This window comes from Chiloscyllium punctatum, chromosome 39, assembly GCF_047496795.1.
Source record: "Chiloscyllium punctatum isolate Juve2018m chromosome 39, sChiPun1.3, whole genome shotgun sequence".
NCBI classification, from domain to species: domain Eukaryota; kingdom Metazoa; phylum Chordata; class Chondrichthyes; order Orectolobiformes; family Hemiscylliidae; genus Chiloscyllium; species Chiloscyllium punctatum.
In genome coordinates this window covers 63,358,212-63,644,880 of record NC_092777.1, presented here as the reverse complement: position 1 = coordinate 63,644,880, position 286,669 = coordinate 63,358,212, and the positions used below count along the sequence as shown (strand labels likewise).

The 286,669-nt window shown below is 54.6% G+C and overlaps 2 protein-coding genes and 1 long non-coding RNA gene across 6 annotated transcripts; 1 reads left to right on the top strand and 2 right to left on the bottom strand.

Moving 5' to 3' along the window:
* Window positions 1-160,864: 160,864 nt before the first annotated feature.
* LOC140464240 (uncharacterized) lies at window positions 160,865-188,122 on the bottom strand. The gene is made up of 4 exons (XR_011954890.1): window positions 188,016-188,122; window positions 184,849-184,888; window positions 184,689-184,752; window positions 160,865-161,024 (listed from the first exon to the last, which is right to left on the bottom strand). It is a non-coding gene; the product is annotated as an uncharacterized lncRNA (long non-coding RNA).
* A 6,431-nt stretch (window positions 188,123-194,553) lies between these two features.
* Window positions 194,554-250,834, top strand: LOC140464158 (hepatic leukemia factor-like). Of its 2 annotated transcripts, none has more exons than XM_072558966.1 (4): window positions 194,554-195,022; window positions 198,300-198,632; window positions 242,855-243,075; window positions 246,610-250,834. In XM_072558966.1, exons 1-4 carry the CDS (start codon window positions 194,917-194,919, stop codon window positions 246,808-246,810), a joined length of 861 nt encoding a protein of 286 aa, XP_072415067.1. In that variant the 5' UTR covers window positions 194,554-194,916; the 3' UTR covers window positions 246,811-250,834. The 2 variants fall into 2 exon arrangements, with proteins under 2 accessions (XP_072415067.1, XP_072415066.1); XM_072558965.1 differs by having other exon boundaries at window positions 246,607-250,834.
* On the bottom strand, window positions 250,826-285,181 carry LOC140464157 (uncharacterized). Of its 3 annotated transcripts, none has more exons than XM_072558962.1 (6): window positions 285,056-285,181; window positions 283,056-283,200; window positions 267,708-267,879; window positions 266,150-266,273; window positions 260,589-260,804; window positions 250,826-252,883 (listed from the first exon to the last, which is right to left on the bottom strand). In XM_072558962.1, exons 1-6 carry the CDS (start codon window positions 285,091-285,093, stop codon window positions 252,544-252,546), a joined length of 1,035 nt encoding a protein of 344 aa, XP_072415063.1. In that variant the 5' UTR covers window positions 285,094-285,181; the 3' UTR covers window positions 250,826-252,543. The 3 variants fall into 3 exon arrangements, with proteins under 3 accessions (XP_072415063.1, XP_072415064.1, XP_072415065.1); XM_072558963.1 differs by having other exon boundaries at window positions 283,056-283,195; window positions 285,056-285,171; XM_072558964.1 differs by having other exon boundaries at window positions 252,762-252,883; window positions 260,584-260,804.
* Window positions 285,182-286,669: the final 1,488 nt, after the last annotated feature.

Here is a 286,669-nt window from a genome sequence, read left to right as displayed (position 1 = left end):
CCCGGAGCGGGGACAGGAGCAGGAAAATAGACCCGGAGCGGGGACGGGAGCAGGGAAACAGTCCCGGAACGGGGACTGGTACAGGGAAACAGTCCTGGAGCGGAGGCTGGAGCAGTAAACAGTCCCGGAGCTGGGACTGGAGCTGGGAAACAAACCCGGAACGGAGACTGGAGCAGGGATACAGTCCCGAAACGGAGGCTGCAGTGGGGAAACAGTCCCGGAACGGGGACTGGAGTAGGGAAATAGTCCCGGAACGGAGGCTGGAGCAGGGAAATAGTGCCGGAATGGGGACTGGAGCAGGGAAACAGTCCCGGAATGGAGGCTGGAGTAGGGAAACAGTCCTGGAACGGAGGCTGGAGCAGGGAAACTGTCCCGGAGCAGGGACTGGAGCTGGGAAACAATCCCGGAACGGAGACTGGAGCAGGGAAACTGTCCCGGAATGGAGGCTGGTGCGGCGAATCAGTCCCGGAACGGGGACTGGAGCAGGGAAACGGTTCCGGAGCAGGGAATCAGCCCCGGAGTGGAGGCTGGAGCGGGGAAACAATCCCGGAACGGAGGCTGGAGCAGGGAAACTGTCCCGGAGCAGGGACTGGAGCTGGGAAACAATCCCGGAACGGAGACTGGAGCAGGGAAACTGTCCCGGAATGGAGGCTGGTGCGGCGAATCAGTCCCGGAACGGAGGCTGGAGCAGGGAAACAGTCCCGGAACGGAGGCTGGAGCAGGGAAACAATCCCGGAACGGTGACTGGTGCAGGGAAACAGTCCCAGAATGGGGGCTGCAGCTAGGAAACAGTCCCGGAACGGAGGCAGGAGCAGGGAAACAATCCCGGAATGGAGGCTGGAGCAGGGAAACAGTCCCGGAATGGGGACTGGAGCAGGGAAACAGACCCGGAGCAGGGACTGGAGCGGGGAAACAGTCACGGAATTGAGGCTGGAGCAGGGATAGTCCTGGAGCAGGTCTGGAGTGGGGATAAAGTCCCAGAACGGGGACTGGAGCAGGGAAACGGTTCCGGAGCAGGGACTGGAGCAGGGAATCAGCCCCGGAGTGGAGGCTGGAGCGGGGAAACAATCCCGGAACGGAGGCTGGAGCAGGGAAACAGTCCCGGAACGGAGGCTGGAGCAGGGAAACAATCCCGGAACGGTGACTGGTGCAGGGAAACAGTCCCAGAATGGGGGCTGCAGCTAGGAAACAGTCCCGGAACGGAGGCAGGAGCAGGGAAACAATCCCGGAATGGGGACTGGAGCAGGGAAACAGTCCCGGAATGGGGACTGGAGCAGGGAAACAGACCCGGAGCAGGGACTGGAGCGGGGAAACAGTCACGGAATTGAGGCTGGAGCAGGGATAGTCCTGGAGCAGGTCTGGAGTGGGGATAAAGTCCCAGAACGGGGACTGGAGCAGGGAAACTGTCCCAGAACGGAGGCTGGAGCAGGAAACTGTCCAGGAGCGGGGTCTGGAGCAGGGAAACAATCCCGGAATGGAGGCTGGAGCGGCAAAACAGTTCCAGAGCGGGGGCTGGAGCAGGAAAATAGACCCGGAGTGCGGACAGGAGCTGGGAAACAATCTCGGAACGGGGACTGGAGCAGGGAAACGGTTCCGGAGCAGGGACTGGAGCAGGGAATCAGCCCCGGAGTGGAGGCTGGAGCGGGGAAACAATCCCGGAACGGAGGCTGGAGCAGGGAAACAGTCCCGGAACGGAGGCTGGAGCAGGTAAGCAGTCCCAGAATGGAGGCTGGAACAGGGAAACAATCCCGGAACGGTGACTGGTGCAGGGAAACAGTCCCAGAATGGGGGCTGCAGCTAAGAAACAGTCCCGGAACGGAGGCAGGAGCAGGGAAACAATCCCGGAATGGAGGCTGGAGCAGGGAAACAGTCCCGGACTGGGGACTGGAGCAGGGAAACAGACCCGGAGCGGGGACTGGAGCGGGGAAACAGTCACGGAATTGAGGCTGGAGCAGGGATAGTCCTGGAGCAGGTCTGGAGTGGGGATAAAGTCCCAGAACGGGGACTGGAGCAGGGAAACTGTCCCAGAACGGAGGCTGGAGCAGGAAACTGTCCAGGAGCGGGGTCTGGAGCAGGGAAACAATCCCGGAATGGAGGCTGGAGCGGCGAAACAGTTCCAGAGCAGGGGCTGGAGCAGGGAAACAATCCCGGAATGGAGGCTGGAGCGGCGAAACAGTCCCGGAACAGGGACTGGAGCAGGGAAAGTCCCGGAATGGAGGCTGGAGCGGCGAAACAGTCCCGGAACGGGGACTGGTGCAGGGAAACAATCCCAGAACAGAGGCTGGAGCAGGGAATCAGCCCCGGAGTGGGGACTGGAGCGGGGATACAGTCTCGGAATGGAGGCTGGAGTGGGGAAACTGTCCCGGAGCAGGGAAATAATCCCGGAATGGGGGCTGGAGCAGGGAAACAGTTCCAGAGCGGGGACTGGAGCAGGGAAAGAATCCCACAATGGAGACTGGAGCAGGGAAACAATCCCGGAATGGTGACTGGTGCAGGGAAACAGTCCCAGAATGGGGGCTGCAGATAGGAAACAGTCCCGGAACGGAGGCAGGAGCAGGGAAACAATCCCGGAATGGAGGCTGGAGCAGGGAAACAGTCCCGGAATGGGGATTGGAGCAGGGAAACAGACCCGGAGCGGGGACTGGAGCGGGGAAACAGTCACGGAATTGAGGCTGGAGCAGGGATAGTCCTGGAGCAGGTCTGGAGCGGGGATAAAGTCCCAGAGCGGGGGCTGGAGCAGGGAAACAATCCCGGAATGGAGGCTGGAGCGGCGAAACAGTCCCGGAACAGGGACTGGAGCAGGGAAAGTCCCGGAATGGAGGCTGGAGCGGCGAAACAGTCCCGGAACGGGGACTGGTGCAGGGAAACAATCCCGGAGCGGGGACTGGAGCAGGAAAATAGACCCGGAGTGGGGACGGGAGCTGGGAAACAATCTCGGAACGGGGACTGGAGCAGGGAAACGGTTCCGGAGCAGGGACTGGAGCAGGGAATCAGCCCCGGAGCGGGGACTGGAGCGGGGAAACAGTCACGGAATTGAGGCTGGAGCAGGGATAGTCCTGGAGCAGGTCTGGAGCGGGGATAAAGTCCCAGAACGGGGACTGGAGCAGGGAAACTGTCCCAGAACGGAGGCTGGAGCAGGAAACTGTCCAGGAGCGGGGTCTGGAGCAGGGAAACAATCCCGGAATGGAGGCTGGAGCGGCGAAACAGTTCCAGAGCGGGGGCTGGAGCAGGGAAACAATCCCGGAATGGAGGCTGGAGCGGCGAAACAGTCCCGGAACAGGGACTGGAGCAGGGAAAGTCCCGGAATGGAGGCTGGAGCGGCGAAACAGTCCCGGAACGGGGACTGGTGCGGGGAAACAATCCCGGAGCGGGGACTGGAGCAGGAAAATAGACCCGGAGTGGGTACGGGAGCTGGGAAACAATCTCGGAACGGGGACTGGAGCAGGGAAACGGTTCCGGAGCAGGGACTGGAGCAGGGAATCAGCCCCGGAGTGGAGGCTGGAGCGGGGAAACAATCCCGGAACGGAGGCTGGAGCAGGGAAACAGTCCCGGAACAGAGGCTGGAGCAGGTAAGCAGTCCCAGAATGGAGGCTGGAGCAGGGAAACAATCCCGGAACGGTGACTGGTGCAGGGAAACAGTCCCAGAATGGGGGCTGCAGCTAGGAAACAGTCCCGGAACGGAGGCAGGAGCAGGGAAACAATCCCGGAATGGAGGCTGGAGCAGGGAAACAGTCCCGGAATGGGGACTGGAGCAGGGAAACAGACCCGGAGCGGGGACTGGAGCGGGGAAACAGTCACGGAATTGAGGTTGGAGCAGGGATAGTCCTGGAGCAGGTCTGGAGCGGGGATAAAGTCCCAGAACGGGGACTGGAGCAGGGAAACTGTCCCAGAACGGAGGCTGGAGCAGGAAACTGTCCAGGAGCGGGGTCTGGAGCAGGGAAACAATCCCGGAATGGAGGCTGGAGCGGCGAAACAGTCCCGGAACTGGGACTGGAGCAGGGAAAGTCCTGGAACGGAGGCTGGAGCAGGGAAACAGTCCCGGAATGGGACTGGAGCAGGGAAACAGACCCGGAGCGGGGAAACAGTCCCGGAACGGTGACTGGAGCAGGGAAACAGTCCCGGAGAGGGGACTTCAGCAGGGAAACAATCCCAGAACGGGCACTGGAGCCGGGAAACAATCCCGAATGGAGGCTGGAGCGGCGAAACAGTCCCGGAACGGTGACTGGAGCAGGGAAACAGTGCCGGAGCAGGGACTGGAGGGGGAAACAGTCCCGGAACAGGGACTGGAGCAGGGAAACAGTCCCAGAACGGGGACTGGAGCAGGGAAACAGTCCCGGAACGGGGACTGGAGCAGGGAATCAGTGCCGGAGCAGGGACTGGAGCGGGGAAACAGTCCCGGAGTGGGGACTGGAGCCAGGAAACAATCCCGGAACGGAGGCTGGAGCAGGGAAACAGTCCCGGAATGGGGACTGGAGCAGGGAAACAGACCCGGAGCGGGGTGTGGAGCAGGAAAACAGACCCGGAGCAGGGACTGGAGCAGGAAACTGTCCCAGAACGGGGACTGGACCAGGGAAACAATCCCGGAACAGAGGCTGGAGCAGGGAAACAGTCCCGGAACGGAGGCTGGAGCGGGTAAACAGTCCCAGAACGGAGGCTGGAGCAGGGAAGCAGTCCCGGAACGGGGACTGGAGCAGGGAAGCCATCCCGGAACAGGGGCTGGAGCGGGGATGCAGTCCCGGAATGGAGGCTGGAGCAGGGAAGCAGTCCCGGAACAGGGGCTGCAGCAGGGAAACAATCCCAGAGCGGGGACTGGAGCAGGGAAACAGTGTCGGAGCATGGACGGGAGCAGGAAAACAGTCCTGGAACGGGGACTGGAGCAGGGAAACAATCACGGAATGGAGGTTGGAGCGGGGAAACACTCGCGGAACGGGGACTGGAGCAGGGAAACAGTCCTGGAACGGGAGACTGGAGCGGGGATACAGACCCAGAGCGGGGACTGGAGCGGGGATACAGACCCGGAGCGGGGACTGGAGCGGGGATACAGACCCGGAGCGGGGACTGGAGCGGGGATACAGTCCCGGAATGGAGGCTGGAGCAGGGAAACTGTCCCGGAATGGGGACTGGAGCAGGAAACAGTCCCAGAACGGGGACTGGACCAGGGAAACAATCACGGAACGGAGGCTGGAGCAGGGAAACAGTCCTGGAACGGGGACTGGAGCAGGGAAACAATCCCGGAATGGAGGTTGGAGCGGGGAAACAGTCCCGGAACGGGGACTGGAGCGGGGAAACAGTCCCGGAATGGGACTGGAGCAGGGAAACAGACCCGGAGCGGGGAAACAGTCTCGGAACGGTGACTGGAGCAGGGAAACAGTCCCGGAGAGGGGACTGCAGCAGGGAAACAATCTCAGAACGGGCACTGGAGCAGGGAAACAATCCCGAATGGAGGCTGGAGCGGCGAAACAGTCCCGGAACGGGGACTGGAGCAGGGAAACAGACCCGGAGCGGGGACTGGAGCGGGGAAACAGTCACGGAATTGAGGCTGGAGCAGGGATAGTCCTGGAGCAGGTCTGGAGCGGGGATAAAGTCCCAGAACGGGGACTGGAGCAGGGAAACTGTCCCAGAACGGAGGCTGGAGCAGGAAACTGTCCAGGAGCGGGGTCTGGAGCAGGGAAACAATCCCGGAATGGAGGCTGGAGCGGCAAAACAGTTCCAGAGCGGGGGCTGGAGAAGGGAAACAATCCTGGAATGGAGGCTGGAGCGGCGAAACAGTCCCGGAACAGGGACTGGAGCAGGGAAAGTCCCGGAATGGAGGCTGGAGCGCCGAAACAGTCCCGGAACGGGGACTGGTGCAGGGAAACAATCCCGGAGCGGGGACTGGAGCAGGAAAATAGACCCGGAGTGGGGGCGGGAGCTGGGAAACAATCTCGGAACGGGGACTGGAGCAGGGAAACGGTTCCGGAACAGGGACTGGAGCAGGGAATCAGCCCCGGAGTGGAGGCTGGAGCGGGGAAACAATCCCGGAACGGAGGCTGGAGCAGGGAAAGTCCCGGAATGGAGGCTGGAGCAGCGAAACAGTCCCGGAACGGGGACTGGAGAAGGGAAACAATCCCGGAGCGGAGGCGGGAGCAGGAAACAGTCCCAGAACGGGGACTGGACCAGGGAAACAATCCCGGGACAGATGATGGAGCAGGGAAACAATCCCGGAGCGGGGACTGGAGCAGGAAAATAGACCCGGAGTGGGGACGGGAGCTGGGAAACAATCTCGGAACGGGGACTGGAGTAGGGAAACGGTTCCGGAACAGGGACTGGAGCAGGGAATCAGCCCCGGAGTGGAGGCTGGAGCGGGGAAACAATCCCGGAACGGAGGCTGGAGCAGGGAAACAGTCCCGGAACGGAGGCTGGAGCAGGTAAGCAGTCCCGGAATGGAGGCTGGAGCAGGGAAACAATCCCGGAACGGTGACTGGTGCAGGGAAACAGTCCCAGAATGGGGGCTGCAGCTAGGAAACAGTCCCGGAACGGAGGCAGGAGCAGGGAAACAATCCCGGAATGGGGACTGGAGCAGGGAAACAGACCCGGAGTGGGGACTGGAGCGGGGAAACAGTCACGGAATTGAGGCTGGAGCAGGGATAGTCCTGGAGCAGGTCTGGAGCGGGGATAAAGTCCCAGAACGGGGACTGGAGCAGGGAAACTGTCCCAGAACGGAGGCTGGAGCAGGAAACTGTCCAGGAGCGGGGTCTGGAGCAGGGAAACAATCCCGGAATGGAGGCTGGAGCGGCGAAACAGTTCCAGAGCGGGGGCTGGAGCAGGGAAACAATCCCGGAATGGAGGCTGGAGCGGCGAAACAGTCCCGGAACAGGGACTGGAGCAGGGAAAGTCCCGGAATGGAGGCTGGAGCGGCGAAACAGTCCCGGAACGGGGACTGGTGCAGGGAAACAATCCCGGAGTGGGGACTGGAGCAGGAAAATAGACCCGGAGTGGGGACGGGAGCTGGGAAACAATCTCGGAACGGGGACTGGAGCAGGGAAACGGTTCCGGAACAGGGACTGGAGCAGGGAATCAGCCCCGGCGTGGAGGCTGGAGCGGGGAAACAATTCTGGAACGGAGCTGGAGCAGGGAAACAGTCCCGGAACGGAGGCTGGAGCAGGGAACCAGTCCCGGAACGGGGACTGGAGCAGGGAAACAGTGCCGGAGCAGGGACTGGAGTGGAAAAACAGTCCTGGAATGGAGGCTGGAGCAGGGTAACATTCCCGGAGTAGCGACTGGAGCAGGGAAACAGTCCCGGAATGGAGGCTGGAGCAGGGAAACAGTCCCAGAGCGGGGTCTGGAGCGGAGAATCAGACCCGGAACAGGGACTGGAGCAGGGAAACAGTGCCGGAGAGTGGACTGGAGCAGGGAAACAATCCTGGAACAGAGGCTGGAGCAGGGAAACAGTCCCGGAATGGGACTGGAGCAGGGAAACAGACCCGGAGCGGGGACATAGACCCGGAATGGAGGCTGCAGTGGGGAAACAGTCCCGGAGCAGAGGCCGGAGCAGGGAAACAGTCCCGGAGAGGGGACTGCAGATGGGAAACAATCCCGGAATGGAGGCTGGAGCGGCAAAACAGTCCCGGAACGGGGACTGGAGCGTGGAAACAATCCCAGAGTGAGGACTGGAACGGGGAAACAGTCCCGGAACGGGGACTGGAGCAGGGAAACTGTGCCGGAGCAGGGACTGGAGCAGGGAAACTGTCCCGGAATGGAGGCTGGAGCGGGGAAACAGTCCCAGAACACAGGCTAGAGCAGGGAAACAGTCCCGGAAAGGGGACTGGAGCAGGGAAGCAGTCCCGGAATGGGGGACTGGAGCAGGGAAACAATCCCGGAACGGAGGCTGGAGTAGGGAAACTGTCCCGGAGCGGGGACTGGAGCAGGGAAACAATCCCAGAATGGGGGCTGGAGCAGGGAAACTGTCCCGGAACAGGGACTGGAGCAGGGAAGCAGTCCCGGAATGGGGGACTGGAGCAGGGAAACAATCCCGGAACGGGGACTGGAGCATGGAATGTCCCGGAATGGAGGCTGGAGCAGCGAAACAGTCCCGGAACGGGGACTGGAGAAGGGAAACAATCCCGGAGCGGAGGCGGGAGCAGGAAACAGTCCCAGAACGGGGACTGGACCAGGGAAACAATCCCGGGACAGAGGATGGAGCAGGGAAACAGTCCCGGAACGGAGGCTGGAGCGGGTAACCAGTCCCAGAACGGAGGCTGGAGCAGGGAAGCAGTCCCGGAACGGGGACTGGAGCAGGGAAGCCGTCCCGGAACAGGGGCTGGAGCAGGGAAGCAGTCCCGGAACAGGGGCTGGAGCAGGGAAACAGTCCCAGAGCGGGGACTGGAGCAGGGAAACAGTGTCGGAACGGGGACTGGTGCAGGGAATCAATACCGGAGTGGAGGCGAGAGCGGGGAAACAATCCCGGAATGGAGGCTGGAGCAGGGAAACAGTCCCGGAGTGTGGACGGGAGCAGGGAAACAGTTCTGGAAAGGGACTGGAGTGGGGAAACAGTCCCGGAACGGGGACTGGAGCAGGGAAACAATCCCAGAATGGACGGTGGAGATAGGAAACAATCCCGGAACGGAGGCTGGAGCAGGGAAACAGTCCCGGAATGGGGACTGGAGCAGGGAAACAGACCCGGAGCGGGGTCTGGAGCAGGAAAACAGACCCGGAGCGGGGACTGGAGCAGGAAACTGTCCCAGAACGGGGACTGGACCAGGGAAACAGTCCCGGAACGGAGGCTGGAGCGGGTAAACAGTCCCGGAACGGGGACTGGAGCAGGGAAGCCGTCCCGGAACAGGGGCTGGAGAGGGGAAGCAGTCCCGGAATAGGGGCTGGAGCAGGGAAGCAGTCCCGGAACAGGGGCTGCAGCAGGGAAACAATCCCAGAGCGGGGACTGGAGCAGGGAAACAGTGTCGGAACGGGGACTGGACCAGGGAAACAATCCCGGAACAGAGGCTGGAGCAGGGAAACAGTCCTGAGTGAGGACGGGAGCTGGGAAACAGACCCGGTGCGGGGACTGGACCAGGGAAACAATCACGGAACGGAGGCTGGAGTGGGGAAACAATCCTGGAAAGGGAACGGGAGCAGGGAAACAGTCCCCGAATGGGGACTGGAGCAGGGAAACAATCCCAGAATGGACGGTGGAGATGGGAAACAATCCCGGAACGGAGGCTGGAGCAGGGAAACAGTCCCGGAACGGGGGTTGGAGCAGGAAACAGTCCCCGAATGCAGGTTGGAGCGGGGAAACAGTCCCGGAACGGGGACTGGAGCGGGGATACAGTCCCGGAACGGGGACTGGACCAGGGAAACAATCCCGGAACGGAAGCTGGAGCGGGGAAACAGTCGCGGAACGGGGACTGGAGCAGGGAAACAGTCCTGGAACGGGGACTGGAGCAGGGAAACAATCACGGAACGGAGGCTGGAGCAGGGAAACAGTCCTGGAACGGGGACTGGAGCAGGGAAACAATCACGGAACGGAGGTTGGAGCGGGGAAACAGTCGCGGAACGGGGACTGGAGCAGGGAAACAGTCCTGGAACGGGAGACTGGAGCGGGGATACAGACCCGGAGCGGGGACTGGAGCGGGGATACAGTCCCGGAATGGAGGCTGGAGCGGGGAAACAATCCCGGAACGGAGGCTGGAGCAGGGAAACAGTCACGGAGTGGAGGCTGGAGCGGGGAAACAATCCCGGAACGGAGGCTGGAGCAGGGAAACAGTCCTGGAACGGGGACTGGAGCAGGGAAACAGTCCCGGAATGGGGACTGGAGCGGGGAAACAGTCCCGGAACGGGAACTGGAGCAGGGAAACAGTGCCGGAGCAGGGACTGGAGCAGGGAAACAGTCCTGGAACGGGGACTGGAGCGGGGAAACAGTCCCGGAACGGGGACTGGAGCGGGGAAACAGTCCCGGAACGGGGACTGGAGCAGGGAAACAGTCCCGGAGAGGGGACTGGAGCAGGAAAACAATCCCGGAACGGAGGCTGGAGCAGGGAAACAGTCCCGGAATGGAGGCTGGAGCAGGGAAACAGTCCCGGAGCGGAGGCTGGAGCGGGGAAACAATCCCGGAACGGAGGCTGGAGCAGGGAAACAGTCCCGGAGCATGGACGGGAGCAGGAAAACAGTCCTGGAACGGGGACTGGAGCAGGGAAACAATCACGGAATGGAGGTTGGAGCGGGGAAACAGTCGCGGAACGGGGACTGGAGCAGGGAAACAGTCCTGGAACGGGAGACTGGAGCGGGGATACAGACCCGGAGCGGGGACTGGAGCGGGGATACAGACCCGGAGCGGGGACTGGAGCGGGGATACAGACCCGGAGCGGGGACTGGAGCGGGGATACAGACCCGGAATGGAGGCTGGAGCAGGGAAACTGTCCTGGAACGGGGACTGGAGCAGGGAAACAGTCACGGAGTGGAGGCTGGAGCGGGGAAACAATCCCGGAACGGAGGCTGGAGCAGGGAAACAGTCCTGGAACGGGGACTGGAGCAGGGAAACAGTCCCGGAATGGGGACTGGAGCGGGGAAACAGTCCCGGAACGGGAACTGGAGCAGGGAAACAGTGCCGGAGCAGGGAAACAGTCCCGGAACGGGGACTGGAGCAGGGAAACAGTCCTGGAATGGGTGCTGGAGCAGCGAAACAGTCCCGGAACGGGAACTGGAGCAGGGAATCAGTGCCGGAGCAGGGACTGGAGCGGGGAAACAGTCCCGGAACGGGGACACAGTCCCGGAATGGAGGCTGGAGCGGGGAAACAGTCCCGGAGCGGAGGCAGGATCAGGAAACAGTCCCAGAATGGGGACTGGATCAGGGAAACAATCCAGGAACGTAGGCTGCAGTGTGGAAACAATCCCGGAACGGAGGGTGGAGCAGGGAAACTGTCCCGGAACAGAGGCTGGAGCAGGGAACCAGTCCCGGAACGGGGACTGGAGCAGGGAAACAGTGCTGGAGCAGGGACTGGAGTGGAAAAACAGTCCTGGAATGGAGGCTGGAGCGGGGTAACATTCCCGGAGTAGCGACTGGAGCAGGGAAACAGTCCCGGAATGGAGGCTGGAGCAGGGAAACAGTCCCAGAGCGGGGTCTGGAGCGGAGAATCAGAGCCGGAACAGGGACTGGAGCAGGGAAACAGTGCCGGAGAGTGGACTGGAGCAGGGAAACAATCCTGGAACAGAGGCTGGAGCAGGGAAACAGTCCCGGAATGGGACTGGAGCAGGGAAACAGACCCGGAGCGGGGACATAGACCCGGAATGGAGGCTGCAGCGGGGAAACAGTCCCGGAGCAGAGGCCGGAGCAGGGAAACAGTCCCGGAGAGGGGACTGCAGATGGGAAACAATCCCGGAATGGAGGCTGGAGCGGCAAAACAGTCCCGGAACGGGGACTGGAGCGTGGAAACAATCCCAGAGTGAGGACTGGAACGGGGAAACAGTCCCGGAACGGGGACTGGAGCAGGGAAACTGTGCCGGAGCAGGGACTGGAGAGGGGTAACAGTCCCGGAATGGAGGCTGGAGCGGGGAAACAATCCCGAAACGGAGGCTGGAGCAGGGAAACAGTCACGGAGTGGAGGGTGGAGCGGGGAAACAATCCCAGAACGGAGGCTGGAGCAGGGAAACAGTCCTGGAACGGTGACTGGAGCAGGGAAACAGTCCCGGAATGGGGACTGGAGCGGGGAAACAGTCCCGGAACGGGAACTGGAGCAGGGAAACAGTGCCGGAGCAGTGACTGGAGCAGGGAAACAGTCCTGGAACGGGGACTGGAGCGGGGAAACAGTCCCGGAACGGGGACTGGAGCGGGGAAACAGTCCCGGAACGGGGACTGGAGCAGGGAAACAGTCCCGGAGAGGGGACTGGAGCAGGAAAACAATCCCGGAACGGAGGCTGGAGCAGGGAAACAGTCCCGGAATGGAGGCTGGAGCAGGGAAACAGTCCCGGAGCGGAGGCTGGAGCGGGGAAACAATCCCGGAACGGAGGCTGGAGCAGGGAAACAGTCCCGGAGCATGGACGGGAGCAGGAAAACAGTCCTGGAACGGGGACTGGAGCAGGGAAACAATCACGGAATGGAGGTTGGAGCGGGGAAACAGTCGCGGAACGGGGACTGGAGCAGGGAAACAGTCCTGGAACGGGAGACTGGAGCGGGGATACAGACCCGGAGCGGGGACTGGAGCGGGGATACAGACCCGGAGCGGGGACTGGAGCGGGGATACAGACCCGGAGCGGGGACTGGAGCGGGGATACAGTCCCGGAATGGAGGCTGGAGCAGGGAAACTGTCCTGGAACGGGGACTGGAGCAGGGAAACAGTCACGGAGTGGAGGCTGGAGCGGGGAAACAATCCCGGAATGGAGGCTGGAGCAGGGAAACAGTCCTGGAACGGGGACTGGAGCAGGGAAACAGTCCCGGAATGGGGACTGGAGCGGGGAAACAGTCCCGGAACGGGAACTGGAGCAGGGAAACAGTGCCGGAGCAGGGAAACAGTCCCGGAACGGGGACTGGAGCAGGGAAACAGTCCTGGAATGGGTGCTGGAGCAGCGAAACAGTCCCGGAACGGGAACTGGAGCAGGGAATCAGTGCCGGAGCAGGGACTGGAGCGGGGAAACAGTCCCGGAACGGGGACACAGTCCTGGAATGGAGGCTGGAGCGGGGAAACAGTCCCGGAGCGGAGGCAGGATCAGGAAACAGTCCCAGAATGGGGACTGGATCAGGGAAACAATCCAGGAACGTAGGCTGCAGTGTGGAAACAATCCCGGAACGGAGGGTGGAGCAGGGAAACTGTCCCGGAACAGAGGCTGGAGCAGGGAACCAGTCCCGGAACGGGGACTGGAGCAGGGAAACAGTGCTGGAGCAGGGACTGGAGTGGAAAAACAGTCCTGGAATGGAGGCTGGAGCGGGGTAACATTCCCGGAGTAGCGACTGGAGCAGGGAAACAGTCCCGGAATGGAGGCTGGAGCAGGGAAACAGTCCCGGAGCGGGGACACAGTCCCGGAATGGAGGCTGGAGCGGGGAAACAGTCCCGGAGCGGAGGCAGGATCAGGAAACAGTCCCAGAATGGGGACTGGATCAGGGAAACAATCCAGGAACGTAGGCTGCAGTGTGGAAACAATCCCGGAACGGAGGGTGGAGCAGGGAAACTGTCCCGGAACAGAGGCTGGAGCAGGGAACCAGTCCCGGAACGGGGACTGGAGCAGGGAAACAGTGCTGGAGCAGGGACTGGAGTGGAAAAACAGTCCTGGAATGGAGGCTGGAGCGGGGTAACATTCCCGGAGTAGCGACTGGAGCAGGGAAACAGTCCCGGAATGGAGGCTGGAGCAGGGAAACAGTCCCAGAGCGGGGTCTGGAGCGGAGAATCAGAGCCGGAACAGGGACTGGAGCAGGGAAACAGTGCCGGAGAGTGGACTGGAGCAGGGAAACAATCCTGGAACAGAGGCTGGAGCAGGGAAACAGTCCCGGAATGGGACTGGAGCAGGGAAACAGACCCGGAGCGGGGACATAGACCCGGAATGGAGGCTGCAGCGGGGAAACAGTCCCGGAGCAGAGGCCGGAGCAGGGAAACAGTCCCGGAGAGGGGACTGCAGATGGGAAACAATCCCGGAATGGAGGCTGGAGCGGCAAAACAGTCCCGGAACGGGGACTGGAGCGTGGAAACAATCCCAGAGTGAGGACTGGAACGGGGAAACAGTCCCGGAACGGGGACTGGAGCAGGGAAACTGTGCCGGAGCAGGGACTGGAGAGGGGTAACAGTCCCGGAGTGGGGACTGGAGCAGGGAAACAATCCCGGAGTGGGGACTGGAGCAGGGAATCAATCCCGGAACGGAGGCTGGAGCAGGGAAACTGTCCCGGAAAGGGGACTGGAGCAGGGAAGCAGTCCCGGAATGGGGGACTGGAGCAGGGAAACAATCCCGGAACGGAGGCTGGAGTAGGGAAACTGTCCCGGAGCGGTGACTGGAGCAGGGAAACAATCCCAGAATGGGGGCTGGAGCAGGGAAACAGTCCTGGAACGGGGACTGGAGCGGGGAAACAGTCCCGGAACGGTGACTGGAGCGGGGATACAGTCCCGGAACGGGGACTGGAGCAGGGAAACAGTCCCGGAGAGGGGACTGGAGCAGGAAAACAATCCCGGAACGGAGGCTGGAGCAGGGAAACAGTCCCGCAATGGGACTGGAGCAGGGAAACAGACCCGGAGCGGGGAAACAGTCCCGGAACGGTGACTGGAGCAGGGAAACAGTCCCGGAGAGGGGACTGCAGCAGGGAAACAATCCCAGAACGGGCACTGGAGCAGGGAAACAATCCCGGAATGGAGGCTAGAGCGGCGAAACAGTCCCGGAACGGGGACTGGAGCAGGGAAACAGTGCCGGAGCAGGGACTGGAGGGGGAAACAGTCCCGGAACAGGGACTGGAGCAGGGAAACAGTCCCGGAACGGGAACTGGAGCTGGGAAACAGTGCCGGAGCAGGGACTGGAGCAGGGAAACAGTCCCGGAACGGGGACTGGAGCAGGGAAACAGTCCTGGAACGGGGACTGGAGCGGGGAAACAGTCCCGGAACGGGGACTGGCACGGGGAAACAGTCCCAGAAAGGGGACTGGAGCAGGGAAACAGTCCCGGAGAGGGGACTGGAGCAGGAAAACAATCCCGGAACGGAGGCTGGAGCAGGGAAACAGTCCCGGAATGGGACTGGAGCAGGGAAACAGACCCGGAGCGGGGAAACAGTCCCGGAACGGTGACTGGAGCAGGGAAACAGTCCCGGAGAGGGGACTGCAGCAGGGAAACAATCCCAGAACGGGCACTGGAGCAGGGAAACAATCCCGGAATGGAGGCTGGAGCGGCGAAACAGTCCCGGAACGGGGACTGGAGCAGGGAAACAGTGCCGGAGCAGGGACTGGAGGGGGAAACAGTCCCGGAACGGAGGCTGGAGCAGGGAACCAGTCCCGGAACGGGGACTGGAGCAGGGAAACAGTGCCGGAGCAGGGACTGGAGTGGAAAAACAGTCCTGGAATGGAGGCTGGAGCGGGGTAACATTCCCGGAGTAGCGACTGGAGCAGGGAAACAGTCCCGGAATGGAGGCTGGAGCAGGGAAACAGTCCCAGAGCGGGGTCTGGAGCGGAGAATCAGAGCCGGAACAGGGACTGGAGCAGGGAAACAGTGCCGGAGAGTGGACTGGAGCAGGGAAACAATCCTGGAACAGAGGCTGGAGCAGGGAAACAGTCCCGGAATGGGACTGGAGCAGGGAAACAGACCCGGAGCGGGGACATAGACCCGGAATGGAGGCTGCAGCGGGGAAACAGTCCCGGAGCAGAGGCCGGAGCAGGGAAACAGTCCCGGAGAGGGGACTGCAGATGGGAAACAATCCCGGAATGGAGGCTGGAGCGGCAAAACAGTCCCGGAACGGGGACTGGAGCGTGGAAACAATCCCAGAGTGAGGACTGGAACTGGGAAACAGTCCCGGAACGGGGACTGGAGCAGGGAAACTGTGCCGGAGCAGGGACTGGAGCGGGGTAACAGTCCCGGAGTGGGGACTGGAGCAGGGAAACAATCCCGGAGTGGGGACTGGAGCAGGGAATCAATCCCGGAACGGAGGCTGGAGCAGGGAAACTGTCCCGGAAAGGTGACTGGAGCAGGGAAGCAGTCCCGGAATGGGGGACTGGAGCAGGGAAACAATCCCGGAACGGAGGCTGGAGTAGGGAAACTGTCCCGGAGCGGTGACTGGAGCAGGGAAACAATCCCAGAATGGGGGCTGGAGCAGGGAAACAGTCCTGGAACGGGGACTGGAGCGGGGAAACAGTCCCGGAACGGTGACTGGAGCGGGGATACAGTCCCGGAACGGGGACTGGAGCAGGGAAACAGTCCCGGAGAGGGGACTGGAGCAGGAAAACAATCCCGGAACGCAGGCTGGAGCAGGGAAACAGTCCCGCAATGGGACTGGAGCAGGGAAACAGACCCGGAGCGGGGAAACAGTCCCGGAACGGTGACTGGAGCAGGGAAACAGTCCCGGAGAGGGGACTGCAGCAGGGAAACAATCCCAGAACGGGCACTGGAGCAGGGAAACAATCCCGGAATGGAGGCTAGAGCGGCGAAACAGTCCCGGAACGGGGACTGGAGCAGGGAAACAGTGCCGGAGCAGGGACTGGAGGGGGAAACAGTCCCGGAACAGGGACTGGAGCAGGGAAACAGTCCCGGAACGGGAACTGGAGCTGGGAAACAGTGCCGGAGCAGGGACTGGAGCAGGGAAACAGTCCCGGAACGGGGACTGGAGCAGGGAAACAGTCCTGGAACGGGGACTGGAGCGGGGAAACAGTCCCGGAACGGGGACTGGCACGGGGAAACAGTCCCGGAACGGGGACTGGAGCAGGGAAACAGTCCCGGAGAGGGGACTGGAGCAGGAAAACAATCCCGGAACGGAGGCTGGAGCAGGGAAACAGTCCCGGAATGGGACTGGAGCAGGGAAACAGACCCGGAGCGGGGAAACAGTCCCGGAACGGTGACTGGAGCAGGGAAACAGTCCCGGAGAGGGGACTGCAGCAGGGAAACAATCCCAGAACGGGCACTGGAGCAGGGAAACAATCCCGAATGGAGGCTGGAGCGGCGAAACAGTCCCGGAACGGGGACTGGAGCAGGGAAACAGTGCCGGAGCAGGGACTGGAGGGGGAAACAGTCCCGGAACGGAGGCTGGAGCAGGGAACCAGTCCCGGAACGGGGACTGGAGCAGGGAAACAGTGCCGGAGCAGGGACTGGAGTGGAAAAACAGTCCTGGAATGGAGGCTGGAGCGGGGTAACATTCCCGGAGTAGCGACTGGAGCAGGGAAACAGTCCCGGAATGGAGGCTGGAGCAGGGAAACAGTCCCAGAGCGGGGTCTGGAGCGGAGAATCAGAGCCGGAACAGGGACTGGAGCAGGGAAACAGTGCCGGAGAGTGGACTGGAGCAGGGAAACAATCCTGGAACAGAGGCTGGAGCAGGGAAACAGTCCCGGAATGGGACTGGAGCAGGGAAACAGACCCGGAGCGGGGACATAGACCCGGAATGGAGGCTGCAGCGGGGAAACAGTCCCGGAGCAGAGGCCGGAGCAGGGAAACAGTCCCGGAGAGGGGACTGCAGATGGGAAACAATCCCGGAATGGAGGCTGGAGCGGCAAAACAGTCCCGGAACGGGGACTGGAGCGTGGAAACAATCCCAGAGTGAGGACTGGAACTGGGAAACAGTCCCGGAACGGGGACTGGAGCAGGGAAACTGTGCCGGAGCAGGGACTGGAGCAGGGAAACTGTCCCGGAATGGAGGCTGGAGCGGGGAAACAGTCCCAGAACACAGGCTAGAGCAGGGAAACAGTCCCGGAAAGGGGACTGGAGCAGGGAAGCAGTCCCGGAATGGGGGACTGGAGCAGGGAAACAATCCCGGAACGGAGGCTGGAGTAGGGAAACTGTCCCGGAGCGGGGACTGGAGCAGGGAAACAATCCCAGAATGGGGGCTGGAGCAGGGAAACTGTCCCGGAACAGGGACTGGAGCAGGGAAGCAGTCCCGGAATGGGGGACTGGAGCAGGGAAACAATCCCGGAACGGGGACTGGAGCATGGAAAGTCCCGGAATGGAGGCTGGAGCAGCGAAACAGTCCCGGAACGGGGACTGGAGAAGGGAAACAATCCCGGAGCGGAGGCGGGAGCAGGAAACAGTCCCAGAACGGGGACTGGACCAGGGAAACAATCCCGGGACAGAGGATGGAGCAGGGAAACAGTCCCGGAACGGAGGCTGGAGCGGGTAACCAGTCCCAGAACGGAGGCTGGAGCAGGGAAGCAGTCCCGGAACGGGGACTGGAGCAGGGAAGCCGTCCCGGAACAGGGGCTGGAGCAGGGAAGCAGTCCCGGAACAGGGGCTGGAGCAGGGAAACAGTCCCAGAGCGGGGACTGGAGCAGGGAAACAGTGTCGGAACGGGGACTGGTGCAGGGAATCAATCCCGGAGTGGAGGCGAGAGCGGGGAAACAATCCCGGAATGGAGGCTGGAGCAGGGAAACAGTCCCGGAGTGTGGACGGGAGCAGGGAAACAGTTCTGGAAAGGGACTGGAGTGGGGAAACAGTCCCGGAACGGGGACTGGAGCAGGGAAACAATCCCAGAATGGACGGTGGAGATAGGAAACAATCCCGGAACGGAGGCTGGAGCAGGGAAACAGTCCCGGAATGGGGACTGGAGCAGGGAAACAGACCCGGAGCGGGGTCTGGAGCAGGAAAACAGACCCGGAGCGGGGACTGGAGCAGGAAACTGTCCCAGAACGGGGACTGGACCAGGGAAACAGTCCCGGAACGGAGGCTGGAGCGGGTAAACAGTCCCGGAACGGGGACTGGAGCAGGGAAGCCGTCCCGGAACAGGGGCTGGAGAGGGGAAGCAGTCCCGGAATAGGGGCTGGAGCAGGGAAGCAGTCCCGGAACAGGGGCTGCAGCAGGGAAACAATCCCAGAGCGGGGACTGGAGCAGGGAAACAGTGTCGGAACGGGGACTGGAGCAGGGAAACAGTCACGGAGTGGAGGCTGGAGCGGGGAAACAATCCCGGAACAGAGGCTGGAGCAGGGAAACAGTCACGGAGTGGAGGCTGGAGCGGGGAAACAATCCCGGAACGGAGGCTGGAGCAGGGAAACAGTCCTGGAACGGGGACTGGAGCAGAGAAACAGTCCCGGAATGGGGACTGGAGCGGGGAAACAGTCCCGGAACGGGAACTGGAGCAGGGAAACAGTGCCGGAGCAGGGACTGGAGCAGGGAAACAGTCCTGGAACGGGGACTGGAGCGGGGAAACAGTCCCGGAACGGGGACTGGAGCGGGGAAACAGTCCCGGAACGGGGACTGGAGCAGGGAAACAGTCCCGGAGAGGGGACTGGAGCAGGAAAACAATCCCGGAACGGAGGCTGGAGCAGGGAAACAGTCCCGGAATGGAGGCTGGAGCAGGGAAACAGTCCCGGAGCGGAGGCTGGAGCGGGGAAACAATCCCGGAACGGAGGCTGGAGCAGGGAAACAGTCCCGGAGCATGGACGGGAGCAGGAAAACAGTCCTGGAACGGGGACTGGAGCAGGGAAACAATCACGGAATGGAGGTTGGAGCGGGGAAACAGTCGCGGAACGGGGACTGGAGCAGGGAAACAGTCCTGGAACGGGAGACTGGAGCGGGGATACAGACCCGGAGCGGGGACTGGAGCGGGGATACAGACCCGGAGCGGGGACTGGAGCGGGGATACAGACCCGGAGCGGGGACTGGAGCGGGGATACAGTCCCGGAATGGAGGCTGGAGCAGGGAAACTGTCCTGGAACGGGGACTGGAGCAGGGAAACAGTCACGGAGTGGAGGCTGGAGCGGGGAAACAATCCCGGAACGGAGGCTGGAGCAGGGAAACAGTCCTGGAACGGGGACTGGAGCAGGGAAACAGTCCCGGAATGGGAACTGGAGCAGGGAAACAGTGCCGGAGCAGGGACTGGAGCAGGGAAACAGTCCCGGAACGGGGACTGGAGCAGGGAAACAGTCCTGGAATGGGTGCTGGAGCAGCGAAACAGTCCCGGAACGGGGACTGGAGCAGGGAATCAGTGCCGGAGCAGGGACTGGAGCGGGGAAACAGTCCCGGAACGGGGACACAGTCCCGGAATGGAGGCTGGAGCGGGGAAACAGTCCCGGAGCGGAGGCAGGATCAGGAAACAGTCCCAGAATGGGGACTGGATCAGGGAAACAATCCAGGAACGTAGGCTGCAGTGTGGAAACAATCCCGGAACGGAGGGTGGAGCAGGGAAACTGTCCCGGAACGGAGGCTGGAGCAGGGAACCAGTCCCGGAACGGGGACTGGAGCAGGGAAACAGTGCCGGAGCAGGGACTGGAGTGGAAAAACAGTCCTGGAATGGAGGCTGGAGCGGGGTAACATTCCCGGAGTAGCGACTGGAGCAGGGAAACAGTCCCGGAATGGAGGCTGGAGCAGGGAAACAGTCCCAGAGCGGGGTCTGGAGCGGAGAATCAGACCCGGAACAGGGACTGGAGCAGGGAAACAGTGCCGGAGAGTAGACTGGAGCAGGGAAACAATCCTGGAACAGAGGCTGGAGCAGGGAAACAGTCCCGGAATGGGACTGGAGCAGGGAAACAGACCCGGAGCGGGGACATAGACCCGGAATGGAGGCTGCAGCGGGGAAACAGTCCCGGAGCAGAGGCCGGAGCAGGGAAACAGTCCCGGAGAGGGGACTGCAGATGGGAAACAATCCCGGAATGGAGGCTGGAGCGGCAAAACAGTCCCGGAACGGGGACTGGAGCGTGGAAACAATCCCAGAGTGAGGACTGGAACGGGGAAACAGTCCCGGAACGGGGACTGGAGCAGGGAAACTGTGCCGGAGCAGGGACTGGAGAGGGGTAACAGTCCCGGAGTGGGGACTGGAGCAGGGAAACAATCCCGGAGTGGGGACTGGAGCAGGGAATCAATCCCGGAACGGAGGCTGGAGCAGGGAAACTGTCCCGGAATGGAGGCTGGAGCGGGGAAACAGTCCCAGAACACAGGCTAGAGCAGGGAAACAGTCCCGGAAAGGGAACTGGAGCAGGGAAGCAGTCCCGGAATGGGGGACTGGAGCAGGGAAACAATCCCGGAACGGAGGCTGGAGTAGGGAAACTGTCCCGGAGCGGTGACTGGAGCAGGGAAACAATCCCAGAATGGGGGCTGGAGCAGGGAAACAGTCCTGGAACGGGGACTGGAGCGGGGAAACAGTCCCGGAACAGGGACTGGAGCGGGGATACAGTCCCGGAACGGGGACTGGAGCAGGGAAACAGTCCCGGAGAGGGGACTGGAGCAGGAAAACAATCCCGGAACGGAGGCTGGAGCAGGGAAACAGTCCCGCAATGGGACTGGAGCAGGGAAACAGACCCGGAGCGGGGAAACAGTCCCGGAACGGTGACTGGAGCAGGGAAACAGTCCCGGAGAGGGGACTGCAGCAGGGAAACAATCCCAGAACGGGCACTGGAGCAGGGAAACAATCCCGGAATGGAGGCTGGAGCGGCGAAACAGTCCCGGAACGGGGACTGGAGCAGGGAAACAGTGCCAGAGCAGGGACTGGAGGGGGAAACAGTCCCGGAACAGGGACTGGAGCAGGGAAACAGTCCCGGAACGGGAACTGGAGCAGGGAAACAGTGCCGGAGCAGGGACTGGAGCAGGGAAACAGTCCCGGAACGGGGACTGGAGCAGGGAAACAGTCCTGGAACGGGGACTGGAGCGGGGAAACAGTCCAGGAACGGGGACTGGCACGGGGAAACAGTCCCGGAACGGGGACTGGAGCAGGGAAACAGTCCCGGAGAGGGGACTGGAGCAGGAAAACAATCCCGGAACGGAGGCTGGAGCAGGGAAACAGTCCCGGAATGGGACTGGAGCAGGGAAACAGACCCGGAGCGGGGAAACAGTCCCGGAACGGTGACTGGAGCAGGGAAACAGTCCCGGAGAGGGGACTGCAGCAGGGAAACAATCCCAGAACGGGCACTGGAGCAGGGAAACAATCCCGAATGGAGGCTGGAGCGGCGAAACAGTCCTGGAACGGGGACTGGAGCAGGGAAACAGTGCCGGAGCAGGGACTGGAGGGGGAAACAGTCCCGGAACGGAGGCTGGAGCAGGGAACCAGTCCCGGAACGGGGACTGGAGCAGGGAAACAGTGCCGGAGCAGGGACTGGAGTGAAAAAACAGTCCTGGAATGGAGGCTGGAGCGGGGTAACATTCCCGGAGTAGCGACTGGAGCAGGGAAACAGTCCCGGAATGGAGGCTGGAGCAGGGAAACAGTCCCAGAGCGGGGTCTGGAGCGGCGAATCAGAGCCGGAACAGGGACTGGAGCAGGGAAACAGTGCCGGAGAGTGGACTGGAGCAGGGAAACAATCCTGGAACAGAGGCTGGAGCAGGGAAACAGTCCCGGAATGGGACTGGAGCAGGGAAACAGCCCTGGTGCGGGGACATAGACCCGGAATGGAGGCTGCAGCGGGGAAACAGTCCCGGAGCAGAGGCCGGAGCAGGGAAACAGTCCCGGAGAGGGGACTGCAGATGGGAAACAATCCCGGAATGGAGGCTGGAGCGGCAAAACAGTCCCGGAACGGGGACTGGAGCGTGGAAACAATCCCAGAGTGAGGACTGGAACGGGGAAACAGTCCCGGAACGGGGACTGGAGCAGGGAAACTGTGCCGGAGCAGGGACTGGAGCGGGGTAACAGTCCCGGAGTGGGGACTGGAGCAGGGAAACAATCCCGGAGTGGGGACTGGAGCAGGGAATCAATCCCGGAACGGAGGCTGGAGCAGGGAAACTGTCCCGGAATGGAGGCTGGAGCGGGGAAACAGTCCCAGAACACAGGCTAGAGCAGGGAAACAGTCCCGGAAAGGGGACTGGAGCAGGGAAGCAGTCCCGGAATGGGGGACTGGAGCAGGGAAACAATCCCGGAACGGAGGCTGGAGTAGGGAAACTGTCCCGGAGCGGGGACTGGAGCAGGGAAACAATCCCAGAATGGGGGCTGGAGCAGGGAAACTGTCCCGGAACAGGGACTGGAGCAGGGAAGCAGTCCCGGAATGGGAGACTGGAGCAGGGAAACAATCCCGGAACGGAGGCTGGAGTAGGGAAACTGTCCCGGAGCGGGGACTGGAGCAGGGAAACAATCCCAGAATGGGGGCTGGAGCAGGGAAACTGTCCCGGAACAGGGACTGGAGCAGGGAAACTGTCCCGAAACGGAGGCTGCAGCGGGGAAACAGTCCCGGAACGGAGGCTGGAGCAGGGAAACAGTCGCGGAGCAGGGACTGGAGCAGGGAATCTCTCCCGGATGGGAGGCTGGAGCAGGGAAACAATCCCAGAACAGAGGCTGGAGCAGGGAAACAGTCCCAGAACGGGGACTGGAGCAGGGAAACAGTGCTGGAGCAGGGACTGGAGCGGGGAAACAGTCCCGGAGTGGGGACTGGAGCAGAGAAACAATCCCAGAGTGAGGACTGGAGCAGGGAAACAGTCCCGGAATGGGGACTGGAACAGGGAAACTGTGCCGGAGCAGGGACTGGAGCGGGGAAACAGTCCCGGAGTGGGGACTGGAGCAGGGAAACAATCCCGGAGTGGGGACTGGAGCGGGGAATCAATCCCGGAATGGAGGCTGGAGCGGGGAAACAGTCCCAGAACACAGGCTAGAGCAGGGAAACAGTCCCGGAAAGGGGACTGGAGCGGGGTAACAGTCCCGGAATGGAGGCTGGAGCAGGGAATCAGTCCCGGAGCGGAGGCTGGAGCGGGGAAACAATCCCGGAACGGAGGCTGGAGCAGGGAAACAGTCCCGGAGCATGGACGGGAGCAGGAAAACAGTCCTGGAATGGGTGCTGGAGCAGGGAAGCACTCCCGGAACGGGAACTGATGCAGGGAAACATGCCCGGAACAGGGACTGGAGCAGGGAAACAATCCCAGAATGGACGGTGGAGATGGGAAACAATCCCGGAATGGAAGCGGGTGTAGGGAAACTATCCCGGAACAGAGGCTGGAGTAGGGAAACTGTCCCAGAACGGCGGCTGGAGCAGGGAAACTGTCCCGGAGAGGGGACTGGAGCAGGGTAACAGTCCTGGAGTGGAGGCTGGAGTGGGGAAACAGTCCTGGAACGGGAACAGGAGCAGGGAAGCAGTCCCGGAACGGGGACTGGAGCAGGGAAACAGTCCCGGAACGGGGACTGGAGCAGGGAAACAATCCCAGAATTGACGGTGGAGATGGGAAACAATCCGGAACGGAGGCTGGAGTAGGGAAACTGTCCCGGAACGGCGGCTGGAGCAGGGAAACTGTCCCGGAGCGGGGACTGGAGCAGGGAAACTGTCCCGGAACGGGGACACAGTCCCGGAATGGAGGCTGGAGCGGGGAAACAGTCCCAGAATGGGAACTGGAACAGGGAAACAATCCCGGAGCGGAGGCTGGAGCAGGGAAACAGCCCCGGAACGGAGGGTGGAGCAGGGAAACAGTCCCACAAAGGAGACTGGAGCAGGGAAGCAGTCCCGGAACGGGATCTGGGGCAGGAAAGCAGTCCCGGAATGGGGGACTGGAGCAGGGAAACAATCCCGGAACGGGGACTGGAGTAGGGAAACTGTCCCGGAACTGCAGCTGGAGCAGGGAAACAATCCCGGAATGGGTGCTGGAGCAGGAAACAGTCCCGGTACGGGGACTGGAGCAGGGAAACTGTCCCGGAGCAGGGAGTGGTGCAGGGAATCAGTCCCGCAGCGGAGGCTGGAGCGGGGAAACAATTCCGGAACAGAGGCCGGAGCAGGGAAACAGTCCCAGAGTGTGGACGGGTGCAGGAAAACAGTCCCGGAGCGGGGACTGGAGCGGGGAAGTAGTCCCGGAACGGAGACTGGATCAGGGAAACAGTCCCGGAGAGGGACTGGAGCGGGGAAACAGACCCGGAGCGGGGACTGGAGCAGGGAAACAATCCCGGAACGGAGGCTGGGGTAGGGAAACTGTCCCGGAACGGCGGCTGGAGCAGGGAAACTGTCCCGGAGCAGGGACTGGAGCAGGGAAACAGTCCCAGAGCAGGGACTGGAGCAGGGAATCAGTCCCGGAGTGGGGACTGGAGCAGGGAATCAGTCCCGGAGCGGAGGCTGGAGCGGGGAAACAATCCCAGAATGGGGGCTGGAGCAGGGAAACAGTCCCAGAGCAGGGACTGGAGCAGGGAATCAGTCCCAGGGTGGAGGCTGGAGTTGGAAAACAATCCCGGAACGGAGGCTGGAGCAGGGAAACAGTCCCGGAGCGTGGACGGTAGCAGGGAAACAGTTCTGGAACGGAGGCTGGAGCGGGGAAACAGTCCCAGATGGGGACTGGAGCAGGGAAACAATCCCGGAACGGAGGCTGGAGCTGGGAAACGGTCCCGGAGCGGGGACTGGAGCGGGGATACAGTCTCGGAATGGAGGCTGGAGTGGGGAAACAGTCCTGGAGCAGGGTCTGGAGCGGGGATACAGTCCCAGAACGGGGACTGGAGCAGGGAAACAATCCCGGAGCGGAGGCAGGAGCAGGAAACAGTCCCAGAACGGGGACTGGACCAGGGAAACAATCCCAGAACGGAGGCTGGAGTGGGGAAACAGTCCCAGAACAGGGACGGGAGCAGGGAAACAGTCCCGGATTGGAGGATGGAGTAGGCAAACTGTCCTGGAACGGAGGCTGGAGCAGGGAAACTGTCCCGGAGCAGGGACTGGAGCTGGGAAACGGTCCCGGAATGGAGGCTGGAGCAGAGAAACAGTCCTGGAGCAGGGAATCAGTCTTGGAGCGGAGGCTGGAGCGGGGAAACAATCCAGGAACGGAGACTGGAGCAGGGAAACAGTCCCGGAGTGTGGATGGGAGCAGGGAAACAGTTCTGGATCGGGAGCTGGTTTGGGGAAACAGTCCCAGAACGGAGGCTGGAGCAGGGAAACAGTCCCGGAGTGGGGACTGGAGCAGGGAAACAGACCCGGAGCGGGGACTTGAGCAGGGAAACAATCCCGGAACGGAAACTGGAGCAGGGAAACAATCCAGGAACGGAGACTGGAGCAGGGAAACAGTCCCGGAGTGTGGATGGGAGCAGGGAAACAGTTCTGGATCGGGAGCTGGTTTGGGGAAACAGTCCCAGAACGGAGGCCGGAGCAGGGAAACAGTCCCAGAGTGTGGACGGGTGCAGGAAAACAGTCCCGGAGCGGGGACTGGAGCGGGGAAGTAGTCCCGGAACGGAGACTGGATCAGGGAAACAGTCCCGGAGAGGGACTGGAGCGGGGAAACAGACCCGGAGCGGGGACTGGAGCAGGGAAACAATCCCGGAACGGAGGCTGGGGTAGGGAAACTGTCCCGGAACGGCGGCTGGAGCAGGGAAACTGTCCCGGAGCAGGGACTGGAGCAGGGAAACAGTCCCAGAGCAGGGACTGGAGCAGGGAATCAGTCCCGGAGCGGAGGCTGGAGCGGGGAAACAATCCCAGAATGGGGGCTGGAGCAGGGAAACAGTCCCAGAGCAGGGACTGGAGCAGGGAATCAGTCCCAGAGTGGAGGCTGGAGTGGGAAAACAATCCCGGAATGGAGGCTGGAGCAGGGAAACAGTCCCGGAGCGTGGACGGTAGCAGGGAAACAGTTCTGGAACGGGGCTGGAGCGGGGAAACAGTCCCAGAATGGGGACTGGAGCAGGGAAACAATCCCGGAACGGAGGCTGGAGCTGGGAAACAGTCCCGGAGCGGGGACTGGAGCGGGGATACAGTCTCGGAATGGAGGCTGGAGTGGGGAAACAGTCCTGGAGCAGGGTCTGGAGCGGGGATACAGTCCCAGAATGGGGACTGGAGCAGGGAAACAATCCCGGAGCGGAGGCAGGAGCAGTAAACAGTCCCGGAACGGGGACTGGACCAGGGAAACAGTCCCGGATTGGAGGATGGAGTAGGGAAACTCTCCTGGAACGGAGGCTGGAACGGGGATACAGTCTCGGAATGGAGGCTGGAGTGGGGAAACAGTCCTAGAGCAGGGTCGGGAGCAGGGATACAGTCCCAGAACGGAGGCAGGAGTAGGGAAACTGTCCCGGAACGGAGGCTGGAGTAGGGAAACTGTCCCGGAGTGGGGACTGGAGCAGGGAAACAATCCCGGAACGGAGGCTGGAGCAGGGAACCTGTCCCAGAACGGCGGCTGGAGCAGGGAAACTGTCCCGGAGCGGGTACTGGAGCAGTGAAAGAGTCCTGGAGCAGGGACTGGAGCAGGGAATCAATCCCGGAGCGGAGGCTGGAGCAGGGAAACAGTCCCGGAGCATGGACGGGAGCAGGAAAACAGTCCTGGAATGGGTGCTGGAGCAGGGAAACAGTCCCGGAACGGGGACTGGAGCAGGGAATCAGTGCCGGAGCAGGGACTGGAGTGGGGAAACAGTCCCGGAGTGGGGACTGGAGCAGGGAAACAGTCCCGGAACGGGGACACAGTCCCGGAATGGAGGCTGGAGCGGGCTAACAGTCCCGGAGCGGAGGCAGGATCAGGAAACAGTCCCAGAATGGGGACTGGATCAGGGAAACAATCCCGGAACGGAGGGTGGAGCAGGGAAACTGTCCCGGAACGGAGGCTGGAGCAGGGAACCAGTCCCGGAACAGGGACTGGAGCAGGGAAACAGTGCCGGAGCAGGGACTGGAGTGGAAAAACAGTCCTGGAATGGAGGCTGGAGCGGGGTAACATTCCCGGAGTAGCGACTGGAGCAGGGAAACAGTCCCGGATTGGAGGCTGGAGCAGGGAAACAGTCCCGGAATGGGACTGGAGCAGGGAAACAGACCCGGATCGGGGACATAGACCCGGAATGGAGGCTGCAACGGGGAAACAGTCCCGGAGCGGAGGCCGGAGCAGGGAAACAGTCCCGGAGAGGGGACTGCAGATGGGAAACAATCCCGGAATGGAGGCTGGAGCGGCAAAACAGTCCCGGAACGGGGACTGGAGCGTGGAAACAATCCCAGAGTGAGGACTGGAACAGGGAAACAGTCCCGGAATGGAGGCTGGAGCGGGGAAACAGTCCCAGAATGGGAACTGGAACAGGGAAACAATCCCGGAATGGGGACTGGAGCAGGGAAACAGTCCCAGAGCGGAGGCTGGAGCAGGGAAACAGCCCCGGAACGGAGGGTGGAGCAGGGAAACAGTCCCACAAAGGAGACTGGAGCAGGGAAGCAGTCCCGGAACGGGATCTGGGGCAGGAAAGCAGTCCCGGAATGGGGGACTGGAGCAGGGAAACAATCCCGGAACGGGGGCTGGAGTAGGGAAACTGTCCCGGAACGGCAGCTGGAGCAGGGAAACAATCCCGGAATGGGTGCTGGAGCAGGAAACAGTCCCGGTACGGGGACTGGAGCAGGGAAACTGTCCCGGAGCAGGGAGTGGTGCAGGGAATCAGTCCCACAGCGGAGGCTGGAGCGGGGAAACAATTCCGGAACAGAGGCCGGAGCAGGGAAACAGTCCCAGAGTGTGGACGGGTGCAGGAAAACAGTCCCGGAGCGGGGACTGGAGCGGGGAAGTAGTCCCGGAACAGAGACTGGATCAGGGAAACAGTCCCGGAGAGGGACTGGAGCGGGGAAACAGACCCGGAGCGGGGACTGGAGCAGGGAAACAATCCCGGAACGGAGGCTGGGGTAGGGAAACTGTCCCGGAACGGCGGCTGGAGCAGGGAAACTGTCCCGGAGCAGGGACTGGAGCAGGGAAACAGTCCCAGAGCAGGGACTGGAGCAGGGAATCAGTCCCGGAGTGGGGACTGGAGCAGGGAATCAGTCCCGGAGCGGAGGCTGGAGCGGGGAAACAATCCCAGAATGGGGGCTGGAGCAGGGAAACAGTCCCAGAGCAGGGACTGGAGCAAGGAATCAGTCCCAGGGTGGAGGCTGGAGTGGGAAAACAATCCCGGAACGGAGGCTGGAGCAGGGAAACAGTCCCGGAACGGGGACTGGAGCGGGGAAGTGGTCCCGGAACGGAGACTGGATCAGGGAAACAGTCCCGGAGAGGGACTGGAGCTGGGAAACAATCCCGGAACGGAGACTGGAGCAGGGATACAGTCCCGGAACGGAGGCTGGAGCAGGGAAACAGTCCCGGAACGGTGACTGGACCAGGGAAACAGTCCCGGAATGGAGGCTGGAGTAGGGAAACTGTCCAGGAACGGAGGCTGGAGCAGGGAAACTGTCCCGGAGCAGGGACTGGAGCTGGGAAACAATCCCGGAACGTAGGCTGCAGTGTGGAAACAATCCCGGAACGGAGGGTGGAGCAGGGAACCAGTCCCGGAACGGGAACTGGAGCAGGGAAGCAGTCCTGGAACGGGGACTGATGCAGGGAAACAGTCCCGGAACAGGGACTGGAGCAGGGAAACAATGCCAGAATGGACGGTGGAGATGGGAAACAATCCCGGAACGGAGACTGGAGTAGGGAAACTGTCCCGGAACGGAGGCTGGAGTAGGGAAACTATCCCGGAACGGGGACACAGTCCCGGAATGGAGGCTGGAGCGGGGAAACAGTCCCAGAACGGGAACTGGAACAGGGAAACAATCCAGGAATGGGGACTGGAGCAGGGAAACAGTCCCAGAGCGGAGGCTGGAGCAGGGACACAGCCCCGGAACGGAGGGTGGAGCAGGGAAACAATCCCGGAACGGAGGCTGGGGTAGGGAAACTGTCCCGGAACGGCGGCTGGAGCAGGGAAACTGTCCCGGAGCAGGGACTGGAGCAGGGAAACAGTCCCAGAGCAGGGACTGGAGCAGGGAATCAGTCCCGGAGTGGGGACTGGAGCAGGGAATCAGTCCCGGAGCGGAGGCTGGAGCGGGGAAACAATCCCAGAATGGGGGCTGGAGCAGGGAAACAGTCCCAGAGCAGGGACTGGAGCAAGGAATCAGTCCCAGGGTGGAGGCTGGAGTGGGAAAACAATCCCGGAACGGAGGCTGGAGCAGGGAAACAGTCCCGGAACGGGGACTGGAGCGGGGAAGTGGTCCCGGAACGGAGACTGGATCAGGGAAACAGTCCCGGAGAGGGACTGGAGCTGGGAAACAATCCCGGAACGGAGACTGGAGCAGGGATACAGTCCCGGAACGGAGGCTGGAGCAGGGAAACAGTCCCGGAACGGTGACTGGACCAGGGAAACAGTCCCGGAATGGAGGCTGGAGTAGGGAAACTGTCCAGGAACGGAGGCTGGAGCAGGGAAACTGTCCCGGAGCAGGGACTGGAGCTGGGAAACAATCCCGGAACGTAGGCTGCAGTGTGGAAACAATCCCGGAACGGAGGGTGGAGCAGGGAACCAGTCCCGGAACGGGAACTGGAGCAGGGAAGCAGTCCTGGAACGGGGACTGATGCAGGGAAACAGTCCCGGAACAGGGACTGGAGCAGGGAAACAATGCCAGAATGGACGGTGGAGATGGGAAACAATCCCGGAACGGAGACTGGAGTAGGGAAACTGTCCCGGAACGGAGGCTGGAGTAGGGAAACTATCCCGGAACGGGGACACAGTCCCGGAATGGAGGCTGGAGCGGGGAAACAGTCCCAGAACGGGAACTGGAACAGGGAAACAATCCCGGAATGGGGACTGGAGCAGGGAAACAGTCCCAGAGCGGAGGCTGGAGCAGGGACACAGCCCCGGAACGGAGGGTGGAGCAGGGAAACAGTCCCGGAAAGGAGACTGGAGCAGGGAAGCAGTCCTGGAATAGGGGACTGGAGCAGGGAAACAATCCCGTAACGGAGGCTGGAGCAGGGAAACTGTACCGGAATGGAAGTTGCAGCAGCGAAACAGTCCTGGAACTGGGACTGGAGCAGGGAAACTGTCCCGGAGCAGGGAGTGGAGCAAGGAATCAGTCCCGGAGCGGAGGCTGGAGCGTGGAAACAATTCCAGAACGGAGGCCAGAGCAGGGAAACAGTCCCAGAGCTTGGACGGGAGCAGGAAAACAGTCCCGGAGCGGGGATTGGAGTGGGGAATCAATCCCGGAATGGAGGCTGGATCAGGGAAACAGTCCCGGAGCGGGGACTGGAGCAGGGAAACAGTCCCGGAATGGAGGCTGGAGTAGGGAAACTGTCCAGGAACGGAGGCTGGAGCAGGGAAACTGTCCCGGAGCAGGGACTGGAGCTGGGAAACATTCCCGGAACGTAGGCTGCAGTGTGGAAACAATCCCGGAACGGAGGGTGGAGGAGGGAACCAGTCCCGGAACGGGAACTGGAGCAGGGAAGCAGTCCTGGAACGGGGACTGATGCAGGGAAACAGTCCCGGAACAGGGACTGGAGCAGGGAAACAATCCCAGAATGGACGGTGGAGATGGGAAACAATCCCGGAACGGAGGCTGGAGTAGGGAAACTGTCCCGGAACGGAGGCTGGAGTAGGGAAACTATCCCGGAACGGGGACACAGTCCCGGAATGGAGGCTGGAGCGGGGAAACAGTCCCAGAACGGGAACTGGAACAGAGAAACAATCCCGGAATGGGGACTGGAGCAGGGAAACAGTCCCAGAGCGGAGGCTGGAGCAGGGACACAGCCCCGGAACGGAGGGTGGAGCAGGGAAACAGTCCCGGAAAGGAGACTGGAGCAGGGAAGCAGTCCTGGAATAGGGGACTGGAGCAGGGAAACAATCCCGTAACGGAGGCTGGAGCAGGGAAACTGTACCGGAATGGAAGTTGCAGCAGCGAAACAGTCCTGGAACTGGGACTGGAGCAGGGAAACTGTCCCGGAGCAGGGAGTGGAGCAAGGAATCAGTCCCGGAGCGGAGGCTGGAGCGTGGAAACAATTCCAGAACGGAGGCCAGAGCAGGGAAACAGTCCCAGAGCTTGGACGGGAGCAGGAAAACAGTCCCGGAGCGGGGATTGGAGCGGGGAATCAATCCCGGAATGGAGGCTGGATCAGGGAAACAGTCCCGGAGCGGGGACTGGAGCGGGGAATCAATCCCGGAATGGAGGCTGGAGCAGGGAAACAGTCCCGGAATGGGGACTGGAGCGGGGAAGTAGTCCCGGAACGGAGACTGGATCATGGAAACAGTCCCGGAGCAGGGACTGGAGCAGGGAATCAGCCCCGGAGTGGAGGCTGGAGCGGGGAAACAATCCCGGAACGGAGGCTGGAGCTGGGAAACAGTCCCAGAGCGGGGACTGGAGCGGGGATACAGTCTCGGAATTGAGACTGGAGCAGGGAAACAGTGCCGGAGCAGGGACAGGAGCGGGGAAACAGTCCCGGAATGGGGACTGGAGCAGGGAAACAATCCCGGAACGGAGGCTGGAGCAGGGAAACAGTCCCGGAATGGGGACACAGTCCCGGAATGGAGGCTGGAGCGGGGAAACAGTCCCGGAGTGGAGGCAGGATCAGGAAACAGTCCCAGAACGGGGACTAGATCAGGGAAACAATCCCGGAACGGAGGGTGGAGTAGGGAAACTGTACCGGAATGGAAGTTGCAGCAGCGAAACAGTCCTGGAACTGGGACTGGAGCAGGGAAACTGTCCCGGAACGGGGACAAAGTCCCGGAATGGAGGCTGGAGCGGGGAAATAGTCCCAGAACGGGAACTGGAGCAGGGAAACTATACCGGAATGGGGACTGGAGCAGGGAAACAGCCCCAGAGCGGAGGCTCGAGCAGGGAAACAGCCCCGGAACGGAGGGTGGAGCAGGGAAACAGTCCCGGAAAGGAGACTGGAGCAGGGAAGCAGTCCTGAAACGGGATCTGGAGCAGGAAAGCAGTCCCGGAATGGGGGACAGGAGCAGGGAAACAATCCCGGAACGGAGGCTGGAGTAGGGAAACTGTCCCGGAACGGCGGCTGGAGCAGGGAAACTGTCCCGGAGCGGGGACTGGAGCAGGGAAACAATCCCGGAATGGAGGCTGGATCAGGGAAACAGTCCCGGAGCGGGGACTGGAGCGGGGAATCAATCCCGGAATGGAGCCTGGAGCAGGGAAACAGTCCCGGAATGGGGACTGGAGCGGGGAAGTAGTCCCGGAACGGAGACTGGATCATGGAAACAGTCCCGGAGCAGGGACTGGAGCAGGGAATCAGCCCCGGAGTGGAGGCTGGAGCGGGGAAACAATCCCGGAACGGAGGCTGGAGCTGGGAAACAGTCCCGGAGCGGGGACTGGAGCGGGGATACAGTCTCGGAATTGAGACTGGAGCAGGGAAACAGTGCCGGAGCAGGGACAGGAGCGGGGAAACAGTCCCGGAATGGGGACTGGAGCAGGGAAACAATCCCGGAACGGAGGCTGGAGCAGGGAAACAGTCCCGGAATGGGGACACAGTCCCGGAATGGAGGCTGGAGCGGGGAAACAGTCCCGGAGTGGAGGCAGGATCAGGAAACAGTCCCAGAACGGGGACTAGATCAGGGAAACAATCCCGGAACGGAGGGTGGAGCAGGGAAACTGTCCCGGAACGGAGGCTGGAGCAGGAAACTGTCCCGGAGCGGGGACTGGAGCAGGGAAACAGTCCCGGAACGGGGACAAAGTCCCGGAATGGAGGCTGGAGCGGGGAAATAGTCCCAGAACGGGAACTGGAGCAGGGAAACTATACCGGAATGGGGACTGGAGCAGGGAAACAGCCCCAGAGCGGAGGCTCGAGCAGGGAAACAGCCCCGGAACGGAGGGTGGAGCAGGGAAACAGTCCCGGAAAGGAGACTGGAGCAGGGAAGCAGTCCCGAAACGGGATCTGGAGCAGGAAAGCAGTCCCGGAATGGGGGACAGGAGCAGGGAAACAATCCCGGAACGGAGGCTGGAGTAGGGAAACTGTCCCGGAACGGCGGCTGGAGCAGGGAAACTGTCCCGGAGCGGGGACTGGAGCAGGGAAACAATCCCGGAATGGGTGCTGGAGCAGGAAACAGTCCCGGAATGGAGGCTGGAGCAGGAAAACTGTACCGGAATGGAAGCTGCAGCGGCGAAACAGTCCTGGAACGGGGACTGGAGCAGGGAAACTGTCCCGGAGCAGGGAATGGAGCAGGGAAACAGTCCCAGAGAGTGGACGGGAGTAGGAAAACAGTCCCGGAGCGGGGACTGGATCGGGGAAACAATCCCGGAACGGGGACTGGAGCAGGGAAGTAGTCCCGGAACGGAGACTGGATCAAGGAAACAGTCCCGGAGCGGGGACTGGAGCAGGGAAACAATCCCGGAACGGGGACTGGAGCAGGGAAACAATCCCGGAACAGAGGCTGGAGTAGGGAAACTGTCCCGGAACGGCGGCTGGAGCAGGGAAACTGTCCCGGATTAGGGACTGGAGCAGGGAAACAGTCCCAGAGCAGGGACTGGAGCAGGGAATCAGGCCCGGAGCGGAGGCTGAAGCGGGGAAACAATCCCGGAATGGGGGCTGGAGCAGGGAAACAGTCCCAGAGCGGGGACTGGAGCAGGGACACAATCCCGGAATGGAGACTGGAGCAGGGGAAACAGTCCCAGAGCAGGGACTGGAGCAGGGAATCAGTCCCAGAGTGGAGGCTGGAGCGGGAAGACAATCCCGGAACGGAGGCTGAAGCAGGGAAAAAGTCCCGGAGCGTGGACGGTAGCAGGGAAACAGTTCTGGAATGGGGCTGGAGCGGGGAAACAATCCCGGAACGGAAGCTGGAGCTGGGAAACAGTCCCGGAATGGGGACTGGAGCGGGGATACAGTCTTGGAATGGGGACTGGACCAGGGAAACAGTCCCAGAATGGAGACGGGAGCGGGGATACAGTCCCGGAACGGGGACTGGACCAGGGAAACAGTCCCGGACTGGAGGCTGGAGCAGGGAAACAGTCCCAGAACAGGGACTGGAGCAGGGAAACAGTCCCGGAATGGGGGATTGGAGCAGGGAAACATTCCCGGAACGGAGGTTGGAGTAGGGAAACTGTCCCAAAACGGCGGCTGGAGCAGGGAAACAATCCCGGAATGGGGGCTGGAGCAGGAAACAGTCCCGGAATGGAGGCTGGAGCAGGGAAACTGTCCCGGAATGGAAGCTGCAGCAGCGAAACAGTCCTGGAACGGGGACTGGAGCAGGGAATCAATCCCGGAGCGGAGACTGGAGTAGGGAAACTGTCCCGGAACGGCGGCTGGAGCAGGGAAACAGTCCCAGAACGGGGACTGGAGCAGGGAAACAATCCTGGAACGGGGACTGGAGTAGGGAAACTGTCCCGGAACGGCGGCTGGAGCAGGGAAACTGTCCCGGAGCAGGGACTGGAACGGGGAAACAGTCCCAGAACAGGGACTGCAGCCGGGAAACAATCCCAGAGTGGAGGCTGGAGCAGGAAACAGGCCCAGAACGGAGGCTGGAGAAGGGAAACTGTCCCAGAACGGGGACTGGAGCAGGGAAACATTCCCGGAACGGAGGCTGGACAAGGGAAACTGTCCCGGAGCGGTGGCTGGAGCAGGAAACAGTCCCGGAATGGGGGCTGGAGCAGGAAACAGTCCCGGAATGGAGGCTGGAGCAGGAAACAGTCCCGGAATGGAGGCTGGAGCGGCGAAACAGTCCCGGAACGGGGACTGGAGCAGGGAAACTGTCCCGGAGCAGGGAGTGGAGCAGGGAAACAGTCCCGGAGCAGAGGCTGGAGCAGGGAAACAGTCCCGGAACGTGGACGGGAGCAGGAAAACACTCCTGGATTGGGGGCTGCAGCAGGGAAACAGTCCCAGAGCGGGGACTGGAGCAGGGAATCAATCCCGGAATGGAGGCTAGAGCAGGGAAACAGTCCCAGAACGGGGACTGGAGCGGGGAAATAGTCCCGGAACGGAGGCTGGAGTAGGGAAACAGTCCTGGAGCAGGGGCTGGAGCAAGGATACAGTCCTGGAACGGGGGCTGGAGCTGGGAAACAATCCCGGAACGGGGACTAGAGCAGTGAAACAGTCCCGGAATGGAGACTGGAGCGGGGAAACAGTCTGGGAACGGGGACTGGAGCAGGGAAACAGTCTCGGAGAGGGGACTGGAGGGGGGAAACAGTCCCGGAACGGGGACTGGAGCGGGGAAACAGTCCCGGAACGGGAACTGGAGCAGGGAAACTGTCCCGGACAGGGGACTGGAGCAGGGAAACTGTCCCGGAGCAGGGACGGGAGTATGGAAACAATCCCGGAACGGGGACTGGAGCAGGGAAACAGTCCCAGAGCGGGGACTGGAGCAGGGAAACAGTCCTGGAACGGGGACTGGAGCAGGGAAACAGTCCCGGAATGGGGGACTGGAGCAGGGAAACAATCCTGGAATGGGGACTGGAGCAGGAAACAGTCCCGGAATGGAGGCTGGAGCAGGGAAACTGTACCGGAACGGGGACTGGAGCAGGGAATTAGTCCCGGAGCAGGGACTGGAGCATGGAAACAATCCCGGAGCAGGGACTGGAGCAGGGAAACAGTCCCAGAACAGGGACTGGAGCAGGAATACAGTCCCGAAACGGAGGCTGCATCGGGGAAACAGACCCAGAACGGAGGCTGGAGCAGGGAAATAGTCCCAGAGCGGGGACTGGAGCAGGGAAAGAGTCCCGGAACGGCGGCTGCAGCAGGGAAACTGTCCCGGAGCGAAGGCTGGAGCAGGGAATCAATGCCAGAACGGAGGTTGGAGCAGGGAAACAGTACCGGAGCAGGTACGGGAGTAGGGATACTATTCCGGAACAGGGGCTGGAGCAGGGAAACAGTCCTGGAACGGGGTCTGGAACGGTGAAACAGTCCCGGAATGGGGACTGGAGCAGGGAAACAGTCCTGGAGCAGGGGCTGGAGCAAGGATACAGTCCTGGAACGGGGGCTGGAGCAGGGAAAGAATCCCGGAACGGGGACTAGAGCAGTGAAACAGTCCCGGAATGGAGACTGGAGCGGTGAAACAGTCTGGGAACGTGGACTGGAGGTGGGAAACAGTCCCGGAACGGGGACTGGAGCGGGGAAACAGTCCCGGAACGGGAACTGGAGCAGGGAAAAAGTCCTGGAGAGGGGACTGGAGCAGGGAAACAATCCCGGAATGGAGGCTGGAGCGGCAAAACGGTCCCGAAATGGGGACTGGAGCAGGGAAACAGTCTCGGAGCGGGGACTGGAGCGGGGAAACAGTCCCAGAATGGGAACTGGAACAGGGAAACAATCCCGGAATGGGGACTGGAGCAGGGAAACAGTCCCAGAGCGGAGGCTGGAGCAGGGAAACAGCCCCGGAACGGAGGGTGGAGCAGGGAAACAGTCCCACAAAGGAGACTGGAGCAGGGAAGCAGTCCCGGAACGGGATCTGGGGCAGGAAAGCAGTCCCGGAATGGGGGACTGGAGCAGGGAAACAATCCCGGAACGGGGGCTGGAGTAGGGAAACTGTCCCGGAACGGCAGCTGGAGCAGGGAAACAATCCCGGAATGGGTGCTGGAGCAGGAAACAGTCCCGGTACGGGGACTGGAGCAGGGAAACTGTCCCGGAGCAGGGAGTGGTGCAGGGAATCAGTCCCACAGCGGAGGCTGGAGCGGGGAAACAATTCCGGAACAGAGGCCGGAGCAGGGAAACAGTCCCAGAGTGTGGACGGGTGCAGGAAAACAGTCCCGGAGCGGGGACTGGAGCGGGGAAGTAGTCCCGGAACAGAGACTGGATCAGGGAAACAGTCCCGGAGAGGGACTGGAGCGGGGAAACAGACCCGGAGCGGGGACTGGAGCAGGGAAACAATCCCGGAACGGAGGCTGGGGTAGGGAAACTGTCCCGGAACGGCGGCTGGAGCAGGGAAACTGTCCCGGAGCAGGGACTGGAGCAGGGAAACAGTCCCAGAGCAGGGACTGGAGCAGGGAATCAGTCCCGGAGTGGGGACTGGAGCAGGGAATCAGTCCCGGAGCGGAGGCTGGAGCGGGGAAACAATCCCAGAATGGGGGCTGGAGCAGGGAAACAGTCCCAGAGCAGGGACTGGAGCAAGGAATCAGTCCCAGGGTGGAGGCTGGAGTGGGAAAACAATCCCGGAACGGAGGCTGGAGCAGGGAAACAGTCCCGGAACGGGGACTGGAGCGGGGAAGTGGTCCCGGAACGGAGACTGGATCAGGGAAACAGTCCCGGAGAGGGACTGGAGCTGGGAAACAATCCCGGAACGGAGACTGGAGCAGGGATACAGTCCCGGAACGGAGGCTGGAGCAGGGAAACAGTCCCGGAACGGTGACTGGACCAGGGAAACAGTCCCGGAATGGAGGCTGGAGTAGGGAAACTGTCCAGGAACGGAGGCTGGAGCAGGGAAACTGTCCCGGAGCAGGGACTGGAGCTGGGAAACAATCCCGGAACGTAGGCTGCAGTGTGGAAACAATCCCGGAACGGAGGGTGGAGCAGGGAACCAGTCCCGGAACGGGAACTGGAGCAGGGAAGCAGTCCTGGAACGGGGACTGATGCAGGGAAACAGTCCCGGAACAGGGACTGGAGCAGGGAAACAATGCCAGAATGGACGGTGGAGATGGGAAACAATCCCGGAACGGAGACTGGAGTAGGGAAACTGTCCCGGAACGGAGGCTGGAGTAGGGAAACTATCCCGGAACGGGGACACAGTCCCGGAATGGAGGCTGGAGCGGGGAAACAGTCCCAGAACGGGAACTGGAACAGGGAAACAATCCAGGAATGGGGACTGGAGCAGGGAAACAGTCCCAGAGCGGAGGCTGGAGCAGGGACACAGCCCCGGAACGGAGGGTGGAGCAGGGAAACAATCCCGGAACGGAGGCTGGGGTAGGGAAACTGTCCCGGAACGGCGGCTGGAGCAGGGAAACTGTCCCGGAGCAGGGACTGGAGCAGGGAAACAGTCCCAGAGCAGGGACTGGAGCAGGGAATCAGTCCCGGAGTGGGGACTGGAGCAGGGAATCAGTCCCGGAGCGGAGGCTGGAGCGGGGAAACAATCCCAGAATGGGGGCTGGAGCAGGGAAACAGTCCCAGAGCAGGGACTGGAGCAAGGAATCAGTCCCAGGGTGGAGGCTGGAGTGGGAAAACAATCCCGGAACGGAGGCTGGAGCAGGGAAACAGTCCCGGAACGGGGACTGGAGCGGGGAAGTGGTCCCGGAACGGAGACTGGATCAGGGAAACAGTCCCGGAGAGGGACTGGAGCTGGGAAACAATCCCGGAACGGAGACTGGAGCAGGGATACAGTCCCGGAACGGAGGCTGGAGCAGGGAAACAGTCCCGGAACGGTGACTGGACCAGGGAAACAGTCCCGGAATGGAGGCTGGAGTAGGGAAACTGTCCAGGAACGGAGGCTGGAGCAGGGAAACTGTCCCGGAGCAGGGACTGGAGCTGGGAAACAATCCCGGAACGTAGGCTGCAGTGTGGAAACAATCCCGGAACGGAGGGTGGAGCAGGGAACCAGTCCCGGAACGGGAACTGGAGCAGGGAAGCAGTCCTGGAACGGGGACTGATGCAGGGAAACAGTCCCGGAACAGGGACTGGAGCAGGGAAACAATGCCAGAATGGACGGTGGAGATGGGAAACAATCCCGGAACGGAGACTGGAGTAGGGAAACTGTCCCGGAACGGAGGCTGGAGTAGGGAAACTATCCCGGAACGGGGACACAGTCCCGGAATGGAGGCTGGAGCGGGGAAACAGTCCCAGAACGGGAACTGGAACAGGGAAACAATCCCGGAATGGGGACTGGAGCAGGGAAACAGTCCCAGAGCGGAGGCTGGAGCAGGGACACAGCCCCGGAACGGAGGGTGGAGCAGGGAAACAGTCCCGGAAAGGAGACTGGAGCAGGGAAGCAGTCCTGGAATAGGGGACTGGAGCAGGGAAACAATCCCGTAACGGAGGCTGGAGCAGGGAAACTGTACCGGAATGGAAGTTGCAGCAGCGAAACAGTCCTGGAACTGGGACTGGAGCAGGGAAACTGTCCCGGAGCAGGGAGTGGAGCAAGGAATCAGTCCCGGAGCGGAGGCTGGAGCGTGGAAACAATTCCAGAACGGAGGCCAGAGCAGGGAAACAGTCCCAGAGCTTGGACGGGAGCAGGAAAACAGTCCCGGAGCGGGGATTGGAGTGGGGAATCAATCCCGGAATGGAGGCTGGATCAGGGAAACAGTCCCGGAGCGGGGACTGGAGCAGGGAAACAGTCCCGGAATGGAGGCTGGAGTAGGGAAACTGTCCAGGAACGGAGGCTGGAGCAGGGAAACTGTCCCGGAGCAGGGACTGGAGCTGGGAAACATTCCCGGAACGTAGGCTGCAGTGTGGAAACAATCCCGGAACGGAGGGTGGAGGAGGGAACCAGTCCCGGAACGGGAACTGGAGCAGGGAAGCAGTCCTGGAACGGGGACTGATGCAGGGAAACAGTCCCGGAACAGGGACTGGAGCAGGGAAACAATCCCAGAATGGACGGTGGAGATGGGAAACAATCCCGGAACGGAGGCTGGAGTAGGGAAACTGTCCCGGAACGGAGGCTGGAGTAGGGAAACTATCCCGGAACGGGGACACAGTCCCGGAATGGAGGCTGGAGCGGGGAAACAGTCCCAGAACGGGAACTGGAACAGAGAAACAATCCCGGAATGGGGACTGGAGCAGGGAAACAGTCCCAGAGCGGAGGCTGGAGCAGGGACACAGCCCCGGAACGGAGGGTGGAGCAGGGAAACAGTCCCGGAAAGGAGACTGGAGCAGGGAAGCAGTCCTGGAATAGGGGACTGGAGCAGGGAAACAATCCCGTAACGGAGGCTGGAGCAGGGAAACTGTACCGGAATGGAAGTTGCAGCAGCGAAACAGTCCTGGAACTGGGACTGGAGCAGGGAAACTGTCCCGGAGCAGGGAGTGGAGCAAGGAATCAGTCCCGGAGCGGAGGCTGGAGCGTGGAAACAATTCCAGAACGGAGGCCAGAGCAGGGAAACAGTCCCAGAGCTTGGACGGGAGCAGGAAAACAGTCCCGGAGCGGGGATTGGAGCGGGGAATCAATCCCGGAATGGAGGCTGGATCAGGGAAACAGTCCCGGAGCGGGGACTGGAGCGGGGAATCAATCCCGGAATGGAGGCTGGAGCAGGGAAACAGTCCCGGAATGGGGACTGGAGCGGGGAAGTAGTCCCGGAACGGAGACTGGATCATGGAAACAGTCCCGGAGCAGGGACTGGAGCAGGGAATCAGCCCCGGAGTGGAGGCTGGAGCGGGGAAACAATCCCGGAACGGAGGCTGGAGCTGGGAAACAGTCCCAGAGCGGGGACTGGAGCGGGGATACAGTCTCGGAATTGAGACTGGAGCAGGGAAACAGTGCCGGAGCAGGGACAGGAGCGGGGAAACAGTCCCGGAATGGGGACTGGAGCAGGGAAACAATCCCGGAACGGAGGCTGGAGCAGGGAAACAGTCCCGGAATGGGGACACAGTCCCGGAATGGAGGCTGGAGCGGGGAAACAGTCCCGGAGTGGAGGCAGGATCAGGAAACAGTCCCAGAACGGGGACTAGATCAGGGAAACAATCCCGGAACGGAGGGTGGAGTAGGGAAACTGTACCGGAATGGAAGTTGCAGCAGCGAAACAGTCCTGGAACTGGGACTGGAGCAGGGAAACTGTCCCGGAACGGGGACAAAGTCCCGGAATGGAGGCTGGAGCGGGGAAATAGTCCCAGAACGGGAACTGGAGCAGGGAAACTATACCGGAATGGGGACTGGAGCAGGGAAACAGCCCCAGAGCGGAGGCTCGAGCAGGGAAACAGCCCCGGAACGGAGGGTGGAGCAGGGAAACAGTCCCGGAAAGGAGACTGGAGCAGGGAAGCAGTCCTGAAACGGGATCTGGAGCAGGAAAGCAGTCCCGGAATGGGGGACAGGAGCAGGGAAACAATCCCGGAACGGAGGCTGGAGTAGGGAAACTGTCCCGGAACGGCGGCTGGAGCAGGGAAACTGTCCCGGAGCGGGGACTGGAGCAGGGAAACAATCCCGGAATGGAGGCTGGATCAGGGAAACAGTCCCGGAGCGGGGACTGGAGCGGGGAATCAATCCCGGAATGGAGCCTGGAGCAGGGAAACAGTCCCGGAATGGGGACTGGAGCGGGGAAGTAGTCCCGGAACGGAGACTGGATCATGGAAACAGTCCCGGAGCAGGGACTGGAGCAGGGAATCAGCCCCGGAGTGGAGGCTGGAGCGGGGAAACAATCCCGGAACGGAGGCTGGAGCTGGGAAACAGTCCCGGAGCGGGGACTGGAGCGGGGATACAGTCTCGGAATTGAGACTGGAGCAGGGAAACAGTGCCGGAGCAGGGACAGGAGCGGGGAAACAGTCCCGGAATGGGGACTGGAGCAGGGAAACAATCCCGGAACGGAGGCTGGAGCAGGGAAACAGTCCCGGAATGGGGACACAGTCCCGGAATGGAGGCTGGAGCGGGGAAACAGTCCCGGAGTGGAGGCAGGATCAGGAAACAGTCCCAGAACGGGGACTAGATCAGGGAAACAATCCCGGAACGGAGGGTGGAGCAGGGAAACTGTCCCGGAACGGAGGCTGGAGCAGGAAACTGTCCCGGAGCGGGGACTGGAGCAGGGAAACAGTCCCGGAACGGGGACAAAGTCCCGGAATGGAGGCTGGAGCGGGGAAATAGTCCCAGAACGGGAACTGGAGCAGGGAAACTATACCGGAATGGGGACTGGAGCAGGGAAACAGCCCCAGAGCGGAGGCTCGAGCAGGGAAACAGCCCCGGAACGGAGGGTGGAGCAGGGAAACAGTCCCGGAAAGGAGACTGGAGCAGGGAAGCAGTCCCGAAACGGGATCTGGAGCAGGAAAGCAGTCCCGGAATGGGGGACAGGAGCAGGGAAACAATCCCGGAACGGAGGCTGGAGTAGGGAAACTGTCCCGGAACGGCGGCTGGAGCAGGGAAACTGTCCCGGAGCGGGGACTGGAGCAGGGAAACAATCCCGGAATGGGTGCTGGAGCAGGAAACAGTCCCGGAATGGAGGCTGGAGCAGGAAAACTGTACCGGAATGGAAGCTGCAGCGGCGAAACAGTCCTGGAACGGGGACTGGAGCAGGGAAACTGTCCCGGAGCAGGGAATGGAGCAGGGAAACAGTCCCAGAGAGTGGACGGGAGTAGGAAAACAGTCCCGGAGCGGGGACTGGATCGGGGAAACAATCCCGGAACGGGGACTGGAGCAGGGAAGTAGTCCCGGAACGGAGACTGGATCAAGGAAACAGTCCCGGAGCGGGGACTGGAGCAGGGAAACAATCCCGGAACGGGGACTGGAGCAGGGAAACAATCCCGGAACAGAGGCTGGAGTAGGGAAACTGTCCCGGAACGGCGGCTGGAGCAGGGAAACTGTCCCGGATTAGGGACTGGAGCAGGGAAACAGTCCCAGAGCAGGGACTGGAGCAGGGAATCAGGCCCGGAGCGGAGGCTGAAGCGGGGAAACAATCCCGGAATGGGGGCTGGAGCAGGGAAACAGTCCCAGAGCGGGGACTGGAGCAGGGACACAATCCCGGAATGGAGACTGGAGCAGGGGAAACAGTCCCAGAGCAGGGACTGGAGCAGGGAATCAGTCCCAGAGTGGAGGCTGGAGCGGGAAGACAATCCCGGAACGGAGGCTGAAGCAGGGAAAAAGTCCCGGAGCGTGGACGGTAGCAGGGAAACAGTTCTGGAATGGGGCTGGAGCGGGGAAACAATCCCGGAACGGAAGCTGGAGCTGGGAAACAGTCCCGGAATGGGGACTGGAGCGGGGATACAGTCTTGGAATGGGGACTGGACCAGGGAAACAGTCCCAGAATGGAGACGGGAGCGGGGATACAGTCCCGGAACGGGGACTGGACCAGGGAAACAGTCCCGGACTGGAGGCTGGAGCAGGGAAACAGTCCCAGAACAGGGACTGGAGCAGGGAAACAGTCCCGGAATGGGGGATTGGAGCAGGGAAACATTCCCGGAACGGAGGTTGGAGTAGGGAAACTGTCCCAAAACGGCGGCTGGAGCAGGGAAACAATCCCGGAATGGGGGCTGGAGCAGGAAACAGTCCCGGAATGGAGGCTGGAGCAGGGAAACTGTCCCGGAATGGAAGCTGCAGCAGCGAAACAGTCCTGGAACGGGGACTGGAGCAGGGAATCAATCCCGGAGCGGAGACTGGAGTAGGGAAACTGTCCCGGAACGGCGGCTGGAGCAGGGAAACAGTCCCAGAACGGGGACTGGAGCAGGGAAACAATCCTGGAACGGGGACTGGAGTAGGGAAACTGTCCCGGAACGGCGGCTGGAGCAGGGAAACTGTCCCGGAGCAGGGACTGGAACGGGGAAACAGTCCCAGAACAGGGACTGCAGCCGGGAAACAATCCCAGAGTGGAGGCTGGAGCAGGAAACAGGCCCAGAACGGAGGCTGGAGAAGGGAAACTGTCCCAGAACGGGGACTGGAGCAGGGAAACATTCCCGGAACGGAGGCTGGACAAGGGAAACTGTCCCGGAGCGGTGGCTGGAGCAGGAAACAGTCCCGGAATGGGGGCTGGAGCAGGAAACAGTCCCGGAATGGAGGCTGGAGCAGGAAACAGTCCCGGAATGGAGGCTGGAGCGGCGAAACAGTCCCGGAACGGGGACTGGAGCAGGGAAACTGTCCCGGAGCAGGGAGTGGAGCAGGGAAACAGTCCCGGAGCAGAGGCTGGAGCAGGGAAACAGTCCCGGAACGTGGACGGGAGCAGGAAAACACTCCTGGATTGGGGGCTGCAGCAGGGAAACAGTCCCAGAGCGGGGACTGGAGCAGGGAATCAATCCCGGAATGGAGGCTAGAGCAGGGAAACAGTCCCAGAACGGGGACTGGAGCGGGGAAATAGTCCCGGAACGGAGGCTGGAGTAGGGAAACAGTCCTGGAGCAGGGGCTGGAGCAAGGATACAGTCCTGGAACGGGGGCTGGAGCTGGGAAACAATCCCGGAACGGGGACTAGAGCAGTGAAACAGTCCCGGAATGGAGACTGGAGCGGGGAAACAGTCTGGGAACGGGGACTGGAGCAGGGAAACAGTCTCGGAGAGGGGACTGGAGGGGGGAAACAGTCCCGGAACGGGGACTGGAGCGGGGAAACAGTCCCGGAACGGGAACTGGAGCAGGGAAACTGTCCCGGACAGGGGACTGGAGCAGGGAAACTGTCCCGGAGCAGGGACGGGAGTATGGAAACAATCCCGGAACGGGGACTGGAGCAGGGAAACAGTCCCAGAGCGGGGACTGGAGCAGGGAAACAGTCCTGGAACGGGGACTGGAGCAGGGAAACAGTCCCGGAATGGGGGACTGGAGCAGGGAAACAATCCTGGAATGGGGGCTGGAGCAGGAAACAGTCCCGGAATGGAGGCTGGAGCAGGGAAACTGTACCGGAACGGGGACTGGAGCAGGGAATTAGTCCCGGAGCAGGGACTGGAGCATGGAAACAATCCCGGAGCAGGGACTGGAGCAGGGAAACAGTCCCAGAACAGGGACTGGAGCAGGAATACAGTCCCGAAACGGAGGCTGCATCGGGGAAACAGACCCAGAACGGAGGCTGGAGCAGGGAAATAGTCCCAGAGCGGGGACTGGAGCAGGGAAAGAGTCCCGGAACGGCGGCTGCAGCAGGGAAACTGTCCCGGAGCGAAGGCTGGAGCAGGGAATCAATGCCAGAACGGAGGTTGGAGCAGGGAAACAGTACCGGAGCAGGTACGGGAGTAGGGATACTATTCCGGAACAGGGGCTGGAGCAGGGAAACAGTCCTGGAACGGGGTCTGGAACGGTGAAACAGTCCCGGAATGGGGACTGGAGCAGGGAAACAGTCCTGGAGCAGGGGCTGGAGCAAGGATACAGTCCTGGAACGGGGGCTGGAGCAGGGAAAGAATCCCGGAACGGGGACTAGAGCAGTGAAACAGTCCCGGAATGGAGACTGGAGCGGTGAAACAGTCTGGGAACGTGGACTGGAGGTGGGAAACAGTCCCGGAACGGGGACTGGAGCGGGGAAACAGTCCCGGAACGGGAACTGGAGCAGGGAAAAAGTCCTGGAGAGGGGACTGGAGCAGGGAAACAATCCCGGAATGGAGGCTGGAGCGGCAAAACGGTCCCGAAATGGGGACTGGAGCAGGGAAACAGTCTCGGAGCGGGGACTGGAGCGGGGAAACTGTCCTGGAACGGCGGCTGGAGAAGGGAAACTGTCCCGGAGCGGGGACTGGAGCAAGGAAACTGTCCCGGAGCAGGGACTGGAGCGGGGAAACAATCCTGGAACGGAGGCTGGAGCAGGGAATCTGTCCCGGAATGGAAGCTGCAGCGGCGAAACAGTCCCGGAACGGGGACTGGAGCAGGGAAACTGTCCTGGAGCAGGGAGTGGAGCAGGGAAACTGTCCCGGAGCGGAGGCTGGAGCAGGGAAACAGTCCCGGAACGTGGACGGGAGCAGGAAAACACTCCTGGATTGGGGGCTGCAGCAGGGAAGCAGTCCCAGAGCGGGGACTGGAGCAGGGAATCAATCCCGGAATGGAGGCTAGAGCAGGGAAACAGTCCCAGAACGGGGACTGGAGCGGGGAAATAGTCCCGGAACGGAGGCTGGAGTAGGGAAACTGTCCCGGAACGGCGGCTGGAGTAGGGAAACTGTCCCGGAACGGCGGCTGGAGCAGGGAAACTGTCCCGGAGCAGGGACTGGAGCATGGAAACAATCCCGGAACGGGCACTGGAGCAGGGAAACAGACCCGGAGCAGGGACTGAAGCAGGGAAACAGACCCGGAGCGGGGACTGGAGCGAGGAAACAGTCCTGGAACGGGGGCTGCAGCAGGGAAACAGTCCCAGAGCGGGGACTGGAGCAGGGAAACAATCCTGGAATGGGGGCTGGAGCAGGAAACAGTCCGGGAATGGAGGCTGGAGCAGGGAAACTGTACCGGAACGGGGACTGGAGCAGGGAATTAGTCCCGGAGCAGGGACTGGAGCATGGAAACAATCCCGGAGCAGGGACTGGAGCAGGGAAACAGTCCCAGAACAGGGACTGGAGCAGGAATACAGTCCCGAAACGGGGGCTGCATCGGGGAAACAGACCCAGAACGGAGGCTGGAGCAGGGAAAGAGTCCCGGAACGGCGGCTGCAGCAGGGAAACTGTCCCGGAGCGAAGGCTGGAGCAGGGAATCAATGCCAGAACGGAGGTTGGAGCAGGGAAACAGTCCCGGAGCAGGTATGGGAGTAGGGATACTATCCCGGAACAGGGGCTGGAGCAGGGAAACAGTCCTGGAACGGTGAAACAGTCCCGGAATGGGGACTGGAGCAGGGAAACAGTCCTGGAGCAGGGGCTGGAGCAAGGATACAGTCCTGGAACGGGGGCTGGAGCAGGGAAACAGTCCTGGAGCAGGGGCTGGAGCAAGGATACAGTCCTGGAACGGGGGCTGGAGCAGGGAAACAATCCCGGAACAGGGACTAGAGCAGTGAAACAGTCCCGGAATGGAGACTGGAGCGGGGTAACAGTCTGGGAACGGGGACTGGAGCAGGGAAACAGTCTCGGAGCGGGGACTGGAGGGGGGAAACAGTCCCGGAACGGGGACTGGAGCGGGGAAACAGTCCCGGAACGGGAACTGGAGCAGGGAAACAGTCCTGGAGAGGGGACTGGAGCAGGGAAACAATCCCGGAATGGAGGCTGGAGCGGCAAAACGGTCCCGGAATGGGGACTGTAGCAGGGAAACAATCCCACAGCGAGGACTGGAGCGGGGAAACCGTCCCGGAACGGAGGCTGGAGTAGGGAAACTGTCCCGGAACGGGGGCTGGAGCAGGGAAACAGTCCCGGAATGGGGTCTGGAGCAGGGAAACAGTCCTGGAGCAGGGGCTGGAGCAGGGAAACAGTCCTGGAATGGGGGCTGGAGCAGGGAAAGAGTCCTGGAATTGGGGACTGGAGCAGGGAAACAGTCCCGGAATGGGGGCTGGAGCAGGGAAAGAGTCCCGGAATTGGGGACTGGAGCAGGGAAACAGTCCCGGAATGGAGGCTGGAGCAGCGAAACAGTCCCGGAAAGGGAACTGGAGCAGGGAAACAGTCCCGGAGCAGGGTCTGGAGCGGGGATACAGTCCCAGAATGGGGATTGGACCAGGGAAACAATCCCGGAACGGAGGGTGGAGCAGGGAAGCAGTCCCGGAACGGGTACTTGAGCAGGGATACAGTCCTGGAACGGAGACTGGTGTGGCTAAACAGTCCCAGAACGGAGGCTGGAGCAGGGAAGCAGTCCCAGAACGGGGACTGGAGCAGGGAAGCAGTCCCGGAACGGAGGCTGGAGCAGGGAAACTGTGCCGGAGCGTGGACTGGAGCAGGGAAGCAGTCCCGGAACGGAGGCTGGAGCAGGGAAAATGTGCCGGAGCGTGGACTGGAGCAGGGAAGCAGTCACGGAACGGGAACTGGAGCAGGGAAGCAGTCCCGGAATGGGGGACTGGAGCAGGGAAACAATCCCGGAACGGAGGCTGGAGTAGGGAAACAATCCCGGAACGGCGGCTGGAGCAGGGAAACTGTCTCGGAGTGGGGACTGGAGCAGGGAAACAATCCCGGAATGGGGGCTGGAGCAGGGAAATTGTCCAGGAACAGGGACTGGAGCAGGGATACAGTCCCGAAACGAAGGTTGCAGCAGGGAAACAGTCCCGGAGAGTGGACGCGAGCAGGAAAACAGTCCTGGAATGGGGGCTGGAGCAGGGAAACAGTCCCAGAGCGGGGACTGGAGCAGGGAAACAACCCCGGAATGGAGGCTGGAGCAGGGAAACATTCACGTAGCAGGGACTGGAGCAGGGAATCAGTCCCAGAGCGGAGGCTGGAGCAGGGAAACAATCCCAGAACAGAGGCTGGAGCGGGGAAACAGTCCCGGAACATGGACTGGAGCGGGGAAACAGACCCGGAACGGGAACTGGAGCAGGGAAACTGTCCCGGACAGGGGACTGGAGCAGGGAAACTGTCCCGGAGCAGGGACTGGAGCAAGGAAACAGTCCCGGAGCAGGGACTGGAGCAGGGAATCAGTCCCGAAGCGGAGACTGGAGCGGGGAAACAATCCCGGAACGGAGGCTGGAGCAGGGAATCTGTCCTGGAGCGGGGCCTGGAGCAGGGAAACCGTCACGGAATGGAGGCTGGAGCGGCGAAACAGTCCCGGAACGGGGACTGGAGCAGGGAAACAATCCCGGAACTGAGGCTGGAGCGGGGAAACAGTCCCGGAACGTGGACTGGAGCGGGGAAACAGACCCGGAACGGGAACTGGAGCAGGGAAACTGTCCCGGACAGGGGACTGGAGCAGGGAAACTGTCCCGCAGCATGGACGGGAGCATGGAAACAATCCCGGAACGGGGACTGGAGCAGGGAAACAGACCCGGAGCAGGGACTGAAGCAGGGAAACAGACCCGGAGCGGGGACTGGAGCGAGGAAACAGTCCTGGAACGGGGGCTGCAGCAGGGAAACAGTCCCAGAGCGGGGACTGGAGCAGGGAAACAATCCTGGAATGGGGGCTGGAGCAGGAAACAGTCCGGGAATGGAGGCTGGAGCAGGGAAACTGTACCGGAACGGGGACTGGAGCAGGGAATTAGTCCCGGAGCAGGGACTGGAGCAGGGAAACAGTCCCAGAACAGGGACTGGAGCAGGAATACAGTCCCGAAACGGAGGCTGCATCGGGGAAACAGACCCAGAACGGAGGCTGGAGCAGGGAAAGAGTCCCGGAACGGCGGCTGCAGCAGGGAAACTGTCCCGGAGCGAAGGCTGGAGCAGGGAATCAATGCCAGAACGGAGGTTGGAGCAGGGAAACAGTCCCGGAGCAGGTATGGGAGTAGGGATACTATCCCGGAACAGGGGCTGGAGCAGGGAAACAGTCCTGGAACGGGGTCTGGAACGGTGAAACAGTCCCGGAATGGGGACTGGAGCAGGGAAACAGTCCTGGAGCAGGGGCTGGAGCAAGGATACAGTCCTGGAACGGGGGCTGGAGCAGGGAAACAGTCCTGGAGCAGGGGCTGGAGCAAGGATACAGTCCTGGAACGGGGGCTGGAGCAGGGAAACAATCCCGGAACAGGGACTAGAGCAGTGAAACAGTCCCGGAATGGAGACTGGAGCGGGGTAACAGTCTGGGAACGGGGACTGGAGCAGGGAAACAGTCTCGGAGCGAGGACTGGAGGGGGGAAACAGTCCCGGAACGGGGACTGGAGCGGGGAAACAGTCTGGGAACGGGGACTGGAGCAGGGAAACAGTCCCGGAACGGGGACTGAAGCGGGGAAACAGTCCCGGAACTGGAACTGGAGCAGGGAAACAGTCTCGGAGCGGGGACTGCAGCGGGGAAACTGTCCCGGAACGGCGGCTGGAGAAGGGAAACTGTCCCGGAGCGGGGACTGGAGCAAGGAAACAGTCCCGGAGCAGGGACTGGAGCAGGGAAACAGTCCCGGAGCAGGGACTGGAGCAGGGAATCAATCCCGGAGCAGAGACTGGAGCGGGGAAACAATCCCGGAACGGAGGCTGGAGCAGGGAATCTGTCCCGGAATGGAAGCTGCAGCGGCGAAACAGTCCCGGAACGGGGACTGGAGCAGGGAAACTGTCCCGGAGCGGAGGCTGGAGCAGGGAAACAGTCCCGGAACGTGGACGGGAGCAGGAAAACACTCCTGGATTGGGGGCTGCAGCAGGGAAACAGTCCCAGAGCGGGGACTGGAGCAGGGAATCAATCCCGGAATGGAGGCTAGAGCAGGGAAACAGTCCCAGAACGGGGACTGGAGCGGGGAAATAGTCCCGGAACGGAGGCTGGAGTAGGGAAACTGTCCCGGAACGGCGGCTGGAGCAGGGAAACTGTCCCGGAGCGGGGACTGGAGCAGGGAATCAGTCCCGAAGCGGAGACTGGAGCGGGGAAACAATCCCGGAACGGAGGCTGGAGCAGGGAATCTGTCCTGGAGCGGGGCCTGGAGCAGGGAAACAGTCACGGAATGGAGGCTGGAGCGGCGAACAGTCCCGGAACGGGGACTGGAGCAGGGAAACAATCCCGGAACTCAGGCTGGAGCGGGGAAACAGTCCTGGAACGTGGACTGGAGCGGGGAAACAGACCCGGAACGGGAACTGGAGCAGGGAAACTGTCCCGGAGCATGGACGGGAGCATGGAAACAATCCCGGAACGGGGACTGGAGCAGGGAAACAGACCCGGAGCAGGGACTGAAGCAGGGAAACAGACCCGGAGCGGGGACTGGAGCGAGAAAACAGTCCTGGAATGGGGGCTGCAGCAGGGAAACAGTCCCAGAGCGGGGACTGGAGCAGGGAAACCGTCCCGGAACGGGGACTGGAGCAGGGAAACAGTCCCGGAATGGGGGACTGGAGCAGGGAAACAATCCTGGAATGGGGGCTGGAGCAGGAAACAGTCCGGGAATGGAGGCTGGAGCGGGGAAACTGTACCGGAACGGGGACTGGAGCAGGGAATTAGTCCCGGAGCAGGGACTGGAGCATGGAAGCAATCCCGGAGCAGGGACTGGAGCAGGGAAACAGTCCCAGAACAGGGACTGGAGCAGGAATACAGTCCCGAAACGGAGGCTGCATCGGGGAAACAGACCCAGAACGGAGGCTGGAGCAGGGAAAGAGTCCCGGAACGGCGGCTGCAGCAGGGAAACTGTCCCGGAGCGAAGGTTGGAGCAGGGAATCAATGCCAGAACGGAGGTTGGAGCAGGGAAACAGTCCCGGAGCAGGTATGGGAGTAGGGATACTATCCCGGAACAGGGGCTGGAGCAGGGAAACAGTCCTGGAACGGGGTCTGGAACGGTGAAACAGTCCCGGAATGGGGACTGGAGCAGGGAAACAGTCCTGGAGCAGGGGCTGGAGCAAGGATACAGTCCTGGAACGGGGGCTGGAGCAGGGAAACAATCCCGGAACAGGGACTAGAGCAGTGAAACAGTCCCGGAATGGAGACTGGAGCGGGATAACAGTCTGGGAACGGGGACTGGAGCAAGGAAACAGTCTCGGAGAGAGGACTGGAGGGGGGAAACAGTCCCGGAACGGGGACTGGAGCGGGGAAACAGTCTGGGAACGGGGACTGGAGCAGGGAAACAATACCGGAATGGAGGCTGGAGCGGCAAAACGGTCCCGGAATGGGGACTGGAGCAGGGAAACAATCCCACAGCGAGGACTGGAGCGGGGAAACCGTCCCGGAACGGAGGCTGGAGTAGGGAAACTGTCCCGGAACGGGGGCTGGAGCAGGGAAACAGTCCCGGAACGGGGACTGGAGCGGGGAAACAGTCTGGGAACGGGGACTGGAGCAGGGAAACAATACCGGAATGGAGGCTGGAGCGGCAAAACGGTCCCGGAATGGGGACTGGAGCAGGGAAACAATCCCACAGCGAGGACTGGAGCGGGGAAACCGTCCCGGAACGGAGGCTGGAGTAGGGAAACTGTCCCGGAACGGGGGCTGGAGCAGGGAAACAGTCCCGGAATGGGGACTGGAGCAGGGAAACAGTCCTGGAGCAGGGACTGGAGCAGGGAAACAGTCCTGGAATGGGGGCTGGAGCAGGGAAAGAGTCCCGGAAAGGGAACTGGAGCAGGGAAACAGTCCCGGAGCAGGGTCTGGAGGGGGGATACAGTCCCAGAATGGGGATTGGACCAGGGAAACAATCCCGGAACGGAGGGTGGAGCAGGGATACAGTCCCGGAACGGGGACTTGAGCAGGGATACAGTCCTGGAACGGAGACTGGTGTGGCTAAACAGTCCCAGAACGGAGGCTGGAGCAGGGAAGCAGTCCCGGAACGGGGACTGGAGCAGGGAAGCAGTCCCGGAACGGAGGCTGGAGCAGGGAAACTGTGCCGGAGCGTGGACTGGAGCAGGGAAGCAGTCCCGGAACGGGAACTGGAGCAGGGAAGCAGTCCCGGAATGGGGGACTGGAGCAGGGAAACAATCCCGGAATGGAGGCTGGAGTAGGGAAACAATCCCGGAATGGGGGCTGGAGCAGGGAAATTGTCCAGGAACAGGGACCGGAGCAAGGATACAGTCCCGAAACGGAGGCTGCAGCAGGGAAACAGTCCCGGAGAGTGGACGGGAGCAGGAAAACAGTCCTGGAATGGGGGCTGGAGCAGGGAAACAGTCCCAGAGCGGGGACTGGAGCAGGGAAACAATCCCGGAATGGAGGCTGGAGCAGGGAAACATTCACGTAGCAGGGACTGGAGCAGGGAATCAGTCCCGGAGCGGAGGCTGGAGCAGGGAAACAATCCCAGAACAGAGGCTGGAGCAGGGAAACAGTCCCAGAGCGGGTACGGGAGGAGGGAAACAGTCCCGAAACGGAGGCTGCAGCAGGGAAACAGTCCCGGAGAGTGGACGGGAGCAGGAAAACAGTCCTGGAATGGGGGCTGGAGCAGGGAAACAGTCCCAGAGTGGGGACTGGAGCAGGGAAACAATCCCGGAGCGGAGGCTGGAGCAGGGAAACAATCCCAGAACAGAGGCTGGAGCAGGGAAACAGTCCCAGAGCGGGGACGGGAGTAGGGAAACAGTCCCGGAACGGGGGCTGGAGCAGGGAAACAGTCCCGGAGAGCGGACTGGAGCAGGGAAACATCCGGGAACTGGGACTGGAGCAGGGAAACAGTCCCGGTGTGGGGAGTGGAGCGAGGAAACAGTCCCAGAACGGGACTGGGGCGGGGAAACAGTCCCGGAACGGGGACTGGAGCGCGGAAACAGTCCCGGATAGGCGACTGGAGCAGGCAAACAGTCCCGGAATGGGGACTGGAGCAGGGAAACAGTCCTAGAGCAGGGGCTGGAGCGGGGAAACAGTCCCGGAATGGAGGCTGGAGCAGCGAAACTGTCCCGGAATGGGTACTGGAGCAGGAGCAGGGAAACAGTCCCGGAGCAGGGTCTGGTGCGGGGATACAGTCCCAGAATGGGGATTAGACCAGGGAAACAATCCCGGAACGGAGGCTGGACCAGGGTAGCAGTCCCAGAACAGGGACTGTAGAAGGGAAACAGTCCTGGAACGGAGGCTGGAGCAGGGAAGCAGTCCCGGAATGGGGACTGGAGCAGGGAAGCAGTCCCGGAACAGAGGCAGGAGCAGGGAAACTGTCCCAGAACGGAGGCTGGAGCATGGAAACTGTCCCGGAGCGTGGACTGGAGCAGGGAAGCAGTCCCGGAATGGGGAACTGGAGCAGGGAAACAATCCCAGAACGGAGGCTGGAGTAGGGAAATAATCCCGGAACGGCAGCTGGAGCAGGGAAACTGTCCCGGAGCGGGAACTGGAGCAGGAAAATAATCCTAGAACAGAGGCTGGAGCAGGGAAACAGTCCCGGAACAGGGACTGGAGCAGGGAAGCAGTCCCGGAACGGGGGCTGGAGCAGGGAAACAGTCCTGGAACGGGGTCCGGAGCGGTGAAACAGTCCCGGAATGGGGACTGGAGCAGGGAAACAGACCTGGAGCAGGGGCTGGAGCAGGGAAACAGTCCTGGAATGGGGGCTGGAGCAGGGAAAGAGTCCCGGAGCGGGACCTGGAGCAGGGAAACTGTCCCGGAGCGGGAACTGGAGCAGGGAAACAATCCCGGAATGTGGGCTAGAGCAGGGAAACTGTCCCGGAGCGGGAACTGGAGCAGGGAAACAATCCCGGAATGGGGGCTGGAGCAGGGAAACAGTCCTGGAACGGGGTCTGGAGCAGTGAAACAGTCCCGGAATGGCGACTGGAGCGAGAAAACAGTCCTGGAACGGGGGCTGCAGCAGGGAAACAGTCCCAGAGCGGGGACTGGAGCAGGGAAACAATCCTGGAATGGGGGCTGGAGCAGGAAACAGTCCGGGAATGGAGGCTGGAGCAGGGAAACTGTACCGGAACGGGGACTGGAGCAGGGAATTAGTCCCGGAGCAGGGACTGGAGCATGGAAGCAATCCCGGAGCAGGGACTGGAGCAGGGAAACAGTCCCAGAACAGGGACTGGAGCAGGAATACAGTACCGAAACGGAGGCTGCATCGGGGAAACAGACCCAGAACGGAGGCTGGAGCAGGGAAAGAGTCCCGGAACGGCGGCTGCAGCAGGGAAACTGTCCCGGAGCGAAGGCTGGAGCAGGGAATCAATGCCAGAACGGAGGTTGGAGCAGGGAAACAGTCCCGGAGCAGGTATGGGAGTAGGGATACTATCCCGGAACAGGGGCTGGAGCAGGGAAACAGTCCTGGAACGGGGTCTGGAACGGTGAAACAGTCCCGGAATGGGGACTGGAGCAGGGAAACAGTCCTGGAGCAGGGGCTGGAGCAAGGATACAGTCCTGGAACGGGGGCTGGAGCAGGGAAACAGTCCTGGAGCAGGGGCTGGAGCAAGGATACAGTCCTGGAACGGGGGCTGGAGCAGGGAAACAATCCCGGAACAGGGACTAGAGCAGTGAAACAGTCCCGGAATGGAGACTGGAGCGGGGTAACAGTCTGGGAACGGGGACTGGAGCAGGGAAACAGTCTCGGAGCGAGGACTGGAGGGGGGAAACAGTCCCGGAACGGGGACTGGAGCGGGGAAACAGTCTGGGAACGGGGACTGGAGCAGGGAAACAGTCCCGGAACGGGGACTGAAGCGGGGAAACAGTCCCGGAACTGGAACTGGAGCAGGGAAACAGTCTCGGAGCGGGGACTGCAGCGGGGAAACTGTCCCGGAACGGCGGCTGGAGAAGGGAAACTGTCCCGGAGCGGGGACTGGAGCAAGGAAACAGTCCCGGAGCAGGGACTGGAGCAGGGAAACAGTCCCGGAGCAGGGACTGGAGCAGGGAATCAATCCCGGAGCAGAGACTGGAGCGGGGAAACAATCCCGGAACGGAGGCTGGAGCAGGGAATCTGTCCCGGAATGGAAGCTGCAGCGGCGAAACAGTCCCGGAACGGGGACTGGAGCAGGGAAACTGTCCTGGAGCAGGGAGTGGAGCAGGGAAACTGTCCCGGAGCGGAGGCTGGAGCAGGGAAACAGTCCCGGAACGTGGACGGGAGCAGGAAAACACTCCTGGATTGGGGGCTGCAGCAGGGAAACAGTCCCAGAGCGGGGACTGGAGCAGGGAATCAATCCCGGAATGGAGGCTAGAGCAGGGAAACAGTCCCAGAACGGGGACTGGAGCGGGGAAATAGTCCCGGAACGGAGGCTGGAGTAGGGAAACTGTCCCGGAACGGCGGCTGGAGCAGGGAAACTGTCCCGGAGCGGGGACTGGAGCAGGGAATCAGTCCCGAAGCGGAGACTGGAGCGGGGAAACAATCCCGGAACGGAGGCTGGAGCAGGGAATCTGTCCTGGAGCGGGGCCTGGAGCAGGGAAACAGTCACGGAATGGAGGCTGGAGCGGCGAACAGTCCCGGAACGGGGACTGGAGCAGGGAAACAATCCCGGAACTCAGGCTGGAGCGGGGAAACAGTCCTGGAACGTGGACTGGAGCGGGGAAACAGACCCGGAACGGGAACTGGAGCAGGGAAACTGTCCCGGAGCATGGACGGGAGCATGGAAACAATCCCGGAACGGGGACTGGAGCAGGGAAACAGACCCGGAGCAGGGACTGAAGCAGGGAAACAGACCCGGAGCGGGGACTGGAGCGAGAAAACAGTCCTGGAATGGGGGCTGCAGCAGGGAAACAGTCCCAGAGCGGGGACTGGAGCAGGGAAACCGTCCCGGAACGGGGACTGGAGCAGGGAAACAGTCCCGGAATGGGGGACTGGAGCAGGGAAACAATCCTGGAATGGGGGCTGGAGCAGGAAACAGTCCGGGAATGGAGGCTGGAGCGGGGAAACTGTACCGGAACGGGGACTGGAGCAGGGAATTAGTCCCGGAGCAGGGACTGGAGCATGGAAGCAATCCCGGAGCAGGGACTGGAGCAGGGAAACAGTCCCAGAACAGGGACTGGAGCAGGAATACAGTCCCGAAACGGAGGCTGCATCGGGGAAACAGACCCAGAACGGAGGCTGGAGCAGGGAAAGAGTCCCGGAACGGCGGCTGCAGCAGGGAAACTGTCCCGGAGCGAAGGTTGGAGCAGGGAATCAATGCCAGAACGGAGGTTGGAGCAGGGAAACAGTCCCGGAGCAGGTATGGGAGTAGGGATACTATCCCGGAACAGGGGCTGGAGCAGGGAAACAGTCCTGGAACGGGGTCTGGAACGGTGAAACAGTCCCGGAATGGGGACTGGAGCAGGGAAACAGTCCTGGAGCAGGGGCTGGAGCAAGGATACAGTCCTGGAACGGGGGCTGGAGCAGGGAAACAATCCCGGAACAGGGACTAGAGCAGTGAAACAGTCCCGGAATGGAGACTGGAGCGGGATAACAGTCTGGGAACGGGGACTGGAGCAAGGAAACAGTCTCGGAGAGAGGACTGGAGGGGGGAAACAGTCCCGGAACGGGGACTGGAGCGGGGAAACAGTCTGGGAACGGGGACTGGAGCAGGGAAACAATACCGGAATGGAGGCTGGAGCGGCAAAACGGTCCCGGAATGGGGACTGGAGCAGGGAAACAATCCCACAGCGAGGACTGGAGCGGGGAAACCGTCCCGGAACGGAGGCTGGAGTAGGGAAACTGTCCCGGAACGGGGGCTGGAGCAGGGAAACAGTCCCGGAACGGGGACTGGAGCGGGGAAACAGTCTGGGAACGGGGACTGGAGCAGGGAAACAATACCGGAATGGAGGCTGGAGCGGCAAAACGGTCCCGGAATGGGGACTGGAGCAGGGAAACAATCCCACAGCGAGGACTGGAGCGGGGAAACCGTCCCGGAACGGAGGCTGGAGTAGGGAAACTGTCCCGGAACGGGGGCTGGAGCAGGGAAACAGTCCCGGAATGGGGACTGGAGCAGGGAAACAGTCCTGGAGCAGGGACTGGAGCAGGGAAACAGTCCTGGAATGGGGGCTGGAGCAGGGAAAGAGTCCCGGAAAGGGAACTGGAGCAGGGAAACAGTCCCGGAGCAGGGTCTGGAGGGGGGATACAGTCCCAGAATGGGGATTGGACCAGGGAAACAATCCCGGAACGGAGGGTGGAGCAGGGATACAGTCCCGGAACGGGGACTTGAGCAGGGATACAGTCCTGGAACGGAGACTGGTGTGGCTAAACAGTCCCAGAACGGAGGCTGGAGCAGGGAAGCAGTCCCGGAACGGGGACTGGAGCAGGGAAGCAGTCCCGGAACGGAGGCTGGAGCAGGGAAACTGTGCCGGAGCGTGGACTGGAGCAGGGAAGCAGTCCCGGAACGGGAACTGGAGCAGGGAAGCAGTCCCGGAATGGGGGACTGGAGCAGGGAAACAATCCCGGAATGGAGGCTGGAGTAGGGAAACAATCCCGGAATGGGGGCTGGAGCAGGGAAATTGTCCAGGAACAGGGACCGGAGCAAGGATACAGTCCCGAAACGGAGGCTGCAGCAGGGAAACAGTCCCGGAGAGTGGACGGGAGCAGGAAAACAGTCCTGGAATGGGGGCTGGAGCAGGGAAACAGTCCCAGAGCGGGGACTGGAGCAGGGAAACAATCCCGGAATGGAGGCTGGAGCAGGGAAACATTCACGTAGCAGGGACTGGAGCAGGGAATCAGTCCCGGAGCGGAGGCTGGAGCAGGGAAACAATCCCAGAACAGAGGCTGGAGCAGGGAAACAGTCCCAGAGCGGGTACGGGAGGAGGGAAACAGTCCCGAAACGGAGGCTGCAGCAGGGAAACAGTCCCGGAGAGTGGACGGGAGCAGGAAAACAGTCCTGGAATGGGGGCTGGAGCAGGGAAACAGTCCCAGAGTGGGGACTGGAGCAGGGAAACAATCCCGGAGCGGAGGCTGGAGCAGGGAAACAATCCCAGAACAGAGGCTGGAGCAGGGAAACAGTCCCAGAGCGGGGACGGGAGTAGGGAAACAGTCCCGGAACGGGGGCTGGAGCAGGGAAACAGTCCCGGAGAGCGGACTGGAGCAGGGAAACATCCGGGAACTGGGACTGGAGCAGGGAAACAGTCCCGGTGTGGGGAGTGGAGCGAGGAAACAGTCCCAGAACGGGACTGGGGCGGGGAAACAGTCCCGGAACGGGGACTGGAGCGCGGAAACAGTCCCGGATAGGCGACTGGAGCAGGCAAACAGTCCCGGAATGGGGACTGGAGCAGGGAAACAGTCCTAGAGCAGGGGCTGGAGCGGGGAAACAGTCCCGGAATGGAGGCTGGAGCAGCGAAACTGTCCCGGAATGGGTACTGGAGCAGGAGCAGGGAAACAGTCCCGGAGCAGGGTCTGGTGCGGGGATACAGTCCCAGAATGGGGATTAGACCAGGGAAACAATCCCGGAACGGAGGCTGGACCAGGGTAGCAGTCCCAGAACAGGGACTGGAGCAGGGAAGCAGTCCCGGAACGGAGGCTGGAGCAGGGAAACTGTGCCGGAGCGTGGACTGGAGCAGGGAAGCAGTCCCGGAACGGGAACTGGAGCAGGGAAGCAGTCCCGGAATGGGGGACTGGAGCAGGGAAACAATCCCGGAATGGAGGCTGGAGTAGGGAAACAATCCCGGAATGGGGGCTGGAGCAGGGAAATTGTCCAGGAACAGGGACCGGAGCAAGGATACAGTCCCGAAACGGAGGCTGCAGCAGGGAAACAGTCCCGGAGAGTGGACGGGAGCAGGAAAACAGTCCTGGAATGGGGGCTGGAGCAGGGAAACAGTCCCAGAGCGGGGACTGGAGCAGGGAAACAATCCCGGAATGGAGGCTGGAGCAGGGAAACATTCACGTAGCAGGGACTGGAGCAGGGAATCAGTCCCGGAGCGGAGGCTGGAGCAGGGAAACAATCCCAGAACAGAGGCTGGAGCAGGGAAACAGTCCCAGAGCGGGTACGGGAGGAGGGAAACAGTCCCGAAACGGAGGCTGCAGCAGGGAAACAGTCCCGGAGAGTGGACGGGAGCAGGAAAACAGTCCTGGAATGGGGGCTGGAGCAGGGAAACAGTCCCAGAGTGGGGACTGGAGCAGGGAAACAATCCCGGAGCGGAGGCTGGAGCAGGGAAACAATCCCAGAACAGAGGCTGGAGCAGGGAAACAGTCCCAGAGCGGGGACGGGAGTAGGGAAACAGTCCCGGAACGGGGGCTGGAGCAGGGAAACAGTCCCGGAGAGCGGACTGGAGCAGGGAAACATCCGGGAACTGGGACTGGAGCAGGGAAACAGTCCCGGTGTGGGGAGTGGAGCGAGGAAACAGTCCCAGAACGGGACTGGGGCGGGGAAACAGTCCCGGAACGGGGACTGGAGCGCGGAAACAGTCCCGGATAGGCGACTGGAGCAGGCAAACAGTCCCGGAATGGGGACTGGAGCAGGGAAACAGTCCTAGAGCAGGGGCTGGAGCGGGGAAACAGTCCCGGAATGGAGGCTGGAGCAGCGAAACTGTCCCGGAATGGGTACTGGAGCAGGAGCAGGGAAACAGTCCCGGAGCAGGGTCTGGTGCGGGGATACAGTCCCAGAATGGGGATTAGACCAGGGAAACAATCCCGGAACGGAGGCTGGACCAGGGTAGCAGTCCCAGAACAGGGACTGTAGAAGGGAAACAGTCCTGGAACGGAGGCTGGAGCAGGGAAGCAGTCCCGGAATGGGGACTGGAGCAGGGAAGCAGTCCCGGAACAGAGGTAGGAGCAGGGAAACTGTCCCAGAACGGAGGCTGGAGCATGGAAACTGTCCCGGAGCGTGGACTGGAGCAGGGAAGCAGTCCCGGAATGGGGAACTGGAGCAGGGAAACAATCCCAGAACGGAGGCTGGAGTAGGGAAATAATCCCGGAACGGCAGCTGGAGCAGGGAAACTGTCCCGGAGCGGGAACTGGAGCAGGAAAATAATCCTAGAACAGAGGCTGGAGCAGGGAAACAGTCCCGGAACAGGGACTGGAGCAGGGAAGCAGTCCCGGAACGGGGGCTGGAGCAGGGAAACAGTCCTGGAACGGGGTCCGGAGCGGTGAAACAGTCCCGGAATGGGGACTGGAGCAGGGAAACAGACCTGGAGCAGGGGCTGGAGCAGGGAAACAGTCCTGGAATGGGGGCTGGAGCAGGGAAAGAGTCCCGGAGCGGGACCTGGAGCAGGGAAACTGTCCCGGAGCGGGAACTGGAGCAGGGAAACAATCCCGGAATGTGGGCTAGAGCAGGGAAACTGTCCCGGAGCGGGAACTGGAGCAGGGAAACAATCCCGGAATGGGGGCTGGAGCAGGGAAACAGTCCTGGAACGGGGTCTGGAGCAGTGAAACAGTCCCGGAATGGCGACTGGAGCGAGAAAACAGTCCTGGAACGGGGGCTGCAGCAGGGAAACAGTCCCAGAGCGGGGACTGGAGCAGGGAAACAATCCTGGAATGGGGGCTGGAGCAGGAAACAGTCCGGGAATGGAGGCTGGAGCAGGGAAACTGTACCGGAACGGGGACTGGAGCAGGGAATTAGTCCCGGAGCAGGGACTGGAGCATGGAAGCAATCCCGGAGCAGGGACTGGAGCAGGGAAACAGTCCCAGAACAGGGACTGGAGCAGGAATACAGTACCGAAACGGAGGCTGCATCGGGGAAACAGACCCAGAACGGAGGCTGGAGCAGGGAAAGAGTCCCGGAACGGCGGCTGCAGCAGGGAAACTGTCCCGGAGCGAAGGCTGGAGCAGGGAATCAATGCCAGAACGGAGGTTGGAGCAGGGAAACAGTCCCGGAGCAGGTATGGGAGTAGGGATACTATCCCGGAACAGGGGCTGGAGCAGGGAAACAGTCCTGGAACGGGGTCTGGAACGGTGAAACAGTCCCGGAATGGGGACTGGAGCAGGGAAACAGTCCTGGAGCAGGGGCTGGAGCAAGGATACAGTCCTGGAACGGGGGCTGGAGCAGGGAAACAGTCCTGGAGCAGGGGCTGGAGCAAGGATACAGTCCTGGAACGGGGGCTGGAGCAGGGAAACAATCCCGGAACAGGGACTAGAGCAGTGAAACAGTCCCGGAATGGAGACTGGAGCGGGGGTAACAGTCTGGGAACGGGGACTGGAGCAGGGAAACAGTCTCGGAGCGAGGACTGGAGGGGGGAAACAGTCCCGGAACGGGGACTGGAGCGGGGAAACAGTCTGGGAACGGGGACTGGAGCAGGGAAACAGTCCCGGAACGGGGACTGAAGCGGGGAAACAGTCCCGGAACTGGAACTGGAGCAGGGAAACAGTCTCGGAGCGGGGACTGCAGCGGGGAAACTGTCCCGGAACGGCGGCTGGAGAAGGGAAACTGTCCCGGAGCGGGGACTGGAGCAAGGAAACAGTCCCGGAGCAGGGACTGGAGCAGGGAAACAGTCCCGGAGCAGGGACTGGAGCAGGGAATCAATCCCGGAGCAGAGACTGGAGCGGGGAAACAATCCCGGAACGGAGGCTGGAGCAGGGAATCTGTCCCGGAATGGAAGCTGCAGCGGCGAAACAGTCCCGGAACGGGGACTGGAGCAGGGAAACTGTCCTGGAGCAGGGAGTGGAGCAGGGAAACTGTCCCGGAGCGGAGGCTGGAGCAGGGAAACAGTCCCGGAACGTGGACGGGAGCAGGAAAACACTCCTGGATTGGGGGCTGCAGCAGGGAAACAGTCCCAGAGCGGGGACTGGAGCAGGGAATCAATCCCGGAATGGAGGCTAGAGCAGGGAAACAGTCCCAGAACGGGGACTGGAGCGGGGAAATAGTCCCGGAACGGAGGCTGGAGTAGGGAAACTGTCCCGGAACGGCGGCTGGAGCAGGGAAACTGTCCCGGAGCGGGGACTGGAGCAGGGAATCAGTCCCGAAGCGGAGACTGGAGCGGGGAAACAATCCCGGAACGGAGGCTGGAGCAGGGAATCTGTCCTGGAGCGGGGCCTGGAGCAGGGAAACAGTCACGGAATGGAGGCTGGAGCGGCGAACAGTCCCGGAACGGGGACTGGAGCAGGGAAACAATCCCGGAACTCAGGCTGGAGCGGGGAAACAGTCCTGGAACGTGGACTGGAGCGGGGAAACAGACCCGGAACGGGAACTGGAGCAGGGAAACTGTCCCGGAGCATGGACGGGAGCATGGAAACAATCCCGGAACGGGGACTGGAGCAGGGAAACAGACCCGGAGCAGGGACTGAAGCAGGGAAACAGACCCGGAGCGGGGACTGGAGCGAGAAAACAGTCCTGGAATGGGGGCTGCAGCAGGGAAACAGTCCCAGAGCGGGGACTGGAGCAGGGAAACCGTCCCGGAACGGGGACTGGAGCAGGGAAACAGTCCCGGAATGGGGGACTGGAGCAGGGAAACAATCCTGGAATGGGGGCTGGAGCAGGAAACAGTCCGGGAATGGAGGCTGGAGCGGGGAAACTGTACCGGAACGGGGACTGGAGCAGGGAATTAGTCCCGGAGCAGGGACTGGAGCATGGAAGCAATCCCGGAGCAGGGACTGGAGCAGGGAAACAGTCCCAGAACAGGGACTGGAGCAGGAATACAGTCCCGAAACGGAGGCTGCATCGGGGAAACAGACCCAGAACGGAGGCTGGAGCAGGGAAAGAGTCCCGGAACGGCGGCTGCAGCAGGGAAACTGTCCCGGAGCGAAGGTTGGAGCAGGGAATCAATGCCAGAACGGAGGTTGGAGCAGGGAAACAGTCCCGGAGCAGGTATGGGAGTAGGGATACTATCCCGGAACAGGGGCTGGAGCAGGGAAACAGTCCTGGAACGGGGTCTGGAACGGTGAAACAGTCCCGGAATGGGGACTGGAGCAGGGAAACAGTCCTGGAGCAGGGGCTGGAGCAAGGATACAGTCCTGGAACGGGGGCTGGAGCAGGGAAACAATCCCGGAACAGGGACTAGAGCAGTGAAACAGTCCCGGAATGGAGACTGGAGCGGGATAACAGTCTGGGAACGGGGACTGGAGCAAGGAAACAGTCTCGGAGAGAGGACTGGAGGGGGGAAACAGTCCCGGAACGGGGACTGGAGCGGGGAAACAGTCTGGGAACGGGGACTGGAGCAGGGAAACAATACCGGAATGGAGGCTGGAGCGGCAAAACGGTCCCGGAATGGGGACTGGAGCAGGGAAACAATCCCACAGCGAGGACTGGAGCGGGGAAACCGTCCCGGAACGGAGGCTGGAGTAGGGAAACTGTCCCGGAACGGGGGCTGGAGCAGGGAAACAGTCCCGGAACGGGGACTGGAGCGGGGAAACAGTCTGGGAACGGGGACTGGAGCAGGGAAACAATACCGGAATGGAGGCTGGAGCGGCAAAACGGTCCCGGAATGGGGACTGGAGCAGGGAAACAATCCCACAGCGAGGACTGGAGCGGGGAAACCGTCCCGGAACGGAGGCTGGAGTAGGGAAACTGTCCCGGAACGGGGGCTGGAGCAGGGAAACAGTCCCGGAATGGGGACTGGAGCAGGGAAACAGTCCTGGAGCAGGGACTGGAGCAGGGAAACAGTCCTGGAATGGGGGCTGGAGCAGGGAAAGAGTCCCGGAAAGGGAACTGGAGCAGGGAAACAGTCCCGGAGCAGGGTCTGGAGGGGGGATACAGTCCCAGAATGGGGATTGGACCAGGGAAACAATCCCGGAACGGAGGGTGGAGCAGGGATACAGTCCCGGAACGGGGACTTGAGCAGGGATACAGTCCTGGAACGGAGACTGGTGTGGCTAAACAGTCCCAGAACGGAGGCTGGAGCAGGGAAGCAGTCCCGGAACGGGGACTGGAGCAGGGAAGCAGTCCCGGAACGGAGGCTGGAGCAGGGAAACTGTGCCGGAGCGTGGACTGGAGCAGGGAAGCAGTCCCGGAACGGGAACTGGAGCAGGGAAGCAGTCCCGGAATGGGGGACTGGAGCAGGGAAACAATCCCGGAATGGAGGCTGGAGTAGGGAAACAATCCCGGAATGGGGGCTGGAGCAGGGAAATTGTCCAGGAACAGGGACCGGAGCAAGGATACAGTCCCGAAACGGAGGCTGCAGCAGGGAAACAGTCCCGGAGAGTGGACGGGAGCAGGAAAACAGTCCTGGAATGGGGGCTGGAGCAGGGAAACAGTCCCAGAGCGGGGACTGGAGCAGGGAAACAATCCCGGAATGGAGGCTGGAGCAGGGAAACATTCACGTAGCAGGGACTGGAGCAGGGAATCAGTCCCGGAGCGGAGGCTGGAGCAGGGAAACAATCCCAGAACAGAGGCTGGAGCAGGGAAACAGTCCCAGAGCGGGTACGGGAGGAGGGAAACAGTCCCGAAACGGAGGCTGCAGCAGGGAAACAGTCCCGGAGAGTGGACGGGAGCAGGAAAACAGTCCTGGAATGGGGGCTGGAGCAGGGAAACAGTCCCAGAGTGGGGACTGGAGCAGGGAAACAATCCCGGAGCGGAGGCTGGAGCAGGGAAACAATCCCAGAACAGAGGCTGGAGCAGGGAAACAGTCCCAGAGCGGGGACGGGAGTAGGGAAACAGTCCCGGAACGGGGGCTGGAGCAGGGAAACAGTCCCGGAGAGCGGACTGGAGCAGGGAAACATCCGGGAACTGGGACTGGAGCAGGGAAACAGTCCCGGTGTGGGGAGTGGAGCGAGGAAACAGTCCCAGAACGGGACTGGGGCGGGGAAACAGTCCCGGAACGGGGACTGGAGCGCGGAAACAGTCCCGGATAGGCGACTGGAGCAGGCAAACAGTCCCGGAATGGGGACTGGAGCAGGGAAACAGTCCTAGAGCAGGGGCTGGAGCGGGGAAACAGTCCCGGAATGGAGGCTGGAGCAGCGAAACTGTCCCGGAATGGGTACTGGAGCAGGAGCAGGGAAACAGTCCCGGAGCAGGGTCTGGTGCGGGGATACAGTCCCAGAATGGGGATTAGACCAGGGAAACAATCCCGGAACGGAGGCTGGACCAGGGTAGCAGTCCCAGAACAGGGACTGTAGAAGGGAAACAGTCCTGGAACGGAGGCTGGAGCAGGGAAGCAGTCCCGGAATGGGGACTGGAGCAGGGAAGCAGTCCCGGAACAGAGGCAGGAGCAGGGAAACTGTCCCAGAACGGAGGCTGGAGCATGGAAACTGTCCCGGAGCGTGGACTGGAGCAGGGAAGCAGTCCCGGAATGGGGAACTGGAGCAGGGAAACAATCCCAGAACGGAGGCTGGAGTAGGGAAATAATCCCGGAACGGCAGCTGGAGCAGGGAAACTGTCCCGGAGCGGGAACTGGAGCAGGAAAATAATCCTAGAACAGAGGCTGGAGCAGGGAAACAGTCCCGGAACAGGGACTGGAGCAGGGAAGCAGTCCCGGAACGGGGGCTGGAGCAGGGAAACAGTCCTGGAACGGGGTCCGGAGCGGTGAAACAGTCCCGGAATGGGGACTGGAGCAGGGAAACAGACCTGGAGCAGGGGCTGGAGCAGGGAAACAGTCCTGGAATGGGGGCTGGAGCAGGGAAAGAGTCCCGGAGCGGGACCTGGAGCAGGGAAACTGTCCCGGAGCGGGAACTGGAGCAGGGAAACAATCCCGGAATGTGGGCTAGAGCAGGGAAACTGTCCCGGAGCGGGAACTGGAGCAGGGAAACAATCCCGGAATGGGGGCTGGAGCAGGGAAACAGTCCTGGAACGGGGTCTGGAGCAGTGAAACAGTCCCGGAATGGCGACTGGAGCGAGAAAACAGTCCTGGAACGGGGGCTGCAGCAGGGAAACAGTCCCAGAGCGGGGACTGGAGCAGGGAAACAATCCTGGAATGGGGGCTGGAGCAGGAAACAGTCCGGGAATGGAGGCTGGAGCAGGGAAACTGTACCGGAACGGGGACTGGAGCAGGGAATTAGTCCCGGAGCAGGGACTGGAGCATGGAAGCAATCCCGGAGCAGGGACTGGAGCAGGGAAACAGTCCCAGAACAGGGACTGGAGCAGGAATACAGTACCGAAACGGAGGCTGCATCGGGGAAACAGACCCAGAACGGAGGCTGGAGCAGGGAAAGAGTCCCGGAACGGCGGCTGCAGCAGGGAAACTGTCCCGGAGCGAAGGCTGGAGCAGGGAATCAATGCCAGAACGGAGGTTGGAGCAGGGAAACAGTCCCGGAGCAGGTATGGGAGTAGGGATACTATCCCGGAACAGGGGCTGGAGCAGGGAAACAGTCCTGGAACGGGGTCTGGAACGGTGAAACAGTCCCGGAATGGGGACTGGAGCAGGGAAACAGTCCTGGAGCAGGGGCTGGAGCAAGGATACAGTCCTGGAACGGGGGCTGGAGCAGGGAAACAGTCCTGGAGCAGGGGCTGGAGCAAGGATACAGTCCTGGAACGGGGGCTGGAGCAGGGAAACAATCCCGGAACAGGGACTAGAGCAGTGAAACAGTCCCGGAATGGAGACTGGAGCGGGGTAACAGTCTGGGAACGGGGACTGGAGCAGGGAAACAGTCTCGGAGCGAGGACTGGAGGGGGGAAACAGTCCCGGAACGGGGACTGGAGCGGGGAAACAGTCTGGGAACGGGGACTGGAGCAGGGAAACAGTCCCGGAACGGGGACTGAAGCGGGGAAACAGTCCCGGAACTGGAACTGGAGCAGGGAAACAGTCTCGGAGCGGGGACTGCAGTGGGGAAACTGTCCCGGAACGGCGGCTGGAGAAGGGAAACTGTCCCGGAGCGGGGACTGGAGCAAGGAAACAGTCCCGGAGCAGGGACTGGAGCAGGGAAACAGTCCCGGAGCAGGGACTGGAGCAGGGAATCAATCCCGGAGCAGAGACTGGAGCGGGGAAACAATCCCGGAACGGAGGCTGGAGCAGGGAATCTGTCCCGGAATGGAAGCTGCAGCGGCGAAACAGTCCCGGAACGGGGACTGGAGCAGGGAAACTGTCCTGGAGCAGGGAGTGGAGCAGGGAAACTGTCCCGGAGCGGAGGCTGGAGCAGGGAAACAGTCCCGGAACGTGGACGGGAGCAGGAAAACACTCCTGGATTGGGGGCTGCAGCAGGGAAACAGTCCCAGAGCGGGGACTGGAGCAGGGAATCAATCCCGGAATGGAGGCTAGAGCAGGGAAACAGTCCCAGAACGGGGACTGGAGCGGGGAAATAGTCCCGGAACGGAGGCTGGAGTAGGGAAACTGTCCCGGAACGGCGGCTGGAGCAGGGAAACTGTCCCGGAGCGGGGACTGGAGCAGGGAATCAGTCCCGAAGCGGAGACTGGAGCGGGGAAACAATCCCGGAACGGAGGCTGGAGCAGGGAATCTGTCCTGGAGCGGGGCCTGGAGCAGGGAAACAGTCACGGAATGGAGGCTGGAGCGGCGAACAGTCCCGGAACGGGGACTGGAGCAGGGAAACAATCCCGGAACTCAGGCTGGAGCGGGGAAACAGTCCTGGAACGTGGACTGGAGCGGGGAAACAGACCCGGAACGGGAACTGGAGCAGGGAAACTGTCCCGGAGCATGGACGGGAGCATGGAAACAATCCCGGAACGGGGACTGGAGCAGGGAAACAGACCCGGAGCAGGGACTGAAGCAGGGAAACAGACCCGGAGCGGGGACTGGAGCGAGAAAACAGTCCTGGAATGGGGGCTGCAGCAGGGAAACAGTCCCAGAGCGGGGACTGGAGCAGGGAAACCGTCCCGGAACGGGGACTGGAGCAGGGAAACAGTCCCGGAATGGGGGACTGGAGCAGGGAAACAATCCTGGAATGGGGGCTGGAGCAGGAAACAGTCCGGGAATGGAGGCTGGAGCGGGGAAACTGTACCGGAACGGGGACTGGAGCAGGGAATTAGTCCCGGAGCAGGGACTGGAGCATGGAAGCAATCCCGGAGCAGGGACTGGAGCAGGGAAACAGTCCCAGAACAGGGACTGGAGCAGGAATACAGTCCCGAAACGGAGGCTGCATCGGGGAAACAGACCCAGAACGGAGGCTGGAGCAGGGAAAGAGTCCCGGAACGGCGGCTGCAGCAGGGAAACTGTCCCGGAGCGAAGGTTGGAGCAGGGAATCAATGCCAGAACGGAGGTTGGAGCAGGGAAACAGTCCCGGAGCAGGTATGGGAGTAGGGATACTATCCCGGAACAGGGGCTGGAGCAGGGAAACAGTCCTGGAACGGGGTCTGGAACGGTGAAACAGTCCCGGAATGGGGACTGGAGCAGGGAAACAGTCCTGGAGCAGGGGCTGGAGCAAGGATACAGTCCTGGAACGGGGGCTGGAGCAGGGAAACAATCCCGGAACAGGGACTAGAGCAGTGAAACAGTCCCGGAATGGAGACTGGAGCGGGATAACAGTCTGGGAACGGGGACTGGAGCAAGGAAACAGTCTCGGAGAGAGGACTGGAGGGGGGAAACAGTCCCGGAACGGGGACTGGAGCGGGGAAACAGTCTGGGAACGGGGACTGGAGCAGGGAAACAATACCGGAATGGAGGCTGGAGCGGCAAAACGGTCCCGGAATGGGGACTGGAGCAGGGAAACAATCCCACAGCGAGGACTGGAGCGGGGAAACCGTCCCGGAACGGAGGCTGGAGTAGGGAAACTGTCCCGGAACGGGGGCTGGAGCAGGGAAACAGTCCCGGAACGGGGACTGGAGCGGGGAAATAGTCCCGGAACGGAGGCTGGAGTAGGGAAACTGTCCCGGAACGGCGGCTGGAGCAGGGAAACTGTCCCGGAGCGGGGACTGGAGCAGGGAATCAGTCCCGAAGCGGAGACTGGAGCGGGGAAACAATCCCGGAACGGAGGCTGGAGCAGGGAATCTGTCCTGGAGCGGGGCCTGGAGCAGGGAAACAGTCACGGAATGGAGGCTGGAGCGGCGAACAGTCCCGGAACGGGGACTGGAGCAGGGAAACAATCCCGGAACTCAGGCTGGAGCGGGGAAACAGTCCTGGAACGTGGACTGGAGCGGGGAAACAGACCCGGAACGGGAACTGGAGCAGGGAAACTGTCCCGGAGCATGGACGGGAGCATGGAAACAATCCCGGAACGGGGACTGGAGCAGGGAAACAGACCCGGAGCAGGGACTGAAGCAGGGAAACAGACCCGGAGCGGGGACTGGAGCGAGAAAACAGTCCTGGAATGGGGGCTGCAGCAGGGAAACAGTCCCAGAGCGGGGACTGGAGCAGGGAAACCGTCCCGGAACGGGGACTGGAGCAGGGAAACAGTCCCGGAATGGGGGACTGGAGCAGGGAAACAATCCTGGAATGGGGGCTGGAGCAGGAAACAGTCCGGGAATGGAGGCTGGAGCGGGGAAACTGTACCGGAACGGGGACTGGAGCAGGGAATTAGTCCCGGAGCAGGGACTGGAGCATGGAAGCAATCCCGGAGCAGGGACTGGAGCAGGGAAACAGTCCCAGAACAGGGACTGGAGCAGGAATACAGTCCCGAAACGGAGGCTGCATCGGGGAAACAGACCCAGAACGGAGGCTGGAGCAGGGAAAGAGTCCCGGAACGGCGGCTGCAGCAGGGAAACTGTCCCGGAGCGAAGGTTGGAGCAGGGAATCAATGCCAGAACGGAGGTTGGAGCAGGGAAACAGTCCCGGAGCAGGTATGGGAGTAGGGATACTATCCCGGAACAGGGGCTGGAGCAGGGAAACAGTCCTGGAACGGGGTCTGGAACGGTGAAACAGTCCCGGAATGGGGACTGGAGCAGGGAAACAGTCCTGGAGCAGGGGCTGGAGCAAGGATACAGTCCTGGAACGGGGGCTGGAGCAGGGAAACAATCCCGGAACAGGGACTAGAGCAGTGAAACAGTCCCGGAATGGAGACTGGAGCGGGATAACAGTCTGGGAACGGGGACTGGAGCAAGGAAACAGTCTCGGAGAGAGGACTGGAGGGGGGAAACAGTCCCGGAACGGGGACTGGAGCGGGGAAACAGTCTGGGAACGGGGACTGGAGCAGGGAAACAATACCGGAATGGAGGCTGGAGCGGCAAAACGGTCCCGGAATGGGGACTGGAGCAGGGAAACAATCCCACAGCGAGGACTGGAGCGGGGAAACCGTCCCGGAACGGAGGCTGGAGTAGGGAAACTGTCCCGGAACGGGGGCTGGAGCAGGGAAACAGTCCCGGAACGGGGACTGGAGCGGGGAAATAGTCCCGGAACGGAGGCTGGAGTAGGGAAACTGTCCCGGAACGGCGGCTGGAGCAGGGAAACTGTCCCGGAGCGGGGACTGGAGCAGGGAATCAGTCCCGAAGCGGAGACTGGAGCGGGGAAACAATCCCGGAACGGAGGCTGGAGCAGGGAATCTGTCCTGGAGCGGGGCCTGGAGCAGGGAAACAGTCACGGAATGGAGGCTGGAGCGGCGAACAGTCCCGGAACGGGGACTGGAGCAGGGAAACAATCCCGGAACTCAGGCTGGAGCGGGGAAACAGTCCTGGAACGTGGACTGGAGCGGGGAAACAGACCCGGAACGGGAACTGGAGCAGGGAAACTGTCCCGGAGCATGGACGGGAGCATGGAAACAATCCCGGAACGGGGACTGGAGCAGGGAAACAGACCCGGAGCAGGGACTGAAGCAGGGAAACAGACCCGGAGCGGGGACTGGAGCGAGAAAACAGTCCTGGAATGGGGGCTGCAGCAGGGAAACAGTCCCAGAGCGGGGACTGGAGCAGGGAAACCGTCCCGGAACGGGGACTGGAGCAGGGAAACAGTCCCGGAATGGGGGACTGGAGCAGGGAAACAATCCTGGAATGGGGGCTGGAGCAGGAAACAGTCCGGGAATGGAGGCTGGAGCGGGGAAACTGTACCGGAACGGGGACTGGAGCAGGGAATTAGTCCCGGAGCAGGGACTGGAGCATGGAAGCAATCCCGGAGCAGGGACTGGAGCAGGGAAACAGTCCCAGAACAGGGACTGGAGCAGGAATACAGTCCCGAAACGGAGGCTGCATCGGGGAAACAGACCCAGAACGGAGGCTGGAGCAGGGAAAGAGTCCCGGAACGGCGGCTGCAGCAGGGAAACTGTCCCGGAGCGAAGGTTGGAGCAGGGAATCAATGCCAGAACGGAGGTTGGAGCAGGGAAACAGTCCCGGAGCAGGTATGGGAGTAGGGATACTATCCCGGAACAGGGGCTGGAGCAGGGAAACAGTCCTGGAACGGGGTCTGGAACGGTGAAACAGTCCCGGAATGGGGACTGGAGCAGGGAAACAGTCCTGGAGCAGGGGCTGGAGCAAGGATACAGTCCTGGAACGGGGGCTGGAGCAGGGAAACAATCCCGGAACAGGGACTAGAGCAGTGAAACAGTCCCGGAATGGAGACTGGAGCGGGATAACAGTCTGGGAACGGGGACTGGAGCAAGGAAACAGTCTCGGAGAGAGGACTGGAGGGGGGAAACAGTCCCGGAACGGGGACTGGAGCGGGGAAACAGTCTGGGAACGGGGACTGGAGCAGGGAAACAATACCGGAATGGAGGCTGGAGCGGCAAAACGGTCCCGGAATGGGGACTGGAGCAGGGAAACAATCCCACAGCGAGGACTGGAGCGGGGAAACCGTCCCGGAACGGAGGCTGGAGTAGGGAAACTGTCCCGGAACGGGGGCTGGAGCAGGGAAACAGTCCCGGAACGGGGACTGGAGCGGGGAAACAGTCTGGGAACGGGGACTGGAGCAGGGAAACAATACCGGAATGGAGGCTGGAGCGGCAAAACGGTCCCGGAATGGGGACTGGAGCAGGGAAACAATCCCACAGCGAGGACTGGAGCGGGGAAACCGTCCCGGAACGGAGGCTGGAGTAGGGAAACTGTCCCGGAACGGGGGCTGGAGCAGGGAAACAGTCCCGGAATGGGGACTGGAGCAGGGAAACAGTCCTGGAGCAGGGACTGGAGCAGGGAAACAGTCCTGGAATGGGGGCTGGAGCAGGGAAAGAGTCCCGGAAAGGGAACTGGAGCAGGGAAACAGTCCCGGAGCAGGGTCTGGAGGGGGGATACAGTCCCAGAATGGGGATTGGACCAGGGAAACAATCCCGGAACGGAGGGTGGAGCAGGGATACAGTCCCGGAACGGGGACTTGAGCAGGGATACAGTCCTGGAACGGAGACTGGTGTGGCTAAACAGTCCCAGAACGGAGGCTGGAGCAGGGAAGCAGTCCCGGAACGGGGACTGGAGCAGGGAAGCAGTCCCGGAACGGAGGCTGGAGCAGGGAAACTGTGCCGGAGCGTGGACTGGAGCAGGGAAGCAGTCCCGGAACGGGAACTGGAGCAGGGAAGCAGTCCCGGAATGGGGGACTGGAGCAGGGAAACAATCCCGGAATGGAGGCTGGAGTAGGGAAACAATCCCGGAATGGGGGCTGGAGCAGGGAAATTGTCCAGGAACAGGGACCGGAGCAAGGATACAGTCCCGAAACGGAGGCTGCAGCAGGGAAACAGTCCCGGAGAGTGGACGGGAGCAGGAAAACAGTCCTGGAATGGGGGCTGGAGCAGGGAAACAGTCCCAGAGCGGGGACTGGAGCAGGGAAACAATCCCGGAATGGAGGCTGGAGCAGGGAAACATTCACGTAGCAGGGACTGGAGCAGGGAATCAGTCCCGGAGCGGAGGCTGGAGCAGGGAAACAATCCCAGAACAGAGGCTGGAGCAGGGAAACAGTCCCAGAGCGGGTACGGGAGGAGGGAAACAGTCCCGAAACGGAGGCTGCAGCAGGGAAACAGTCCCGGAGAGTGGACGGGAGCAGGAAAACAGTCCTGGAATGGGGGCTGGAGCAGGGAAACAGTCCCAGAGTGGGGACTGGAGCAGGGAAACAATCCCGGAGCGGAGGCTGGAGCAGGGAAACAATCCCAGAACAGAGGCTGGAGCAGGGAAACAGTCCCAGAGCGGGGACGGGAGTAGGGAAACAGTCCCGGAACGGGGGCTGGAGCAGGGAAACAGTCCCGGAGAGCGGACTGGAGCAGGGAAACATCCGGGAACTGGGACTGGAGCAGGGAAACAGTCCCGGTGTGGGGAGTGGAGCGAGGAAACAGTCCCAGAACGGGACTGGGGCGGGGAAACAGTCCCGGAACGGGGACTGGAGCGCGGAAACAGTCCCGGATAGGCGACTGGAGCAGGCAAACAGTCCCGGAATGGGGACTGGAGCAGGGAAACAGTCCTAGAGCAGGGGCTGGAGCGGGGAAACAGTCCCGGAATGGAGGCTGGAGCAGCGAAACTGTCCCGGAATGGGTACTGGAGCAGGAGCAGGGAAACAGTCCCGGAGCAGGGTCTGGTGCGGGGATACAGTCCCAGAATGGGGATTAGACCAGGGAAACAATCCCGGAACGGAGGCTGGACCAGGGTAGCAGTCCCAGAACAGGGACTGTAGAAGGGAAACAGTCCTGGAACGGAGGCTGGAGCAGGGAAGCAGTCCCGGAATGGGGACTGGAGCAGGGAAGCAGTCCCGGAACAGAGGCAGGAGCAGGGAAACTGTCCCAGAACGGAGGCTGGAGCATGGAAACTGTCCCGGAGCGTGGACTGGAGCAGGGAAGCAGTCCCGGAATGGGGAACTGGAGCAGGGAAACAATCCCAGAACGGAGGCTGGAGTAGGGAAATAATCCCGGAACGGCAGCTGGAGCAGGGAAACTGTCCCGGAGCGGGAACTGGAGCAGGAAAATAATCCTAGAACAGAGGCTGGAGCAGGGAAACAGTCCCGGAACAGGGACTGGAGCAGGGAAGCAGTCCCGGAACGGGGGCTGGAGCAGGGAAACAGTCCTGGAACGGGGTCCGGAGCGGTGAAACAGTCCCGGAATGGGGACTGGAGCAGGGAAACAGACCTGGAGCAGGGGCTGGAGCAGGGAAACAGTCCTGGAATGGGGGCTGGAGCAGGGAAAGAGTCCCGGAGCGGGACCTGGAGCAGGGAAACTGTCCCGGAGCGGGAACTGGAGCAGGGAAACAATCCCGGAATGTGGGCTAGAGCAGGGAAACTGTCCCGGAGCGGGAACTGGAGCAGGGAAACAATCCCGGAATGGGGGCTGGAGCAGGGAAACAGTCCTGGAACGGGGTCTGGAGCAGTGAAACAGTCCCGGAATGGCGACTGGAGCGAGAAAACAGTCCTGGAACGGGGGCTGCAGCAGGGAAACAGTCCCAGAGCGGGGACTGGAGCAGGGAAACAATCCTGGAATGGGGGCTGGAGCAGGAAACAGTCCGGGAATGGAGGCTGGAGCAGGGAAACTGTACCGGAACGGGGACTGGAGCAGGGAATTAGTCCCGGAGCAGGGACTGGAGCATGGAAGCAATCCCGGAGCAGGGACTGGAGCAGGGAAACAGTCCCAGAACAGGGACTGGAGCAGGAATACAGTACCGAAACGGAGGCTGCATCGGGGAAACAGACCCAGAACGGAGGCTGGAGCAGGGAAAGAGTCCCGGAACGGCGGCTGCAGCAGGGAAACTGTCCCGGAGCGAAGGCTGGAGCAGGGAATCAATGCCAGAACGGAGGTTGGAGCAGGGAAACAGTCCCGGAGCAGGTATGGGAGTAGGGATACTATCCCGGAACAGGGGCTGGAGCAGGGAAACAGTCCTGGAACGGGGTCTGGAACGGTGAAACAGTCCCGGAATGGGGACTGGAGCAGGGAAACAGTCCTGGAGCAGGGGCTGGAGCAAAGATACAGTCCTGGAACGGGGGCTGGAGCAGGGAAACAATCCCGGAACAGGGACTAGAGCAGTGAAACAGTCCCGGAACGGGGACTGGAGCGGGGAAACAGTCTGGGAACGGGAACTGGAGCAGGGAAACAGTCCTGGAGAGGGGACTGGAGCAGGGAAACAATACCGGAATGGAGGCTGGAGCGGCAAAACGGTCCCGGAATGGGGACTGGAGCAGGGAAACAATCCCACAGCGAGGACTGGAGCGGGGAAACCGTCCCGGAACGGAGGCTGGAGTAGGGAAACTGTCCCGGAACGGGGGCTGGAGCAGGGAAACAGTCCCGGAATGGGGACTGGAGCAGGGAAACAGTCCTGGAGCAGGGACTGGAGCAGGGAAACAGTCCTGGAATGGGGGCTGGAGCAGGGAAAGAGTCCCGGAATTGGGGACTGGAGCAGGGAAACAGTCCCGGAACGGAGGCTGGAGCAGCGAAACAGTCCCGGAAAGGGAACTGGAGCAGGGAAACAGTCCCGGAGCAGGGTCTGGAGCGGGGATACAGTCCCAGAATGGGGATTGGACCAGGGAAACAATCCCGGAACGGAGGGTGGAGCAGGGAAGCAGTCCCGGAACGGGGACTTGAGCAGGGATACAGTCCTGGAACGGAGACTGGTGTGGCTAAACAGTCCCAGAACGGAGGCTGGAGCAGGGAAGCAGTCCCGGAACGGGGACTGGAGCAGGGAAGCAGTCCCGGAACGGGAACTGGAGCAGGGAAGCAGTCCCGGAATGGGGGACTGGAGCAGGGAAACAATCCCGGAACGGAGGCTGGAGTAGGGAAACAATCCCGGAATGGGGGCTGGAGCAGGGAAATTGTCCAGGAACAGGGACCGGAGCAGGGATACAGTCCCGAAACGGAGGCTGCAGCAGGGAAACAGTCCCGGAGAGTGGACGCGAGCAGGAAAACAGTCCTGGAATGGGGGCTGGAGCAGGGAAACAGTCCCAGAGCGGGGACTGGAGCAGGGAAACAATCCCGGAATGGAGGCTGGAGCAGGGAAACATTCACGTAGCAGGGACTGGAGCAGGGAATCAGTCCCGGAGCGGAGGCTGGAGCAGGGAAACAATCCCAGAACAGAGGCTGGAGCAGGGAAACAGTCCCAGAGCGGGTACGGGAGTAGGGAAACAGTCCCGGAACGGGGGCTGGAGCAGGGAAACAGTCCCGGAGAGCGGACTGGAGCAGGGAAACATCCGGGAACTGGGACTGGAGCAGGGAAACAGTCCCGGTGTGGGGAGTGGAGCGAGGAAACAGTCCCAGAACGGGACTGGGGTGGGGAAACAGTCCCGGAACGGGGACTGGAGCGCGGAAACAGTCCCGGATAGGTGACTGGAGCAGGCAAACAGTCCCGGAACGGGGACTGGAGCAGGGAAACAGTCCTAGAGCAGGGGCTGGAGCGGGGAAACAGTCCCGGAATGGAGGCTGGAGCAGCGAAACTGTCCCGGAATGGGGACTGGAGCAGGAGCAGGGAAACAGTCCCGGAGCAGGGTCTGGTGCGGGGATACAGTCCCAGAATGGGGATTAGACCAGGGAAACAATCCCGGAACGGAGGCTGGAGCAGGGAAGCAGTCCCGGAAAGGGAATTCGAGCAGGGAAACAGTCCCGGAGCAGGGTCTGGAGCGGGGATACAGACCCAGAATGGGGATTGGACCAGGGAAACAATCCCGGAACGGAGGGTGGAGCAGGGAAACAGTCCCGGAACGGGGACTTGAGCAGGGATACAGTCCTGGAACGGAGACTGGTGTGGCTAAACAGTCCCAGAACGGAGGCTGGAGCAGGGAAGCAGTCCCGGAACGGGGACTGGAGCAGGGAAGCAGTCCCGGAACGGAGGCAGGAGCAGGGAAACTGTCCCAGAACGGAGGCTGGAGCATGGAAACTGTCCCGGAGCGTGGACTGGAGCAGGGAAGCAGTCCCGGAATGGGGAACTGGAGCAGGCAAACAATCCCAGAACGGAGGCTGGAGTAGGGAAATAATCCCGGAACGGCAGCTGGAGCAGGGAAACTGTCCCGGAGCGGGAACTGGCGCAGGAAAATAATCCTAGAACAGAGGCTGGAGCAGGGAAACAGTCCCGGAACAGGGACTGGAGCAGGGAAGCAGTCCCGGAACGGGGGCTGGAGCAGGGAAACAGTCCTGGAACGGGGTCCGGAGCGGTGAAACAGTCCCGGAATGGGGACTGGAGCAGGGAAACAGTCCTGGAGCAGGGGCTGGAGCAGGAAAACAGTCCTGGAACGGGGACTGGAGCAGGGAAACAATCCCGGAATGGTGGCTAGAGCAGGGAAACTGTCCCGGAGCGGGAACTGGAGCAGGGAAACAATCCCGGAATGGGGGCTGGAGCAGGGAAACAGTCCTGGAACGGGGTCTGGAGCAGTGAAACAGTCCCGGAATGGCGACTGGAGCAGGGAAACAGTCCTGGAGCAGGGGATGGAGCAGGGAAACAGTCCCGGAGTTTGGACGGGAGCCGGAAAACAGTCCTGGAATGGGGGCTGGAACAGGAAAACTGTCCCAGAGCGGGGACTGGAGCAGGGAAACAGTCCCGGAGCGGGGACGGGAGTAGGGAAACCGTTCCGGAACGGGGGCTGGAGCAGGGAAACAGTCCCGGAATGGGGACTGGAGCGGGAAAACAATCCTGGAATGGAGGCTGGAGGGGGAAACAGTCCCGGAACGGGGACAGGAGCGGGGAATCAGTCCCGAAGCGGAGGCTAGAGCGGCGAAACATTCCCGGAGCAGGGACTGGAGCAGGGAAACAGTCCCGGAGCGGGGAAACAGTCCCGGAACGGGAACTGGAGCAGGGCAACAATCCCAGAGCAGGGACTGGAGCAGGGAAACAATCCCGGAGCAAAGGCTGTAGCAGGGAAACCGTCCCGGAACGGGGACTGGAGCAGGGAAACAGTCCCAGAACGGGAGTGGAGCGGGGAAACAGTCCCGGAACGGGGACTGGGGCGGGGAAACAGTCCCGGAACGGGAACTGGAGCAGGGCAACCATCCCAGAGCAGGGACTGGAGCAGGGAAACAGTCCCGGAGCGGGGAAACAGTCCCGGAACGGGAACTGGAGCAGGGCAACAATCCCAGAGCAGGGACTGGAGCAGGGAAACAATCCCGGAGCAAAGGCTGGAGCAGGGAAACAGTCCCGGAACAGGGACTGGAGCGGGGAAACAGTCCCGGAACGGGGACTGGGGCGGGGAAACTGTCCCGGAACGGGGACTGGAGCGGGAAAACAGTCCCGGAACGGGGACTGGAGCGGGGAAACAGTCCCGGATAGGCGACTGGAGCAGGCAAACAGTCCCGGAATGGGGACTGGAGCAGGGAAACAGTCCTAGAGCAGGGGCTGGAGCAGGGAAACAGTCCCGGAATGGAGGCTGGAGCAGCGAAACTGTCCCGGAATGGGGACTGGAGCAGGAGCAGGGAAACAGTCCCGGAGCAGGGTCTGGTGCGGGGATACAGTCCCAGAATGGGGATTAGAGCAGGGAAAAAATCCAGAACGGGGGCTGGAGCAAGGAAGCAGTCCCAGAACGGGTACTGGAGCAGGGAAGCAGTCCCGGAATGGGGAACTGGAGCAGGGAAACAATCCCAGAACGGAGGCTGGAGTAGGGAAACAATCCCGGAACGGCAGCTGGAGCAGGGAAACTGTCCCGGAGCGGGAACTGGAGCAGGGAAACAATCCCGGAATGGGGGCTAGAGCAGGGAAACTGTCCCGGAGCGGGAACTGGAGCAGGGATACAGTCCCAGAATGGGGATTAGAGCAGGGAAAAAATCCAGAACGGGGGCTGGAGCAAGGAAGCAGTCCCAGAACGGGTACTGGAGCAGGGAAGCAGTCCCGGAATGGGGAACTGGAGCAGGGAAACAATCCCAGAACGGAGGCTGGAGTAGGGAAACAATCCCGGAACGGCAGCTGGAGCAGGGAAACTGTCCCGGAGCGGGAACTGGAGCAGGGAAACAATCCCGGAATGGGGGCTAGAGCAGGGAAACTGTCCCGGAGCGGGAACTGGAGCAGGGAAACAATCCCGGAATGGGGGCTGGAGCAGGGAAACAGTCCTGGAACGGGGACTGGAACAGGGACACAGTCCCGGAGAGGGGGCTGGAGCGGGAAAACAGTCCCGGAATGGAGGCTGGAGCAGCAAAACAGTCCCGGAACGGGGACTGGAGCAGGGAAACAATCCCAGAACGGAGACTGGAGCAGGGAAGCAGTCCCGGAACGGGGGATGGAGCAGACAAACAGTCCTGGAATGGGGACTGGAGCAGGGAAACAATCCCGGAATGGGGGCTAGAGCAGGGAAACTGTCCCGGAGCGGGAACTGGAGCAGGGAAACAATCCCGGAATGGGGGCTGGAGCAGGGAAACAGTCCTGGAACGGGGTCTGGAGCAGTGAAACGGTCCCGGAATGGGGACTGGAGCAGGGAAACAGTCCTGGAGCATGGGATGGAGCAGGGAAACAGTCCCGGAGTTTGGACGGGAGCCGGAAAACAGTCCTGGAATGGGGGCTGGAACAGGAAAACTGTCCCAGAGCGGGGACTGGAGCAGGGAAACAGTCCCGGAGCGGGGACGGGAGTAGGGAAACCGTTCCGGAATGGGGGCTGGAGCAGGGAAACAGTCCCGGAATGGGGACTGGAGCAGGGAAACAGTCCTGGAGCAGGGGATGGAGCAGGGAAACAGTCCTGGAACGGCGGCTGGAGCAGGGAAACAGTCCCGGAACGGGGACTGGAACAGGAACACAGTCCCGGAGAGGGGGCTGGAGCGGGGAAACAGTCCCGGAATGGAGGCTGGAGCAGCAAAACAGTCCCGGAACGGGGGATGGAGCAGACAAACAGTCCTGGAATGGGGACTGGAGCAGGGAAACAATCCCGGAGCGAAGGCTGGAGCATGGAAACAGTCCCGGAATGGAGGCTGGAGCAGGGAAACAGTCCCGGAATGGAGGCTGGAGCAGGGAAACAATCCCGGAATTGGAACTGGAGTGGAGAAACAACCCCGGTGCAGGGACTGGAGCAGGGAAACAGTCCCGGAACGGGGACTGGAGCGGGAAAACAATCCTGGAATGGAGGCTGGAGGGGGAAACAGTCCCGGAACGGGGACAGGAGCGGGGAATCAGTCCCGAAGCGGAGGCTAGAGCGGCGAAACATTCCCGGAGGAGGGACTGGAGCAGGGAAACAGTCCCGGAGCGGGGAAACAGTCCCGGAACGGGAACTGGAGCAGGGCAACAATCCCAGAGCAGGGACTGGAGCAGGGAAACAATCCCGGAGCAAAGGCTGGAGCAGGGAAACCGTCCCGGAACGGGGACTGGAGCAGGGAAACAGTCCCGGAACGGGGACTGGAGCAGTGAAAGAATCCCGGAGCGAAGGCTGGAGCAGGGAAACCGTCCCGGAGCAGGGAATGGAGCAGGGAAACAATCCCGGAATGGAGGCTGGAGCGGGGAAACAGTCCCAGAACGGGGTCTGGAGCGGGGAATCAGTCACGGAGCGGAGGCTAGAGCAGGGATACAGTCCCGGAGCGGAGGCTAGAGCAGGGAAAAAGTCCTGGAGCGGAGGCTGGAGCGGCGAAACATTCCCGGAGCGGGGACTGGAGCTGAGAAACAATCCCGGAGCGGGGACGAGAGCAGAGAAACAGTCTCTGAACGGAGGCTGGAGCAGGAATACAGTCCCGGAAAGGAGGGTGGAGTAGGGAAACAGTCCCGGAACGGAAGCTGGAGCAGGGAAACAGTCCCGGAACGGAAGCTGGAGCAGGGAAACTGTCCCGGAACGGGGACTGGAGAAGGGATACAGTCCCGGAACGGGGTCTGGAGCAGGGAAATAGTCCCTGAACGGGGACTGGAGCAGGGAAATAGTCCCTGAACGGGGAGTGGAGCAGGGAAACAGTCTGTGAAAGGGGACTGGAGCAGGAAAACGATCCCGGAATGGGGACTGGAGCAGAGAAACAGTCCCGGAGCTGGGACTGGAGCAGGGAAACAGTCCCGGAACGGGGACTGGAGCAGGGAAACAGTCACGGAGCGGGGACTGGAGCAGGGAAACAGTTCCGGAACAGGGACAGGAGCAGGGAAACAGTCCTGGAGCGGGGACTGTAGCATGGAAACAGTCCCGGAACGGGAACTGGAGCAGGGCAACAATCCCGGAGCAGGAACTGGAGCAGGGAAACAGGCCCGGAACAATGGCTGGAAGAGGGAATCAGGCCCGGAACGGGGCCTGGAGCGGGGAAACAGTCCCGGAACGGGGACTGGAGAAGGGATACAGTCCCGGAACGGGGTCTGGAGCAGGGAAACAGTCCCGGAACGGAGGCTGGAGCAGGGAAACAGTCCCGGAGCGGAGCCTGGAGCAGGGAAACAATCCCAGAGAGGGGACTGGAGCGGGGAAACAATCCCGGAATGGAGGCTGGATGGGGAAACAGTCCCGGAACGGGGACAGGAGCGGGGAATCAGTCCCGAAGCGGGGAAACAGTCCCGGAGCGGAGGCTGGAGCGGCGAAACATTCCCGGAGCGGGGACTGGAGCAGGGAAACAGTCCCGGAACGGGAACTGGAGCAGGGCAACAATCCCAGAGCAGGAACTGGAGCAGGGAAACAGGCCCGGAACAATGGCTGGAAGAGGGAATCAGTCCCGAATCGGAGGCTAGAGCAGGGAAACAATCCCGGAGCGAAGGCTGGAGCAGGGAAACCGTCCCAGAACGGGAACTGGATCAGGGAAACAGTCCCGGAACGTGGACTGGAGCAGGGAAACAATTCCGGAGCGAAGGCTGGAGCAGGGAAACCGTCCCGGAATGGAGGCTGGAGCAGGGAAACAATCCCGGAACGGGAACTGGATTGGAGAAACAATCCCGGACCAGGGACTGGAGCAGGGAAACAGTCCCGGAGCAGGGAATGGAGCAGGGAAACAATCCCGGAGAGGGGACTGGAGCAGGGAAACAATCCCGGAATGGAGGCTGGAGGGGGAAACAGTCCCGGAACTGGGACAGGAGCGGGGAATCAGTCCCAAATCGGAGGCTAGAGCAGGGAAACAGTCCCGGAACAGGGACAGGAGCAGGGAAATAGTCCCGGAACGGGGACTGGAGCAGGGAAACAGTCCCAGAACGGGGACTGGAGCAGGGAAACAGTCCCGGAGAGGGGACTGGAGCAGGGAAACAGTCACGGAACGGGGACTGGAGCAGGGAAACAGTCCCAGAACGGGGACTGGAGCAGAGAAACAGTCCTGGAGAGGGGACTGGAGCAGGGAAACAGTCCCGGAACGGAGGCTGGAGCAGGGAAACAGTCCCGGAACAGGGACTGGAGCAGGGAAACAGTCCCAGAACGGGGACTGGAGCAGGGAAACAGTCCCGGAGCGGGGACTGGAGCAGGGAAACAGTCTCGGAACGGGGACTGGAGCAGGGAAACAGTCCCAGAACGGGGACTGGAGCAGAGAAACAGTCCTGGAGAGGGGACTGGAGCAGGGAAACAGTCCCGGAACGGAGGCTGGAGCAGGGAAACAGTCCCGGAATGGGGACTGGAGAAGGGATACAGTCCCGTTATGGGGTCTGGAGCAGGGAAACAGTCGCGGAACGGAGGCTGGAGCAGGGAAACAGTCCCGGAACGGGGACTGGAGAAGGGATACAGTCCCGGAATGGGGTCTGGAGCAGGGAAACAGTCCTGGAACGGAGGCTGGAGCAGGGAAACAGTCCCTGAACCGAGGCTGGAGCAGGGATACGGTCCCGGAACGGAGGCAGGAGCAGGGAAACAATCCCGGTGAGGGGACTGGAGTGGAGAGACAATCCCAGAGCAGGGACTGGAGTGGGGAACAATTCCGGAATGGAGGCTGGAGGGGGAAACAGTCCCGGAACGGGTACTGGAGTGGGGAATCAGTCCCGGAGCGGAGGCTGGAGCGGCGAAACATTCCCGGAGCGGGGACTGGAGCAGGGAAACAGTCCCGGAACTGGGGACTGGAAAGGGAAACAGTCCCGGAACGGGGCTGGAGCAGGGAAACAATCCCGGAATGTGGGCTGGAGCAGGGAAACAATCCCGGAACGGGGACTGGGACAGAGAAACAATCCCAGAACGGGGACTGGAGCAGGGAAATACTCCCTGAACGTGGACTGGAGCAGGGAAATAGTCCCTGAACGGGGAGTGGAGCAGGGAAACAATCCCGGAACGGGAACTGGAGTGGAGAAACAATCCCGGAGCAGGGACTGGAGCAGGGAAACAGTCCCGTAACGGGGACTGGAGCAGGGAAGCAGTCCCGGAACGGGGGCTGGAGCAGGGAAACAGTCCTGGAACGGAGTCTGGAGCGGTGAAACAGTCCCGGAATGGGGACTGGAGCAGGGAAACAGTCCCGGAGCAGGGGCTGGAGCAGGGAAACAGTCCTGGAATGGGGGCTGGAGCAGGGAAAGAGTCCCGGAATTGGGGACTGGAGCAGGGAAACAGTCCCGGAATGGAGGCTGGAGCAGCGAAACAGTCCCGGAAAGGGAACTGGAGCAGGGAAACAGTCCCGGAGCAGGGTCTGGAGCGGGGATACAGTCCCAGAATGGGAATTGGACCAGGGAAACAATCCCAGAACGGAGGGTGGAGCAGGGAAGCAGTCCCGGAACGGGGACTTGAGCAGGGATACAGTCCTGGAACGGAGACTGGTGTGGCTAAACAGTCCCAGAAAGGAGGCTGGAGCAGGGAAGCAGTCCCGGAACGGGGACTGGAGCAGGGAAGCAGTCCCGGAACGGAGGCAGGAGTAGGGAAACTGTCCCAGAACAGAGGCTGGAGCAGGGAAACTGTGCCGGAGCGTGGACTGGAGCAGGGAAGCAGTCCCGGAACGGGAACTGGAGCAGGGAAGCAGTCCCGGAATGGGGGACTGGAGCAGGGAAACTGTCTCGGAGTGGGGACTGGAGCAGGGAAACAATCCCGGAATGGGGGCTGGAGCAGGGAAATTGTCCAGGAACAGGGACCGGAGCAGGGATACAGTCCCGAAACGGAGGCTGCAGCAGGGAAACAGTCCCGGAGAGTGGACGGGAGCAGGAAAACAGTCCTGGAATGGGGGCTGGAGCAGGGAAACAGTCCCGGAACGGGGACTGGAGCGGGGAAACAGTCCCGGATAGGCGACTGGAGCAGGCAAACAGTCCCGGAATGGGGACTGGAGCAGGGAAACAGTTCTAGAGCAGGGGCTAGAGCGGGGAAACAGTCCCAGAATGGAGGCTGGAGCAGGGAAGCAGTCCCGGAACGGGGACTGTAGCAGGGAAACAATCCCAGAGCGAGGACGAGCGTGGAAACAGTCCCGGAACTGAGGCTGGAGCGGGGAAACTGTCCCGGAACGTGGACTGGAGCGGGGAAACAGTCCCGGACAGGGGACTGGAGCAGGGAAACAGTCCCGGAACGGGGACTGGAGCAGGGAAACAGTCCCGGAACTGAGGCTGGAGCGGGGAAACAGTCCCAGAACGTGGACTGGAGTGGGGAAACAGTCCCGGAACTGAGGCTGGAGCGGGGAAACAGTCCCGGAACGTGGACTGGAGCGGGGAAACAGTCCCGGACAGGGGACTGGAGCAGGGAAACTGCCCCGGAGCAGGGACGGGAGCATGGAAACAATCCCGGAAAGAGTACTGGAGCAGGGAAACAGACCCGGAGCAGGGACTGGAGCAGGGAAACAGCCCTGGAACGGGGACTGGAGCAGGGAAACAGTGCCGGAGCAGGGACTGGAGCAGTGAAACAGTCCCGGAATGGGGGACTGGAGCTGAGAAGCAGTTCCAGAACAGGGGCTGCAGCAGGGAAACAATCCCAGAGCGGGGACTGGAGCAGGGAAACAGTCCCGGAACGGGGACTGGAGCAGGGAAACAGTCCCGGAATGGGGGACTGGAGCAGGGAAACAATCCTGGAATGGGGGCTGGAGCAGGAAACAGTCCCGGAATGGAAGCTGCAGCGGCGAAACAGTCCCGGAGCAGGGACTGGAGCAGGGAATTAGTCCCGGAGCAGGGACTGGAGCATGGAAACAATCCCGGAGCAGGGACTGGAGCAGGGACACAGTCCCAGAACAGGGACTGGAGCAGGAATACAGTCCCGAAACGGAGGCTGCATCGGGGAAGCAGTCCCGGAACGGGAACTGAAGCAGGGAAGCAGTCCCGGAACGGGGGCGGCAGCAGGGAAATAGTCCCAGAGCGGGGACTGGAGCAGGGAAAGAGTCCCAGAACGGCGGCTGCAGCAGGGAAACTGTCCCGGAGCGAAGGCTGGAGCAGGGAATCAATGCCAGAACGGAGGCTGGAGCAGGGAAACAGTCCCGGAGCAGGTACGGGAGTAGGGATACTATCCCGGAACAGGGGCTGGAGCAGGGAAACAGTCCTGGAGCAGGGGCTGGAGCAAGGATACAGTCCTGGAACGGGGGCTGGAGCAGGGAAACAATCCGGGAACGGGGACTAGAGCGGTGAAACAGTCCCGGAATGGAGGCTGGAGCGGGGAAACAGTCTGGGAACGGGGACTGGAGGGGGGAAACAGTCCCGGAACGGGAACTGGAGCAGGGAAACAGTCCTGGAGAGGGGACTGCAGCAGGGAAACAATCCCGGAATGGAGGCTGGAGCGGCAAAACAGTCCCGGAATGGGGACTGGAGCAGGGAAACAATCCCACAGCGAGGACTGGAGCGGGGAAACAGTCCCGGAACGGGGACTGGAGCAGGGAAACAGTGCCGGAGCAGGGACTGGAGCGGGGAAACAGTCCCGGAGTGGGGACTGGAGCAGGGAAACAATCCCGGAATGGAGGGTGGAGATGGGAAACAGACCAGGAACGGGGACTGGAGCAGGGAAGCAGTCCCGGAACGGGGGCTGCAGCAGGGAAACAGTCACGGAGCAGGGGCTGGAGAAAGGATACAGTCCTGGAACGGGGGCTGGAGCAGGGAAACAATCCCGGAACGGGGACTAGAGCGGTGAAACAGTCCCGGAATGGAGGCTGGAGCGGGGAAACAGTCTGGGAACGGGGACTGGAGGGGGGAAACAGTCCCGGAACGGGAACTGGAGCAGGGAAACAGTCCTGGAGTGGGGACTGCAGCAGGGAAACAATCCCGGAATGGAGGCTGGAGCGGCAAAACAGTCCCGGAATGGGGACTGGAGCAGGGAAACAATCCCACAGCGAGGACTGGAGCGGGGAAACAGTCCCGGAACGGGGACTGGAGCAGGGAAACAGTGCCGGAGCAGGGACTGGAGCGGGGAAACAGTCCCGGAGTGGGGACTGGAGCAGGGAAACAATCCCGGAATGGAGGGTGGAGATGGGAAACAGACCAGGAACGGGGACTGGAGCAGGGAAGCAGTCCCGGAACGGGGGCTGCAGCAGGGAAACAGTCACGGAGCGGGGACTGGAGCAGGGAAACAGACCCAGATCAGGGAGTGGAGCAGGAAAACAGTCCTGGAATGGGGGCTGGAGCAGGGAAACAGTCCCAGAGCGGGGATTGGAGCAGGGAAACAATCCCGGAGCAGGGACTGGAGCAGGGAATCAGTCCCAGAGTGGAGGCTGGAGCAGGGAAATAATCCCAGAACAGAGGCTGGAGCAGGGAAACAGCCCCAGAACAGGGACTGGAGCAGGGAAGCAGTCCCGGAACGGGGGCTGGAGCAGGGAAACAGTCCTGGAACGGGGTCTGGAGCGGTGAAACAGTCCCGGAATGGGGACTGGAGCAGGGAAACAGTCCTGGAGCAGGGGCTGGAGCAGGGAAACAGTCCTGGAATGGGGGCTGGAGCAGGGAAAGAGTCCCGGAATTGGGGACTGGAGCAGGGAAACAGTCCCGGAATGGAGGCTGGAGCAGCGAAACAGTCCCGGAAAGGGAACTGGAGCAGGGAAACAGTCCCGGAGCAGGGTCTGGAGCGGGGATACAGTCCCAGAATGGGGATTGGACCAGGGAAACAATCCCGGAACGGAGGGTGGAGCAGGGAAGCAGTCCCGGAACGGAGACTGGTGTGGCTAAACAGTTCCAGAACGGAGGCTGGAGCAGGGAAGCAGTCCCGGAACGGGGACTGGAGCAGGGAAGCAGTCCCGGAACGGAGGCAGGAGCAGGGAAGCAGTCCCAGAACAGAGGCTGGAGCAGGGAAACTATGCCGGAGCATGGACTGGAGCAGGGAAGCAGTCCCGGAATGGGAACTGGAGCAGGGAAGCAGTCCCGGAACGGAGGCTGGAGCGGCGAAACAGTCCCGGATAGGCGACTGGAGCAGGCAAACCGTCCCGGAATGGGGACTGGAGCAGGGAAACTGTCCCGGAGCGGGAACTGGAGCAGGGAAACAATCCCGGAATGGGGGCTGGAGCAGGGAAACAGTCCTGGAACGGGGTCTGGAGCAGTGAAACAGTCCCGGAATGGGGACTGGAGCAGGGAAACAGTCCTGGAGCAGGGGATGGAGCAGGGAAACAGTCCCGGAGTTTGGACGGGAGCCGGAAAACAGTCCTGGAATGGGGGCTGGAACAGGAAAACTGTCCCAGAGCGGGGACTGGAGCAGGGAAACAGTCCCGGAGCGGGGACGAGAGTAGGGAAACCGTTCCGGAACGGGGGCTGGAGCAGGGAAACAGTCCCGGAATGGGGACTGGAGCAGGGAAACAGTCCTGGAGCAGGGGATGGAGCAGGGAAACAGTCCTGGAACGGGGACTGGAACAGGGACACAGTCCCGGAGAGGGGGCTGGAGCGGGGAAACAGTCCCGGAATGGAGGCTGGAGCAGGGAAACAATCCCGGAACAGGAACTGGATTGGAGAAACAATCCCGGACCAGAGACTGGAGCAGGGAAACAGTCCCGGAGCAGGGAATGGAGCAGGGAAACAATCCCGGAATGGAGACTGAAGCGGGGAAACAGTCCCAGAACGGGGTCTGGAGCGGGGAATCAGTCACGGAGCGGAGGCTAGAGCAGGGAAAAAGTCCTCGAGCGGAGGCTGGAGCGGCGAAACATTCCCGGAGCGGGGACTGGAGCTGGGAAACAATCCCGGAGCAGGGACGAGAGCAGAGAAACAGTCTCTGAACGGAGGCTGGAGCGGGAATACAGTCCCGGAAAGGAGGGTGGAGTAGGGAAACAGTCCCGGAACGGAAGCTGGAGCAGGAAAACAGTCCCGGAACGGGGACTGGAGAAGGGTTACAGTCCCGGAACGGGGTCTGGAGCAGGGAAATAGTCCCTGAACGGGGACTGGAGCAGGGAAATAGACCCTGAACGGGGAGTGGAGCAGGGAAACAGTCTGTGAAAGGGGACTGGAGCAGGGAAACAGTCCTGGAGCAGGGGCTGGAGCAGGGAAACAGTCCCGGAACGGAGGCAGGAGCAGGGAAGCAGTCCCAGAACAGAGGCTGGAGCAGGGAAACTGTGCCGGAGCGTGGACTGGAGCAGGGAAGCAGTCCCGGAACGGGAACTGGAGCAGGGAAGCAGTCCCGGAATGGGAGACTGGAGCAGGGAAACAATCCCGGAACGGAGGCTGGAGTAGGGAAACAATCCCGGAACGGCGGCTGGAGCAGGGAAACTGTCTCGGAGTGGGGACTGGAGCAGGGAAACAATCCCGGAATTGGGGCTGGAGCAGGGAAATTGTCCAGGAACAGGGACCGGAGCAGGGATACAGTCCCGAAACGGAGGCTGCAGCAGGGAAACAGTCCCGGAGAGTGGACGGGAGCAGGAAAACAGTCCTGGAATGGGGGCTGGAGCAGGGAAACAGTCCCAGAGCGGGGACTGGAGCAGGGAAACAATCCCGGAATGGAGGCTGGAGCAGGGGAACATTCACGTAGCAGGGACTGGAGCAGGGAATCAGTCCCGGAGCGGAGGCTGGAGCAGGGAAACAATCCCAGAACAGAGACTGGAGCAGGGAAACAGTCCCAGAGCGGGGACGGGAGTAGGGAAACAGTCCCGGAACGGGGGCTGGAGCAGGAAAACAGTCCCGGAGAGCGGACTGGAGCAGGGAAACATCCGGGAACTGGGACTGGAGCAGGGAAACAGTCCCGGAACGGGACTGGAGCGGGGAAACAGTCCCGGAACGGGGACTAGGGCGGGGAAACAGTCCCGAACGGGGACTGGAGCGGGAAAACAGTCCCGGAACGGGGACTGGAGCGGGGAAACAGTCCCGGATAGGCGACTGGAGCAGGCAAACAGTCCCGGAATGGGGACTGGAGCAGGGAAACAGTTCTAGAGCAGGGGCTGGAGCGGGGAAACAGTCCCAGAATGGAGGCTGGAGCAGGGAAGCAGTCCCGGAACGGGGACTGTAGCAGGGAAACAATCCCAGAGCGAGGACGAGCGTGGAAACAGTCCCGGAACTGAGGCTGGAGCGGGGAAAAAGTCCCGGAACGTGGACTGGAGCGGGGAAACAGTCCCGGACAGGGGACTGGAGCAGGGAAACAATCCCGGAACGGGGACTGGAGCAGGGAAACAGTCCCGGAACTGAGGCTGGAGCGGGGGAAACAGTCCCAGAACGTGGACTGGAGTGGGGAAACAGTCCCGGAACTGAGGCTGGAGCGGGGAAACAGTCCCGGAACGTGGACTGGAGCGGGGAAACAGTCCCGGACAGGGGACTGGAGCAGGGAAATTGCCCCGGAGCAGGGACGGGAGCATGGAAACAATCCCGGAAAGGGTACTGGAGCAGGGAAACAGACCCGGAGCAGGGACTGGAGCAGGGAAACAGCCCTGGAACGGGGACTGGAGCAGGGAAACAGTGCCGGAGCAGGGATTGGAGCAGTGAAACAGTCCCGGAATGGGGGACTGGAGCTGAGAAGCAGTTCCAGAACAGGGGCTGCAGCAGGGAAACAGTCCCAGAGCGGGGACTGGAGCAGGGAAACAGTCCCGGAACGGGGACTGGAGCAGGGAAACAGTCCCGGAATGGGGGACTGGAGCAGGGAAACAATCCTGGAATGGGGGCTGGAGCAGGAAACAGTCCCGGAATGGAAGCTGCAGCGGCGAAACAGTCCCGGAGCGGGGACTGGAGCAGGGAATTAGTCCCGGAGCAGGGACTGGAGCATGGAAACAATCCCGGAGCAGGGACTGGAGCAGGGACACAGTCCCAGAACAGGGACTGGAGCAGGAATACAGTCCCGAAACGGAGGCTGCATCGGGGAAGCAGTCCCGGAACGGGAACTGAAGCAGGGAAGCAGTCCCGGAACGGGGGCGGCAGCAGGGAAATAGTCCCAGAGCGGGGACTGGAGCAGGGAAAGAGTCCCAGAACGGCGGCTGCAGCAGGGAAACTGTCCCGGAGCGAAGGCTGGAGCAGGGAATCAATGCCAGAACGGAGGCTGGAGCAGGGAAACAGTCCCGGAGCAGGTACGGGAGTAGGGATACTATCCCGGAACAGGGGCTGGAGCAGGGAAACAGTCCTGGAGCAGGGGCTGGAGCAAGGATACAGTCCTGGAACGGGGGCTGGAGCAGGGAAACAATCCGGGAACGGGGACTAGAGCGGTGAAACAGTCCCGGAATGGAGGCTGGAGCGGGGAAACAGTCTGGGAACGGGGACTGGAGGGGGGAAACAGTCCCGGAACGGGAACTGGAGCAGGGAAACAGTCCTGGAGAGGGGACTGCAGCAGGGAAACAATCCCGGAATGGAGGCTGGAGCGGCAAAACAGTCCCGGAATGGGGACTGGAGCAGGGAAACAATCCCACAGCGAGGACTGGAGCGGGGAAACAGTCCCGGAACGGGGACTGGAGCAGGGAAACAGTGCCGGAGCAGGGACTGGAGCGGGGAAACAGTCCCGGAGAGGGGACTGGAGCAGGGAAACAATCCCGGAATGGAGGGTGGAGATGGGAAACAGACCAGGAACGGGGACTGGAGCAGGGAAGCAGTCCCGGAACGGGGGCTGGAGCAGGGAAACAGTCCTGGAACGGGGTCTGGAGAGGTGAAACAGTCCCGGAATGGGGACTGGAGCAGGGAAACAGTCCTGGAGCAGGGGCTGGAGCAGGGAAACAGTCCTGGAATGGGGGCTGGAGCAGGGAAAGAGTCCTGGAATGGGGACTGGAGCAGGGAAACAGTCCTGGAATGGAGGCTGGAGCAGCGAAACAGTCCCGGAAAGCGAACTGGAGCGGGGAAACAGTCCCGGAGCAGGGTCTGGAGCGGGGATACAGTCCCAGAATGGGGATTGGACCAGGGAAACAATCCCGGAACGGAGGGTGGAGCAGGGAAGCAGTCCCGGAACGGGGACTTGAGCAGGGAAGCAGTCCCGGAACGGAGACTGGTGTGGCTAAACAGTCCCAGAACGGAGGCTGGAGCAGGGAAGCAGTCCCGGAACGGGGACTGGAGCAGGGAAGCAGTCCCGGAACGGAGGCAGGAGCAGGGAAGCAGTCCCAGAACAGAGGCTGGAGCAGGGAAACTATGCCGGAGCATGGACTGGAGCAGGGAAGCAGTCCCGGAATGGGAACTGGAGCAGGGAAGCAGTCCCGGAATGGGGGACTGGAGCAGTGAAACAATCCCGGAACGGAGGCTGGAGCGGGGAAACAGTCCCGGATAGGCGACTGGAGCAGGCAAACAGTCCCGGAATGGGGACTGGAGCAGGGAAACAGTTCTAGAGCAGGGGCTGGAGCGGGGAAACAGTCCCGGAATGGAGGCTGGAGCAGCGAAACTGTCCCGGAATGGGGACTGGATTAGGAGCAGGGAAACAGTCCCGGAGCAGGGTCTGGTGCGTGGATACAGTCCCAGAATGGGGATTAGACCAGGGAAACAATCCCAGAGCGAAGGCTGGAGCATGGAAACAGTCCCGGAATGGAGGCTGGAGCAGGGAAACAGTCCCGGAATGGAGGCTGGAGCAGGGAAACAATCCCGGAATTGGAACTGGAGTGGAGAAACAACCCCGGTGCAGGGACTGGAGCAGGGAAACAGTCCCGGAACGGGGACTGGAGCGGGAAAACAATCCTGGAATGGAGGCTGGAGGGGGAAACAGTCCCGGAACGGGGACAGGAGCGGGGAATCAGTCCCGAAGCGGAGGCTAGAGCGGCGAAACATTCCCGGAGCAGGGACTGGAGCAGGGAAACAGTCCCGGAGCGGGGAAACAGTCCCGGAACGGGAACTGGAGCAGGGCAACAATCCCAGAGCAGGGACTGGAGCAGGTAAACAGTCCCGGAGCAAAGGCTGGAGCAGGGAAACAGTCCCGGAACGGGGACTGGAGCAGGGAAAGAATCCCGGAGCGAAGGCTGGAGCAGGGAAACCGTCCCGGAACGGCGGCTGGAGCAGGGAAACAGTCCCGGAATGGAGGCTGGAGCAGGGAAACAATCCCGGAACAGGAACTGGATTGGAGAAACAATCCCGGACCAGAGACTGGAGCAGGGAAACAGTCCCGGAGCAGGGAATGGAGCAGGGAAACAATCCCGGAATGGAGACTGAAGCGGGGAAACAGTCCCAGAACGGGGTCTGGAGCGGGGAATCAGTCACGGAGCGGAGGCTAGAGCAGGGAAAAAGTCCTCGAGCGGAGGCTGGAGCGGCGAAACATTCCCGGAGCGGGGACTGGAGCTGGGAAACAATCCCGGAGCAGGGACGAGAGCAGAGAAACAGTCTCTGAACGGAGGCTGGAGCGGGAATACAGTCCCGGAAAGGAGGGTGGAGTAGGGAAACAGTCCCGGAACGGAAGCTGGAGCAGGAAAACAGTCCCGGAACGGGGACTGGAGAAGGGTTACAGTCCCGGAACGGGGTCTGGAGCAGGGAAATAGTCCCTGAACGGGGACTGGAGCAGGGAAATAGACCCTGAACGGGGAGTGGAGCAGGGAAACAGTCTGTGAAAGGGGACTGGAGCAGGGAAACAGTCCTGGAGCAGGGGCTGGAGCAGGGAAACAGTCCCGGAACGGAGGCAGGAGCAGGGAAGCAGTCCCAGAACAGAGGCTGGAGCAGGGAAACTGTGCCGGAGCGTGGACTGGAGCAGGGAAGCAGTCCCGGAACGGGAACTGGAGCAGGGAAGCAGTCCCGGAATGGGAGACTGGAGCAGGGAAACAATCCCGGAACGGAGGCTGGAGTAGGGAAACAATCCCGGAACGGCGGCTGGAGCAGGGAAACTGTCTCGGAGTGGGGACTGGAGCAGGGAAACAATCCCGGAATTGGGGCTGGAGCAGGGAAATTGTCCAGGAACAGGGACCGGAGCAGGGATACAGTCCCGAAACGGAGGCTGCAGCAGGGAAACAGTCCCGGAGAGTGGATGGGAGCAGGAAAACAGTCCTGGAATGGGGGCTGGAGCAGGGAAACAGTCCCAGAGCGGGGACTGGAGCAGGGAAACAATCCCGGAATGGAGGCTGGAGCAGGGGAACATTCACGTAGCAGGGACTGGAGCAGGGAATCAGTCCCGGAGCGGAGGCTGGAGCAGGGAAACAATCCCAGAACAGAGACTGGAGCAGGGAAACAGTCCCAGAGCGGGGACGGGAGTAGGGAAACAGTCCCGGAACGGGGGCTGGAGCAGGAAAACAGTCCCGGAGAGCGGACTGGAGCAGGGAAACATCCGGGAACTGGGACTGGAGCAGGGAAACAGTCCCGGAACGGGACTGGAGCGGGGAAACAGTCCCGGAACGGGGACTAGGGCGGGGAAACAGTCCCGAACGGGGACTGGAGCGGGAAAACAGTCCCGGAACGGGGACTGGAGCGGGGAAACAGTCCCGGATAGGCGACTGGAGCAGGCAAACAGTCCCGGAATGGGGACTGGAGCAGGGAAACAGTTCTAGAGCAGGGGCTGGAGCGGGGAAACAGTCCCAGAATGGAGGCTGGAGCAGGGAAGCAGTCCCGGAACGGGGACTGTAGCAGGGAAACAATCCCAGAGCGAGGACGAGCGTGGAAACAGTCCCGGAACTGAGGCTGGAGCGGGGAAAAAGTCCCGGAACGTGGACTGGAGCGGGGATACAGTCCCGGACAGGGGACTGGAGCAGGGAAACAATCCCGGAACGGGGACTGGAGCAGGGAAACAGTCCCGGAACTGAGGCTGGAGCGGGGAAACAGTCCCAGAACGTGGACTGGAGTGGGGAAACAGTCCCGGAACTGAGGCTGGAGCGGGGAAACAGTCCCGGAACGTGGACTGGAGCGGGGAAACAGTCCCGGACAGGGGACTGGAGCAGGGAAATTGCCCCGGAGCAGGGACGGGAGCATGGAAACAATCCCGGAAAGGGTACTGGAGCAGGGAAACAGACCCGGAGCAGGGACTGGAGCAGGGAAACAGCCCTGGAACGGGGACTGGAGCAGGGAAACAGTGCCGGAGCAGGGATTGGAGCAGTGAAACAGTCCCGGAATGGGGGACTGGAGCTGAGAAGCAGTTCCAGAACAGGGGCTGCAGCAGGGAAACAGTCCCAGAGCGGGGACTGGAGCAGGGAAACAGTCCCGGAACGGGGACTGGAGCAGGGAAACAGTCCCGGAATGGGGGACTGGAGCAGGGAAACAATCCTGGAATGGGGGCTGGAGCAGGAAACAGTCCCGGAATGGAAGCTGCAGCGGCGAAACAGTCTGGGAACGGGGACTGGAGGGGGGAAACAGTCCCGGAACGGGAACTGGAGCAGGGAAACAGTCCTGGAGAGGGGACTGCAGCAGGGAAACAATCCCGGAATGGAGGCTGGAGCAGGGGAACATTCACGTAGCAGGGACTGGAGCAGGGAATCAGTCCCGGAGCGGAGGCTGGAGCAGGGAAACAATCCCAGAACAGAGACTGGAGCAGGGAAACAGTCCCAGAGCGGGGACGGGAGTAGGGAAACAGTCCCGGAACGGGGGCTGGAGCAGGAAAACAGTCCCGGAGAGCGGACTGGAGCAGGGAAACATCCGGGAACTGGGACTGGAGCAGGGAAACAGTCCCGGAACGGGACTGGAGCGGGGAAACAGTCCCGGAACGGGGACTGGGGCGGGGAAACAGTCCCGAACGGGGACTGGAGCGGGAAAACAGTCCCGGAATGGGGACTGGAGCGGGGAAACAGTCCCGGATAGGCGACTGGAGCAGGCAAACAGTCCCGGAATGGGGACTGGAGCAGGGAAACAGTTCTAGAGCAGGGGCTGGAGCGGGGAAACAGTCCCGGAATGGAGGCTGGAGCAGCGAAACTGTCCCGGAATGGGGACTGGAGTAGGAGCAGGGAAACAGTCCCGGAGCAGGGTCTGGTGCGTGGATACAGTCCCAGAATGGGGATTAGACCAGGGAAACAATCCCAGAACGGAGGCTGGAGCAGGGAAGCAGTCCCGGAATGGGGACTGTAGCAGGGAAACAGTCCTGGAACGGAGGCTGGAGCAGGGAAGCAGTCCCGGAATGGGAACTGGAGCAGGGAAGCAGTCCTGGAACAGAGGCAGGAGCAGGGAAACTGTCCCAGAACGGAGGCTGGTGCATGGAAACTGTCCCGGAGCGTGGACTGGAGCAGGGAAGCAGTCCCGGAACGGGTACTGGAGCAGGGAAACAGTCCCGGAGCGGGGACGAGAGTAGGGAAACCGTTCCGGAACGGGGGCTGGAGCAGGGAAACAGTCCCGGAATGGGGACTGGAGCAGGGAAACAGTCCTGGAGCAGGGGATGGAGCAGGGAAACAGTCCTGGAACGGGGACTGGAACAGGGACACAGTCCCGGAGAGGGGGCTGGAGCGGGGAAACAGTCCCGGAATGGAGGCTGGAGCAGCAAAACAGTCCCGGAACGGGGACTGGAGCAGGAGCGGGGTAACAGTCCCGGAAAGGGAACTGGAGCAGGGAAACAATCCCAGAACGGAGACTGGAGCAGGGAAGCAGTCCCGGAACGGGGGATGGAGCAGACAAACAGTCCTGGAATGGGGACTGGAGCAGGGAAACAATCCCGGAGCGAAGGCTGGAGCATGGAAACAGTCCCGGAATGGAGGCTGGAGCAGGGAAACAGTCCCGGAATGGAGGCTGGAGCAGGGAAACAATCCCGGAATTGGAACTGGAGTGGAGAAACAACCCCGGTGCAGGGACTGGAGCAGGGAAACAGTCCCGGAACGGGGACTGGAGCGGGAAAACAATCCTGGAATGGAGGCTGGAGGGGGAAACAGTCCCGGAACGGGGACAGGAGCGGGGAATCAGTCCCGAAGCGGAGGCTAGAGCGGCGAAACATTCCCGGAGCAGGGACTGGAGCAGGGAAACAGTCCCGGAGCGGGGAAACAGTCCCGGAACGGGAACTGGAGCAGGGCAACAATCCCAGAGCAGGGACTGGAGCAGGTAAACAGTCCCGGAGCAAAGGCTGGAGCAGGGAAACAGTCCCGGAACGGGGACTGGAGCAGGGAAAGAATCCCGGAGCGAAGGCTGGAGCAGGGAAACCGTCCCGGAACGGCGGCTGGAGCAGGGAAACAGTCCCGGAATGGAGGCTGGAGCAGGGAAACAATCCCGGAACAGGAACTGGATTGGAGAAACAATCCCGGACCAGAGACTGGAGCAGGGAAACAGTCCCGGAGCAGGGAATGGAGCAGGGAAACAATCCCGGAATGGAGACTGAAGCGGGGAAACAGTCCCAGAACGGGGTCTGGAGCGGGGAATCAGTCACGGAGCGGAGGCTAGAGCAGGGAAAAAGTCCTCGAGCGGAGGCTGGAGCGGCGAAACATTCCCGGAGCGGGGACTGGAGCTGGGAAACAATCCCGGAGCAGGGACGAGAGCAGAGAAACAGTCTCTGAACGGAGGCTGGAGCGGGAATACAGTCCCGGAAAGGAGGGTGGAGTAGGGAAACAGTCCCGGAACGGAAGCTGGAGCAGGAAAACAGTCCCGGAACGGGGACTGGAGAAGGGTTACAGTCCCGGAACGGGGTCTGGAGCAGGGAAATAGTCCCTGAACGGGGACTGGAGCAGGGAAATAGACCCTGAACGGGGAGTGGAGCAGGGAAACAGTCTGTGAAAGGGGACTGGAGCAGGGAAACAGTCCTGGAGCAGGGGCTGGAGCAGGGAAACAGTCCCGGAACGGAGGCAGGAGCAGGGAAGCAGTCCCAGAACAGAGGCTGGAGCAGGGAAACTGTGCCGGAGCGTGGACTGGAGCAGGGAAGCAGTCCCGGAACGGGAACTGGAGCAGGGAAGCAGTCCCGGAATGGGAGACTGGAGCAGGGAAACAATCCCGGAACGGAGGCTGGAGTAGGGAAACAATCCCGGAACGGCGGCTGGAGCAGGGAAACTGTCTCGGAGTGGGGACTGGAGCAGGGAAACAATCCCGGAATTGGGGCTGGAGCAGGGAAATTGTCCAGGAACAGGGACCGGAGCAGGGATACAGTCCCGAAACGGAGGCTGCAGCAGGGAAACAGTCCCGGAGAGTGGACGGGAGCAGGAAAACAGTCCTGGAATGGGGGCTGGAGCAGGGAAACAGTCCCAGAGCGGGGACTGGAGCAGGGAAACAATCCCGGAATGGAGGCTGGAGCAGGGGAACATTCACGTAGCAGGGACTGGAGCAGGGAATCAGTCCCGGAGCGGAGGCTGGAGCAGGGAAACAATCCCAGAACAGAGACTGGAGCAGGGAAACAGTCCCAGAGCGGGGACGGGAGTAGGGAAACAGTCCCGGAACGGGGGCTGGAGCAGGAAAACAGTCCCGGAGAGCGGACTGGAGCAGGGAAACATCCGGGAACTGGGACTGGAGCAGGGAAACAGTCCCGGAACGGGACTGGAGCGGGGAAACAGTCCCGGAACGGGGACTGGGGCGGGGAAACAGTCCCGAACGGGGACTGGAGCGGGAAAACAGTCCCGGAACGGGGACTGGAGCGGGGAAACAGTCCCGGATAGGCGACTGGAGCAGGCAAACAGTCCCGGAATGGGGACTGGAGCAGGGAAACAGTTCTAGAGCAGGGGCTGGAGCGGGGAAACAGTCCCAGAATGGAGGCTGGAGCAGGGAAGCAGTCCCGGAACGGGGACTGTAGCAGGGAAACAATCCCAGAGCGAGGACGAGCGTGGAAACAGTCCCGGAACTGAGGCTGGAGCGGGGAAAAAGTCCCGGAACGTGGACTGGAGCGGGGAAACAGTCCCGGACAGGGGACTGGAGCAGGGAAACAATCCCGGAACGGGGACTGGAGCAGGGAAACAGTCCCGGAACTGAGGCTGGAGCGGGGAAACAGTCCCAGAACGTGGACTGGAGTGGGGAAACAGTCCCGGAACTGAGGCTGGAGCGGGGAAACAGTCCCGGAACGTGGACTGGAGCGGGGAAACAGTCCCGGACAGGGGACTGGAGCAGGGAAATTGCCCCGGAGCAGGGACGGGAGCATGGAAACAATCCCGGAAAGGGTACTGGAGCAGGGAAACAGACCCGGAGCAGGGACTGGAGCAGGGAAACAGCCCTGGAACGGGGACTGGAGCAGGGAAACAGTGCCGGAGCAGGGATTGGAGCAGTGAAACAGTCCCGGAATGGGGGACTGGAGCTGAGAAGCAGTTCCAGAACAGGGGCTGCAGCAGGGAAACAGTCCCAGAGCGGGGACTGGAGCAGGGAAACAGTCCCGGAACGGGGACTGGAGCAGGGAAACAGTCCCGGAATGGGGGACTGGAGCAGGGAAACAATCCTGGAATGGGGGCTGGAGCAGGAAACAGTCCCGGAATGGAAGCTGCAGCGGCGAAACAGTCCCGGAGCGGGGACTGGAGCAGGGAATTAGTCCCGGAGCAGGGACTGGAGCATGGAAACAATCCCGGAGCAGGGACTGGAGCAGGGACACAGTCCCAGAACAGGGACTGGAGCAGGAATACAGTCCCGAAACGGAGGCTGCATCGGGGAAGCAGTCCCGGAACGGGAACTGAAGCAGGGAAGCAGTCCCGGAACGGGGGCGGCAGCAGGAAAATAGTCCCAGAGCGGGGACTGGAGCAGGGAAAGAGTCCCAGAATGGCGGCTGCAGCAGGGAAACTGTCCCGGAGCGAAGGCTGGAGCAGGGAATCAATGCCAGAACGGAGGCTGGAGCAGGGAAACAGTCCCGGAGCAGGTACGGGAGTAGGGATACTATCCCGGAACAGGGGCTGGAGCAGGGAAACAGTCCTGGAGCAGGGGCTGGAGCAAGGATACAGTCCTGGAACGGGGGCTGGAGCAGGGAAACAATCCGGGAACGGGGACTAGAGCGGTGAAACAGTCCCGGAATGGAGGCTGGAGCGGGGAAACAGTCTGGGAACGGGGACTGGAGGGGGGAAACAGTCCCGGAACGGGAACTGGAGCAGGGAAACAGTCCTGGAGAGGGGACTGCAGCAGGGAAACAATCCCGGAATGGAGGCTGGAGCGGCAAAACAGTCCCGGAATGGGGACTGGAGCAGGGAAACAATCCCACAGCGAGGACTGGAGCGGGGAAACAGTCCCGGAACGGGGACTGGAGCAGGGAAACAGTGCCGGAGCAGGGACTGGAGCGGGGAAACAGTCCCGGAGTGGGGACTGGAGCAGGGAAACAATCCCGGAATGGAGGGTGGAGATGGGAAACAGACCAGGAACGGGGACTGGAGCAGGGAAGCAGTCCCGGAACGGGGGCTGGAGCAGGGAAACAGTCCTGGAACGGGGTCTGGAGAGGTGAAACAGTCCCGGAATGGGGACTGGAGCAGGGAAACAGTCCTGGAGCAGGGGCTGGAGCAGGGAAACAGTCCTGGAATGGGGGCTGGAGCAGGGAAAGAGTCCTGGAATGGGGACTGGAGCAGGGAAACAGTCCTGGAATGGAGGCTGGAGCAGCGAAACAGTCCCGGAAAGCGAACTGGAGCGGGGAAACAGTCCCGGAGCAGGGTCTGGAGCGGGGATACAGTCCCAGAATGGGGATTGGACCAGGGAAACAATCCCGGAACGGAGGGTGGAGCAGGGAAGCAGTCCCGGAACGGGGACTTGAGCAGGGAAGCAGTCCCGGAACGGAGACTGGTGTGGCTAAACAGTCCCAGAACGGAGGCTGGAGCAGGGAAGCAGTCCCGGAACGGGGACTGGAGCAGGGAAGCAGTCCCGGAACGGAGGCAGGAGCAGGGAAGCAGTCCCAGAACAGAGGCTGGAGCAGGGAAACTATGCCGGAGCATGGACTGGAGCAGGGAAGCAGTCCCGGAATGGGAACTGGAGCAGGGAAGCAGTCCCGGAATGGGGGACTGGAGCAGTGAAACAATCCCGGAACGGAGGCTGGAGCGGGGAAACAGTCCCGGATAGGCGACTGGAGCAGGCAAACAGTCCCGGAATGGGGACTGGAGCAGGGAAACAGTCCTAGAGCAGGGGCTGGAGCGGGGAAACAGTCCCGGAATGGAGGCTGGAGCAGCGAAACTGTCCCGGAATGGGGACTGGAGTAGGAGCAGGGAAACAGGCCCAGAGCAGGGTCTGGTGCGGGGATACAGTCCCAGAATGGGGATTAGACCAGGGAAACAATCCCAGAACAGAGGCTGGAGCAGGGAAGCAGTCCTGGAACGGGGACTGTAGCAGGAAAACAGTCCTGGAACGGAGGCTGGAGCAGGGAAACTGTCCCAGAACGGAGGCTGGAGCATGGAAACTGTCCCGGAGCGTGGACTGGAGCAGGGAAGCAGTCCCGGAACGGGTACTGGAGCAGGGAAGCAGTCCCGGAATGGGGAACTGGAGCAGGGAAACAATCCCAGAACGGAGGCTGGAGCAGGGAAGCAGTCCTGGAACGGGGACTGTAGCAGGAAAACAGTCCTGGAACGGAGGCTGGAGCAGGGAAACTGTCCCAGAACGGAGGCTGGAGCATGGAAACTGTCCCGGAGCGTGGACTGGAGCAGGGAAGCAGTCCCGGAACGGGTACTGGAGCAGGGAAACAATCCCGGAACGGCAGCTGGAGCAGGGAAACAGTCCCGGAGCGGGAACTGGAGCAGGGAAACAGTCCCGGAATGGGGGCTAGAGCAGGGAAACTGTCCCAGAGCGGGAGCTGGAGCAGGGAAACAATCCCAGAACGGAGGCTGGAGTAGGGAAACAATCCCGGAACGGCAGCTGGAGCAGGGAAACTGTCCCGGAATGGGGACTGGAGCAGGGAAACAGTCCTGGAGCAGGGGATGGAGCAGGGAAACAGTCCTGGAACGGCGGCTGGAGCAGGGAAACAGTCCCGGAACGGGGACTGGAACAGGGACACAGTCCCGGAGAGGGGGCTGGAGCGGGGAAACAGTCCCGGAATGGAGGATGGAGCAGCAAAACAGTCCCGGAACGGGGACTGGAGCAGGAGCGGGGAAACAGTCCCGGAAAGGGAACTGGAGCAGGGAAACAATCCCAGAACGGAGACTGGAGCAGGGAAGCAGTCCCGGAACGGGGGATGGAGCTGACAAACAGTCCTGGAATGGGGACTGGAGCAGGGAAACAATCCCGGAGCGAAGGCTGGAGCATGGAAACAGTCCCGGAATGGAGGCTGGAGCAGGGAAACAATCCCGGAATTGGAACTGGAGTGGAGAAACAACCCCGGTGCAGGGACTGGAGCAGGGAAACAGTCCCGGAACGGGGACTGGAGCGGGAAAACAATCCTGGAATGGAGGCTGGAGGGGGAAACAGTCCCGGAACGGGGACAGGAGCGGGGAATCAGTCCCGAAGCGGAGGCTAGAGCGGCAAAACATTCCCGGAGCAGGGACTGGAGCAGGGAAACAGTCCCGGAGCGGGGAAACAGTCCCAGAACGGGAACTGGAGCAGGGCAACAATCCCAGAGCAGGGACTGGAGCAGGGAAACAATCCCGGAGCAAAGGCTGGAGCAGGGAAACCGTCCCGGAACAGGGACTGGAGCAGGGAAACAGTCCCGGAACGGGGACTGGAGCAGGGAAAGAATCCCGGAGCGAAGGCTGGAGCAGGGAAACCGTCCCGGAACGGCGGCTGGAGCAGGGAAACAGTCCCGGAATGGAGGCTGGAGCAGAGAAACAATCCCGGAACAGGAACTGGATTGGAGTAACAATCCCGGACCAGAGACTGGAGCAGGGAAACAGTCCCGGAGCAGGGAATGGAGCAGGAAAACAATCCCGGAATGGAGACTGTAGCGGGGAAACAGTCCCAGAACGGGGTCTGGAGCGGGGAATCAGTCACGGAGCGGAGGCTAGAGCAGGGAAAAAGTCCTCGAGCGGAGGCTGGAGCGGCGAAACATTCCCAGAGCGGGGACTGGAGCTGGGAAACAATCCCGGAGCAGGGACGAGAGCAGAGAAACAGTCTCTGAACGGAGGCTGGAGCGGGAATACAGTCCCGGAAAGGAGGGTGGAGTAGGGAAACAGTCCCGGAACGGAAGCTGGAGCAGGGAAACAGTCCCGGAACGGGGACTGGAGAAGGGATACAGTCCCGGAACGGGGTCTGGAGCAGGGAAATAGTCCCTGAACGGGGACTGGAGCAGGGAAATAGTCCCTGAACGGGGAGTGGAGCAGGGAAACAGTCTGTGAAAGGGGACTGGAGCAGGGAAACGATCCCGGAATGGGGACTGGAGCAGAGAAACAGTCCCGGAGCTGGGACTGGAGCAGGGAAACAGCTCCGGAACAGGGACAGGAGCAGGGAAACAGTCCCGGAGCGGGGACTGTAGCATGGAAACAGTCCCGGAACGGGAACTGGAGCAGGGCAACAATCCCGGAGCAGGAACTGGAGCAGGGAAACAGGCCCGGAACAATGGCTGGAAGAGGGAATCAGACCCGGAACGGGGCCTGGAGCGGGGAAACAGTCCCGGAACGGGGACTTGAGAAGGGATACAGTCCCGGAACAGGGTCTGGAGCAGGGAAACAGCCCCGGAACGGAGGCTGGAGCAGGGAAACAGTCCCGGAGCGGAGCCTGGAGTGGGGAAACAGTCCCGGATCGGAGGCTGGAGCAGGGAAACAATCCCAGAGAGGGGACTGGAGCGGGGAAACAATCCCGGAATGGAGGCTGGATGGGGAAACAGTCCCGGAACGGGGACAGGAGCAGGGAATCAGTCCCGAAGCGGGGAAACAGTCCCGGAGCGGAGGCTGGAGCGGCGAAACATTCCCGGAGCGGGGACTGGAGCAGGGAAACAGTCCCGGAACGGGAACTGGAGCAGGGCAACAATCCCAGAGTAGGAACTGGAGCAGGGAAACAGGCCCGGAACAATGGCTGGAAGAGGGAATCAGTCCCGAATCGGAGGCTAGAGCAGGGAAACAATCCCGGAGCGAAGGTTGGAGCAGGGAAACCGTCCCGGAACGGGAACTGGATCAGGGAAACAGTCCCGGAACGTGGACTGGAGCAGGGAAACAATTCCGGAGCGAAGGCTGGAGCAGGGAAACCGTCCCGGAATGGAGGCTGGAGCAGGGAAACAATCCCGGAATGGGAACTGGATTGGAGAAACAATCCCGGACCAGGGACTGGAGCAGGGAAACAGTCCCGGAGCAGGGAATGGAGCAGGGAAACAATCCCGGAGAGGGGACTGGAGCAGGGAAAGAGTCCCGGAATTGGGGACTGGAGCAGGGAAACAGTCCCAGAATGGAGGCTGGAGCAGCGAAACAGTCCCGGAAAGGGAACTGGAGCAGGGAAACAGTCCCGGAGCAGGGTTTGGAGCGGGAATACAGTCCCAGAATGGAGGCCGGAGCAGCGAAACAATCCCGGAACGGGGACTGGAGCAGGGAAGCAGTCCCGGAACGGAGGCAGGAGCAGGGAAACTGTCCCAGAACAGAGGCTGGAGCAGGGAAACTGTGCCGGAGCGTGGACTGGAGCAGGGAAGCAGTCCCGGAACGGGAACTGGAGCAGGGAAACAATCCCGGAACGGAGGCTGGAGTAGGGAAACAATCCCGGAACGGCGGCTGGAGCAGGGAAACTGTCTCGGAGTGGGGACTGGAGCAGGGAAACAATCCCGGAATGGGGGCTGGAGCAGGGAAATTGTCCAGGAACAGGGACCGGAGCAGGGATACAGTCCCGAAACGGAGGCTGCAGCAGGGAAACAGTCCCGGAGAGTGGACGGGAGCAGGAAAACAGTCCTGGAATGGGGGCTGGAGCAGGGAAACAGTCCCAGAGCGGGGACTGGAGCAGGGAATCAGTCCCGGAATGGAGGCTGGAGCAGGGAAACATTCACGTAGCAGGGACTGGAGCAGGGAATCAGTCCCGGAGCGGAGGCTGGAGCAGGGAAACAATCCCAGAACAGAGACTGGAGCAGGGAAACAGTCCCAGAGCGGGGACGGGAGTAGGGAAACAGTCCCAGAACGGGGGCTGGAGCAGGGAAACAGTCCCGGAGAGCGGACTGGAGCAGGGAAACATCCGGGAACTGGGACTGGAGCAGGGAAACAGTCCCGGAACGGGACTGGAGCGGGGAAACAGTCCCGGAACGGGGACTGGGGCGGGGAAACAGTCCCGGAACGGGGACTGGAGCGGGAAAATAGCCCCGGAACGGGGACTGGAGCGGGGAAACAGTCCCGGACAGGGGACTGGAGCAGGGAAACAGTCCCGGAACGGGGACTGGAGCAGGGAAACAGTCCCGGAATGGGGGACTGGAGCAGGGAAACAGTCCCGGAACCGAGGCTGGAGCGGGGAAACAGTCCCGGAACGTGGACTGGAGCGGGGAAACAGTCCCGGACAGGGGACTGGAGCGGCAAAACAGTCCCGGACAGGGGACTGGAATGACAAAACAGTCCCGGAGCGGGGACTGGAGCAGGAAAACTGTACCGGAGCTGGGACTGGAGCAGGGAAACAGTCCCGGAATGGGGACTGGAGCAGGGAAACAGTCGCGGAACGGGGACTGGAGCAGGGAAACAGTTCCGGAACAGGGACAGGAGCAGGGAAACAGTCCCGGAGCGGGGACTGTAGCATGGAAACAGTCCCGGAACGGGAACTGGAGCAGGGCAACAATCCCGGAGCAGGAACTGGAGCAGGGAAACAGGCCCGGAACAATGGCTGGAAGAGGGAATCAGACCCGGAACGGGGCCTGGAGCGGGGAAACAGTCCCGGAACGGGGACTGGAGAAGGGATACAGTCCCGGAACAGGGTCTGGAGCAGGGAAACAGTCCCGGAACGGAGGCTGGAGCAGGGAAACAGTCCCGGAGCGGAGCCTGGAGCAGGGAAACAGTCCCGGAACAGGGACTGGAGAAGGGATACAGTCCCGGAACGTGGTCTGGAGCAGGGAAACAGTCCCGGAACGGAGGCTGGAGCAGGGAAACAGTCCCGGAGCGGAGCCTGGAGTGGGGAAACAGTCCCGGATCGGAGGCTGGAGCAGAGAAACAATCCCAGAGAGGGGACTGGAGCGGGGAAACAATCCCGGAATGGAGGCTGGATGGGGAAACAGTCCCGGAACGGGGACAGGAGCGGGGAATCAGTCCCAAAGCGGGGAAACAGTCCCGGAGCGGAGGCTGGAGCGGCGAAACATTCCCGGAGCGGGGACTGGAGCAGGGAAACAGTCCCGGAACGGGAACTGGAGCAGGGCAACAATCCCAGAGCAGGAACTGGAGCAGGGAAACAGGCCCGGAACAATGGCTGGATGAGGGAATCAGTCCCGAATCGGAGGCTAGAGCAGGGAAACAATCCCGGAGCGAAGGCTGGAGCAGGGAAACCGTCCTGGAACGGGAACTGGATCAGGGAAACAGTCCCGGAACGTGGACTGGAGCAGGGAAACAATTCCGGAGCGAAGGCTGGAGCAGGGAAACCGTCCCGGAATGGAGGCTGGAGCAGGGAAACAATCCCGGAACGGGAACTGGAGCAGGGAAACAGTCCCGGAGCAGGGAATGGAGCAGGGAAACAATCTCGGAGAGGGGACTGGAGCAGGGAAAGAGTCCCGGAATTGGGGACTGGAGCAGTGAAACAGTCCCAGAATGGAGGCTGGAGCAGCGAAACAGTCCCGGAAAGGGAACTGGAGCAGGGAAACAGTCCCGGAGCAGGGTCTGGAGCGGGAATACAGTCCCAGAATGGGAATTGGACCAGGGAAACAATCCCGGAACGGAGGGTGGAGCAGGGAAGCAGTCCCGGAACGGGGACTTGAGCAGGGATACAGTCCTGGAACGGAGACTGGTGTGGCTAAACAGTCTCAGAACGGAGGCTGGAGCAGGGAAGCAGTCCCGGAACGGGGACTGGAGCAGGGAAGCAGTCCCGGAACGGAGGCAGGAGCAGGGAAACTGTCCCAGAACAGAGGCTGGAGCAGGGAAACTGTGCCGGAGCGTGGACTGGAGCAGGGAAGCAGTCCCGGAACGGGAACTGGAGCAGGGAAGCAGTCCCGGAATGGGGGACTGGAGCAGGGAAACAATCCCGGAACGGAGGCTGGAGTAGGTAAACAATCCCGGAACGGCGGCTGGAGCAGGGAAACTGTCTCGGAGTGGGGACTGGAGCAGGGAAACAATCCCGGAATGGGGGCTGGAGCAGGGAAATTGTCCAGGAACAGGGACCGGAGCAGGGATACAGTCTCGAAACGGAGGCTGCAGCAGGGAAACAGTCCCGGAGAGTGGACGGGAGCAGGAAAACAGTCCTGGAATGGGGGCTGGAGCAGGGAAACAGTCCCAGAGCGGGGACTGGAGCAGGGAATCAGTCCCGGAATGGAGGCTGGAGCAGGGAAACATTCACGTAGCAGGGACTGGAGCAGGGAATCAGTCCCGGAGCGGAGGCTGGAGCAGGGAAACAATCCCAGAACAGAGACTGGAGCAGGGAAACAGTCCCAGAGCGGGGACGGGAGTAGGGAAACAGTCCCAGAACGGGGGCTGGAGCAGGGAAACAGTCCCGGAGAGCGGACTGGAGCAGGGAAACATCCGGGAACTGGGACTGGAGCAGGGAAACAGTCCCGGAACGGGACTGGGGCGGGGAAACAGTCCCGGAACGGGGACTGGGGCGGGGAAACAGTCCCGGAACGGGGACTGGAGCGGGAAAATAGTCCCGGAACGGGGACTGGAGCGGAGAAACAGTCCCGGACAGGGGACTGGAGCAGGGAAACAGTCCCAGAACGGGTACTGGAGCAGGGAAACAGTCCCGGAATGGGGGACTGGAGCAGGGAAACAGTCCCGGAACTGAGGCTGGAGCGGGGAAACAGTCCCGGAACGTGGACTGGAGCGGGGAAACAGTCCCGGACAGGGGACTGGAGCGGCAAAACAGTCCCGGACAGGGGACTGGAGCGGCAAAACAGTCCCGGAGCGGGGACTGGAGCAGGGAAACTGTCCTGGAGCAGGGACGGGAGCATGGAAACAATCCCGGAAAGGGTACTGGAGCAGGGAAACAGACCCGGAGCAGGGACTGGAGCAGGGAAACAGCCCTGGAACGGGGACTGGAGCAGGGAAACAGTCCCGGAATGGGGGACTGGAGCAGGGAAGCAGTCCCAGAGCGGGGACTGGAGCAGGGAAACAGTCCCGGAACGGGGACTGGAGCAGGGAAACAGTCCCGGAATGGGGGACTGGAGCAGGGAAACAATCCTGGAATGGGGGCTGGAGCAGGAAACAGTCCCGGAATGGAAGCTGCAGCGGCGAAACAGTCCCGGAGCGGGGACTGGAGCAGGGAATTAGTCCCGGAGCAGGGACTGGAGCATGGAAACAATCCCGGAGCAGGGACTGGAGCAGGGACACAGTCCCAGAACAGGGACTGGAGCAGGAATACAGTCCCGAAACGGAGGCTGCATCGGGGAAGCAGTCCCGGAACGGGAACTGGAGCAGGGAAGCAGTCCCGGAACGGGGGCTGCAGCAGGGAAATAGTCCCAGAGCGGGGACTGGAGCAGGGAAAGAGTCCCAGAACGGCGGCTGCAGCAGGGAAACTGTCCCGGAGCGAAGGCTGGAGCAGGGAATCAATGCCAGAACGGAGGCTGGAGCAGGGAAACAGTCCCGGAGCAGGTACGGGAGTAGGGATACTATCCCGGAACAGGGGCTGGAGCAGGGAAACAGCCCTGGAGCAGGGGCTGGAGCAAGGATACAGTCCTGGAACGGGGGCTGGAGCAGGGAAACAATCCCGGAACGGGGACTAGAGCGGTGAAACAGTCCCGGAGTGGAGGCTGGAGCAGGGAAATTGTCCAGGAACAGGGACCGGAGCAGGGATACAGTCCCGAAACGGAGGCTGCAGCAGGAAAACAGTCCTGGAATGGGGGCTGGAGCAGGGAAACAGTCCCAGAGCAGGGACTGGAGCAGGGAAACAATCCCGGAGCGGTGGCTGGAGCAGGGAAACAATCCCAGAACAGAGGCTGGAGCAGGGAAACAGTCCCAGAGCGGGGACGGGAGTAGGGAAACAGTCCCGGAACGGGGGCTGGAGCAGGGAAACAGTCCCGGAGAGCGGACTGGAGCAGGGAAACATCCGGGAACTGGGACTGGAGCAGGGAAACAGTCCCGGTGTGGGGAGTGGAGCGAGGAAACAGTCCCAGAACGGGACTGGGGCGGGGAAACAGTCCCGGAACGGGGACTGGAGCGGGGAAACAGTCCCGGAATGGGGACTGGAGCAGGGAAACAGTCCTAGAGCAGGGGCTGGAGCGGGGAAACAGTCCGGGAATGGAGGCTGGAGCAGCGAAACTGTCCCGGAATGGGGACTGGAGCAGGAGCAGGGAAACAGTCCCGGAGCAGGGTCTGGTGCGGGGATACAGTCCCAGAATGGGGATTAGACCAGGGAAACAATCCCGGAACGGAGGCTGGAGCAGGGAAGCAGTCCCGGAACAGGGACTGTAGCAGGGAAACAGTCCTGGAACGGAGGCTGGAGCAGGGAAGCAGTCCCGGAATGGGGACTGGAGCAGGGAAGCAGTCCCGGAACAGAGGCAGGAGCAGGGAAACTGTCCCAGAACGGAGGCTGGAGCATGGAAACTGTCCTGGAGCGTGGACTGGAGCAGGGAAGCAGTCCCGGAATGGGGAACTGGAGCAGGGAAACAATCCCAGAACGGAGGCTGGAGTAGGGAAATAATCCCGGAACGGCAGCTGGAGCAGGGAAACTGTCCCGGAGCGGGAACTGGAGCAGGAAAATAATCCTAGAACAGAGGCTGGAGCAGGGAAACAGTCCCGGAACAGGGACTGGAGCAGGGAAGCAGTCCCGGAACGGGGGCTGGAGCAGGGAAACAGTCCTGGAACGGGGTCCGGAGCGGTGAAACAGTCCCAGAATGGGGACTGGAGCAGGGAAACAGTCCTGGAGCAGGGGCTGGAGCAGGGAAACAGTCCTGGAATGGGGGCTGGAGCAGGGAAAGAGTCCCGGAATTGGGGACTGGAGCAGGGTAACAGTCCCGGAATGGAGGCTGGAGCAGCGAAACAGTCCCGGAAAGGGAACTCGAGCAGGGAAACAGTCCCGGAGCAGGGTCTGGAGCGGGGATACAGACCCAGAATGGGGATTGGACCAGGGAAACAATCCCGGAACGGAGGGTGGAGCAGGGAAACAGTCCCGGAACGGGGACTTGAGCAGGGATACAGTCCTGGAACGGAGACTGGTGTGGCTAAACAGTCCCAGAACGGAGGCTGGAGCAGGGAAGCAGTCCCGGAACGGGGACTGGAGCAGGGAAGCAGTCCCGGAACGGAGGCAGGAGCAGGGAAACTGTCCCAGAACAGAGGCTGGAGCAGGGAAACTGTGCCGGAGCGTGGACTGGAGCAGGGAAGCAGTCCCGGAACGGGAACTGGAGCAGGGAAGCAGTCCCGGAATGGGGGACTGGAGCAGGGAAACAATCCCGGAACGGAGGCTGGAGTAGGGAAACAATCCCGGAACGGCGGCTGGAGCAGGGAAACTGTCTCGGAGTGGGGACTGGAGCAGGGAAACAATCCCGGAATGGGGGCTGGAGCAGGGAAATTGTCCAGGAACAGGGACCGGAGCAGGGATACAGTCCCGAAACGGAGGCTGCAGCAGGGAAACAGTCCCGTAGAGTGGACGGGAGCAGGAAAACAGTCCTGGAATGGGGGCTGGAGCAGGGAAACAGTCCCAGAGCGGGGACTGGAGCAGGGAAACAATCCTGGAATGGAGGCTGGAGCAGGGAAACATTCACGTAGCAGGGACTGGAGCAGGGAATCAGTCCCGGAGCGGAGACTGGAGCAGGGAAACAATCCCAGAACAGAGGCTGGAGCAGGGAAACAGTCCCAGAGCGGGGACGGGAGTAGGGAAACAGTCCCGGAACGGGGGCTGGAGCAGGGAAACAGTCCCGGAGAGCGGACTGGAGCAGGGAAACATCCGGGAACTGGGACTGGAGCAGGGAAACGGTCCCAGAACGGGACTGGAGCGGGGAATCAGTCCCGGAACAGGGACTGGAGCGGGAAAACAGTCCCGGAATGGGGACTGGAGCAGGGAAACCGTCCTAGAGCAGGGGCTGGAGCGGGGAAACAGTCCCGGAATGGAGGCTGGAGCAGCGAAACTGTCCCGGAATGGGGACTGGAGCAGGAGCAGGGAAACAGTCCCGGAGCAGGGTCTGGTGCGGGGATACAGTCCCAGAATGGGGATTAGACCAGGGAAACAATCCCAGAACGGAGGCTGGAGCAGGGAAGCAGTCCCGGAACGGGGACTGTAGCAGGGAAACAGTCCTGGAACGGAGGCTGGAGCAGGGAAGCAGTCCCGGAATGGGGACTGGAGCAGGGAAGCAGTCCCGGAACAGAGGCAGGAGCAGGGAAACTGTCCCAGAACGGAGGCTGGAGCATGGAAACTGTCCCGGAGCGTGGACTGGAGCAGGGAAGCAGTCCCGGAACGGGTACTGGAGCAGGGAAGCAGTCCCGGAATGGGGAACTGGAGCAGGGAAACAATCCCAGAACGGAGGCTGGAGTAGGGAAATAATCCCGGAACGGCAGCTGGAGCAGGGAAACTGTCCCGGAGCGGGAACTGGAGCAGGAAAATAATCCTAGAACAGAGGCTGGAGCAGGGAAACAGTCCCGGAACAGGGACTGGAGCAGGGAAGCAGTCCCGGAACGGGGGCTGGAGCAGGGAAACAGTCCTGGAATGGGGTCCGGAGCGGTGAAACAGTCCCGGAATGGGGACTGGAGCAGGGAAACAGTCCTGGAGCAGGGGCTGGAGCAGGGAAACAGTCCTGGAATGGGGGCTGGAGCAGGGAAAGAGTCCCGGAATTGGGGACTGGAGCAGGGTAACAGTCCCGGAATGGAGGCTGGAGCAGCGAAACAGTCCCGGAAAGGGAACTCGAGCAGGGAAACAGTCCCGGAGCAGGGTCTGGAGCGGGGATACAGACCCAGAATGGGGATTGGACCAGGGAAACAATCCCGGAACGGAGGGTGGAGCAGGGAAACAGTCCCGGAACGGGGACTTGAGCAGGGATACAGTCCTGGAACGGAGACTGGTGTGGCTAAACAGTCCCAGAACGGAGGCTGGAGCAGGGAAACTGTGCCGGAGCGTGGACTGGAGCAGGGAAGCAGTCCCGGAATGGGAACTGGAGCAGGGAAGCAGTCCCGGAATGGGGGACTGGAGCAGGGAAACAATCCCGGAACGGAGGCTGGAGTAGGGAAACAATCCCGGAACGACGGCTGGAGCAGGGAAACTGTCTCGGAGTGGGGACTGGAGCAGGGAAACAATCCCGGAATGGGGGCTGGAGCAGGGAAATTGTCCAGGAACAGGGACCGGAGCAGGGATACAGTCCCGAAACGGAGGCTGCAGCAGGGAAACAGTCCCGTAGAGTGGACGGGAGCAGGAAAACAGTCCTGGAATGGGGGCTGGAGCAGGGAAACAGTCCCAGAGCGGGGACTGGAGCAGGGAAACAATCCTGGAATTGAGGCTGGAGCAGGGAAACATTCACGTAGCAGGGACTGGAGCAGGGAATCAGTCCCGGAGCGGAGACTGGAGCAGGGAAACAATCCCAGAACAGAGGCTGGAGCAGGGAAACAGTCCCAGAGCGGGGACGGGAGTAGGGAAACAGTCCCGGAACGGGGGCTGGAGCAGGGAAACAGTCCCGGAGAGCGGACTGGAGCAGGGAAACATCCGGGAACTGGGACTGGAGCAGGGAAACGGTCCCAGAACGGGACTGGAGCGGGGAAACAGTCCCGGAACGGGGACTGGAGCGGGAAAACAGTCCCGGAATGGGGACTGGAGCAGGGAAACCGTCCTAGAGCAGGGGCTGGAGCGGGGAAACAGTCCCGGAATGGAGGCTGGAGCAGCGAAACTGTCCCGGAATGGGGACTGGAGCAGGAGCAGGGAAACAGTCCCGGAGCAGGGTCTGGTGCGGGGATACAGTCCCAGAATGGGGATTAGACAAGGGAAACAATCCCAGAACGGAGGCTGGAGCAGGGAAGCAGTCCCGGAACGGGGACTGTAGCAGGGAAACAGTCCTGGAACGGAGGCTGGAGCAGGGAAGCAGTCCCGGAATGGGGACTGGAGCAGGGAAGCAGTCCCGGAACAGAGGCAGGAGCAGGGAAACTGTCCCAGAACGGAGGCTGGAGCATGGAAACTGTCCCGGAGCGTGGACTGGAGCAGGGAAGCAGTCCCGGAACGGGTACTGGAGCAGGGAAGCAGTCCCGGAATGGGGAACTGGAGCAGGGAAAGAGTCCCGGAATTGGGGACTGGAGCAGGGTAACAGTCCCGGAATGGAGGCTGGAGCAGCGAAACAGTCCCGGAAAGGGAACTCGAGCAGGGAAACAGTCCCGGAGCAGGGGACTTGAGCAGGGATACAGTCCTGGAACGGAGACTGGTGTGGCTAAACAGTCCCAGAACGGAGGCTGGAGCAGGGAAGCAGTCCCGGAACGGGGACTGGAGCAGGGAAGCAGTCCCGGAACGGAGGCAGGAGCAGGGAAACTGTCCCAGAACAGAGGCTGGAGCAGGGAAACTGTGCCGGAGCGTGGACTGGAGCAGGGAAGCAGTCCCGGAACGGGAACTGGAGCAGGGAAGCAGTCCCGGAATGGGGGACTGGAGCAGGGAAACAATCCCGGAACGGAGGCTGGAGTAGGGAAACAATCCCGGAACGGCGGCTGGAGCAGGGAAACTGTCTCGGAGTGGGGACTGGAGCAGGGAAACAATCCCGGAATGGGGGCTGGAGCAGGGAAATTGTCCAGGAACAGGGACCGGAGCAGGGATACAGTCCCGAAACGGAGGCTGCAGCAGGGAAACCGTCCCGTAGAGTGGACGGGAGCAGGAAAACAGTCCCGGAATGGAGGCTGGAGCAGGGAAACAGTCCTGGAATGGGGGCTGGAGCAGGGAAAGAGTCCCGGAATTGGGGACTGGAGCAGGGTAACAGTCCCGGAACGGAGGCTGGAGCAGCGAAACAGTCCCGGAAAGGGAACTCGAGCAGGGAAACAGTCCCGGAGCAGGGTCTGGAGCGGGGATACAGACCCAGAATGGGGATTGGACCAGGGAAACAATCCCAGAACGTAGGCTGGAGCAGGGAAGCAGTCCCGGAACGGGGACTGTAGCAGGGAAACAGTCTTGGAACGGAGTCTGGAGCGGTGAAACAGTCCCGGAATGGGGACTGGAGCAGGGAAACAGTCCCGGAATGGAGGCTGGAGCAGGGAAACAGTCCTGGAATGGGGGCTGGAGCAGGGAAAGAGTCCTGGAATTGGGGACTGGAGCAGGGAAACAGTCCCGGAATGGAGGCTGGAGCAGCGAAACAGTCCCGGAAAGGGCACTGGAGCAGGGAAACAGTCCCGGAGCAGGGTCTGGTGCGGGGATACAGTCCCAGAATGGGGATTAGACCAGGGAAACAATCCCAGAACGGAGGCTGGAGCAGGGAAGCAGTCCCGGAACGGGGACTGTAGCAGGGAAACAGTCCTGGAACGGAGGCTGGAGCAGGGAAGCAGTCCCGGAATGGGGACTGGAGCAGGGAAGCAGTCCCGGAACAGAGGCAGGAGCAGGGAAACTGTCCCAGAACGGAGGCTGGAGCATGGAAACTGTCCCGGAGCGTGGACTGGAGCAGGGAAGCAGTCCCGGAACGGGTACTGGAGCAGGGAAGCAGTCCCGGAATGGGGAACTGGAGCAGGGAAACAATCCCAGAACGGAGCCTGGAGTAGGGAAACAATCCCGGAATGGCAGCTGGAGCAGGGAAACAGTCCCGGAGCGGGAACTGGAGCAGGGAAACAATCCCGGAATGGGGGCTAGAGCAGGGAAGCTGTCCCGGAGCGGGAGCTGGAGCAGGGAAACAATCCCAGAACGGAGGCTGGAATAGGGAAACAATCCCGGAACGGCAGCTGGAGCAGGGAAACAGTCCCGGAATGGGGACTGGAGCAGGGAAACAGTCCTGGAGCAGGGGATGGAGCAGGGAAACAGTCCCGGAGTTTGGACGGGAGCCGGAAAACAGTCCTGGAATGGGGGCTGGAACAGGAAAACTGTCCCAGAGCGGGGACTGGAGCAGGGAAACAGTCCCGGAGCGGGGACGGGAGTAGGGAAACCGTTCCGGAACGGGGGCTGGAGCAGGGAAACAGTCCCGGAATGGGGACTGGAGCAGGGAAACAGTCCTGGAGCAGGGGATGGAGCAGGGAAACAGTCCTGGAACGGCGGCTGGAGCAGGGAAACAGTCCCGGAACGGGGACTGGAACAGGGACACAGTCCCGGAGAGGGGGCTGGAGCGGGGAAACAGTCCCGGAATGGAGGCTGGAGCAGCAAAACAGTCCCGGAACGGGGACTGGAGCAGGAGCGGGGAAACAGTCCCGGAAAGGGAACTGGAGCAGGGAAACAATCCCAGAACGGAGACTGGAGCAGGGAAGCAGTCCCGGAACGGGGGATGGAGCAGACAAACAGTCCTGGAATGGGGACTGGAGCAGGGAAACAATCCCAGAGCGAAGGCTGGAGCATGGAAACAGTCCCGGAATGGAGGCTGGAGCAGGGAAACAGTCCCGGAATGGAGGCTGGAGCAGGGAAACAATCCCGGAATTGGAACTGGAGTGGAGAAACAACCCCGGTGCAGGGACTGGAGCAGGGAAACAGTCCCGGAACGGGGACTGGAGCGGGAAAACAATCCTGGAATGGAGGCTGGAGGGGGAAACAGTCCCGGAACGGGGACAGGAGCGGGGAATCAGTCCCGAAGCGGAGGCTAGAGCGGCAAAACATTCCCGGAGCAGGGACTGGAGCAGGGAAACAGTCCCGGAGCGGGGAAACAGTCCCGGAACGGGAACTGGAGCAGGGCAACAATCCCAGAGCAGGGACTGGAGCAGGGAAACAATCCCGGAGCAAAGGCTGGAGCAGGGAAACCGTCCCGGAACGGGGACTGGAGCAGGGAAACAGTCCCGGAACGGGGACTGGAGCAGGGAAAGAATCCCGGAGCGAAGGCTGGAGCAGGGAAACCGTCCCGGAACGGCGGCTGGAGCAGGGAAACAGTCCCGGAATGGAGGCTGGAGCAGGGAAACAATCCCGGAACGGGAACTGGATTGGAGAAACAATCCCGGACCAGAGACTGGAGCAGGGAAACAGTCCCGGAGCAGGGAATGGAGCAGGGAAACAATCCCGGAATGGAGGCAGGAGCGGGGAAACAGTCCCAGAACGGGGTCTGGAGCGGGGAATCAGTCACGGAGCGGAGGCTAGAGCAGGGATACAGTCCCGGAACGGAGGCTGGAGCAGGGAAACAATCCCGGAGAGGGGACTGGAGTGGAGAAACAATCCCGGAGCAGGGACTGGAGCAGGGAAACAGTCCCGGAACGGGGACTGGAGCGGGAAAACAATCCTGGAATGGAGGCTGGAGGGGGAAACAGTCCCGGAACGGGGACAGGAGCGGGGAATCAGTCCCGAAGCGGAGGCTAGAGCGGCAAAACATTCCCGGAGCAGGGACTGGAGCAGGGAAACAGTCCCGGAGCGGGGAAACAGTCCCGGAACGGGAACTGGAGCAGGGCAACAATCCCAGAGCAGGGACTGGAGCAGGGAAACAATCCCGGAGCAAAGGCTGGAGCAGGGAAACCGTCCCGGAACGGGGACTGGAGCAGGGAAACAGTCCCGGAACGGGGACTGGAGCAGGGAAAGAATCCCGGAGCGAAGGCTGGAGCAGGGAAACCGTCCCGGAACGGCGGCTGGAGCAGGGAAACAGTCCCGGAATGGAGGCTGGAGCAGGGAAACAATCCCGGAACGGGAACTGGATTGGAGAAACAATCCCGGACCAGAGACTGGAGCAGGGAAACAGTCCCGGAGCAGGGAATGGAGCAGGGAAACAATCCCGGAATGGAGGCAGGAGCGGGGAAACAGTCCCAGAACGGGGTCTGGAGCGGGGAATCAGTCACGGAGCGGAGGCTAGAGCAGGGATACAGTCCCGGAACGGAGGCTGGAGCAGGGAAACAATCCCGGAGAGGGGACTGGAGTGGAGAAACAATCCCGGAGCAGGGACTGGAGCGGGGAACAATCCCGGAATGGCGGCTGGAGGGGGAAACAGTCCCGGAACGGGTACTGGGGTGGGGAATCAGTCACGGAGCGGAGGCTAGAGCAGGGAAAAAGTCCTGGAGCGGAGGCTGGAGCGGCGAAACATTCCCGGAGCGGGGACTGGAGCTGGGAAACAATCCCGGAGCAGGGACGAGAGCAGAGAAACAGTCTCTGAACGGAGGCTGGAGCAGGAATACAGTCCCGGAAAGGAGGGTGGAGTAGGGAAACAGTCCCGGAACGGAAGCTGGAGCAGGGAAACAGTCCCGGAACGGGGACTGGAGAAGGGATACAGTCCCGGAACGGGGTCTGGAGCAGGGAAATAGTCCCTGAACGGGGACTGGAGCAGGGAAATAGTCCCTGAACGGGGAGTGGAGCAGGGAAACAGTCTGTGAAAGGGGACTGGAGCAGGGAAACGATCCCGGAATGGGGACTGGAGCAGAGAAACAGTCCCGGAGCTGGGACTGGAGCAGGGAAACAGTCCCGGAATGGGGACTGGAGCAGGGAAACAGTCGCGGAGCGGGGACTGGAGCAGGGAAACAGTTCCGGAACAGGGACAGGAGCAGGGAAACAGTCCCGGAGCGGGGACTGTAGCATGGAAACAGTCCCGGAACGGGAACTGGAGCAGGGCAACAATCCCGGAGCAGGAACTGGAGCAGGGAAACAGGCCCGGAACAATGGCTGGAAGAGGGAATCAGACCCGGAACGGGGCCTGGAGCGGGGAAACAGTCCCGGAACGGGGACTGGAGAAGGGATACAGTCCCGGAACGGGGTCTGGAGCAGGGAAACAGTCCCGGAACGGAGGCTGGAGCAGGGAAACAGTCCCGGAGCGGAGCCTGGAGCGGGGAAACAGTCCCGGAACAGGGACTGGAGAAGGGATACAGTCCCGGAACGGGGTCTGGAGCAGGGAAACAGTCCCGGAACGGAGGCTGGAGCAGGGAAACAGTCCCGGAGCGGAGCCTGGAGTGGGGAAACAGTCCCGGATCGGAGGCTGGAGCAGGGAAACAATCCCAGAGAGGGGACTGGAGCGGGGAAACAATCCCGGAATGGAGGCTGGATGGGGAAACAGTCCCGGAACGGGGACAGGAGCGGGGAATCAGTCCCAAAGCGGGGAAACAGTCCCGGAGCGGAGGCTGGAGCGGCGAAACATTCCCGGAGCGGGGACTGGAGCAGGGAAACAGTCCCGGAACGGGAACTGGAGCAGGGCAACAATCCCAGAGCAGGAACTGGAGCAGGGAAACAGGCCCGGAACAATGGCTGGAAGAGGGAATCAGTCCCGAATCGGAGGCTAGAGCAGGGAAACAATCCCGGAGCGAAGGCTGGAGCAGGGAAACCGTCCCGGAACGGGAACTGGATCAGGGAAACAGTCCCGGAACGTGGACTAGAGCAGGGAAACAATTCCGGAGCGAAGGCTGGAGCAGGGAAACCGTCCCGGAATGGAGGCTGGAGCAGGGAAACAATCCCGGAACGGGAACTGGATTGGAGAAACAATCCCGGACCAGGGACTGGAGCAGGGAAACAGTCCCGGAGCAGGGAATGGAGCAGGGAAACAATCCCGGAGAGGGGACTGGAGCAGGGAAACAATCCCGGAATGGAGGCTGGAGGGGGAAACAGTCCCGGAACTGGGACAGGAGCGGGGAATCAGTCCCAAATCGGAGGCTAGAGCAGGGAAACAGTCCCGGAACAGGGACAGGAGCAGGGAAACAGTCCCGGAACGGGGACTGGAACAGGGAAACAGTCCCAGAACGGGGACTGGAGCAGGGAAACAGTCCCGGAGCGGGGACTGGAGCAGGGAAACAGTCTCGGAACGGGGACTGGAGCAGGGAAACAGTCCCTGAACGGGGACTGGAGCAGAGAAACAGTCCTGGAGAGGGGACTGGAGCAGGGAAACAGTCCCGGAACGGAGGCTGGAGCAGGGAAACAGTCCCGGAATGGGGACTGGAGAAGGGATACAGTCCCGTTATGGGGTCTGGAACAGGGAAACAGTCGCGGAACGGAGGCTGGAGCAGGGAAACAGTCCCGGAACGGGGACTGGAGAAGGGATACAGTCCCGGAATGGGGTCTGGAGCAGGGAAACAGTCCTGGAACGGAGGCTGGAGCAGGGAAACAGTCCCTGAACCGAGGCTGGAGCAGGGATACGGTCCCAGAACGGAGGCAGGAGCAGGGAAACAATCCCGGTGAGGGGACTGGAGTGGAGAGACAATCCCAGAGCAGTGACTGGAGCGGGGAACACTTCCGGAATGGAGGCTGGAGGGGGAAACAGTCCCGGAACGGGTACTGGAGTGGGGAATCAGTCCCGGAGCGGAGGCTGGAGCGGCGAAACATTCCCGGAGCGGGGACTGGAGCAGGGAAACAGTCCCGGAACTGGGGACTGGAAAGGGAAACAGTCCCGGAATGGGGCTGGAGCAGGGAAACAGTCCCGGAATGTGGGCTGGAGCAGGGAAACAATCCCGGAACGGGGACTGGGGCAGAGAAACAATCCCAGAACGGGGACTGGAGCAGGGAAATACTCCCTGAACGTGGAATGGAGCAGGGAAATAGTCCCTGAACGGGGAGTGGAGCAGGGAAACAATCCCGGAACGGGAACTGGAGTGGAGAAACAATCCCGAAGCAGGGACTGGAGCAGGGAAACAGTCCCGGAACGGGGACTGGAGCAGGGAAACAGTCCCGGAACAGGGACGGGATCAGGGAAACAATCCCGGAACGCAGACTGGAGCAGGGAAGCAGTCCCGGAGCGGGGACTGGAGCAAGGAATCAATCGCGGAGCGGGGACCGGAGCAGGGAAACAGTCCCGGAATGGAGGGTGGAGCAAGGAAACAGTCCCGGAGTGGGGACTGGAGCAGGGAAACAGTCCCGGAGCGGGGACTGGAGCAAGGAAACAGTCCCGGAACGGGGACTGGAGCAGGGAAACAGCCCCAGAACAGGGACTGGAGCAAGGAAGCAGTCCCGGAACAGGGGCTGGAGCAGTGAAACAGTCCTGGAACGGAGTCTGGAGCGGTGAAACAGTCCCGGAAGGGGGACTGGAGCAGGGAAACAGTCCCGGAGCAGGGGCTGGAGCAGGGAAACAGTCCTGGAATGGGGGCTGGAGCAGGGCAAGAGTCCCGGAATTGGGGACTGGAGCAGGGAAACAGTCCCGGAATGGAGGCTGGAACAGCGAAACAGTCCCGGAAAGGGAACTGGAGCAGGGAAACAGTCCCGGAGCAGGGTCTGGAGCGGGGATACAGTCCCAGAATGGGGATTGGACCAGGGAAACAATCCTGGAACGGAGGCTGGAGCGGCGAAACAGTCCCGGAATGGGAACTGGAGCAGGGAAACAGTCCCGGAACGGGAACTGGAGCAGGGCAACAATCCCAGAGCAGGAACTGGAGCAGGGAAACAGGCCCGGAACAATGGCTGGAAGAGGGAATCAGTCCCGAATCGGAGGCTAGAGCAGGGAAACAATCCCGGAGCGAAGGCTGGAGCAGGGAAACCGTCCCGGAACGGGAACTGGATCAGGGAAACAGTCCCGGAACGTGGACTAGAGCAGGGAAACAATTCCGGAGCGAAGGCTGGAGCAGGGAAACCGTCCCGGAATGGAGGCTGGAGCAGGGAAACAATCCCGGAACGGGAACTGGATTGGAGAAACAATCCCGGACCAGGGACTGGAGCAGGGAAACAGTCCCGGAGCAGGGAATGGAGCAGGGAAACAATCCCGGAGAGGGGACTGGAGCAGGGAAACAATCCCGGAATGGAGGCTGGAGGGGGAAACAGTCCCGGAACTGGGACAGGAGCGGGGAATCAGTCCCAAATCGGAGGCTAGAGCAGGGAAACAGTCCCGGAACAGGGACAGGAGCAGGGAAACAGTCCCGGAACGGGGACTGGAACAGGGAAACAGTCCCAGAACGGGGACTGGAGCAGGGAAACAGTCCCGGAGCGGGGACTGGAGCAGGGAAACAGTCTCGGAACGGGGACTGGAGCAGGGAAACAGTCCCTGAACGGGGACTGGAGCAGAGAAACAGTCCTGGAGAGGGGACTGGAGCAGGGAAACAGTCCCGGAACGGAGGCTGGAGCAGGGAAACAGTCCCGGAATGGGGACTGGAGAAGGGATACAGTCCCGTTATGGGGTCTGGAACAGGGAAACAGTCGCGGAACGGAGGCTGGAGCAGGGAAACAGTCCCGGAACGGGGACTGGAGAAGGGATACAGTCCCGGAATGGGGTCTGGAGCAGGGAAACAGTCCTGGAACGGAGGCTGGAGCAGGGAAACAGTCCCTGAACCGAGGCTGGAGCAGGGATACGGTCCCAGAACGGAGGCAGGAGCAGGGAAACAATCCCGATGAGGGGACTGGAGTGGAGAGACAATCCCAGAGCAGTGACTGGAGCGGGGAACACTTCCGGAATGGAGGCTGGAGGGGGAAACAGTCCCGGAACGGGTACTGGAGTGGGGAATCAGTCCCGGAGCGGAGGCTGGAGCGGCGAAACATTCCCGGAGCGGGGACTGGAGCAGGGAAACAGTCCCGGAACTGGGGACTGGAAAGGGAAACAGTCCCGGAATGGGGCTGGAGCAGGGAAACAGTCCCGGAATGTGGGCTGGAGCAGGGAAACAATCCCGGAACGGGGACTGGGGCAGAGAAACAATCCCAGAACGGGGACTGGAGCAGGGAAATACTCCCTGAACGTGGAATGGAGCAGGGAAATAGTCCCTGAACGGGGAGTGGAGCAGGGAAACAATCCCGGAACGGGAACTGGAGTGGAGAAACAATCCCGAAGCAGGGACTGGAGCAGGGAAACAGTCCCGGAACGGGGACTGGAGCAGGGAAACAGTCCCGGAGCAGGGTTTGGAGCGGGAATACAGTCCCAGAATGGAGGCCGGAGCAGCGAAACAATCCCGGAACGGGGACTGGAGCAGGGAAGCAGTCCCGGAACGGAGGCAGGAGCAGGGAAACTGTCCCAGAACAGAGGCTGGAGCAGGGAAACTGTGCCGGAGCGTGGACTGGAGCAGGGAAGCAGTCCCGGAACGGGAACTGGAGCAGGGAAACAATCCCGGAACGGAGGCTGGAGTAGGGAAACAATCCCGGAACGGCGGCTGGAGCAGGGAAACTGTCTCGGAGTGGGGACTGGAGCAGGGAAACAATCCCGGAATGGGGGCTGGAGCAGGGAAATTGTCCAGGAACAGGGACCGGAGCAGGGATACAGTCCCGAAACGGAGGCTGCAGCAGGGAAACAGTCCCGGAGAGTGGACGGGAGCAGGAAAACAGTCCTGGAATGGGGGCTGGAGCAGGGAAACAGTCCCAGAGCGGGGACTGGAGCAGGGAATCAGTCCCGGAATGGAGGCTGGAGCAGGGAAACATTCACGTAGCAGGGACTGGAGCAGGGAATCAGTCCCGGAGCGGAGGCTGGAGCAGGGAAACAATCCCAGAACAGAGACTGGAGCAGGGAAACAGTCCCAGAGCGGGGACGGGAGTAGGGAAACAGTCCCAGAACGGGGGCTGGAGCAGGGAAACAGTCCCGGAGAGCGGACTGGAGCAGGGAAACATCCGGGAACTGGGACTGGAGCAGGGAAACAGTCCCGGAACGGGACTGGAGCGGGGAAACAGTCCCGGAACGGGGACTGGGGCGGGGAAACAGTCCCGGAACGGGGACTGGAGCGGGAAAATAGCCCCGGAACGGGGACTGGAGCGGGGAAACAGTCCCGGACAGGGGACTGGAGCAGGGAAACAGTCCCGGAACGGGGACTGGAGCAGGGAAACAGTCCCGGAATGGGGGACTGGAGCAGGGAAACAGTCCCGGAACCGAGGCTGGAGCGGGGAAACAGTCCCGGAACGTGGACTGGAGCGGGGAAACAGTCCCGGACAGGGGACTGGAGCGGCAAAACAGTCCCGGACAGGGGACTGGAATGACAAAACAGTCCCGGAGCGGGGACTGGAGCAGGAAAACTGTACCGGAGCTGGGACTGGAGCAGGGAAACAGTCCCGGAATGGGGACTGGAGCAGGGAAACAGTCGCGGAACGGGGACTGGAGCAGGGAAACAGTTCCGGAACAGGGACAGGAGCAGGGAAACAGTCCCGGAGCGGGGACTGTAGCATGGAAACAGTCCCGGAACGGGAACTGGAGCAGGGCAACAATCCCGGAGCAGGAACTGGAGCAGGGAAACAGGCCCGGAACAATGGCTGGAAGAGGGAATCAGACCCGGAACGGGGCCTGGAGCGGGGAAACAGTCCCGGAACGGGGACTGGAGAAGGGATACAGTCCCGGAACAGGGTCTGGAGCAGGGAAACAGTCCCGGAACGGAGGCTGGAGCAGGGAAACAGTCCCGGAGCGGAGCCTGGAGCAGGGAAACAGTCCCGGAACAGGGACTGGAGAAGGGATACAGTCCCGGAACGTGGTCTGGAGCAGGGAAACAGTCCCGGAACGGAGGCTGGAGCAGGGAAACAGTCCCGGAGCGGAGCCTGGAGTGGGGAAACAGTCCCGGATCGGAGGCTGGAGCAGAGAAACAATCCCAGAGAGGGGACTGGAGCGGGGAAACAATCCCGGAATGGAGGCTGGATGGGGAAACAGTCCCGGAACGGGGACAGGAGCGGGGAATCAGTCCCAAAGCGGGGAAACAGTCCCGGAGCGGAGGCTGGAGCGGCGAAACATTCCCGGAGCGGGGACTGGAGCAGGGAAACAGTCCCGGAACGGGAACTGGAGCAGGGCAACAATCCCAGAGCAGGAACTGGAGCAGGGAAACAGGCCCGGAACAATGGCTGGATGAGGGAATCAGTCCCGAATCGGAGGCTAGAGCAGGGAAACAATCCCGGAGCGAAGGCTGGAGCAGGGAAACCGTCCTGGAACGGGAACTGGATCAGGGAAACAGTCCCGGAACGTGGACTGGAGCAGGGAAACAATTCCGGAGCGAAGGCTGGAGCAGGGAAACCGTCCCGGAATGGAGGCTGGAGCAGGGAAACAATCCCGGAACGGGAACTGGAGCAGGGAAACAGTCCCGGAGCAGGGAATGGAGCAGGGAAACAATCTCGGAGAGGGGACTGGAGCAGGGAAAGAGTCCCGGAATTGGGGACTGGAGCAGGGAAACAGTCCCAGAATGGAGGCTGGAGCAGCGAAACAGTCCCGGAAAGGGAACTGGAGCAGGGAAACAGTCCCGGAGCAGGGTCTGGAGCGGGAATACAGTCCCAGAATGGGAATTGGACCAGGGAAACAATCCCGGAACGGAGGGTGGAGCAGGGAAGCAGTCCCGGAACGGGGACTTGAGCAGGGATACAGTCCTGGAACGGAGACTGGTGTGGCTAAACAGTCTCAGAACGGAGGCTGGAGCAGGGAAGCAGTCCCGGAACGGGGACTGGAGCAGGGAAGCAGTCCCGGAACGGAGGCAGGAGCAGGGAAACTGTCCCAGAACAGAGGCTGGAGCAGGGAAACTGTGCCGGAGCGTGGACTGGAGCAGGGAAGCAGTCCCGGAACGGGAACTGGAGCAGGGAAGCAGTCCCGGAATGGGGGACTGGAGCAGGGAAACAATCCCGGAACGGAGGCTGGAGTAGGTAAACAATCCCGGAACGGCGGCTGGAGCAGGGAAACTGTCTCGGAGTGGGGACTGGAGCAGGGAAACAATCCCGGAATGGGGGCTGGAGCAGGGAAATTGTCCAGGAACAGGGACCGGAGCAGGGATACAGTCTCGAAACGGAGGCTGCAGCAGGGAAACAGTCCCGGAGAGTGGACGGGAGCAGGAAAACAGTCCTGGAATGGGGGCTGGAGCAGGGAAACAGTCCCAGAGCGGGGACTGGAGCAGGGAATCAGTCCCGGAATGGAGGCTGGAGCAGGGAAACATTCACGTAGCAGGGACTGGAGCAGGGAATCAGTCCCGGAGCGGAGGCTGGAGCAGGGAAACAATCCCAGAACAGAGACTGGAGCAGGGAAACAGTCCCAGAGCGGGGACGGGAGTAGGGAAACAGTCCCAGAACGGGGGCTGGAGCAGGGAAACAGTCCCGGAGAGCGGACTGGAGCAGGGAAACATCCGGGAACTGGGACTGGAGCAGGGAAACAGTCCCGGAACGGGACTGGGGCGGGGAAACAGTCCCGGAACGGGGACTGGGGCGGGGAAACAGTCCCGGAACGGGGACTGGAGCGGGAAAATAGTCCCGGAACGGGGACTGGAGCGGAGAAACAGTCCCGGACAGGGGACTGGAGCAGGGAAACAGTCCCAGAACGGGTACTGGAGCAGGGAAACAGTCCCGGAATGGGGGACTGGAGCAGGGAAACAGTCCCGGAACTGAGGCTGGAGCGGGGAAACAGTCCCGGAACGTGGACTGGAGCGGGGAAACAGTCCCGGACAGGGGACTGGAGCGGCAAAACAGTCCCGGACAGGGGACTGGAGCGGCAAAACAGTCCCGGAGCGGGGACTGGAGCAGGGAAACTGTCCTGGAGCAGGGACGGGAGCATGGAAACAATCCCGGAAAGGGTACTGGAGCAGGGAAACAGACCCGGAGCAGGGACTGGAGCAGGGAAACAGCCCTGGAACGGGGACTGGAGCAGGGAAACAGTCCCGGAATGGGGGACTGGAGCAGGGAAGCAGTCCCAGAGCGGGGACTGGAGCAGGGAAACAGTCCCGGAACGGGGACTGGAGCAGGGAAACAGTCCCGGAATGGGGGACTGGAGCAGGGAAACAATCCTGGAATGGGGGCTGGAGCAGGAAACAGTCCCGGAATGGAAGCTGCAGCGGCGAAACAGTCCCGGAGCGGGGACTGGAGCAGGGAATTAGTCCCGGAGCAGGGACTGGAGCATGGAAACAATCCCGGAGCAGGGACTGGAGCAGGGACACAGTCCCAGAACAGGGACTGGAGCAGGAATACAGTCCCGAAACGGAGGCTGCATCGGGGAAGCAGTCCCGGAACGGGAACTGGAGCAGGGAAGCAGTCCCGGAACGGGGGCTGCAGCAGGGAAATAGTCCCAGAGCGGGGACTGGAGCAGGGAAAGAGTCCCAGAACGGCGGCTGCAGCAGGGAAACTGTCCCGGAGCGAAGGCTGGAGCAGGGAATCAATGCCAGAACGGAGGCTGGAGCAGGGAAACAGTCCCGGAGCAGGTACGGGAGTAGGGATACTATCCCGGAACAGGGGCTGGAGCAGGGAAACAGCCCTGGAGCAGGGGCTGGAGCAAGGATACAGTCCTGGAACGGGGGCTGGAGCAGGGAAACAATCCCGGAACGGGGACTAGAGCGGTGAAACAGTCCCGGAGTGGAGGCTGGAGCAGGGAAATTGTCCAGGAACAGGGACCGGAGCAGGGATACAGTCCCGAAACGGAGGCTGCAGCAGGAAAACAGTCCTGGAATGGGGGCTGGAGCAGGGAAACAGTCCCAGAGCAGGGACTGGAGCAGGGAAACAATCCCGGAGCGGTGGCTGGAGCAGGGAAACAATCCCAGAACAGAGGCTGGAGCAGGGAAACAGTCCCAGAGCGGGGACGGGAGTAGGGAAACAGTCCCGGAACGGGGGCTGGAGCAGGGAAACAGTCCCGGAGAGCGGACTGGAGCAGGGAAACATCCGGGAACTGGGACTGGAGCAGGGAAACAGTCCCGGTGTGGGGAGTGGAGCGAGGAAACAGTCCCAGAACGGGACTGGGGCGGGGAAACAGTCCCGGAACGGGGACTGGAGCGGGGAAACAGTCCCGGAATGGGGACTGGAGCAGGGAAACAGTCCTAGAGCAGGGGCTGGAGCGGGGAAACAGTCCGGGAATGGAGGCTGGAGCAGCGAAACTGTCCCGGAATGGGGACTGGAGCAGGAGCAGGGAAACAGTCCCGGAGCAGGGTCTGGTGCGGGGATACAGTCCCAGAATGGGGATTAGACCAGGGAAACAATCCCGGAACGGAGGCTGGAGCAGGGAAGCAGTCCCGGAACAGGGACTGTAGCAGGGAAACAGTCCTGGAACGGAGGCTGGAGCAGGGAAGCAGTCCCGGAATGGGGACTGGAGCAGGGAAGCAGTCCCGGAACAGAGGCAGGAGCAGGGAAACTGTCCCAGAACGGAGGCTGGAGCATGGAAACTGTCCTGGAGCGTGGACTGGAGCAGGGAAGCAGTCCCGGAATGGGGAACTGGAGCAGGGAAACAATCCCAGAACGGAGGCTGGAGTAGGGAAATAATCCCGGAACGGCAGCTGGAGCAGGGAAACTGTCCCGGAGCGGGAACTGGAGCAGGAAAATAATCCTAGAACAGAGGCTGGAGCAGGGAAACAGTCCCGGAACAGGGACTGGAGCAGGGAAGCAGTCCCGGAACGGGGGCTGGAGCAGGGAAACAGTCCTGGAACGGGGTCCGGAGCGGTGAAACAGTCCCAGAATGGGGACTGGAGCAGGGAAACAGTCCTGGAGCAGGGGCTGGAGCAGGGAAACAGTCCTGGAATGGGGGCTGGAGCAGGGAAAGAGTCCCGGAATTGGGGACTGGAGCAGGGTAACAGTCCCGGAATGGAGGCTGGAGCAGCGAAACAGTCCCGGAAAGGGAACTCGAGCAGGGAAACAGTCCCGGAGCAGGGTCTGGAGCGGGGATACAGACCCAGAATGGGGATTGGACCAGGGAAACAATCCCGGAACGGAGGGTGGAGCAGGGAAACAGTCCCGGAACGGGGACTTGAGCAGGGATACAGTCCTGGAACGGAGACTGGTGTGGCTAAACAGTCCCAGAACGGAGGCTGGAGCAGGGAAGCAGTCCCGGAACGGGGACTGGAGCAGGGAAGCAGTCCCGGAACGGAGGCAGGAGCAGGGAAACTGTCCCAGAACAGAGGCTGGAGCAGGGAAACTGTGCCGGAGCGTGGACTGGAGCAGGGAAGCAGTCCCGGAACGGGAACTGGAGCAGGGAAGCAGTCCCGGAATGGGGGACTGGAGCAGGGAAACAATCCCGGAACGGAGGCTGGAGTAGGGAAACAATCCCGGAACGGCGGCTGGAGCAGGGAAACTGTCTCGGAGTGGGGACTGGAGCAGGGAAACAATCCCGGAATGGGGGCTGGAGCAGGGAAATTGTCCAGGAACAGGGACCGGAGCAGGGATACAGTCCCGAAACGGAGGCTGCAGCAGGGAAACAGTCCCGTAGAGTGGACGGGAGCAGGAAAACAGTCCTGGAATGGGGGCTGGAGCAGGGAAACAGTCCCAGAGCGGGGACTGGAGCAGGGAAACAATCCTGGAATGGAGGCTGGAGCAGGGAAACATTCACGTAGCAGGGACTGGAGCAGGGAATCAGTCCCGGAGCGGAGACTGGAGCAGGGAAACAATCCCAGAACAGAGGCTGGAGCAGGGAAACAGTCCCAGAGCGGGGACGGGAGTAGGGAAACAGTCCCGGAACGGGGGCTGGAGCAGGGAAACAGTCCCGGAGAGCGGACTGGAGCAGGGAAACATCCGGGAACTGGGACTGGAGCAGGGAAACGGTCCCAGAACGGGACTGGAGCGGGGAATCAGTCCCGGAACAGGGACTGGAGCGGGAAAACAGTCCCGGAATGGGGACTGGAGCAGGGAAACCGTCCTAGAGCAGGGGCTGGAGCGGGGAAACAGTCCCGGAATGGAGGCTGGAGCAGCGAAACTGTCCCGGAATGGGGACTGGAGCAGGAGCAGGGAAACAGTCCCGGAGCAGGGTCTGGTGCGGGGATACAGTCCCAGAATGGGGATTAGACCAGGGAAACAATCCCAGAACGGAGGCTGGAGCAGGGAAGCAGTCCCGGAACGGGGACTGTAGCAGGGAAACAGTCCTGGAACGGAGGCTGGAGCAGGGAAGCAGTCCCGGAATGGGGACTGGAGCAGGGAAGCAGTCCCGGAACAGAGGCAGGAGCAGGGAAACTGTCCCAGAACGGAGGCTGGAGCATGGAAACTGTCCCGGAGCGTGGACTGGAGCAGGGAAGCAGTCCCGGAACGGGTACTGGAGCAGGGAAGCAGTCCCGGAATGGGGAACTGGAGCAGGGAAACAATCCCAGAACGGAGGCTGGAGTAGGGAAATAATCCCGGAACGGCAGCTGGAGCAGGGAAACTGTCCCGGAGCGGGAACTGGAGCAGGAAAATAATCCTAGAACAGAGGCTGGAGCAGGGAAACAGTCCCGGAACAGGGACTGGAGCAGGGAAGCAGTCCCGGAACGGGGGCTGGAGCAGGGAAACAGTCCTGGAATGGGGTCCGGAGCGGTGAAACAGTCCCGGAATGGGGACTGGAGCAGGGAAACAGTCCTGGAGCAGGGGCTGGAGCAGGGAAACAGTCCTGGAATGGGGGCTGGAGCAGGGAAAGAGTCCCGGAATTGGGGACTGGAGCAGGGTAACAGTCCCGGAATGGAGGCTGGAGCAGCGAAACAGTCCCGGAAAGGGAACTCGAGCAGGGAAACAGTCCCGGAGCAGGGTCTGGAGCGGGGATACAGACCCAGAATGGGGATTGGACCAGGGAAACAATCCCGGAACGGAGGGTGGAGCAGGGAAACAGTCCCGGAACGGGGACTTGAGCAGGGATACAGTCCTGGAACGGAGACTGGTGTGGCTAAACAGTCCCAGAACGGAGGCTGGAGCAGGGAAACTGTGCCGGAGCGTGGACTGGAGCAGGGAAGTAGTCCCGGAATGGGAACTGGAGCAGGGAAGCAGTCCCGGAATGGGGGACTGGAGCAGGGAAACAATCCCGGAACGGAGGCTGGAGTAGGGAAACAATCCCGGAACGACGGCTGGAGCAGGGAAACTGTCTCGGAGTGGGGACTGGAGCAGGGAAACAATCCCGGAATGGGGGCTGGAGCAGGGAAATTGTCCAGGAACAGGGACCGGAGCAGGGATACAGTCCCGAAACGGAGGCTGCAGCAGGGAAACAGTCCCGTAGAGTGGACGGGAGCAGGAAAACAGTCCTGGAATGGGGGCTGGAGCAGGGAAACAGTCCCAGAGCGGGGACTGGAGCAGGGAAACAATCCTGGAATTGAGGCTGGAGCAGGGAAACATTCACGTAGCAGGGACTGGAGCAGGGAATCAGTCCCGGAGCGGAGACTGGAGCAGGGAAACAATCCCAGAACAGAGGCTGGAGCAGGGAAACAGTCCCAGAGCGGGGACGGGAGTAGGGAAACAGTCCCGGAACGGGGGCTGGAGCAGGGAAACAGTCCCGGAGAGCGGACTGGAGCAGGGAAACATCCGGGAACTGGGACTGGAGCAGGGAAACGGTCCCAGAACGGGACTGGAGCGGGGAAACAGTCCCGGAACGGGGACTGGAGCGGGAAAACAGTCCCGGAATGGGGACTGGAGCAGGGAAACCGTCCTAGAGCAGGGGCTGGAGCGGGGAAACAGTCCCGGAATGGAGGCTGGAGCAGCGAAACTGTCCCGGAATGGGGACTGGAGCAGGAGCAGGGAAACAGTCCCGGAGCAGGGTCTGGTGCGGGGATACAGTCCCAGAATGGGGATTAGACAAGGGAAACAATCCCAGAACGGAGGCTGGAGCAGGGAAGCAGTCCCGGAACGGGGACTGTAGCAGGGAAACAGTCCTGGAACGGAGGCTGGAGCAGGGAAGCAGTCCCGGAATGGGGACTGGAGCAGGGAAGCAGTCCCGGAACAGAGGCAGGAGCAGGGAAACTGTCCCAGAACGGAGGCTGGAGCATGGAAACTGTCCCGGAGCGTGGACTGGAGCAGGGAAGCAGTCCCGGAACGGGTACTGGAGCAGGGAAGCAGTCCCGGAATGGGGAACTGGAGCAGGGAAACAATCCCAGAACGGAGGCTGGAGTAGGGAAATAATCCCGGAACGGCAGCTGGAGCAGGGAAACTGTCCCGGAGCGGGAACTGGAGCAGGAAAATAATCCTAGAACAGAGGCTGGAGCAGGGAAACAGTCCCGGAACAGGGATTGGAGCAGGGAAGCAGTCCCGGAACGGGGGCTGGAGCAGGGAAACAGTCCTGGAATGGGGTCCGGAGCGGTGAAACAGTCCCGGAATGGGGACTGGAGCAGGGAAACAGTCCTGGAGCAGGGGCTGGAGCAGGGAAACAGTCCTGGAATGGGGGCTGGAGCAGGGAAAGAGTCCCGGAATTGGGGACTGGAGCAGGGTAACAGTCCCGGAATGGAGGCTGGAGCAGCGAAACAGTCCCGGAAAGGGAACTCGAGCAGGGAAACAGTCCCGGAGCAGGGTCTGGAGCGGGGATACAGACCCAGAATGGGGATTGGACCAGGGAAACAATCCCGGAACGGAGGGTGGAGCAGGGAAACAGTCCCGGAACGGAGACTTGAGCAGGGATACAGTCCTGGAACGGAGACTGGTGTGGCTAAACAGTCCCAGAACGGAGGCTGGAGCAGGGAAGCAGTCCCGGAACGGGGACTGGAGCAGGGAAGCAGTCCCGGAACGGAGGCAGGAGCAGGGAAACTGTCCCAGAACAGAGGCTGGAGCAGGGAAACTGTGCCGGAGCGTGGACTGGAGCAGGGAAGCAGTCCCGGAACGGGAACTGGAGCAGGGAAGCAGTCCCGGAATGGGGGACTGGAGCAGGGAAACAATCCCGGAACGGAGGCTGGAGTAGGGAAACAATCCCGGAACGGCGGCTGGAGCAGGGAAACTGTCTCGGAGTGGGGACTGGAGCAGGGAAACAATCCCGGAATGGGGGCTGGAGCAGGGAAATTGTCCAGGAACAGGGACCGGAGCAGGGATACAGTCCCGAAACGGAGGCTGCAGCAGGGAAACAGTCCCGTAGAGTGGACGGGAGCAGGAAAACAGTCCTGGAATGGGGGCTGGAGCAGGGAAACAGTCCCAGAGCGGGGACTGGAGCAGGGAAACAATCCTGGAATGGAGGCTGGAGCAGGGAAACATTCACGTAGCAGGGACTGGAGCAGGGAATCAGTCCCAGAGCGGAGACTGGAGCAGGGAAACAATCCCAGAACAGAGGCTGGAGCAGGGAAACAGTCCCAGAGCGGGGACGGGAGTAGGGAAACAGTCCCGGAACGGGGGCTGGAGCAGGGAAACAGTCCCGGAGAGCGGACTGGAGCAGGGAAACATCCGGGAACTGGGACTGGAGCAGGGAAACGGTCCCAGAACGGGACTGGAGCGGGGAAACAGTCCCGGAACGGGGACTGGAGCGGGAAAACAGTCCCGGAATGGGGACTGGAGCAGGGAAACCGTCCTAGAGCAGGGGCTGGAGCGGGGAAACAGTCCCGGAATGGAGGCTGGAGCAGCGAAACTGTCCCGGAATGGGGACTGGAGCAGGAGCAGGGAAACAGTCCCGGAGCAGGGTCTGGTGCGGGGATACAGTCCCAGAATGGGGATTAGACCAGGGAAACAATCCCAGAACGGAGGCTGGAGCAGGGAAGCAGTCCCGGAACGGGGACTGTAGCAGGGAAACAGTCCTGGAACGGAGGCTGGAGCAGGGAAGCAGTCCCGGAATGGGGACTGGAGCAGGGAAGCAGTCCCGGAACAGAGGCAGGAGCAGGGAAACTGTCCCAGAACGGAGGCTGGAGCATGGAAACTGTCCCGGAGCGTGGACTGGAGCAGGGAAGCAGTCCCGGAACGGGTACTGGAGCAGGGAAGCAGTCCCGGAATGGGGAACTGGAGCAGGGAAAGAGTCCCGGAATTGGGGACTGGAGCAGGGTAACAGTCCCGGAATGGAGGCTGGAGCAGCGAAACAGTCCCGGAAAGGGAACTCGAGCAGGGAAACAGTCCCGGAGCAGGGGACTTGAGCAGGGATACAGTCCTGGAACGGAGACTGGTGTGGCTAAACAGTCCCAGAACGGAGGCTGGAGCAGGGAAGCAGTCCCGGAACGGGGACTGGAGCAGGGAAGCAGTCCCGGAACGGAGGCAGGAGCAGGGAAACTGTCCCAGAACAGAGGCTGGAGCAGGGAAACTGTGCCGGAGCGTGGACTGGAGCAGGGAAGCAGTCCCGGAACGGGAACTGGAGCAGGGAAGCAGTCCCGGAATGGGGGACTGGAGCAGGGAAACAATCCCGGAACGGAGGCTGGAGTAGGGAAACAATCCCGGAACGGCGGCTGGAGCAGGGAAACTGTCTCGGAGTGGGGACTGGAGCAGGGAAACAATCCCGGAATGGGGGCTGGAGCAGGGAAATTGTCCAGGAACAGGGACCGGAGCAGGGATACAGTCCCGAAACGGAGGCTGCAGCAGGGAAACCGTCCCGTAGAGTGGACGGGAGCAGGAAAACAGTCCCGGAATGGAGGCTGGAGCAGGGAAACAGTCCTGGAATGGGGGCTGGAGCAGGGAAAGAGTCCCGGAATTGGGGACTGGAGCAGGGTAACAGTCCCGGAACGGAGGCTGGAGCAGCGAAACAGTCCCGGAAAGGGAACTCGAGCAGGGAAACAGTCCCGGAGCAGGGTCTGGAGCGGGGATACAGACCCAGAATGGGGATTGGACCAGGGAAACAATCCCAGAACGTAGGCTGGAGCAGGGAAGCAGTCCCGGAACGGGGACTGTAGCAGGGAAACAGTCTTGGAACGGAGTCTGGAGCGGTGAAACAGTCCCGGAATGGGGACTGGAGCAGGGAAACAGTCCCGGAATGGAGGCTGGAGCAGGGAAACAGTCCTGGAATGGGGGCTGGAGCAGGGAAAGAGTCCTGGAATTGGGGACTGGAGCAGGGAAACAGTCCCGGAATGGAGGCTGGAGCAGCGAAACAGTCCCGGAAAGGGCACTGGAGCAGGGAAACAGTCCCGGAGCAGGGTCTGGTGCGGGGATACAGTCCCAGAATGGGGATTAGACCAGGGAAACAATCCCAGAACGGAGGCTGGAGCAGGGAAGCAGTCCCGGAACGGGGACTGTAGCAGGGAAACAGTCCTGGAACGGAGGCTGGAGCAGGGAAGCAGTCCCGGAATGGGGACTGGAGCAGGGAAGCAGTCCCGGAACAGAGGCAGGAGCAGGGAAACTGTCCCAGAACGGAGGCTGGAGCATGGAAACTGTCCCGGAGCGTGGACTGGAGCAGGGAAGCAGTCCCGGAACGGGTACTGGAGCAGGGAAGCAGTCCCGGAATGGGGAACTGGAGCAGGGAAACAATCCCAGAACGGAGCCTGGAGTAGGGAAACAATCCCGGAATGGCAGCTGGAGCAGGGAAACAGTCCCGGAGCGGGAACTGGAGCAGGGAAACAATCCCGGAATGGGGGCTAGAGCAGGGAAGCTGTCCCGGAGCGGGAGCTGGAGCAGGGAAACAATCCCAGAACGGAGGCTGGAATAGGGAAACAATCCCGGAACGGCAGCTGGAGCAGGGAAACAGTCCCGGAATGGGGACTGGAGCAGGGAAACAGTCCTGGAGCAGGGGATGGAGCAGGGAAACAGTCCCGGAGTTTGGACGGGAGCCGGAAAACAGTCCTGGAATGGGGGCTGGAACAGGAAAACTGTCCCAGAGCGGGGACTGGAGCAGGGAAACAGTCCCGGAGCGGGGACGGGAGTAGGGAAACCGTTCCGGAACGGGGGCTGGAGCAGGGAAACAGTCCCGGAATGGGGACTGGAGCAGGGAAACAGTCCTGGAGCAGGGGATGGAGCAGGGAAACAGTCCTGGAACGGCGGCTGGAGCAGGGAAACAGTCCCGGAACGGGGACTGGAACAGGGACACAGTCCCGGAGAGGGGGCTGGAGCGGGGAAACAGTCCCGGAATGGAGGCTGGAGCAGCAAAACAGTCCCGGAACGGGGACTGGAGCAGGAGCGGGGAAACAGTCCCGGAAAGGGAACTGGAGCAGGGAAACAATCCCAGAACGGAGACTGGAGCAGGGAAGCAGTCCCGGAACGGGGGATGGAGCAGACAAACAGTCCTGGAATGGGGACTGGAGCAGGGAAACAATCCCAGAGCGAAGGCTGGAGCATGGAAACAGTCCCGGAATGGAGGCTGGAGCAGGGAAACAGTCCCGGAATGGAGGCTGGAGCAGGGAAACAATCCCGGAATTGGAACTGGAGTGGAGAAACAACCCCGGTGCAGGGACTGGAGCAGGGAAACAGTCCCGGAACGGGGACTGGAGCGGGAAAACAATCCTGGAATGGAGGCTGGAGGGGGAAACAGTCCCGGAACGGGGACAGGAGCGGGGAATCAGTCCCGAAGCGGAGGCTAGAGCGGCAAAACATTCCCGGAGCAGGGACTGGAGCAGGGAAACAGTCCCGGAGCGGGGAAACAGTCCCGGAACGGGAACTGGAGCAGGGCAACAATCCCAGAGCAGGGACTGGAGCAGGGAAACAATCCCGGAGCAAAGGCTGGAGCAGGGAAACCGTCCCGGAACGGGGACTGGAGCAGGGAAACAGTCCCGGAACGGGGACTGGAGCAGGGAAAGAATCCCGGAGCGAAGGCTGGAGCAGGGAAACCGTCCCGGAACGGCGGCTGGAGCAGGGAAACAGTCCCGGAATGGAGGCTGGAGCAGGGAAACAATCCCGGAACGGGAACTGGATTGGAGAAACAATCCCGGACCAGAGACTGGAGCAGGGAAACAGTCCCGGAGCAGGGAATGGAGCAGGGAAACAATCCCGGAATGGAGGCAGGAGCGGGGAAACAGTCCCAGAACGGGGTCTGGAGCGGGGAATCAGTCACGGAGCGGAGGCTAGAGCAGGGATACAGTCCCGGAACGGAGGCTGGAGCAGGGAAACAATCCCGGAGAGGGGACTGGAGTGGAGAAACAATCCCGGAGCAGGGACTGGAGCGGGGAACAATCCCGGAATGGCGGCTGGAGGGGGAAACAGTCCCGGAACGGGTACTGGGGTGGGGAATCAGTCACGGAGCGGAGGCTAGAGCAGGGAAAAAGTCCTGGAGCGGAGGCTGGAGCGGCGAAACATTCCCGGAGCGGGGACTGGAGCTGGGAAACAATCCCGGAGCAGGGACGAGAGCAGAGAAACAGTCTCTGAACGGAGGCTGGAGCAGGAATACAGTCCCGGAAAGGAGGGTGGAGTAGGGAAACAGTCCCGGAACGGAAGCTGGAGCAGGGAAACAGTCCCGGAACGGGGACTGGAGAAGGGATACAGTCCCGGAACGGGGTCTGGAGCAGGGAAATAGTCCCTGAACGGGGACTGGAGCAGGGAAATAGTCCCTGAACGGGGAGTGGAGCAGGGAAACAGTCTGTGAAAGGGGACTGGAGCAGGGAAACGATCCCGGAATGGGGACTGGAGCAGAGAAACAGTCCCGGAGCTGGGACTGGAGCAGGGAAACAGTCCCGGAATGGGGACTGGAGCAGGGAAACAGTCGCGGAGCGGGGACTGGAGCAGGGAAACAGTTCCGGAACAGGGACAGGAGCAGGGAAACAGTCCCGGAGCGGGGACTGTAGCATGGAAACAGTCCCGGAACGGGAACTGGAGCAGGGCAACAATCCCGGAGCAGGAACTGGAGCAGGGAAACAGGCCCGGAACAATGGCTGGAAGAGGGAATCAGACCCGGAACGGGGCCTGGAGCGGGGAAACAGTCCCGGAACGGGGACTGGAGAAGGGATACAGTCCCGGAACGGGGTCTGGAGCAGGGAAACAGTCCCGGAACGGAGGCTGGAGCAGGGAAACAGTCCCGGAGCGGAGCCTGGAGCGGGGAAACAGTCCCGGAACAGGGACTGGAGAAGGGATACAGTCCCGGAACGGGGTCTGGAGCAGGGAAACAGTCCCGGAACGGAGGCTGGAGCAGGGAAACAGTCCCGGAGCGGAGCCTGGAGTGGGGAAACAGTCCCGGATCGGAGGCTGGAGCAGGGAAACAATCCCAGAGAGGGGACTGGAGCGGGGAAACAATCCCGGAATGGAGGCTGGATGGGGAAACAGTCCCGGAACGGGGACAGGAGCGGGGAATCAGTCCCAAAGCGGGGAAACAGTCCCGGAGCGGAGGCTGGAGCGGCGAAACATTCCCGGAGCGGGGACTGGAGCAGGGAAACAGTCCCGGAACGGGAACTGGAGCAGGGCAACAATCCCAGAGCAGGAACTGGAGCAGGGAAACAGGCCCGGAACAATGGCTGGAAGAGGGAATCAGTCCCGAATCGGAGGCTAGAGCAGGGAAACAATCCCGGAGCGAAGGCTGGAGCAGGGAAACCGTCCCGGAACGGGAACTGGATCAGGGAAACAGTCCCGGAACGTGGACTAGAGCAGGGAAACAATTCCGGAGCGAAGGCTGGAGCAGGGAAACCGTCCCGGAATGGAGGCTGGAGCAGGGAAACAATCCCGGAACGGGAACTGGATTGGAGAAACAATCCCGGACCAGGGACTGGAGCAGGGAAACAGTCCCGGAGCAGGGAATGGAGCAGGGAAACAATCCCGGAGAGGGGACTGGAGCAGGGAAACAATCCCGGAATGGAGGCTGGAGGGGGAAACAGTCCCGGAACTGGGACAGGAGCGGGGAATCAGTCCCAAATCGGAGGCTAGAGCAGGGAAACAGTCCCGGAACAGGGACAGGAGCAGGGAAACAGTCCCGGAACGGGGACTGGAACAGGGAAACAGTCCCAGAACGGGGACTGGAGCAGGGAAACAGTCCCGGAGCGGGGACTGGAGCAGGGAAACAGTCTCGGAACGGGGACTGGAGCAGGGAAACAGTCCCTGAACGGGGACTGGAGCAGAGAAACAGTCCTGGAGAGGGGACTGGAGCAGGGAAACAGTCCCGGAACGGAGGCTGGAGCAGGGAAACAGTCCCGGAATGGGGACTGGAGAAGGGATACAGTCCCGTTATGGGGTCTGGAACAGGGAAACAGTCGCGGAACGGAGGCTGGAGCAGGGAAACAGTCCCGGAACGGGGACTGGAGAAGGGATACAGTCCCGGAATGGGGTCTGGAGCAGGGAAACAGTCCTGGAACGGAGGCTGGAGCAGGGAAACAGTCCCTGAACCGAGGCTGGAGCAGGGATACGGTCCCAGAACGGAGGCAGGAGCAGGGAAACAATCCCGGTGAGGGGACTGGAGTGGAGAGACAATCCCAGAGCAGTGACTGGAGCGGGGAACACTTCCGGAATGGAGGCTGGAGGGGGAAACAGTCCCGGAACGGGTACTGGAGTGGGGAATCAGTCCCGGAGCGGAGGCTGGAGCGGCGAAACATTCCCGGAGCGGGGACTGGAGCAGGGAAACAGTCCCGGAACTGGGGACTGGAAAGGGAAACAGTCCCGGAATGGGGCTGGAGCAGGGAAACAGTCCCGGAATGTGGGCTGGAGCAGGGAAACAATCCCGGAACGGGGACTGGGGCAGAGAAACAATCCCAGAACGGGGACTGGAGCAGGGAAATACTCCCTGAACGTGGAATGGAGCAGGGAAATAGTCCCTGAACGGGGAGTGGAGCAGGGAAACAATCCCGGAACGGGAACTGGAGTGGAGAAACAATCCCGAAGCAGGGACTGGAGCAGGGAAACAGTCCCGGAACGGGGACTGGAGCAGGGAAACAGTCCCGGAACAGGGACGGGATCAGGGAAACAATCCCGGAACGCAGACTGGAGCAGGGAAGCAGTCCCGGAGCGGGGACTGGAGCAAGGAATCAATCGCGGAGCGGGGACCGGAGCAGGGAAACAGTCCCGGAATGGAGGGTGGAGCAAGGAAACAGTCCCGGAGTGGGGACTGGAGCAGGGAAACAGTCCCGGAGCGGGGACTGGAGCAAGGAAACAGTCCCGGAACGGGGACTGGAGCAGGGAAACAGCCCCAGAACAGGGACTGGAGCAAGGAAGCAGTCCCGGAACAGGGGCTGGAGCAGTGAAACAGTCCTGGAACGGAGTCTGGAGCGGTGAAACAGTCCCGGAAGGGGGACTGGAGCAGGGAAACAGTCCCGGAGCAGGGGCTGGAGCAGGGAAACAGTCCTGGAATGGGGGCTGGAGCAGGGCAAGAGTCCCGGAATTGGGGACTGGAGCAGGGAAACAGTCCCGGAATGGAGGCTGGAACAGCGAAACAGTCCCGGAAAGGGAACTGGAGCAGGGAAACAGTCCCGGAGCAGGGTCTGGAGCGGGGATACAGTCCCAGAATGGGGATTGGACCAGGGAAACAATCCTGGAACGGAGGCTGGAGCGGCGAAACAGTCCCGGAACGGGAACTGGAGCAGGGAAACAGTCCCGGAACGGGAACTGGAGCAGGGCAACAATCCCAGAGCAGGAACTGGAGCAGGGAAACAGGCCCGGAACAATGGCTGGAAGAGGGAATCAGTCCCGAATCGGAGGCTAGAGCAGGGAAACAATCCCGGAGCGAAGGCTGGAGCAGGGAAACCGTCCCGGAACGGGAACTGGATCAGGGAAACAGTCCCGGAACGTGGACTAGAGCAGGGAAACAATTCCGGAGCGAAGGCTGGAGCAGGGAAACCGTCCCGGAATGGAGGCTGGAGCAGGGAAACAATCCCGGAACGGGAACTGGATTGGAGAAACAATCCCGGACCAGGGACTGGAGCAGGGAAACAGTCCCGGAGCAGGGAATGGAGCAGGGAAACAATCCCGGAGAGGGGACTGGAGCAGGGAAACAATCCCGGAATGGAGGCTGGAGGGGGAAACAGTCCCGGAACTGGGACAGGAGCGGGGAATCAGTCCCAAATCGGAGGCTAGAGCAGGGAAACAGTCCCGGAACAGGGACAGGAGCAGGGAAACAGTCCCGGAACGGGGACTGGAACAGGGAAACAGTCCCAGAACGGGGACTGGAGCAGGGAAACAGTCCCGGAGCGGGGACTGGAGCAGGGAAACAGTCTCGGAACGGGGACTGGAGCAGGGAAACAGTCCCTGAACGGGGACTGGAGCAGAGAAACAGTCCTGGAGAGGGGACTGGAGCAGGGAAACAGTCCCGGAACGGAGGCTGGAGCAGGGAAACAGTCCCGGAATGGGGACTGGAGAAGGGATACAGTCCCGTTATGGGGTCTGGAACAGGGAAACAGTCGCGGAACGGAGGCTGGAGCAGGGAAACAGTCCCGGAACGGGGACTGGAGAAGGGATACAGTCCCGGAATGGGGTCTGGAGCAGGGAAACAGTCCTGGAACGGAGGCTGGAGCAGGGAAACAGTCCCTGAACCGAGGCTGGAGCAGGGATACGGTCCCAGAACGGAGGCAGGAGCAGGGAAACAATCCCGGTGAGGGGACTGGAGTGGAGAGACAATCCCAGAGCAGTGACTGGAGCGGGGAACACTTCCGGAATGGAGGCTGGAGGGGGAAACAGTCCCGGAACGGGTACTGGAGTGGGGAATCAGTCCCGGAGCGGAGGCTGGAGCGGCGAAACATTCCCGGAGCGGGGACTGGAGCAGGGAAACAGTCCCGGAACTGGGGACTGGAAAGGGAAACAGTCCCGGAATGGGGCTGGAGCAGGGAAACAGTCCCGGAATGTGGGCTGGAGCAGGGAAACAATCCCGGAACGGGGACTGGGGCAGAGAAACAATCCCAGAACGGGGACTGGAGCAGGGAAATACTCCCTGAACGTGGAATGGAGCAGGGAAATAGTCCCTGAACGGGGAGTGGAGCAGGGAAACAATCCCGGAACGGGAACTGGAGTGGAGAAACAATCCCGAAGCAGGGACTGGAGCAGGGAAACAGTCCCGGAACGGGGACTGGAGCAGGGAAACAGTCCCGGAACAGGGACGGGATCAGGGAAACAATCCCGGAACGCAGACTGGAGCAGGGAAGCAGTCCCGGAGCGGGGACTGGAGCAAGGAATCAATCGCGGAGCGGGGACCGGAGCAGGGAAACAGTCCCGGAATGGAGGGTGGAGCAGGGAAACAGTCCCGGAGTGGGGACTGGAGCAGGGAAACAGTCCCGGAGCGGGGACTGGAGCAAGGAAACAGTCCCGGAACGGGGACTGGAGCAGGGAAACAGCCCCAGAACAGGGACTGGAGCAAGGAAGCAGTCCCGGAACAGGGGCTGGAGCAGTGAAACAGTCCTGGAACGGAGTCTGGAGCGGTGAAACAGTCCCGGAAGGGGGACTGGAGCAGGGAAACAGTCCCGGAGCAGGGGCTGGAGCAGGGAAACAGTCCTGGAATGGGGGCTGGAGCAGGGCAAGAGTCCCGGAATTGGGGACTGGAGCAGGGAAACAGTCCCGGAATGGAGGCTGGAGCAGCGAAACAGTCCCGGAAAGGGAACTGGAGCAGGGAAACAGTCCCGGAGCAGGGTCTGGAGCGGGGATACAGTCCCAGAATGGGGATTGGACCAGGGAAACAATCCTGGAACGGAGGGTGGAGCAGGGAAGCAGTCCCGGAACGGGAACTGGAGCAGGGAAGCAGTCCCGGAATGGGAGACTGGAGCAGGGAAACAATCCTGGAACGGAGGCTGGAGTAGGGAAACAATCCCGGAACGGCGGCTGGAGCAGGGAAACTGTCTCGGAGTGGGGACTGGAGCAGGGAAACAATCCCGGAATGGGGGCTGGAGCAGGGAAATTGTCCAGGAACAGGGACCGGAGCAGGGATACAGTCCCGAAACGGAGGCTGCAGCAGGGAAACAGTCCCGGAGAGTGGACGGGAGCAGGAAAACAGTCCTGGAATGGGGGCTGGAGCAGGGAAACAGTCCCAGAGCGGGGACTGGAGCAGGGAAACAATCCCGGAATGGAGGCTGGAGCAGGGAAACATTCACGTAGCAGGGACTGGAGCAGGGAATCAGTCCCGGAGCGGAGGCTGGAGCAGGGAAACAATCCCAGAACAGAGACTGGAGCAGGGAAACAGTCCCAGAGTGGGGACGGGAGTAGGGAAACAGTCCCGGAACGGGGGCTGGAGCAGGGAAACAGTCCCGGAGAGCTGACAGGAGCAGGGAAACAGTCCCGGAACGGGGACTGGGGCGGGGAAACAGTCCCGGAACTGGGACTGGAGCGGGAAAACAGTCCCGGAACGGGGACTGGAGTGGGGAAACAGTCCCGGATAGGCGACTAGAGCAGGCAAACTGTCCCGGAATGGGGACTGGAGCAGGGAAACAGTTCTAGAGCAGGGGCTGGAGCGGGGAAACAGTCCCGGAATGGAGGCTGGAGGAGGGAAGCAGTCCCGGAACGGGGACTGTAGCAGGGAAACAATCCCAGAGCGAGGACGAGCGTGGAAACAGTCCCGGAACTGAGGCTGGAGCGGGGAAACAGTCCCGGAACGTGGACTGGAGCGGGGAAACAGTCCCGGAACAGGGACTGGAGCAGGGAAACAGTCTCGGAATGGGGGACTGGAGCAGGGAAACAGTCCCGGAACTGAGGCTGGAGCAGGGAAACAGTCCCGGAACGTGGACTGGAGTGGGGAAACAGTCCCGGACAGGGGACTGGAGCGGCAAAACAGTCCCGGAGCGGGGACTGGAGCAGGGAAACTGTCCCAGAGCAGGGACTGGAGCAGGGAATCAGCCCTGGAACGGGGACTGGAGCAGGGAAACAGTCCCGGAATGGGGGACTGGAGCAGGGAAGCAGTTCCAGAACAGGGGCTGCAGCAGGGAAACAGTCCCAGAGCGGGGACTGGAGCAAGGAAACAGTCCCGGAACGGAAGCTGGAGCAGGGAAGCAGTCCCGGAGTGGGGACTGGAGCAGGGAAACAGTCCCGGAACGGGGACTGGAGCAGGGAAACAGCCCCAGAACAGGGACTGGAGCAGGGAAGCAGTCCCGGAACGGGGGCTGGAGCAGGGAAACAGTCTTGGAACGGAGTCTGGACGGTGAAACAGTCCCGGAATGGGGACTGGAGCAGGGAAACAGTCCCGGAATGGAGGCTGGAGCAGGGAAACAGTCCTGGAATGGGGGCTGGAGCAGGGAAAGAGTCCTGGAATTGGGCACTGGAAAAGGGAAACAGTCCCGGAATGCAGGCTGGAGCAGCGAAACAGTCCCGGAAAGGGAACTGGAGCAGGGAAACAGTCCCGGAGCAGGGTCTGGAGCGGAGATACAGTCCCAGATTGGGGATTGGACCAGGGAAACAATCCGGGAACGGAGGGTGGAGCAGGGAAGCAGTCCCGGAACGGGGACTTGAGCAGGGATACAGTCCTGGAACGGAGACTGGTGTGGCTAAACAGTCCCAGAACGGAGGCTGGAGCAGGGAAGCAGTCCCGGAACGGTGACTGGAGCAGGGAAACAGTCCCGGAACTGAGGCTGGAGCGGGGAAACAGTCCCGGAACGTGGACTGGAGTTGGGAAACAGTCCCGGACAGGGGACTGGAGCGGCAAAACAGTCCCGGAGCGGGGACTGGAGCAGGGAAACTGTCCCGGAGCAGGGACGGGAGCATGGAAACAATCCCGGAAAGGGTACTGGAGCAGGGAAACAGACCCGGAGCAGGGAGTGGAGCAGGGAAGCAGTCCCGGAACGGGGACTGTAGCAGGGAAACAATCCCAGACCGAGGACGAGCGTGGAAACTGTCCCGGAACTGAGGCTGGAGCGGGGAAACAGTCCCGGAACGTGGACTGGAGCGGGGAAACAGTCCCGGAACGGGGACTGGAGCAGGGAAACAGTCCCAGAATGGGGGACTGGAGCAGGGAAACAGTCCCGGAACTGAGGCTGGAGCAGGGAAACAGTCCTGGAACGTGGACTGGAGTGGGGAAACAGTCCCGGACAGGGGACTGGAGCGGCAAAACAGTCCCGGAGCGGGGACTGGAGCAGGGAAACTGTCCCGGAGCAGGGACTGGAGCAGGGAAACTGTCCCGGAGCAGGGACGGGAGCATGGAAACAATCCCGGAAAGGGTACTGGAGCAGGGAAACAGACCCGGAGCAGGGAGTGGAGCAGGGAAGCAGTCCCGGAACGGGGACTGTAGCAGGGAAACAATCCCGGAACGGAGGCTGGAGTAGGGAAACAATCCCGGAACGGCGGCTGGAGCAGGGAAACTGTCTCGGAGTGGGGACTGGAGCAGGGAAACAATCCCGGAATGGGGCTGGAGCAGGGAAATTGTCCAGGAACAGGGACCGGAGCAGGGATACAGTCCCGAAACGGAGGCTGCAGCAGGGAAACAGTCCCGGAGAGTGGACGTGAGCAGGAAAACAGTCCTGGAATGGGGGCTGGAGCAGGGAAACAGTCCCAGAGCGGGGACTGGAGCAGGGAAACAATCCCGGAATGGAGGCTGGAGCAGGGAAACATTCACGTAGCAGGGACTGGAGCAGGGAATCAGTCCCGGAGCGGAGGCTGGAGCAGGGAAACAATCCCAGAACAGAGACTGGAGCAGGGAAACAGTCCCAGAGCGGGGACGGGAGTAGGGAAACAGTCCCGGAACGGGGGCTGGAGCAGGGAAACAGTCCCGGAGAGCGGACTGGAGCAGGGAAACATCCGGGAACTGGGACTGGAGCAGGGAAACAGTCCCGGAATGGGGACTGGGGCGGGGAAACAGTCCCGGAACTGGGACTGGAGCGGGAAAACTGTCCCGGAACAGGGACTGGAGCGGGAAAACAGTCCCGGAACAGGGACTGGAGCGGGGAAACAGTCCCGGATAGGCGACTAGAGCAGGCAAACAGTCCCGGAATGGGGACTGGAGCAGGGAAACAGTTCTAGAGCAGGGGCTGGAGCGGGGAAACAGTCCCGGAATGGAGGCTGGAGCAGGGAAGCAGTCCCGGAACGGGGACTGTAGCAGGGAAACAATCCCAGAGCGAGGACGAGCGTGGAAACAGTCCCGGAACTGAGGCTGGAGCGGGGAAACAGTCCCGGAATGGGGGACTGGAGCAGGGAAGCAGTTCCAGAACAGGGGCTGCAGCAGCGAAACAGTCCCAGAGCGGGGACTGGAGCAGGGAAACAGTCCCGGAACGTGGACTGGAGTGGGGAAACAGTCCCGGACAGGGGACTGGAGCGGCAAAACAGTCCCGGAGCGGGGACTGGAGCAGGGAAACTGTCCCGGAGCAGGGACGGGAGCATGGAAACAATCCCGGAAAGGGTACTGGAGCAGGGAAACAGACCCGGAGCAGGGACTGGAGCAGGGAAACAGTCCCGGAACTGAGGCTGGAGCGGGGAAACAGTCCCGGAACGTGGACTGGAGCGGGGAAACAGTCCCGGAACGGGGACTGGAGCAGGGAAACAGTCCCGGAATGGGGGACTGGAGCAGGGAAACAGTCCCGGAACTGAGGCTGGAGCAGGGAAACAGTCCCGGAACGTGGACTGGAGTGGGGAAACAGTCCCGGACAGGGGACTGGAGCGGCAAAACAGTCCCGGAGCGGGGACTGGAGCAGGGAAACTATCCCGGAGCAGGGACGGGAGCATGGAAACAATCCCGGAAAGGGTACTGGAGCAGGGAAACAGACCCGGAGCAGGGACTGGAGCAGGGAAACAGCCCTGGAACGGGGACTGGAGCAGGGAAACAGTCCCGGAATGGGGGACTGGAGCAGGGAAGCAGTTCCAGAACAGGGGCTGCAGCAGCGAAACAGTCCCAGAGCGGGGACTGGAGCAGGGAAACAGTCCCGGAACGGGGACTGGAGCAGGGAAACTGTCCCGGAACGGAATCTGGAGCAGGGAAACTGTGCCGGAGCGTGGACTGGAGCAGGGAAGCAGTCCCGGAACGGGAACTGGAGCAGGGAAGCAGTCCCGGAATGGGAGACTGGAGCAGGGAAACAATCCCGGAACGGAGGCTGGAGTAGGGAAACAATCCCGGAACGGCGGCTGGAGCAGGGAAACTGTCTCGGAGTGGGGACTGGAGCAGGGAAACAATCCCGGAATGGGGCTGGAGCAGGGAAATTGTCCAGGAACAGGGACCGGAGCAGGGATACAGTCCCGAAACGGAGGCTGCAGCAGGGAAACAGTCCCGGAGAGTGGACGGGAGCAGGAAAACAGTCCTGGAATGGGGGCTGGAGCAGGGAAACAGTCCCAGAGCGGGGACTGGAGCAGGGAAACAATCCCGGAATGGAGGCTGGAGCAGGGAAACATTCACGTAGCAGGGACTGGAGCAGGGAATCAGTCCCGGAGCGGAGGCTGGAGCAGGGAAACAATCCCAGAACAGAGACTGGAGCAGGGAAACAGTCCCAGAGCGGGGACGGGAGTAGGGAAACAGTCCCGGAACGGGGGCTGGAGCAGGGAAACAGTCCCGGAGAGCGGACTGGAGCAGGGAAACATCCGGGAACTGGGACTGGAGCAGGGAAACAGTCCCGGAATGGGGACTGGGGCGGGGAAACAGTCCCGGAACTGGGACTGGAGCGGGAAAACTGTCCCGGAACAGGGACTGGAGCGGGAAAACAGTCCCGGAACAGGGACTGGAGCGGGGAAACAGTCCCGGATAGGCGACTAGAGCAGGCAAACAGTCCCGGAATGGGGACTGGAGCAGGGAAACAGTTCTAGAGCAGGGGCTGGAGCGGGGAAACAGTCCCGGAATGGAGGCTGGAGCAGGGAAGCAGTCCCGGAACGGGGACTGTAGCAGGGAAACAATCCCAGAGCGAGGACGAGCGTGGAAACAGTCCCGGAACTGAGGCTGGAGCGGGGAAACAGTCCCGGAATGGGGGACTGGAGCAGGGAAGCAGTTCCAGAACAGGGGCTGCAGCAGCGAAACAGTCCCAGAGCGGGGACTGGAGCAGGGAAACAGTCCCGGAACGTGGACTGGAGTGGGGAAACAGTCCCGGACAGGGGACTGGAGCGGCAAAACAGTCCCGGAGCGGGGACTGGAGCAGGGAAACTGTCCCGGAGCAGGGACGGGAGCATGGAAACAATCCCGGAAAGGGTACTGGAGCAGGGAAACAGACCCGGAGCAGGGACTGGAGCAGGGAAACAGCCCTGGAACGGGGACTGGAGCAGGGAAACAGTCCCGGAATGGGGGACTGGAGCAGGGAAGCAGTTCCAGAACAGGGGCTGCAGTAGCGAAACAGTCCCAGAGCGGGGACTGGAGCAGGGAAACAGTCCCGGAACGGGGACTGGAGCAGGGAAACAGTCCCGGAACGGAAGCTGGAGCAGGGAAACAGTCCCGGAACGGAAGCTGGAGTAGGGAAACATCCGGGAACTGGGACTGGAGCAGGGAAACAGTCCCGGAATGGGGACTGGGGCGGGGAAACAGTCCCGGAACTGGGACTGGAGCGGGAAAACAGTCCCAGAACAGGGACTGGAGCGGGGAAACAGTCCCGGATAGGCGACTAGAGCAGGCAAACAGTCCCGGAATGGGGACTGGAGCAGGGAAACAGTTCTAGAGCAGGGGCTGGAGCGGGGAAACAGTCCCGGAATGGAGGCTGGAGCAGGGAAGCAGTCCCGGAACGGGGACTGTAGCAGGGAAACAATCCCAGAGCGAGGACGAGCGTGGAAACAGTCCCGGAACTGAGGCTGGAGCGGGGAAACAGTCCCGGAACGTGGACTGGAGCGGGGAAACAGTCCCGGAACGGTGACTGGAGCAGGGAAACAGTCCCGGAACTGAGGCTGGAGCGGGGAAACAGTCCCGGAACGTGGACTGGAGTTGGGAAACAGTCCCGGACAGGGGACTGGAGCGGCAAAACAGTCCCGGAGCGGGGACTGGAGCAGGGAAACTGTCCCGGAGCAGGGACGGGAGCATGGAAACAATCCCGGAAAGGGTACTGGAGCAGGGAAACAGACCCGGAGCAGGGAGTGGAGCAGGGAAGCAGTCCCGGAACGGGGACTGTAGTAGGGAAACAATCCCAGACCGAGGACGAGCGTGGAAACTGTCCCGGAACTGAGGCTGGAGCGGGGAAACAGTCCCGGAACGTGGACTGGAGCGGGGAAACAGTCCCGGAACGGGGACTGGAGCAGGGAAACAGTCCCGGAATGGGGGACTGGAGCAGGGAAACAGTCCCGGAACTGAGGCTGGAGCAGGGAAACAGTCCCGGAACGTGGACTGGAGTGGGGAAACAGTCCCGGACAGGGGACTGGAGCGGCAAAACAGTCCCGGAGCGGGGACTGGAGCAGGGAAACTGTCCCGGAGCAGGGACGGGAGCATGGAAACAATCCCGGAACGGGAACTGGAGCAGGGAAACAGTCCCGGAGCAGGAACTGGAGCAGGGAAACAGGCCCGGAACAATGGCTGGAAGAGGGAATCAGACCCGGAACGGGGCCTGGAGCGGGGAAACAGTCCCGGAACGGGGACTTGAGAAGGGATACAGTCCCGCAACGGGGTCTGGAGCAGGGAAACAGTCCCGGAACGGAGGCTGGAGCAGGGAAACAGTCCCGGAACGTGGACTGGAGCAGGGAAACAATTCCGGAGCGAAGGCTGGAGCAGGGAATCCGTCCCGGAATGGAGGCTGGAGCAGGGAAACAATCCCGGAACAGGAACTGGATTGGAGGAACAATCCCGGACCAGGGACTGGAGCAGGGAAACAGTCCCGGAGCAGGGAATGGAGCAGGGAAACAATCCCGGAGAGGAGACTGGAGCAGGGAAACAATCCCGGAATGGAGGCTGGAGGGGGAAACAGTCCCGGAACTGGGACAGGAGCGGGGAATCAGTCCCGGAACGGGGACTGGAGCAGGGAAACAGTCCCAGAACAGGGACTGGAGCAGGGAAACAGTCCCGGAGCGGGGACTGGAGCAGGGAAACAGTCTCGGAACGGGGACTGGAGCAGGGAAACAGTCCCAGAACGGGGACTGGAGCAGAGAAACAGTCCTGGAGAGGGGACTGGAGCAGGGAAACAGTCCCGGAACGGAGGCTGGAGCAGGGAAACAGTCCCGGAATGGGGACTGGAGAAGGGATACAGTCCCGTTATGGGGTCTGGAGCAGGGAAACAGTCGCGGAACGGAGGCTGGAGCAGGGAAACAGTCCCGGAACGGGGACTGGAGAAGGGATACAGTCCCGGAATGGGGTCTGGAGCAGGGAAACAGTCCTGGAACGGAGGCTGGAGCAGGGAAACAGTCCCTGAACCGAGGCTGGAGCAGGGATACGGTCCCGGAACGGAGGCAGGAGCAGGGAAACAATCCAGGTGAGGGAACTGGAGTGGAGAGACAATCCCAGAGCAGGGACTGGAGCGGGGAACAATTCCGGAATGGAGGCTGGAGGGGGAAACAGTCCCGGAACGGGTACTGGAGTGGGGAATCAGTCCCGGAGCGGAGGCTGGAGCGGCAAAACATTCCCGGAGCGGGGACTGGAGCAGGGAAACAGTCCCGGAACTGGGGACTGGAAAGGGAAACAGTCCCGGAACGGGGCTGGAGCAGGGAAACAATCCCGGAATGTGGGCTGGATCAGGGAAACAATCCCGGAACGGGGACTGGGGCAGAGAAACAATCCCAGAACGGGGACTGGAGCAGGGAAATACTCCCTGAACGTGGACTGGAGCAGGGAAATAGTCCCTGAACGGGGAGTGGAGCAGGGAAACAATCCCGGAACGGGAACTGGAGTGGAGAAACAATCCCGGAGCAGGGACTGGAGTGGAGAAACAATCCCGGAGCAGGGACTGGAGCAGGGAAACAGTCCCGGAACGGGGACTGGAGCAGGGAAACAGTCCCAGAACAGGGACTGGAGCAGGGAAACAGACCCGGAGCGGGGACTGGAGCAGGCAAACAGTCTCGGAACGGGCACTGGAGCAGGGAAACAGTCTCAGAACGGGGACTGGAGCAGAGAAACAGTCCCGGAGAGGGGACTGGAGCAGGAAACAATCCTGGAATGGAGGCTGGAGCAGGGAAACCGTCTCGGAACAGAGGCTGGAGCGGGTGTACCGTCCCGGGAAAGAGGGTGGTTCAGGGAAACAGTCCCGGTGTGGGGACTGGAGCAGGAAAACTGTCCCGGAACGGGGACTGGAGCAGGGAAATAGTCCCTGAACGGGGACTGGAGCAGGGAAACAGCCCCGGAGCGGGGACTGGAGCAGGGAAACGATTCCAAAATGGAGGCTGGAGCGGCGAAACACTCCCGGAGCGGGGACTGGAGCAGGGAAACAGTCCCAGAACTGGGGACTGGAAAGGGAAACAGTCCTGGAACGGGGCTGGAGCAGGGAAACAATCCCGGAATGTGGGCTGGAGCAGGGAAACAATCCCGGAACGGGGACTGGGGCAGAGAAACAATCCCAGAACGGGGACTGGAGCAGGGAAATACTCCCTGAACGTGGACTGGAGCAGGGAAATAGTCCCTGAACGGGGAGTGGAGCAGGGAAACAATCCCGGAACGGGAACTGGAGTGGAGAAACAATCCCGGAGCAGGGACTGGAGTGGAGAAACAATCCCGGAGCAGGGACTGGAGCAGGGAAACAGTCCCGGAACGGGGACTGGAGCAGGGAAACAGTCCCAGAACAGGGACTGGAGCAGGGAAACAGTCCCGGAGCGGGCAAACAGTCTCGGAACGGGCACTGGAGCAGGGAAACAGTCTCAGAACGGGGACTGGAGCAGAGAAACAGTCCCGGAGAGGGGACTGGAGCAGGAAACAATCCTGGAATGGAGGCTGGAGCAGGGAAACCGTCTCGGAACAGAGGCTGGAGCGGGTGTACAGTCCCGGGAAAGAGGGTGGTTCAGGGAAACAGTCCCGGTGTGGGGACTGGAGCAGGAAAACTGTCCCGGAACGGGGACTGGAGCAGGGAAATAGTCCCTGAACGGGGACTGGAGCAGGGAAACAGCCCCGGAGCGGGGACTGGAGCAGGGAAACGATTCCAAAATGGAGGCTGGAGCGGCGAAACACTCCCGGAGCGGGGACTGGAGCAGGGAAACAGTCCCAGAGCAGGGACTAGAGCGGGGAAACAGTCCCGGAATGGGTCTGGAGCAGGAAAACAGTCCCGAAGCAGGGACTGGAGCAGGGAATCAGTCCCGGAGCGGTGGCTGGAAGAGGGAAACAGTCCCGGAATGCGGACTGGAGCAGGGAAACAGTCGCGGAGCGTGGACTGGAGCAGGGATACAGTACCAGAGCGGGGACTGGAGCAGGGAAACAGACCCGGAACGGGGACTGGAGCAGGGAAACAGTACCGGAACGGGGACTGGAGCAGGGATACAGTCCCAGAGCGGGGACTGGAGCAGGGAAACAGACCCGGAGCGGGGACTGGAGCAGGGAAACAGTCCCGGAGAGGAAACTGGAGCAGAGAAACAGTCCTGGAGTGGGGACTGGAGCAGGAAACAATCCCGGAATGGAGGCTGGTTCAGGGAAACCGTCTCAGAACAGAGCCTGGAGCGGGAATACAGTCCCGGAAAAGAGGGTGGATCAGGGAAACAGTCCCGGAGTGGGGACTGGAGCAGGAAAACTGTCCCGGAACGGGGACTGGAGCAGGGAAATAGTCCCTGAACGGTGACTGGAGCAGGGAAACTGTCCCGGAACGGGGACTGGAGCAGGGAAACAGTCCCGTAGCAGGGACTAGAGTAGGGAAACGATCCCGAAATGGAGGCTGGAGCGGCGAAACACTCCCGGAGCGGGGACTGGAGCAGGGAATCAGTCCCAGAACGGTGGCTGGAAGAGGGAAACAGTCCCGGAATGGGGACTGGAGCAGGGAAACAGTCCCAGAGCGGGGAGTGGAGCAGGGAAACAGTCCCGGAGCGGGGACTGGAGCAGGGAAACAGTCGCGGAGCGGGGAATGGAGCAGGGAAACAGTCCCGGAGAGGAGACTGGAGCAGGGAAACAGTCCCCGAATGAGGACTGGAGCAGGGAAACAGTCCCCGAATGGGGACTGGAGCAGGGAAACAGTCTCTGAATGGAGGCTGGAGCGGGAATACAGTCCCGGAAAGGAGGGTGGAGCAGGGAAACAGTCCCAGAACGGAGACTGGAGCAGGGAAACAGTCCAGGAGTGGGACTGGAGCAGGGAAACAGTCCCGGAACAGAGGATGATGAGGAGGAAGTGAGTCCCAGAGCTACAGGCCAGAGAGCGGAAGCAGTCTTGAAGAAAACTTAACTTGAAGCTGAGCCAGTATGGAGCAGACGGGAGGCCTGGGGCGGAGCTGAGATAGTTGTTGGACTGGGGTCTGGTGTGGGGGGCTCAGACTGTGTGTGGAAGTCCCTGTGCTCAGCATGTACAATGTAATGTTCATGTGTAGTTTGATTTGACTGTAATGACTACCCTTTTAACTATATCTTATTTCTGTAAAGTAATGCAAATACTTTTTTTTATCCCTCTTTTTGTATCTAAGGTTTGTACTGAGGTATTTGGACCTAAAATGACGTCATAAGACACGATATTGTAAATTTTCCTCTGTACACCATTACATCTATACTTGAGTACATATGACAATAAAGGATATTTTATTCTCTGCGTGAAAAAGTTATCCCTTAGATCCCTTTTAAATTTCTCCCCTCTCACCCTAAACCTATGCCCTCTAGTTCTGGACTCCATGACCCCAGGGAAACGACTTTGTCTATTTATCCTATCCATGTCCCTCATAATTTTGTAAACCTCTAAAGGTCACCCTTCAGCCTCTGACGCTCCAGGGAAAACAGCCCCAGCCTGTTCAGCCTCTCCCTGTAGCTCAAATCCTCCAACCCTGGCAACATCCTTGTAAATCTTTTCTGAACCCTTTCAAGTTTCACAACATCTTTCCGATAGGAAGGAGACCAGAATTGCACACAATATTCCAACAGTGGCCTAACCAATGTCCTGTACAGCCGCAACATGACCTCCCAAACCCTGTACTCAATACTCTGACCAATAAAGGAAAGCATACCAAACGCTGCCTTCACTATCCTATCTACCTGCGACTCCACTTTCAAGGAGCTATGAACCTGCACTCCAAGGTCTCTTTGTTCAGCAACACTCCCTAGGACCTTACCATTAAGTGTATAAGTCCTGCTAAGATTTGCTTTCCCAAAATGCAGCACCTCACATTTATTTAAATTAAACTCCATCTGCCACTGCTCAGCCCATTGGCCCATCTGCTGTGTCATTTCCAGTTCCAAGGTCGATGCTGGATGATCCATCTGGTTTCATTTCTCTGTTGAGACTTTGTAGTGATTGATACAACTGAGTGGCTCGCTCAGCCATTTCAGAGAACAACTGAGTGTCAGCCACATTGCTGTGAGTCAAGAGTCACATGTCAGTCAGACCAGGTGAGGTTGGCAGATTTCCTTCTGTGAAAGTGGGTCTTTCCAGTAATTGGCAATGAATTTGTGGTCACCATTGAACTTTTCATTCCAGATTCCCCGTGTATTAGCTGGGTCTCTAATTTAATAATCGAGTGATAATACTATGAGACCATCAACTCCTCTCACATTCAGTTGAGTCACAATGAGCCTGCAAAATGCCCTCTTCAGTAAAAAAGGTTCAGTTTTAAAGTCCTACATTTTACTGGACAGTGTTAGCCTTAGCTCTTGCCCCGTGTCAGAAGGTTGTGGGCTTGAATCCCACTCCCAAGATTAGAATCAGAGCAAGTGAAAACAGCAGCAAAGGGGATGATTCGGTCCACCAAGCCTTTTTTGAATGTTACACCACTGGCCTGTTCCCCATTTGCTCAGCATTTTCAACTTTCTATTGAATCCCCTTTTGAAAATAATGACTGAATCCATTCCAGCACCCTTTTCTGTTAAAGCATTCCGGTTCACAACAACTGGATCCTTAAAAATTATCCTGAAGGTACCTCCCCTTCTTTCAGTTATTGCACGCTTTCCTACTGTCCCCTGAGCAGGAACACGGGCTGCTTCACCCCATGCAGCTTTGAGGGAGAGCTGCACTGTCAGCTGTCCTGGCTTTCAAACCAGGGCCATGCCTACTCTCTCAGTTGGATGCACAAGTTGTCACTGTCACAATGTTGAAAAGGACAAAGGGATTCTCCCCAGACCCCCCGGACTGGCAGCTAGTCATTTCTGCGATGTGTATGAGGTGCCCACTGTGCACCAACTGCAATAGCATTACCATCTATTCGAGACTGGAGAGATCTTGAATGACAAGGCACACTCTATCAGGCCCTCTCTAGTTCAATGGGAGTGCAGGTAGATCATGTTGCAGAAACTGGAATCTGTGTTTTATTTGGTTGGGCAAGTGCATTTTGTGTTGGAGTGGATAATGTTCCAGTCTCTCTGTTGTTACAAACTCCACTCTAGGACCTGATGGCCAAGGAAACCCATTTATTACGCAGCAAAACAGGTTGTAATTCACCCTCCAAATCATTCCAACACACACTACTGGCAGATGGTGACAGCAGGAGAGATTCCTAGACTGCCATGTAATGGGAAAATAAATTGGATCCTCCACCATAGCTATCCGCCGCTGCAGACTACAACTTGTAGGTACAAAGTGCATGTTGCCACAACAACGTGGACTCCTGAGAGAATTATAACACACCACCAGCAATGGAGCTGGTATCACCATGGCAACATGGCAAGTGATCAATATGATCAAGGGCAACCAGCACCACCTATTGGTAAATCACAGCCAAGGTACCAACCTCATCCTCTGACTGGGGCGAGAGGTGAGGCTACTCACTAAAAACACAGATTAGGAAAGTGGTCGGCTTACATGCAGATCCTTTGGAGGAGAATGATTTGATGGTCGTCCAGCGTGAAGCGACTGTCCCTTTAATTTCAAGAGACAGGATTGCTTGCTGAAAATGGCAGCAGATATGGGGGCGTCAGGAACTGTCAACAGCATAGAGTGAGAGAGCTTTACACACAAACCTTCTCTACCCACACACAAAACACACTCTCAAAATCACATTATCCTCGCTGAAGTGTTTTAACCTGCGTTTATTTTCCTCTCTCTCAAGTATTCTTCCACTGCTCTCTAGGTTTAAGTGGTACAGCCCAATTCTCTCTAAAATGGATCTTGTCTATTTCTGCCTACAAGCTGTCACTATTGATTTTTCACTGTGTGAGCTCAGGATTAGGGTTAGTTGCAATGCTTCCCCCTCGTCCCTCCCACTTCCAGGCAATAGGTTACGACAGTGTGCTAACAAAGCCCTTCAGAATGAAAATGTCCTCAGGGCTAGTCCCTGGTTTGATATCAATCAAGATGACAATTAGGACATTAGTTGATGCCAGGGCATGACTGTGCTGTGACTCAATGCCTGACTGGGAACCACACTTAATAACGGGGACATCAGAGCATTAATGACTAAGGGATCAGCCAAAATAACAATTGAAATTGCTTATAAAGTGTACTGAGCCTTTGTAATCAGGAAAACAGAACTCAGTGTGACATTCAGATTTCCTGATAGAACCAACAGCAGCACCTACTATGAACAATGTGCACCGCAGTAACTCAGCAACATGACCCAGAACCATGACCTTCATTACTCCTGAGAACGAGAGCATCAAGTAACTGGGAACACCTCCCTGCCAATCACACACCATCCTGACTTGGAATTCTATCACAGTTCATTCATTGACATTGGGCCAACAGCCGAAGAGTGCCTTCCTACCAACATTCTGGCAGCCCCAGAAGGTCCACCGCTACCACCTTCTCAAGGGGCAATTGTAGGGATGGGCAATAAATGCTGGGTAGTATTGGGGGTAGAGTAGAGTTATGGTTATCTTACTGTTCCAGTTTCCTAAGGAGGCTTGGACCAAACCTAAGAAGCTGTGAGTTCTAATGCATGGGAGGTTTCTGAATTTGAATTCAGTTTAAACTACTTGGAAATAAAATTTTGATTTTGTGTCGTGAATTTTTGTAAAAGCACACCTATTTCATGAACAACTTTAAAGCAGGAAGGGGTCAATTAGCTCAGTTGTCTGGACAGCTGGTTTATGATGCAGAGTTACACCTGAAGATTGGCTGCACTTCCTGCATCAGCCAAGGTTCCCATCCAAGTCCTCCTTCCGAACATTGCTCCTCACCAGAGGTATGGTGGTCCTCAGGTTAAACCACCACCAGTTGTTTCTCTCTGATGGGAGAGCAGCTTGATGGGACTCTGGTGAGCTTATAAGGGTGGGAGATTTCTGCTCCTTACCTGGAATACCCAGTAACACACTAATGTGATTGACTCTTAACTGAAATATGCTAACCTGTATTCCCAATTCCTCCGCCTCCACTGTATCTGCTCCTAGGAGGACCAGTTCCACCACAGAACACCCCAGAAGGCCTCCTTCTTTAAAGACCGTAACTTCCCTTCCCACATGGTTAAAGATGCCCTCCAACGCATCTCATCCACATCTCGCATCTCCGCCCTCAGACCCCACCCCTCCAACCATAACAAGGACAGAACGCCCCTGGTGCTCACCTTCCACCCTACCAACCTCCGCATCAACTGCATTATCCGCCGACGTTCCTGCCACCTACAAACAGACCCCACCACCAGGGATATATTTCCCTCCCCACCCCTTTCCACTTTCTGTAAAGACTACTCCCTCTGCAACTACCCGGTCAGGTCCACGCCTCCCCCCACCCCTCCCCCTACAACCCACCCTCCCGTCCTGGCACCTTCCCTTGCCACCACAGGAATTGCAAAACCTGCGCCTACACCTGCTCCCTCACTTCCATCCAAGGCCCTAAAGGAGCCTTCCACATCCATCAAAGTTTCACCTGCACTTCCACACACATCATTTATTGTATCTGTTGCTCCCGATGCGGTCTCCTCTACATTGGGGAGACCGGACACCTTCACACAGAGCGCTTCAGAGAACATCTCCAGGACACCAGCACTAATCAACCCCACCACCCCGTGGCTGAACATTTCAACTCCCCCTCCCACTCTGCCAAGGACATGGAGGTCCTGGGCCTCCTTCACCGCTGCTCCCTCACCACCAGACGCCTGGAGGAAGAACGCCTCATCTTCCGCCTCGGAACACTTCAACCCCAGGGCATCAATGTGGACTTCACCAGTTTCCTCATTTCCCCTCCCCCCACCTTACCCCAGTTCCAACCTTCCAACCATCCTCATGACCTGTCCCACCTGCCAATCCTCCTTCCCACCTATCCCCTCCACCCTCCTCTCTGACCTATCACCTTTACCCCCATCTCCATTCACCTATTGCACTATCAGCCACCTTCTCTCCAACCCCCCCCCCCCCCCCCTCCCATTTATCTCTCCACCCCCGAAGCTCCTAGCCTCATTCCTGATGAAGGGCTTTTGCCCAAAACGTTGATCTTCCTGCTCCTCGGACGCTGCCTGACCTGCTGTGCTTTTCCAGCACCACACTAATCATGACTCTAATTTCCAGCATCTGCTGTACCCACTTCTGCCCTCTTAACTGAAATAGCTCAGCATAGAATATTAGAATTTTGCAGGACAGAAGGAGGCCTTGCAACCCGTCATGTCCATACTAGCTCCCAAAACAGCCATCCAGCTAATCCCATTCTCTAGCCCTATATCTCCGTAGCCTCTAAATTCATCACTTTCAAATATATCTCCAGCTCTCTTTTGTAGCCTCCCCCACTCTCCCACACACTGCATTCCAAATCCTAATGACTCTCTGAGTAAAGAAATTTCTCCTCATCTCACTCCTAGCTCTTTTGCTGACAATCTTGAAATTATGAATTCCACCCCCCCCCCAACCTTTCTCACAAGCCAACTAGTGGAGTCAGAATATCCTTAAAAAATAACACAACACCAGGTTATAGTCCACCAGGTTTATTTGGGAGCACTAGCTTTCGGAGCGTCACTCCTTCATCAGGTAGTTGTGAATAACGTGATGAAGGAGCGTCGCTCCCAAAAGCTAGTGCTCCCAAATAAACCTGTTGGACTATAACCTGATGTTGTGCGATTTTTAACTTTGCACACCCCAGTCCAACACCGGCTCCTCCAAATCAGAATATCCTTCATTACCCTGTCAAAATCCTTCATAATTTTGAACATTTCGATAACGTCACCCTCTCGATCTTCTCTGCTCCTGGGAGAATAAGCCCGATTCCTCTTGCCTTGTATCTAAGATCCCTCATTCCTGGTAAATCTCCTTTGCACTGTCTCCAGGGGATTATTACCTGAGCTACGAGTAAGTTAGCACAAGGTCAACAAGATTAAAGCGATAAATGTGTGTTTCAAAAATTGGTGTGAGAGAAGTGTATTCAAATTCATGGGACATTGGCATCAGTACTAGGGAAGGAGGGAGCTCTTCCAATGGGATGGGCTGCACTGAATCCCAATGGGACCAGAATCCTGGCCAATTGTGAAACTAGAGATGTATCTAAATGTTATACTAAATCTGGGTTCAGTTGCATATGAAATTGTGGGAAAAGTTAAATGGGGGATGTAGGGAGAGCTTAGCAGAGGTTATTAAACATCCCAGAACAAGTATGGAATGAGTCAGGAGATGAGGGAACCACTATGAGAAAGAGGCAGTCAATACAGGACTGAGGGTGGTGTACTTAAATACACGCTGTGTATGAAATAGGGTATCACAGGGCCAGGAACTGAATACCAAACTATCAACATCTTCGCAAAAGGACAGACAGATGGGCAGAGTGGCTGGGGTTGCCTTGTAAGTAAGAAATGAAATTGAAAGCAAGAATTGCTATCGAGATGGAAGAAGAGGAATCTGTGTGGGTGGGGTTGAGGAACCGCAAAGGGAAATCGACCCTGATGGGAGTTGCGTAAAGGCCTCCGAGCAGTCGGCAGGATGTGGGGCAGAAGATAAATCAGGAGATGGAAAAGGTGTGTAAGAAAGGCACTGGGACTGGGGAGGGGTGGGGGAGGGGGGGCTTCAATATGCAGGAGGACTGGGAAAATCAGGTTGGCTGTGGATCTCAAGAAAAGGAATTTGCCAACAGCCTACGAGATGGTTATTTTGGAGCAGCTTGTGATGGAGGCCACTAGGGAACAGGCAGCTCTGGATCTGATTGATGTGTAATGGGGCCGACTTGATTAGGGAGCTTTAGGTGAAGGAACCCCCTAGGGGGCAGTGACCATAATGTGATAGAATTCCCCCGGCAGTTTGAGAGGGAGAACCTGGAATCAGATGTAATGTTATTCCAATAAAGGTCACTACACAGACATGAGGGAGGAGCTGGCCAGAGCTGATTGGGAAGGGGAGTCCAGTGGGGAAGAGAGTGGAGCAGCAATGGCAGGAGTTTCTGGGAATAATTCAGGAAGCACAACAAAGATTCATCCCGAGGAAGAAGAAATATACTGAGGGAAGGTTGAGGTAGCCATGGCTGACAAGGGAACGAAAAAGTATACAATGTGGTGAAGATTAGTGGGAAGTCAGAGGATTGTGAAGCCTTTAAAAGCCAGCAGAGGATAATTTAAAAAGCAATGGGGGGGGGGGTGGGGGGGTGAGGAGAAGATGCGATATAAGAGTAAGCTAGCTAGTAATATAAAAGAAGATTTTTTTTTTAGATATAAAGAAGTTAAGAGAGAGGCAACAGTGGACATTGGACTGCTAAATGAAGTGAGACAGGAGAAGTCATAATGGGGAACATAGAAATGGCGGAGGAGCTGAGTTGGCACATTGCATCAGTTTTCACAGTGGAAGACACCAGCAACATAGCACAGCTTCAACAGAGTCAGAGGGCAGAGGTGAGTGTAGTGACCATCACTCAGGAGAAGGTTGTGGGGAAGCTGAAAAGTCTGAAGGTAGATAAATCACCCAGACCAGATGGACTACACCCCAGAGTTCTGAAGGAGATAGCTGAGGAGTGCGTGGAGGCATTGATGGTGATCTCTCAGGGAGTCAGTGTTGGGGCCACAGCTATTCACGTCATACATTAACGATCTGGATGAAGGAACTGAGGGCAGTCTTACTAAGTTTATAAATGACACAAAGATAAGTGGAGGGGCAGGTAGTGTTGTGGAAGCGGGAGGCTGTTGAAGGACTTAAACGGGCTAGGAGGGTGGGCAAAGTGGGAGGTGGAATACACTGTAGATTATGCACTTTGGTAGGAAGAGCAGAGGGGTAGACTATTTTGTAAATGGGGAAAGGCTTTGGAAAGCTGAAGCACAAATGGACTTGGGAATCCTAGTTCAGGATTCTCTTAAGGTTACCATGCAGATTCAGTTGGCAGTTAGGAAGGCAAATGCAATGTTAGCATTCATTTCAAGAGGGCTAGAATACAAGAACAGAGATGGGCACCTGAGGCTGTATAAGGCTCTGATCAGACCACATTTGGATCATTGTGATGGTTTAGGTCCTATATCTAAGGAAGGATGCTGGTGTTGGAGGGGGTTCAGAGGAGGATTTATAGGAATGATCCTGGGGCTGAAGGGCTTGTCATATGAGGAGCAGTTGAGGACCTTGGGTCCGTGCTTGATGGAGTTTCGAAGGATGAGGGGGTAAACTTACAGAATACTGAGAGGACTGGATAGAGTGAGATGGAGCTGATGGTTCCATTAGTCGGGAAGACTAGGATCTGAAGGCACAACCTCAGAGTGAAGGGACCTAGATGAGGAGGAATTTCTTCAGCCAGAGGGTGGTGAATCTGTGGAACTCATTGCCACGTAGAGCTGTGGAGGCCAAGTCACTGGGTATCGTAAAGACAGAGACAGATTTTTGCTTGGTAGGTGGATTAAGGGTTGCAGAGAGAAGGCAGGAGAATGGGGTTGAGAAACATATCAACCATGGCAGAACCGTCTTGATGTGCTGAAATATTTATCTTATGGGTCTATGGTTTTAACATCCTTCTTTAAATAAAGTGTCCAGACTAAGCACAATACTCCAAATGTGGGCTGACCAATGATCTGTAGAGGTGGAGCATCACTTCCTTGCTTTTGTACTCTAGGCCTCTGTTTATAAACCCATGGATAGAACCAGCCTTATTAACGATCGTTTTAACTTGCCTGGTCACCTTCAGGGAATCGTGCATATGAACCCCAAGCTCCCTCTGCTCCTGCATTCCCCTCAGAGTTGTCCCATTGAGCCTGGATTGTCTTCCCGTGTTGTTTCCACCAAAATACCTTACCAACATTTTTCTGCACTGAAATTCATCTGTCAGGTGTCTCCCCATTTGGCCAACCCGTCAATGTCCCTCTGAAGTCACTCTGCATCGTCCTCACAACTCACTATTCTCTTTAGCTTGGGAACATCTGCAGATTTAGAGATTTTTGTTCTCAATACCCATCTCCAAGCTGTTTTATATCATCAAAAAAAAAGGCCAGGATCCCAACACCCACCCCTGGGGAATAGCACTTTCAACTTGCCTTCGGTCTGAGAAATGCCCATTGATACCTGCCGTCTATTCCCTATCTTTTAACCAACTTCTAATCCATGTTACTAAGGACCCATCAATCCCAACATTTCTAATTTGCTAACCAGCCTGCCAATGTGTCACCTTATCAAATGCTTCCTGAACATCCAAATATACAACATTCACACCACTATTCTCACAGAACCAGATAGCCACAGACATGATATGGCACAGAAGGAGGCCATTCAGCCCACCTTGTCCATACCAAACCGAAGACACCCACATACCCTTTCTAATCCATCTTCCTGCACACATCCCATAGCCCTGCACCTTACAGCACTTATGGTGCAGATTCGGGTACCTTTTAAGAGAGTTTCGGGTCTCTATCTCCACCACCAAATTACCCACTGCCTGTATCAATGAAACTAAATCTGTCAGGTATAACCTGCCCTTGACAAAGTCATGTTGACTATCTAGTATTAACTTAATTATCTCAAAGTGTATATTTATCTTACCCTGTAATATAGCCTCCATCAGTTTTCTCACTGTTAACATCAAGCTGACAGGTTTCCTGGATTATCCTTTGTCCCTTTCTTAAATAATATTGTCAAATTTACAACCCTCCAGTTGCCCGGGACTGATCCTGTATTCAGAGAGGCCTGGGAAACACTCAGTTGTATTAAAACATTCATCATCATTGAGAAAACAGCCCACCAACTCCGTTAGGTTCTTTAAAAGGGGGAAGAAATGTCAAGCTGCCCAATGTCCTGAATCTCCATTTCTTCTGGGCGTTATTATTCCTGGTTTAATGCTTCTTTGAAGCTATGGTTTTGGGCAAAACTAGAAGACATTATAAATCCAGTCATTTTCAAAGAATAAGTTTGTATTTTTTTTTAAATCAGACTTTCATGACATCAAGATGTCTCAAAACACTTTACAGACAATGAAGTCTGTTTTAAAGTGCAGTCATTTCAGCAGTGTAAGGGAATTCAGTAGCTAAACTATGCACAACAAGTTCCCAAAAGCAAAATGTGATCACGACCAGGAAATGTAAGAAATATTGTGATCCACGCTGGCTGGGATACCACAGAGAGTTCACCCAGCTGTGTTGGAGATGGTGTCATTTAGCCTCATCTGTCAACCTGACAGGAGAAAGTGAGGACTGCAGATGTTGGAGATCAGCGTTGAGAGTGTGTTGCTGGAAAAGCACAGCAGGTCAGGCAGCATCCGAGGAGCAGGAGAATCAATGTTTCGGGCCAGAGCCCTTCATCAGGAAGGGCTCTGGCCCGAAACATTGATTCTCCTGCTCCTCGGATGCTGCCTGACCTGCTGTGCTTTTCCAGCAACACACTCTCAACACTGTCAACCTGAGAAGGCAGTCAGGGAGCTGGGTCCGTATCTGATTCCCAAAGCAGCATTTTCCACAACGTGGCAGCCCCACAGAAGTGTTAGCCCAGATTATTTACTCAAGCCTTTGGACTGGGACTGGAAATGACGACCTTTTGATTCCCATTTAAGATAGCTTCTGCTGAGGCCAGGCTAATCTATCCCTGGTGGGATTACCTACATCAGCATGGGAACATGGTGACACCCCTTAACAACATGAATCACAGTGTAAGTCAGCACGGGAGAGGATGGGGAAAAAATATATGAGACCGACCTCCTCATAGTGTCCTTCGGGTGACCTGAGAGGGAGGCATATTTTTACAGTCAGTTTGAGCTGGTTCTCGAAGCAAGATGAGAGCAATCAATGACAGGGGTGAAGCCAGAAGTGAGCAGGCAGGTCGCAGGGAACTGCCTGAGCAGTTGCCTAGAAACACAAACTGTGAATTAGAATGGGCAGCTTTGAATTAATCGCAGCACATATCATAAAAGCAAAAAAAAACTCAATGTGAAGGAGACAAATACGAACAATATCTTGAGTGTTTGGAGTGGAGAGGCAGCACCCCAACCCTATCAGCACATCCCACTGCATTTGTAAAATGGTAGAACAGAATGGATTACAATCTGTGCACTGCTGTGATCTGATGTTTGACAGTATAGTATAGGCAAGAGAAATACGTCAACATTACACAATATTTCAGCTTCTTCAATTACTTTAATGTTGCATCCTTTTAGTCGAAGTTGAGTGTCTTTCATCTTTCTCATTAATGGATTTGAATGCTGATTTCAGCCTAACACCTATCGGCTTTGAATCTCTCTAGTGTCTGTGTCAATCTTCATGCTTTTAATTTCAATATATGCTTTATTTACTGAAAAAAAACACATACAGAGTTACTAAAGCAGTTCACTTCTGGACAGTAGCATATGAAGAGAGCAAACAAACATTGGAGTTTGACTCGATTCAACAAACAAAGCAAAGGCATCTCTGACTTGTGCAAGATTATATTTACATGCATCTGAGGCAGGAGGACAGTCCAATAACTGAACATTTAACTTCAGCAGAAGACCCTCAGACAGGTCTTTATCCACTCTGCCTCGACAATGCTGGCTTAGGCCGAATTCTCAAGCAGCAAGATTCAACATTCAGGTTTGGACTCAGTCATCTCCTGAGCTCCATTTCCAGGGACGCATAAGGCCATCTGGGCAGCAGGGACAATGTTGTGAGAAAGAATACCAGTGGACAAGATCCTTTCCTTGAGTGGATCCCATCCGACTTTGGTGGGTTTCGAGTGATCGAGTCTTTTCTGCCTGAAAGATTTCCCCAGCCACTGACACATCAATGTCACATTCAAATTATCCCAGCCTCCCTAAAGTTCCTGCTGGCATTTCTACTGTTCATTCTCACAGTGGAACTATTCCTCACTCTGGTGCCACTATAGAATTGTGCTATGACCATTAATGTGTATTATCCTGATGCCTGCATTGTGGATGTGCTTGTATTCCTGTGATGGAAGGTAACATCAACAGTGCTATCAAGTAGCACAATAACCCGCTCAGTGAAGCTCAGTTTGAGCTCCGAAAGAGCCATTCAGCTCTTGACCCAAGTTTCTTGTAATTTTGGTTGCTACCACTCTGAGGTGCCAGTGACAGCAGCTTCTGGAAGCTTCTGGCATGTCAAGCAACATGGGCGGAGCTTCTCAGTAGCTGTGCAGCTGGTCTTGGCATCAAGGCCACATTCGGCCGAGTGTGGCATCATGGAGGCCGAGCAAAACTGGAACCGATGAGAATCAAGGGGTAAACTCTCCACTGGTGAGAGTCATACCTGGGTCATAAGAAGATGGTTGTGGTTGTTGGAGGTCAGTCATCTCAGTTCCATGACACCCCTGCGGGAGTCCCTCAGGGTCATGTCCCAGGTCCAACCATCTTCATCTACTGCATCAATGACCTTCACTCGATCATGAGGTCAGAAGTGGGGGGTGGTCGTCAATGATTGTACAATATTCAGCAGCACTCGCAACTTGTCAGGTACTGAAACAGTCCATGTACAAATACAAGATTTGAACAATATCCAGGCTAGGGCTGACAAGTGGCAAGATACAGCCGTGCCAGGAAACGGCCATCTCTAACTAGAGAGAATCTAACCAGAAACTCAATTGGGCTTACCATCAAAATAATGTGGCTACAAGAGCAGGTCAGAGGCTTGGAATACTGCAGCAAGTAACTCACCTCCTGTCTCCCCAAAGCTTGTGCATCATCTATAGGGCACAAGTCAGGAGTGGGATGGAATACTCCCTATTTGATATGGATGGAGACTTAACAACACTCACACAGCATGACACCATCCAGGATAAAGCTGTCCACTCCCACAAGCATCCCCTCCCTCCCCCACCCACGCTCAGTAGCAGCACTATGTACTATCTACAAGGTGCACTGCAGAAATGCACCAAAGATCCTCAGACCGCACCTTCCAAACCCACAACCACTTCCATCTCGAAGGACAAGGGCAGCACATACATGGGAACACCACCCCCCGCAGGTTCCCCTCCAAGCCGCTCCCCATCCTGACTTGGAAATATATCGCCTTTCCTTCACTGTCACTGGGTCAGTGACAGGAATCCTTGATTTCCCTCCCTCAGGGCATTGTAGGTCAACCCACAGCACACGGACTGCAGTGGTTCAAGAAGGCAGCTTACCCCCACCTTCTCAAGGGGCAACTAGGGATGGGCAATAAAGCCAGTCCAACAATGCCCTTGTTCCATGTTGAATAAAAAAGCTGCTTGCACAGAATCACAGAATTGATACAGTACAAATGGAGGCCATTTACTCATTGTGTCTGCACCAACTCTCAGTGAGCACTACATTTTAGTGTAAGTCCCCTTGCTTTTTCTCTGTTACACTGTTCATTGCATCTATTGAAATAATGATGCAAACAGGATCCTTACAGTAAATGTTAGAGTAAATCCCTCCCCACACCTTGATCCTACATCATTAAGTTACTTTCAGTTATTCACTTACAGGATGAGGGCATCACTGGCTGGACTATCCCAAGCTGCCCTTGTGCAGATGGTGATGAGCCACCTTCACGATCTGCTGCAGTTCATTGTGACATCTTTGACGTTGAGTAAGGGTTTGCTCGGCCATTTCAGGGGACAGTTAGGAGTCAGCCACGTTGCTGTGGGTCTGGAGTCACATACTGGTTAATGAGAGCAGGCTTCCTTTTCGAAAGGGCATTAGTGAACCAGTGACGTGTTTCCAAAAGCCCTGCTAATTTCATGGTCCCCATTACTGATACTAGCTTTACATTTCAGATTTGTTTAATGAATTGATTCAGTGATGCATTGGTAATGTTGGTCATTGCTACATTGGCCCTGTAATTAATTAAAACATGCTGCATTGAAGCAGCAACATAACTAACCTTCTTTCAGAAAATCGTTCAAACTATAAAAAAAACCCCATTCAGGTAAAGCTGTGTTGTTGTGAACGTACTGGGTGTACACAGAACAGAGAGGGAACATCACTGTTCACAATGTAGCCATGTCTCCCATCCACCAGCCAGAAGAGAGTTTTCAGCAGAAACCCAGGAACTGATTACTCAGGTCCCATCCTCCCCACACTGCCTCCTGCAATTAACATCCTCTTGGGTGTGTTGAGGGGGTCAAACAGATAGACCACTGACCTGACTGAAATTAGATGTTCTATATGGACACTGAATAAAACACTATTCAATGCAGCAGCTTGAGCTGGGAGGAGTGATGGGCTCCCCCTCGGTTTGAGGAGGGGCAGGAGGGTAAGAGGGCACTAGCTCTTACACTGCACAAAATTCTTTCTCATATTGACATTGGCTGAACTGCTGGCTCATGGTTTAGTGTGTAGTACTGTTGTCTGGAATCAGCAGTGAGGCACATAGATCAGGAGTGGCCCCATTTTAACCCCAGCTATCTCCTGAAACAGCCTCCATTGACCTCAATCACCAATCTCTGAGGAAAAGCCCAAGAGGGCCCCTCTTCCCCATGAGGACGGTAAAACTCACTGACCTTGGCCAAGGGTGAAATCACAATAGGACCCACGGTTAAATAGTCTGCCAAAGGTGATTAGAGGAAAGTCCAGCTAGAAATTGCTCTCACAGGGTAATGTGGCCCAGTGTTAAAGCTGCAGTGTTGCATCTCCAATAAGTTTATTCCTATGCACAATGAGGGACTTAGCGAATTCATCAAGCAGCCTGGACTCCTCCATAAAATATGGGAGTGAGAGGTGCCAGATGTCACACGCCAGCGGAAAGGCTGGAGAATATTCCGAGGTTAGAGCCAGGAGTGGAGCAAACCTTTCTAACAGCGATGACATTGTTTTGAACCCACGCAGACTAATTTTTTTTCTCAAAGAAAGCATTAAAATCTGTTATTAATAAAAGTCTAGACCAAACTCAGAAAAATATGGAGACTAGGATATTAGCCTATTGCTGTTCGGAACTCCTACTCAACCCAGCCAGCCACATTCAATTTACACTCTCACAAACTCTGAAAGCAATCACCTCACAATCTCCCCTGCTGATGGACAGACCTTCAAACCGAAGAATCAGCGCCTCCTGCAGGCTGCTGTGATGCACTTCACTGCCAGCCTGGGACTTCACCTGACAACTCCAGCCCCAGGCTTGGGAAGTGCAGAGGTGGACTCAGCAGCAGAGGTCACCTCCTTTAAGCTCAGTACCTGAGGAGGTGGCGATCAGGAGGTGGAGGAGAAGTTGGGAGAAGAGAGAAACCCAGCAAGAGGCTTCCACTGCCAATTGTCCAGGGGTCACCTTCAAGGTCATGAGCCTGGAGTGGAACTTAGATCAATATTCTGTTGTACAGTCTGTTTTACTCATTTGTTGGATATGGGGCCACATTAACATATTCAGCAGGTCTGACAGCACATGTGGAGAGAGAGAGAGAGACCAGGTAAGAATGGCAGATTTCCTTCCCTAAATGACATTTGCGAACCATTTAGGGGTTTTTTCTGACAATTGACAACAATTCGAAAGGTATCATTAAATTCTTAACTCCAGATTTCTATTGACTTAAAACTCCACCATCTGCCATGGCAGGATTCCACTCTGGCTCCCAAGAACATTACCTGAGTTTCTGGATTAATAGGCTCGATGATACTACTAGGCCCCTGCCTACCAAATGCGGGTGTTGACTAATGTATGCTGTCGTAATATCATTGCTATCACAGAGACATTGAGGGAGAGGCAGGATGAGCAGCTCTGAATCCTGGGTTATAGATTCTTTCGGTTGAGATGAGGGTGGGATGGATATTGAAGAGAGGAGGAGGTAACACCATGTTGATCAAGGAGTCAGTTACAGCTGGGGGAGCGATGATATCTCGGAAGCTTCCTCATATGGACTGAATGTGAAAACAAAAAGGGAGCAATTACTTTGCTGGGTTAGATGTCAAACTACCAAACAGTCAGAGAGATAGACAGAAAGACAGATATGTAGGCATATTCGGAGAACTGTGAAAATAAGAGGGATCATAATTGCAAGGGATCTCAATTTCTCCATTATTTACTGGGATAAAAACCATGTGAAAGGTCTGTGTGAGGGAGAATGTGATTGTGGTTCTAGCAGGTTTGAAAATGGATTAATCCTCAAGCCCAGATGAGACGTGTCCAAGGCTGCTGTGAGAGGCGAGGGAGATGATTGCAGGGCTCGGAAATTAATTTTCAAATCCTGTCTGACCTCCGGAGGAAGGTCAGAGGACGACAGGGCAGCTAATGCGGTCCCTTGTTCTAGAAGGGAGGGAGGGGTAAACCGGAAACTATAGGCCAGTGAGTCTGTGGGAGGGAAACTATTGGAAAAAACTTCCGAGAGAAAGCAGTAATCTTCACTTGGAGAGGCAAGGGTTAATGAAGGATAGTCAACATGGCTTTGTCAGGGGAAAGGTCAGGTCTAACAAATTTGATTGAAGTTTTGGAGGAGGTGGTTGGGTGTGTAGATGAGGGTAGTGCAGTTGATGTAGTCTCCATGGACTTCAGTGAGGCTTTTGCCAAGTTCTCACCGGCAGGTTGGTTCGGAAGTTAAGAGCTCATGGGATTCAGGATAGTTTGTCAAATTGGATCTAATATTGGCTGATTGGCAGGAAGCAGAGAGTGATGGGTGAAGGGTCTTGTTGTGATGGCAGCCTGTGTCCAGTGATGTCCCTTGGGTTCAATGCTATTCCCTTTGCTAGTGGTTGTGTACATTAATGAAGGTAGGAGCATGCTCAATAAGATGACATGAACATTGATGGGGTGGTCAGTAGTGAGGAGGAAAGGCCTAGACTCCAGAATGATATAGGCCGGCTGGTCAGATGGGCAGAAAGCGGCAAATGGAATTTAATTCTGGAAAGCGTGAGGTGAGGCATTTAGGGAGGAGTAACAAGACAAGGGGGTACGTGATGAAAGGCTGGACACCAGGAAGTGCAGAGGCTCAGGGGGACCTTGGTCTGCATCTCCACAGGACAGGGAGAGAAGGTGGTTAAGAAGGCACATGGGATACTTCCCTTTATTAGTCAAGACATTGAATCCGAAAACAAGGAGGTTATGATGGAGCAGATTATCACATTAGTCAGGCCTCAACTAGAGTACTGTGTATAGTTCTGGTTATTACACAATAGGAAGGATGTGTTAGCACTGGAGGGGGGGGGGGGGGGGGGGTGCAGATGAGATTCAACAGGATACTGTCTGGCCTGGAGCGATTCACCTATGAAGAGAGATTTGATAGGCTGTATTCCTCAAAGCACCAAAGGCTGAGGAGAGTGACTGATTAAGGTGCAGAAGGTTCTGAGGGACATGGACAGAGTAGATCAGAAGAAACTTTTCTCCTTAGTTCAGGAGTCAGTAACCAAGGGGCAGAGTTTTAAGGTAAAGAGTAGGAGGTTTAGAGGCGATTTGAGGAAAGGTTTTTTGCATCCAGAGGGTGGTGGGTATCTGGAACTCAAGACATTTAAGAAGTATTTTGATGAGTATTTGAAACATCAAAACGCACAAGGCTATTGGCCAAGTGCCGGAAAATGGGATTAGAGTAGATGAATGATGCGGGTAGAGTTACAGTATTTGGATAAGTACATGAACAAGAAATGTTTGGAGGGATATGGGCCAAGCACAGGCAAATGGGACTCATTTAGATTGGGATGAGAGTCTGTTTCCATGTTGTAGGACTGAATGACTCTAACCTGTGAGAGAACATGAGGGCTGTAGGAGAACAAACACTGAGGTGACGTGGAGACAAATGCACACTTACAATTTAAAGATGCAGCACCCAGAGCCAAGGCAAGTAGATAAGTTACAAATCAAATCGGATCAGATTCAAATAGTGCAAGAGTCCTGAGCTGGAAAGCTTCCTCACATGTATATGCCAGAGTTGTAAATGTGTAGTTTGAATATAATTGATCTACTCCCATTCTGCATGGCCAATAGAATCTGTGTCTTATTGTTTCTTGTTCTGGGGATGTGAGTGGGTATCCACTGCTCACTCTCAGCTATCCTTGAGAAGGTTATTGCAAATGTTCCTCTGAGTGGTTGCAGTCTGTTTCTTGGGGTTGTTCTGTAACAATGAAGGAGCTGCCTGTGGTCGTTTCACTCAGGATGCAGTGTAGCTTGAGGAAGGACTTGGATGGGGTATCTCCAGCCTTCATGCCTTTGTCCTTCAGGTGATAAGGCACTGAGTTTAAGAGGTGCTAGTCATCAGGACTTCCTCAATCACATTTCCACACAAATAATTGTATTAACACAGCATTCAAACAGGGACTAAATCCCCATTGAAAGAAACACATGGGAGGAAGGATGAAAATGGGATTGGTTTGAGAAGAAAACAAGGAATTGGGATTTAAATTCTGAAGGACTGGAATCTTTCTGAATTTCTCAGTTATTTTCACGGCTGAGTGAGGTGCCATTTGAATAATGGGAAGTGGATGAAGTTATTGAGAAGAGCACAGCTGAGTCCCAGAAACCCACTGTGCTAATTCCCCACAATATTAGGGCACTGGTTATTTTGGGGTTTAGTCTTACAGTTCCATTCTGACCTGTTCATCAACAGAGTCGTAGAGATGTACAGCATGGAAACCGACCCTTCAGTCCAACCTGTCCATGCCAACCAGATATCCCAACCCAATCTAGTCCCACCTGCCAGTACCCGGCCCATATCCCTCCAAACCCTTCCTATTCATATACCCATCCAAATGCCTTTTAAATATTGCAATTGTACCAGCCTCCACCACATCCTCTGGCAGCTCATTCCATACACATACCACCCTCTGTGTGAAAACGTTGCCCCTTAGGTCTTTTTTATATCTTTCCCCTCTCACCCTAAACCTATGCCCTCTAGTTCTGGACTCCCCAACCCCAGGGAAAAGACTTTGTCTATTTATCCTATCCATGTCCCTCATAATTTTGTAAACCTTTATAAGGTCACCCTTCAGCCTCCGACGCTCCAGGGAAAACAGCCCCAGCCTGTTCAGCATCTCCCTGTAGCTCAGATCCTCCAACCCTGGCAACATCCTTGTAAATCTTTTCTGAACCCTTTCAAGTTTCACAACATCTTTCCGATAGAATTGCATGTAATATTCCAACAGTGGCCTAACCAATGTCCTGTACAGCCGCAACATGACCTCCCAACTCCTGTACTCAATACTCTGACCAATAAAGGAAAGCATACCAAATGCCTTCTTCACTATCCTATGTAGCTACGACTCCACTTTCAAGGAGCTATGATGAGTTTTTTGAAGAAGTAACAAAGAGGATTGATGAGGGCAGAGCAGTAGATGTGATCTATATGGACTTCAGTAAGGCGTTTGATAAGGTTCCCCATGGGAGACTGATTAGCAAGGTTAGAACTAGCCATTTGGTTTGATGGTGTCAAAACAGTAAAATTCAAATTCGATTGGGTTTTAGTATCCTGGAGCATAACTTAAACTGGTTGGTTAAATTCAAATGGTGGTCAAAACAACTGAGGTATCTAATTTACAGCCAAATGTTACATATTTTAAATTTTCCAGTACACTCTGAGACTGCGAGCCAGTCACATGACAATTGCCTGCAAACTCTCACTGCCAAAACAGCCTTTATGCTCTCTTAAAAGGTACAGTACATGCCTTCAACTTCATAACACTTCTTTCGGTCATTAACTTCACGGTGCACAAGGATTGAAAGGCTTTAAACAGTGGCCCACTCTACCTCACTGGCTGCTACCCCCGGGGGGGGGAATGGATGTCAGACACTGAGTAAATTCAAGGGGGAGATAGATAGATTTTTAAGTAGTAATGGGGCAGCACCGTGACCTCACAGCACCAGGGACCTGGATTCAACGCCATCCTCAAGCATCTGCCTGTATGGGGTTTGCACATTCTCCCTACACCTGTGTGGGCTTCCTCTGGGTGCTCTGGTTTCCTCCCACAGTCCAAAGATATGCAGGTTGGGTGGATTAGCCATGGGAAATACAGGGTTACAGGAATAGGGTAGGGGGAGTGGGTCTGGCTGGGATGCTCTGCAGTGGATTGGTGTGGACCCGACGGGCCAAATGGCTTGCATCCATGCTGTCAGGATTCCATGAAGGGTTATGGGGAGCAGGCAGGAAATTGGAGGTGCGGCTGAGATGGGATCAGCCATGATCTTATTAAATGGTGGATCAGGTTTAAGGGGCTGAATGGCCTCCTCTGCGGCTCGTTCTTATGTTCTGATGTTCAGTTCATCCGTCAGTATGTTTTCCTGGTCCTAGCCTGCAACACTCAATCAAGGACAGCTCTTTGTACCAGAAGATCAGCAAGTAAAGAGTGTCTTTCATTGAGTTGATGCTCCTCTGGGTAAAGTTGATTAATCTTACATCTGGGTCAGCATAAATAACAAGTGCATCCAATGAATTGGAGTCACAAATACCCTTCTCATAACTTTTGTTCCCAGCCAGGATGTAGACAATGAGCTGACAATTACAACAGGAATGATAACCAATCCAAAGTCTTGTATAACACCTCGGAATTTATAATTGAAACCAGTGAGATTCAAATCAGTTCCATTTACCACAAAGAAACATTTATCCTGATTTACTATCTCATGAAATTAGTTTTTAGCTCAGTCCAGGATCTAGTTTTTATATCAGTGTGAGAAGGCAAAGCTTCAATTTAACCATCACTTCATAACATCTCGGAAACAAACATCAAAGTGTTTCCTGCAACAAGTTACTTTAGGATTCTAGTTTTGCAGAACAGCAAGCTTCCCAAAACAGCAATCACCCATAAACTGGTCAGTCTGCTTTAGCTGCCTTCACTTTGTGGTTGGTCATTTTGTATTTTGTTATCAATCTAGAAAGGGTTTACACACCCACCCACCACAGTATCCCTCTGCTTCTCAGATGATGTTCCTGCCTGGAATTTCATCTCCTGCTGAAACCATTATCCATACCTCATCCAGATCTCTCAAGCTTGACTAGCATCAACTCGAAGGAGGCTCTTCAGCCCATCATGTCCAAGCCAGCTCTCTGCAAGAACAATGCAGCTACTCCCACACTCTCTGCTTTCCTGGGCTTTGTTAACTCTTTAGATGCTTATCCAATTCCCTTTCCCTGACCCAGTCAGCTCCCACCACAAGCATGCCAGCTTCCTAACTGCTAGCTGCTTTGAAAAACTTTGTTTTTGGTTGTTTTGCCGATCACCTTAGATTTATGCCCTCTGTTTCTCAACCTTTCCAGCAGTGGTAATAGTTCCTCTCTATCTACACTGTGTAGACCCCAGATTATTTTAAACACCTCTATCAAATCTCCTCTCAAACCTCTCCTCTCTCAGGTGAACAAGCTCATCTTTTCTTACTACCTCATCTCTGCAAGCATTCTAAAAGATCTTTTCTGCACCATCCCTAAAGCCCTCACATACTGCCAAAAGTGCAATCTGCAGAATTAAACATGTTGGGCTGTGCTGAACAGAGGGGTCAGCACTTTGCCTTGAAGTGGTGTTGTGATTAGAGTGGTGCTGGAAAAGCACAGCAGGTCAGGCAGCATCCGAGGATCAGGAACATCGGTGTTTCGGGCAGGAGCCCTTCATCAGGAATGTTGATTTTCCTGCTCCTTGGATGCTGCCTGACCTGCTGTGCTTTTCCAGCACCACTCTAATCTTGACTCTGATCTCCAGCATCTGCAGTCCTCACTGTCGCCTTGAGGTGGTGTTGTGCACTGTGTCCTTTGGGGAAGACCTGTAGCTTTAACTGGTCAGAGCTGGGCCAGCCCTGGGCTAACAGAGCCCTCCCTTCACCCTGACACTGGGGAACTCCACGACAAACATTCCCCCCACTGACAGCTGTGACTCTTTATTGCTCAGTGGAATCAATGGGGAGGTAGTGGCTCTTACATTTCCCATGGACCCAGGCACAATGGGCAGGGTTGGGAGGTGGTGTTGGCAGCAAGACGAAGGCTGGCATCAAGTCAGCCCCTCTCGCTGTACTGGCCCCCTCAGGCAGGCACTGGGTGCTATTGAGAAGGACTATTCACTCCCATCATTGGGGAGTCCTCCACCTGTCACAGCAGCAGTGGTGGAAATGGGGTTTGTAACTGGACAATAATTACAAACATAGGGACCTCACTCGGCTACAGAGTGCACAAACATAATCACGATGGAGCTGGGAAGATGGTGGGATACCCACTTGGCAGCCAGTGCCATGGAGCTTACCACACAGGGTGTCTTTCAATTCCTAGGTCGTACTCAAGCTGAGGCTGAACCTCATCAAATCCCTACTGGGTAGAAGCAGGCCATTCGGCCCATGGAATCCACACTGACCCTCTGAAAAGCATCCCACCAGACCCACCCTATCGCAGTAATCCTGCATTTCCTTGGCTAACTCACCTAGCCTGTACATTATGGGCAAGTTAGTGTGGCCAATCCACCCTAACCTGCACGTCTTTGGATCGTGAGAGGAAACCCAAGCAGACGTGGAGAGAAGGTGCAAACTCCACACAGACAGACACCTGAGGGTGGGATCGAAGCCGGGATCTGGGCACAGTGACACAGCAGGGTCCTGGGGGGATGTGAGGGAGCAAGGTCCAGGGGAGGTGCGGAGGGGGCAGGGGGGCGCAGGGGTGAAGGAGCAGGGTCCCAGTGGGGGGTGGTGGTTGGGAGGGTCCTGGTGGTGGTGGGGGGGGGGGGGGGGTGTTGAGGGAGCAGGGTCCCAGTGTGCCGGGGGTGGGGGGGGGGGCAGTGGGTGGTTGGGGAAGGGAGCAGGGTCCCAGTTGGGGGGGGGGGGGGGGGGTTGAGGGAGCAGGTTCCCAGGAGGTGTGAGGGAGCAGTGCTAACCTCTGAGCCACCATGTCTGCTTCAGCATATCCTCCCTCCTTTTGTACTCTCTACCCCAACTGAGAAAGGCCAGCTTCCAACCTTACCCTGTCACACTCAGTGATTTGTGCTCACGTAATGATGAGGTCTCTCTGTCCCTGCATCCTTTTTAGAATTAACTCTTCACTTCATATTGCACACCCACACCCCTCTATCTTCCTACCCAAACGTATCACTTCACACATCTTTGCATTAAATTGAATCAGCCACATGTCAACAGATTCCACCAGCCACCCTGTATCCCTTTGAAGTTTATCATAGAGCCTGCCAAGTTTTGTGTCAACTGCACATTTTGAATTAAGTGTGCACCCAGCTCTAAGTCATTGTTAAATATTTATCTTAGACTTTCTTAAGTGACCTGCTAACTTTCACTCTCCAGTAATGTAAGCTTATCCAAATTCACACTGAGTCTCTGTCCACAATTACGCCTTTGACCCAGTCTATCAATGACACAATTTTAAAATGGTCATCCCTCCACTATTATCCCCTTTCTTACTCTATAGCTCCCACCTGTCCTTACTCTATAGCTCCCACCAGTCCTACTCTATAGCTCCCACCTGTCCTTACTCTATTGCTCCCACCTGTCCTTACTCTATAGCTCCCACCTGCCCTTACTCTATATCTCCCACCAGCCCTTACTCTATAGCTCCCACCAGCCCTTACTCTATAGCTCTCACCAGCCCTTACTCTATAGCTCCCACCTGCCCTTACTCTATAGCTCCCACCTGCCCTTACTCTATAGCTCTCACCTGCCCTTACTCTATAGCTCTCACCTGCCCTTACTCTATAGCTCCCACCAGCCCTTACTCTATAGCTCTCACCTGCCCTTACTCTATAGCTCCCACCTGTCCTTACTCTATAGCTCTCACCTGCCCTTAGTCTATAGCTCCCACCTGTCCTTACTCTATAGCTCCCACCAGCCCTTACTCTATAGCTCCCACCTGTCCTTACTCTATAGCTCCCACCAGTCCTACTCTATAGTTCCCACCTGTCCTTACTCTATAGCTCCCACCAGTCCTACTCTATAGCTCCCACCTGCCCTTACTCTATAGCTCCCACCTGCCCTTACTCTATAGCTCCCACCAGTCCTACTCTATAGCTCCCACCAGTCCTACTCTATAGCTCCCACCTGTCCTTACTCTATAGCTCCCACCAGTCCTACTCTATAGCTCCCACCTGCCCTTACTCTATAGCTCCCACCAGCCCTTACTCTATAGCTCTCACCTGCCCTTACTCTATAGCTCTCACCTGCCCTTACTCTATAGCTCCCACCAGTCCTTACTCTATAGCTCTCACCTGCCTTACTCTATAGCTCCCACCTGCCCTTACTCTATAGCTCCCATCAGCCCTTACTCTATAGCTCCCACCTGTCCTTACTCTATAGCTCCCACCTGCCCTTACTCTATAGCTCCCACCTGCCCTTACTCTATAGCTCCCACCTGCCCTTACTCTATAGCTCCCACCAGCCCTTACTCTATAGCTCCCACCTGCCCTTACTCTATAGCTCCCACCAGCCCTTACTCTATAGCTCCCACCTGCCCTTACTCTATAGCTCCCACCTGTCCTTACTCTATAGCTCCCACCTGTCCTTACTCTATAGCTCCCACCAGCCCTTACTCTATAGCTCCCACCTGTCCTTACTCTATAGCTCCCACCTGCCCTTACTCTATAGCTCCCACCTGCCCTTACTCTATAGCTCCCACCTGTCCTTACTCTATAGCTCCCACCTGCCCTTACTCTATAGCTCCCAGCTGTCCTTACTCTATAGCTCCCACCTGTCCTTACTCTATAGCTCCCACCTGCCCTTACTCTATAGCTCCCACCTGCCCTTACTCTATAGCTCCCACCTGTCCTTACTCTATAGCTCCCACCTGCCCTTACTCTATAGCTCCCAGCTGTCCTTACTCTATAGCTCCCACCTGTCCTTACTCTATAGCTCCCACCTGCCCTTACTCTATAGCTCCCACCTGCCCTTACTCTATAGCTCCCACCTGTCCTTACTCTATAGCTCCCACCAACCCTTACTCACCTCTGAGGTACCTGTGCTCTTCCAATTGTGAGCACTTGGCCATCCCTGATGTTAATTGCCTCCTTGATGGTGGCTATGCTTTGGGCCCCAAACTTTGGAATTCTCCCCTGAAACATGTAGGAAGAGGCTGAATAGGCTGTGGCTATTTTCCCTGGAGTGTCAGAAGCTAAGGGTGACCTTATAAAAGGTTTATAAAATCATGAAGGACATGAAAAGAGTAAATAATCGAGGTATGTTTCCCCTGGGTTGTGAGGGGAAATACGTATAAGGTGAGAGGGGAATGATTTAAGTGACCTAAGGGGTGGTGCGTGTGTGGATTGGGCTGCCAGAGGAAGTGGTGGAGTCTGGTACAGTTGCAGCATTTAAAAGGCATCTGGATGGGTATATTAATAGGAAGGGTTTAGAGGGATTTGCGCCGGGTACTAGCAAATGGGACTAGATTAGGTGAGGATATCTGGTCAGCATGGACGAGTCGGACTGAAGGGTCTGCTTCCGCACTATACAGCTCTATGACTCTATCTCTGACTCTCGAGCTCCTTCTTAGCCACTTCTTAAGTTCAATCTCTTTGGCACTTGAGCTCGTATTGTCCGAAGTGAATGCTGAAGTAAATTTCCTATCAGCTTCAGTTTGTTTCAGCAGGACGTTATCCTGCAGTATGGTAATGAAGTGAAGAGAAAAGACGAGCAAATGTAGAATCTTCCTCAGGGTGGTAAAAGCAGCTCCTGTCAGGCAACTCACCAACTCAGGCCAAATCTATTCTAGGATCTGGCTTCATGACAGCAGCCAGGGGCTGAAATTTTGTAACTAAATCACAGCTCGCAACATCAAAGAGCACTCTCCCATGAAGGCCATATCACCAATCTTCTTCCTTTGAACTTGTCAGGGGGAGCAGGGTCCTGGGGGTGGGTGGGGGGGTGAGGGAGCAGTGCTAATCTCTGAGCCACCGTGCCTGCTTTATGAAGCTTCAGCATATCCTCCTTGCTTTTGTACTCTCTGCCCCAATTGACTCTTCATGTGGACGCACTGGTTACAAAGGCTCTTCTTCCTCAGGCAGCTGAGGAAATTTGGCATGACGGTGAATACCCTTGCCAACTCTTATAGGTGCACCATCGAGAGCATTCTGTCTGGATGTATCACTATCTGGTATGGCAACTGTACCATTCAAGATCGGAGACGGTTACAGAGAGTGGTGAACTCGACCCAGACAATCACAAAGGCTAACCTCCCGTCTTCAGAATCCATCTCCCAGGCCTGCTGCCAAGGAAAGGCCGCCAGCATTCTCAAAGTTCCATCCTACCCTGGCAATGTTTTTCTACAGCCTTTATCATCGGGGAGAAGGTACAGAAACCTGAACACACGCACCATCCAGTCTCATAACAGTTTCTACCCTACTGTTGTTAGAATACTGATTGATCCACAAACTCTTAACATTCGCCTGTCCCTGTGCTTTTGTTTTTGCCGCTGTTAACCTATTATTTATTATCTATGCTACTTAACTCTGTGATCTGCCTGGATTGCTCGCAAGACAAAGCTTTTCACTGTGCCTTGGTACATGGGACAATAAATTCAATTCAATTCAACATTCAGAGAGCCCACATTTCAGTCTAACCTACAAGTCAAAAAGCCCTCCTCTTTCAAACCAATCAAAACTCGAGATAACTTGAAGCCCTTCTCAGGCCACCCTCTCAACCACTTTTCTCGAGAAAGGAATCTTGCCTGATTGAGACAACTTCTCTGATCTGGTATGACTCAAATCATATTCATTCATTTTTCTATGCATCAAATCAAGTTTCTTTTCTGCAGAGATCTAAAACTGTCCATTTTAAGCAAGTTGCTTCAGGATTAGATACTCCAAGACAGGGACAGCATGGAGTTAGATACAGAGTAAAGCTCCCTCTACTCTGTATCCGTAAAAGACCGACAGTTCTGGGACGGTACAGGGTTAGATACACAGTAAAACTCTCTCTATACAGTCCACACCAAACACTCCCAGGGGAGGGACAGCATGGAGTCAGATACAGAGTAAAGCTGCCTCTACACTGTCCCTGTCAAACACTCCCAGAATAGGGACAACACAGGGTTAGATACAGAGTAAAGCTCTCTCTACACTGTCCCTATCAAACCCTCCCAGGACAGGGACAGTACAGGGTTAGATACAGAGTAAATCTCGCTTTACACTGTCCCCTATCAAACACCCCCAGGGACAGGGACAGCACAGGGTTAGATACAGAGTAAAGCTCTCTCTACACTGTCCCTGTCAAACCCTCCCAGGACAGGGACAGCACAGGGTTAGATACAGAGTAAAGCTCCCTCTACACTGTCCCTATCAAACGTGAGCAGTCAGAGTAATACAGATGTGTTGAAGCTCAGCAGGTGTTACAGTGGTTGATATTTGTGACTGAAATCAGTTTCTGGATCAATGTTTATGCAACTGGCAACATCACACTTTGTTTAAACCCTAAGGTATTGCCAAAGAAATTGTAAATTGGAAAAGCTCAGTTCAGGTCAGACTCTGTCAAATCATCCGAACATGTTTCCATTGTGTTCCTATCTCTTAATATCGTCCAATAGCCTTAAAATAAACAGCAATTTCTTGAGTGTCTTCAGTGAGTCACTGAATTACAAAGGAAACTCTGCAACATTCGCATTGTCACAGGTGTAGGTATACCAAGCACACATTCAATTTGTGTTTCAGACTGTTCCCTTCACAACAACAAACCAGGCAGATTTAAATTAATCCATGTTTCCCAATTTCCTGCTCCTTGCAGCAAAGAGTGGGACATAACTATAAAGAAAAGTCACATGATTTACTCAGAGAAGGGTAAAGTGGGAGAGAGATGTGTACACTTAGAGAAAGATACTGTGGGGATAAACAAAAGCAGAGAGATACATAGAAAAGGATGCATCCAGTAAATTCGAATCCTGGAATGTCTAACCACTTCTTACACCAAGAATATACTGAAGAGTTCTTATGGAGGCTAGAAGCTAAACAAGTGACCCTCGTCAGACTGACTGCATTCAGAAGCTGCCCGAGGTATAATTTGAATCCTGAGTTGTCATGGGGAGGGTGTCGTGTGTAATGGTAATGTCCATGAACTGGTAATCCAGTAATCCAGGCTCATAGGTTCAAATGTCACTATGGCAGGTCATGGAATTTAATTTCAATTAAACAACAGAATTAAAAAGCTAGTCTAATAGTGACTGTGCAACCAATAACAATTGTGAAAACCCATCTGGCTCACTAATGTCCTTCAGGGAAGGAGATCTGCCATCCTCACGTGGTCTGGCCTACATGTGACTCCAGACCCACAGCAATATGGTTCATGCTTAACTACCCTCTGAGTAACAGGGATGAGCAATAAACGCTGGCCTGGATAATGATGCTCATGTCCAATGATTTAATTAAAGAGTATACAACTTTAAAGAGAATAATTCCAGCAAACAGGGTAAGATTAATTGAGGAGGAGGTGCTAACACTTTTTTAAAAACTTCAAGGCAAAACATAACTAAGGAAAAACACTCGCAAGCGCAGTATAAAATCATGAGCAAGAGAGAGAGAGAAAAGAAAGGTCATTTATGTGTAAGAGCACTTCTGGATAGAAAAAAGGGATAAAAAGTGTTTAGAGAGTCTCTCCCTCTCCCCCTACCATCCCCTAACTTTTTGATGTTATTGCATTGTCTTTAATGGAATCTATACATAAATTGAGGAGATAATGGGCAAGTGTGGATATTGTCGCTGGACTGTTAACCCAGAGACCCAGATATTGTTCTGGGGTCCCAGGTTTGAATCCTGCCATGGCAGATGGTAGAATTTGAATTCAATTAAACTCTGGATTAAGAGTCTAATGATGAATTCATTGTCATAGAGTCATACAGCTCAGAAACAAACCCTTTGGCCCAACTCATCCCTTCTAACCAGGCATCCCAATCGAGCCCATATCCCTCTAAACTTTTCCTGTTCTTTTCCCATTCAGAATCCTTTTAAATGTTGTATTTGTACCATCCTTCACAGTTTTGGATTCCACTTATTACTTGAAAAGTCTTTTTTTTCCAGGGCCAATGACAGAGGAAAGGTCATGAGGACAGGGCAGGAAGAGTGCAGAGCTAGCTCCCCGGGAGGTTTTAATCAGCTCAAACATAGAAGAAAAATAAAAAACAAAGACAGATTCACTGAGTAACTGTCTGTTCTTGTCACAGACCATCCCAAAAAATACATTATTATTGCAATGAATAATCTTCATACAACTGGAGTCTTCAATTTGAAATCTGTTTCTATATAACATGTAACTGTTTTTGCTGGATTCAAAAAGCTACATAATATAAGAACCATTGTCAATTGTTGTAAAACCCCATCTGGTTCATTGTAATGTCCTTCAGGGAAGGGAAAATGCCAGCCTTACCTGGGCTGGTCTACATGTGACTCCAGACTCACAGCAATGTGGTTGACTCTTAACTTCCCTCTGGGAAATCAGGGATGGGTAATAAATGTTGCCTGGCCAGTGACACCCTTATTCTGTGAATCAATTTTTTAAAATTTAATTGGAAACATGAGTGACAGTGGCAGTGATGAGAAAAAAAAAGGCAGCCTTATTCATAGCACTCCTAAATAATAAAACAGAAACCTTTAGAGAGGGCTGGGCATCACATGAGCTGGAGGGCATTATTATCATCACGATTTGTTCACAGAATGTGGGTGTCACTGACTAGGCCAGCATTTATTACCCATCCCTAATTGCCCAGAGGGCAGTTAAGAGTCAACCACATTGCATAGACCAGGTTAGAATAGCAGTTTCCTTCCCTAAATCAGAATATTACCTTGGTCTCGAGATTAACAATCCAGCAATGACACCACTATGCCACCACCTCCCCATTATTTCCCCCCTCTACCTTAATTTAACCTCCTTCCTCTTTCCCTTTTGTTGTCCCAGTAATTCACTAATTGTTTAATTGGTGACACGGGTGATTTGGTGGCAGTGTCATTAAAAACAAATTAAGAAGAGCTGACTTGTTAAAATAATGATGAGAGGAAAGAGCTGAAAGCAATTGTGTGTGTGTTAGTAATGTCCCTATCTCTGAGCTGGAAGACCTGTTCCCAAATTATGTCATAATCTCTCTGAACAGATTGATTCAAAATATCTCCAAGCTGTGCTTTATAGCAGGTACCATTGGGGCTAGAGTGCATTATCCCTTCCTCCAACTGCAGTTTGGTTCAATGCCCCTAGGAGGCAGTACTTGTAAGTGGTTAATTGTGTAACGGTTTTAATTGGGTGATTTGATTGTAGGTTATTAAATAAGCAGCTGGATTTTCATCTGCTCTGTAGCCTGTGGATCATGGGAATAGGAGATTATACCCCACTCTTCTTCTTAAAACAAAAACAAGGCTTGCTGTTAGCCTTTTGGCTACACTTCATCCACATGCTCCTGATCTTGGTACCACTTGGTGCAGAGGAACCTCTTTGTGGGCCTGTTCATAGCCTGGCTAAAATTTCCACCAACAGGTCCAGAAATGTCAAAAAAAAACTGCAGATGCTGGAGTCCAAAGTAGACCAGCAGGAGGCTGGGGGAACACCGTGAGCCAGGCAGCATCAGGAGGTGGCAGAAGCTGATGTTTTGGCTGTCACCCTCCTTTCACCTGATGCTGCCTGTCTTGCTGTGTTCTTCCAGCCACCTGCTTCCCCACCAACAGGACCAGGCAGTAGAGGAGGTTCTAATTCCTGATTGCTTGCTTGCCTCTCTTCCAAAGTTACATTCGTGTCTGGGTGTGTTTATAGAGAGAGAGAGCACATGAGAGCATCTGGTTGCCCCCAACACCCTGGGGGAGTTTGGAGAGAGGTGGCTACTGTGGCTATTGGACTGCAGTACATTTCCCCCATCAAGTCTGTTCTAACTTAGTTGCCTCCCTCCTTACTCTTTTTTTTTCACTTCTGTTGTTGATGCTGAGTCCCTGGTGGGACTTGCTAACTGTGATTGTTTAGTCATTTGGATTAATTAATTAATGATGGTGGGCTCCCAAAAATAGAGGGCTACGGTTTACAGTTCCAGCCAGTGGAATCCTGGCTGCCTCCCTCAACTCCATTCACACCAGCTCTCCATGAAGAGGAAACAGACACCATCTTCGATGCTTTCGGAGAGAGAGAGAGAGAGGTAGGCACTGTGAGGGCTGGAGAGCAATATAACCCCCTCCAACTCTATTTTCACCTAGTTTCCTCCCTTCCTTCCATTGTTGTTGTAATGCCCTTCGTTATTATATGTTGTTTGGTTTAAATTATTAAGTGGCTGATTTGGTAGTGCACTTTCAAAAAAAGGCTGGATTCTTCAAGGCTGTTGTGGTGCAGAGATAGTGTCCCTACTTCTGGGCTAAAAGGTCTGGGCTCTAGTTCCACATGTACTAGATATGTACTCTAACATGTATTCCAAACAGGCTGGGTTAACATGATTCAGAAAGAAAGGCTTCTGAAAGGGAAGATAGTAGCATCAGGACTTACAAAAAAAATGTTTTATTAAAATGTTTTTTAGAAACAGTTAAGTTTTCCTGGAGTGTGTGATATCCCATTCCGATTAGCTCCCTTACTCTAGCTACCCTTTTTAGTTTGGTTATTACTCCCCTCTGGGGTAATGTATATAATTTGTTGCTTGCTTAGATTTGTTCATTGGGTGATGGGTTTCCCCGTAAGGGGGATTGGCTTCTGGATAGGCAAAAGATCCAAAAGAGGAGGTGAAACTGAAACTCAAAGATCTAAAACCTAACAATATAACTTGTGAATCTCTGAGAAGTTTCCCCTGCCTGGTTTGGTATAAGGATAACTGCCTTGTTGCCCAGTTTCCCTAGCTTGGTTTGGTATAAGGATATCGGTCTTGTTGCCCAGTTTCTCCAGCCTGGATTGGTAGAAGGATATCCGCCTTGTTGCAGTGTCTATTCAGAAGGAAACTATCTATTCCCTGAGGGTTTCAGCCTATATTTGTCCTCAGTTTATTGGCATGGGAATTGAACCCATAATCTTCTGACTCAGTGTATTATCCACTGAGCTGTAACTATTGTCTCTGTTATAAGGCGAGAGAGTCTGTGACTCCGTGCAGTGTATTCTTCAGTGTCATGGTGGGTCTGGTCTGGGAGCCTAGCCAGGGGCAGGGGTGGGGGGTTGCTGGGGGTGAAGGGGGAGCTCCTCCAGCCCAGAGGTGTGAAATAGACCAAATGGGATTTCTCTTAAATTCTTTTTCCGTTTGTTTTCATTCCTTTACATTTTCACGGAAGGACCATTATTCTGAACATTTTATCAATTCATTTTTCTAACTTATTACAATGAGTTTATAACTTTTGAAATCTGTAATGGTGAACTTTATATTTCTTTCAATTTTTTTTTTCCTAAGAATTCATACTCCAAGAATCTGTACCTAGACATCTTTGTTCCTAAGATGGCACTGTAAGTGGTAACTTTTCACGGTACTCGGGAGTAAACGTGACAATAAAGTTAATTCTAATTCTACAAAGTGCTTATGGCGAGACATTGAGTTGGGGTGGGGGTGGGTTGGAATTAATGTATGTTTCCAGCCACGTTTTGAATTATGTTACAAGTTTAGTAAACCAGAGGTTTGCATAAGGAATTGGAACCCATAACTTGGGTATTATAGTTTTGATTCTTTGACACTCAGCTTTCATGTACTTGATGGGCCAAATGGCCTCCTGAATGTCGTGATGACTGACTCTCTCTGTAATGAGCTGAAATTTGTATCACAGCACCAGGGAATCAATTTAAAATTAATTACAAAATCTGGAATAAAATCTAGTCTCAGTAATGGGACTAAGTAAATACTGAATTATTATTAAAGATTCATCTGGTTGTTTCTTCTCCTTTAGAGAGTGAAATGTATTATCCTTACGTGGCTTAGCCTGTGTCAGATTCACCAGAATGTGGTTGACCATTAACTAACAAGCTGCTCAGTTGTGAGGAAGGCTGCCCAACACAACCCCTCAAGAGCAGTTAGGAATGGACAATAAATGCTGACCTTATCTCCCAAATCTTAAAAATCTGTTGCTGGAAAAGCGCAGCAGGTCAGGCAGCATCAAATGCACAGGAGAATCGACGTTTCGGGCATCAGCCCTTCAGGAATGCCCGAAACGTCGATTCTCCTGTTCCTTTGATGCTGCCTGACCTGCTGTGCTTTTCCAGCAACACACTTTTAAGCTCTGATCTCCAGCATCTGCAGTCCTCACTTTCTCCTCCTTATCTCCCAAATGCCCACATCTCCCCAATCATCTCTTTTTTTTAAAAAGATGATAACTTTGTAACTGCCAATTTCCAAAGTCAGAAGTCACATGACACCAAGTTCGTCAGATGAAAGTGAAGGAGCAGTGCTCTGAAAGTTTGTGATTTCAAATAAAGCTGTTAGACTATAACTTAGTGTCGTGCGACTTCTGACTTTGTCCATCCAGTTCAATGCTAGCACCTCCACATTATTATACCCAATATCCAAACATCAGTAATTAGCAAAACATGGATATTGATCTTCAGGAGCCACCCTGATGTTCATATTTAACTATTATCCAGCAAATGGTAGTCAACATGATTTCAAAAGAAGAAATTTTTCCTGTTCAAACCTCTCGAATCTTCGGAAGTGGAGTCCCTCGTGATCCTTACAAGTTATGTGAACTGAGCCTTCAGAAAGCTTTCAATAAAGTTCTAAATGAAAGGCTGTTCTAGTGATGTAGGTATAAAAGGAAAAAGACCTGCATTAAAACAGCATTTTTCTCGACCACCCAAAGCATTTCACAAGAAGAAAGTACTTCTGAAGAACAATCTGTTACAATGTAGGCACCGTGGTAGGCAGACCCACAACCAACTGTGATAATGACTAGATCATGTTTTCTTGCAACGTTGCCTATGGGACATACATTGGCCAAGACCCTGGGGGTAAAACCACTGCTCTCCTACAATATAGTGCCATGGGAACTTTACCATCCACAAAAGCAGGCAGATAGAATCTTGATTTCATGTTCCATCTGAAAGACAGCCCCTCTGACAGTGCTGTGCTCCCCCAGTACTGCAGAAGTATGAGCAATTGGTTGGAAGAGAGGAAATAATGGTGTAAACTAGAGAGGTGGTGGAATACTCACACGTTTTGACAAGGACAATGAGTGGCATGGTGGCTCAGTGGTTAGCACTGCTGCCACCCAGCACCAAGGACCTGGGTTCAACTCCAGCCTCAGGTGACTGTGCAAACTCCACAGAGACAGTCTCCCCATGGGTTTCCTTCGGGTCCTCTGGTTTCCTTCCACAGTCCAAAGGTGTGCAGGTTTTGGTGGATTGGCTATGGGAAATGTAGGGTTACAGGGATAGGGGTGGGGGTTTGTGAGTGGGATGCTCTTCAGAGGGTAGGTGTGGACTCGATAGGTTTCATGGCTTACTTCCATTCTGTCGGGATTCTCAGAAAAACCTGGAGTACGGTTTGCTGCAGCAGGACCTGAAGCTCTGGAACTAAACTATTTTTAAATCGTGGGCAGTTCACTCATATGACACTTTGTGACCATAACCAACAAAAATTAACCCTGTCTTGTTTACATCTACAGTTTGCTTTTCTTATCCCACTCTCTCAATGGCTCACTGAATTATCATTTTATCTGAGATAGAAATTTAGTATTACTTGTAATTGTGAAAATATGGTAAAATGTGTATAAGTCACCACAAAAACTGCTATTTATTTACATAAATTATATTTTAAATTGGGCCTCTGTTTCGCTTTCTGTCAGTGTGGAGTTTGCACATTCTCCCCATGCCTGTGTGGGATTCCTCCAGGTGCTCTAGTTTCTTCCCACAGTCCAGAGATATGCAGGTTAGGTGAATTGGCTGTGCTAAATTGTCCATAGTATTCAGGGATGTGTAGGTTAGGTGCATTAGTCAGGGGGAAATGTAGAGTAATAGGGGAAACGGGTCTGAGTGAGATACTGTTTAGAAAATTGGTATGGACCTGTTGGGCCAAAGGGTCTGTTTCCTCACTGCAGGGATTCTGAAATTCTGTCTCTATATTCATCCAGTTTCTCCAGCTCCCAATTATTCACTTTTATTTGACTGTGTCTCTGAGCTGCCTTTTTTTTTTGAACCTCTTTGCCTGAATGCATATCCCTATATTCTCAGCCAAAAGCAAAGTTTCGAAGAAGCCATATTGGACTCTAAACGTTACCTCTGTTTCTCTCTCCATAGCTGCTGCCAAGCATGTTCAGTTTCTTGACATTTTCAAGTTTTGTCTTTGAAAGGACAGACAAAAATAGAGGCAATCTTGAAGTTAGTTTGTCCTCTATCTTCTGAACTTTTGTATCTCTCCTCCCTGTGTCCAAACTTACCATCTCTGTCTCATGATCTGAATTCTGTTTCTCCATGTTTCTGGAATTTAAAAAAAAATTAATTCATAGAATGCAGCATTTATTGCCCATCCCTAATTACCCAGGGGCCGTTAAGAGTCAACCACATTGGTGTGGGTCTGGAGTCACATGTAGGCCAGACCAGGTAAGGATGGCAGCTTCTTTCCCTAAAGGACATTTTTCCAACAATCAACAATGGATTCCTGGTCGTCATTAGGTTCCTTAATTCCAGATCTGTGTTGAATTCAAATTCTACCATCTGCCATGGCAGGATTCAAACCTGGATCCACAGAACATTCTAGGAGAAAGTGAGGACTGCAGATGCTGGAGATCAGAGCTGAAAATATGTTGCTGGAAAAGCGCAGCAGGTCAGGCAGCATCCAAGGAACAGGAGAATCGACGTTTTGGGCATCAGCCCTTCTTCAGGAATGAGGAAAGTGTGTCCAGCAGGCTAAGATAAAAGGTAGGGAGGAGGGACGTGGGGGAGGGGGCGTTGAAAATGCGATAGGTGGAGGGAGGTCAAGCTGAGGGTGATAGGCCGGAGTGGGGTGGGGGCGGAGAGATCAGGAAGAAGATTGCAGGTTAGGAAGGGGGTACTGAGTTCGAGGGCTGGGACTGAGACAAGGTGGGGGGGAGGGGAAAGGAGGAAACTGGAGAAATCTGAGTTCATCCCTTGTGGTTGGAGGGTTCCTAGGCGGAAGATGAGGCGCACTTCCTCCAGCCGTCGTGTTGCTATGGTCTGGCGATGGAGGAGTCCAAGGACCTGCATGTCCTTGGTGGAGTGGAAGGGGGAGTTGAAGTGTTGAGCCACGGGGTGGTTGGGTTGGTTGGTCCGGGTGTCCCAGAGGTGTTCTCTGAAACGTTCCGCAAGTAGGCGGCCTGTCTCCCCAGTATAGAGGAGGCCATATCAGGTGCAGTCGATGCAGTAAATGATGTGTGTGGAGGTGCAGGTGAATTTGTGGCGGATTTAGAAGGATCCCTTGGGGCCTTGGAGGGAGGTAAGGGGGGGGAGGTGTGGGCACAAGTTTTGCATTTCTTGCGGTTGCAGGGGAAGGTGTCGGGAGTGGAGGTTGGGTTGATGGAGGGTGTGGACCTGACGAGGGAGTCACGGAGGGAGTGGTCTTTTCGGAACGCTGATCGGGAAGGGGAGGGAAATATATCCCTGGTGGTGGGGTCCGTTTGGAGGTGGCGGAAATGACGAAGGAGGTTGGTGGGGTGGTAGGTGAGGACCAGTGGGGATTTGTCCTGGTGGCGATTGGAGGGGCAGGGTTCAAGGGCGGAGGAGCGGGAAGTGGAAGAGATGCGGTGGAGAGCATCGTCGATCAGGTCTGGGGGGGAATTACGGTCTTTGAAGAAGGAGGCCATCTGGGTTGTACGATATTGGAACTGGTCCTCCTGGGAGCAGATGCAGCAGAGACGAAGGAATTGGGAATATGGGATGGCGTTTTTACAGGGGGCAGGGTGGGAGGAGGTGTAGTCTAGGTAGCTGTGGGAGTTGGTTGGTTGGTTTATAGTAAATGTCCGTGTTGATTCAGTCGCCCGAGTTAGAAATGGAGAGGTCTAGGAAGGGGAGGGAGGAGTCTGAGACGGTCCAGGTAAATTTGAGGTCGGGGTGGAAGGTGTTAGTAAAGTGGATGAACTGTTCAACCTCCTCGTGGCAGCACGAGGCAGCGCCGATACAGTCATCGATGTAGTGGAGGAAAAGGTGGGGGGTGGTGCCAGTGTAGCTGCGGAAGATGGACTGTTCCACATATCCAACGAAGAGGCAGGGCATAGCTGGGGCCCATGTGGGTGCCCATGGCTACTCCTTTGGTTTGGAGGAAGTGGGAGGATTGGAAAGAGAAGTTGTTCAGGGTGAGGACCAGTTCAGTCAGTCGAAGGAGGGTGTCAGTGGAAGGGTACTGGTTGGGTCGGCGGGAAAGGAAGAAGCGGAGGGCTTTGAGTCCTTCGTGATGGGGGATGGAGGTGTACAGAGACTGGATGTCCATGGTGAAGATAAGGCGTTGGGGACCGGGGAAGCACAAATCATGGAGGAGGTGGAGGGCGTGGGTGGTGTCCTGAATGTAGGTGGGGACTTCTTGGACTAAGGGGGACAGGACCGTGTCGAGGTATGCAGAGATGAGTTTGGTGGGGCAGGAGCAGGCTGAGACAATGGGTCGCCGGGGCAGTCAGGTTTGTGGATTTTGGGCAGGAGGTAGAAACGGGCGGTGCAGGGTCATGGGACTTTGAGGTTGGAGGCGGTGGATGGGAGATCCCCTGAGGTGATGAGGTTATGGATGGTCTGGGAGATGATGGTTTGGTGGTGGGAGGTGGGGTCATGGTCAAGGGGGCAGTAGGAGGAGGTGTCTGCGAGCTGGCGTTTAGCCTCAGCGGTGTAAAGGTCGGTGCGCTAACTACTACCGCGCCTCCCTTGTCTGCCGGTTTGATAGTGAGGTTGGGGTTGGAACGGAGGGAGTGGAGGGCTGCACGTTCCGAGGATGAGAGGTTGGAGTGGGTAAGAGGGGTGGAGAGGTTGAGGTGGTGAATGTTGCGGTGGCAGTTGGCTATGAAGAAATCGAGGGCGGGTAAGAGGCCAGCACGGGGTGTCCAGGTGGATGGGGTGTGTTGGAGGCGGGTGAAGGGGTCATCAGAGGGTGGGCGAGAGTCCTAGTTGAAGAAGTAGGCGCGGAGGCGAAGGCGGCGGAATAATTGTTCGATGTCTCGCCGCATGTTGAACTCGTTAATCCGGGAGTGTAGGGGGATGAAGGTGAGGCCTCTGCCGAGGACTGATCTTTCATCCTCAGAGAGGGGGAGGTCTGGATTGATGGTGAAAACACGGCAGGGCTAGGATCTAGGACCTGGTGTGGGGCTGGAGCTGGGAGTGGGGGTGGGGTTAGGCGTAGGGGTGGGAACGGAGATCGGGGCAGGGGTGGGGTTAGGCGTGCGAACAGACAAGCAGGCTAAGATAAAAGGTAGGGAGGAACATTGCCCAGCTCTTTGGATTAACTGACCAGTGATAACACCACTAGGCTGTTGCCACCCCCACTAAACAGTTATCTGTCCCTTTTCATAAAACCCTTTCAGTTTTGGTTCCAACCTGTGTAGAACCAGGTTCTAATGAGCTGAATAGGTGCTGCAGGCAGCTGTGTTCAACATCAGAATCAACAAACCTTTCCACATCACCATTAATAGCATTGAATAGGCGTTGGGTTGTCAGAGAGCCTGACAGCGTCTCCAATATCTTCTAGGGAAGGAAATGATCTGTCCTCTGGCCCAGGTGAGACTCCAGTGCCGCCACATGGTGATTGTTTGTTTTTTTTAAAAAAACCTGTCCTCTGAACTTTGCAAGCAAATGATTCATAAATGAGAGGACTTTCCAACCTTGACAATGCAACTAGGAATGGTCAATAAATGCTGACCTTGCAACAATGTTTTCCACACTGAAATTATCCATTTATAAGAAAACAGATTTTGAAATAAAGAAATGTGGAGCTTTTGAATGTTCCAAGCCACAAATGTGTTATTCTCACTGCCCTCCCTTTGGGTAAGGTTAACACTTTGTCTAGACCTTAAGCTTCAATCTAATTGTGTTCACAATTCTCAATCTAATTACAAACTTGATTTAATTTAATCCTAAACCTGGGCTATCCCTAAATCCAATGCTTTATCTAATGTAAAGTTCTCCTATTCCTCTATTCTCACAGGGCTGCTCTCTTATTAGAGAGAGATGATTGGTGGTTTAACCTGAGGGTGATTAGGCAGGCAGACAGGACTCTCCTTCTCAGCCTTTATACTAACCTCAGCTGGTGCACGACCTGAACCTAACAGCAATGCATGAACTGGATATGAATTTAGGATTTAACCAACACAAGTTGTTGTTTGATGGTGCAGAATTTGAGCAGTACTGAAAAAAGATACGTTTTTGTTCAAACCTTGCATTCATCAGGACAACTCGCAAGAATAAGAATTTTATGGAAAAAAAGACATTTTTTTCCATCTGAGGACAGTGTTGATTGGTTGGCTAGTGAACCGACTGGTAGAAGCTTGCTATGGAGAATATACTAACAAATGATTGACAGTTAACTGCCAAACTTTGTTTAAATTTTAAACCAGGAATGTTGACCATGATTGGTCAAGGTAGACAGGCAGGAGGCTGGACAAATGCAGCAAAACAGGCAGGATCATGAGACAGAGAAGGTCAAAGCATTGCCCTGAGAAATTAACCACTCAATGGCTAGTTCATCTACCAACCAATCAGTATTTGCCTCCCACATAATGTAAAATTGGATGTCCACTTAAATTGGTATTTTTTTTTAAACAAACTGCCCTGGTGAGTGCAAGACAAAAATCTTGGACAAAATGTATCTTTGTTCAGCAATTTATCCAATAACTGTGCAGAGGACAACTCTGGATCTCTAGACAGATTAATTCAACTAATGAAAGTCTTTCAAAAAGAAATGAAAATAGTAAGCACTGTGATTTTTAAAAAAAAATACAAACTTGTATGTTTCCAAAAGAGAGAGAGAACTTGCGTTTAATTGCTTATACCTCTCTGAATGGTATGACCCAGGAACCAAAGTTAGTAGCTCAACTGCCTCTAACTTACAGTGAAATATTAGAAACAGTAAATTCTTTATTGGTCGTGACTCAGTATGCAACAGCCTTACCCCTGGGTTCAAGCATGACTCTAAAGAGATGGATGGCCAACATTCCTGGTGTGACACTGTCAGCTGGTCATAAGTCATAGTCATTACAACCACAACCACAACCACAACAGTAAAGAACAACATTTGGCCCAATGTTAGCTCTCTGCAGAACAATCCTGTCCATTTCATTTCCTTGCTGTCCACTTGCAGCCCGAGCACATCTTTAATTTTTATTCAAAATCATCGATTCTCTCGACTTCCACCATCCTAGCAGGTTGCGAGTCCTATGTAACTACCATTCAGTGCAAGAAGTAAAGTTCTTCCATGCATTCCACACCTCCTCTCCTCACCTCTTACCCCCCCCTCCCCGCACCCCCCCCCCCCCCCCATATCTCTTTCCCGGAACCTGAAATCTTGTCGCCACACTCTCAAAAGTTGCACTGTGATTGCACTGGAGTGGGTGCAGAGGATATTCAGCAGGATGCTGCCTGGGATGGAACATTTAAGTTTTGAGGAAAGGTTAGATGAGATTGGGTTGTTTTCGCTGGAGCAAAGAAGACCGAGGGGTGACGTGATTGAGGTGCAGCTGTTTCCTTCGTTGAAAGGTCAGTCGTGAGGGGACGCAGGTTCAAGGTCAGGGGCAGGATGTTTGGGGGGAGGGGGGTTGGGGTGAAGAAAAACCCTTTTACCCTGAGGGTGGCGATGGTCTGGAATGTGCTGCTTGGGAGGGTGCTAAAGGCAAGTGCCTCCTATCCTTTATAACGTTCCTGGATGTGTATTTGGCATGTTGTAACATTCAAGGCTGTGAGCCAAGCGCTGGTAAATGGAATGAGGTTGAAGGTCAGGTGTTTCTCAGATGCCAAGGGGCTTGATGGGCTGAAAGGCCTCTCCTGCACTGTTTGATTGAATGATCTAATGATTCTGGTACATTGTGCTGTAGTTTGGATCAGGCTCCAGCTGCCCCCTCAGGGAAGTTTGAACAATCCTGTGACACTTTTGAAGAGCATGGGAAATCCCCTCTTTCCTGGTGAGCGGAAAAGATAGGCAGGCTGGGTCTCATCCCTCGCAGGAAAAACAGAGGGGAACTCATAACAGAAGTAATTACATCTGTGAAATGTTTTGATACTGTGGATGCGCAGAGGATGTTTGCTTTTGTGGGAATGAGCATAACCAGAGAGCATCAGCATTCGACAATCACCAAGAAGCATGACACAGGTTGGCGGAACATCGAGGGCTAAAGGACCCGTACTGTGCTGTAATATTCGATGTTAAATCCCATCAGGCATTCGGGCAAACCTCGTTCTGCAGGGAGCGGTGGGAATGTGCAACTCCCTTTAAAGGGAAGCATTTGTGCGATCAGAGTTAAAATGGGAGATGTGGATATAGCATAAACCCCATTTGTGTTTGTGATGTATATCATGATTCTATGCTGTCGATCTTATTTCATTAAAATTTATCCCTGAACCAATGTCAATCAAACAGGTAGCGCAGGGAATTAAGTATATTGTTGTTTGTAGCCACCGAATGGTGTTGAACTATCAGGACAGAGATGAGAGACTCTCAAAATATTGTCCGGGGTAAGCCCCCATATTACCAAGTCAGCAAAGCATCAGCCTGATGCTGAACAGCTCAGTTGGCTGGACAGCTGCTCTGTGAGTGATACCGACAGCATGGGTTAAATTCCCACATTAGCTAAGGTCACCATGAAGGACTCACCTTCTCAACCTTTCCTGTTGACTGACTGTGTTGTGCTGACCCTCAAGTTAAAGCCCCCACCCCCACCCCCACCCCCCAGTTATCTCTCTCTAACCAGAGAGCAGCAGCCCTTTGGACTGGTAGGAGTATTTTAACAAATACAATATAGCCAGCTACACTTCACACATCATGGGGGGGGGCGGGAAACCTGCTTTACATCTAAATACCCCTTTGAAAGTTTGCTGATAAAGACCTACTTTGTTCTAGTTTTTCTATCGAAGCCTGGCAGATAGTAACAGCAAATCTCTTCAGGTGGTTTGCAGTTAGCAAGGTTCTGACTGTAGGCCAGCATCTCCTACTAACAAAGCTCCCAACACCACGTCCAACATTTGCAATGAGACAGCATTTACAAAATAATTCTGAGTTTGTGAACAATAATGCTTGACAACCAATTTAGGCTTGTCATTTGGGGCTTGCTGTGTAGGGTATTTGTATGTTCCAGAAGCTATGTAGGTTAACACACAGGGCACTTTACTTTACAGACAAGAGGAGCGTGTACAGTCAATCACCACAATAAAATAAGTAATCAACTCAGTTGTACAGCATGGAATGGGACCCTTGGGTCCAACTCATCCAGTGACAGCCATTCTCTGGTTTATTTCTCAGGTTAAGTTCTTGACTAAATCAGAATTAGCTTTCCTGGTTTAAAATGTTAACAATGTGTAGCAGTTAATTGTCAGTCACCATTAGCTGGTTCCTTATTCATTCTCCAATGGCTCTACCAATCAGGGTCCACTTTTCAACCAATCAGCACTCTCCTTTCAAAATATAAAATGTTGTTTACCCTTTTTTTTGGGTACATTGTCCTGATATAAGATTTTTTTAAAACTTCAACAAAATGTCTTGTTTTTTTAGCAATACTCCAGCTTGGTATAGCCTTCTGTCTATATTTACTTTCAAAGTTTTGACATTCCTGTGTTGTAGAAAATATGGCAGCCACTTTGAACAGAGCTATGTCACAAAACAGCGATGAGACGATGGTCAGAAAATCTTTCCCTTACATGAAGGCCAGAGAACTGGTGTTCTGGTCAGCTCCGTATAAAGGCTGTGCCATATTGTCCATGGAAAAGAAGGGCAGGGAGGCTGAGCCTAGCATCAGAGAGTGACTTACACAGAAAGGTCAGAAGAAACTAGACTTGTCTGCATTGATAGGAAACAATGGGATGGGAGAGAAATGCAAGATATTGAGTGGACTGGAAAGAAAACCTATTGATTCTGAGCACAAGCAAAGTAGTGACTGTAAAGCCAAGGGAACACAATGAACTGCAAGTTCAAGAACAGCGTCAGGAAGCTTTCTTACCATGAGTAATCCATAAGAGATACAAAAGAGACCTAAGGGGCAACTTTTTCATAAAGGTGGTACGTGTATGGAATGGGCTGCCAGAGGAAGTGGTGGAGGCTGGTACAATTGCAACATTTAAAAGGTATCTGGATGGGTATATGAATAGGAAGGGTTTGGAGGGATATGGGCCGGGTGCTGGCAGATGGGACTAGATTGGGTTGGGGATATCTGGTCGGCATGGACGGGTTGGACCAAAGGGTCTGTTTCCATGCTGTGCATCTCTATGACTCTATAAATGGAGACTGTGATGTGAAATCATTAATATCATAGAATCCCTACAAAGTGGAAAGAGGCCATTTGGCCCAAGAGTCTTCGTCAACCCTCTGAAGAAAATTTCCCCTCCCAGACTGATGCCCTCTACCCTATCTCTATAATCCGATATTTCCCATAGCTAATCCACTTTGCCTGCACATTCCTGGATATTATGTGTAATTTAGCATGACCAATCCCAATCTGCACCTCTTTGGATCATAGGAGGAAACCTAAGCCAACAGGAGGAGAATGTGCACAATGTACCCCTCAAGGGAAGTGAGTTTGATGGCCCCTCATTTCAGAGTGGACTTATCCTTGATCTTCTAGCTCATCGTGTCCAGCTGTTTTTCTCCCGCTCAATCTGTTTACCAACAACTAACAGCTTTGACAAAGGGTCAGTTAGACTCAAAACGTCAGCTCTTTTCTCTCCTTACAGATGCTGCCAGACTTGCTGAGATTTTCCAGCATTTTCTCTCTTTTTTTTGGTAACTTTTTTTTGGGGCCTTTAAGGTAGTAACATGTTCCAAAATGCTGAACAGGAATTTTATAATTCAAAACGTTGCACAGATCCATAGAAAGATAGATTGGATCAGGTGACCAAACCTTGGTGAAGAGGGTAATGTTTTTAAAGGATTGAGAAAGATTGAAACAGGCTGTTCTGGAGATCTGAGCCCAGGTAGGTAAACACTCAGCCACCAGTGAAAGTGTAATTTAGATCAAAGATTGGCTGGTTACTGAAATGGAGACATCCAGCAGAGAAAGTGGCAGCGAACTAAAAATCCAGAATTTGCAGATTTTTTTTTCAATTACCCTGCATTTTCGCTTCAATTTTTCCCCACGTCAGGAAGACCCCAAAATCAACCAAACCCACTCCTGCATGCAACACTCTGACTGACTGACTGGTATACCCTGGACGCACTCTCCCTCTCAACTGACCCAGTCAGAAACTCAGCTTGTCTCTGTGCATTCCTGACGAAGGGCTTTTGCCCGAAACTTCGATTTTTCCTGCTCCTCGGATGCTGCCTGACCTGCTGTGCTTTCCCAGCACCACTCTGACCTAGACTGTGGACCTGCCCAGCCGGGCTGAGCAAACATGACCGTACCATAGACACCTTTTCAGCGTAGCTGTTCAACCAGAAACTTAACCTCCACACACTGCCTCCTCCCATTGCCTCCCCTGTTAACCCCTTCTAAAGATAGTTCCTCCTGCTGATGCCTGTCAGGGGGAGATTTAAGGTTGGTGATGACATCAGGTTTAAGTCTAATCCTGTTCTCACCTTATTCTGGACAGTGGGAATGTTTCAACACCATCTCTCCTCTTCCCCCCCCCCCATACGCAGTGCCTATTTCCCATCAACTGAATGTGGATTTTTTTCCTTTGCACAGAAAGTGGCTGCTTTATAAACCGACTTCCATTCAGACAGGCCGCTGAGCTGCAAGATTTGTAAATGGAAAGGCTGGAGGCTATTTCTCTCTCTCTCTCTCTCTCTGGCATATAAAATGTGCTTTCCTTTTTTTTAAAAAAAAGGAAAATAAGAAAGCAGTTTTCTCTTCTGGAAGAGACGCACGGAGAAGCGAGGCTCGCACATAATAACCAATGAAAGCTGCATCACGAGGGGGAGGGTGAAGAAGTTTTACTGCAACACATTGCAACAGCGATTGGCCAAAAGTGGGTCAACTCCACCTCTTTCACATGACTTGACTTTAGATCCCTGCAGTCCCAGAGAGAGAGAGAGAGAGAGAAGAGAGGCGTTAATGTGCTGGCTGCCTGAAACAGTACACACAGGGGGAGAGAGAGAGAGAGACACACACACACACAGAGAGAAAACAAAATATTATTCTGCTCGCTCCTTGACGTCAGGTTTTTTTTTGGGAAAGGGAGGGAGAGGAGCGAATGGAAACGGGCTGAGGAGATCATCAGGACTGAATCCATCTCCTGCACTTTTGTTTTTAAAAACATCAAGCCCTCCTTTTTTTTTTCTTTTCTGATTTGTTCAAGCTGTGAATTTATTAATTTTCCCCCTTGCATTCTGGAGAAGGTCTTTTTTTTTCTGAACACAAGGTTTACAAAAAAAAATGTCCCGCCCGATCTCTTTAAATCCCCGTTTTCTACCCCCCAGCCACGGAGTCCTGAAATCTCTCCTGGAGAACCCGGTGAAACTGCCTCTGCGCTATGAGGAAGGTAAACGGGGCACGGGGCTGGGGGAGACTGGGGGGGGGGGCATGGGGCTGGGGGAGACTGGGGGGGGGGGCATGGGGCTGGGGGAGACTGGGGGGGGGGGGGGGGGGTCATGGGGCTGGGGGAGACTGGGGGGGGCACGGGGCTGGGGGAGACTGGGGGGGGGGCACGGGGCTGGGGGAGACTGGGGGGGGGGGGGGGTCATGGGGCTGGGGGAGACTGGGGGGGGCACGGGGCTGGGGGAGACTGGGGGGGGCACGGGGCTGGGGGAGACTGGGGGGGGGCACGGGGCTGGGGGAGACTGGGGGGGGGCACGGGGCTGGGGGAGACTGGGGTGGGCACGGGGTTGGGGGGGGGCTGGGGGAGACTGGGGGGAAGAGACTGGGGAGGGCACGGGGCTGGGGGAGACTTGGGGGGGGGGAAGGGGCTGGGGAAGACTGGGGGGAACAGACTGGGGAGGGCACGGGGGGAGGGGGGAAGGGACTGGGGGGGCACGGGGCTGGGGCAGACTGAAGGGGAAGGGGCTGGGGGGGCACGGGGCTGGGGAGAGGGGGAAGAGGCTGGGGGAGACTGGGGGATGGAGGGGGCACAGGAGAAGGGTGCATTAGGGTGATGGGTGTACTGGGGAGCATAGGGGCAGGAATGGGGGTGTTGGAGTGGGTGGACGCAGGAGAGGGGCCGGCGGGGGGGAGAAAATGGATGTGGTAGTGGCGGGCCACGGTCGGTGGGGGGCAAATGGGCATACGAGAGGGATGTCCGGGGTAGGGGTGAACGGTGCACGAGAGGGGGTCAGTGGGGGGGGGTGGGGAAACGGGTGCACGAGAGGGGGTCAGTTGGGGAGGAACGGGTGCACGAGAGGGGGTCAGTGGGGGGGGAACGAGTGCAGGAGAGTGGGGTACTGGGAGGGGTTAGGTATGTGGGAGCTAACTGGTGGAGAGAGGGGACAGGGGACTGAGGGAGGGAAGGGAGAGGCAAGTCTTCAGGTTTTGTAGGAGATGTGAATAGGAAGAAACCAGATGGGGCAGTAATGGGGGCAGTGGGGTAAACTGAGAAGGACCAGGGTGATGAGAGAGTGAGTGAACAGAGAGGGTGGGAGAGAGAGAGAGAGAGAGAGAAGAGAGCAGGCAGTGTAGCTTAGGGTGTTTGAAATGAGCTAGCTCAGATGGTGTAGAGAGATCCACTGCAGTAAATGACCCAGCGGCAGCACAGACCAGACCAGACCAGACAATGAGGCTGTGGCAGTAGTGAGTGAGTGGAGCCTCGGGCAGTGAGCGGTTCCTCGGCACACTCTGATGGAATGGGGGAATTCTGCAATTAACTGCAGTAAAATGTGTTGGGAACTGGGACAAGAATGTGACAGAATGATGTAGTATGTAGTAATGTAGAGAGCCATCATATTATAATGTGATTGTAGTCCTGGACTGTGCTGTTATGTATACAGTACTATGGTCCTGTTACAGGGCAGTGCTTAAAACTGAACTTCGTCAGGTGCCTAAGCTGAATTCTTCATCTGAAATGTAATCAGGGTTAGTGTCAGGCAGCACCTTGGCAAAGGAGTTGAGGTTAGTGCCAGGAATGGTGCCCAGAAGATTGTTACCAGCTGAATTTCACTCGTAATGTCTGCTAGAAACTGTTGGGCATTGTGATTGTTAGCTCCCTCTGCTAATGGTGCCCAGGGGTTTGGGGAATAAACAATGTTGATGTTACTGACTTGGATCCTCACCATTCCGACTCACTGCTGCTGGATTGAGGGAACAGGATCCTGAAACACATCAGGAGACCCTCTGGAAAACTTGGTCAAGACTTCGCCAACATTCTGGCAATATTTATTCTGGGAACGTCTCGGAGAAACTCACCTGAAAAACGATTAAACTGTGCTACTCCAGCATGAAGGAATATGGAGGGGAAAAGGGGAGTGTTTGGTCATGGACAATTTCCACAGGTCTGGAAAATCTCACTGTCCTATAAGAAGATGTGAGTGAGACCAACTGAGGAGAAGGAGACGCAGAACCGTGAGGTGGGACCTACCTCAGCGACAGGACTTCACTCTTTCCCCGGTGCTGCCCCGGAGACTCTGTGCCCTGCTGTCTGGTGCTGGAGCCACATCGTAATGTTCTACTATGTCATCACAAGCCATCCATCTTTCCACAGAAAGTGGCTTTGAGGAGTCCAACCAATACCACAACCATTGCACCGAACCCATATTTGAATGATAAATTATTAGGACTCTGATTTAATACGTTAAGATATTTTCAACTCAAAATTGAGCCAAATTCAAACATCAAACAAATGTGTCATTAGCATCACACCCATGTAGTGCCCATTTTCATTGGACGGCCAAAATGACCCTCTGTGAGCCCTTCCGGGACCATAACCCATTACGCAGTGTGAGGTTTGACGGGGCTGTAATCCTGTTACCTGGTGGGATCCTGAGGACTACAACTGTACAGTATACCGTAATCCAACTATACCACATCTGTGGATCAGGATAGAGTCATGATTCACTGTTAAACCTCAATACAAACAGCCAGTCTGTTTTTCTGAAGCCCGTTTTCAGAAGGAGCTCACGATGAAGTTATGACAAACCTGTATGAAACACTGGCTTAGCTTCAAATGGAGCAGTCCATCCATTTCTGGGCACCACCTTATAGGACAAGTACATGGATCAGTGATGTGGCAAGGTTGGAGAACCTCAAGCTGTTACTCCAGGAGAAGAGAATAGTTCGGATTTGACTGAAGTTCCTCAATCATGAAGGGTGTGAACAGCAGTAAGTGGTGGAGAGACTGCTTCCATTGGTGGGGTGGGGGTGTGGGGGGGGGGGGGGGGGGGGGGTACAGTGTCAGGAACCAGAGGGCATAGGTTTAAAGTTGATTGTGACAGTGACATGAGGCAAAATTCTTTTGTGAAACAAGTGGGGATCTGGCATACACAGTCATGGAAGTGGATTGAGTTCTTCAAGTGGCTTTTAAGAGAATTGTTTCAATATCAGTTGCAATGCTGGAGGAAGAGGCAGGTGAGTGAGAGGAGGGGAGTTGCTGTTGCAGAGGGCAAGTACAGATCCAATGGTTGAATGGCCTGTGCTCTAACAGTTCTACCAGTCTGTCTGGAGGTGATCCCTTTTAGTTGGATGTTCCTCGAAGCACTTTCTCTCCGGCTCCTGCCTCCCGAGAGGGCAATGGGAGGGAAGTGTAGGAGCATGTGTGCAAAGATCACAACAGGAAATGTCTTATTTGTTGTTTTGTTTTGCAACTAAGATTCCAGTTTTTCATCTTTTTGAAGGTTTCAACAAAGAAGAGAAGGAGAAACAGCTGGAAGATGAGGCTGCAGGAAGCACAGTCCCACAGTTAGCTTTCCTGGGACCCACACTGTGGGACAAGACATTGCCTTATGATGGGGATACCTTCCAACTGGAGTATATGGATCTCGAGGAGTTCCTGTCCGAGAATGGAATCCCACCAAGTCCATCCCAGCAGCAGGAGTCCAGCCAGCAGCACCCACCCTTACAGTCGCCTGCTGCCTCCCATGGACCCCCAATGGACCTCAGCAAGGCCAGCACCTCTGTCCATCTGGGCCTTAACCCTCCGAACCTCCTCCAGAGCCCTGTCCGAGCAGGTAATCTCTGCCCCTGAGCAATTTGCAAACACAGACCCCCTCTTCCCACCAGCCCCACCGCGACCCCCCCCCCCCAAAAACAAACTGCTCTGATCAAATGTAATCAAAAACAGAAATTGCTGGAAAAGCTCAACAGGTCTGGTAGCATTGGTGGTGAGAAATCACAGTGAACGTTTCGAGGTGCGGTGACCCTTTTTCCTGAGGAAGGGTCACTGACCTGAAACGTTAACTCTGGTTTCTCTCCACTGATGGTGCCAGACCTGCTGAGCTTTTCCAGCAATTTCTGTTTTTGATTCCGATTTCTAGCATCTGCAGTTCTTTTGAGTTTCTTAATTTAGTATTTTTTTTAGAAGTATAGTCTCAGTCGCAGTGCATGACGCACTGCCGCTAGTTGGCACACAACCAGATCTCCAACTATATAAACCTGTTTTTAATTAGATTGAGGAGTCAGCATTAGCCTAGGACGCCTGTGGACCCAGCACCTCAGGCAGTGCAGTATTCCCTCAGCGGTGCACTGGAATGTGAATTGTGTACTCTGTTCTGTAAAGTGAGTTTGAATATCTTTGTTTGCTTTATCTCCCATGAACCATGCCTGACGTGCAGCAATCTCTCCCTCTCTACTACAAACTAGAAACTTACTTAAATGTAGATCCAGGCTCAGAAATTGAGTTTACTACTCTCCCGATAGCATCTCCTTCCCCCAGTGGGAGCAGGGCAGTAGGATGTTAATTTTGTAATTAATCTTGTGGGTTTCAACCTGATCATACAGGTAGATATGTTGTTGTATAATGTCAGAATATGCGAAAAGTTGGTCTTGAAATTGGAGGTAATTGTTCCGGATTAGCTGTGGAGTTATTAGTGATTACATTTTGATATAGTTATACAGGATGCAGTTTCCCCTTGGTGCCCACCTGAACTTTGATTTCACTGCAGTTAAATCCTCAGCAAACTTGTAACTAAAGCTGTTTCTGAATGTTCTAAGACCCATGTTTGCAGAAGCAGTAAGAGTTCCTCGGCCTTCAAATGGATTTCTATCACTTTGCCTTTTGTTAATCCACCTGTCACCACTGTCTCCTGTGAAGCCATTTGAAGTTCAGGGATTCTCGTTCATTGTGTTGGGTTTATCTGTGGTTTGACCTTCCTTTTGTTCCACTTGATTTGTGATGTGACTTCACCTGAACTTTTCTCAGATGGTTAGTATTTACAGCAGACGAAAGGGCCATTTGGTCCAACTGAACCATATGTATTTTGTGTTTGTTTGTGGGACCTCGCTGTCACTGGCTGGGCCAGTATTTATTGTCCATCCATAGTTTCCTTTAAGGTGGGGGTGAGCTGTCGCCTTCAGCTGCCGTGGCCCACCTGCTAGGGGTTAACCCACAATGCCCTTGGAGGCAATTCCAGGATTTTGACCTAGCGACACGGAAGGAGTGATGATACACTTCCAAATCAGGGTGGTGAATGGTGTGGAGAGCAACTTGTAGGGGTGGTGTTCCCATGTATTTGCTGCCCTTGTACTTCTAGATGGAAGTGGACATGGTTTGGAAGGTAGGACCTTTGGTGAATTTCTGCAGTGCATCTTGTAGATAGTACACTCTTCTCCTGAGCATCGATGGTGGAGGGAGTGGATGTGGTGCCAATCGAGGGGCTGCTTTGTCCTGGATGGTGTTGAGTTTCTTGAGTGTTGTTGGAGCTGCCTCCATCCAGGCAAGTGGGGAGTATTCCATCACACTCCTGACTTGTGCCTTGTAGATGATGGACAGGTTTTGGAGAGTCAGGTGAGATGCACATTGCAGTATTCCTCACCTCTGACCTGCTCTTGTAGCCACTGTGTTCATGCTACTATAAGCAGAAGGGTGAAGTGGAAAAGTGATATTCATGAGTAATCCAGAGACCCAGGCAAATGATCTGGAAGCATGGGTTTGATTCCAATCACAGCAGATGGTCAATTTGAAATCAATGAAAACATGAAATAAAAGTTAGCAAAATGGCAACCATTGTCAGCTGTTACCAAATCTCATCTGGTTCATTCATGTCCTTTAGGGAAGGAAACCTGCCGTCCTTTCTGCATCTGGCCGACATGTGACTCCAGACCCAGAGCAATGAGGTTGATATTTAACTCCCTCTGGGTTCTTAAGGATGCCCAACAAGTGCTGGCCCAGTCAGTGCCACCCACATGCTGTGTGAGAGTTTTACAGAAGCCTCCTAACACTCCAACTCCTCAAACACTGTTAGAATATTGCTTCTTACCTCCTGTATTTATTCAGCTTCCCCTCCAATGCCACTGTGATTTGTCTGAACCATGCTGCTTGGCAACTGTTCTACATTCTCAACATTCACTTTAATTAATGTTCTCCTTTATTTCCTATTTGATTTATTACTGAATATTTTTGCATTTATAATCCCTAGTTCTGGTCTCCTCCCCCCCCCCCCCCCCCCCCCCCCCCGAAGTGAAAGCTATCTTCACTGTAAATCCCTTCATAATCTTTAAGCTTTTATCAAGTCACTGCTTGGCTTTTTATGTTGAAAATCCAAGTTTTGTTCATACTTTTCCCACTGTGTACAGGTTCTCAGATCACCTGGTGAGCTTGAGGTGTGTGATCTTCCCCAGTTTCAATGGAACTTGGTGGGTGTTTCCTGGGTGATGGTAACGATCGAGGGGTGATCCCTCAATCTGTAGTAAAGGCTGGGACGTGGAGATGAAAATCAACCATGATCTAATTAAATGGCAGAATAATCTTGAGAGAGATCTTCCTGTTTGTGTCAAAGGAGATATAGTTACTATATATATATTTGACAACATTAATTTTGCACATATGTTAATGTGTTCTAACTTGTGCCACATTAATAAAAAGAATTACCAGCTGTGTCATAACTGTTGAGACCTCTGACCTAAAACCTAACCAAATATGAGCGGGGCATGCAAGCTCTAGGGTTAAGAGAATGGAGAGCTGAGAAATCCATAGTTTTAACATCCCAAGAAAGAATGAGCTATGTCCAGTTCTGGTCACCCAGTTATGGGAAGGATATTAGAAAACAGGAGAGGGGCCAGAAGAGATTCCCCGGGATAGAAGGTTTGAGTTATAAAGAAAGGCTGGGACTTTTTTCACTGGAGCGTAGAAGGTCGAAAGGTGACCTGATAGTAGTTTATAAAGTAATGAGAGTTAGTGGTAGTTGTCTGTCCCCTTGGATGTGGGATCTCAAGATGAGGGGCTACATATTTAAGGTGAGAGGAGAAAGCTTTTTAAAAAGGATGTGAGGCAAATTTTTAACACAAGGTGCTTGGTGTATGGAATGAATATCCTGAGGAGGTGATGAATGTGAGTACAATTACAGTGTTTAAAAGACATTTGGATAAGTACATGAATGGGCAAGGCTGCTGAGGGACGCTGACGAGGAACAGGCAGGTGGGACTACTTCAGTTTAGGATTGTGTTTGGCTTGGACTGGTTGGACTGAAGGGTGTGTTTCAGTGCTCTATGATTCTGATTATGTTTAAGTTACTAGTTTCTTAAGTCATCATTCTTGTCATGGCAAGAATGGGCCAAACATTTTTTTTTCAAAAAAAATGAATTGCTGGAGAAACTCAGCAGGTTTGGCAGCATCCGTGAAGAGAAAAGAGTTGATGCTGACAGTCCAGTGACTCTTCAAGGTTCTGAAGAAGGGTCACTGCACCCGAAACATTAACACTCCGGCAATTTCTGTTTTTGTTTTAGATTTGCAGCATCGGCATCGTTTGGTTTATTAAACGGAGAATGTTTGGGGGACATTTTTAAAGATAGAGAAAGAAGTCCAGAGGAACGGTGTTCCTAATTAAATTGACAAAATAAATATTGAGTGTGTGATGGGAATCAAGTGGAGCTAGGAGGGAGAAGGTTAGGGAACCAAACTTGAATATGTTTCAGCTACTAAAGCCCAACTTTCCTTTTTTCAAAAAAAAAGACATAATGGGAAACTTTTATAAAAGGAGACTTCAAGAGTCTATGTTTTACAGAGAAATCAAAAGGATTTCAAAGATCTGTAATTAACTGATGGTACTTACAAGACAATTTATGGTTAGCAATTATATCAGTGATCAGTTGTATAAGAATCAACAATCTCATCTTTCTGTTCAGCGATGGTACATCTTCACCACCAGGGTGATGCCAACCGTATGGGTTCAATTCCTGCACTGGCTGATGTTATGACCATGAAGGACCCTCCTTCTCCCCTTCTCCCCTTCTCCCCTCGCCTGAGGTACGGTGACCCTCGGGTTCACCCTCCACCAGCCCTCTCGCCCCCTTTCCCTCTCTAATGAATTGGAGATGCCGGTGTTGGACTAGGGTGGACAGAGTTAAAAATCTCACAACACCAGGTTATAGTCCAACAGGTTTATTTGGAAGCACTAGCTTTCGGAGCGCCACTCCTTGATTAGGTAGCTCCACAACCACCTGATGAAGGAGCAGCGCTCCGAAAACTAGTGCTTCCAAATAAACCTGTTGGACTCTAACCTGGTCTTTTGTGATTTTTAACACACTCTCGAATGTGAGAGTAAGATTATGATGACTTTACCTTTAACTGTTCCATATGTACAGCACTGAGTTCCTAGCTGAAATAACTTGCAAAGTAAAATACAGAATATATTTCTGAAAATACCACTCCCCTTCACTGTACTGTAGATCAATTGATCAGGCTCCATCTAGTGACAGATGGGTGTAGGGAGCAGAGCTACTTGCACAGAATTACATCTGCCACTGGGTGGAGCCCACAGCATCAGTGTGAGCTCAGAGAGGGAGTCAGCAGCAAATACCGGGGAAGTCTGGGGCTGTGTGGGGCAGGACAGACTGTGGGAGGGTGGAATGCAGGGGAGCTGAGGCCTAGGATGGAGGCAACATCAGGAGCGAGGGCTGGAACTAGGAATAAGCACTAGAGCAGACGTGCTGGCAGGAGAGACCACGTGAGAATGCAAAGCACAGAAGAGGACCCCTATGACAAAGAGCCCTAAAGTAACCCTTAACAGCATAACGTGGATATATCGTCACTACCTCATTGCTGGCATTACAGCAGTGGAGAAGAGGGTGAGTGAACTGATCACGACACGCTGCCCATGGTGTTATTGAAACAGGGAGAAAAGGGACGTGGTGTAGGAATAGGGGACAGCATAGCTAGGGTGTGGACACTATTCTCTGTGACAAAGACAGTCCTGAATGCTCTGTTGCCGACCTGGTGCCAAACTGAAAGGCCTCTCTTCTCAATTAGAGGGAAATTTGGAGAGGGATGGGGGAAGAGCCAATAGTTGTGGTCCATATTGTGGTTCCCTGCTTGTCCTTGACGAGGTGGTGCTGAGCTGCTTCTGAATCACTGTGTTCAGTTTGAACCTTTGTATGGGACAGTACATGTGAAATCTAGACACCTACCTGAGTTTTGTCTGCAGTCCTGAGTTGTTGGGTGTGTACTGCAGTGGTTACCATAAGCTGCACTATAGCTAGTGATAGAAGGCTGGCAATCTATTAATACAGACAATATCTTTCTCCTCTGAGCCACCAACACCACTCCCACTCAGAATTACAGAATCCCTACAGTGTGGAAGCAGGCCATTCAGCCCATCAAGTTGACCCCAACCTTTCAAAGAGCACCCACCCCACCCCTGTAACTCTCTATTTCCTGTAGCTAACCCATCTGGCCTGCACATCCCTGGACACTATGGGCAATGTCCCATGGCCAGTCCACCTAACTTGTACATCTTTAGACTGTTGGAGTTCCTGGAGGAAACTCATGCAGACAGAGAGAATGTGTAAACTCCACACAGACTGTCACCTGAACATGGTATTGAACCCTGGTCCCTAGTGCTGTGAGGCAGCAGTGCTAACCACTGAGTCACTGTGCCACCCCTCACTGAACAACCTTGCTGCCCTCTCCAAAAACCCCACAGTGAGCCCAGTCTCTGGACAGTCGACTCCTTAATTGCCGCTTTTTCCTGGTGTGGCTGCAGTTAGCATTTGTTCAGTGACTTCGATGTTGCGGCCATTTCAGCGACATGGAGAGAGCAGGGTCAGGAATAGATGTTGCAGGTTCCAAGGTTTAGATATTTCGTTAAGATCAGGGAAGGTGGTAAAAGAAGAGGAAATGTGGCTTTGTTACTCAAGGACAGTATAATGGTGACTGAAATAACTTTTTGACGAGGACTTGTCTACTGAGGTGGTATGGGCTGAGATTAGAGACAGGAGAGAAGAGGTCACACAGAGAGTTTTTTATAGGCCTCCGCAGAGTTCCAAGGATGTGGAGGAGAGGATCGGCAAAACGATTTTGGGTAGGAGTGAAAGGAACAGGGTGGTCATTATGGGAGACTTTAACTTCCCCAACATTGACTGGAAATGCTATAACTCTAGTACGTCGGATGGATCAGTTTTTGTCCAATGTGTGCAGGAAGGTTTCCTGACACAGTATGTGGAAGGGCCGATTAGAGGGGAGGCCACATTGGATCTGGTGCTTGGTAATGAACCAGGGCAGGTGTTCGATTTTAGTTGTAGGTCAGCACTTTGAAGAGAGTGACCATAATTCAGTTCTGTTTAGTTTAGCGATGGAAAGGGATAGGTATGTGCCACAGAAGACTGAGATATGGCTATTAGACTAGAAAGGATTGAGGTTAAGGAGGAGGTGTTCTGAATTCTAGAAGGTATGAAAGTAGATAAGTCCCCTGTCATCATTGTCTACAGGTTTAGTACCAGAGGACTGGAGGATTGCAAATGTTGTGCCTTTGTTCAAGAAAGGCAGTAGAGATGACTCGGGTAATTATAGACCAGTGAACCTTCTGTTGTGGGAATAGTTTTGGAAAGGATTGTAAGAGAAAGTATTTATAATCATCTAGTAAGCAACAATTTGATTTCAGATAGTCAACATGGTTTTGTCAAGGGCAGGTCATGTCTCTCAAACCTGATGGAGTTTTTTGAGAAGGTGACCAAGCATGTGGATGAGGGTAGGGCAGTTGACGTGGTATACATGGATTTTAGTAAAGCCTTTGATATGGTTCCACATGGCAGGCTGTTGGAGAAAATGCAGAGGCATGGGATTGAGGGTGATTCAGCAGTTTGGATTAGAAACTGACTTTCTGTAAGAAGGCAGCGAGTGGTGGTTGATGGGAAATATTCAGCCTGGAGTCGGTTACTAGTGGTGTGTCACAAGGATCTGTTTTGGGACCACTGCTGTTTGTCATTTTTATAAATGACTTGGACGCAGGCATAGGTGGATGGATCAGTAAGTTTGCAGACAACACTGAAGTCAGTGGAGTAGTGGACAGTGTGGAAGAATGTTACAGGTTACAGGGGGACTTGGATAAACTGCAGAATTGGGCTGAGAGGAGGCAAATGGAGTTCAATGCAGCTAAATGTGAGGTGATTCACTTTGGGAAGAACAACAGGAAGGCAGAGTACTGGGTCAATGGAAAGATTCTTGGTAGTGTGGATGTGCAGAGGGATCTTGGAGTCAATGTACATAGATCCCTAAAAGTTGCCACCCAGGTGGATAGTGCTGTTAAGAAGGCATACGGTGTGTTCGGTTTCATTGGTAGAGGGATTGAGTTCCGGAGCCGTGATGTCATGCTACAACTATACAAACGCTAGTGCAGCTGCACTTGGAATATTGTGTGCAGTTCTAGTCACCCCATTATAGGAAGGATGTGGAAGCATTGGAAAAGGTGCAGAGGAGATTTACCAGGATGGTGCCTGGTCTGGAGGGAAGGTCTTGAGAAAAGGCTAAGGGACTTGGGTCTGTTCTCATTGGAGAGAAGAAGGCTAAGAGGGGATTTGGTAAAGACATGCAGGATGATCAGAGGATTTGATAGACAGTGAGAGTCTTTTTTTCCTAGGATGATGACATCGGCTTATACGAGGGGGCATAGCTGCAAACTGAGGGGATGATAGATTTAAGACAGATGTCAGAGGCAGGTTCTGTACTCAGAGAGTGTTAAGGGCGTGGAATGCACTGCCTGACAATGTAGTGAACTCAGCCACATTAGGGAGATTTAAACAATCCTTGGATAAGCACATGGGTGATAGGAGTAAGTGTAGAGGGATGGGCTTAGAATAGTTCACAGGTCAGTGTAACATCGAGCCCCGAAGGGCCTGTTCTGCGCATATTGTTCTGTGTTCTCTGACTACCCATGTGCAGACCCCGACTCTACACTCCATCTCTACTCCATGTGAGTATCTGAGCTGACAGCTGTAATGTCAGAGAGAAGGGTAATGCATTTTCTGTCCAGGCTGTCACAGCCTTGGAGTGCTCCCCTTTCTCCTGAGGCAGCTGGGGTGCAGGAAGGCAGCACCTCAGTGAGGGGAGGGCTGTCACCCCATCAGCAGCTGTAACAGGATGAGGATGGGGTAGAGGTTGGCGGATATAAAGCATGATCTCTGTCCTCCTTCATGTTTCAGGCGATGCAGGCCTTCAGTGCACTCTCATTGTAGCTGGCCCCAGGATAAAGCCTTGTCACCTCAGTAAGACTATGGAGAGATCTCTCTCTCTCTATCCGTTCTGCTTGCTTTCTTCCTTTTCCTGTCAGGGGTACCACCTTCTGCTCTGAAAGAGAGACAGTGCCATTGACTGTGGTGTGCTGTTTAACATGCCAACCATAGCCAAATAGCTGGCAATGTGCAACGGGGTAAGGGGTGGGTGTGAGGCAAGAGTCATTGGGAAGTGGAGTTTGTGAATGCTACTGAGGCTAAGGGATGGGGTTGTGGTGGTTGAGCAACTTGAAACATTGGTGGATTGATTGGCTGTTGCTATTGAATAAGATCATGGCCCCTCTGAATTTAGCCTCCACTTTAAAGATCTTTTAAGGACCTTGCTTTAACCGTTGTTTGTTTCTGGGTGAGCGTTCCAAAGAGGCATCACGTGGAGGTGCTGTTGAAGTGCACCAGATTCTGAACTGGTTTTGAAAAGGTGGCTATGGAAACCTGTTGCCTCTTGTTGGTGAGCTTGCAAGGGCCAATGTTTTAAAATCAGAGCTTTCCCTTTCAGGACAGAAAGGGAATCCTATTGGAAAAAGTCATGTTGGTCTCTTAATGGTAGTTCTGTTTCTCTCTCACTCTTCTCCAGAGACACTGCCAATCCTGCAGAATTTCACCAACATTTTGTTTTATTTCAGATTTTGGGCAAAGTTAAAAATCTCACAACACCTGGTTATAGTCCAACAGGTTTGTTTGGAAGCACACTAGCTTTCAGAGCGCTGCTCCCTCATCAGGTGCCTGCACCAAAAGCTAGTGTTTCCAAGTAAACCTGTTGGACTGTAACCTGGTGTGTGGTGGTTAACTTTTTGTCCAAAGACTCATGACCTTCTGAGGGATAAGAAAGTCCCCTGATCTCTCTCTTTTAAATGGTCAAACCTTGAGTTTTAAAAGTGACCCCTTGTAATCAATGCACTGTCATGAGGAGACAGCATCTTCCACCCCTTTGGGAATGTGTGTCAGTCAAGTCGTTCCTAAACTCCATATACAAGGCTGAGCTGTCAAATCTTTCCTTGTGAAACCCAGTCTCGGTATTAGTGTAGTGAACCTACATGACACTATTGATCTGTTTCCAGTACATTTCCATTGGTAAGGCGATCAGTACTATCCACAGTATTCCAGGTATGGTCTCATTGGTGCAACTATAACAGAACCACCTACCTTTGCATTCAATGGCCCCCAGGATAAATTAGAACATTCTGTTAGCGTTCATAGAATCGTACAGCACAAAAGAGGCCCTTCGGCCCATCGAGTCTGTACCAACAAAGTCCCATTTTACCAGCAGTAGGTGGATAACCTTGAACGTTAGGACATATCAATTGCTCATCCGAGCACTTTTTTTGTTGAAAGGTTGTGTGGTTTCCTGCCTCCACTAGCCCCCAAGGAGTGCATTTCTGACCCTCCCCACCCTGTGGGTGGAAAGCTTCCTGGCACCAGCACACTCCTGTTTTGTGCTTCCAGCAGTGGATTGCTCCAATCCCTCTGCGTGTCTGAGGTCTGCGGTCTCTAGCCATTTAGATCATGGGCTTCCTTTTTATTCTTCCTGTCAAATGGTATGACGTTTCCTTCATGAATTTCCTGATCTGGCAGTGTCTCTGGAGAAGAGTGAGAGAGAAACAGAACTATCATTAAGAGACCAACATGACTTCTTCAAATAGGATTCCCTTTCTGTCCTGAAAGGGAAAGCTCTGATTTTAAAACATTGGCCCTTGCAAGCTCACCAACAAGAGGCAACAGGTTTCCATAGCCACCTTTTCAAAACCAGTTCAGAATCTGGTGCACTTCAATGGATCACCTTTCACTCTTCTATAATCTAGTGGAAACGAACACAGTCTATCTAACCTGGTCTCATCAGGCAACCTGTTAATTTCCGGTTTGAAGTCAGCTGCCTTCTACACCCTTCGATAAGGAGACCAGAATTGAACAGAGAATTCACAATGTGATCCCTTCCATACTCTGCTTCAGTTATACAGGCCATCCTTACCTTATGTTTCATTTCTGCTTGTGTACAGGACAGACCTGGGCAGGTTTCCACGTTGTCAGGGAGATGCTGATGTTGTAACTGTCCTCTGAGTTTGCTGAGGGGTGCGATACTTCCTGAGGCGTGTGTTCAGTATTATTGTCGGAATGTTGTCAGGGCCCTTAGCCTTTGCAGCATCCAGTGCCTTCAGCCATTTTGTGATATCACCCAGAGTGATTCGGATTGGAATGTGATACTGGTCCCCCCCCCCCCGAGGAGACTGGACTGCAGTGTTTCTGGCCCAAGCCTCCTGTTCAGGCCTCCGGGAAGCTGAGAACATTCCTGGTCAGGAAGCCTTCCAATGCAGCTGGATACCCTCCCCATCCCATTTTAGAGATTACTTAGTGTGGAAACAGGCCCTTCGGCCCAACAAGTCCACACCGACCCGCTGAAGCGCAACCCACCCATTCCCCTACATTTACCCCTTTTACCTAACACTACGGGCAATTTAGCATGGCCAATTCACCTGGCCTGCACATCTTCGGACTGTGGGAGGAAACCGGAGCATCCGGAGGAAACCCACGCAGACACGGGGAGAACGTGCAAACTCCACACAATCAGTCGCCTGAGTCGGGAATTGAACCCAGGTCTCTGGCGCTGTGAGGCAGCAGTGCTAACCACTGTGCCACCATCACAACAGTAACTGCTACACAACAGTAACTGCTACACTCCAGGGAGAATGTCAGTTGGGAAATGGGAGGGTGTCTGGGGTCAGGGAGGGAGGAGTGAAGTGGTGGTCGGCTGGGGAGTGTGAGGGAGTTGGGCTGGGGTGGGCGGAGTGCAGTAAAGTGATGGAAGGGTGGGCTATGGTCAGTAATAGTGATGTGAACGGTGTGAATGGTATCAGTAGCCAGGATTTAATCCCTGAAATAGATTTAGAAACGTAGATCACAATGCTCTGAAGTTTCTGACTGTAACTCAGAGTTGGGTACATTTAAAGAAGGTTCCAGGTTAAGGCTAATTGCCCAATAGAAGTTTGAACTTCCCAAAAAGTTACCGTGTAGTCAGTGTCTTGAGACTTGACAGCTCCAGATTTCATCTCTCCAGGTAATTCTGGAAAGGGAAGGATTTGGGCTAATGTCTAACATTAAGGGATTTCACAGTTGGACAGAATTTGCTGAACACTCCCATGTGTGCTAATGAGACTAACAGTTTGTGTAAGATTCAGTCTGGCTCACTTACATTTGCTGAAAACTGCATCTATGATCAAATGAAGGACCTGTTGTCTACTGGAAAATTAGGCATTTCTGGGAATAGCAACATCTTGAATTAAAATAATGGGAGATGATTGTTTCATGGTGCATTCTCCATTTAATATCTTATCCAACCTGTTTTGCAGGATTTTAGATCCTTTTCTAATGTAGAATAAATGTTTTCCCTTTTTGAAGTTTGATATTTGTATTTTGACAGTGTCTTTTTTTTTAAAACCATCAAATTCTGTCCTGTGCATGACATTATGATAGTTCTAATAACTGCTGATATGCTTCCCCAACCTAGAGGCACAACCATTTTAAACTGAGGACTCTCATTCCTTCAGCAAGTACACTGTAAATGGAAATGTCAAATTCAAAAGAAAATCCTTTTCCTTTTGTGTCTCTTGTTTCTCTCCCTGAGTTAGATCTATCTATCTCTCTCCTTCTCTTTCTGTACCTAATCTTTTGATGTTTACACTCCTTTCTGTTTCTTTCTCCATCCTGAAGCCTCTGATTTAAACAGTGTACCTTGGTCCAGCCATTCACCGAGCACCAAGCGTGTCGTTACCTTCACTCTGCTGTCAGCTCTCACGGATTCTGGCCACTTACCCCACAAAGGGGTAAAAAAAACTGACTGCTAGGACAGAAATATCGCTACCTAAATGCACAGGTGAATGGATGGCCCAGTCCAACAAGATCCATCCCGTTTATCCAGAATGGCACTAGTCAAAGTCAGGCCTTTGGTTTTTAAGATCAAGTCCCTCATTGGAAATGGAGACATTTTAAGTCGATGTCACTGTGATGAGCAGTGACATGGGGGGCTAATGCACATTCCTCCCAAAGTGACTGCTGTAATTACTGTTCCCTGCATCATTAAGTGGTAACTTTAAAATCCTGCAGCATTTAATCAGCAGTATCTTAAGTGTAGTGAACAATAGGCCCGAGGCTAATGTCAGAGTTTAAACATCAAAGTGTTTTTAATCTATCGAAGTTGAATTCTCCTTGAGCAGCAGTTGTGATTTTGTTGTCCTTGGTTACCTGTTTTGTGTTTATTTTCTCAGCGTGGAGGAAGACTAATTTTGACGGTATTGGGCAAAATCTTTCAAAAACTGATGGGCGGGGGGGGGGGGGGGGGGGGGGGGGGTGGCAGATGTTCGCAGGTAAAAATGGGAAGACTTTAGAAATTAGATAGCGAGACTCCAGCGACAATATATTCCTGTTGGGATGAAAGGAAAGACTGACGGGTGTAGGGAACACTGGATGATTAGAGAAGTTGAGGGTTTGGTTAAGAAAAAGAAGGAAGCATATTGTAAGGTATAGACAGGATAGATCGAGTGAATCCTTAGCAGAGTATAAAGGCTGTAGGAGTATACTTAAGAGGGAAATCAGGAGGGCAAAAAGGAGACATGAGATAGCTTTGGCAAACAGTTAAGGAGCATCCAAAGGGTTTCTACAAATACATTAAGGACAGAAGGATAACTAGCGAGTGAAATAGGACCCCTCAAAGATCAGCAAGGCAGCCTTCGTGTGGAGCCACAACAGATGGGGGAGATATTAAATGAGTATTTTGCATCAGTATTTACTGTGGAAAAGGGCATGGAAGACATAGAATGTAGGTAAATAGATGGTGACATCTTGAAAATGTCCATATTACAGAGGAGAAAATGCTGGATGTCTTGAAACACATATAAACATTGAAAAATCCCCAGGACCTGATCAGGTGTACCGGAGAACTCTGTGGGAAACTAGAGAAGTGATTACTGGGCCTCTTGCTGAGATATTTGTATCATCGATAGTCACAGGTGAGGTGCTGGAAGACTGGAGGTTGGCAAACGTGGTGCCGCTGTTTAAGGAGGGTGGTAAGGACAAGCCAGGGAACTATAGACCAGTGAGCCTGACGTCAGTGGTGGGCTAGTTATTGGAGGGAATCCTGAGGGACAGAATGTACATGTATTTGGAAAAGCAAGGACCTATTAGGGATAGTCAACATGGCTTTGTAAGTGGGAAATCATGTCTCACAAACTTGATTTTTTGAATAAGTAATAAAGACAATTGATTAGGGCAGAGCGGTGGATGTGATCTAAATGGACTCCAGTAAGACGTTCAGCAAGGTTCCCCATGGGAGACTGGTTAGCAATGGTTGAAGGATTTGAGCTATAAGGAGAGGTTGAATAGACTGGGGCTGTTTTCCTTGGAGCTTTGGAGGCTGAGGGGTGACCTTATCGAGGTTTATAAAATTGAGTGGCATGGATAGGGTAAATAGACAAAATCTTTTCCCTGGGGTGGGAGATTCCAGAGCTAGAAGGCATAGGTTTAGAGTGAGAGGGGAAAGATATAAAAGGGACCTAAGGGGCAACGTTTTCATGCAGAGGATGGTACGTGTATGGAATGAGCTGCCAGAGGGAGTGGTGGAGGCTGGTACAATTGCAACATTGAAAAGTCATCTGGATGGGTATATGAATAGGAAGGGTTTGGAGATTGGAGATATATGGGTTGGGATATCTGGTCAGCATGGACGAGTTGGGCCAAAGAGTCTGTTCCATGCTGAACATCTCTATGACTCTGTTCGGTCCCAGAACAGGTCATTGTTCCCACCTTCCCCCCCCCCCCCCGCCGGCTCGCTCTCACTCACTCCCCTTTCTCCCACAGGAGAATAGCTTTGATCCATAGAGTAATTGATACTCAGTTGGGTGTGGGGTACAGAGCTGTTGGTGAGATCTTTGATCTCTGTGAAGAGGGAGAGCTGTAGGGAATTACTTTGTGTGTGTGTGTGTGTGTATGGAGGAGTTAATGTAATGTAATCCATTGAATATTTAAAGGAGTGAAATACTTTATTTGTATTTATCCAGTGAGCTGTTGGAGTCTCTGCTGAAGTAGATCAAGGAAATGATCAATAGCTGATGTGACTTAAAATCTGCCCTTAAACCTGTGTGGAACAAAGCTGTCCTTTCCCACTGTCATCAAGCCCCATCTCATTAGAAGCAAGAATTAAATCTAGAAAGTATTTTCAAACTCCGAGAGCAGCAGTGTTCCATTTTGCTCCGATTTCTCATCAGTGACTGACCGTTATTGCCAAAGGTGTACTTGAGGTTATGGAATGTTAGAAATGCAGCAGGTCAAATTATGCACAGCAAGATCCCACAAGTAACAACTGTAATCATGGCCGGCTGACTTATTTTTCGTGATTGGTTCACTGGCAAGTAGTGACCAGGGTGTCTCACGCCTGTTTCCAGATAAAACCATGGAATCTCTTAAACTGACGCATGAGGACAGGTCTAGGCAGGGAGTTTGATGTCTTACCTGAGAAGCAGTATCACTCAGTGGGCCACTGGAGTGCCAGTGTGGATTCTGAGCTGAAATGGGTGGTGTCTGTCTTTAACCCCAAACCTACAATCTTCAAACTCCCAACTTGATGGCGCTGCCCATTGAACCAGGGCTGAGAGCTGCTGATTTTAAAAATAAATGAGGTACTTTGTCAAAGATATAGGGGTAGAGCTGAAGGGTTTGGGATTTTATTGATGCAGGCAACAGCTTTCCTGTTTCCAAGCTGCTGCTGATCTGAGCTGTACTGGAAGAGCTTCAAAGGAAATAATTTATTGATCATTGATCTGACTGGCAACTGACTCTGACCAGCAAAGCGACACAGAAATCCTAGAAATTCCTCTCCCTTGACACTCCACCAGAGAGAGAAGGAGGAGACAAACACAGATGGAAATCCAAAAGAAGCAAACACACCTAGAGGGGACCTCACAGAGAGAGCAAGTATCGAGAGGGACCCCAACAGCTGCATGCAGTACTGAAGAAGTTTAAAAAAACAGGCAAGGAGCTCCCATCCAGTAGTGAGGATGAATATCATTTCACTGGTGCTGGAGATTCGGTCTTGTCCTTGGGGAAGGCTGCAGGGAGTGGTGGGGTTGTCGGGGGTGGAGGGGGAGCTGGAGATGGGTGGGATGTAGGCATTTACCCTGGAGTACCCACCAAAATAAACTGCCTTTAAAGGTTTTAATTTTAACTGAGGCTTGGGATCGTGCAGCAGTGGCTAGTCCTCTGTGGTACACTTCCCCACCAACACTGAGTTGACTGGCCAGATGTCAATGGAAGGTCTCACTTTTTTGGATTCAAACTCATTCTCACCCTGCCCATGCTGCTCACTGTTGTAACCAGCCCTCTGGTGCTGACAAGGTCCTGAGGTCTTTACAGTGTGCAGGGAAGGATTGCAGATGCTGTTGATACCCCAAGTGTCAGCTCTTTGCAATGGATTTGCACAGTCAGATAGAACATAAAGTACAGAACAGGCCCTTCAGCCCACGATGTTGTGCCGAGGATTATTCCTAATCTAAAATAATATAACCTAACCTACACACCCCTCAACTCACTGCTCTCCATGTGCATGTCCAGCAGTCGCTTAACTGTCCCCAATGACTCTGCTTCCACCACCACAGCTGGTAACACATTCCATACATTCACTACTCACTGTGTAAATAACCTACCTCTGACATCTCCTTTATACCTTCCTCCTAATATCTTCAAACTATGACCCCCTCATACCAGTCAGTCCTGCCTTGGGGAAAAGTCTCTTGCTATTGACTCTATCCGTGCCCCTCATTACCTTGTATACCTCGATCAGGTCTCCTCTCTTCCTCCTCCTCTCCAGAGAGAAAAGTCTGAGCTTGTCAACCTCTCTTCATAAAGCAAGCCCTCCAGCCCAGGCAGCATCCTGGTAAACCTTCTTTGCACCCTCTCCAAAACCTCCATATCTTTCCTATAATAGGACGGCCAGAACTGGACACAATATTCCAAGTGTGGTCTCACCAGGGGTTTGTAGAGCTGCATCAAAACCTCGCGGCTCTTAAACTCGATCCCCCGTTAATGAAAGCCAAAACACCATATGCTTTCTTAACACCCCTATCCACTTGGGTGGCAACTTTGAGGGATCTATGTACTTGCACACCCAGATCCCTCTGTTCCTCCACACTGCCAAGAATCCTGTCTTTAATCCTATATTCAGCATTCGAGTTCGACCTTCCAAAATGCATCACTTCACATTTATCCAGGTTGAACTCCATCTGCCATTTCTCAGCCCAGCTCTGCATCCTGTCTATGTCGCGCTGCAGCCTGCAGTAGCCCTCTATACTATCGATGACACCTCCAACCTTTGCGCCATCTGCAAATTTACTAACCCACCCCTCAACCTCCTCATCCAAGTCATTTATAAAAACTACAAAGAGCAGAGGCCCAAGAACAGAGCCCTGCGGGACCCCACATAATACCGTCCTCCAGGCAGAACACTATCCATCTACAACCACTTCTATCAGCCAGCCAATTCTGAATCCAGATAGCCAAATCTCCCTGTATCCCATACCTCCTGACTTTATGAATGAGCCGACCATGGGGAAACTTATCAAATGCCTTGCTGAAGTCCATATACACACATCCACTGCTCGACCTTCATCGACCTGTCTCATCACCTCCTCAAAGAACTCAGTAAGATTTGTGAGGCATGACCTGCCCCTCACAAAGCCATGCTGACTGCCTTTAATCACACTCTGCTTTTCCAAATAGTCACAAATCCTATCCCTTAGAATTCTTTCTAAAACCTTGCTGACCACAGACATAAGACTAACTGGTCTGTATTTGCCAGGGATTTCCCTATTCCCCTTCTTGAAAAGAGGAACAACATTTGCCTCCCTCCAGTCCTCCGAAACGACTCCTGTGAGAGTGAGGAGGCAAATATCCTCGCCAGCGGCTTAGCAACCTCCCTTCTTGCTTCCTGGAGCAGCCTGGGATAAATCTGGTCTGGCCCTGAGGACTTATCAATCTTAATGTTTGCCAAAATTTCCAGCGCACCAACTTTATCAGTCTTGATCTGTTTCCCAGCTCCTCCAAGTTCTCATTCACAACAAGGTCCCTTCCCTTAGTGAAAACCGGAGCAAAAAACTCATTTAGGGCTTCCCCTATCTGCTCAGACTCCACGCACAAGATCCCTACTCTATCCCTGACTGGCCCTACCTTCTCCCTGATCATTCTCTTATTCCTCACGTATGAGTAAAATGCCTTTGGGTTCTCCCTAATCCTTCCTGTCAAGCCTTTCTCGTGCCCCCTCCTGTTCTCAGTCCATTTCTGAGCTCCTTCCTAGCAAGCCTGTAATCCTCTAAAGTTGTGCTAGATCCTTCCTCCACTTTACGTAAGCTGCCTTCTTCCTTTTGATAAGAAGTTCCTCTGTTCTCGTCATCCAAGGTTCCTTAATCTTACCCCTTCTTACCTGTCTCAGAGGAATAAATTTATGCATCACTCACAACAACTGCTCCTTAAACCATCTCCACATTCTGCTGTGCCCTTTCTGTGGAACAATTGCTCCCAATCTGTACTTCCCAACTCCTGTCTGGTAGCATCATAATTTTCTTTTCCCCAATTAAATATCTTCCCTCGGTAACTGCTTCTTTCCCTCTCAATGGCTGTGGTAAATGTGAGGCAGTTGTGGTCACTGTCTCCCACTGTGAGATCTGACACCAGTCCGGGCTCGTTGCCGAGCACCAAATCCAAAATGACTTCTCCCCTCGTCAGCCTGTCCACATACTGAGTAAGGAAACCCTCCTGAACACACCTGAGAAAACGGCTCCATCCACATCATCTGTACTGAGGAGGGTCCAGTCAATATTGGGAAAGTTTAAGTCCCCCCCCATAACAACAACCCTGCTACATCTGCATTTTCCAGAATCTACCCGCCTATGAGATCTTCAATCTCTCTCCTGCGATTGGGGGGTCTGTAGAAAACCCCCACAATGTGGTGGCTGTTCCCTTGCTGTTCCTAACTCCCACCCGTACTGACTCAGTCGACAAACCTTCCTCAACAACCTTTGTTTCTGTCGCTGTGATGCACTCTCTGATTAGCAATGCTACACCCCCTCCTCTTTTTCCACCTTCCCTGTTTTTAAATGTTCTAAACCCTGGAACATCTAGCAACCATTCCTGCCCCTGTGAAACCCACGTCTCCGTTATGGCCACAACATCGTAGCCCCAAGCACTGATCCATGCTCTTAAGTTCACCATCTATCTCTTTGTTTCATCGCGTAAGAAACCTTCCCGATAGATTCACTCCATCCTGTCACTGCCCTATCTACAACTACCCCCCTCTCAGATATGTAGCTCTGGTTCCCACCCCCCAACCAAACTAGTTTTAAACCCTCCCGAACCACACCAGCAAATCTCCCACCAGGACATTTGTGCCCCTCCAGTTCAGGTGCAACCCGTCCTTCATGTACAGGTCCCACCTTCCCCAGAAGGTACTCCAATGACCTGACAAGGCAGCCATTAGAATGCACTTGAGAGCTGTCAAACCAACTGAATATTAGGGGTCTGCTTTATTAAATGTCAGCAAGAAATAGTGAGTGTTGAAGTGTATAAGTACATGGCAATTGACAACTTCAGATGAGTTGGGGAGTGGGTCTACATTGTGACCAATGGTCAGAGGGATGAGGGGTCACTGTAGCTGTACTAGAGATTGCTTGTGTTTGTCTGTTTTAATATCGAACTCTTTTAGCTGATAGGATAGTGCAAAATTCAGAGGAAATGCTCAGTTAAATGGCGAGTGGAAATTACTGGGAGTTCTACCGAGTCATGAGTAAAACAGGGGGAGGAAAGCTGTTTGTCCTCACTACTGAATGTGAGTTCCTTGCCTGTTTTGTTTTATATTTCTTCTGTGCTGTTCACACAGATACCTATTTTTTTTGGGTCCTTCTCAATACTTGCTGTGCTGCTCTTTCTGTGACGTCCCCTCTAGGTGTGTTTGCTTCCATCTGACAACCCCCCCCAACCCACCTGTTCCTCTGCTACATCGATGACTGTATCGGTGCTACCTTATGCTCCCATGAGGAGGTTGAACAGTTCATCAACTTCACCAACACCTTTCACCCCGACCTCAAATTCCCCTGGACCATCTCAAATACTTCCCTTCCTGAACCTCTCCATCTCCATCTCCTGTGACCGAGTTACCACGGAAATCTACTACAAACCCACCAACTCCCACAGCTACCTAGACTACACCTCTTCCCACCCTACCTCCTGTAAAAATGCCATCCCTTATTCCCAACTCCCCCACCACCGCGGCATCTGTTCCCAGGATGACCAATTCCATCTTAGAAAATCCCAGATGGCTGCCTCCTTCCAAGATCGCAATTTTCATTCCCTCGTGATCGTCGATGCCCTCCGGCATACCTCCTCCACTTCCCACACCACCACCTTTGAATCCCACCCCTCCCAACACAACAAGGACAGACCCCCAACCCTTATCCTCACTTCCCACCCCACCAACCTCTGCATACATCACATCATCCTCCACCACCTACAAACAGACCTCATCACCAGAGAGATTTCCCTCCCTACCCTGATCAGCGTTCTGGAGAGATCATTCCCTCTGTAGTTTCATGTCCCTCACCAGCCCACACCCTGCCCCAGCACCTTCCCCTGCCACCGCAGGAAGTGCAAAACCTGTGCCCACACCACTCCCCTCACCTCCGTCCATGGTGCCAAAGGATCCTTCCACATCCCTCAGAAACGTACCTGTGTCTCCACCAATGTCATCCACTGTATCTGTTATACCCGATGTAGTTTCCTGTACATCGGGAAGACTGGATGCCTATTTGTGGATCGTTTCAGAGAACATATCTGGGACACCCACACCCACCAACCCCACCGCCTTGTGGCTGAACACTTCAACTCCCCCTCCCACTCCACTGAGGACATGCTGGTCCTGGGCCGCCTCCATCACCAAACCCTTAACACCCGATGCCTGGAGGAGAGCACCTCATGTTCTGCCTTGGGACACTGCAACCACACGGGATCAATGTGAATCTCAGCAGTTTCCTCATTTCCCCTGCCCCCACATTATCCTATTCCCAAGCCTCCAACTGAGCACCGTCCTCCTGACCTGTCCATTGTCTTTCCCACCTATCCGCTTCCCCCTCCTCTCCGACCTGTCACCTTCTCCCTCACCTCCATCTCCCTATCGCATTCTCAATTACCTTTCCACCCGCGCCCCCCCCCCAACCCCCCACTTATCTCTCAGCCCCAGCTCACTAGCTTCATTCCTGATGAAGGGCTTGTTCCCGAAACACCGATTCTCCTGCTCCTCAGATGCTGTCTGACCTGCTGTGCTTATCTAGCACCACACTCTCTCAACACCACTTTGACTGGGGCAACACAACCATCGTAGGGCATGCTAAACAGAGACACGCACAGGGATTCCTAAAGGCCTGGCATTCTAAGCAGAACTCCATCAATAAACACATCAACTTGGACCCCATCTACCATCCTCTGAGAAAAAGATATTGAAATGATATCACTCACCTTAAGAAACCAAGACACATACATAGAAAATGAGACATAACACCAGCACTTCACCAGAGGCTCACTGATGATGTTACCTATTGGGTGACGAAACATCTGAAAACAAACCTTCCAGCTCAGTGAGCAAACTTACAACTAGATCCATGTAGGCTATGTCTACCCCCCCTGCCCTCATCAACCTTCCTGGTCATTTCATCAAAGAGCTCTTAACAATTTTGTGAGGCATGATCTCCCACACACACACAGCCATGCTGACTACTCCTAATCAAACCCTGTCTTTCCAAAGGCATGTCCACCTTGTCCCTCAGAATTTTCTCAAGTAACTTACCCACCACAGATGTTAGGCTTATTGGTGTTTAGTACCCCAGGTTTTCTTTGTAGTCCTTCTTGAATAATGACATAACATTCACCACCTTCCAGTCTTCTGGGACCTCACCCATGGCTAACAGTGATGCAAGAATATCAGCCAGGACCCCTGCAATTTCTTTAATAGCCAGTTGCAGTGTTCTTGGGATATACCCGATCAAGACCAGGAGACTTATCCACCTCATACATTCTAATACATCCAACACCACCTTTATTATGATATGGACTGACCCCAAGATACAACCACTAACTTCCCCAAGTTCCCAAGTCTTTCTCTATGGTAAACGCAGGTGAAGCATTCATTGAAATCTCACCCACCTCCTCCTTCAAAGAGTGCATTTTCCTTTCCACGTGGCTGATGATGCCCTCCAGCGCATCTCCTCCACTTCTGTCACCTCTGCCCCACTTCACCAGTTTTCCTCATTTCCCTCCCTCCACGTTATCCCAGTCCCAAGTCGGCACCATCCTTTTGACCAGTTCATCACCTTTCCCATCTATCTGCTCCACCCTCCTCTCCAACCTATCACCTTCTCTTTCTCCCCCCCCCCCCCCCCACCCCCCCCCCCCCCCCCCCCCCCCCCCCCCCTCCACCCCCCCCCCCCCCCCCCTCTCTTTTATCTCTCGGCCCCCTGGCCCATAAGTCTCATTCCTGATGAAGAGCTCGTGCATGAAACATTGATTCTCCTCCTCGCTGCTGCCCTCAGGTTTCACTTAGTGGCCTGCTCCTTCAGTCTTGTGATTTATTTGTTAATTTGTTTTTCCCTGAATTCTCTCCACTCATCTGGGAATAAATGGCAGGTCCAAAGATATTCTCGGCTTGACACCATCCAGGACAAAGTGGCCATTTCATTGGCACACTGTACATAACCTTCCATTACTGACACACACCAGCAGCAATGTGACCCTTCCACAAGATCTGCTGCAGCAAGTCATCAAGGCTTCTCAGACAGCACCTTCCAAACCGGTGATCTCTTCCATCCACCACAACAAACGCACCAGATACATAGGAACACCACCCCCTGCAAGTTCCCCTCTTAGCTGCTCCCCATCCTGACTTGGAAATATGTCGCCATTCCTTTACTGTCGCTGGTCAAAGTCCTGGAATTCCTTCTCTAGGGACATTGTGGGTCAAACCCACAGCACATGGACTGCAGCGGTTCAAGATGGCAGCTCCACCCCCCCCCCCCCCGCCCCCCCAATCCTCTCAAGGGGCAACTAGGGACAGGTAATAAATACTCGCCCAGCCAGTGTTTCCAAGTTCTACAAGTGAATACAAAAAAAAGTTGATATTCTCACCCAGGAGGGGGGTGTCTGTGGGTGGGGGAAGGGGGTTCAGTGTGAGAGTGTGGGTGTCTGTGTGGTGAGTGTGTCTGTGTGTGAGAGTATGGGTGTCTATGTGTGTGTGTGAAGAGGGATATGTGTGTGAAATTGCAGGCTGTTGGGCTGAATATTTCTATTTCTGGTCAAGTGTGAGCCATGCTGGGTTTGATGGAGTGGGTCTTGCTGTGTGTGTTTTCCTGCTGTATCTGATTAAACTCGCTGCATTAATTGCAGCCCATATGGCAAGTTGATTACTACTGCACGCTATTCCTGTCGCTCACTGGATATCCTAAAATTGGCTGGCATCCCTGACACTGGTGCCATATTTAAATGGCCACTGTGTGGCCAGGCAAACAATCAGTCTGGAGCTACCCTGCATGGTTCCTGACATTTACCCCAGCTGTCTGCTGACAGGTGGGATTTGTTGTCCCCTTGTTCCCAGGAGCAGCAGTGAGACCCTGGTGATTAGCGTCCTGGGTTCAACTGGTCCCAGCACAGTTGGAGAAAGGTCTACGTCTTCATCTACCAGTGAAAGTGCCACCAACTTCTCCTGTACATCCCACCTCCCCTATCTCTGCTGCCTCCTCTAAGACTCACACATTACTGTTCCCACCAGGACCTACACCTTCCTCACTTACCCTCACCCATCCAAAAGTCTTTTCCCTGCGGTGAGGGAGTCCAGAACTAGAGGGCATAGGTTTAGGGTGAGTGGGGAAAGATATAAAAGAGACCTAAGGGGCAACTATTTCACTCAGAGGGTGGTACGAGTATGGAACAAGCTGTCAGAGGAAGTGGTGGAGGCTAGTACAACATTTAAGAGGCATTTGGATGGGTATATAAATAGGAAGCGTTTGGAGGGATATGGGCCGGGTGCTGGCAGCTGGACTAGATTGGGTTGGGATATCTGGTTGGCATGGATGGGTTGGACCAAAACTGTATCCATACTGTACATCTCTATGACTCTATGATACCAATCCATGATATCCCTCACCCCGCATGCCCTCTGCACTGCCCACTCACCTGCACCAACATTAACATCTATGGCACCCCCTTTCATCTTCGTAATACCTGCCCCCCCCCCTCCCATTCCAGGCGTTGAACGGCCGACACTAGGCCAGAAAGAGTCAAGGTGGGTGGTGTGCTGCCTGACCGTCAGCTCTGCACTGTCTGTGATTAACCGAGGAACCTGACTCTGACTGTTGTTGGACCTGCTCTTGACCATGTCAGGATCCCCCGAGTGAAGCCTGTCCTGTCACTGGTCTGAAACCTGCTCACAACCGGGGCAAGTTTCCTGGCTTTATGTCTGTGCTAGGAGGCAAGGCACCGCAGTAGTTATATGAGCCTGGCATCTCTGGGTCAGAGGCAATGTGCACAAAAGGCAAAGCAGAGGTACAGCAAGTACCCAGGTGAGCTCCGAGTGAGTGAGTGAGTGCTGTGACAGGGAGTGAAGGGCACAGAGCCACATCCTGGTGCAGTCCCTGAACTGGGTCTGTCTCCATCCGCACACAGTGCCCTTGCCATTGAATTAGTTGTTGCTACTGCCTGAGGTGCAGCATTGAAGGTTAGCGTGTCCTGTCAGGGAATCAGAGCTGTGAGATGAGACTGGCACTTCAGTACCAATGTCCATGGATAGGGGGTATATTTGACCCCCTGGAGTGTTGCTGGAATCCAAATCACAATCACCTGGAGATCTTTGGTAACAAGCAGAGAGTTAAACCCAGGAACCCACACTGGTTTCTGTGTTGAGTTTTCCCAATGGTAGTTTGTTTAGAGCTTTTTGGTAAGGTGATAGGCTGTGGTGAGTTGGGGGAAGGTGAGCGGGGGCAGGGGGAGTGTAAGGGAGATGCGCGAGGGAAGTTTTTCACGCAGAGTGTGGTAGGAGCCTGGAGCACACAGCCAGAAGAGGTGGTGGAAGCAGGTACATTGGGGATATTTAAGAGCATTTGGATGGTTCATGAATATTGAAGGAATAGAGGGATACGGACTGAATAAGTGCAAAAGGTTTGTCTTTTTTAGTTTAGTTAGGGCATGATGATCGGCACATGCTTGGTGGGCCTAAGGGACGTTCCTGTGCTGTACTTCCCTTTTGCTCTTTGTTCTAATTCACCCTGACCTGCACATCTTTGGATTTTGGGAGGAAAACCGGAGCACCCAGAGGAAACTCACACAGACACAGGGAGAATGTGCAAACCCAAACAGGCAATTGCCCAAGGCAGGAATTGAACCCTTCTCCCACCTCACCCCAGTTCAGACTTCCAGCTCAGCACTGTCCCCATGACTTGTCCTACCTGCCTTTCTTCTTTTCCACCTATCCACTCCACCCTCCTCCCTGACCTATCACCTTCATCCCCTCCCCCACTCACCTATTGTACTCTATGCTACTTTCTCCCCACCCCCACCCCTCCTCTCATTTATCTCTCCACCCTTCAGGCACTCTGCCTGTATTCCTGATGAAGGGCTTTTTCCCGAAACGTCGGATTTTCCTGCTCCTCGGATGCTGCCTGAACTTCTGTGCTTTTCCAGCACCACTCTACTCCCCTCTCACCTTGAACCTGTGCCCTCTTTAGCCATGCTAAATTGCCCATAGTGTCAAGGGATCTGCAGGTTAGGTGGGTTAACCATGGGAAATGCAGGGTTAAGGGTTTGGGGAGGGGGAGAACGGGAGGAGGTGTGGGTTGGGGAGGGCTGTTCTTCAGTGGTTCGATGTGGACTGAATGGGCTGAATGGCCTGCTTCCACATTGAAGGGATTCTTTGTTAATAAGCAGGTGAATGACATGCCAGCATTTAATCATGTTCATTTCCCCTTTTCTTCACGCCCCTGCTACCCTTTATCTCATATAATGGTCCATCACAGATCACAAAGCCACTTACATTGATGGTACCTTGCGTCTTGGAAAATATCCTGAGTCATTTCGCAAGACTGTTAGCAAGTAAAATGTGACACTGAGCCACACGTGGCAATAATGGACACGTGACCAATAGCTCACCACAACAAAATGTGATTTAAAAACCAGCACGTGCTGGAAATCAGAAACAAAACAAAAAATTGCTGGAAAAGTACAGCAGGTCTGGCAGTATCTGTGGAGAGAAATCAGAGTTAACATTTTGCTTCCGGTCACCCTTCTTCAGAACTGATGTTTTAATAAGCTATGGTTTAAATTGTGTTTTAATGGAATACTGAGGTAGAGAGACTGAAGGCAATTCCTGAGTTTTATATCGATGTAGCTGAAGGCACACTTGCTGTTGATGGGGTAATGGGGTAAAGCAACAACTGAAGGAACACCGCCTGGAAATTATTTATTTCATTGATATAATCGACAATACTAATAAATCAGCTTGTAGTGAGCAGAGTCCTGGAGCATAACTCGGATTTTCTCTGGAGTCGGGATATTCTTTTTTTTTTCTAATCCCATGTTTTATTTATGTTTTAAGCATAAAACTTCAAAATGTTCTGGGAAGAGTAAACATCTCTTTGGTTTTATTTTGTACGTCCATATTTGAAAAAGTTTATAATATAATATATCACGAAGATTGGTGGAGTAGCAGAAAGCATAAGGGACTGCCAGAGAATACAGGAGGATATAGATAGACGGGAGAGTTGGTGGAAAAGTGGCAGATGGCTTTCAATCCAGACCAATGTGAGGTGATGCATTTAGGCAATTCTAATTCTCGAGCGAATTATACAATGAATGGAAGAGCCTTGGAAAAGTTGATGGGCAGAGAGATCTGGGAGTGCAGGTCCATTGTACCCTGAAGGTTGCTGCACAGGTGGATAGAGTGGTCAAGAAGGCATATAGTATGCTTGCCTTCATTGGTTGGGGTATTGAGTTTAAGAGCTGGCAAGTCATGTTAAAATTATACAAGACATTGGTTCGGCCGCATTTAGAATACGTGTACAGTCTGGTCACCACATTACCAAAAGGATGTGGACACTTTGGAGGGGGTGCAGAGAAGGTTTACCAGGATGTTGCCTGGAATGGAAGGTGCTAGCTATGAAGAGAGGTTGAGTAGATTAGGTTTATTTTCATTAGAAAAAATGAGATTGAGGGGGACCTGATTGAGGTTTATAAAATCATGAAGATAGAGACAAGCTTTTTCCCAGGGTGAAGGATTCAATAACGAGAGGTCATGCTTTCAGGTGAAAGGTGGAAAGTTTAAGGGGGATACACTTGGCAAGTACTCCACACAGAGGGTGGTGGGCATTTGGAACGCGTTGCCAGCAGAGGTGGTAGAGGCAGGCATGGTAGATTCATTCAAGATGCGTCTGGACAGATGCAAGAGTAGGTGGGGAGCAGAGGGATACAGATGCTTAGGAATTGACTGACAGGTTTAGACAGTACATTTGGATCGGCTCAGGCTTGAAGGGCCGAAGGGCCTGTTCCTGGGCTGTAAAGTTTCTTTGTTGTTCTTTGTTTTTATATCCAAATTCACTTTATACATCTCAGGAATGGTTCACCGTCCTTAAGAGCACAGAAGAACTGATCCCATTTCCAAACTTGCAAATAAATGCAACACTGAAATATTGACTGTGAGCAGCATTTTATTTTCTTTGTTTTGTTTCTCGTCCTTCCTATGAAATGCAGCTGTCCAGAAACGTGGTTCATTGTTTGAAATCTGAAGTTTTTCTGCTGTCATTTAGCACTTTGAAAGAGAGACAGTGAGGTGTTGGAAGCAGGCGGAGAGAGGTTGCTTGTGCTGCAGCAGAGGGAGAGAGAGAGAGAGAGAGTTGGTCACGTGGCCAGAGCATGTGAGGTGGATGAGTGTGTGGAAAATGACTGCAGTACCAGGCACCCCTGTTCAGTGCAGGTCCAAAGAGAATTCAGCAAAGTGCCCCATCAGCCCTTCATCAGAGAATTGCCTGTTTTGGGTTGTAAGTTTGCTCGCTGAGCTGGTGGGTTTGTTCTCAGATGTTTTGTCACCATGCTAAGTGACATCATCAGTGAGCCTCAGATGAAGCGCTGGTGTTCTGTCCCACTTGTTAATTATCTGCCTTGGTTTGTTGTGGTGGGTGATCTCACTTCTGGTTCTGTTTCTGAGAGGTTGGTAAATGGGGTCCAAATCGATGTGTTTGTTAATGGAGTTCCAGTTTGATTGCCAAACCTCTATGAATTCCAGTGTGTGTCTTTATTTAGCCTGTTCCAGGATGGATGTATTGTCCCCAGTCAAACTGGTGTCCCTCTACGTGTGTGTGTGTGTGTGTGTGTGTGTGGATACCAGTGATAGTTGGTCTTTGTATCCTGGTGGCTAGTTTCCTACTCGTTTGTTGCAGGGTATTTTGTATATGCCGTTTATTCTGCTGGTTGTTGGTACAGGGTCCTGTAAATTTATCCAGAGCTGTTCCAGTGTGGTGGTAGGATTGTGGGCTCCCGTGATGCCGAGGGGCTGGAGTAGTCTGGTAGTCATCTCCAAGATGGCTTTAATGTATGGCAGGGTGACTAGAGTCTCTGGGCGTGTTGTGTCTTCTTGTTTAGGTCTGTTTTGGAAACCTATTGATATCCATGTGTCGGTTCATTCCACACACATAGAGGATAGCTGCTTCCTAACACGTGCTCTGTGAGTGTATGACAAAACTGCCCACTAAAACTGCAGGTTTGTTCTCCATCGTTGCACTCACTGAATCCTGTTCATTCATTGCCTTCCGAGCTGCATTGGCTCCAGGTGCTATAATGCATTAATTTTAAATTGTTCTCCCTTCTCCTCAAATCCCTGTGTAGCCCTGTCCCTCATTAGAACTGCAAACACCTCAAGTCCTCCATCTGAACTCCTTCAATTCCTAACGTCCCCAATTTTCATTGCCTTTCCACAGGCCCTAAATTCTGGATTTCCTGCTCTCTGCTTTCATCTCTCTCTGTTTAATATATTTGTTAAAACACATCTGATCACTTTGGGTTACTAGGCCAAATGGCATGTTGCACAGCTCAGTATCAAACTATTCTTAATAACAGCAGTGAGGCAAGATGTTAAAGACATTATATGAATGCAAATTGTTGTTGAGTGCACATTCTGAGTCGGAAACATTAGTCCAGCAGTTTATTAATCCCAGAGACTCAAACTACTGCTTTCTGCTCCCATGTTTCCATTTAAAGCCATAATCCAGAAAACAACAGCACGTGTGACAAGTTTAACACAAACATCAAACACATCAAGCAATAAATCAGCTTTTTAATTTTAAAAAAACCATCACAATTGACAGGCGATTTACAGAACGTTGCTGCCAAATTCATCTTGTCTGTTTTTAATTCTTTTGTGATCTATTTCAGTGCTCTTTAGGCCAAAAAACAAATGCTTAATAAACTTAAACATTGCGAAAAAGAGACTAGAACTTCAAGCTTTTCATCTTGCCTTCATAAGAACTCAAATGCAGATCTGGGGGGGGAAGACAGAGAAACAGCATGAGGAGAGGGGGTTGAACCACCGTTACCAAGGGGAGGTAGCAAGAACAGCCAAAGAGATGCACAGCACGGAAACAGACCCTTCGGTCCAACTCGTCCATGCCAACCAGATATCCTAAATAAACCTAGCCCATTTGCCAGCACTTGGCCCATTTCCCTCCAAACTCTTCTTATTCATGTCCCCATCCAAAATATTTTAAATGTTTTTTTTTAGATTACTTACAGTGTGGAAACAGGCCCTTCGGCCCAACAAGTCCACACCGACCCGCCAAAGCGCAACCCACCCATACCCCTACATTTACCCCTTACCTAACACTATGGGCAATTTAGCATGGCCAATTCACCCGACCTGCACATCTTTGGACTGTGGGAGGAAACCGGAGCACCCGGAGGAAACCCACGCAGACACGGGGAGAACGTGCAAACTCCACACAGTCAGTCGCCTGAGGCGGGAATTGAACCCGGGTCTCTGGCGCTGTGAGGCAGCAGTGCTAACCACTGTGCCACCGTATTGGTGGAGGCTGTTGTTGTACCAGCCTCCACCACTTCCTCTGGCAGCTCATTCCATACATGCACCACCCTCTGTGTGAAAAAGTTGCCCATCAGGTTCCTTTTAAATCTTTCCCCTTTCATCTTAAACCTATGCCCTCTAGTTTTGGACTGCCCCCGAGGAAAAGATTTTGTCGATTTACCCTATCATGCCCCTCATGATTTTATAAAACTCTATAAGTCACCCCTCAGCCTCCGATGCTCCAGGGAAAATAGCCCCAGCCTATTCAGCCTCTCCCTATAGCTCAAATACTCCAACCCTGGCAACATCCTTGTAAATCTTTTCTGAACCCTTGCAAGTTTCTCAACATCTTCCCTATAACAGGGAGAATTGCATGCAATATTCCAACAGTGGCCTAACCAATGTCCTGTACAGTCGTAACATGACCTACCAACTCCTGTACTCAATGCTCTGACCAATAAAGGAAAGCATACCAAACGCCTTCTTCACTCTCCTATCTACCTGTGACTCCACTTTCAAGGAGCTATGAACCTGCTCTCCAAGGTCTCTTTGTTCAGCAACACTTCCTAGGACCTTACCATTAAGTGGACAAGTCCTGCCCTGATTTGCTTTACCAAAAATGCAGTACCTCACATTTATCTAAATTAAACTCCATCTGCCGCTCCTCAGCCCATTGGCCCATCTGATTAAGATCCTGTTGTAATCTGAGGAAACCTTCTTTGCTGTCCACTACACCTCCAATTCTGATGTCATCTGCAATCGTACTAACTATACCTCCTAAGTTCAAATCCAAATCATTTATATAAAGGACAAAACGTAATGGATCCAGCACCGATCCTTGTGACTCACCACTGGTCACAGGCCTCTAGCCTGAAAAGAGGCCCCCCACCACCACCCCCACCACCCCCACCACCCCCACCACCCCCACCCCCACCACCCCCACCACCACCCCCACCACCACCCCCACCACCCCCACCACCCCCACCACCCCCACCCCCACCACCACCCCCACCACCCCCACCCCCACCACCACCCCCACCCCCACCCCCACCACCCCCACCACCCCCACCCCCACCCCCACCCCCACCCCCACCACCACCCCCACCACCACCACCACCCCCACCCCCACCACCACCCCCACCCCCCCCCACCACCACCACCCCCACCACCCCCACCCCCCCCACCACCACCACCCCCACCCCCACCACCACCCCCACCACCACCACCCCCACCCCCACCCCCACCCCCACCCCCACCACCACCACCCCCACCACCACCACCCCCACCACCACCACCCCCACCACCCCCCCACCCCCACCACCACCACCACCCCCACCACCCCCACCCCCACCCCCACCACCACCCCCACCCCCACCCCCACCACCACCCCCACCACCCCCACCACCACCACCACCACCACCCCCACCACCCCCACCCCCACCCCCACCACCACCACCACCCCCACCACCCCCACCCCCACCCCCACCCCCACCCCCACCCCCACCCCCACCCCCACCCCCACCACCACCCCCACCACCACCACCACCACCACCCCCACCACCCCCACCCCCACCACCACCACCACCCCCACCCCCACCACCACCCCCACCACCCCCACCCCCCCCACCACCACCACCCCCACCCCCACCACCACCCCCACCACCACCACCCCCACCACCACCACCCCCACCACCACCACCCCCACCCCCACCACCACCCCCACCACCACCACCCCCACCCCCACCACCACCCCCACCACCCCCACCCCCCCCCACCACCACCACCCCCACCACCACCACCCCCCACCCCCACCACCACCCCCACCACCACCACCCCCACCCCCACCACCACCCCCACCACCACCACCCCCACCACCCCCCACCCCCCACCACCACCCCCACCACCACCACCCCCACCCCCACCACCACCCCCACCACCACCACCCCCACCACCACCACCCCCACCACCACCACCCCCACCACCCCCACCCCCACCACCACCACCCCCACCACCACCACCACCCCCACCACCACCACCCCCACCACCCCCACCCCCACCACCCCCACCACCCCCACCCCCACCCCCACCACCCCCCCCACCACCACCACCACCACCACCCCCACCCCCCCCACCACCACCACCCCCCACCCCCCCCACCCCCACCACCACCCCCACCCCCACCACCCACCACCCCCCCCACCACCCCCACCCCCACCCCCACCCCCCCCACCACCACCACCCCCACCACCCCCACCCCCACCCCCACCACCACCACCCCCACCACCACCCCCACCACCCCCACCCCCACCACCCCCACCCCCCACCCCCACCCCCACCACCACCCCCACCCCCCCCCCACCACCACCCCCACCCCCACCACCACCCCCACCCCCACCCCCACCCCCACCACCACCCCCACCACCCCCACCCCCACCACCCCCACCCCCACCACCCCCACCACCACCACCCCCACCCCCACCACCCCCACCCCCACCCCCACCCCCACCCCCACCCCCACCACCCCCCACCCCCACCACCCCCACCACCCCCACCACCCCCACCACCACCACCCCCACCCCCACCACCACCCCCACCCCCACCACCCCCACCCCCACCACCCCCACCACCACCCCCACCCCCACCCCCACCACCCCCACCACCCCCACCCCCACCACCACCCCCACTCCCACCACCCCCACCCCCACCCCCACCACCCCCACCCCCACCCCCACCACCACCCCCCACCCCCACCCCCACCCCCACCACCCCCACCCCCACCACCCCCACCACCCCCACCACCACCCCCACCACCCCCACCACCACCACCACCCCCACCACCACCCCCACCACCCCCACCCCCACCACCACCCCCACCCCCACCACCACCCCCACCCCCACCACCCCCACCACCCCCACCCCCACCACCCCCACCCCCCACCACCCCCACCCCCCCCACCCCCACCACCACCCCCCACCACCCCCACCACCACCACCCCCCACCACCCCCACCCCCACCACCACCCCCACCCCCACCACCACCCCCCACCCCCACCACCACCACCCCCACCCCCACCCCCACCCCCCACCCCCACCCCCACCACCCCCACCCCCACCCCCACCCCCCACCACCCCCACCCCCACCCCCACCCCCACCACCCCCACCACCACCACCACCCCCACCCCCACCACCCCCACCCCCCACCCCCACCCCCACCCCCACCACCACCACCCCCCCCCACCACCACCACCCCCCCCACCCCCACCACCCCCACCCCCACCCCCACCCCCACCACCCCCACCCCCACCCCCACCCCCACCCCCACCACCCCCACCCCCACCACCCCCACCACCCCCCACCCCCACCCCCCACCACCACCCCCCACCACCACCCCCCACCACCACCCCCACCCCCACCCCCACCACCACCACCACCCCCACCACCCCCACCACCCCCACCCCCACCACCCCCCACCACCCCCACCCCCCACCCCCACCACCACCCCCACCCCCCCCACCACCACCACCACCCCCACCACCCCCACCCCCACCACCACCACCCCCCACCACCCCCACCACCACCCCCACCACCCCCACCACCACCCCCCACCACCCCCACCCCCACCCCCACCACCACCCCCCACCCCCCCCACCCCCCACCCCCACCCCCCACCACCACCCCCCACCACCCCCACCCCCACCCCCACCACCCCCACCACCCCCACCCCCACCACCCCCACCACCCCCACCCCCACCACCCCCACCCCCACCCCCACCACCACCACCACCACCACCCCCACCACCACCCCACCACCCCCACCCCCACCACCCCCACCCCCACCCCCACCCCCACCCCCACCCCCACCACCCCCACCCCCACCACCCCCACCACCACCACCCCCACCCCCACCCCCACCACCCCCACCCCCACCACCCCCACCCCCACCACCCCCACCACCCCCACCACCCCCACCACCACCCCCACCCCCACCACCCCCACCCCCACCACCCCCACCACCCCCACCCCCACCCCCACCACCCACCACCCCCACCACCACCCCCCACCCCCACCACCCCCACCCCCACCCCCACCACCCCCACCCCCACCACCCCCCCCACCACCCCCACCCCCACCACCCCCACCACCCCCACCCCCACCACCCCCACCACCCCCACCCCCACCCCCACCACACCCCACCCCCACCCCCACCACCCCCACCACCACCCCCACCCCCACCCCCACCACCCCCACCCCCACCCCCACCACCCCCACCCCCACCACCCCCACCCCCACCACCCCCACCCCCACCCCCACCACCACCACCACCACCACCCCCACCCCCACCCCCACCCCCACCACCCCCACCCCCACCACCCCCACCACCCCCACCACCACCCCCACCACCCCCACCACCCCCACCACCCCCCACCACCACCCCAACCCCCACCACCACCCCCACCACCACCCCCACCACCCCCACCACCCCCACCCCCACCACCACCACCCCCACCACCCCCACCCCCACCCCCACCACCCCCACCACCCCCACCCCCACCCCCACCACCACCCCCACCACCCCCACCCCCACCCCCACCACCACCCCCACCCCCACCCCCACCACCCCCACCACCCCCACCCCCACCACCACCACCCCCACCACCACCCCCACCCCCACCACCACCCCCACCACCCCCACCCCCACCCCCACCACCACCCCCACCCCCACCACCCCCACCCCCACCCCCACCACCCCCACCGCCCCCACCCCCACCCCCACCCCCACCACCCCCACCACCACCCCCACCACCCCCACCCCCACCCCCACCACCCCCACCCCCACCACCCCCACCCCCACCACCCCCACCCCCACCACCCCCACCACCCCCACCACCCCCACCCCCACCACCCCCACCACCCCCACCACCCCCACCACCACCACCCCCACCCCCACCCCCACCCCCACCCCCACCACCCCCACCCCCACCCCCACCCCCACCCCCACCCCCACCACCCCCACCACCCCCACCACCCCCACCCCCACCACCCCCACCACCCCCACCACCCCCACCACCCCCACCCCCACCCCCACCCCCACCACCACCACCACCACCCCCACCACCCCACCACCCCCACCCCCACCACCACCCCCACCCCCACCCCCACCCCCACCCCCACCACCACCCCCACCACCCCCACCCCCACCCCCACCCCCACCCCCACCCCCACCCCCACCACCACCCCCACCACCCCCACCCCCACCCCCACCCCCACCCCCACCACCACCCCCACCACCACCCCCACCCCCACCCCCACCCCCACCCCCACCCCCACCACCACCCCCACCACCCCCACCCCCACCCCCACCCCCACCCCCACCCCCACCCCCACCACCCCCACCCCCACCCCCACCCCCACCACCCCCACCCCCACCCCCCCACCCCCACCACCACCACCACCCCCACCCCCACCCCCACCACCCCCACCCCCACCCCCACCCCCACCCCCACCACCCCCACCACCCCCACCCCCACCACCCCCACCCCCACCCCCACCACCACCCCCCACCACCACCCCCACCCCCACCCCCACCACCACCACCACCCCCACCACCCCCACCCCCACCACCCCCACCCCCACCCCCACCACCACCCCCACCCCCACCCCCACCACCCCCACCCCCACCCCCACCCCCACCCCCACCCCCACCACCCCCACCCCCACCACCACCACCCCCACCCCCACCCCCACCCCCACCACCCCCACCCCCACCCCCACCCCCACCCCCACCCCCACCACCCCCACCACCCCCACCCCCACCCCCACCACCCCCACCACCCCCACCCCCACCACCCCCACCCCCACCCCCACCACCACCCCCCACCCCCCACCCCCACCCCCACCACCACCACCACCCCCACCCCCCACCACCCCCACCCCCACCACCACCACCCCCACCCCCCACCACCCCCAGTCTCCCAGTCAAACTGGTGTCCTTCCTCATTTGTATGTAAGGTTATTAGCAAAAGTGGGCCATGTCTTTTTATAGCTAGTTGATGTTGATGTTCATGTATCCTGGTGGCTAGTTTTCTGCCTGTTTGTTACAGTTCTTGCACAGTATTTTGTAAATGACATTAATTTTGCTTGTTTGTTTAGAGTCTTTCAATTCCATTAGCTGCTGTTTTAGTGTGTTGGTGGGTTTGTGGGCTACCAGATGCCAAGGGGTCTGAGGAGTCTGGCAGCCATTTCTGAGATGTCTTCGATGTAGGGGAGAGTGGCTAGGGTTTCTGGATGTGTTTTGTTTGCTTGTTTGGGCTTGTTGCTGAGAAATCAGTGGACTGTGATCATTTGGTACCCGTTCTTTTTGAATGCATTGCATAGGTGATTTTCCTATTAGCAACTCTATCAACAAACACATTGCCTTGGATCCTAATTACCATCCCTGAGAAAAAGAACAGGAAATGACATCACAGGATATTATGTCACCACAGGACATGACCTCGCCAACCCAAGGAAACCTAAACACATAAATAAAAAGCGGGCCATACCACCAGTGCCTCACCGGAGGCTCACTGATGATTTCTAGTGTGGTGACGAAACGTCTGAAAACGAACCTTCCAGCTCAGTGAACAAACTTACATCCAGAACCTCAACCTGAGCTACAAATCTTCTCAAAGCTTGTTCCCACAGAGTTCTAGGGTACATCTGATTAGGTCCTGGGATTTATCCACCTTTTTATGCATTTTAAGACATCTAGTACCACCACCTCTTAATATGGATATTTTTCAAAAGGGTCATTATTTATTTCCCCATGTTCTATATCTTCCATGTCCTCCTTCACAGTAAACACTGATGCAAAATACTTGATTAGTATCTCCCCTATTTTCTGCAGTTCCATGCATAGGCTGCCTTGCTGATCTTTGAGGGGCCCTAATGTCTCCCTAATTACCCTTTTGTCCTTAAAGTATTTATAAGATCCCTTTGGCAAATAGGATTAAGGAGAATCCAATAAAATCTCATGTCCTCTTTTTGCCCTTTTGATTTCCCTCCTATTATCGATAGACTCTTCTAAGGATTCACTCGATTTCTACTGTCTCTACCTGATATTTGTTTCCTTCTTATTCTTGAACAAAACCTTATTTTCTCTAGTCATCCAGCATTCCCTACGCCTTGCCCCTCACACTAATAGGGAAAAAAACATTGTCTGCAGACTCTCATTATCTCATTTCTGAAAGCTTCCCATTTTCCAGCCGTCCCTTTACTTGCGAATATCTGCCTCCAATCAGCTTTGAAACTTCTTGCCTATTGCTGTTAAATTAGCCTTCTTCCAATTTAGAACTTCAACTTTTAGATCTGGTCTATCCTTTTCCATCACTATTTTAAATCTAATAGAATTATGGTCGCTGGCCCCAAAGTGCTCCCCCACTGACACCTCAGTCACCTGCCCTGCCTTATTTCCCAAGAGTAGGTCAAGTTTTGCACCTTCTGTAATAGATTCATCCACAAACTGAATCAGAAAATATTCTTGTACACACTTAAGAAATTCCTCTCCATCTAAACCCTTAACACTGTGGCAGTCCCAGTCTATGTTTGGAAAGTTAAAATCCCCTACCATACAGGTAACTGAAATCTCCTTACAAATTTGTTTCTCAATTTCCTGCTGACTGTTAGGGCATTCTGTGTACAATCCCAATAAGGTGATCATCCCTTTCCTATTTCTCAGTTCCACCCAAGTAACTTCCCTGGATATATTCCCAGGAATATCCTCCCTCAGCACAGCTGTAATGTTATCCCTTATCAAAAATGCCACTCCCCCTCCTCTTTTGCCTCCCTTTCTATCCTTCCTGTAGCATTTGTATCCTGGAACATTAAGCTGCCAGTCCTGCCCATCCCTGAGCCATGTTTCTGTAATTGCTATGATATCCTAGTCCCATGTTCCTAACCATGCCCTGAGTTCATCTGCCTTCCCTGTTCGGCCCCTTGCATTGAAATAAACACAGTTTAATATATCATTCCTATATCTTGTTCTCTGCTTTGTCCCTGCCTGCCCTGACTGTTTGAGTCGCTTCTGTTCCCAGCTGTACCAGTCTCAGATCGATCTCTTTCCTCACTAAGTCCCTGGGTCTCTCCACCACCCCACATATTACTCGTTTAGATCCTCCCGAGCAACTCTAGCAAATTTCCCTGCCAATATATTAGTCCCCTTCCAATTTAGGCGCAATCCGTCCTTCTTGTCCAGGTCACTTATACCCAGGAAGAGATTCCAATGATCCAAAAATGTGAATCCTTCTCCCATACACCAGCTCCTCAGCCATGCATTCATCTGCACTACCCTCCTATTCCTGTCCTCACTAGTTCATAGCACTGGGAGTAATCCAGATATTACTTCTCTCGAGGACTTCCTTTTTAAATTCCTACCTAACTTTCTATATTCTGTCCTCAGAATCTCAGCCTTTTCCCTTCCTATGCCGTTGGTTCCAATGTGGACAATGACCTCCTGCTGGCCCCTCTCTCCCTTGAGAACATTCTGCACCCTCTCTGAGACATCCTTGATCCTGGCACCAGGGAAACAACACACCATTCTGCTTTTTTCCTGTTGGCCACAGAAGCGTTTGTCTGTGCCTCGGACTAGAGAGTCCCCTAACACGATCGATCACTTGGAACCCAACATTAAAGCCAGTCTCGATATCAGAAACCTGGCTATTTGTGCTACATTCACCTGAAACTTCATCACCACCTGCATTTTCCAAAACAATATACTTGTTTAAGATGGGGGATAGCCACAGGAGACTCCTGCACTCCCTCTCCTACCTTTCCTGGAGGTAACCCATCTACCTGACTGTATGTGCAGTTTATCTCCTTCTCCTCACACCCCTCTGGCTCCTGTAAATTCCTCATTGCCTCTAACTGCCGCTGCAACTAATCCATGCAATATGATAGGATTCGCAACCAAAGACACTTCCTGCTGGCATAACCATCAGTAACAAGGTAACTCTCCCTAATCTGCCACATCCGACAGGAAGAGCATATCACTCTACTAAGGGCCACCTTTGCCCCTTAATAATCTACAGAAAATAGCACAGTCTTACTGCTCTTAAAAACACTGCTCCAGGCTAACTTAGTACCGATGCTTTATATTTTTAAAGTTTAATCAAGAAACAGATCTCAATAAAGCATGTAATCAAAAACAAAACCCTCTCTACTCACTAATGTAGGTTTATAAAAGAAAAACAGTAAGGCTGCACTTTCAAACCAACCACTTCGCTGCCCCCTGCTGGGATCTCCCATATGTAGGTTCCTTCAAGCTCAGCTGTCGATTTTGCTGTTTGTTTATTTTTCTTAGAATGAATTCCAATGTCCAGAGATACTTGAAACCAGACAGCAAAGGCAGAAGCTATGCAGGTTACTGCTGGGTCAGACAGCAGTGTAGGTTTCTTTCTCCATATGATTCACTTCCCATGTGGTCACTGCCTTTATCTATCTTCACCCTTTTCAAAGTGGCACTGTTTTGGTCTATTTTTTCCCCACAAGTTTTAACTGCCAATCTTCATTCTCAGAGTGGCAGGTGGACTCTGTGCAAGGTGTTACCATGTAAATGCAGCAGAGTTTGTCTTCATGCACCTTGCTTTGAAAAGGGTGCGATGTATATACAAGTTACTTTTGCCTACATAAAGTGAGGTTCTGTGTTTTTATACGTGTAGCTTCTAGCACATGGAAATAGACTGCACCCTGTCCCCGTCTCTGAGGATCTTCTCTCTGGGTACCAGGTTTCCTGCTATTCTTTGAAGCCCCACTCTTTTCAACTGCTAGAAATGTCAGAAGTCAGACGACTACAGGTGGCGTATGCAGATTTATTTGAAATCACAGCATGTAGCCCCTTTGGTGAAGAGAAAGAAAAGCACACAGAAACAAAATTTAAAGACTGAAAGATCAGGGGCAGAGAGATTTAAAAAATCATACAAATGAGGGAGAGTGAAATGTTGAATAATAAATCTCTGCAGGTGATCAAAAGTGTCAGATGGTGTGAGTAAAGTGTCAACAGCTGAAAATTATGTGAAGGGATGATCTATAATCCAATTAATAAGATACAAAGGCAAGTTAATGGACAAGGCCTGTGCATAGACAATAGACAATAGATGCAGGAGTAGGCCATTCAGCCCTTCGAGCCTGCACCGCCATTCAATATGATCATGGCTGATCTTTCCCAATCAGTATCCTCTTCCTGCCTTATCTCCATAACCCTTGACTCCACTATCTTTAAGAGCTCTATCCAATTCTTTCTTAAATGAATCCAGAGACTGGGCCTCCACTGCCCTCTGGGGCAGAGCATTCCACACAGAATACACAGGATCTGCTCAGATGAGGAGGAACGCTGTGAGGCAGCAGTGCTAGCCACTGAGCCAATGTTTCGAGTCCAGCAATCCTCCTTCAGAATCATTCTGGAAAAGAGTCGCGGAACCTGAAATTTTAGCTCTCTTTCTCCCTTTCTCTCCACAGTTGCTGCCAGGCCAGCAGAATTTCTCTAGTGTTTTTGTTATCGAATCGCGTTTTCTGCCACAGTCGCCATAACAATGAATATTTTGACAACTTCAAATCCCCAATCTCTAATGACTAATCTTTGGACTTGGACAGCATCCCTTTGCTCCCTCAGTATAAATCTGACTCTGTGCTCAGTTAGTCTACCACTGGTACTGGTCAATTTTAACACCTGGTGAAAAGTGGAAAGTTTTCCAAGTTTCAGCAGTTAAGCTTTTTATCCTGGAATGCATCAGAGTTGAATGTGATTCTATGAACATGCACATATGTACAGTTAAATACTTTCTCTTTCTCTCTCACGCACACACACTCACTCACTCACACACATGCACGCTTTTAGCAGTGATGTGGAGCTGCTGGTGTTGAACTGGAGTGGACGACATCAGAAGTCAGACAACACCAGGTTATAATCCAACAGGTTTGACTAGAGGTACATTACATAGACTGCTTGAAGGAAAGAGTTGTAGTGCTTTGAAGGAATTCCAGATCTTTACGCTTTAGCAGCTGAAGTCAAAGAGGACAGAATCTGAGGGACACGGATATCCCCGATGGTGGGTGGTCTGGAGAAGGTCACAGGGTTTGGGAGGGCAAGGTCATGGGAGGATTTGAACACAGTTTTAAAATTGAAGTGTTACATGAGTAACTCACGGGTAAGCAAGCACGGGTAATGGTTGTACGGGACTTGATACAAGTCAGGGTACAGGCAGGAGAAATTTAAGTTAACCGTCAATAATCCAGGCAGCAGTGAGAGGCGTTCGTGAGGGAGCACTGTTTTGTGTTTGTGTGAGGGAGGTGAATGTGCAGTAATGGAGCACTCCGAGGAGTTACTGAGTGACAGTTTCAGAGCGTGCGATTGTAATCCGGCATGTTTCAGCTTCACCCATGTGTACCCCAGCTGTCTGACTCTGTATCTGACGTTCCCTTTGATCAGATGGGTAAAAACAATGACTGCAGATGCTCTATTCCCTTTGATCAGTCTGTCAGTGCTGAGTCTTGTTTCACTTATTCTACATATACTCCCTCGTGTGGTGGAATCTTGTAACATCAGGTACACTTTATTACTGTGGGTTATGGGGAAATGCAGCACTGCATTTTCACGATAATAATATAAATTTGCATAGAACATACAGCACTGAAACACAACTCCATCTAATCCTCTCTGTGCAACCATCTATTCCTTTCTCCTTCATGCTTATCCATCTTCTCCCAGTTATCAAAAATGAGAAACACTGGAGAAATTCTGCAGGCCTGGCAGCAACTGTGGAGAGAAAGGGAGAAAGAGAGCTAAAATTTCAGGTTCAGCGACTTTTTCCAGAATGATTCTGAAGGAGGATTGCTGGACTCGAAACATTGGCTCAGTGGCTAGCACTGCTGCCTCACAGCGCCAGGGACCCGGGTTCGATTCCAGCCTCAGGTGTAGAATTTGCACATTCTCCCTGTGTCTGCATTGGTTTCCTCCCATGATGTGCAGGTCAGGTGGACTGGCCATGCTAAATTGCCCATAGTGTACAGGAATGTGTGTTAGGTGGATTAGCCATGGGAAATAAAGGCTAACAGGGAAGGAGGATGGGTCTGGCTACAGTGCCCCCTGGAGGGTCAGTATGGACTTGATGGGCCAAATGGCCTGTTTCCACATAGTAAGGTTTCTGTGATTCTGTTTTCTCTCCAGAGTCGGCTGTCAATGGTCCATAGCAGGATTTGAACGCTCAATCTCTAGGTTATTGTCCAATAACTGAACTGGAGCCAATGACTGTGTGAATTACTCCTGTGAGCAAAATGTTAGTGATATTTGTATCATCGATAGTCACAGGTGAGGTGCCAGAAGACTGGAGGTTGGCAAACGTGGTGCCACAGTTTAAGAAGGGTGGTAAAGACAAGCCAGAGAACTATAGACCAGTGAGCCTGAACTCAGTGGTGGGCAAGTTGTTGGAGGGAATCCTGAGTGACAGGATGTACATGTATTTGGAAAGGCAAGGACTGATTAGGGATAGTCAACATGGCTTTGTGCGGGGGAAATCATGTCTCACAAACTTGATTGAGTTTTTTGAAGAAGGAACAAAGAGGATTGATGAGGGCAGAGCAGTAGATGTGATCTATATGGACTTCAGTAAGGTGTTTGACAAGGTTCCCCATGGGAGACTGATTAGCAAGGCTAGATCTCATGGAATACAGGGAGAACTAGCCATGTGGATACAGAACTGGCTCAAAGATAGAAGACATAGGGTGGTGGTGGAGGGTTGTTTTTCAGACTGGAGGCCTGTGACCAGTGGAGTGCCACAAGGATCAGTGCTGGGTCCTCTATTTTTTGTCATTTACATAAATGATTTGGACGCGAGCATAAGAGGTACAGTTAATATGTTTGCTGATGACACCAAAATTGGAGGTGTAGTGGACAGCGAAGGGAGTTACCGCAGATTACAACAGGATCTGGACCAGATGGGCCAATGGGCTGAGAAGTGGCAGATGGTGTTTAATTCAGATAAATGTGAGGTGCTGCATTTTGGGAAAGCAAATCTTAGCAGAAGTTATACACTTAATGGTAAGGTCCTGGGGAGTGTTGCTGAACAAAGAGACCTTGGAGTGCAGGTTCATAGCTCCTTGAAAGTGGAGTCGCAGGTAGATGGGATAGTGAAGAAGGTGTTTGGTATGCTTTCCTTTATTGGTCAGAGTATTGAGTACAGGAGTTGGGAGGTCATGTTGCGGCTGTACAGGACATTGGGTAGGCCACTGTTGGAATATTGCATGCAATTCTGGTCTCCTTCCTATCGGAAAGATGTTGTGAAACTTGAGAGGGTTCAGGAAACATTTACAAGGATGTTGCCAGGGTTGGAGGATCTGAGCTACAAGGAGAGGCTGAACAGGCTGTGGCTGTTTTCCCTGGAGCGTCGGAGGCTGAGGGAGGACCTTATAGAGGCTTACAAAATTATGAGGGGCATGGATAGGATAAATAGACAAAATCTTTTCCCTGGTGTGGGGGAGTCCAGAACTAGAGGGTATAGGTTTAGGGTGAGAGGGGAAAGATATAAAAGAGACCTGTGGGGCAATTTTTCATGCAGAGGGTGGTATGTGTATGGAATGAGCTGCCAGAGGATGTGGTGGAGGCTGGTACAATTGCATCATTTAAGAGGCATTTGGATGGGTATATGAATAGGAAGGGTTTAGAGGGATATCGGCCGGGTGCTGGCAGGTGGGACTAGATTGGGTTGGGATATCTGGTCGGTATGTACGGGTTGGACCGAAGGGTCTGTTTCCATGCTGCACATCTCTATGACTCTATGACCCTAATGATAGAGTGGATTGTACAGCTCAGCTCATATTCCAGATTTGAGGGACTATCATCATTTATTAGACAGTAGAGTTGGAACAATAGAAGCAACCTGAATGGGTGGAGTCAAGGCCCCACAGAACCACAATGTTTAGTTTTAGCTTTCTGCAGTGACTGGGGTCTTGAAGCTGGATGTGGAAGCTCTTATTTCTCTCTCAGTTACAGCTAAACCTGGCGTTCTCTTCCTGCTGCTTGAATTTGTGAGATAATCTGTTTTACTGAATCTGCCTTTACCAAGGGTGTGTTTATAGGATGTTACTATGTTGGAACAGTGGATGTTTATAAATAATCTATCGTTCTGTTATGTTGGTCCAATTTCTTTTTGGTTTGTATTTTAATCATACTGTATGAATAAAATGTGTTTTGTTCAAGCCTGATATTAATCAATCAAATTGCACCTGTAATGCAACACATGGCATTTGCCTTTAAAATAAGAAAAAGATAGGGTCAAGGCTACCTCCTTCACATGTTTTATGGGGGTTTGGTCTGGTCCATTACAAGAGTCGGAAAGGTATTGGCTTCAGATCCATAAACTGAAGGACAGAGCAAGTCTCACCTGCGATAATCCTCACCCTATCACAGGTGAAGGACTGAATGGCCTACCGAGACTCTTATTTTGAGATGTTGAAGGGGGTTGGTTGAAGATGGATAGGAGGAAGTTTATGCAGATAGTATAAATCCAGCAACTAGCCCACTTCTGTGCTTCACAATTCTGTGTCTGACCTTGATTTCTGTGTGTCTGCAGGTCAGGTACTGCCACCAGCCCGCAACACTCCCAGTCCCATCGACCCTGAAAGCATTCAAGTGCCAGTCAGCTATGAGCCGGACCCTGCCGATCTGGCACTCTCCAGTATCCCTGGCCAGGAGATGTTTGACCCTCGCAAGCGTAAGTTCACAGATGAGGAACTGAAGCCCCAACCGATGATTAAAAAAGCTCGCAAAGTCTTCGTGCCCGATGAAATGAAGGTAACTTGGAACTGGTTCAGCAACTGGTGGGGGGGGGGGGGGGGAGTTCAGAAGCTTTAACCTTCTGCTGCACCAGTGTCGGATTTTTGTTATTATTACCCATTATAAAAAAACTGCAGCAAGCAGTGATTTGAAGCGATGCAGACATGATTTCATTGGGGTCTGGCAGCTCCACAGCTAACTGGGATAGTACCTAGCTCATCAACCAACCAAGCGTCAATCCTGGCTCTCTGTTAATAAATAAAATAGAATCATACTGTGTACAAAGGGGTCATTTGCCCTAGTGTGTCTGGGAGCTGCTCAATTAGACCCATCACAAAAGCCCAGCAAACTTCACAGCATTTTGCATTCCCTTCCAATTTAAATCTAATTTCCTTTTGAATGGAATCTGCTCCCACCATCCTTCCAGGTAACACATTCCGGTTGACAACAAAATGCTGCAAAATATTTCCCCTCATCTCTCCTCTGGTTCTTTTCCTACATATCTGAATCAGTGCGTGTCCCAGTTACTGAGCCTGCTACAGGTAGCAATAGCCCTTTATCAAAACTCTAAATAATGTTTAACGCTCCATCAAACCTCCCCTTAAGCTTAATAAACACTGAAAGAACTGCGGGTGCTGTAATTCAGGGACAAAAACAGAAATTGCTGGAAAAGCTCAGCAGGTCTGGCAGCATCTGTAGAGAGAAATCAAGAGTTAACATTTTAGTTCTTCCTTCAGAACTGCTCCCCTTAATCCTTCCTGCTCTAAAGAAATAATCTCACTTTCTCCAATCTCCTCACATCACCGCAATCCCAGATTCATGATGTGGGGTAAATCCCAGATTCATGATGTGGGGTAAATCCCGGATTCACGATGTGGGGTAAATCTCGGATTCATGAGGTGGGGTAAATCCCAGATTCACGATGTGGGGTAAATCCCAGATTCACGATGTGGGGTAAATCTCAGATTCACGATGTGGGGTAAATCCCAGATTCACGATGTGGGGTAAATCCCAGATTCATGATGTGGGGTAAATCTCAGATTCATGATGTGGGGTAAATCCCAGATTCAAGATGTGGGGTAAATCCCAGATTCACGAGGTGGGGTAAATCCCAGATTCACGAGGTGGGGTAAATCTCAGATTCACGAGGTGGGGTAAATCTCAGATTCACGAGGTGGGGTAAATCTCAGATTCACGAGGTGGGGTAAATCTCAGATTCACGAGGTGGGGTAAATCCCAGATTCACGAGGTGGGGTAAATCTCAGATTCACGAGGTGGGGTAAATCTCAGATTCACGAGGTGGGGTAAATCCCAGATTCACGAGGTGGGGTAAATCTCAGATTCACGAGGTGGGGTAAATCCCAGATTCACGAGGTGGGGTAAATCCCAGATTCACGATGTGGGGTAAATCTCAGATTCATGAGGTGGGGTAAATCTCAGATTCATGAGGTGGGGTAAATCTCAGATTCCTGAGGTGGGGTAAATCTCAGATTCCTGAGGTGGGGTAAATCTCAGATTCACGATGTGGGGTAAATCTCAGATTCCTGAGGTGGGGTAAATCTCAGATTCACGATGTGGGGTAAATCTCAGATTCATGAGGTGGGGTAAATCTCAGATTCATGAGGTGGGGTAAATCCCAGATTCATGATGTGGGGTAAATCTCATCTGGAACCTGTTCAAAGCCTTTTCATGTCTGTTGCTAACATTAAAATCCAAGTTTTATTTTTTTGGTACTGATCTCAGCTAAGAGGCTGATTTATCTCCTCCAAATGACTCTGACTCGGAATGCTGCAAGACTGAACTTGGATTAGATTAGATTACTTACAGTGTGGAAACAGGCCCTTCGGCCCAACAAGTCCACACCAACCCACCACTCTCTCCACACAGAGAGTCGCCCGAGGTGGGTCCCTGGCCCCAATTGCCAACCTGATGGAAAAATTGGCTGTAAGTTTCCTCAAAGATGGATACAGCCACAGCCAGTACATTTAAAGCAGGAAAGTGGCCGTTTTGGTGAGTTAGAAAAGGATTGGTACCCTGGTATCAAAGTTGAGGAGGAAAGAAAATTGAGGCAGGGTGGGTTGGTTGCAAAAGGATGTGAGGGGAATTTCACCGAGTGGTGCCTGTCTCAAACCTCAACAACAGATGATTAATGTCAACAAGCTCAAATTTATTTCCGACCAGTGCTCCCTCAGTCACTGAGATGTGGACGAAGATTATTGAGTGCTGCTGCTTTCTCTGATATGTATGATTCTCAAGTCCTGTAAAAATTTCCTTGAGGCTGGGATTAAGGGATTCAGTCGTTTTGTGTTTGGGTGAAATGTGGAGAGAATTGGGCTGTGCAGGTAACGTGGATTTGACTTGAAGAAACTGAAATTGTGGGAGTGTGTTGCTAGGTTGTGGAACCTCTGCCACATGGAGTGGTTTAAGAGAGAAAGGAATAGAAAGATTGTAAATAGGGTCTGAAGAGACAATCAACAGAGGGAAAGAGGAAGCTTATGTGGAGAATAACGATCAGCATAGATTCAGTACAAAACAAAGCACATTGAATTCGGGGTGATTTTAATGTTATGTTTTTCTCAATGTTTCAAGCCAGGCCAAGCTATTGGTCTGGAAACACAGTGTTAGGTTTTGCAGATGCAGAGTATAGAAGATATGTGTGTGTGTGTGAGTTACTTTCTGTGTATAATTACAAAACACAGGGTAAAAGGAAGCAGTTTATTTCCCAACATCAGTGGTTTGACCTGGGTAGTTTGTGTTTCCCTTTGTCACAGAATCAGGCCAGTTCTTTCAGGAATTGGGGAGCTTATGCATGTGACTTGCATAAACAGACTCACAAGTGGTGCCAATGGTCTATCTGGGTAAAAATAACATGTTTCTCATTTTAATAAGCCAGACTCTGACCCAGCATCAGTCACAACCGCATGTGCACACAGTTCCAAAACGCTATGTCACTGCATCAAATGTAAAGGAACAAAAGCACGTGGAATTCAACAGGAGGGAGTGAGGACCGAGAGGGTCATTACCGCACTCCTCATCCCCCAGACTCTATTCACAGCCGTGCCATTTTAAACTGAGCCAATTTACGTGTGCATGCACTGACCCCAGTGAATACACTGCAGTGTGTAGTGTGTGTGGACACGGTGTCAATCGACACACTCTTTAATTCACTCCGCTGTGGGGTGGAAATGCTTGCACAAAGACACTTGCACAGACACCTGTGAATGTGGGATGTTCACAACTGAACGCAGTAGCTGAAGGACAAGTTTGGGTCACCTGCACACAGTCAGTCACTCTCACATGATGATACACAGGACCACCCGCTGACATTCGCACACTGGGGGAAGGTTTCACTTTGGATGTGAGTGGTAAATAACAGAAGGGGATCAGCTGGCTTTTGGTCTGTAAATACAAATCAGACGGGCCAATCTCCAGTCACCAGCTATGGCTCACGCGCAATGTAAAAGTCACCCTCCTGCCTCTGACCCCTTCAGTGCCTCTTTCTGCTTTTACTAAGTCTAACATTCCTCCGTATTTAATTCAATCTACGAGCAGGATGAAAAATACTGGGCACGACGTAGGAAAAACAACATGGCAGCCAAGCGGTCCCGGGATGCTCGCCGGCTGAAGGAGAACCAGATTGCCATTCGTGCAGCTTTCCTGGAGAAAGAAAATTCCGCCCTGCGCCAGGAGGTGGCTGACCTCCGGAAGGAGCTGACCCGCTGCAAGAACATCCTGTCGAAATACGATGCTTGAAGCGAGCCACTGTTAGGGCCGGCACTGAACAGCTGCAAGATAGACGAGTGCTGTCCTGTTTTAGCTGGCACTCATCATCAATCTCCTTATCATCCGAGATCACTCCCTCCCCTTCCCACCCAGCAACTCCCCCGTCATTATGTACCACTCTCTCCCCTTCCCACCCGGCAACTCCCCCGTCATTATGTACCACTCCCTCCCCTTCCCACTCGGCAACTCCCCCGTCATTATGTACCACTCCCTCCCCTTCCCACTCGGCAACTCCCCCGTCATTATGTACCACTCCCTCCCCTTCCCACTCGGCAACTCCCCCGTCATTATGTACCACTCCCTCCCCTTCCCACTCGGCAACTCCCCCGTCATTCTGTACCACTCCCTCCCCTTCCCACTCGGCAACTCCCCCGTCATTCCATACCACTCCCTCCCCTTCCCATCCAGCAACTCCCCCGTCATTATGTACCACTCCCTCCCCTTCCCACTCGGCAACTCCCCCGTCATTATGTACCACTCCCTCCCCTTCCCACTCGGCAACTCCCCCGTCATTCTGTACCACTCCCTCCCCTTCCCACTCGGCAACTCCCCCGTCATTCCATACCACTCCCTCCCCTTCCCATCCAGCAACTCCCCCGTCATTCCATACCACTCCATCCCCTTCCCATCCAGCAACTCCTCTCATCATTCTGTACCACTTCCTCCCCTTCCCACCCAGCAACTCCCCCGTCATTCCATACCACTCCATCCCCTTCCCATCCAGCAACTCCTCTCATCATTCTGTACCACTTCCTCCCCTTCCCACCCAGCAACTCCCCCGTCATTCCATACCACTTCCTCCCCTTCCCACCCGGCAACTCCTCTCATCATTCTGTACCACTTCCTCCCCTTCCCACCCGGCAACTCCCCCGTCATTCCATACCACTCCCTCCCCTTCCCACCCAGCAACCCCCACACACTGAATTTTGAAAGAGAGACAAATGAACTTGATGCATTTGATTCCGCACGAGCAAAGCCCTGCCTCACTTTTTCGAAAGGGGCTGTGTATTTTTACCCGAAAAGAAAAATTGTTGTAAGCTTTTTTGACTGCTGATCCACTCCCCTTGACTTCCTCGGGAATCCAACATACTCTCCTTCCTTCCCTCCCTCCCATTCCACACAGAAATGGTTTATCAAATAATGTATTTCTTGTTTTTAAAAAGAACTGTTATCAGATATCATTCAGTTTATCAGTCACCAGAATGCAACTAACCAGTCCCTGACTTTGGAACTGTGGGCACTTCACCTGTTCCCTACACCTGGAATGAAGTCTCCAGAAATTCAGTCCCACCTCTTTTCCCCTGCTCCAAGACAATGCATCCTCAGAGATGATTATACATAATTTAAATTTTTGTTAATTGTATTTCCATTTTCTGTGATGTATCTCTAATGTGCTTCTTAGAGTGAAACAGTAATTTTAACCCTTGATGACCCCCCACCCTTTCAAATGCATGCCTGTTTATAAAAGCTGAATAACTTCCTGCATTTTTATATCCTTCTCACGACACAGCTAAGTGTTCTAGTCTCCCTAAGTGTAGGGCATGGTGTGTTGGGTTTGGCTTCTCAGTCTTTCTAACTGAAAGCAATAATTGTAATTAATGTCAGTTAAGCCAAGTAATGTGTGTGCAATTTGTGGGCCACAGTTGTATCTCCAGACTGGGGTGCAGGCTGAGTCACAAGCATACCCTGAAGACTGTTTCCTAAGAATGTGAAAGAGAACTTCTTTCTCCCCAACTAAGATCATACAAGATAAAAGTTGAACCCTCCAATGAATCGATCGTTCATTGTCACCTGCTATGTAACTAAGGGGCCTCCAAGGCTGAATAGCCCACTGACAATTGACTGTGCGTAAGATCAGATCTGGGAGGAGGATTGATTGAGAGAGGTCAGCCTGCCCTGAGCACCTCAGGGACTACAGTGGAGAATCTGCACCAACTAAAGGATCTAAAAGATCTTTTTCTCCTTTTTTTAAAAATATACAATAAGCAATTGGGGTTTTGAAGGCCATTTGGTATGTGGATATTTTCTGATGAATGTAGCGATGGTTGGTGCAGAATTACCAGAAATAATGGTGTTGCCATATGTGGTGGTTAATCTCCATTTATAGCTATCTTCTGACCGCCAAAAGATGAGAGATTCTATATGATGTTAATGTTTATAGAGAGAATTATAAAGGTCCTTTTTTGTACAGTATTTTTGAATGGAATACTGACAAGTGTATTTTAAGAAATAAAATTATATTATATTATAGTATATATTATAAAGAGACATATAGATGACAGGACAGTGTATTTCACATTTCAATGGATTGAGAGAGACAGGCTTTGACATGAATGTTTAGATATTTGGGCAGGTGCTTGTATTTTTAAAAGTCAGAGCTGCTGTTAATTATTTTCTTGACAGAGAAGTATTTTTAAAGAGTAGTTCCTCTTCAGCATGGGCCCACAGCACAGTATTGCTCTCTAACTGAGTCTACATGATAACTGGTGTGGGTGTTGGATTAATGTCATTCCAACACAGGAAGGAAGCTTTTCTGAGATTGGGTCAGTGTATCTAACTGGGGGTATTTGGGGACAGTGTAGAGGGAGCTTTACGCTGTGTCTAACCCATGCAGTATAAACCCTGAGGAAAAGTTTGTAATGGGAAACGTAGCATGCCCCAATCCGGGATGTCATTTGCCTTTATTTGTGCAGCAGCAACATGAGTTATTGTCTTGCACCACAGTTTGACTCCCCAAGAATTAATGTTGACAGTTAGGTCTTGACTTGTGCTCAAGTATTTAACTGAGAGTCTCAGTAGAATTGTACCATGACATGTTGGCCTCATATTATCTACAAAACTGTAGGGTACAAACTTGTCCTGGTTACCTACACCGAAACACAGACGATGAATTCTGGAATAAAAACCAGGTTGAGGATTTACCACAGATCATTTTAAACAGAATCGTTTGGAGTAAGTGATGATTAGAAATAACACAGTAAAGCTGGGGAAGACCTTCAATAGGAATGAACAACAACTTCAGCAAAGGGTGAACTGGCGTTTGCCTGTTTTCACAGTATTTGGAAAGAGGCGGACAGATATGGCGGGAGGTCCCAAAACTTTAATCTGTGCTTTCTCTTTCAGGTGATGACCAGCCTATGCAGCATTTCCAGCAATTTCTGTTCTCATTGCACAATATTAAATGAGGCTGAGAGTTTTGGACTTAATCTCCCTGATTAAGTGGAGAAATTTAGTTAACTGGAAATAAAAGCATATTTGTTTTAATACAGAGTTTTGTTTTAAGCCTCAAAGAACCGTATTTGTGAATTCTGCAATTCCTGCACCCTGAAGAGGCTTTTTCATAGTTTTGCACAGAGTTGTCATTGCCTTGCAGAAAATAACCTGTCTTACACGAGGAGTGAGGTTTAACAATACTACCTCAATTATTGGAGAAAGTTTGGGGACGAGGGGAAAGTAGATTCACGTCAGTGCATTCTTAATATAAAATAGAGTTTGTATATTTAAGAGAGAAATTGTGGATGCTGAGAAAAGAAATAAATACAGAAAATACTGGAAATGCACACAGGTCCATCAACTTTAGGATACAATTCGACAAAGGGTCTCCAGCTGCCTTTTCTTTGTAACAGATGACTGAGCTGCTGTGTTTAACACTTTTTTTAATTGTGTATTTAGTAATCTGTCACAATAAATGAGCACGTGTGTGAGGGGCTTGTAGAGAGTCTCTGATCTAAACGTGAAGGCTGTCTAGTCCTTTGGCTTCAGGCTTACTAATTTTTAATAATTTTACAAATTAAATGTTTAATTTTACTGTGGAATGATTTTTTTTTTAAAAAATCAACCATTGTATTACTGGCAACACAGTGAGGTGATTCAGTTAAAGGCAAAGAAATATAATTTCTTTCAGTTGTTTCCTACTGGATTGCATTTACTGTGAAGCCTGATTCCAGCTACCTGTATTTGTAAAAGTGTTCAATAAATCCTTTTGTTGGCTTCATTGATGCTCGTTGGTTGATTTCCTCCTGCTTGACATGCTGTTATGACCGCTGGAATTTTCCAACTCTTTCACAGGATTGTTTAGAATAGGAGCGGTTTCTGATTATTTCCCCGGACCAAACCGACAAATATTAGCACCATTAAATATTTCAAGGATTCAATTCCAAGGTCTCCATGATGAAAAGTAATAACGACCAACCTTTAAAAATTCAACACATGAACACACCTCTTCTAGCGCTGGTCACACTTTGTTACATGGTGTGCAGTCTTGTAATAGCAGGATTGCAACAATAGAGTAGAAACTCCAGCCTGGGACATCCCAAAGCACTACAGCCAAGGAAGCACTTGTGCAAGTCCTCTACTGTAGGACTGAAGGTTTGCACAAAGCAAGACATAGAAAATGATTAGGTAAACAGATTTACTAAGATTAGCTGGGGAACATTTACAAGCACTGGCCAGGTCACTGGGTAAGTTCTCTACTCCGAGCTTTTATACATTCACTTAGAAACTCAGTCAGGGCCTCAGTTGGACCTCTCATCTGAAACTAGCACCTCTGACAGTGCAGCATTCTGTCAGTACTGCATGGGAATCTCAGCCTAGGTTAGATGTGCGTGTCACTGGATTGGCAACTAACCAAATTTTGGCAACACCAGCTGGACCAACATTTATTGCTCATCCCTAGTTGCCCTGAGAAAGAGATGTTTAGCTGCCTTTTTGAATCTCTGCAGTCCACATGTTGTCGTTTGATCCTCCGTACCATTGGGGAATTTCACAATTCTGACTCAGTGACAGTGAAGGAGCAGCGATATATTTCCAAGTCAGGATAATGAGTGGGTTGGGGGGATCTTGCAGGGGGTGGTGTTCCCATGTATCAGCTGCCCTTGTCCTTCTAGATGGGAGTGGTCATGGGTTTGGAAGGTGCTGTCTGAGGACCTTTGGTGAATGTCTGTAGATGGTGGACAGGCTGTGGGGAGTCAGGAGGTGAGTACTCACCACAGAATCCGTACCTTCTGACCTGCTCTTGTAGCCACCGTATTTCTATAGAGTCATAGAGATGTGCAGTATGGAAACAGACCTTCGGTTCAACTTGTCCATGTTGACCAGATATCCTAAATTAGTCCCATTTGCCAAACACTTGACCCATATTCCTCTAAACCCTTCCTATTCATATCCCCATCCAGATGCCTTTAAAATGTTGTAATTGTACCAGCCTCCACCACTTTCTCTGGCAGCCCATTCCATACACACACCATCCTGTGTGATCCCTTTTAAATTTTTTCTTTCTCACCCTAAACCTATGCCCTCTAGTTCTGGACTCTTTCCCCTAACCCCCTCCCCCCAACCCAGGGAAAAGATCTTGCCTATTTACCCCCCATGATTTTATAAACCTCTCAGGAATCTTGTTGAGTTTCTGGTCAATGGTAATCCCAAGGACATTGACAGTGGGGGATTCAGTGATGGTAACACCATTGAATGTGAAGGGTTGGTGATTAGATTGTGAAGGTCATTGACTGGCATTTGTGTGGTGTGAATGTTAGTTGCCACCTGTCAGCCCAAACCTGATTGAGATTGTTATCTTGTGAGCCCCAGTTGAACCTGAGGATCAAATGTCTCTCTTTGTGACTCCCTATTGTACTAGTTATACGGCTGTTCTACTCTGATCTCCAGTCCTCACTTTCTTCTGTCCCACCTATCTATCATACAAAGCCGTCAGATCTTTCTCATGGTGAAATAATAGTCACAATTTAAAATGGGGCAATCGCTAAACTCGATGTTGTAATCATAGTAGAGAAGAACAGTGGGGGGAGAATAATGAGGCCCACTATGGAAACCACATTCCTCCAATGACAGGTCTAGGGGCAGCAGTGACTCCTGAGAGTAAGACTGGTCCTTGAAGATGCTGAGTTTGTTGCTTGCGATGCCAGTGTGCTCCCGGATTCGGCTGATCAGTCCAGACACTTTCATTTGGGAATATACGACTTCTTGAAAATGACCAGGATGGGTTTTCATGTTGTTGAAGATTATGATCCGGAGTTCTACAGAAATATACCTGCAGGGATGGGGGGGGACGATCAATAAAAGTGTGAGTGATTAAACAGGGAGACTACGACAGTGATTGAAACAATACCACAGAATCACTTTGGTATCCACACCTTTTGATATTTATTTGATTTAACATCCCATCCCCCATTCCCCATTCACCATCCCCCGATCCCCCAATCCCCCAATCCCCCATCCCCATCCACATCCTCATCTTGCACTCAGTTAATCTCAGGTTCTTACTAAAAAGAAATTTCAGAATAGTTTGAAGATAAGGGAAACCTCTGGAACACAGACTGGTTACAGCACAGAAGGCCATTCAGCCCATTGTATCTGTGCCAGCTACTGCAATTCAGTTCAGCTCATCTCCCTCTACATCTTTTCCTGTGGTCCTACAAGTGCTTCCACTTCAAGTCCTTAATCAGTTCTCTTTTGAAAGCCAGGATTGAATCTGCTTCCCCCACCCTCCAGATTTGGATCACCCGCTAATTAAAATGGTTCACCATCATCATTGCTGTTTTGCTGATCATCTTAAATTGGTGCCCTCTGGCCCTCACCCCTTCTATCTCGAGGAACACTTTTTTTCTGATACTGTCCCCTACTACTATTACATTCCTATTAATTCGCTGACTTCTTATACCAGAGTGAGTTTGTTCATGCAGTCTGCAGCCACAACTGTCATTCATATAACCACAAACCTTTGGGAAAACTGATTCATGATTTTGAACAGCTTGATCAAATCTCACCTTAGCTTTCACTTTTCCAAAAAGACGTTCCTAGCTTTTCTAATCTATCCATGTAACTGAACACACCCATTCCAGAAATCTATTTCATTAATCTAATTTACAAACTGTCTGAAGCTTTCATATTCTTCTGAAAATGTTATGAATGTTCCATGCATTCAGACAGAGCCTTTAGTTCTGTCTCTTTCCTATTCTGATAACCTGCCTCTAACCTGGTGTACTGCTAAGTTCACAGGTTTCAGCCACTTCCTGCCCCATCCTTCTGATAATTTCTATTATTGCTACCTACCTGTTTTGTCTTATCTTCTTTATTCAATGTGTCATATCCCATGAATATGATTCTGTGCCAGCACTGTTTCATTTAAAGTTCTTTCTATTGCCCTCATTATATAACTTGCCAGAGCATTGATCCTAGCATGGTCCCAGCCTACAGCTCCCAGGTACTGGTACCAGTCCAACATGCACTGAAATCAATCTCTCTCACACCAATCTTTTAGCCGAGCATTAACACTTTAATCAATTATACCATATACCAAGTTTCTTGTGGATTGGGCAATAATGCGAAAATGATTACTTATGAAGTTCTATTTTCTAAATTTAGTCCCACCTGTTAATACTCCCCCATTATATCTATGTCATCGGTACCTTCATAGACCATAAGACATAGGAGGAGAAGTACACCATTCAACCCATCGAGTGTCCTTCACAAATCAGTGAGATCATGGCTAATTGAACAATCCTCAATTCTACTGCCTTTTCTGCAATTTCAGAAAGTTCCCTTGAGCTTCTAGCTCATAAGATCTTAGCCAAAGCTCTATGAATTGATTAGATTACTTACAGCATGGAAACAGGCCCTTCGGCCCAACAAGTCCACACTGACCCTCCGAAGCACAACCCACCCAGATCCATTTACCCCTTCACCTCACACTACGGGCACTTTAGCATGGCCAATTCACCTAACCTGCACATTTTTTGGACTTTGGGAGGAAACCCACACCTAACCTGCCAGAATGTGCAAACTCCACACAGTCAGTTGCCCGAGGCGGGAATTGAACCCCCCGGGTCTCTGGCGTTGTAAGGCAGCAGTGCTAACCACTGTGCCACCGTGCCGCCCACTGGTCACCAACTGGTGATGTGTTTACCCTTGATCACAGGAGCATCCAGGAGTTCCCACATTCTGCAGTTGCAAGACATCACTCACACTGCCAGCATGTGTCAACAACATATTAAATCAATGGCTCTTCTCACTCACACACTTTACTCAGTTATCTGATAAATTTTTCAACATAATAAAATAAATAACAGTCACTATCTTCTCTCATCCTTTCTGTTTCCTGTCTCTTAATTAAAAGACAGGTTTTTATGGGTTGTTTAAATATTTTCTGTTTTTTTCAAAATTCCAGCACTTTTCACATAATCCCCAAGCAAGTTATCTGTTTCCTGTTTGTCTCTTCATTTATACAATCTTTTGCCTCTCTCCCAGAAGATGAATGCTCTAAGCCTGTGTTCATATTCACTGCTTGTATTCTCTCCCACGTCTGCTTATCTCCCACAGCTCTGCCTCTCACTGTTGACCGTGTGCCATGAGCTATTTTTTTATACATGCTCATTTTTGTTTCATCCACAGGTCCACCTTTCTCCCAGAAACTTTAGCCCATCAAGTAAGTCAACTATGTTCTCAGTGTTATGACTTTTGCAGCATTTTCTTCCTTGGCAGATACAAAAGCAAAGTACTCTTCATACTTCAGCCACACCCACCACCTCCCCTCACACATTTCCTTGTTACTGACACAGAGAGACCAATAACTTCAAAACAAATTGGACTTCCAGTTGATAGCTGAATGGAAAACAGAATAAATCTTCATCTTTTAAGTCTCTTAATGTAAGTCCATGAGCTCAATGCCTAAACACCATGTTCTTAGAGAACATATACTTTAAAAAAGAGCTTCTACAACACAAAGAAATCCACTTATAAAGTCATAGAGATGTACAGCACAGAAACAGACCCTTTGGCTCAATTTGTCCATGCCGACCAGATATCCCAACCTAATAAAGTCCCATTTGCCAGCACTTGGCCCATATCCCTCCAAACCCTTCCTATTCATATACCCATCCAGATGCTTTTCAAATGTTGTAATTGCACCAGCCTCCACCACTTTGTCTAGCAGCTCATTCCATACACGCACCACCCTCTGTGTGAAAAGGGTGCCCCTTAGGACCCTTTTATATTTTTCCCCTCTCGCCCTAAACCTATGCCCTCTAGTTCTGGACTTCCATACTCCAGGGAAAAGACTTTGTCTGTTTACCCTATACATGCCCCTCATGATTTAATAAACCTCTATGGGGTCACCCCTCAGCCTCCGACACTCCAGGGAAAACAGCCCCAGCTTGTTCAACCTCTCCCTATAGCTCAAACTCTCCAACCCTGGCAACATCCTTGTAAATTCATTCTGAACCCTTTCAAGTTTCACAACATTTTTCAAATGGGAGGGAGACCAGAATTGCACGCAATATTCCAAAAGTGGCCTAACCTGTACAGCTGCAACATGACCTCCTAACTCTTATACATTTCATGGCCAAATGACAGACTGTGTCTTTAGTAATCTGTCAATTTTTCTGGATCCAGTCCAAAGTGATGTTTTGGTCCCAAATATTCACTTCCATTTCTTTCTTGGCCTGATAACAATCCCATAATTTTCTTTTTTTTAGTGAAGATATTACCTGGCAGTTCTGTAGCCTCATGTCAGATCCTCACAAAGGTTTTCAGTACAGCCCAAGCTCTGACCATTAGAGCTGCAGAATTAACTGTGGAAGCTTCCACTCTCTAGCTGTTCCCTGTTTACCTGTACTCTGGCAAATTGACTGTGTCTGGGGGTTTCGAGAATATCTTAGAAACCCTTCACCTCTCAAAGCCCATCTCTATTGCAACGTGAATCATCTGGGCCTGGTGTGTAGAAATGCTGATTTTTGGACATTCAGACCCCCAAATCTCTTTTAAGTTGGAAGTAAAGGGACATTGAAATAACTGCACTGAGGTCTGTATCCCATCACCAAGTCACCCCTTATTTACATCTGCACAGAATGTGGGCTGTGATCAGCCAGCTCAGAGCAAATCCCTAGACTGAGGAGACTATCGGAATCTCCTGTTTTTTTTAAAATCCCCACACTATCGCCTAACCGCAGTTGTGCTTATATTTATCCCACAGCACCCATGTTGTGTGTGTGCAGGTGTGAGACCCAGTAAAATCTCCAGTTTATATCTGTCAGCCAGGGCTTCCTGAATGGCTCAGGTTAACAGCCCCAGTCAAGGAACTCATAGTCAATGAAATCCATCTGGCCATGGTAGAAACGTTAACAACTTGACATTCTCAACACCCTCCCAAGACGCTGAAGATTCATAGTCTAACCATAAAAACATAGAGGCCAATGCCATTGTTTCCAAATGTGAACCCCTTACATCTTCTTTCTAGCAAACAACCTATTGTCAGGCAGCCATCAGAACAGATTACGCCACCCCTTCATTTGACCCTCAATTAAAGACAGTCTCAAGGCACAGAAATCATATAAACCTCATGGCTACAATACTCGCCTCTTACTGTCCGTGATATGGCCATAGAAACCTTTGGACCTTTGCTCACAAAAGTATCTGTGAATCTCTTGTTTACGTTGTTTCCTTATCTGAACTTTGTTTATTCAGACAGGTTCTCATTTGTATGGTCAACCTGACATCTGTTATATGTACCCTCTCAACCCCTTTGGTCATCCAGGGAGGGCCTACAATTTTACGAAGAAGGGTCACTGGACCTGAAATGTTGACTTTACTTTCTCTCCCAGATGCTGCCAAACTGGCTGAGTTTTTCCAGCATTTTCTGTTTTAGTTTCAGCTCTCCAACAATGTTTGTTTTAGTTTACTTTCATTTACCTTTGTTTTTGATTGCTGTACCCACCCTTTTGTCCCTCAACTGTACCTGAACAATCTCCTCTTAAAACAGCTCCTTGATCCATGATAGTTTTATCTGCCAATATTTGATTCAAATTTATCTGCGCTTGTTCCCACTCCACTGAAGTTTATCCTCATAGTGTTTATTTTCAGACAGCTAAGAATACAGCTCCAAGGGCTGAAACTCTTTGCCAATGTAATGGTAATGACAGCAGTTCCTATCTCTAATACCTTCTCTGTAGGAGAATGAACAAACACACATTGCACGTTGTCAGCGTTGTGCATGTTTAATGATTACTGTGTTTGACTTTTTTTCGATTATCTGTTTTTGCCAGTTTTAGCAGTCAGGCCTGTACGAGTAAGTAAATACCTGCTGAGGTGGTTATTCCTTCCCCTATGGTAGTGCCCAGCCTCAAACAGGAAGGAAACAGAGATCCTCTGATATTTCAAACGGTAATTGCACGCCTGAATAATACGACTGAATACAAACATTCCAGCTTTGATCCCTGTTCTAACATCTGTTACTGATCTCAGCCTGGACCACTGGCCATTACTCTTGCTCTCATTTAATTTCCGATCAACATTTATTGCTCAGGGTCATACAATAAAAATTTACATTTGGACTGGCTTGTCCCACTCCCAAAGAACTACAAGTCCATCAGATCAAAAGAAACAGAACCAGGAGGAGGCCATTCTGTCCCTCGAGCCTGCTGCAATAGGATCATGGCTGATCTGATACTCCCCATGTCCACTTTCCTGCCTTTTCATAGAGTCATACAGCACAGAGACAGACCCTTCAGTCCAACACGTCCATGCCAACTAAGTTTCCCAAACTAAACTCGCCCCATTTGCCTGCATGTGGCTCATATCCTTTTGAACCTTTCCCATCCACATACTTGTCCAAAAGTCTTCTAGATGTTGTAACTGTACCTCCAACAACCACTTCCTCTGGCAGTTCATTTTACAGATGAACCACCCTCTGTGCAAAAATGTTTCCCCTCAGGTCCCTCTCATTGGAAAGAAGGCGGCTAAGGGGGGATTTGATAGAGACATACAAGATGATCAGAGGATTAGATAGGGTAGACAATGAAAGACTTTTCCCTAGGATGATGACATCAGCGTGTACAAGGGGGCATAACTATAAATTGAGAGATGGTAGATTTAAGGCAGATGTCAGAGGCAGGTTCTTTACACAGAGAGTGGTAAGGGCGTGGAATGCACTACCTGCTAATGTAGTTAACTCAGCCACATTAGGGAGATTTAAACAATCCTCAGATAAGCACATGGATGATTTTGGGATAGTGTAGGGGGACGAGCTGAGAATAGTTCACAGGTCAGCGCAACACTGAGGGCCGAAGGGCCTGTTCTGCGCTGTATTGTTCTATGTTCTATGTTCTAAATCTTGCTCCTCTCACCTTAAAAATATTCTCATTTGTGAACTGAATATTAAATGCGATCATGTTGTGATCACTAGTTCCTGGGGGACCTTTTACTGTGAGGTCATCCTCATTACCTATTACCAGATCCAGGATAGCTTGATGCCTGGTTGCTCAGTGACATATTGCTCAAGGAAACTATCCCTCATGCACATTACAAAGTCTTGTAGATATTCTTTCCAACTTGATTAACCCAATCAGTGAAGATTAAAGTCACCTATAATTATAGCTGTCTTCTTTTTACAAGTTCTTGTCATTTGTTGACTTATAACCTTTCCTACAGAGTGGCTACTACTCGGGGATCTGTACACTACCTGTACAAATGCCATTTTTTCTTTCTGCCCCTTTTTACCGCCATCCAAGTGGACTGCATGTCAGCCTAGATTATCTTTCACAACTGTCCTCATTTCATTTCTTATTGACAGTGCTACCCCACGACCTTTTCCACCCTCCTGTCCTTCCAAAATATCAAATATCCCTGAAAGTTAAATTCCCAGTTTTGATCTTTTTATTTCCATTGTGATGATGAGATCATATCCATTTACATTGAGTTGCATCGTCAGTTTGACTACCTTATTCCAAATGTTTTGTGCATTCAGATACAAAGCTTTTAAGTGTGTTCTATCGCCAGAATAGAGTCGGCCTTTGCTCCCATGAATGACGGCATCTGTCTTTCAACTCCAGAAAGAACTTAAATGACATAGAAACCGAGAAGATCAGAGCAGGAGGAGGCCATTCAGCCCTTTGAGCCTGCTCTGCCACTCATCATGATCATGGTTAATAATCCAACTTAATAGCCTAGCCCTGCTTTCTCCCCATCACATTTGATTCCATTCGCCCCAACTGCTATACCTAGCCACCTCTTGAGTACATTAATCAATCATCTCTTGTGAGATTGACCTCATCTCCCCACAGCACTAAACCAGGCTCCTGGATTACTCGTTCAGTGGCATTACCACCCAGCAAATGTCTCCTAATGAAGTACTTCTGAAGTGAAGTGGAGTCACTATGCTTAGGCAAGCACACCAGCCCATTTGTGGGCAGTGAGCTCCCACAATAGCATTAATAAAATGACCAGGAAATCTGGTTTTGGTGGCCTGCGTGCAAGGCAATCTGAAATGGGTCAACTGGCTCTTCAGGCAATCTAACCCATCAAAAGATTCTTTATAACTGCTGTTAGAAATTATTTTGGATTGTTTACTCTAATTCCAGAACATTGATGCATCCCCACATCCCATGTTTCTGATCCTGGTCTAATTACTTTCCTTGGGACAGTACATCAGCAAATCAGAAAGACTCAGCTCATGTTCTGTTTTCCCCAAATCTGAGAATGCATTAACCATATCAATCTGAGAATGCATTAACCATATCAATCTGAGAATGCATTAACCATATCAATCTGAGAATGCATTAACCATATCAATCTGAGAATGCATTAACCATATCAAGCTTTATACATATGCCACTGCATTACACATTCAACAGTAATTCTTCAACCTCCAACTACTGAAGAGGTTGTTTTTGCATTTGTTCCTGAGGTTATGGTAATAGTTGACCGTAATACATAAAAACATGCCTGTGCAAAACAGACTGCACCTGGATTCAGAGAGTCGTTCATATTTCCTGAGTCCCAAGTGGCAACTTGGGCAATGAGTCGAAACTTCCTTTGTAATCAACAGATACGTTTCTGCTTCCTTTCTTGCTTCACATTCCTCCTCGTCTTCTTTTCTTATTTTAATTCTGTCTCTGACTCCTTCTATGTCCTTTGATTCATCCTGCTCCTCATTCTCTTTACTGATACTTTGAAGACACCTATGAGCGAGATTTTAATATTAAATTTGCATGTAGGAAGTAATCATTGCAAGCAGCCGACATTATGTTGAGATGCTATTTCAGAATGCACAATCATTACACAAATTGGGAGAGTGTTTAAGTGCAGCAAATATACTCTAACAAACAGGTATAGTACAATTTCAGACTGAATCCAAAATCTGTGGAGTAAGATTCCCTGAAGGAGGGATTCTGACAATGTTTTGCTCCCATAGTTTTGGCTTTAATTACAGAATTAAACTCCAAGGTGCAGCATTTTAGCAGAAACGTAACCAGGTAATGTAAATGTGCCCGAAACCTAGGGAAATGTGTCCTGATATCACCTAGGAAAGGTTAAAACTCACAACACCAGGTTATAGTCCAACAGGTTATGTAATTGTTACATCACACTGCAAATTTTTGCTATAAATTCTGTGTTACGATCGAGCCCTCCACTATCACCTGATGAAGGAGCGTCGCTCCGAAAGCTAGTGTGTTTCCAATTAAACCTGTTGGACTATAACCTGGTGTTGTGATTTTTAACTTTGTACACCTCAGTCCAACACCGACATCTCCAAATCATGACACCTAGGAAAGAGTTAACAAACTTCAAATAATTTTCAAATAATAATATTTGTCTGAATAGTTATTTGGTGGTACAGAACTTGGGTATTGTTGTAAAAAGAAGACATGTTTTGTCAAGATTTTCCATCTTGTACTCATCATGATAATTTAGATTAGAATCCCTACAGTGTGGAAACAGGCCCTTTGGCCCAACCAGTCCACACTGACCCTCTGAAGAGTAACCCACCCAGAACCATTTCCCTCTGACTAATGCAGCTAACACTACAGGTAATTTAGCCTGGCCAATTCACCTAACCTGCACATCTTTGGACTGTGGGAGGAAACCGGAGCACACCCAAGCAGACACAGGGAGAATGCGCAAACTCCACACAGACAGTCACCCGAGGCTAGAACTGAACCTGGGACCTGGTGCTGTGGGGCAGCAGTGCTAACCACTGAGCCACCGTGCCACCCCATTCTTCACAGGCATCTCAGTGAGACGGAAAAACAACATTTACATTGTATAAGAGGGTGCTGATTAGTTTCAAAGTAGACGTGTTAGCATGGAGACTGCACCAGCTAATGATGATTCATGGTAAACTGTCAAGTTTTGTTTAAATGTTAAACCAGGTAGGTAGACTCTGATTGGTCAAGTGTTACCTTGGAAAATGAACCAGCATACCGCTGTCACTTCTCTTGCTGAGTTGAAATAGGCATAGCATGTATAAATGTTCTTTCTGTCTGCAAAAAGCAGAGTCTGGTGTGTTAATATATGTTGCTTCCAGCACACACATGCCACATTAAGATCCTGACTAACAATCCCAAACTGGTTGTCAGGATCACAGCTTGTATTTACTCTCAGCCAGGAACATATTAACACTGGAGTGTCTGGAACAAATTGAAATAAAAACCAAAAGAAAAAACCCTTACGAATGGGAGAAAAAATGCCATTATGTGGAGGTGCCAGGTTGCGGTGGACAAAGTCAGAAGTCACACGACACCAGGTTATAGTCCAACAGGTTTATTTGAAATCAGAAACTTTCAGAGCAGTGTTCCTTAGTCAGGTGGAGTGAAGAGAAGCACATAGGCACATCACTTTTCGGCAGAGAGATCAAAAGATTGTACAAATGGTGTGAGTGGAGTGTCGACAGGCTGAATAATAAGACTCTGCAGGTGATCAAAAGTGTCAGATGTTGTGAGTGAAGTGTTAAGTGAGTCAGCTAAAGAACAAATGAAAGGATGATCTATAATCCGATTAATGGAGGCAGAGAGATACATACAAAAATAATTAAAAATAAGGTGGTGCTGGAAAGAAATGGCTAGAATAACATGATGAGAAAAGACTGTGAAGGAGATTTTTATCTTTTAAAAATTGGCTTTGTATTGTGCATGCTCATTTTAAAGTCTTTGGAGACTAGCGTGTGCAGTTGAAGCTTATATTCAATGATGATGTCAGCAGACATGGTTTGCATAACTCAGAATTATTTAGTAAATGTTTAATTGTGTTTAATACTGGGTGAGAGAAGGAAAGTTCAAGAACTGGCTCAAAGATAGAAGACAGAGGGTGGTGGTGGAGGGTTGTTTTTCAGACTGGAGGCCTGTGACCAGTGGAGTGCCACAAGGATCGGTGCTGGGCCCTCTACTTTTTGTCATTTACATAAATGATTTGGATGCGAGCATAAGAGATACAGTTAGTAAGTTTGCAGATGACACCAAAATTGGGGGTGTAGTGGACAGCGAAGAGGGTTACCTCAGATTACAACAGGATCTTGACTAGATGGGCCAATGGGCTGAGACGTGGCAGATGGAGTTTAATTCAGATAAATGCAAAGTGCTGCATTTTGGGAAAGCAAATCTTAGCAAGACTTATACACTTAATGGTCAGGTCCTAGGGAGTGTTGCTGAACAAAGAGACCTTGGAGTGCAGGTTCATAGCTCCTTGAAAGTGGAGTCACAGGTAGATAGGATAGTGAAGAAGGTGTTTGGTTTGCTTTCCTTTATTGGTCAGAGTATTGAGTACAGGAGTTGGGAGGTCATGTTGCGGCTGTTCAGGACATTGGTTAGGCCACTGTGGAATATTGCGTGCAATTCTGGTCTCCTTCCTATCGGAAAGATGTTGTGAAACTTGAAAGGATTCAGAAAAGATTTACAAGGATGCTGCCGGGGTTGTTGGATCTGAGCTACAGGGAGAGGCTGAACAGGCTGGGGCTGTTTTCCCTGGAGCGTCAGAGGCTGACGGGGGACCTTGTAGAGGTTTACAAAATTACGAGGGGCATGGATAGGATAAATAGACAAAGTCTTTTCCCTGGGATTGGGGAGTCCAGAACTAGAGGGCATAGGTTTAGGGTGAGAGGGGAAAGATATAAAAGAGACCTAAGGGGCAACGTTTTCACACAGAGGGTGGTATGTGTATGGAATGAGCTGCCAGAGGATGTGGTGGAGGCTAGTACAATTGCAACATTTAAGAGGCATTTGGATGGGTATGTGAATAGGAAGTACTGGATTAGTGGTGCTGGAAGAGCACAGCAGTTCAGGCAGCATCCAACGAGCAGCGAAATCGACGTTTCGGGCAAAAGCCCTTCATCAGGCTTTTCATCACTAATCCAGTATTTGCTTTCCAGCATCTGCAGTCATTGTTTTTACCTATATGAATAGGAAGGGCCGGTGCTGGCAGGTGGGACTAGATTGGGTTGGGATATCTGGTCGGCATGGACGGGTTGGACCGAAGGGTGTGTTTTCATGCTGTACATCTCTATGACTCTGAGATGTGAGGGGCAGGTTTTTTACAGAGTCTGGAATGTGCTGCCTGGAATGGTCGGTGGACGCAGATATGAAAGGGATATTTAAGGACTTTTAGGTCAGAACATGAATATACAAGGAATGGAGGGATATGGAACAAGGGCAGGCAGAAGGGATTAGTTTAATTTGACATCACGTTCGGCACAACATTATGGGCTGAAGGGCCTGTTCCTGTGTTGTACTGTTCAGTGCTCTAAACGTTTCCAATTGCAGAGTTACATATTACATTAGACACTGAGTTTTGAGTTTTGCAAGAGTGGCAGGTTGAGTATGGTCTGTACCTTCCTGTTGTGAGTAGCAGTATAGATAGCTGTTTAATAGATATACTGGTCTTTGGGACATATGCCAGTGCTATGAATTTATCATATTACTCATTTGTGTGATCCATTTGGCTGTTCATAGCAGGTAAGGTAGTGACTGTTGGCATAATCCCAGCTGGTGGCTGTACTTGACGAGGCAAATCCTACTATAAATCCTGGCTTGATAGATCACATTTAATGTTTGTGCACTGAGTGGTTGATCACTGAAACATATTTACATTAGATGGCAGACTTTTTTTTTAAAAGGGTGGCACAGTGGCTCAGTGGTTGGCACTGCTGGCTCACAGCACCAGGGACCTGGGTTCAATTCCCACCTCAGGCAACTGTGTGTGTGGAGTTTACACATTCTCCCCGTGTCTGCGTGGGTTTCCTCTGGGTGCTCTGGTTTCCTCCCACAGTCACAAAGATGTGCAGGTCAGGTGAATTGGCCATACTAAATTGCCCGTAGTGTTAGGTGCATTAGTCAGGGGTAAATATAGGGGAATAGGTCTGGGTGGGTTGCTCTTCAGAGGGTCAGTGTAGACTTGTTGGGCCGAAGGGCCTGTTTCCACATTGTAAGGAATCTAATCAAACAGAAAATAAATTTATTATGCAAAAGGAAGAAAACAAACTCTATATCAAAGGCAGTTAAAAAGATTTTCATACAGTCAGTAAAGTTTCAACCTGTTTTCCAACACTAACCTTTCACAGATACTCAATTCTGGAGAAATTTCACTCATATCGGAGCTCTTTAAGTCCTTAACCTAATACAGTCTGCCCAGTTTCCTTTCCTTTGACTCTAGAAACTGTTTTATGTTCCTTTCTGAGTCGGAACCTCTCACAATTCTGATGGCTTAAACCTTTTTCAGTTTTAACAATATGAAAATTTCTGTCCAAACCTTCCTAGCTTAGAAGCTCCACAAACGAAAGTATTTTGATGAGGGCGACAAGTTTCCCTAAAACTTGATTCTCCTGCTAGAATGAACTATTCTTCTTTCTGAACTGAATTCCTGATTCGTCTGAGCCCAGACCTTGAACTTTCTGTCTTAAGTGAAATAAATTAATGGTTTTCTGGTCTGGCTGTGAACTCAGAGATATAAACATTCCATCAATTAACACCACAAGGGTCCTGGCTGAAGTCATATGTCATTTTAGAATTTAAAAATATCTAGATCACCATTCCATTCCACATTTGACCGAAAAAAAGTTTGACAAAACACATTCACCTTCCTTGATTTTAAAATCCAAATCCCAAAATACAATATGTATACACATCTTCCATCACACCATAACCCAAAATATAACCCAAATCCCAAAATACAATATATATACACATCGTCCATCACACCATAACCCAAAATATAACCCAAATCCCAAAATACAATATATATACACATCTTCCATCACACCATAACCCAAAATATAACCCAAATCCCAAAATACAATATATATACACATCGTCCATCACACCATAACCCAAAATATAACCCAAATCCCAAAATACAATATATATACACATCTTCCATCACACCATAACCAACCAACCCATTTTTTTCTGCAATACTCAAATTCTTAACAACGACTTAATGTGACCATTTGAAACCCACTGAATTAAATACTTTGTGTTTGCTAAATAATCCCATATTCACTCGTAGCAGCATATCTCAAAGACCTTAAAGTACTTGCCGAGCTTTGTCAAGTCCTGCACCTAATTCAATGTAATCAATGGTCCCATTATTGTCCTGATCCAACAATTTGGCCAAGATGTGTAGTTGAGCTTCTAGACAGGGAATCTTCAAATCTCGCATCCCTGGAATATTGAAATATGAATTGCTTATTTAAAATTTCACAGTAAGCTACATGTTTCTAAACATCAATCTGTTATTGGAAATATTCTCTATCTCTTTCTAACAACCCTACCATCCTGATCCAGGGTGGAGTGGGAAGCTGGGAATTTTCTTCCCGGTTTCTATCATTGAGAACCCACAGCAATATTGTTCATTCTTAAATTTCCACTACAATGGCCTAGCAAGTTCTTCAGCTCAGGGGCAATTAGGAACAGGCTACAAATGCCAGCCTTGTCAGCAATGTCAAAGTCCCATGAAAAATCAAAGAAAAAAATGACTAAAGTACAGGACTGATAGGTAAATGGGACTTCACAGATGTGAATTAGGATATAAATAGTTAGGTTTTTGATTAGTCCAACTTGAGGAGGATAGAAACCTGAAATGAAATAGTTTGGAAGAATCTAGTCTGAAGGATGTAAAGGCACGAATTAAAATTCAGCAGGAAATGGGCTGAGGCAGTAGTGGAAACAAGTGATATTATTGAGATGGAAGTAATAGAGAGGGTATGGAGTACGGATGCTGAGTTCAGGTCCAACAGGGTATGGTGGCTACAAAGATGGGAGGTGATGACCTTCTGGTATTATTGCTAAACTATTAACCCAGCAAGAGTCAAGACTGTAGTGCTGGAAAAACACAGCAAGTCAGGCAACATCCGAGGAGCAGGAGAATCAACACTTCGGACATAAGCCCTTAATCCAGCAATCCAAGTAATGCTCCCACAGATCCAGGTTCAAACCCCACTGGACCAGCTGGTGCATTTTGAATTGTCTCTTTTTGTTTTATCCAGAATTAAGAGTCTAATGACAATCATGAAATCATTGTCTGGGAAAACCCCACCTGGCGGCTGAAATTTAAATGCCTTCTGGGCAATAAATGCTGGCTTTGCCCAAAATAGCCACATTCCGTGAATGAATAAAACAGTACGTTTTGGCCTGAGGCAGTGGCCAAGATGGGGATAAAGTTAGTGGCAAGAGAACAAATTGTGCAATAGAGTTTAACAGGAAGAATTATCAATTCATTCAGGGCTGGATGTTGAACAAACATTCTGACAACACAAGGAAATGGAGGGGTCAGGATATGTCATGATAAGGTATACTCATGAAAATTGTCATCTTGTCTTCCGATTGTGGCAGTGTAATGATATATTGCAGTAGGCAGTCGTTCAGTCCAGCATGCCCATGCTCTCTGTAATAACTACAAGAAATCCCACTTCCCAGATCTTCCACCATTTTACCTTTTTCAATAATATTCCCCAATTTATCTTTAAAGTTATTGTTGAATCTGATTCCACCAGCCTTTTGGGAAGCGTTTTCCAGATCATAAGAATTTATTTTGAGCAAATTAAGTTGCTATTCATTAAACCATAAATATCAGAGTAAATGAGAGACAGTCGTTACCGAGTTTAAATTCATCATACTGCAGAATCCCGTTCCCAATCTTGTCATACTCAGAAAAGAGTTCCACTGCCTGGTGGTGATTTATCTTCAGCCAATTATCCATTCGATCCAAAAAAAGTTCATACTCTTTGATATTACTCTGGAATTGTCTGCTTGCCTTTTCAAGCTCCTCCTTTTCCAAAAGATGTAAAAGACAGGTTTGTTGGACTGTTCAGCATTCCCTAACTAGTACAAACATTGCGTCTCTAAGACATAGGTTTTACAATTGTTCTGTATAATACACAGATGATGTCTCTATATGCAGCCATATGCACACCGTGAGAGAGGCCACACACACTGAGATACAAGGAGCTGGAACTTCAGTTGTCTGTAAGTAGAGGCATGACTTTAAAATGACCATCCTGAAATTAATCTCTGGATCCTGATGCCTAAAGGACAGGCCTTGCAATTTTTGAGGTGAATGGGAAGCAACAGGGAAGCAACACTTACCTTCCATTTATGACACATAAAGCTCCTGTGGGGCTTGTTGATGGGCTCGGGCTGTTAGGATTATATTTCATAAAAACATAAACTTTTACAATATAGAAGGAGGCTATTCAATCCATTGTGTCTGCACTGGCTCCTGAAACAGTACCCAGCTGGACTCACTCTCCGGTCCTATCTCAAATATGTCTCCAGCTCTCTTTTGACACCCCCTGTGGAATCCACATCCCCTACTCTCCCAGGCACCGAATCCTAAAAGCTCTTTTGAGTAAAGCACTTTCTCTGAATCTGACTCCGAGCTCCTTTGCTGACAATATGGACATTGTGATCCCTGATTAATGACATGCCAACACAATATCCATCTAAACCCTGTCTAAATTGTTAATTAAGGTCAATAAGGTCACCTCTTAACCTTCTCAGCTCCAAGAAGAATAAACTCAAATTCCCTGATCTTTCCTTGTTTCTAAATTTCTTCCATTAGGCAAGAGATACAAAAGCTTAAACACACGTACCAGCAGGTTTAAGAACAGCTTATTTCCCATTGGTATTAAACTTCTGAATTGACCTCTCAAATTTCAAATGTAATGCTGATCTTGCTTTTTGTGCACCTTCTTTACTGCCATTACTCTGTATTCCTCCCTCTGTTCTATCATCCTATGTTCTTTATATGGTATGACCTGCCTGTACTGCACACAAAACAAAACTTTTTACTGTACCACAGTACATCTGACAATAATAAATTAAATCAAATTTCCTTGTATTTATGGCATCATTCAAGAGAACCTCTTTTCCACTTTCTCCAAGGTTTTAACATCCTTCCTTAAATAAGGTGTCCAGAACTGAACACAAGACTCCAAAAGAAGGCCCTAAGGCCTTCTATAGATGTATTAGGAATAAAAGAATGACTAGAGTAAGATTAGGGCCAATCAAAGATAGTAGTGGGAGGTTGTGTGTGGAATCTGAGGACATAGGGGAAGCGCTTAATGAATACTTTTCATCAGTATTCACATTGGAAAAGGGTGATGTTAGTGAGAATACAGAGATACAGACTACTAGATTAGATGGGATTGCGGTTGACAAAGAGGAGGTTTTAGTAATTTTGGAAGATCTGAAATTAGAGAAGACCCTGGGCCAGATGGGATTTATCCTCAAATTCTCTGGGAAGGCAGGGAGGAGATAACAGAGCTTTTGGCTTTGATCATTATGTCATCATTGTTGACAGGAGTAGTGCCAGAAGACTGGAGGATAGCAAATGTTGTTCCCTTGTTCAAGAAGGAGAGTCAGGCAGCCCTGGTAATTACAGATCAGTGAGCCTTACTTCATTTGTGGGTAAGGTGTTGGAAAAGGTTGTAAGAGATAGAATTTATGATCATCTGGAAAGGAATAATTTGATTAGGGATAGTCAGTACAGTTTTGTGAAGGGTAAGTCGTGCCTCACAAACCTGATTAAGTTCTTTGAGAAGGTGACCAAACAGGTGGATGAGGGTAAAGCAGTTGATGTGGTGTATATGGATTTCAGCAAGGCGTTCGATAAGATTCCCCATGGTAGGCTATTGCACAAATACAGAGTTTCAGGTTTGAATGTGGTTTAGCGGTTTGGATCAGAAATTGCTTAGCTGAAAGACGACAGAGGGTGGTGGTTGATGGGAAGTGTTCATCCTGGAGCTCAGTTACAAGTGGTATGCCACAAGGATCTCTTTTGAGCCACTGCTGTTGTCATTTTTATAAATGATCTGGATGTAAGTGTAGAAGGATGGGTTAGTAAATTTACAGATGACACGAAGGTAGGCAGAGTTGTGGACAGTGTTGAAAGATATGTGTTACAGAGGGACATAGATAAGATACTGAGCTAGGCTGAGAACTGGCAATGGAGTTTAAAAGTGTGAAGTAGTTCACTTTGGAAGGAGTAACAGGAATGCAGAGTACTGGGCGAATGGTAACATTCTTGGCAGTGTAGATAGAGTCATATAGTCATAGAGTCATAGAGATGTACAGCATGGAAACAGACCCTTCAATCCAACCCGTCCATGCCAACCAGATATCCCAACCCAATCTAGTCCCACCTGCCAGCACCCGGCCCATATCCCTCCAAACCCTTCCTATTCATATACCCATCCAAATGCCTCTTAAATGTTGCAATTGTACCAACCTCCACCACATCCTCTGGCAGCTCATTCCATACACGTACCACCCTCTGCGTGAAAAAGATGCTCCTTAGGTCTCTTTTATATCTTTCCCCTCTCACCCTAAACCTATGCCCTCTAGTTCTGGACTCCCCCACACCAGGGAAAAGACTTTGCCTATTTATCCTATCCATGCCCCTCATAATTTTGTAACCCTCTATAAGGTCACCCCTCAGCCTCCGACGCTCCGGGGAAAACAGCCCCAGCCTGTTCAGCCTCTCCCTGTAGCTCAAATCCTCCAACCCTGGCAACATCCTTGTAAATCTTTTCTGAACCCTTTCAAGTTTCACAACATCTTTCCAATAGGAAGGAGACCAGAATTGCATGCAATATTCCAACGGTGGCCTAACCAATGTCCTCTACAGCCGCAAAATGACCTCCCAACTCCTGTAGGGAGAAAGTGAGGACTGTAGATGCTGGAGGTCAGTCGACGATGCCCTCCACTGCATCTCCTCCACTTCCCGCTCGTCCGCCCTTGAGCCCCGCCCCTCCACTCGCCACCAGGACAGAACCCTACTGGTCCTCACCTACCACCCCACCAAGCTCTATATACATCATATCATTTGTCGTCATTTCCACCACCTCCAAATGGACCCCACCACCAGGGATATATTTCCCTCCCCTCCCCTATCGGCATTCCAAAAAGACCACTCCCTCTGTGACTCCCTCGTCAGGTCCACACCCCCCACCAACCCAACCTCCACTCCCGACTCCTTCCCCTGCAACCGCAAGAAATGCAAAACTTGCGCCCACACCTCCCCCCCCTTACCTCCCTCCAAGGCCCCAAGGGATCCTTCCATATCCATCACAAATTCACCTGCACCTCCACACACATCATTTACTGCATCGACTGCACCCGATGTGGCCTCCTCTATATTGGGGAGACAGGCCGCCTACTTGCGGAACGTTTCAGAGAACACCTCTGGGACACCCGGACCAACCAACCCAACCACCCCGTGGCTCAACACTTCAACTCCCCCTTCCACACCACCAAGGACATGCAGGTCCTTGGACTCCTCCATCGCCAGACCATAGCAACACGACGGCTGGAGGAAGTGCGCCTCATCTTCCGCCTAGGAACCCTCCAACCCCAAGGGATGAACTCAGATTTCTCCAGTTTCCTCATTTCCCCTCCCCCCACCTTGTCTCAGTCCCAACCCTCGAACTCAGCACCGCCTTCCTAACCTGCAATCTTCTTCCTGAACTCTCTGCCCCCACCCTAATTCTGACCTATCACCCTCACCTTAACCTCCTTCCATCTATCGCATTTCCAACGCCCCTCCCCCAAGTCGCTCCTCCCTATCTTTTATCTTAGTCTGCTTGGCACACTCTCCTCATTCCTGAAGAAGGGCTCATGCCCGAAACGTCGATTCTCCTGCTCCTTGGATGCTGCCTGACCTGCTGCGCTTTTCCAGCAACACATTTTCAGCTCCCAACTCCTGCACTCAATACTCTGACCAATAAAGGAAAGCATACCAAACACCTTCTTCACTATCCTATCTACCTGCGACTCCACTTTCAAGGAGCTATGAACCTGCACTCCAAGGTCTCTTTGTTCAGCAACACTCCCTAGGACCTTACTATTAAGTGTATAAGTCCTGCTAAAATTTGCTTTCCCAAAATGCAGCACCTCGCATTTATCTGAATTAAATTCCATATGCTACTTCTCAGCCTATTGGCCCATCTCGTCAAGATCCCATTGTTATCTGAGGTAACCCTCTTCGCTGTCCACTACACCTCCAATTTTGGTGTCATCTGCAAACTTACTAACTGTACCTCTTATGCTCGCATCCAAATCATTTATGCAAATGACAAAAAGTAGAGGACCCAGCACCGATCCTTGTGGCACTCCACTGGTCACAGGCCTCCAGTCTGAAATACAACCCTCCACCACCACCCTCTGTCTTCTACCTTCGAGCCAGTTAGATGAACAGAGAGATCTCGGTGTACAGGTGCATAAATCCATGAAAGTTGCCCCCCCCAAGTTGCTCGGATTGTTAAGAAGGTATATGGTGTGTTGGTGGTTATTGATTGGGGGATTGAGTTTTGGAGCCACGAGGTCATGCTTCAGCTGTACAAGACACTGATAAAGCTGCACCTGGAGTATTGCGGACAGTTCTGGTCACCGCGTTATAGGAAGGATGTGGAAGCTTTGGAAAGGGTTCAGAGGAGATTTACAAGGATGTTGCCTGGTATGGAAGGAAAGGTCTTACAGGAAAGGCTGAGGGAACTGGGGCTGTTTTCGTTGGAGAGAAGGTGGTTGAGCAGTGACTTAGAGTCTGAGAGATGTACAGCACGGAATCAGACCCTTCGATCCAACCCGTCCATGCCGACCAGATATCCCAACCCAATCTAGTTCCACCTGCTAGCACCCGGCACATTTCCCTCCAAACCCTTCCTATTCATAGACCCATCCAAATGCCTCTTAAATGTTGCAATTGTATCAGCCTCCACCACGTCCTCTGGCAGCTCCACGTGAAAAAGTTGCCCCTTAGGTCTCTTTTATATCTTTCCCCTCTCATCCTAAACCTATGCCCTCTAGTTCTGGACTCCCCCATCCCAGGGAAGAGACTTTGTCTATTTATCCTATCCATGCCCCTCATGATTTTATAAACCTCTATAAGGTCACCCCCAAGCCTTCAACACTCCAGGGAAAATAGGCCCAGCCTATTCCGCCTCTCCCTAGAGCTCAAATCCTCCAACCCTGGCAACATCCTTGTAAATCTTTTCTGAACCCTTGAAAGTTTCACAAGATCCTTCCAATAGGAAGGAGACCAGAATTGCACGCAATATTCCAACAGTGGCATAACAGTCATCCCTGCCTCAGCTGAGGGCCACACTCTCTCAGAATTGCAAAGGACCCACTCTGTACTACATCCTCAGGAGAATTCACACTCTCAACAAACTGTATTTCAATTCCATCTCAAACATCAAAAACTGTAAGTACAATAAACTTTTATCTACCCACCTCCATAACCAGCGCTCCTCAAACATTCCAGAAGATTCCCCGGCCTCGGAATCTACTCAGACGCCATTAGCCATGCGGCTGATACAGCTACCACCCCCATGCTGATTGATGATGTCACTTCGCCCCCATCATGGCCACTCCCACAACCACTTCCACCCCTCACAATTCTTCATGCATCACACGTGACATCACTTCCGCCCCTCACATCATCGCTGATGCCACACGCTCAGTGAATTCCGCCACCTCTACTGCCATGGTCACCACCACTTCCGCCCCCACCAACACCACCCATCTGCATTCTGCTGACACGCCCCCCACAGACCCCACTGTCACTATCCCCACCCCCCAGAACCCTGAGGGGAACACTACCCCTGCTCATGACTCCACCCCCATTCCCCCCACCATCACACCCACTCCAGGTACTGGCTCCGACCCCACTCCCAGCTCTACACCCACACCAGATCCCAGCTCCAAGCCCTGCTGAGTTTTCACCATCCCTCCAGACCTCCCCCTCACTGAGGATGAACGATCAGTCCTCAGCAAAGGACTCACTTTCATCCCCCTCCGTCCACGCATCAATGAATTTAATACACGCTGTGACATCGAACAATTCTTCCGTCGCCTTCGCCTCCGAGCTTACTTTCATAATCAGGACTCCCGCCCACCTTCCGAGGACCCCTTCGCCCACCTCCAACACACTGCATCCACCTGGACACCCCGCGCTGGCCTATTACCTGCCCTCAACCTCTTCATTTCCAACTGCCGTCAGGATATTAACTGCCTCCCCCACTCCAACCTCTCACCCTCACAACGCGTAGCCCTCCAATCCCTCTGCTCCAATCCCATCAAGCCAGCGGATAAAGGGGGCGCAGTGGTAGTCTGACGCACTGACCTCTACACCGCTGAAGCCAAACGTCAACTCGAGGACACGTCTTCCTACTGCCCCTCGACCATGACCCCACCCCCCATCACCAAACCATCATCTCCCAGACCATACAGAACCTCATCACCTCAGGAGATCTCCCACCCACAGCTTCCAACCTCATAGTCCGGGAACCCCGCACTGCCCGGTTCTACCTCCTTCCCAAGATCCACAAGCCTGACCACCCTGGCCGACCCATTGTCTCAGCAAGCTCCTGCCCCACTGAACTCATCTCTACCTACCTCGACACTGTCCTATACCCCCTAGTCCAGGAACTCCCCACATATGTTCGAGACACCACCCACGCCCTCCACCTCCTCCAAGACTTCCATTTCCCTGGCCCCCAACAACTCATCTTCACCATGGATATCCAATCCCTCTACACCTCCATCCGCAATGACCAGGGCCTCCAAGCCCTCCGTTTTTTCCTCTCCAGACGTCCCCAACACTACCCTTCCACCGACACTCTCATTCGTTTGGCCGAACTGGTCCTCACCCTTAACAATTTCTCCTTTGAATCCTCCCACTTCCTCCAGACCAAAGGGGTAGCCATGGGCACACATATGGGCCTCAGCTATGCCTGTCTCTTTGTTGGCTACGTAGAACAGTTGATCTTCCGTAATTACACCGGCTCCACTCCCCACCTCTTCTCCGCTACATTGATGACTGCATTGGCGCCACCTCGTGCTCCCGTGAGGAGGTTGAGCAATTTATCAACTTCACCAACACATTCCACCCTGACCTTAAATTTACCTGGACCATCTCTGACACCTCCCTCCCCTTCCTGGTCCTCTCCATCTCCATTAATGACGACCGACTTGACACTGACATTTTTTACAAACCCACCGACTCCCACAGCTACCTGGATTACACCTCTTCCCACCCTACCTCTTGCAAAAATGCCATCCTGTATTCCCAATTCCTCCGCCTCCACCGTATCTGCTCCCAGGAGGACCAGTTCCACCACAGAACACACCAGATGGCCTCCTTCTTTAGAGGCCGTAATTTCCCTTCCCACGTGGTTAAAGATGCCCTCCAATGCATCTCTTCCACATCCTGCACCTCTGCCCTCAGACCCCACCCCATCCACTGACATTTCCGCCACCTCCAAAAAGACCCCACCACCAGGGATATATTTACCTGCCCACCCCTTTCCGCCTTCCGCAAAGACCGTTCCCTCCGTGACTACCTGGTCAGGTCCACACCCCCCTAGAACCCACCCTCCCATCCTGGCACTTTCCCCTGCCACCGCAGGAACTGTAAAACCTGTGCCCACATCTCCTCCCTCACCTCTATCCAAGGCCCTAAAGGAGCTTCCACATCCATGAAAGTTTCACCTGCACATCCACTAACATCATTTATTGTATCCGTTGCTCCTGATGCGGTCTCCTCTACATTGGGGAGACTGGGCGCCTCCTAGCAGAGCGCTTTAGGGAACATCTCCGGGACACCCGCACCAATCAACCACACCGCCCCGTGGCCCAACATTTCAACTCCCCCTCCCACTCTGCCGAGGACATGGAGGTCCTGGGCCTCCTTCACTGTCGCTCCCTCACCACCAGACGCCTGGAGGAAGAACGCCTCATCTTAAACAGTGGCACCACGTTTGCCAACCCTCCAGTTTTCCAGCACCTCACCTGTGACTATTGATGATACAAATATCTCAGCAAGAGACCCAGCAATCACTTCTCTAGCTTCCCACAGAGTTCTAGGGAACAACTGATCAGGTCCTGCGGATTTATCCACCTTTAACAGTTTCAAGACATCCAGCACTTCCTCCTCTGTAATATGGACATCTTTCAAGATGTCACCATCTATTTCCCTACAGTCTATATCTTCCACGTTCTTTTTCCACAGTAAACACTGATGCAAAATACTCATTTAGTATCTCCCCCATCTTCTGCGGGCTCCACACAAAGGCCACATTGCTGATCTTTGAGGGATCCTATTCTCTCCCTTGTTATCCATCGACTTGTACAAGATAACCAGAGGGTTCGGTAGGGTGGACAGTGAGAGCCTTTTTCCTCGGATGGTGACAGCTAACACGAGGGGACATCGCTTTAAATTGAGGGGTGATAGATATAGGGCAGATATCAGGGGTAGCTTTTTTATTCAGAGAGTAGTAGGGGCGTGGAATGACCTGCCTGCAACAGTAGTAGACTCGCCAATGTTAAGGGCATTTAAATGGACATTGGACATACATATGGATAATAATGGAATGGTGTAGGTTAGATGGGCATCAGATTAATTTCACAGGTCAGTGCAACATCGAGGGCCGAAGGACCTGTACTGTGCTGTAACGTACTATGTTCTGTGTTCTAAGTGTAGTCTGACCAATGATTTGCAGAGGTGTCGCATCACTTCCTTACGTTAATACCCTATTTTCAGTGGAAATTCCAGCGAATCCAGTTTAATGCCCTCGGGTACTCTGCACAGCAAGAGAAGATCGTTTGATAATTAAAATGAAAGAGGTTTTTGGGTATCTTTCACCCAATCAGGCACATTACCTCAGTTTTTCCCATGTCTCATACATTGGTTCTGCAGACCCTCTGAGGAACTTGCCTGCTCTGTTTGATGAGGTTACTACATGGAGATGCCAATGTTGGACTAGTGTGGACAAAGTTAAAAATCACACAACATCGGGTTATAATCTACCAGGTTTATTTGGAAGCACTAGCTTTCATCAGGTAGCTGTGGAGCAGAATGTATAGCAAAAGATCACAGTGTCATGCAACTGAGATGATGTATTGAACAAACCTACATTGCTGTTAAGTCTTTCCTCTTTCAGAGTGGGTTGCCGGTTTCAGTTCATTAATACGTAAATTGCAGAACTTCTTTTTAGTCACATTCTCAAGCTAACTTAAGGTGGGTGATACCACTTCCAGTTCTGTTTCTGAGAGGTTGGTAAATGGGGTCCAAATCGATATGTTTGTAAATGGAGTTCTGGTTTGAATGCCAGGCATCTAAGAATTTCCGTGCACGTCTTTGTTTAGCCTGTCCCAAGATGGATATATTGTCCCAGTCGTACTGGTGTATCTCCTCGTTTGTGTGTATGGATATTAGTGATAATTGGTCATGTCTTTTGGTGGATAGTTGGTGCTTGTGTATCCTGGTGGCTAATTTCTGCTGCATTAAAGGTGTGAGGTTAGAGTCTGTCTGTATCCCAATCTTGAGTGTCACATGGATTGACTGCTTGCAGATTGTATGCTTTTTGAGCAAAATAGACTGTGTCTGCAAATATAATTCTGCAAATACAGATTCACCCCATATACTGATATGTGTGTGTGCACGTATGAGAGAGAGAAAGTGAGTGTGTACGTAAGTGTGAGTGTACGTGAGAGAGTGTGTGTTTGCATATGAGCATGCTTGGTAGTGTGTGTGCATGAGTGTGACGGAGTATAAGCCTGTGAGAGGGTTTGTGCGTGGGTGTGAGTGTGGGGGGGGTGTATGTTTGTATGTATATAAGAGAGGGTGTGTGTGTGTGTGTGTGTGGTGTGACATGAACACAAGGTCCCATTGAGGCCATCTCCATGGATACCGAACTTTGCTATCAGTCTCTGTTTGGCCACTCTGCCTTATTGCATACCCCAAAGTCTGCCTTGGAGGACGGTCACCTGACGATCCAAACATCTGTAATCACTGTAGTGTTCCCCAACTGGGAGGGAATACCTTGCCTGGCAATTGTCACGTGGGGTCCATTCATACATTGTCGTACCTTCTGCTTGGTCTCGCCAATGTACCAAGCCTCGGGGCATCCTTGCCTGCAGTGTATGAGTACCTGCAACATACCTGGTGGGTGGTGTGCCCACTTGTAATGGGGGTATCCATGGCGACACTCTGACACATCTTGCAGTGGTCGCCATGTCAAGGCTGTATGATGTTGTGGTCAATGTTGCCCTGAAGACTGGGTCATTTGCTGTGAACAATGGTCCGTTGAAGGTCTGGTGGTTGTTTAAAGGTGAGAAATGGAGTCTTGGGAAGGCCTTGGCGAGATGCTCATCCTCATCGATAATGTGTTGCAGGCTGCAAAGAACATGGTGTGGTTTCTGGACAACGAAGGTCGCATCACATGTCTGTCTCTTGAGGAAGTCATTACAGTTTCTCACTGTGGCATGTCAGAACCGGCGATCGATGAGTTGAGTGTCATACCCTATTCTTATAAGGGCATCCTTGAGCACCTTCAGGTGTTCGTCGCAATCCTCCTCATCTGAACAGATCCTGTATATGCGTTGGGCTTGTCCATAGGGGATGGCTGTTTTAATATGTTTAGAGTGGAGGCTGGAGAAGTGCAGCATTGTGAGGTTATCTGTGGGTTTGTGGTAGAGTGAGGTACTGAGGTGCCCATCCTTAATGGAGATGTGTGTGTCCAGGAATGAGACAGATATTAAAGAGTAGTCCATGGTAGGTCTGATGGTGGGATGAAACTTGTCGATATCACTGTGTTGTTCTTTCAGTGACTCCTCGCCAAGAATCCAGAGGAACAAAATGTCATCAATACATCTGGTGTATAATGTTGATTGGAGGCCCTGTGCAGCAAATAAGTCTTGTTCGAACCCGTACATGAAAATATTGGCATATTGCTGTACCTATTTGGTTCCCATGGCTGTTCCGTGTGTCTGGATAAAGAATTGATTGTCAAAGGTGAAAATGTTTTGGTCGAGGATAAAGCAGATGAATAGTAGGACGGTGTTCGGAGATTGGCCGTTGTTGGTGTAGAGTACTGAGGCTATTGCCGTGATGCCGTCATCGTGGGGGATGCTGGTGTGGAGTGCTGACACATCCATCATGACGAGGAATGCTCCCAGTTTGACTGATCCGTGGGTACTGAGTTTCTGTAAAAACATCTTGCAACAGAAGTTGGGGGTCCCCTGTACAATGCCCTGTTTCAAGGTGCCCTCAATATAGCCAGAGAGGTTCTCACACAGGGTGCCATCACCTGATACGATGGGATGTCCTGGTGTGTCGGCTTTGTGCATCTTTGGAAGGCAGTAGAAGTCCCCTACACGAGAAGTATGTGGGATGAGAGCGCGTAGGGAACTCTGAGGAACTGGATCAAAAGTCCTGATCAATGTGTTTAGTTCACGGGTGTGCTGTTTGGTCGGATCGGCTGGTAGTTGCCTGTAGTCTTCCTGGTTGTTCAGTTATCGGTACACTTCGTTGCAGTAATCTATTCTATTCTGAATGACAACGGCTCCTCCTTTATCTGCTGGTTTGATGACAATGTTGTGATTGGTTTTGAGAGCATGGATGGCGTTGTGTTGTGTTGTGATCAGGTGAGGTTTTGCTCTACCTTGTGGGTGCGGCTGATGAATCTGGCGTTTATATATTTCCTGACGGTTTGAGAATACATGTCAAGCCCGGGGCAGCGGTCCTCCAGATGGGTCCAAATTGCTCCACTATGGATCTCTCTGTTCCAGTTCTCTGGTTGTCTAATTGGGATCACTGCTGACCTCTTGGAAGAATTCACGGAGTCTCATTCATCTGATGATTTCCTCCGTGGCTGCTGCAAGACCAATGGGGTCCATTGGATGGTGGGGCAGAAATTGAGTCCTCGGCTGAGAATTTCAATCTCTTCCGGTTGAAGGGTGTGGCCTGATAAGTTGACTATCTACCAAGCACGCACACATGCAAACACACACTCTCACATGTGCACACACACTCACATGCACACATACTCTCTCTCTCTCTCTCTCACACACACATATGCTTGCGCGCACACACACAAACACACACACACACTTTGCAGAATTATATTTGCAGATACATTCTATTTTGCTCAAAAAGCATTCAATCTGTAGGCAGACAGTCCATGTGACACTTTATAAATTCCTACTTTAGAAATAGAACCAGTCTGACCCAAGACTGGGATACAGACAGACTCTAACCTCACACCTTGTCTGAGCTGAGATGTCACTTTTTTTATTATAAAATCTATATGTAATTTAAAAGTGTTTCTGGGATTTACATATTAATGCACCCAAACCTGCAACCCATCCTAAAAGATTAAAGACTTAACAGCAATTTAGATTTGTTCAATATATCATTTCAGTTGCATGACACTGTGATATTTCGCTATAAACTCTGTGTCTTATGATCCTACTCCACAGCTACCTGATGAAGGACCAGCACTTTGAAAGCTAATGCTTCCAAGTAAACCTGGTGGTTATTGGTCAGAGTATTGAGTACAGGAGTTGGGAGGTCATCTTGCGGCTGTACAGGACATTGGTTTAGCCACTGTTGGAATATTGCGTGCAATTCTGGTCTCCTTCCTATCGGAAAGATGTTGTGAAACTTGAAAGGGTTCAGAAAAGATTTACAAGGATGTTGCCAGGGTTGGAGGATTTGAGCTATAGGGAGAGGCTGAACAGGCTGGGGCTGTTTTCCCTGGGGCATCAGAGGCTGAGGGGTGACCTTATAGACGTTTATAAAATCATGAGGGGCATGGATAGAATAAATAGACAAAGTCTTTTCCCTGGAGTGGGGGAGTCCAGAACTAGAGGGCATAGGTTTAGGGTGAGAGGGGAAAGATATAAAAAGGACCTAAGGGGCAACTTTTTCACGCAGAGCATGGTACGTGTATGGAATGAGCTGCCAGAGGAAGTGGTGGAAGCTGGTACAATTGCAACATTTAAAAGGCATTTGGATGGGTATATGGGGGTTTGGAGGGATATGGGCCAGGTGCTGGTAGGTGGGACTAGATTGGGTTGGAATATCTGGTCGACATGGACGGGTTGGACCAAAGGGTCTGTTTCCATGTTGTACATCTCTATGACTCTATGACTACAACCTGGTGTTGTGTGATGTCTAACTTTGATGAGGTTATGGCAGTCCCCATCATAGTTGCTACCTGCCCCTATTCGGAGAGAGTCCCTGCCTCCTGGAGATGCTTAGCATTATGTTGATTAGGTGCTGATCTCACCTCCCGCTTAATTAAGATACATACATTTTAAAATAATGTCAAGGGAGCAACACAGCTGAGGTGGAAGATTGGGCCCAGACTTTCATCCAGGCTTTGAATTCCTGACCTCACTTTGAAAATCTGGCACAGTGTCTCTGTATAAGAAACCCAGGGTGTGTATTCGAGTCATAGAGTCATAGAGGTGTACAGCACGAAAACAGACCCTTCGGTCCAACCCGTCCATGTTGACCAGATATCCCAAACTAATCGAGTCCCATCTACCAGCACCCGGCCTATATCCCTCCAAACCCTTCCTATTCATATACCCATCCAGATGCCTTTTAAATGTTACAATTGTATCAGCCTCCACCACTTCCTCTGGCAGATCATTCCACCCTCTGCGTGAAAAAGTTGTCCCTCAGGTCTCTTTTATATCGTTCCACTCTCATCCTAAACCTATGCCCTCTAGTTCTGGACTCCCCCACCCCAGGGAAAAGACTTTGTCTATTCATCCTATCCATTCTCCTCATGATTTTATAAACCTCTATAAGGTCACCCCTCAGCCTCCAACATTTCAGGGAAAACAGCCCCAGCCTGTTCAGCCTCTCCCTATAGCTCAAATCTTTATATATTGTATTTTTTATATATTGCACCTTCATGCTCTCATGAGTACACATTGGGATGGCACAGTGGCTGGCACTGCTACCTCACAGCGCCAGGGTCCCAGGTTCAATTCCAACTTTGGGCAACTGTTGGTGTGGAGTTTGCATATTCTGCCCCGTGTCTGTGTGGGTTCCCTCTCACAATCCAAAGACGTGCAGGTTAGGGTGGGTTGCTTGTGCCAAATTGCCGATAGTGTCTGGGGATGTGTAGGTTAGGTGGGTAAGACAAAGGAAATGCAGGGTTACAAGGAAAATGGATGGGTGGGAGGGGGTTAGTCTGGGTAGGATGCGCTTTGTGAGTTAGTGTGGACTCAATAGGCCAAATGGCCTGTTTTCCCACTTGTAGGGATTCTATGATTCTACAAGAACCATGCAGTGACCATCTCCAATAAGAAACAATCTTGCAGAGAGCTCTCATGAGTACAACAAGAATTACTTCCTTAAGTGCTGTAACCAACTTACTCACCTACATTTAGAGTGATTAAAGGAGCTGATTGCTAAACAAAACGGAACTGGTTTATTTCCTTTAGTGAAGAGAGTGCAGAGTGAGGGGACATAACAGTAGATTTAGTGGAGGCCATGCAGACATTAGGTCTTCATGGAAATCCAGAACTCTCTCCCCCAAAATACTATGGGTGGCACAGTGGCACAGTGGTTAGCACTGCTGCCTCACAGCACCAGGGCCCTGCGTTCGATTCCTGCCTCGGGCAACTGTCTGTGTGGAGTTTGCATGTTCTCCCCGTGTCTGCGTGGGTTTCCTCCGGGTGCTCCCACAGTCCAAAGATGTGCAGGTTAGGTGAATTGGCCATGCTAAATTATCCATAGTGTTAGGTGTAGGGGAATGGGTCTGGATGGGTTGCTCTTCGGCGGGGCAGTGTGGACTTGTTGGGCCGAAGGGCCTGTTTCCACACTGTAGGGAATCAAATCTAATCTACAGTTGCACTGAGAAACAACTGAAAATTTTAAAACTTTGACTGATTTTGTTTTAAAAATGGGGATATTACGAACTATGGAACCAAGACAAATCAATGGGCTTAAGAAATCGATCTATCATGATCTAGTTAAATGGTGAAATGGGCTGCAGAAGCCAAACAATTCATTCTTATTCCTATGTTTCTTCCTAATAATCCTTAAATATTCTGACCTTGTTGTAACAAAATCTACCCACTGGGCAAAGCTAACACAAATACTACTTTATACCTCATAAACAGGAATAGAATTGTCACACTTACAATTTTTCTTTGCTCTTTAGTCAATGCTCGTTTTGTCTGTTTTTTAGATACTTTATTTGTGTATCCTTGAAAAGCGGCTTCATTTTCATTTTGTATTTCCTTGACGTTAACAGTTTTCATAACAGCTGCCATCTTCTTACCTGGACTAGAAGTTTTGAAAAAAGGGATTATGCATTGTTTATTTTCTATCCCTGTGATGAAATTGTTCAAATACAGAACATTCAAAAGTAAATTGCACTTTTCTTACCACATCAATAACCAAAGCCTGATAAATCACTGGTAATAGTAAGTAGAGTCATAAAGATGTCCAGCATGGAAACAGACCTTTTAGTCCAACCCGTCCACGTCGACCAGATATCTCAACCCAATCTAGTCCCACCTGCCAGCACCCGGCCCATATCGTTCTTAAACCCTTCCAATTCATATACCCATCCAGATGCCTCTTAAATATTGCAATTGTACCAGCCTCCACCACATCCTCTGGCAGCTCATTCCATAAACGTACCACCCTCTGTGTGAAAAGGTTGCCTCTTAGGTCTCTTTTATATCTTTCCGCTCTCACCCTAAACCTATGCCCTCTAGTTCTGGACTCCCTGACCACAGGGAAAATACTTTGTCCATTTATCCTATCCATGCCCCTCATGATTTTATAAACCTCTATAAGGTCACCCCTCAGCCTCTGAGGCTCCAGGGAAAACAGCCCCAGCCTGTTCAGCCTCTCCCGATAGCTCAAATTCTCCAACCCTGGCAACATCCTTGTAAATCTTTTCTGAACCCTTTCAAGTTTCACAACATCTTTCCGACAGGAAGGAGACCAGAATTGCACACAATATTCCAACAGTGGCCTAACCAATGTCCTGTACAGCTGCAACATGACCTCCCAACTCCTGTACTCAATACTCTGACCAATAAACATAAGCATACCAAATGCCCTCTTCACTATCCTATCTACCTGCGACTCCACTTTCAAGGAGCTATGAACTTGCACTCCAATGTCTCTTTGATCAGCAACACTCCCCAGGACTTTACCATTAAGTGTATAAGTCCTGCTCAGATTTGCTTCCCCAAAATGCAGCACCTCACATTTATCTAAATTAAACTCCATCTGCCACTTCTCAGCCCATTGGCCTATCTGATCAAGATCCCATTGTAATCTGAGGTAACTTTCTTCGCTGTAAAGACTCTATTGTATTCTTCCAGTTCCTCTGTCCCTGCTGGATCTGTTCTGATGATGGCAGCTTGTTCCTCCACCAAGGGTTCCCCATCACCATGGTTGACAGAGCCCTCAGCCACCTGGCACTCACCTCTTCTCTTCCCTCCGACAACGATAGGGACGCCTGGGTCCTTACCTACCATCTCACCAGCATCCACATCTGGAGATTGATTAGCCGTCATTTCCGCCACCTCCACCCACACATTCCCTCCCTCCCCTGTCAGCGTTCCGCAAGGACTCTCCGGGCTTCACCTCCATCTATCCTTCACTCTTCACCGCGCCCACACCTTCACCTTGCCCTCCCACCTTCCAACCCCCCCAAAACCTTTTCCTTGCTGCAATTAATTCTGAGGGTCACTGGATTGGAAACGTTAACTCTGCTTTCTCTCCACAGATGCTGCCTGAGCTGCAGAGTTTCTCCTGCAATTTCTGTTTTTGTTTCAGGCTAAGTTTGCTCTTCAGAGCCACATCAAACACTCCCAGCTGGAGACAGATCGTTTTAGCTCCCCATGTTTACCTTAATTCTCGTTTTAACTGTTTCTCTGTCTTTTAACAGTGTGATTATTTCACTCATTCTCTCATTCACTCATAAATGCTCTGCGTTTATTTATTACATTCTCTTTTATCTTTTTAAGCGTAATTCTTCGGCTATTTTCTTCTTCATTTTAGCCCCAGGTTAGTTATCTCGCCGTCGTTCTCTACAGTCTCTGTCCCCCTGTTTTCTCTCTCTCTCTCTTTCTCTCTTTCCCATTGTTTCCTCTGCCCGTTTCTCAAAGCGTAAATTCACCTCTTTTTTCTGGTCTTCTTCACGTTCTTTCTCGGCATTTTAAAACCCTTACTACAAATAACTTGTCCTTTTTTTTCAATTACAAATAAGGATGCAGCAATCCTGGGAGCAGCGAGGGGAGCATTCAGCAGGGGAGCGGTTGCTAGGAAGTGTTGTTAGGACGCAGGCAGCGTGTGGAAAATGTGGCATGATCCTTCTCTCCCTGGATTGCCATAATGTGGAGCATCTGGGGGTTGGACTGGGCTGGACAACACTAAATATGACACAACACCAGGTTATAGTCCAGCAGGTTTATCGGCAAGTTTATTTGAAGTTTCAAAGAAACCTGTTAGACTATAACCTGGTGCAGTGTGATTTTTAACTTTGTCAATTGATTGCCATATCATTGTAGTCACCAACCACTGCATATGCCAGTTATTAACACACTCCGCGTGGTAAAGCAAATCTATTTTTTTTAAATTTAATTCAGTGTTTAATATGCTAAAGCTGTAATGGATTTACCACATGGATTTTACATATACAGTAACTCCTGTGTATTATTGTGCAGGTTCGGTGAATTGGCCATACTAAATTGCCCGTAGTGTTAGGTGCAGGGGTAAATGTAGGGGAATGGGTCTGGGTGGGTGCGCTTCGACGGGTCGGTGTGGACTTGTTGGGCCGAAGGGCCTGTTTCCACACTGTAAGTAATCTAATCTAATCTAATCTAATCTAAAACATAAACCGAACATCAACAATATGTAAAAGAGCTGCCAGCATCTTCATTGTATTTTTGAGTCCTGCAATGTGAAAGGGTTTATAAGTTCTTCATGAATTTTCCCAGCAGCTCCTTCAGGTGCAGTATAAAGAGCGAATCATTGTGCACTTCCATAAGGCTATAAGAAACAGGGACAGCATTAGGCCATTCAGTCCATCAGTCTCCAGCCGTTCCATCATGGCTGATATGTTTCTCAACCCAATCTCCAGCCTTCTCTCCATACCCATTGATCCCCTTACCAATCAAGAACCAGTCCATCTCTGTCTTAAATAGATTCAATGACTTGGCCTCCACAGCCCTCTATGGCAATGAGTTCCATTGATTCAAGACCCTCTGGCTGAAGAAATTCCTCCTTCTCATCTCAGTTCTACAGGGTAATCCCTTCACTCCGAGGCTGTACCTTTGGGTCCTGGTCTCTTTTACAAGTGGAAACATCTTCTCCACATCCAGTCTATCCAGGTCTCTCAGTATTCTGTTAAAAATCATATACCAGGTCATAGTCCAAAGGGTTTATTTGGAAATACTAGCTTTCAAAGCTAGTACTTCCAAATAAACTTGTTGGACTACAACCTGGTGTTGTATGATTTTTAACTTTGTCCACCCCAGTCCAACAGCAGCACCTCGACATCTCAAGTTTCAATCAGATCTCCCTCAGCCTTCTAAACTCAATTGAGTACAGACCAGAGTCCTCAACTGCTCCTCATGTGACAAGCCCTTCAAACCCAGAATCATTCTTGTAAACCTTTGAAAAAACCCTCCAACTCCAACACATCCTTCCTTGGATTTGGTGTCCAAAACTGCTCAGAATATTCCTACACGGAATATTCCTGTCCTGGTCCACCCACATTAATGTGATGATC

Bases quoted from the DNA above. Each gene is read 5' to 3' on its own strand.
- LOC140464158 (XM_072558965.1), top strand. From the start codon at position 194,917: ATGTCCCGCCCGATCTCTTTAAATCCCCGTTTTCTACCCCCCAGCCAC. The intron at 198,633-242,854 runs GTAATCTCTGCC...GTGTGTCTGCAG, and splicing joins CCAGAGCCCTGTCCGAGCAG to GTCAGGTACTGCCACCAGCC. The intron at 243,076-246,606 runs GTAACTTGGAAC...TCAATCTACGAG, and splicing joins TCGTGCCCGATGAAATGAAG to CAGGATGAAAAATACTGGGC.
- LOC140464157 (XM_072558962.1), bottom strand. From the start codon at position 285,093: ATGCCGAGAAAGAACGTGAAGAAGACCAGAAAAAAGAG. The intron at 283,201-285,055 runs GTGAATTTACGC...CAAAACTTCTAG, and splicing joins AAGAAGACCAGAAAAAAGAG to TCCAGGTAAGAAGATGGCAG. The intron at 267,880-283,055 runs GTAAGTGTGACA...CTTTTGGAAAAG, and splicing joins CTAAAGAGCAAAGAAAAATT to GAGGAGCTTGAAAAGGCAAG.